Source organism: Narcine bancroftii, chromosome 4 (assembly GCF_036971445.1).
Source record: "Narcine bancroftii isolate sNarBan1 chromosome 4, sNarBan1.hap1, whole genome shotgun sequence".
Taxonomy (NCBI): domain Eukaryota; kingdom Metazoa; phylum Chordata; class Chondrichthyes; order Torpediniformes; family Narcinidae; genus Narcine; species Narcine bancroftii.
Window position 1 is genome coordinate 57,238,857 of NC_091472.1, and position 285,280 is coordinate 57,524,136.

General features: G+C 42.7%; 4 protein-coding genes across 8 annotated transcripts; 3 read left to right on the top strand and 1 right to left on the bottom strand.

Moving 5' to 3' along the window:
• Nucleotides 1–21,376: 21,376 nt before the first annotated feature.
• Nucleotides 21,377–110,835, top strand: rd3 (retinal degeneration 3, GUCY2D regulator). Of its 5 annotated transcripts, none has more exons than XM_069931360.1 (5): nucleotides 21,377–21,594; nucleotides 31,314–31,628; nucleotides 67,038–67,182; nucleotides 85,051–85,138; nucleotides 110,720–110,835. In XM_069931360.1, exons 2-5 carry the CDS (start codon nucleotides 31,333–31,335, stop codon nucleotides 110,770–110,772), a joined length of 582 nt encoding a protein of 193 aa, XP_069787461.1. In that variant the 5' UTR covers nucleotides 21,377–21,594; nucleotides 31,314–31,332; the 3' UTR covers nucleotides 110,773–110,835. The 5 variants fall into 5 exon arrangements, with proteins under 5 accessions (XP_069787461.1, XP_069787457.1, XP_069787462.1 ...); XM_069931356.1 differs by lacking the exon at nucleotides 110,720–110,835 and adding an exon at nucleotides 95,802–95,998; XM_069931358.1 differs by lacking the exons at nucleotides 21,377–21,594; nucleotides 110,720–110,835 and adding exons at nucleotides 25,172–25,259; nucleotides 95,802–95,998.
• A 611-nt stretch (nucleotides 110,836–111,446) lies between these two features.
• Nucleotides 111,447–135,305, bottom strand: LOC138760600 (corepressor interacting with RBPJ 1). The gene is made up of 7 exons (XM_069931362.1): nucleotides 135,250–135,305; nucleotides 134,652–134,736; nucleotides 133,123–133,260; nucleotides 124,853–124,908; nucleotides 124,647–124,721; nucleotides 118,873–118,965; nucleotides 111,447–112,482 (listed from the first exon to the last, which is right to left on the bottom strand). The coding sequence occupies exons 2-7, from the start codon at nucleotides 134,728–134,730 to the stop codon at nucleotides 112,432–112,434; spliced, it is 492 nt and encodes a 163-aa protein (XP_069787463.1). The 5' UTR covers nucleotides 134,731–134,736; nucleotides 135,250–135,305; the 3' UTR covers nucleotides 111,447–112,431.
• A 7,189-nt stretch (nucleotides 135,306–142,494) lies between these two features.
• Nucleotides 142,495–159,220, top strand: LOC138759849 (required for drug-induced death protein 1-like). Its single transcript, XM_069930388.1, has 2 exons — nucleotides 142,495–142,998; nucleotides 158,766–159,220. Exons 1-2 carry the CDS (start codon nucleotides 142,588–142,590, stop codon nucleotides 158,883–158,885), a joined length of 531 nt encoding a protein of 176 aa, XP_069786489.1. The 5' UTR covers nucleotides 142,495–142,587; the 3' UTR covers nucleotides 158,886–159,220.
• Nucleotides 159,221–225,845: 66,625 nt separating this feature from the next.
• On the top strand, nucleotides 225,846–282,157 carry marc1 (mitochondrial amidoxime reducing component 1). Its single transcript, XM_069931369.1, has 7 exons — nucleotides 225,846–226,467; nucleotides 247,002–247,175; nucleotides 248,620–248,785; nucleotides 249,615–249,755; nucleotides 259,308–259,369; nucleotides 261,610–261,681; nucleotides 275,731–282,157. The coding sequence occupies exons 1-7, from the start codon at nucleotides 226,238–226,240 to the stop codon at nucleotides 275,858–275,860; spliced, it is 975 nt and encodes a 324-aa protein (XP_069787470.1). The 5' UTR covers nucleotides 225,846–226,237; the 3' UTR covers nucleotides 275,861–282,157.
• Nucleotides 282,158–285,280: the final 3,123 nt, after the last annotated feature.

Genomic DNA, 285,280 nt, shown 5'->3' on the forward strand with positions numbered 1-285,280 from the left:
TACTCACGGTAACGGGGCTGCTGATCCGCCGAGATGCCGCCCTGCAGCGAGAGCCGATGCCCCCGCACTATCGTTGTCCAACCCGATCGCCCGCAAACCCCGCCCTCCCGCACACAGGCTTGAGTAAGTATTATGAACTTTAATCTCAGGATAAAACGATCTTCCAATAGTTTCATGTCACAGTGATAAATATATTCCTGGTTAAAAATGGTCCTGCACCTGGATACAAGCTCATTAGGCATAAAACTTGAAAAGTGTGTAAATCAAAGAATATCTGTACCAATGGAAAAAGGGCATGGCAAATAACCCTGCTAGAGTTCATGCCCACAATCAGTCACCCATTTGATTGTTTCAGGAATCATGTTATTCTCCCACATTCTCAATAGCCCTCAGATTTTATTATTCGACAGCACACTAGCAACATTTGACAAATCCTCTATAGAGAAATATTATTTATTGAATATTTTATTTCTCATTTGTTAATGCTTCTGGAAAGAGTTTATCCAAAACTATTATTAAACATTTATTTTAATAAGAAAAAGTTTAACATTACATATGTTGAAAGAAGAGAAAACATGCAGATGTTGTTGAAAATTTTCAATGAATATTTAGTTCAGCCCTCGACTTAGTCCAAGTTTTTAATTTTGGCCCTCTGTTAATTTGAGTTTGACACCCCTGCCATAGAGTATAAGCAGGGGTTCGGGTATTTTCCCCTGGGTCCGCTTGGGAGATCGGGGTATCTATCCCTTACATCATCCCCCCTTTCATCTGTTTGGGAAGTCTGCTGTCTTATGGGGCGGGCGTGAACAGCAGGTGGAGAGGGCAGTATGTTAGGCACATACTGAGGAGTACCTGCATTATTACCATGGTCATCTTTCCAGATATTCCAGTCCCATTCATCAATTACATCAGGATCGTCGCCATTCCTTATCATGGTACGAATACGATGTGGATCGGGTTCTACTCCATGCCTTTCTTTATCTGCACAGAGCTGCTGCCAGAGTTTAATATTACGGCAGATCATTTGGACATGCTTATCCTCCCATTCTTTGGCTCGGTCCTGACTGATGCAAACAATCTCACTCATCATGGAACAGCGTTGTCGCAGGGCTTCAAGCTCCTCCTCTAGTTGCTCTCTCTTACACTGAGATTCTACTTCTCGCTGAACTGATTCTACTTCATGCTGAACAGAGTGGCGTAAGGCTATGGCCAGCAGCCAAAAACCGTCCGTCAGCGTCCCCTTTTTAACAGGAAATTTACTTTCTCGAAGGAGACTGGTGACTCGCTCTCCCAGAGGCGCACTTGATAGATCTAACTTCTCATCCCAACTGAGGGGTGGTCCCAACAAAGACGGGGTATTGGCCAACATGCCAAACCCATCGTCTTTGGAAGTCCATCCCGGAATCAAGAACTGCTCAGGGCTCACCTCTTTCTTTCGGCGAAACATCTTGAGACCAACCCTGCTCGCAGCGCCAATTGTCTTGGGTAAACTTATACCTCTCATTTTGTTCATTTTAGATTGGTCACAGTGTTCGAGCTACCGAAAGAAAATAGACACACACCGAGAGCAGTTCAGTTTATACAAGTCTTTATTACTAAATCTAAAGCTGAATTCACACTACAACATGCAAGCCCTTCCCAATTATTCTTATCAATGCCTGGACTGGTCCCAACTGCCAAAGCGAGGCGATGACTGCACACTTGTAGTAGGTTGTCTGGGCGCCGGTAGCAGCTTCTCCACCTCCCTGGACCGGGACGTTGGTTTGGAATCTTGAAGTTCTTCTTCTTGCTGAGAGATGTTGCCACCTCTTGGAGAGTCTCAAACTTCAGCAGTGGGACCATGGCTTATATTACCCAAAAGTTGTTTACTTCAAATCTTATCTCTTTCAACAAATGATTTAATTATCTTCAAGGTCTCCTGACAGTCTGTGACCAACAAAAGACAACTGCATCTCTTGGCCTCATGGTGGTTGGATAATATACTGATTCATATGCATCCTGGGCCTCATGTGGAATTTAGATTATGTCTTCTGATGCAACTGCATCCCTTCTTGCATAAGCTGGTCTAAATCCTCCATTACAGCATCACAGGACTGTAAAGAGAGCTTTTGGCATATTGACCTTCATAAATGAAAGTATTAAGTACAGGAGTAGGGATGTTATGTTAAAGTTGTATAAGATATTGGTGAGGCCAAATTTGGAGTGTTGTGTGCAATTTTACTCACCTAACTACAGGAAAGGTATCAATGAGGTAGAAATAGTGCAGAGAAGATTTACTAGGATGTTGCCCTGACTTCAGAAACTGAGTTACAGGGAAAGGTTAAACAGGTTAGGACTTTATTCCCTCAAGTATAAAAGAATGGGGGATGATTTGATAGAGGTGTTTAAAATTATGAGGGGGATAGACAGAGTAAATGGAGATAGGCTTTTTCCACTGAAGGTAGGTGAGATACAAACCAGAGAACATGAGTTAAGAATGAAAAGGGAAAAGTTTAGGGAGGACATGAGGGGGAACTTCACACAGAGAGCAGTGGGGGTCGGGAGCGAGCTTTCAGCTGGTGGTGAATGCGGAGTCAATTTTAGCATTTACGAGGAATTTGGGCAGGAACATGGATGGGAGAGGTATGGAGAGCTATGAATTGGGCGCATGTCAATGGAACTAAGCCAAAAAAAAAGGTTCGGCTCAATCTGGAAGCGCTGAAGAGGCCTGTTTCCGTGCTGTCATATTCTATGGTTCTAATTGAATGAATGGGTCAAAAGAATGTGATTAAAATTACATGCCATGCATGATCTTTTTTTCTGCCAATAATGTGTACTTAAATCTGTTCTATGTGAAACTTTATTTGAGTTCTTTGTGATTCAAAGGGCCCATAAAAGCATTTTAAAGCATGTTTCATAGCATATAAATGAAAGTGGTATAGGTGTCACTGTTGAGCACTACCAGTTGCCCCAATAATCACAGAGACAAAGACTGAGGGGAACAATAGGCTTTATTACACAAGACACTGCTGGCCCTGGTCAAGGCTAGGGAAAATGAAGGGACTCGACCTTTTATGGCCTGGGTCACATGCGTGGAGTCCAGGGAGGAGTCTAGGAGAGGATGTCATCAGGAGGGAGGGCCAGCCTGTACATACAACCATATCATTATAGCCACAAGATTCATTCCACCTGGTTCAGGAACAGCTGCTACCCCTCCACCATCAGAATTCTCAACAACAAACTCAATCAGGGACTTATTTAAAGTCTCTTACTTTTGCACTTTATTTGTTTTTTCTCTCTGTATTGCACAGTTGGTTTGTTTACATTTTTTTATTTGTTTACATGTGTATGTGGAGTCCACTTTTTTTTTTGCTCTGCCAATAGTGGTAATTCTGCCTCACCCGCAGGAAAAAAAATCTCAGGGTTGTATTTGATGTCATGTCATAAATCTGAATTTGAAGCTGAATTGATAATGTGAATATAAAGTAAAAAAAAATGGAGGCTGCATTATAGATGCCAAACTGTAATACTTAAGATGGTCTTGCATACCAAAGATGAGTAATTTTCTTAGTCTACTTATTCACTTGTTCTACTTGGTAAATAGACCTTAACCAAAACGTAGTACAATAATATTTTGTTCTGTAAGTTTTTGGCAAGAATGACAATGATGCCAGGTTATCTATAAAATAACCAAATTAAGAGTAATGTTTGAGGTGGAGAAAGAAACGGGAGCAAAGAAGGGTGTAGTGTAGTCAAATCAAGTTCTGAAATAAAAATAAAGAAAAAGACAAAAGCACAAATTATATCTCTTCATTAAAAGGAGTACTGATACTATTATGTACTCCTCTTTCTTTTTTTAAATCCCATTAATAACACAATGAAAGCAATGAAATTTGTCAAAACTCACAGGAAGTATTTGCACGTTAAAAATGAAATGGGCCCAAACTGCCCAGCAACTTGCACCAAATTTTAACTTGTGGTATACAACTTCCTCATCAATAATTAAAATATGATTTGTAATAATAGAACATATATTCCTTGCAGAAAAAAATTCTAAACCCTCCCTACCCCATAACCCTCTATTTTTCTATCAATCATGTGTTTGCCTAAGAGTCTCTTTAATGCCCCTATTGTTTCAGCCTCCACCACCATCCCTGGCAAAGGCATTCCAGGCACCCACAACTCTCTGTGTAAAAAAAAAACTTACTCCTGAAGTCTCCCCTAAATTTCCTTCCCTTAACTTTGTACATATGTCCTCTGGTGTTTGCTGTTCCTGCCCTGGGAAACAGGTGCTGGCTCTCCACCCTATCTATGCCTCTCATAATCTTGAAGAGCTCCATCAAGTCTCCTCTCATCCTTCTACTCTCCAAAGTAAAAAGTCCCAGCTCTGCTAACCTTCCCTTGTAAGACTTGTTCCCCATTCCAGGTAATATTCTGGTAAATCTCCTCTGCAACTTCTCAATAGCTTCCACATCCTTCCTATTATGAAATGACCAGAACTGAATACACTATCTGTGTAGTCTTACCAAAGACTTGTAGAGTTGTAACATGATCTCTCCACTCCTGAATTTAGTCCCCCTATTAATGAATCCCAGCATCCCATAAGTCTTCTTAATTATCCTATCATCCTGTGCAGTGACCTTGAGGGATGTATGGATTTGAACAACAAGGTCCCTTTATTCATCCACACTCTTAAGTAACCGACCATTAACCCTGTACTCAGCCTTCTGGTTTCTCCTTCCAAAATGCATCACCTCACACTTATCCAGATTGAACTTCATCTGCCACTTTTCTCCCCAACTCTACATCCTGTCTATCTCCTCATGTAACCTTCAACAACCCTCAGCTCCATCCATAACTCCTCCAACCTTTGTGTCATCCGCAAACTTACTGACCCATCCATCTGCCTCTTCATCCAGGTCATTTATAAAAATCAGAAAGAGCAGGCATCCCAGAACAAATCCTTGTGGCACTCCACCAGTCACTGACCTTCAGGCAGAATATTTACCTTTCACTACTACTCTCTGCTTTCTTCCTACAAGCCAATTATTTATCCACACAGCCAAGGTTCCACTAATCCCATGCCTCCTGACTTTCTGGATGAGTCTCTCATGGGTGACCTTGTCAAATGCTTTGCTAAAATCCATATAGACCACATCCACTGCCCTACCCTCATCAATTTCTTTTGTTACCTCCTTGAAAAACTCAGACTCATGAAGCACAATCATCCCTTCATAAAGCTCTGCTGACTATCTTTGAATAGACTATTCCTCCAAATGCTCATAGATCCAATCCTTAAGAATCCTCTCCAATAGTTTGCACACCACTGACGTAAGACCCATATGTTTTATAATTCACAGAATTCTCCCTATTACCATTTTTACATAAGGGGACTACATTTGCCTTTCTCCAATCCTCCAGCATCTTCTCTGCGGCCAAAGAGGATTAAAAAAATCATAGCTACTGCCCCAGCTATTGCTTTCCTCACTTTCCTCAGCACCCTGGGGTATATTATATACAGCTCCGGGGCTTATCAAATTCCTCTTCCTTAATCTCCACATTGTCCAGCCTTCAGGCCAGTTCAATTTCGATCTCACTGTGATCAAGGTCCTTTTTTTCTTGAGAATACTGATGCAAAGTATTAATTTAAGACCTCACCAACCTTCTCCACTTCTAGGCACTTGTTGCCTCCTTTATCCTTATGAGGCCTCACCTTCATTCTCATTATCCTTCTGTTCTTCACATATGCATAGATCACCGTGTCATTCTCCTTAATTCTACAGGCCAAGGCCTTCTCACACCCCTTTCAAGCTCTCCTAAGTCCTTTCTTAAGCTCCTTCCTGGTTACCATATTCTTCTCATGAGCCCTTTCTGTTTCCTACTTCCTATATCTAATGTATGCTTCCTTCTTCGTCTTGACTATTCACCTGACCTGTTTTGTCAGCCACGGTTCCCTTTTCCTACCAATTTTCCACGTCCCAGTGGGACAAACCTATCTTGAACCCAGCACAAGTGATTCCTAAACCTCCTCCACATTACTTCTGTCCTTTCATCCTTGAACAACTGTTTCCAATTTACTTTGCTAGTTCCTGCCTCATCCTTTCATAATTCGCCCTTCCCCAGCTAAGCACTTTCCCAGTTTGATTGTTTATATCCTTTTCCATAGCTATGTTGAAGCTAAGGGAGTTGTGGTCACTTTCACCAAAATGCTCCCCCACTGAGAGGTGCGCCACCTGACCAGGTTCATCCCCAGCACCAGATCCAGTGTGGATCTCGTCAGCTGGTCCACATACTGTGTCAGGAATCCTTCATGCTCATTAAACAGTTGTGGTAAATTCTGGTCAAGGGTAACCAGCCTGCCAAGTAGTATGTAAAGGATACATTTTCAGATTTTCTATATTTCTCGTAGTCAAACTTATCCAAAGGTTTTTGGAATCTGAATTATGTGAATAAGTATGGGTTTCATCAAAGTTCCGCTGAGATTCTGGCAACAGCATAAGGAACAGGGCCTTGGTGAGACCACACCTGGAGTATTGTGTGCAGTTTTGGTCACCTTATCTAAGGAAGGATGTTCTTGCAATGGAGGGAGTGCAGAGGCGATTCACCAGGCTGATACCTGGAATGGCAGGAATGACTTATGAGGAAAGATTGCGCAAATTGGGATTGTACTCGCTGGAGTTTAGAAGATTGAGAGGGGATCTCATAGAGACATATAAAATTCTGGCAGGACTGGACAGAATGGATGCAGATGGGATGTTTCCAATGATGGGAAAATCCAGAACCCGGGGCCATGGTTTGAGGATAATAGGCAAACCATTTAGGACCGAGATGAGGAGGGTGGTGAATCTGTGGAATTCATTGCCACAGAGGGCAGTAGAGGCAGGTTCATTAAATCTATTTAAGAGGGAATTAGATATATTTCTTCAGTATAAGGGTATTAAAGGTAACGGAGAGAAGGCAGGGACGGGGTACTGAACTTTAAGATCAGCCATGATCTCGTTGAATGGCGAAGCAGGCTCGAAGAGTCGAATGACCTACTCCTGCTCCTATCTTCTATGTTTCTATGTTTCGAGGAAACCCATCCCTTAGATTCCTTTTATTAATACAGTTCAGGCATAAATGCATCAGATCCACAATAGCTCAATGGAAAGTAACAATGTGACTTTAAAAAAAAAGTTTGATTTGTACTCCCTTGATTTGTTTGTTTGCTAGTGATTGAGGATTCCTTTATTGTTATGTACAGATTTCAGATTTATTGTCAAAATACATACATGACATCACATGCAACTCTGAGATTTTTTTTCTGCAGGCAAGGCAGAATTACCACTTATTGGTAGAATAAAATAAAACTGTACACAACGTACACATGTAAACAAATAAAGAACTGTAAACAGATAACAAATGTAAACAAACTGCAATAGAATTTTAAAAATCAATAATATGCACAAGTAAGAGTCCTTAATGAGTCCTTTGAATTTGTTGTTGAGGAGTCTAATGGTGGAGGGGTAGCAGCTGTTCCGGAACCTGGTGGTGTGAGTGTTGAGGTACCTATACCTCTTTCCTGATGGCAGCAGCGAGAACAGAGCATGTGCAGGCGGTGTGGATCCTTGATGACAGCGTTCTCTGAAGATGTTCACAATAGTGGGGAGGGCTTTGCCTGTGATGTCCTGTAATAATACATGAAATTGCCTTCTGCCTGCTGTAAGGCAGGCAAAGAGTCACCATTAGTGTTGCCCGGGAGGTCCCATCAGAGTCACTGACTTACTGAGTGTCCGTGGATTTGCCTCTAGTGCTCCCGCATCCTTTGCAACCGCACAGACTACTGTTCAATCCATCAGCAACCCAAGCTCCATATCCAAATCAGGAAACCTTTGTCATCTGAGGCCTTGTGGAAGCCCTTCTTGCCCTTGGCACACTCTCAAATCCTGGTTCTGCCACCTGATTCCCATGAGCCAGTCTCCAGCAGCCCATAGCCCATGTGGATCCTCTGACTGTGTTACCTCCAGCCTGCGTGGGTTGGTCCCTCTGCTGCTGAGCCCCTAGTCCGTGGCCATGGTCACTGTCCTGTTGGGTCATTTCTTCTGCTTTTCCTTCTCAAGTGGGGGGTGGGGTGTTTTCCTCATTTCTGGTGCCCTGCACCAGTTCACTGTTCCCCTGGAGTCTGCAACCCCTCATGGCTGCTGCCAATCACAGGCACTGCCATCTTGGGCACAGACCTTGGCGGTTGCAGGGATTTAAAATAAAGCACTGGCTTCTTTAACAAGCTGTTTAAAGCCTGTATAGAGCCGTCAGCATTCGGACTGGTTGGTTGAACCTTCCAGAGCAGCGCCGTCTCTCTGCTCTCCCAGATATCCTGTTACATTTTTTAAAAATGTTGCATTGTATATGCCAAACAAGTGGTCAGCTGTTGTTTGGAGGTTTTAATCAGCCGCTTTGTTTTCTGTGCTGGACCAGTTACTTCATGTGCTATTAAGCTGATGATGGAAAATAATAAACTGGAGGAGAGAACTAAAGGACCCTTAATCAATGCTCTAGACTAATTATTCAGAGAAAAGGTCAGGTTTAAAAGACTGTATCTTCCAAATAGAGTCATTTGTGGTTATTTGCATCAGAGCCTTTCTGCATGTTATTTTAAATTGCCCCCATTCTGTCTATTATGTGTGCACCTCAGCTATATTTGGCACAATGAATTAAGTGAGTAACTTATTGGGATGAAAAAAAAACTACAAAAATAGAAATGTTACAACCAAATTTTGAACCAAAACGTGATTAACAAAATTTTTAAAAATAAGTTATGGATGTATGAATTAGCTGGAATTTGGACTTTGTAAAATGGCCAACCCTGCTGCACCATATACATTGGTTCTGATCTAGAAAGCAGAAGTGCTGAAGTAGACAGACACAGTTTCCACCTCGCTTATCTGAATCCTCCATTATGGGAGGGGAATTTGTGTGGAAGAATCAGTGCTCATACACGAAAGGTGAAAGGAAAATTAATTTGGAAGTAGGGTCAATGATCTGTGAATAATATGATCTCCCCAGAAGTAGAAAAATATAAGCTTCATGTACAAAAATTAAAAAGCACGTTTACTGAATAATTAAAGGAAAAGAAAAGCTGAACATGCCATTTAGTTCCATTGCATAACTGTTAGATAATAATTTAGTCAAGTAAATTAAACTACATAGTGCCTAGTTAATTACTGACCATTTTTAATCATTCACTGATAAAGAAACTGTCCTATGATGGATGATTAACATTTAGGCTGCTAGGCATATTGTTTTGAGCTGCAGTGAAATGACTCAATTGTCTTAATGCCATTACCAAAACTGCATTATGCAATATGATGTAATATTGTGTAATGCATGAAATATAGTAATCAAAAAGATTATTTCCTGTTCTGTGCTTTTGATACATATGTTTAGCATCATTTCGGATCTGGATTACTTAGAGGTTCTGAATCCACACATTTTATGTCAATTACTCTTTGGTTTACACAAGTAATGATATTTGAAATTTGACAGCAGGGATGTGATGGTAAGGAAATACAATTCTCAAAGAAATATTAATGGAGTAAAACCCCTGGTATCCTGAATTCAAGCAATTGGCAGCCTCAAGCAACCGGCAAAAAAAAAAATCAAAGAAAATAAATTGGAAAAAAAAATGTAAATTTTAAATTGGCACGCCTCCCTGTTAGTTCACCAATTACTCAACCACACAATCTCAAGCAACCAGAAAATATATTTATCTGGCATCTACCAATCCACATAGGTGCTGGATACCATGGTTTTTTTTACTGTATATTGCAGGCAGAGCAAATGTGTATTTGCAGATGTTAAGTGATGGTTTCAGTGAAGCAATTAAACAATGAAGACAGTGAAGGGGATATGACATAAACTACTCCTTCTCAAAATGACAGAGCCCAGATTGTGTGTGCTCAACTTGAGATAGGGTTGTCTTCATCCAGCTTCAGGTGGAAGGCAAATCTTGTCCACTTTTTGAGGCCTCAAATCGCCTTCTTCTGATTTTATTGACTCTCCTGGTAGCAAGAATTTAGTGACACATCAAAAGCTATAGAATTCTCTCACCATGTTGTTCCAGCGCAATCGATCAAGAATAGAATGAAGAACACATTTCTTAAGTTTTGAAAATACACCCACTCCTATATTGGCTCTGGTTGTTCTGGAGATGCCTGAGCACATTTATGTCTGATTAATAATATATCAAATATTTATCAAATTTCCTTTTGAATCTACTTCCAGTATTCCCCACTGTTATATTTTGGAATCTAACCACTCATTGCCAACTTTGCTTAGTTACAGACTTCTCTGTGATGTGATAAATACCTTCTATGTTGCTCTTCAATGAGGTTCCTGCAGGAAAAGGACTTCTGAAAGAGTTTGCAGTATGATCTCCAAGGTAGTGTCCTCTTGGCGACTTCAGGACCCTCAAGGTATTCATAGTAATACGAAATGAGGGCAAATTTACCAATGTTAATAGTTCTGGTATCATGCTGTACTACTGCAAAATAACTAAATTGCAGGTATTATATTTTAAGCATTTAAAAGTGGAATATGGTAAATGATTATGTGCTAATGCAGCTGAAAACTGTGGACACCACCACTGAATTTCTAGGTCCATGGGTTTGGTATCTTTTCTGAAGCAGATCGTTAAAGCAGCAAACACTTTTTAAGATGCAAAGATCAAAACAAGATTACAAAGATATGTAATTGTTTTCTATACTTTAACACCTGGGATTCAACGGATCCCAATTACATTTTTCCCATCTTTATTAATTACCTCCTATCTTAAAAATATGTTTTCTTATTGGTAAGAGATATCAGGTATAAAATTTAGATCTATAATGTAAGTTGTTTTGGCCATCATTGTCAACTTTCTGGTTTAAAAAAGAGTGTGATGATGTTTGTGCACACTTGTAGAGAAATTTGGCAGTCACTGCATTACTGAGTATATTAGTAGATGGCTAGTAATGATTGTCCGGTGATCAGAGTAGTAGAACCCAGTTTGCCAATCAGCAAACTTAATATTCAACAGGATGCCATCTCTTAATAATGCAGAGCTGAGCATGTGACATGATTATACATTCTGGCAATGTTTTTTAATTTTTTTTACACATGTCTTGTAATGCATTGCTGAGGGTGATGGAGGATGGTACAACAGGGACATTTAAAAGACTTGGATGGCTACATGCATGAAAGAAAAAGAGAGGTAATGGATGTAAGGTAGGGAAAAATTAGATTGTTGTGGAGTGGGTTAACATAGGTTTGCAACATGTTCTGAGGGCCTGTGTTATTCTACATTCTTAAATAATCAAATGACAAATTAACTGTTTGACACCTGTTGGTTTTAGTCACAATTGTACAAATGTTTGTCCAATGGTTTTTAAAAGTTATTTAAAATTGCTGACTTCTTTAAGGAATTGAATGAAGGTGCTTAAGAACTTTGTGCTGGTTTCTGGGCTATTACATTAACTAGTTCACCATGTGGGTTCAATGTTCAAAGGTTTATTTTATTGTCATGTAATAATACCAACATATGCGTTATATACTTCAACTTTTGCCTGCCATAAAGGCAAAGAGTCCCATTAGCCTTAATAATAAAAGAAAGAGAAGCAAAAGAGAATACCTCCTGAGACATTAGGTGTCCATGGATTTGCCTCTAGTGCACCTGCAGCATCTGCAGCCACTCTCAACTTGTGGAACTTATTAATGCGCATAGTCACTCAACTGGCTGCACGCAATGATCAGAACAATTACCAGGTAGCATACAAGGCCATAAAAAATAAAACACTGGATGTTGCCGTGGTAAAGAAACAAACTTTTATAGAATTTTAGTAAGATGAAACTGAGTAATATTGGCCATTCTCATTATATTGTTATTAGGAAAAAGGCATCAAGAGTAAAGGATTCACTAAAATTATGAATTTATGCCAGGGAAGATTGAATAGATGAGAATTTGTTTCTCTTAGGGGAAAAAAAGTGACCAGATGGAAGTTTTTAAGATTATGAAATGGTTTGATTGGGCAAACATAAAGAATAAATGTCCATTTGCAGGGAATTCCAATCTCAGGCCTGTGTATAAGATGGTTAATAAATCCAATGGCTGCTTCGGGAAAACCTATTATCTAGGAACCAAGAAAATGGAACTCACTACATCAGTTGACTAGTTGAGATGACTAGCATAAATGCATTTAATGCAAAATTGGATATGCACATCAGGCTGCGTCAGTGTTGATAAGGTTAGATGAAGAGGCTGGGAGGACGACAAGGTAGAGCCATAGCACAGGCATGTCAGAAGAGCAATATTATGGTAGTCATGGAGGATTTTAACATGCAAGTAGATTGGGAAAACCAAGTTAGACCTGGATCGCAAAAGAAATAATTTGTAGAAAGCTTATGAGATGGTGTCTTCAACCAGCTTTTTGATAAGCCCACTAGGAAATCGGCTATACTAGATTAGATGTTGCCTGAAGGTAAACTTTCATGTTGAGTAGGTGTTGAAGAAGGCAAATGCAATGCTTACGTTCATTTCAGGTGGAATAAAATGTAAGAGCAGAGATGTGATACTGAGGCTTTATAAAGCACTGGTGAGACCTCACGGAGTATTGTGAGGAGTTTTGGGCTCCTTGTTTCAGAAAAGATGTGCTAATGTTGGAGAGGGTGCAGAGGAGGTTCACATGTATGATTCCAGGAATGAAATGGTTATCATATGAGGAGCGTTTGACAGCTCTTGGCCTGTACCTTTTGGAAGTTAGGAGAATGGGGCTGGGGGAAATCACATTGAATCATTTTGAATGTTGAAAGGCATGGACATTGTAGATGTAGGAAGGTTGTTTCTCATGGTGGAGAGTTAGGACAAGAGGGCACAACTTTGGATTGGAGGGTGTCCACTTAGAACAGAGATGCCTACAGAGGAATTTCATTAGCTGAAGAGTTTTAAATCTGACATTTGTTGCCACAGGAGGTTGTGGAGGCCAGGTCACCGGTGTATTTTAGACAGAGATTGATAGGTTCTTTATTAGCCAGAGTATCAAAGGTTCTGGGGAGGCGGCTGGGCAGTCGGGTTGAATGGGAAAATGGATCTGCTCATGATTAAATGGTCAGGCAGACTCAATGAGCTGAATAGCCAATTTCTGCTCCAGTGTCTTATGGAATCAGATGAATATGGTGTGCAGTGTTGCCTGTGTGAATGTCGCTTTAATAGTATGATGAATAGAAGAGATAATGTCTTCCCTGGGCCAGACAAGTTGTTGAATTGTTTGCAGCTCTATTCTGCAGTCTAGGATAAGGGATTAGTCTTTATGCCATTGCTATTTTAAGCATCTGAAAATGACCAGGGAAAGTCTTTCTGGTCCATTATATCTCTGCCAATTAGGCTACAAACAAGCATTATTACTTTAGTTTCTTTAAAAATATAAACAGTAAATGGTAGAAACACTCAGAGACTTGTAGTCTTCCAGCCTCCTTGTAATCTTCAGGAAGAACCAAAATAGCTTAGTCAAAACAGGGCATCTAAGAGAGAAAAGATGGTGAAAGTTTCTTTTATTTACTGAATACTACCAGTTGCAAGTGCTCAAAGCCACCATGATGGCTAATCACGTTTCCTTGGGCCCTACAAGGAATGTTTTGGTTTCCCCTGCCACAGCAAATACTGATGATTCTGCCCCGTGAGATGTGCTGCTCGTGTGTCAGCTTGCTCAGGTACAAACACAAACCAATTTAAAAAGGAGAGGCATGTTGAAGGAGCAATAGAATAGATTTGGTATGTCAACAAAAACTTCTACAGGTATACCATGGAGAGCATTCTGGCTGGTTGCATCATTGCCTGGTACAGGGGTGCCAACTCTCAGGACAAGAATAAACTCTAGAGGGTTGTTAACTAGCCTGTAACATCACAGGGACCTGACTTCATTCCATCAAGGACTTCTACATGAGGTGGTCTTAAAAAAAGCAGCCTCTATCCTCAAAGACCATGTCCTCTTCACTCTGCTACCATTGGGAAAAAGGGGCAGGAGCCTAAAGATGAGCACTCAGTGGCACAAGGACAGCTTCTTCCCCACTGCCATCAGATTCCTGAATGATCAATGATCCAAAGACACTGCCTTACTTTTCATGCAATACTATTTTTTTTTAATTTATAGTAATGTTTTAAGATGGTTATAATATGAATGTTTGCTCTATGATGCTGCCACAAAACACCAAATTTCATGAATTGTTCATGACAATAAATTCTGATTAAACTGTAAAGCTGCCTCCATCATATCATGCATGGTGGCCATTTGTATTATATTATAATTCTTGTAATTAAAATTCTTGTACCTTGGATATAATTAGAAACTGCCTGGCCTCACAATCCTTTACTAATAGCTGTAACAAGAAATAGTCTTTAATCACTAAAATTTAGCTAATTTAACTAAATGTTAATTGTTATTCAAGCATTTTTGGGACTCTGAATTTAATTCTATACTCCTACAATGTAGGAACAACATTTTCGGTTTATGAATTCACACAGCAATCGCTTACCTGATAATTTTTTTTCCCCTCTGTGGATAGCAAACAGGGAACAATAGTTTTAAAAACACAAGTCTCAAGACTCCGACACCCTGGATCACAGATCACTTGACTCCTGATTGTATGGTGTCTATCAGAGTTGTTGGATTTACCTTAAAGGTTGGGTCTGCTGTAGATAAGTATCTTTGCTCACATCCTGCTGAGTTTATACGGAATGAAAGAAATGACTGCAGGAAGAGACCTTGCAACCTTCTGTACTGTGCTGGTGCTGCTCGTGCTTTGAATGATAATCCTACATAGCCTGAGATCTAGCCTTATTGCTCTTTTTTAAATAGTTATTGTAAAACCCTTTAAATTCTACTTTAATCTTCATCAACTGTCATTCATAATGAGCCGCTCTATGATTTAATAGCCCTCTCTTCAAGAACCACCTTCTTCCAGTGTGAATTGAATCCCACTCAGCTACCAGATGAAAGAATATTTTTGCTTTCTCTCCAAGGAGAGATACCCAGAGTTCACTCACCTGTTTGCATCTCTCACACCAGGTTGCTGCAGGTCTTTCCAGGTCTTGCTGCAAGTGCTCTTCCATCTACTCACACCCAGCTCCCTGACTCCAGTCTCCTGAATGCCACATAAGGTTTTAGTGGGCTTCGGAATTTGTACAGGCATTACGGCATTTTATACTTTTATTTCATGCTGACATTTATTAGATCCAAGTTTCTCCAGACAATCACCTTCTATTTGAATTCCATGTGTTATATTGGTTATGATATAAAACTCAGTGCTACATTCTTTATAAGTAAGGAGGCTCTTATTGTTCTATGATCTTCTGGACAGATAAATCATCAGGGGAAAATCATGGATGGTGTTGAAAATGCAATATGCAATTAACCTGTGCCACTTGATCTGGTAGAGGATGTGCATTAAATGAGTACTCCGACTTCAAGATTGTGCTTGCAGCTTCGAGCCAGTGTCCTCTTTCTCAGGTTAGGGCATTTTTACCAGGTGCAATTGAGTGGAACTAGATGAAACTAGCTGGTGCCTCAATTCTTTAAAATTCCCTTCAATCACTGTTGGAAATCATTATTGGGTTTCTGGACTTTGTTGCAGGCCATATTGGAGCAGGGTAAAGGGCAGGCATCCTGATTTACAGACACTGCTTTGGACATATCAACAAAGTTATTTTGGTGCTGGGGCCAGTCAAGCATCATGACAGCTGCACATTAGTGGAAGCAAAGCTGTGCCTCTTGGGAGCACCAATGGCACTCTTTGGCTTGGCTTCGCGGACGAAGATTTACGGAGGGGGTAAAAAGTCCACGTCAGCTGCAGGCTCGTTTGTGGCTGACAAGTCCGATGCGGGACAGGCAGACACGATTGCAGCGGTTGCAAGGGAAAATTGGTTGGTTGGGGTTGGGTGTTGGGTTTTTCCTCCTTTGCCTTTTGTCAGTGAGGTGGGCTCTGCGGTCTTCTTCAAAGGAGGTTGCTGCCTGCCAAACTGTGAGGCGCCAAGATGCACGGTTTGAGGCGTTATCAGCCCACTGGCGGTGGTCAATGTGGCAGGCACCAAGAGATTTCTTTAGGCAGTCCTTGTACCTTTTCTTTGGTGCACCTCTGTCACGGTGGCCAGTGGAGAGCTCGCCATATAACACGATCTTGGGAAGGCGATGGTCCTCCATTCTGGAGACGTGACCCATCCAGCGCAGCTGGATCTTCAGCAGCGTGGACTCGATGCTGTCGACCTCTGCCATCTCGAGTACCTCGACGTTAGGGGTGTGAGCGCTCCAATGGATGTTGAGGATGGAGCGGAGACAACGCTGGTGGAAGCGTTCTAGGAGCCGTAGGTGGTGCCGGTAGAGGACCCATGATTCGGAGCCGAACAGGAGTGTGGGTATGACAACGGATCTGTATACGCTTATCTTTGTGAGGTTTTTCAGTTGGTTGTTTTTCCAGACTCTTTTGTGTAGTCTTCCAAAGGCGCTATTTGCCTTGGCGAGTCTGTTGTCTATCTCATTGTCGATCCTTGCATCTGATGAAATGGTGCAGCCGAGATAGGTAAACTGGTTGACCGTTTTGAGTTTTGTGTGCCCGATGGAGATGTGGGGGGGGCTGGTAGTCATGGTGGGGAGCTGGCTGATGGAGGACCTCAGTTTTCTTCAGGCTGACTTCCAGGCCAAACATTTTGGCAGTTTCCGCAAAGCAGGACGTCAAGCGCTGAAGAGCTGGCTCTGAATGGGCAACTAAAGCGGCATCATCTGCAAAGAGTAGTTCACGGACAAGTTTCTCTTGTGCCTTGGTGTGAGCTTGCAGGCGCCTCAGATTGAAGAGACTGCCATCCGTGCGGTACCGGATGTAAACAGCGTCTTCATTGTTGGGGTCTTTCATGGCTTGGTTCAGCATCATGCTGAAGAAGATTGAAAAGAGGGTTGGTGCGAGAACACAGCCTTGCTTCACGCCATTGTTAATGGAGAAGGGTTCAGAGAGCTCATTGCTGTATCTGACCCGACCTTGTTGGTTTTCGTGCAGTTGGATAATCATGTTGAGGAACTTTGGAGGACATCCGATGCGCTCTAGTATTTGCCAAAGCCCTTTCCTGCTCACGGTGTCGAAGGCTTTGGTGAGGTCAACAAAGGTGATGTAGAGTCCTTTGTTTTGTTCTCTGCACTTTTCTTGGAGCTGTCTGAGGGCAAAGACCATGTCAGTGGTTCCTCTGTTTGCGCGAAAGCCGCACTGTGATTCTGGGAGAATATTCTCGGCGACACTAGGTATTATTCTATTTAGTAGAATCCTAGCGAAGATTTTGCCTGCAATGGAGAGCAACGTGATTCCCCTGTAGTTTGAGCAGTCTGATTTCTCGCCTTTGTTTTTGTACAGGGTGATGATGGTGGCATCACGAAGATCCTGAGGCAGTTTACCTTGGTCCCAACAAAGCTTGAAAAACTCATGCAGTTTGGCATGCAGAGTTTTGCCGCCAGCCTTCCAGACTTCTGGGGGGATTCCATCCATACCTGCTGCTTTGCCACTTTGCCAATGGCACTAACACTAGTAAAAATACAGAAATGTAGGAGGAACTCAGCAGGTTGCAGTATCCATAAGAAGGTCATATAGAAATATCCTTTTTCTGGAAGACTGATGATTTTGGCCGGAGCCCTTCTTCAAGGTACACAAATGTACGACAGAAAAATATAATAAATATCAAAGGAGAGTGCAATGGAGGATTAAAACCATGTACCCAGATGCTTTTTGCTTATGTGGAATTGACGACACTGGGTCCACACGCAGGTCACCTTACTTTCAGAACTAGCAGATGTAATTAAACTCAGCCATGGGGACTTATCTGAAGATACACTTTGAAATGGAATTCCACTGTGAGGCCCAGGGAAAGCAGTTGTCAAATGCAACACTCTGAAATTGACGAATTGGTCACAACCTGTCTTGCTCGAGAAGTTTTAATAAGTCTTTGTATCTACGAGATAAACCAGGAAATCATAACATCCTGGTTCCATAATAATTAATCTTCAAAATTGTAGAATATAATGTTCAGTTTTGATTTTGACTGACAAATATTAGAAGGGGTAGGTGCATGATTAATTGTTTTTGGGGTCCTGCTGCTGAAGTTTAGACTCTCCAAGCGGTGGGAACACCCCTTGTCAAGAAGGAAGAACAGCCAGAGTCCGAGCAACGTCCCGGTCGGGGGAGGTGGAGAAGCTGCTACCAGCGCCCTGACAACCTACTACATGTGTGCAGTCGTTGCCTCGCTTCGGCAGTTGGGACCAGTCCAAGCGTTGATAAGTATAGTTGGGAAGGGCTTGCATATTGTAGTGTGAAATCATCTTTTGAATTAGTAATAAACATTTGTATAAACTGAACTGCTCTCGGTATGTGTGTCTATTTTCTTTCGGTAGCTCAAACACTGTGACCAATCTAAAATGAACAAAATGAGAGGTATAAGTTTACCCAAGACAGAGAGATAAGTACATTTTTACAGCTGCAGTTTATGCAAAAAAAAGTGCTTCAGTTGTTCATACAGATATTTTAGTGCTCTTCTAATAGTTTATGTTTAGGGTTAGAGTTGAATGGGGCAGGTGAGAGATTAAAAACTGTTCTTGAACTTGGAGGTCTTCTGTGCCTTTTGCCTGAAGGAAGCAGAGAGAAGAGATTGTGATCAGGGATGGTGGTCTTTTATGATGTTGGCTGTCTTCATGAAGCAGTGCCTCACATAAATACTTTCTATGAATGAGAGATCAGTGCCTTGAGATGGACCTGGTGAGGTTTGACCCTTTCTGCAGCCTTCTGAGAAAAATTAAAATGGCAGAGATTGTGCAGATGTATTATTATAAAAGGGACAAATTTTAATTTCTAGTGTGATTGGGAGTGGGAAATCTGAAGCTAAAATTCAACCTAAAAGACAATTGAGGAAATAATAGCAACTGGATATTAGCAGGAATCAAACAAAGATTATAATAGGATCTGGAAGAATTGGGAAATGGGGCCAAGGAATAGCAAATGGGATTTAACTTGGACATTGTGAGGTGTTGCATTTTGTCAAGTTAAACAAAGCAGAACTTATCCAGTAAATAGTAGGGCAAAGAGAGTGTTGGAGAACAGAGAGCCCTAAAGGTACAGATACAGTATATAAGTATCATGAAAGTGGTGCTCAAGTAGATAGGGTGGTAAAAAGGCATTTCGAATACTTGCCGTTGTCATTCATGGCCTTGAAAACAGGAGCTGAGACGTGTTCCAGATGAAGGCAAGACCACAGTTCTCTGTGCAGTTCTCGTCACCTGGAACAGATGCAGAAAAGATTAATGAGAATATTACTGGAATTGTATTACAAAGAGAGGTTAGAGTGTAGGAGGTTCTCGTGGACCTTATGAAGGTTTATAAAATTGTGAGGAGCAAATATGTTTCCCAGAACAAGAGACTCAAAAACTAGAGGGCAAAGATTTAAGCAGGGAAAAGATTTAAATGGGATCCGTGAGGCATCTTTTACCACAGACGACAGAGGGTATGTGAAATTAACTACTAGAGGAAATGGTGGAATGGGTAAAATATGACCTTTAAAAGGCATCTCAACAGGTACATGGATAGGAAAGGTTTAGAGCAGGGGCGCCCAAACCTTTTTGGTTGTGGGCCACATACCAAAAAAATATAAAGAATTATGGGCAAAACAATATTAGGCCTGACAGTTTCCACCAGTTACGCTGCAAGAAAAACAGCGTTTTTAGATCAGAAAACCCTTATGCCATCGAAAATTAATTTTCTATCAAAATAACTACAACACTACTGAACAGTTTAACTGTGGACATTATAGTAACTTACTGATGTGCTCATATATAACAGTAGGCATTTCTGAATCTGCTGCTCTTAAATTTAATTTAAATTAATGCATTAGAATACTTTAAAACTCTCATTCAAAAAGCAGTGTAAAATAAAAAGCTGGGTGCAACGCAAGAACAGGAGAAAAGATCAAGAAAGGGACAAGGCAGACTTCAACATTACTCCACAACTCTCAATGGTTCAAATGTCCACCTTCATGATTATGATGTAATGTGTAAATCTAGATAGGCTGTTAAAGTTAACAAGTCGTAAAAACACACTTCCCCTTGACTTCTGTGAAAAAGTATTCATTTTGCTACTGTGTCTGAAATTTTCAGCACTCCCTTGTTATTTTCTGTCTTTTTGGTTCCACCAGGTTTAAGCAACTGAAGTAAAAAATTTAATGGATGAGTAATGTTGCAATGGTCGGACTAGTAGTTGTTCAAAATGACAGCGGCATCTAGTGTTAAAACTAAGAAGTGCAATGTATATACAATAACATTTTTTGTTAGAGACTATGTTCAAATGGACCATATTCCATTTTATTTTTAAAATTCACCTGGGCCACTTAAAAATGGGCAAGGGGTTGTAGAAGCCCGGAGGTGGGGGGGGGGGGGGGGCTGTAGTTTGGCCACGCCTGGTTCAGAGGGATGTGTGGCAAACATGGACAATGGGATGAGCTTGGATAGACAATTTGGTTGACATGAAGAACCGGTTTCTGTGATGTAAAGCTCTAACGATTATCCCTCTTTTTCCATTATTAAGATTCACTCAAGTTTTGATGTTTGGCAAGTGTAAGAGATAGCAATAACTTTTCAATCGATAGAAGAAACTAACATCTTGAATATGATTATTGATCTCAAGCATCTTCATCTCTTCATCAGTAGTCACTGGGGAAGGGACTGAAGGTGGACCCAGACCTGATCTTGTGAGCAGAGGTTTTGGAGTAGCTCTCCAGACTAGTCATAAACTGAAGGAGGAGTTTGCAGAATGAGGAGAAAGTGGGGAAGGTGAAATGATTGCTCTGCCATATTTTCTGGTTTAACTAATGATTCATTAAATTTCATATTTTGTCCCCAATACCTGCCCGCGCCGCACCTGAACACATTCAAAAAAATCTTCCACCCAATACGCAGCAGTTGAAAATGGTTTTGATCTTCACCTTGTTCCACCAGCAGCAAAACCGAGAGGAAATGAGATGGGTCAATAAGAAAAATAGATACAAAAATTCTGCCAACTACCAGACCAAATGGGATGAAACAAATCCACTTGGGATTATGAAAAGATTATTTGGCATTAACCAACTCAACCGTTTTCCAAGCTTCTCTGCACGGAAATCCATCGAGAAGCAGAAGGAAATCGGTCCCAGAGAATTCCAGGCCTGAGCAGGAGTGAACACTTGGCGAATCAAGTCTCCCGCTCGCGCCTCTGAGGGGGACCCGGCGTCGAGGGGCCGCGCCCTCAGCCCACGCTTTTCTGCCCCAGGTCGCGCTCTCCACGTGATCCTTGTGGAAATCGGCTTAGGCGATCTCCATAGCAACAAGAACATCATCAGAGGAGAGGGAAGGCTGCACCGGTGCATCATCTTCGGGAAGGGAACACGGAGGCGACGCAGGTTGTCGAGGAGCAGCTTTGCCCGGGGGAAAGGATTTGACCACCCCCCCCCCCCCCCCAGATATTGTGGGTGGTCTCGAAGTGTCCCCCCCGACTTTCAACACACTTCGCCGACGCGAGGATCCCTGCCCAAGGACATTCGGCTTTTCCATGAGAGTAAGTGATGCAGTTTGGCTCCCGAATTCGTCGGCTCGTGAGAACAGAGTCAGACAAACGCCTCGCAGCCCCCGCTTCCCCCCCTTATCTCTTGCTGGAGAGAAATGGAGCACCTTCCCCACCAATTCTCCCCTCGCCCTCATCAACCCCCCCCCCCCCCCCCACCAGTTGTGCCCGCACGCACCGCCAGTCAAAGCGAAGTGGCCTTTAGCATTTAGCATGGCGAAAAGTTGCGAGGTTTTTTTTATTTGCAAGTGTCTTTTTTTCAAGCCAAGAATTAAAAAAAAAACTTCTCTACAGAATTTTAAAAAATACAATTGAAAAATAAAATGTGCCGATTAACCGACTAATCTTATCATGCGAGCTTCTACTATTTGTCTTTATTTTGAGAGTAACGGAAAATAAATGTTGAATGATCAGTTTGGAAGCGAATTTCACACATTTTGGACAAATCCATTTATTTTTATTTATGCCTAAAACTTCTGCAGAAGAGTCCCACAGCTGCAATCTTTGGCATAAATAAAAATGTGTTGATTATATGTATGATTCATGTGTGTGTGTATATTTATGCCATTCATGTGTGCGGGCGCGTGCATATTTAGACCATTCGTGTGTGTTGATTTATTTATTTATGCCATTCCTGTGTGTGTGTCCCCCACCCCCCGCCTCTGCTGTTCTTCATTATGTCTCTTTACCATATGCCTTTTTGTCCTTTCTCTGATTTCTATACCAGGGCTCTTTGGGATCATACAGCTGGTGCCATTTGGTCCCCTTTGTCTGCTTTTCAATGCGTGGACAAGAGGTTTTGTATTTTTTTCTACTATGCATACAAGGGCTCACTGGAGGTGCTACAGTTGGCGATCCTTCATGTCTTTGTGGCCCATGCCAAATTTGTTACTTCAGAACTTTTGACTGGCACATCCCTCTGAGCTTCCAGGAGGTGCAGAGATACTGCAATGTATTCTGTCCAAATTCATTGTTCTTCTACATCCACCAAAAAATGTGAAAGGATTCTCCCAATGCCTTAACCAGACTAAAGTCATCCCCTCCTTAAAAATTGAAAGCCTCCATAGAAATACACATTCGTACCATATTCGTCTTCAAAATTTCTGTCACCCTGCTCACAAATACACCTTAACGTCATGCACAGCCTTTGTCAGCAACCTTGTCTACTTCTATTCTATTACTCCTACAAAGAGTGAGATGATAGCAAAAGGTGTGTTGGGGAAATTATCCCACAGATGAATCAGTTTCCCACAGCTGATCCATCTTTGCAATGTGGTGCATCTGTCCTTTCATGTTATTTCATTTGCCAGTATTAAAAGAGCTTTATGAAGAAGGTTCAGCACCACTCACTTGAAATGGATTAACACCTGCAGCTGCTTATTTCAGCGTCTGTGCAGTCCAAATAATCCCTATCAAGCTTTGGACAACAAAAACATGCATCTTTATGCTACCTTTAACTTGGAAAAAAAACCCCAAGGCTTTAAACATGAATGGTATAAATAAACTAGATGCTAAGTCAATAGCCCCTTTCTCACTGGCACCTTGTCCCAGGAATTGATGGCCAATTTATTGGTTAAGGGCCCAGAGGGAAAACAAATTAAACTGCATGCTGGCATCAAATCACACTGGGGATTGACGGCCTCGACCCTTACTTACATCCCCAGCGTCAGTGATGCCAGTGTGCTGATTAACCCAGTGTGTAAAATACGAATCACATGGGAAGGTAGACTCTCCTATTCCCAGGGATAACTTGTGGTCAATGTGAAAGCAGGTAATGTCCAGGTTAAAAGTGGCCCAGTGTGAACAATAAGACCCTGAACGGCCAATTAACTGGGATGCCAGTGAAAAAAGGGCTAATGAAGGAGAGATCAGGTCATGATCCAAACTTTGGTAAAGAATATGACTTTAAGATTCTTCTTTGAGGAAAGGGTGGTTTCAAAAGGGAATTGTAGAGTTTTGGGCACTCAAAAGTGTGACATTCAAGCTCATGCATGATTTACTTGTTGCAACAGTAGTACTTGCAACACTGAAAGATTCAGTTCTATCCTCCAGCTGTCACATTGCTGCAAGGTATTGGTTAAGATATGGGACATTTACTGCACGGTTGGAGATATGGGTTGTGGAATCCTACTCATTTGTCCATGTTCACAATAATTTCCTGTGCACCATCTCTGCAAGTCATTAATCTTTAATCTTGAAATGAAGACAAACTACTGTGGATGCTAGGAACGTGGAATGAAAAGTGTTCTTTTGTAGTCTCGATGCCTTGATTCTTCTGCCAGGTTGGCAACTTCTCACCCCTCTGTGGAGAAATGGTGCTCCTCCATATCCTGGTCATTGCTCTCAGTTGTGCTACTGATGAGCCCACTCTTAGTGACTCTGATGGAGCAATTATTTTATTCATATAAATGTTTTGTGCTGTTGTTGGGACAATAAGATGTTGGGATACAATTAGTGAAAAAGTGGCAGCAGAGGGAGTAATTATCCCAGCTTGGGTGTCATGAATGTGGTTTGATTTCTGCAATGTACAACTGCTAGTGGATTTGTATACCTGCTGAGAGGACATTGACTTTCTTAGCCCTATTCTGGTGAGATCCAGTGATCTTGAGGGTATAGATCAATGGTTGTCAATCTTTTTCTTTCTTTTCACATACCACTTTAAGTATTCCCTATGCCATAGCTGCTCTGTGGTTAGTAAGGGATTGCTTAAGATGGTATGTGGATGGAAAGAAAAAGTTTGAAAACCACTGTTTTAATCGTACCTAATTGGACGGTTTCATAACTCCAAAGGAAATGGGCCAATGACAATTTTTCTCAAGCAAAATACTTTGGTAACAATCAGGTCTAGAGCAGTGATTCTCAACCTTACCTTCCCACTCACCTACCATCTTAAGCAATCTCTTACTAATCACAGAGCACCAATTGCTTAAAATGGTAGGTGAGTGGAAAGAAAAAGGGTTGAGGACCACTGGCATAGATTTTCAGGACGACATGGTTAGCATAGTAGTTAGTGCAGTGCTGTTACAGCGTCAGCGATGAGGACCAGGGTTCAAATCCTGTGCTGTGTGTACATTCTCCTTGTGTCTGCATGGGTTTTCCCTACGGGTTCTGGTTTCCTCCTACAATTCAAAATGTACCGGGGGTTTAGGTCTATCAGATATAATTGGGTGGCACAGGCTCATGGGCAGAAAAGGGCCTATTACTGTGCTGTGTGTCTAAATTAAAAAATAAAGATTTACAGAAGAATGAATGGAACAGATATTAATATTATTGGTACCATTAGCTGCAGGAATCAAAAATAAGAGGGTGTAGTGAAATATTCTATACTGAGCTACTGTAGATATTAGTGTACACGTTGTGGAATTGCTGTACATGTTTTCGAGTTGATGTATACGTGGGAAAGTCAAAGTACACACTGTGGGAAAATGGGAACCATGTAACACCGTCAGGGGGCCTACAGTGTCCACATGTATGTAGTGCAAGACTGATATCTCCAGGCTTGCATGCTGGACTTGTATACATCACTGCTTCTGTCACATGGACAGGAAGTGACAGAATCAGTGATGTCATCAGCTCAGATAAAAACTTGTGTTGGATACAGGTCAATTTCCTGCGTTTTCCTTAGCAGGTCTGCCATTTCGGGAGCTGGCTGGTTAGTGGTAAGTGGGTTGCCACATGACTCCCTCCAGAACAGACAATCCTGCTGCAGACCCCCAAAGTCTGTATATTCTTTTGTTTGGGTGGCCTTCCTCTCCATCGAGGTGCCTGAATCATGGCTGGTCCGTCCAGATCCAGATGTCAATTGCAGTCAATTGCAAAAGCTTCCAATGTTCAAAATGTATGTTGAACAATGGTGTGTTAGTACCTCAAAGGGACCCTCATACAAAAGCTGGAATATGCTCCTTCCTGTACTAAAATGTACTTGCAGTCCTGCAAGTTCTGGGGTATATTGGACCTCGCTTGACCATGTGGAGGTGTTGGTATGGGCACTAAAGAACCAAGCTTCTCATGGAGCTTGTTCAGGACCACTGCAGGAGTCTCCTCCAGTCCTTGTGAGTCTGATACAAATTCTCCTAGAAGTATCAGGGGTGTGCTGTAGACCAGCTCTGCCATTGAGACACCTATATCATCCTTAGGTGCTGTTCATATGCCCAAGAGTTCCCATGGCAATTTGTCAACCCAGTTAGGACCCTACATCCGTGCCATAAGGGCTGATTTCAAATGCCTGTGGAACCTTTCTACCAGTCTGTTGGATTGTGGGTGGTACATGATTGTATGGTGCAACTTGGTTCCAAGCAAGGTGGCCATTGCTGACCACAGCCTTGACATGAATTGGGCACCCCTGTCAGATGTGAAGTGTGTTGACAGACTAAAACATGCTATCCAGGTGGAAATTGGGGCTCTGGCGCAGGTGTCGGTGGCCATTTCTGCCAGTGGAACTGCCTCTGGCCACTGCGTAGCCTGATTCACTATCATGAGAAAAAAATGGGAACCATGTAACACCGTCAGGGGGCCTACAGTGTCCACATGTACGTGGTCAAACCTCTGATATGTCAGCTCAAAATATTGTAATGGGGCTTTCGTGTGTTGCTGGACTTTGGGTATCTGGCAACGAGTGCATGTCTTCACCCAATTGCTGACCTGTTTTCGAAGGCCATGCCACACAAATTTGTTGGTTACCATCCAGACAGTCCTTCTGATCAATGGATGTGCCAACCCATATACTACGTCAAATACCTGCCGCCTCCAGGCCGCTGGAACGATTGGGCAAGGGGCGAGATGTAGATAAGTCACACAGGAGTTTGAGTTCCCCGAGGCCTACTGAAATATCTTCCAGCTGCAGGTTCGAGTCTCCTGTTCTGTAATGCAAAACTTCTTCATCTGCCTGTTGCACTTTTGCGAGCGCAATATAGTCCACCTTGGGCTAAGGTTTGCACAAATTGTATGGCCAGATGAGACAGCGCATCTGCCACTACGTTGGCCTTTCCTGAGATGTGTTCAATGGCCAATGTGAACTCAGACATATATGATAAATGTCTCTGTTGATGAGCTGACCATGGATCTGATACCTTAGTTAAGGCAAATGTAAGGGGCCTATGGTCTGTAAAAGCTGTGAAATGCCCACCTTCGCGAAAGTACCTGAAATGTCTGATAGCTAGGTACAGTGCCAACAATTCTCTATCAAAAGCACTGTACTTGAGTTCTGGTGGTCTTAGGTGCTTGCTAAAGAAAGTCAATGGTTTCCAATTCCCATTGATGTACTGTTCAAGCACCCCTCCTACTGCCGTACTGGACACAACCACTGTCAGGGCTGTTGGGACATCTGTTCTTGGGTGGACCAGCAATGCAGCATTAGCCAGTGTTTCTTGTCATTCTCTAATGCTGCCATCTATTCTTCATCTCAAGTGACATCCCTTGCCTTGCCTGAGACCAGGGCAAAGAGGGGGTGCATGATGTGAGCTACTGATGGTAGAAACCAGCGATAAAAGTTCACCATTCCAACGAACTCCTGGAGGCCTTTAACTGTGCTGGGCTTAGCGACTGCCCGGATCACCTCAACCTTTGCTGGTAGTGGCTTTGCTTCATGTTTTTCAATTCTATGGCCCAGAAAGTCAATGGTCGCTAACCCGAATTGACACTTGGACGGGTTGTTGGTCAGTTCAAATGGGTGAAAAGCTTGTGCAGGTGGGACAGATGTTCCTGACGACTGTGGCTAGGTATAAAGTCAAGATCACGTGCCACTCTGTCCATTAAACGTTGGAAAGTCTATGTGGCATTCTTGAGCCCAAAAGGCACCCTTCTGAATTCAAAGGCCAAAGGATGTAATAATAGCCTTGTTTGGTATGTCTCCGGATGGATTGGAATCTGATAATACCCCCAGATCAGGTCCATCTTGGAAAATGAGGGCTCCCTGCAGGGTGGATGTGAAGTCCTGTAAATGTGGTACTGGGTAGCGATCCGGTGTGGTAACTCGTTCAACTTGTGGTAATCACCGCAGGGTCTCCATCCTCCTGAGACCTTGGGTACCATGTGGAGTTGGGAGGCCCAGGAGCTATCAGACTATTGTACAATACCAATGTCCTCCATACTTTCAAACTCCTCTTTGGCCAGATGAAGTTTACCTGGAGGGAGCCTGCGAGCTTGGGCAGGCAGCAGTGGCCATTCAGTTGGTATGTGGTGCTGCACCCCATGCTTCAGCATCAACATGGTGATTTGCGGCATAAATATTGCGGGGGGGGGGAATTTCACCAACAACCTGGTGAATTCATTCTCTGAAAGAATAATGGAGTCTAAATGTGGGACTGGGCGCTTGGTGAAGGCCTGGAAAGTGTTGGTATGGACGAGCCTTTGTCCCTCTAGATAACCAGCAGGCTGAGAAAATCAGGTCCCAGTCATGGTTGTGCGACCATGGCCAATGTGAACGTCTATGTGAACTTAGGCTCACCGAACTAAAGTGGGATTCTATGTGTGCAAATGTCTGGATAGTACTGTAGTTTGCAGCTTTCAGTGATGGCCCAGGTTTTCTGTTACGCCTGTCACACCCCGAAGGGGGAAGCATGCTGATTGCATCAAGAAACGCTGGCCAGAAATGGAAACACCCCTGAAAATACTGCAGTAGCTCACTGAAATGAACAAATGTATTCCATTAGAGAAAATTACTTCCAACTTAAGAAACAATTACGCACAATATGAATAAATTTGGGACCCTTATATCAACTTTATTGGTAACCGCAACCTTGGGCCTCCAGCTCTCAACTCTTAACAAGAAATAGTATACGTAAGGAAAAAGTGAATCACTCAATATTTAAAAGACGTATTCCTTTTTTTTTTTCAATTCTGTTTTTTTCTTCTCTATAGTTATTGGGGGATGGGTGAAAGGGAGGGGGGGGTGGGAGAGAAAATGGAAAAAGTCACTATATATACATACAAAGTTTGTGTAAATATTGTTAGCGATTGGTTATATCGTAAAGTATTAAATAAAAAAAAAAGAAATGTTGACCAGAATGTCTATCCAATCATAAAAAAGGCTGTCTTGATGGCCAGCTACCACGACCATTAGCAATGCCCGGCCCCAATGTTTCCCTGAAGCACACAGGGAGGTCGGCAGCAGCTAGCTTCTGCGCCTCATTGTCTCCTGGCCAACTTATGGTCAGTCGACGGATTTGATTGACCCTGCTGCTGGACTAATGTTGAAGTTGCGCAGTCCTGTTGCTATGAGCGGGTTCTGGTGACCTGCCAATAGATGTCACGCTTTCTTGCTTAGAATGTCAGCATGGGCCATGACGCTCGTGGGTCACTGAAATCCTCCTGGGCCAGACGGAGCATGTGGATATTTTCTGGAAACTGTTCTAAGAAAGCCTGCTTGAATATGAAGCAGGACTATGCCCTTCCACTAGTACCAGTATTTCATTCATGAGCGCAGAAGGGGTCCTGTTTCCCAAGCCATCCAAGTGAAATAAACTGGCCGCTCTCTCGCATTGTGAGAGGCCAAAGGTATGGATGAGCAGACTCCTGAGCCCTCCTCCAGAGGCTGCTGCAGAAATTCGGAAACTCAGCATGCCGTCTCTTGATCCAGGGCAGTTACTACATAGCAGTACCGCGTGGAATCAGATGTTATCTGCCTCAACTGGAATTGGGTTTATGCTTGGTCAAACCGTACACGTGATTGTGAAGTCCAAAACCTTGGCAGTTTCAGAGCCATGGCATGCAATGAAGAAAAATTTTCCATGTTAGGATATTGTAGCGAAGTATTCTATACTGAGCCTCTATAGGAGTCGGTGTACACAATGGCTTCCCCATGTATACATTCAACTTCACAATATACATGCTGTGGAGTCTGGTGCAAGACTGACACCTCCAGGTTTGCGTGCTGGTCTTATATACAGCCCTGCTTCTGTCACATGGACAAAAAGTGATGTAATCAGTCCAGATTAAAAACCTGTGTTGGATGGAGGTCAATTTCCTGCATTTTCCACAGAAGGTCTGCCATTTAGGGAGCTGGTTCACTTACGGGTAAGTGGGTCACCACAAAGGAAAGATTGAAACATGAAAAAATCAATTTGAATATTAATTGTTGTATACCATATATTTCAGCATATAAGTCGACCTTCAGTTAAGTCTGGACCCCATTTTCAGCCTCATTTTCATGGTTTTATCATACAAGAGGCAAATAAGTCAATCCCCCAAAAATTAAGCAAGCAAGTAATGACAATAACAGTTTTTTTCAAAAAAAAACCCTTTACTCCTGGCCGGGAAGATGGCGAATGGTGTTGGGTCCAAGTCTTCAGCATTGGCTGCAGCCAGAGATGGGTCCAGTGCCGTCCACATTGAAGAAGTTGCCTCGCTGCCCGAGTGTACTCGGTGTAGGAACTATAGCTATGTGCCGGCCTCCCAGGCAGGAGCAGGGACATTGGGCTCCCAACAAGAGCAGCGACTTCAGCCTCCCAGGCAGGAGTGGGGACGTTGGGCTTTACATTTGTAAAATGTCTGGGTGGGATATGGTGGCAGTGGAGAGGTGCTCAAGTAGCCAAATCTACGTCGAGCATTTTTTTTAGTTGAATTTAAGGTCTAATTTTTGTATCTGGTGTATAAGTTGACCCTAGATTTTTGAGTCTTTTTTGATGGTTTCAAGACTCGACTTGTATGCCAAAATATGCGGTAAAGTATGATTTTTTTGGGAAAGCAGAGATAAATCCTACATGTTTCTCAATTTGCCTGATTTGGCCTGATCATGGTTCATCATTATTGTATAATTAGATATTCTTTTTATAAAAAAAATTAAGTAACAAAATTGTATTATTAACCAAACTAACCACCTCCTGATAAATAGTAACATTAATACCTTCTGAGCTTTTGAGTTTATTATGTGACATTTTAAAATATTCTGAATGAACTCTCAGGTTCTATTGATATTTATCATTAAAATTTAGTTAAAAATGAAAGATGTGAGAATTAGCATCAGAGAATAAGTTCGTTTTATTAGTTTTTTACTCAATTGGATTTTGCATTTCTAAAATAGACCATTTTTTTTGTACTTTAAACAAGGAAGTGAAGATTTCTGATTGTAGTCTCCACCAATGTAATTGAGATTCCTGTAACTCGAGGGATTGCAAATAATCAGTTATAACCAGGTTACAGAATGGGAGAATTTGAAAAATAATACTATACGACCCATTTCTAGCCAGTCAGTCCCTTCTCTGATATTTTGCTGCAATGTCATTTTTCCCGACGTCAAATATGCTTCCACTGTTCTCTTTTTAAATTTTTGTCCCATTGGGTTTGATTTTAATAATGATGACTTTGTAGAGCTTTATCAAATAACTTTGTAAATTTATAGAACATTACAGGACAGTACAGATCCTTAGCTCATCATGATGTGCTAACCTTTGTAAATCTACTCCCCAACAATCTAATCCTTTCCTTCCTCACACACGTAACCCTCTATTTTTCATCTTTTCAACTACACAAATCAATTTCACCCATCCATTACTTAATCAAATATTTCATCAAGAGGTGCTAAGAAATCTTGTACATTTGTACAAGAGTGCCTCCTTCAGTATTTCAGTTGGTGGTTTAATTTCCCTTAAGAGCAATCACTCAGCATTTGTTTATTATAGTTGTTGTCCCCAGTGGCTGTTAGAAATATTAAAGCTGCTTTGCCTTTAAGAGAAAACATGTTTAGACCGTTAAATCATCCTTAATGTGCTTTTCAGAGTACAACATCAGTGAACTATGTCAATATCGTCATGGTTTAAATGGAATGAGCCCTATCACAGATTAATGAAGAGGAGCCCCACAGATATGGTTGTGGAGACTCTCATGATGGAACTTAGCTGGCAAATAAAACAAGCTGAGAAGATGCAAAGGCAACGAGAAGATGAATCTAGAAGGATAAAAACAGGCGTGGATTACAGCTGGCTGGTCAGCCACCCTCATCACAGCTATGATGTAACTCCTGGAGCCAGACTAGAGCTTGAGGAAGTATGTTCCAAAATCAACCCTTCTTACTGTGGACCAGTGGTACTTAGGTAATATTGCTTTACTCTGATATTAATTTGTGTTGTCATGGTCTGGATCTTCCTTTGGATTAATTAAACAGATTAAGAAACACTCCACAGCAATGCAGTGCCTACAGCTGCTGCTTCACAGCTTCAGTAACCCAGGTTCAATCATAACCTCCAGTGCTCTCTGTGTGAAGTTTGCATGTTCACCCTGTGGCAGTTGCAGATGAATAAATTTTGTTTCTTCCTAGTGTTCAGGGTTTCTTCCACATCCAAAGACTGGCAAGTTAGGAGGTTAATTGACAACCATAAATTATCCCCAATTACTTGGTGAGGGATAAGATCTTGTGTGGGAGTGCAGGGGGTGGAATTAATGTGAAATTCGAGGGGAAAAAATGTTTCAGAGGAAAAAATGGCTTGCTCTGTGAGCAGACATAAACTCGATTCACTGAAGTGACTTGTGCCAAAAAGGGAATCTGGAAATTTGAAAAGGGCTGGCTGTGGAATCGTGCACACTCACTGCAAATCATGTGCTGAATTTTACTAAATTCTTTTGTACATGTGACTCTTATTTATTCAAAGTAAACTAAGTTTCTTTGTAATTTTTATAGGTCAGTGCTCTAATATCTTTCTGTTCAATTAACTTCATATCTTAGCGAATCAATAAAGGTTTTGATAAAAGATCCTAACCTTAAATGTTGATGGACCCTGGATGCTGCGACCTGCTGAGTTCCTCCAGCAGCTTCATTGTTTGTTCAAGGTTCCAGCAGCTGCAGTTTTTGTTTTTCTCTTTTGGAATCTCATCTAAGTCGTAGAGTTTAAAAAAGCCTGGAAACAGGACCTTCAGCCAAACCTAGAACCATAAAACACTACAACACAGAAAACAAGCCATTCAGCCCCTCTAGTCTGTGTGGACCATCATCTCACTCGTCCCACTGACCTGCTCCCATTCCATAACTCTCCAGACCTCTCCCATCCATGTAGCTATCCAATTTATTTTCAAAACACCAGGTCGAGCTCACACTCGCCACATCAAATGGCAGCTCATTCCATTAATGTTCCCCCCCATACCTTTCCCTTTTCAGCTTAAAACTATGACCTCCTGTATTTATCTCCCCCAATTAAGTGGAAAAAGCCTACTTTCATCCACTCTGTCTAGACCTCTCATAATCGTGTAATTCTCTATCAAATCTCCCCTCATTCTTTGCTCCAAGGAATAAAGTCTTAACCTGTTTTATCTTTCCCTGCAACTCCACTCCAGAAGACTCGGCAATGTCCTAGTAACCTGACTTTGCCAGCCAAGTTGTCTACCAAAGCAAATGCCATTTGGCTCTCTCAACCTTTTCTGTCCATTTACCTATCCTCAAGCAGCACATTCCATATGCCTGCCACTCTGGATAATCTGGTCTCTTTTAAAGATTTCACTTTCCTGAAATATATGACCCTTGCATACCCTGGTAAGCCTTTATAATGCCACCCCCACCACCACCCCCATCCCCCACCCCTGCCCTGGCCTCCTGTACTCCAGGGAGAAAAGTCGCATCTTAAATATCCTTTCTTTATTTACCTGAAAAGGAGGTGATTAATTCAAACAAGTACTAATGTGGAGAACATCCATTCTCATTAACTAAGGGTTGTTTCCTCAGTAGATCTCATTTTCTGGCTTGTTTTTTTTGTGTGGAGTTGGAAAAATAGTACTTTATTTCACTGCACTAATTGTTATTTTTCCAATTGTCATTGACATTCTGAAGATCCATTGACCTTCAAGACATAAGTATTGGATTCCTTTCATCAAGCACCACTCTATGCACTCCCTGTCTCCCTGCCCCCTTTCCTTCATAGTGGCTGCTTGTTCTTCGCACTGGGGGTAGGGATGTCTTTGGTAGCATCCTCAACCATAAATCACGGAATTATTATTTCAAAATCTAGTTTAGAGACTTGGGCACAGGGATCTATACTGACACTGATGGAGTCCCACACTGTTGTATGTGCTACTTCTCGGATGAAATGCTAAGGGGGATGCGAAAGACTTTTAATGACGATGTGCTATTGTGGTCAATTTCTGAACCTCCGTTTGCATGACTGAAGAGATGATCTGGCCATAACCACGTTGTTGTTAGTGGGACTGCCATGTGTTCAACATACCAACAGTGGTACCATTTCAAATCTGCTTTGTGGCTGTAAAGCACTATGACGCTTTACAATGCTCTGAAAGTGACATGGAAGGAGCAATATTAAAGCAATTCTGTTTATCTCCATTCTCTGGCAACTCTTTATCTTTTAGTGAAACTTTATCCACTATCAGGCAACATCACATATACCCTAAAATTGATTCCTTAATTATTATCCCTAGAACAGCACAAAATGCCAGAGGAACACTGGGACAGGCAGCATCCATGGGTAATTAATGTTTTGGGCTGGAACTCTAACCTGCTACTGCTAATCACTGGTTCCTAGTTCTTCCTTTTGCACTTTCCTGGCTTTGAGTGATGGTGATCCATAACATTCAAAATGGTGCAGTTTGTAATGCAACAAGGAAAGATATATATGTATTCGGAGCTTGCTATTGGAGAATAATATGATGTCAGGTAGTTGGGGACATGGGAAGTTGAAGAAGAGCTCAGAAGCTGAGGAAGAGTTGGGGGGACATCAAGATAATCTGTTTACCTTCTTTCAAAAGGAGATTAATGAAGCTGGAGGCAATGATGTGGCTGATGATTTGATCCTGCTTCAAACTATTCAGTTTAAGGCTCAACAAACTTGTGTGTGAAATAAGGACGTTTGCAGACACTGTGATTGTAGTTAATACACAAGTACTGGAAAAACTCAGCAGGTCCTGCAACATCCATACTGTATATCCAACAGTTCAGGCCTGAGCGCTTAATCACAATCAGCTGGGATAGCAGAGAGGGAAGGAATGAGTCAAAGTGAATCAATGAAGCAGGATACTGGTAAAACAATTTGTTTATTAAAATATAACATTAGGACCAATTTGGAACACAATCAATTTAAACTGTAAGTTTCAGTTTTCCAAGTAGAATCAAACACGGGCTGGAGCACAACATCATTAAAACCAACATGCAGAGGATTTTCTTGCATTAATCAGTTCAGTTTTGAACTTTGGAACCTTCTAATCTAGAAGACTGTGGAGGCAGTATCACTAAATTTGTTCAAGGCTCAGAGATTTTAGACTTTAGACCAATCAGGGTTATGAAGATAAGGAAGGAAAGAGGAATTGAAATCATAATCAGATAACCTGTGATTTTTTTTTTTAATATTTTTTTTGTTCAACATGTATGTCAAGAATTAACAATATTATACCATAATAAAATGTTAACAAATATATGCTGAAACTAAATTAAAAAAACTAAAAACTAAAATAAAAAGAAAAAAAACCCACTACTACAATAAAAACAAAACCCCTTATTAACCCACCCTCTCTCCTCACCCAACTAATCTAATCCCAAAACTAAAATATATGATATTTCATTATAAAATGATTACAAATAATTAATTCAGATTGCATCAGTTGACACTCGGAGACCTCAAAAACATCAAAGTTGTTAAACCATCATAGGTGGATATTGAATTAAATAAGATAGGAGAAGTTAGACCAGACGAGTTTACTTATAAATGGGATTTTTAAATCTAGTGTAATAGGTAAGGAAGCTCCAATATTAAAACATTTGTTGAATATTTGGAATAAAGTTAAATTAGAAACTGATGGAATTTCTTTTCATTAAAAACACCATTAATTAATCACTTATCGAATTTTTCAAAAGATAATTCTTTTTAAAATATATGGTATTATCTGGGAATATTTAAATTGAGGAATGTTATGATAATAATAAATTGATGTCTTTTGATCAACTCATGATTAAATATGATATATCTCATAATTTGTTATTTTCATTTGAGGGCTTTTTTAAGAGAGAAATTAAAATCAGAAATGATTTTAAAATATCTTTCAAATTTGGAACAAATTATGGTTGATGGAATGATTAAAACATTTATTTCAATTGCATCTATATTATTACAAGAATAGACACCTAGAGTAGGTTTGTTTAATTCAAAAGAAAGATGGGAATGAGATTTGGACATGATGATAGATCAACAAGGCTGGCAAAATTTATATAAAGAAATTATGACAAATACTATTAATGTACAATATAGATAACTTTTTTTACATCAACTGTTTATTACTCCTCAGACGTCACCTGTGATCTTTTTAAATTTTATTGTTTTTTCTTTTTTTAATTAAAAACCCCCTTAACAAATCTACAGATACAAAACAAAATTAAAAATACACAAATAGAAAACTTAAAATACACAGAAAGAAAACCATCCCCCCCCCCTCAAAAACTGCAAAGCAGTCCCCTCCCCCCTCGTTTGACCTGGTGTGGTTAATACCACCAGCAGCAGATGACTTCAAATTCAGCAGGTTCCTCTATCTCTCTCCGACTAGACCTTCAAAAAAAAAATACAGTCAATCATCTTATTGTCCAAACTGAGTTTAAGTATCTTCTGCCTCTTCAACCAGTTGAGCCATTTCCATCTTTTTCGTCCCATTCCCATTCCCATTCTTAGTCTTGACAATGTTCATCAAAGGTTTCATTGACAAATTGTAGCTCAGCTTATTATCTGGCAAGAAATTAGCAAAAGTTAATGCATCCTGAGCTTTCTCAAAAAATTGAAATTGATATTGCCCATAAAACACTTTTAACACTGCTGGATATCTAAATGCAGATTTATAGCCCTTCTTCCACAACACTGCCTTAGCCGGATTGTACTCCTTACACCTCTGTATAACTTCCTGACTTGGATCTGCATTAAAAAAAACTCCTCTATCCTGAACCATTATTGGGTTCTGAGCAACACGGGCTTTCTGTACTGCAAGGCATAAAATCGTCTCCCGATCCTGATATCTTAAACATCTAATTAAAACCACTCTCAGGGTTGCCCAAGAAAAGGTTTCCTTCTTAACGCTCGATGAGCTCTATCCAATTCCAAACCATCTCGAAATGATTCAATCCCCAGTATTTCTGGAATCCATTTATGAAAAAATTTCATGGGATCTGGTCCTTCAATATCTTACTGAAGTCCAACTATTTTTTCATTATTCCATCAACTTTGGTTTTCCAGTGAATCAGTATTTTGCAAAAAGGTGTTCTTCTGAGCATCCCATCCTGTAAATGATTCTTCGGTCTGATCCACTCTATCTTCAATCTTCTTAAATTTCTCTTGTACTTCATCAACTGCTGTTGAACACTTATTAAGATCCACTTTCATTGATGCAATTTCTCCACACACATCAGACATTTTCCCCTTTATTTCAGCAAATTGTTTATCTATATTATGAAAACTAGTAGTCATATAGGCCATAATATTTTCATTTTGCTTTGATAACTCCTCAAACAAAGTAGCCACATCAGGTCCAGGCAAGGGGCTCGTTAAAACAGGTAAAGTAACTGATTTAAAAGGAGAAGCTTCTGCTGCCAAAATAGAAGTTCTTGATCGTCTTCATCTAAATATTCTAGATGTTCTTCTTCCTCCTCCTTAGGTACTAAAACTTCTTCCCTGGCAGCCCTGCTATGGGTTTGGACTCCAGTCCACATTGGGCCAACCTTGTCAGTGCGACATGGAGCGGGTCCCCCCGCAGCTCGAAACCTGTCCAGGACTTCACGGAAGTGTGAGGTTGTGTGCATGTCCAGAGGCCCCATCGTGCAGTAGCGGGCGTCAGACGGCATGTTGCTTTGGACCAGTATGCTGCTGATCACGCTCCCCTGCTCGTGCCCTGCTGCAGCCCCGCACATCTCACCACCCTTGGTCGTGCAGACCATATTGCGCCCGCGGACGTCCTGGCCTACTGCCAGGATAATTGCGTCGGCGTCATCTCGCACCAATCCCTGCTTCGTGGAGGTTGACCTTTCTTTGGATTTTCCTAGAGTTGTCCTCTATGGCTTCGGATCCTTGGTAAATTGACCCTGGTACTTCTTCTTTGTGGTAGGTCCAGTTTCTTCACTTTTTCCAACGACTTTAAAAACCAACCTTTTTGACTTTTGGCCTTTCCCTCTCTTCATGTAACTTCAAAAATTAAAACTCCATCTGGCACACTTTTAAAATTTTTACATTCTTTAGATTTTGGTCATTAATTAGTCCAATCAGGGAGAGGTGACTCCCCATGTCTTTGTTCTACGCCATCTTGCCACGCTCCCCCCCCCCCCCATCCCCTGTGATCTTTGAGTGATCGAGTAGACTTAAGGGCCTACTTCTGTTCTTAATTTTTTATTTCTTGGCTATTGGCATTTGCTCCATAACAAGTATTCAATTGTGCCCAAGTCTTTGAGAAGTTGGCTGGTTTCCCTCTTAGTCAATACGGATCTACAGGCCTGTCCACATCTGATTATTGTCACCAACGGTCTCCAGCTCTTGGCAACAAAAGGGGGAAAGAGCAGAAGATGAACTAGAAGGTAACTCAAAAGAGAAAGACACGTGGACCAGCACAAAGAAATTAAACGAACTAGAACAAAGAGAGAAAACAAACACTATGAAGATGGCTGGGTTAGTTGGTATACATTATCAGTGCAGAGCTATATATTAAAAGAAATTTGATGTCTTTTCTGTTTCTTATTAGAAATTTGGATGTTTTATTTCCTTCCTTTGTCCACCAGTATGAAAAGTTTCAACCACCATTTCTTTTTGATTTTCAACTTTCCAACTTAATATGAGCAATGCTGAGGGTAGCAAGTACATGAATATTAGTGGCCACCCATTATTTACCCTTAATTTTAAGTAGGTTTGAAAGCCAAAGTTCAACTTGCTCCCTGCAAATCTTCAGTGAAGGAGAGTTGAGGTAGATTTTAAAAACTTGTGGAAGGGAATTTGTATTTATAATGTTCCAAAACTCAATTTTTGTAGTAGTAGTTGTAGCAGCAGGCTTTATTTGTCGCTTTAAGAAAAAAAAACCAAGACATTTCCCCAAACCTGCTGTACAACATTTATAAAAAATAAATAAATAAATAAATAAATAACTACAAACAACATAGGAACAGAAGCACCAGGTTCCAAGAGACTGCGCCACCATCTTGGGGCTGTAGCCGCTGCTATCTCCCTGCAGGACAGTGAAATATTACAATATTAAGCTATTTCTCTTACACATCTCCAATTGCACACAACTACTTAAAATGTATATTTAAAAAAAAAGCAGTGCCACATTGCATTGATTTTCCGAGGCTGGGCCCATGGTTACAGAAGAGACAGTTCGAAATATGTCTTTGGATGTTAAAATGTCTGCTTAAGACCATCCCCCCCCAATCTGAAGAGGCCAGTGCAGGCTACTACTGCAACGCCATCAAGGCCAGGTTTACCCACATCTGCTGGATTCTGGATATTAAATTGTCTTTTTAGAGAAAAACCACCTAACTGTTCGCCATCTCTTGAGGTCAAAGCCATGGCATCTTCTCCCATGAGGCCCCAGCGATCCTGGACATGCATCCTTAGGACCTCCAAAATGGGCCCATGACCCTGCCACTCCAGACATTTCGGGACACCTCCTCTGGTTCTGCTGCTCTGAACACCTCAAGATGCCTCTTTCGACTGCACCATGCAGTCTCCACGACCCCTGGCAACATCAACTCCAGCACCGAAGACTGAAGGCTACATTGCCCCACCAGAGGCCCCAATCCCCTCAGCTGTCGAGTCAGCAACGTAAACACTGACCATTGGCACTTCACGGCCACTTTAAGAGGTCTACTCTTGCTTGGAATAACCCAAATTTCAACATCCAACTCCCTATGTTGCAATCTCCATCCTCATCCACTCAAATATTGAGCATGGGACCTACTGGGGGGGGGGGGGGGTTCCTGTTGCACCCGGTCCGGAGAGGCCACTGCAGGCTACAACCGTGCTGCCATCTTGGATTAAATTTTCAGAACTACTATTGTGAGTTCTAGTGCCAATAAATTTTGATATCCATGAGCTGCTGCAAGTGGTCTGTCTTCTGCTCGTTTGCAGAGTACATTCCTGCAGTCTCACTGAGGCAGTCAATAAAGATCCAGTGAATTATATTGTTTGACAAACTTTGTACAGACTATTCCTGCTGTAAATGTGAGTATGGTCACACTGAATGCTGATTATTTCAATGATTTATGACTGTGGAGTGGGTGTAGTGGTGATTGGCTGCTGGGAATTGGTGAGAAGAGATGATAGTTGAATTGGGGCAGCAAGTTCCTTGGACACCAACTGCACTTCCTGAGAAGAATGAAGCAGGAAAGGCTACCGGTCGCCATCATCGATACTGTCCGGTCCTGCTGCATCACACTGTGATAAAGTTGTTTTGAAGAAGTAGATTGGAGGTCAATCCACAGGACCATAAGAGTGGCAGAGCGGATCTCTGGAGTTTCCAACCCCCTTCCCCTCACCCCCACCCCCTTCCCCTCACCCCCACCCCCTTCCCCTCACCCCCACCCCCTTCCCCTCACCCCCACCCCCTTCCCCTCACCCCCACCCCCTTCCCCTCACCCCCACCCCCTTCCCCTCACCCCCACCCCCTTCCCCTCACCCCCACCCCCTTCCCCTCACCCCCACCCCCTTCCCCTCACCCCCACCCCCTTCCCCTCACCCCCACCCCCTTCCCCTCACCCCCACCCCCTTCCCCTCACCCCCACCCCCTTCCCCTCACCCCCACCCCCTTCCCCTCACCCCCACCCCCTTCCCCTCACCCCCACCCCCTTCCCCTCACCCCCACCCCCTTCCCCTCACCCCCACCCCCTTCCCCTCACCCCCACCCCCTTCCCCTCACCCCCACCCCCTTCCCCTCACCCCCACCCCCTTCCCCTCACCCCCACCCCCTTCCCCTCACCCCCACCCCCTTCCCCTCACCCCCACCCCCTTCCCCTCACCCCCACCCCCTTCCCCTCACCCCCACCCCCTTCCCCTCACCCCCACCCCCTTCCCCTCACCCCCACCCCCTTCCCCTCACCCCCACCCCCTTCCCCTCACCCCCACCCCCTTCCCCTCACCCCCACCCCCTTCCCCTCACCCCCACCCCCTTCCCCTCACCCCCACCCCCTTCCCCTCACCCCCACCCCCTTCCCCTCACCCCCACCCCCTTCCCCTCACCCCCACCCCCTTCCCCTCACCCCCACCCCCTTCCCCTCACCCCCACCCCCTTCCCCTCACCCCCACCCCCTTCCCCTCACCCCCACCCCCTTCCCCTCACCCCCACCCCCTTCCCCTCACCCCCACCCCCTTCCCCTCACCCCCACCCCCTTCCCCTCACCCCCACCCCCTTCCCCTCACCCCCACCCCCTTCCCCTCACCCCCACCCCCTTCCCCTCACCCCCACCCCCTTCCCCTCACCCCCACCCCCTTCCCCTCACCCCCACCCCCTTCCCCTCACCCCCACCCCCTTCCCCTCACCCCCACCCCCTTCCCCTCACCCCCACCCCCTTCCCCTCGCCCCCACCCCCTTCCCCTCGCCCCCACCCCCTTCCCCTCGCCCCCACCCCCTTCCCCTCGCCCCCACCCCCTTCCCCTCGCCCCCACCCCCTTCCCCTCGCCCCCACCCCCTTCCCCTCGCCCCCACCCCCTTCCCCTCGCCCCCACCCCCTTCCCCTCGCCCCCACCCCCTTCCCCTCGCCCCCACCCCCTTCCCCTCGCCCCCACCCCCTTCCCCTCGCCCCCACCCCCTTCCCCTCGCCCCCACCCCCTTCCCCTCGCCCCCACCCCCTTCCCCTCGCCCCCACCCCCTTCCCCTCGCCCCCACCCCCTTCCCCTCGCCCCCACCCCCTTCCCCTCGCCCCCACCCCCTTCCCCTCGCCCCCACCCCCTTCCCCTCGCCCCCACCCCCTTCCCCTCGCCCCCACCCCCTTCCCCTCGCCCCCACCCCCTTCCCCTCGCCCCCACCCCCTTCCCCTCGCCCCCACCCCCTTCCCCTCGCCCCCACCCCCTTCCCCTCGCCCCCACCCCCTTCCCCTCGCCCCCACCCCCTTCCCCTCGCCCCCACCCCCTTCCCCTCGCCCCCACCCCCTTCCCCTCGCCCCCACCCCCTTCCCCTCGCCCCCACCCCCTTCCCCTCGCCCCCACCCCCTTCCCCTCGCCCCCACCCCCTTCCCCTCGCCCCCACCCCCTTCCCCTCGCCCCCACCCCCTTCCCCTCGCCCCCACCCCCTTCCCCTCGCCCCCACCCCCTTCCCCTCGCCCCCACCCCCTTCCCCTCGCCCCCACCCCCTTCCCCTCGCCCCCACCCCCTTCCCCTCGCCCCCACCCCCTTCCCCTCGCCCCCACCCCCTTCCCCTCGCCCCCACCCCCTTCCCCTCGCCCCCACCCCCTTCCCCTCGCCCCCACCCCCTTCCCCTCGCCCCCACCCCCTTCCCCTCGCCCCCACCCCCTTCCCCTCGCCCCCACCCCCTTCCCCTCGCCCCCACCCCCTTCCCCTCGCCCCCACCCCCTTCCCCTCGCCCCCACCCCCTTCCCCTCGCCCCCACCCCCTTCCCCTCGCCCCCACCCCCTTCCCCTCGCCCCCACCCCCTTCCCCTCGCCCCCACCCCCTTCCCCTCGCCCCCACCCCCTTCCCCTCGCCCCCACCCCCTTCCCCTCGCCCCCACCCCCTTCCCCTCGCCCCCACCCCCTTCCCCTCGCCCCCACCCCCTTCCCCTCGCCCCCACCCCCTTCCCCTCGCCCCCACCCCCTTCCCCTCGCCCCCACCCCCTTCCCCTCGCCCCCACCCCCTTCCCCTCGCCCCCACCCCCTTCCCCTCGCCCCCACCCCCTTCCCCTCGCCCCCACCCCCTTCCCCTCGCCCCCACCCCCTTCCCCTCGCCCCCACCCCCTTCCCCTCGCCCCCACCCCCTTCCCCTCGCCCCCACCCCCTTCCCCTCGCCCCCACCCCCTTCCCCTCGCCCCCACCCCCTTCCCCTCGCCCCCACCCCCTTCCCCTCGCCCCCACCCCCTTCCCCTCGCCCCCACCCCCTTCCCCTCGCCCCCACCCCCTTCCCCTCGCCCCCACCCCCTTCCCCTCGCCCCCACCCCCTTCCCCTCGCCCCCACCCCCTTCCCCTCGCCCCCACCCCCTTCCCCTCGCCCCCACCCCCTTCCCCTCGCCCCCACCCCCTTCCCCTCGCCCCCACCCCCTTCCCCTCGCCCCCACCCCCTTCCCCTCGCCCCCACCCCCTTCCCCTCGCCCCCACCCCCTTCCCCTCGCCCCCACCCCCTTCCCCTCGCCCCCACCCCCTTCCCCTCGCCCCCACCCCCTTCCCCTCGCCCCCACCCCCTTCCCCTCGCCCCCACCCCCTTCCCCTCGCCCCCACCCCCTTCCCCTCGCCCCCACCCCCTTCCCCTCGCCCCCACCCCCTTCCCCTCGCCCCCACCCCCTTCCCCTCGCCCCCACCCCCTTCCCCTCGCCCCCACCCCCTTCCCCTCGCCCCCACCCCCTTCCCCTCGCCCCCACCCCCTTCCCCTCGCCCCCACCCCCTTCCCCTCGCCCCCACCCCCTTCCCCTCGCCCCCACCCCCTTCCCCTCGCCCCCACCCCCTTCCCCTCGCCCCCACCCCCTTCCCCTCGCCCCCACCCCCTTCCCCTCGCCCCCACCCCCTTCCCCTCGCCCCCACCCCCTTCCCCTCGCCCCCACCCCCTTCCCCTCGCCCCCACCCCCTTCCCCTCGCCCCCACCCCCTTCCCCTCGCCCCCACCCCCTTCCCCTCGCCCCCACCCCCTTCCCCTCGCCCCCACCCCCTTCCCCTCGCCCCCACCCCCTTCCCCTCGCCCCCACCCCCTTCCCCTCGCCCCCACCCCCTTCCCCTCGCCCCCACCCCCTTCCCCTCGCCCCCACCCCCTTCCCCTCGCCCCCACCCCCTTCCCCTCGCCCCCACCCCCTTCCCCTCGCCCCCACCCCCTTCCCCTCGCCCCCACCCCCTTCCCCTCGCCCCCACCCCCTTCCCCTCGCCCCCACCCCCTTCCCCTCGCCCCCACCCCCTTCCCCTCGCCCCCACCCCCTTCCCCTCGCCCCCACCCCCTTCCCCTCGCCCCCACCCCCTTCCCCTCGCCCCCACCCCCTTCCCCTCGCCCCCACCCCCTTCCCCTCGCCCCCACCCCCTTCCCCTCGCCCCCACCCCCTTCCCCTCGCCCCCACCCCCTTCCCCTCGCCCCCACCCCCTTCCCCTCGCCCCCACCCCCTTCCCCTCGCCCCCACCCCCTTACCCTCGCCCCCACCCCCTAACCCTCGCCCCCACCCCCTAACCCTCGCCCCCACCCCCTAACCCTCGCCCCCACCCCCTAACCCTCGCCCCCACCCCCTAACCCTCGCCCCCACCCCCTAACCCTCGCCCCCACCCCCTAACCCTCGCCCCCACCCCCTAACCCTCGCCCCCACCCCCTAACCCTCGCCCCCACCCCCTAACCCTCGCCCCCACCCCCTAACCCTCGCCCCCACCCCCTAACCCTCGCCCCCACCCCCTAACCCTCGCCCCCACCCCCTAACCCTCGCCCCCACCCCCTACCCTCGCCCCCACCCCCTTCCCCTCGCCCCCACCCCCTTCCCCTCGCCCCCACCCCCTTCCCCTCGCCCCCACCCCCTTCCCCTCGCCCCCACCCCCTTCCCCTCGCCCCCACCCCCTTCCCCTCGCCCCCACCCCCTTCCCCTCGCCCCCACCCCCTTCCCCTCGCCCCCACCCCCTTCCCCTCGCCCCCACCCCCTTCCCCTCGCCCCCACCCCCTTCCCCTCGCCCCCACCCCCTTCCCCTCGCCCCCACCCCCTTCCCCTCGCCCCCACCCCCTTCCCCTCGCCCCCACCCCCTTCCCCTCGCCCCCACCCCCTTCCCCTCGCCCCCACCCCCTTCCCCTCGCCCCCACCCCCTTCCCCTCGCCCCCACCCCCTTCCCCTCGCCCCCACCCCCTTCCCCTCGCCCCCACCCCCTTCCCCTCGCCCCCACCCCCTTCCCCTCGCCCCCACCCCCTTCCCCTCGCCCCCACCCCCTTCCCCTCGCCCCCACCCCCTTCCCCTCGCCCCCACCCCCTTCCCCTCGCCCCCACCCCCTTCCCCTCGCCCCCACCCCCTTCCCCTCGCCCCCACCCCCTTCCCCTCGCCCCCACCCCCTTCCCCTCGCCCCCACCCCCTTCCCCTCGCCCCCACCCCCTTCCCCTCGCCCCCACCCCCTTCCCCTCGCCCCCACCCCCTTCCCCTCGCCCCCACCCCCTTCCCCTCGCCCCCACCCCCTTCCCCTCGCCCCCACCCCCTTCCCCTCGCCCCCACCCCCTTCCCCTCGCCCCCACCCCCTTCCCCTCGCCCCCACCCCCTTCCCCTCGCCCCCACCCCCTTCCCCTCGCCCCCACCCCCTTCCCCTCGCCCCCACCCCCTTCCCCTCGCCCCCACCCCCTTCCCCTCGCCCCCACCCCCTTCCCCTCGCCCCCACCCCCTTCCCCTCGCCCCCACCCCCTTCCCCTCGCCCCCACCCCCTTCCCCTCGCCCCCACCCCCTTCCCCTCGCCCCCACCCCCTTCCCCTCGCCCCCACCCCCTTCCCCTCGCCCCCACCCCCTTCCCCTCGCCCCCACCCCCTTCCCCTCGCCCCCACCCCCTTCCCCTCGCCCCCACCCCCTTCCCCTCGCCCCCACCCCCTTCCCCTCGCCCCCACCCCCTTCCCCTCGCCCCCACCCCCTTCCCCTCGCCCCCACCCCCTTCCCCTCGCCCCCACCCCCTTCCCCTCGCCCCCACCCCCTTCCCCTCGCCCCCACCCCCTTCCCCTCGCCCCCACCCCCTTCCCCTCGCCCCCACCCCCTTCCCCTCGCCCCCACCCCCAATTTCGTGATCTAACTGGATCGTTGTTTGAAGAGGGCATGCAAAATCATTGAAGACCCTTTCCACCCACACACAGCAGCTTTCAGCTACTCCCAACAAGAAGGTGATACAGGAGGATCAGAGCCAGCACCATCAGGCTGAGAAACAGCTTCCCTCAGGCAGTGAAAATGCTGAACGACTGAGACTCTCACATTTATGAAACTTTATTTATTTATTTATTTGCATATATGAATGCTTGTCCTGCATATGTATTGTTTGTCTACATGTGGGTTATGTCTGGTTTTATGTCTACATGTTTTGAACCGAGGACTAGAGAACGCTATTTCATCAGATTGTACTTGAGCAATCAGATGATAATAAACTTGACTTCTCTTGATTTGCTTGATGGTTGAGGTGAGATAATTGGTTGGACTTTGGTGTGGGGTTTGATAGTGGATTTGTGATCAGAAGGGGGCAAGGTTCAGTCGTCTGGCTGGTGGCATGAAGGTGGTTGGGTTGATGAGTATGAACAGGTAGTGGTGAGGTGTTGGTGGGCAGGGGTGAGGTTTATTGTGGCACTCAAAGAAGAACAGGTAAACAGCCAACTCCCTGAGACAGACCTCCAGCACTGGTCAGTAACTTGCTCAGGGATTCCTCTTAAGTCAACAAAAGCAAACTTTGCAGGTACTAAAATTCTGTTACTGTCGGAGTCAGCGAATCATCCAGGTGACATTATTTGTGACTGAGTATTTTCTTGTTTATTAAGTGTGCAACGATGTAACTTTTTTTCATATATCACCATGCATAATAAGATGGATAATTTCATTAACATACAGTACATTAAATTCATCTGATACCAATTTATCTATATTAAGCATGCATTAGATATAGGGATCAGGAAACAGGAAGAGCTCATAAGAAGTAAATGGTAGCCAAGAAGGAGCTTTAGAAAGGGCTCATGAGAGCTCGAAGGGGGCACTATAAGGCTTTGGCACATAGTATTAAGGAGAACCCCAAGGTGTTCTATGTGCATGTGAAATATAGAAGGATAAGGAGAATAAAGGTGGGGCCACTAAAGGATAAATGAGGCAACGTGCTTGGAGGTGGAGGAGGTTGGGAAGGTCTTAAATGAATACTATGTTTCATTATTCACAAGAGAAAAGGACCTTGATCAGGGCGAGATTGGAATAGAACAGGCTTGTGTGCTGAACGATGTTGAGATTAATGAAAAGTAAATGTTGGATCTTAAGAACATTAAGATTAATGTCTATATACCTCAGGTTACTGTGGGAAATGAAGGAAGAGATAGCTGGGGCAGTGGCTATGATCTTTGAAACTTCTTTGGCCATAGTTGAGGTCCAGAGTGTTGGAGAATGGCAAGTGTGGCTCCCTTGTTTAATAAAGGTAATAGGGAGTGTGGTAACTTCTACATTGAGAAAGAACTACTCAACAGCTTTAAGCTCAAAAGAACAACTTTAGCTGGAGCAGTAGAACTATATATACACACACACAGAGGCTTGTCTTCTTCAGCTGTTGTTTCTCCACTGCACAGAGCATAGCCTTCAAGCTATACTCAAGGGACATAGAAAGTAAAGACAAACAGGAAGTAAAACTCCTCCCAGCCTTGCTTTAAAAACAGCTCACATTGCAACACATTTTCCCCCTTAGAATCAAATATGCCCCAAATATAAAGAACAATGGTGTCATTAGCTTGTGTACTCCTATAATTTATTATAGCATCTCAGCAGCACTTTTACAAAATAAAAACATCTAAAAAAAAATGTGGCAGATTCCACATTCAGTCTATTTTTTTTTAAAAAAACTAAAGATTTAGTCTGTCCGGAGGTTTGCGAGTGCACAATGATCTGTGCACTACCCTGCTGGTGTTTTGGGCAGATCTGGTGTTGAGGGCATAAAAGGGGTCTGTGTGTCCGTGTGGGACCCCTCTGCCAGCATCTCTCTCTATGCAAAGACTCTGGGGAACACACTTCCTCAGTAGTCTGTCTCACCATTAGAAACTCCATGGAACTGTATCGTGATGCAGTGCACAATGTCCTGATGTTTGCAGAAAACATGTCAGCTTAACAACATAGGAGACAGGCCCACTCTGTTGAATAATAACGCCATTGCTGATTGGTTCTCATATCGACATTGTCATCTGGTTTTAACTGTCTTTCTTGTGCATGTGATCATGTCCCTCCTTCTGCTTTTCCGGCTTTCTCTCCACTCTTGCCTTCATGTCCAGACACAGCAGGTCCAATCTTGACTTGCATGCAGTTGTAGTCTGTGGCCTAAGGTGGTATTTAAACAAAAAAAATGAAGGTCTGATACTAGACCTGTTATCCTCTTCAGGCTTTCCTTCCCGCTCAGCCAAACCATTTGAGGCTGGGTGGAAAGGGGCTGTCCAAATGTGATGAATGCCCTTCTGCTGCATGAACTCACCGAACAGCTCACTGGTTAACATCAGGCCGTTACCAGCAACCAGTGTCAGGCAACTCCTGGGGCATTTGGAGAAATACAGTCTACTCAAGAATAGTAAGTATTGTTTTGTGAAGGGAAGGTAATAGCCTAATTGAGTTTTTGAGAAGGTAACAAATGAAATTGATAAGGGTAGGGCAGTAGATGTGGTCTATATGGATTTTAGCAAAGCATATGACATGGTCACTGTTGGGCGCTACCAGTTTCCCCAATAATTACGGAGACAAAGACTGAGGGGAACGATAGACTTTATTATACAAGAGACTACTGGCCTGGGTCAAGGCTAGAGAAAATGAGGAGAGGGAGAGGGGACTTGACCTTTATGGCCTTGGTCACATGGGAGGAGACCAGGGAGGAATCAAGGAAAGGATGTCACCATGAGGGCGGGCCAGTCTGTACACAACCATATCACCACATTCAGCCCCTCTTTTTAAAATTGAACCCACCGGGAACAAACCGAGAACCAGGGGTAGCAAACAATAACAACAAAAGGTAGACAGAAAGGCAGACACTCCCTCCGACTAGAGGTTTAGTCGCATGGTCAACCTCCTTCTACTGGACCACTGAGGGGCCGGCGTGTCCGCACAGCGCTCCTCTGGAGAGGGGGATGTCATTGGTGTCGGGGTGCTGGTGGGGGACTCCCGGAGTGATGAGGGGTCTACTGTCTCGCGGGGAGTAGATTCCTGGATGTCCGGCGACGAGGTAGGCAACTTGGACTCCAGGGTCGTGGTCTGGTGCAGCACGATCAGATCTGCGGCATGGTCAGTGGCCAGCAAGGCAGTTTCAGGGTCTCCGGCCCTTGCGAGGTCTCGTATCAGCACAGTGTCCTCGTGGCCATCAGGGTACCTCACAAGCGCATATTGGGAGTTGGCATGTATGAGGTGCACCGCTTCAACCAGTGGGTCTGTCTGATGGCCCCTGATGTGCTTCCGTAGCAGGACCAACCCTGGGGTTGCCAACCATTCACCGATCTCCTAGGGAAACCAAAGAGGCGTTCATGCGGGGTGGTGTTAGTAGTGATGCATAGCAATGACTGTATGGCGTGGAGAGCCTTTGGCAAAACGTCCTGCCAGCAGGACACTGGCATGTTTTTTGGACCTGAGGGCCAGGAACACTGCCTTCCAGACAGTGCCATTCTCCCTTTCCACCTGGCCATTACCCCAGGGTTATAGCTGGTGGTCCTGCTGGTGGTTATGCCTCTGGGCAGGAAGTACTGTTGCAGCTCCTCACTCATGAAAGAGGATCCCCGGTCACTATGAATATAGTTGGAGTACCCAAACAGGGTGAAGATGCTGCATAGCGCCTTAATAACTGTCGTGGAGATTATATCTGGGCAGGGAATAGCAAAGGGGAACCTGGAGAATTCATCCATCACTGTCAGGAAGAAGGCGTTCCTATTGGAGTTTGGGAGGGGGCCCTTGAAATCAACACTGATTCGTTCGAAGAGGCGTGTGGCCTTAATGAGGTGTGCCTTTTCTGGCTGATAGAACTGCAGCTTACATTCGGCGCAGATCTGGCATCGTCTGGTCGTGGACCAGACGTCCTTAACGGAGTACGGGAGGTTCCGAGTCCTAACGAAATGGTACAGCCTCGTGACTCCAGGGTGGCACAGATTATTGTGCAGGGTCTGGAGATGGTCGAGATGTGCACTAGCACACGTCCCTTGTGATGGGGCATCTGGTGGGGGGGGGGGGGGGGGGGTGTCATTGAGTTTACCCAGCCGATACAAGATATCATAATTATAGGTGGACAGCTTGACCCTCCACCTCAGAATCTTGTCATTTTTGATCTTACCCTGCTGTTTAGTATTGAACATGAAGGACAGTGCCCTCTGGTCAGTCTGCAGGGTAAACCTCTTACTGGCCAGGTAGTGCTGCCAGTGGTGCACCGCCTCAATGATTGCTTGTACCTCCTTCTCGATGGAGGAGTGCCGAACTTTGGGACCGTGCAGGGAGCGGGAGAAAAATGCTACCGGCCTGCCTGCCTGGCTCAGTATGGTGGCCAGTGCGAAGTTGGAGGCATCGCTCTCTACTTGGAAGGGGACGGATTCATCCACAGCATGCATCGTGGCCTTTGCGATGTCTCCTCAGATCTGGTGAAAAGCAGCCTGGGCTTCTGCCGATAATGGGAAAGTAGTGGATTTAATCAGGGGGTGGGCCTTATCGGTATAGTTGGGCACCCATTGTGTGTAATAGGAAAACAGCCCCAGGGACCTCTTTAGTGCCTTCAGGGTGTTTGGGACCGGGAGCTCCATGAGTGATCACATGCGGTCAGGGTCTGGGGCAATGACACTATGTGCCACGATGCATCCAAGAAGGGCCAGGCGATCTGTATAGAACACGCACTTGTCCTTATTGTACATCAAGTTGAAGTACTTGGCCATACGCAAGAACTTGGCGTGGTCCTGCTGGACGTGGCCGTAGATGGTGACATTGTTAAGATATGGGAATGTTGCTGACAGCTTGTGCTCCTCCACCATCCGGTCCATTACCCTCTGAAAAGCAGAGACACCGTTAGTAACACCAAAAGGCACCCGCAGGAAGTGGAATAGTTTTCTGACTGCCTCAAATCCTGTGTAGATTCGATTGCTCGGATGGAGGGGAAGTAGATCGAAAAAACTCTGTATTGTGCAACCTTATTGACCAAATCAGCTATCTGGGGTCGTGGGTACACGTCCAACTGGGTGAAGCGGTTGATGGTTTGACTATAGTCGATCACTATTGTCATTACAAACACCCTTTTTCAGCAGAGGGACAGCCTTAAGACCACCTGGATGCATCCCCGATCCAAACACTGGCACCTCCTGGACTACATCCTGGTGCGAGAAAGTGACAAACAAGATGTGCTCCACACCAGGGTCATGCCTAGCGCGGAATGCCACACTGACCACCGGCTGGTTCGCTGCAAGCTCAACCTTCACTTCAAGCCAAAGCCCAGGAACAATAAAGCCCCCAGAAAGAGGTTCAATGTTGGAAAACTGTAGTCAGACGAAGCGAGAGGAAACTTCCAGGCAAACCTCAAAGCAAAGCTCGAGGTTGCAACCCGCCTCACGGACCCGTCTCCTGAAACCCTCTGGGATCAGTTGAAGACTACCATACTGCAATCCACTGAAGAGGTACTGGGCTTCTCCTCCAGGAAAAACAAGGACTGGTTTGATGAAAACAGCCAGGAAATCCAGGAGCTGCTGGCAAAGAAGCGAGCTGCCCACCAGGCTCACCTTACAAAGCCGTCCTGTCCAGAGAAAAAACAAGCCTTCCGTCGCGCATGCAGCCATCTTCAGCGCAAACTCCGGGAGATCCAAAATGAGTGGTCGACTAGCCTCGCCAAACGAACACAGCTCAGCGCAGACATTGGCGACTTCAGGGGTTTCTACGAGGCTCTAAAGGCTGTGTACGGCCCCTCACCCCAAGTCCAAAGCCCGCTGCGCAGCTCAGACGGCAAAGTCCTCCTCAGCGACAAGATCTCCATCCTCAACCGATGGTCAGAACACTTCCAATCTCTTTTCAGTGCCAACCGCTCAGTCCAAGATTCCGCCCTGCTCCAGCTCCCTCAACAGCCCCTAAGGCTAGAGCTGGATGAGGTTCCCACCCTGGATGAGACATATAAGGCAATCGAACAACTGAAAAGTGGCAAAGCAGCAGGTATGGATGGAATCCCCCCAGAAGTCTGGAAGGCTGGCGGCAAAACTCTGCATGCCAAACTGCATGAGTTTTTCAAGCTTTGTTGGGACCAAGGTAAACTGCCTCAGGATCTTCATGATGCCACCATCATCACGCTGTACAAAAACAAAGGCGAGAAATCAGACTGCTCAAACTACAGGGGAATCACGTTGCTCTCCATTGCAGGCAAAATCTTCGCTAGGATTCTACTAAATAGAATAATACCTAGTGTCGCCGAGAATATTCTCCCAGAATCACAGTGCGGCTTTCGTGCAAACAGAGGAACCACTGACATGGTCTTTGCCCTCAGACAGCTCCAAGAAAAGTGCAGAGAACAAAACAAAGGACTCTACATCACCTTTGTTGACCTCACCAAGGCCTTCGACACCGTGAGCAGGAAAGGGCTTTGGCAAATACTAGAGCGCATCGGATGTCCCCCAAAGTTCCTCAACATGATTATCCAACTGCACGAAAACCAACAAGGTCGGGTCAGATACAGCAATGAGCTCTCTGAACCCTTCTCCATTAACAATGGCGTGAAGCAAGGCTGTGTTCTCGCACCAACCCTCTTTTCAATCTTCTTCAGCATGATGCTGAACCAAGCCATGAAAGACCCCAACAATGAAGACGCTGTTTACATCCGGTACCGCACGGATGGCAGTCTCTTCAATCTGAGGCGCCTGCAAGCTCACACCAAGACACAAGAGAAACTTGTCCGTGAACTACTCTTTGCAGATGATGCCGCTTTAGTTTCCCATTCAGAGCCAGCTCTTCAGCGCTTGACGTCCTGCTTTGCGGAAACTGCCAAAATGTTTGGCCTGGAAGTCAGCCTGAAGAAAACTGAGGTCCTCCATCAGCCAGCTCCCCACCATGACTACCAGCCCCCCCACATCTCCATCGGGCACACAAAACTCAAAACGGTCAACCAGTTTACCTATCTCGGCTGCACCATTTCATCAGATGCAAGGATCGACAATGAGATAGACAACAGACTCGCCAAGGCAAATAGCGCCTTTGGAAGACTACACAAAAGAGTCTGGAAAAATAACCAACTGAAAAACCTCACAAAGATAAGCGTATACAGAGCCGTTGTCATACCCACACTCCTGTTCGGCTCCGAATCATGGGTCCTCTACCGGCACCACCTACGGCTCCTAGAACGCTTCCACCAGCATTGTCTCCGCTCCATCCTCAACATCCATTGGAGCGCTTACACCCCTAACGTCGAGGTACTCGAGATGGCAGAGGTCGACAGCATCGAGTCCACGCTGCTGAAGATCCAGCTGCGCTGGATGGGTCACGTCTCCAGAATGGAGGACCATCGCCTTCCCAAGATCGTATTATATGGCGAGCTCTCCACTGGCCACCGTGACAGAGGTGCACCAAAGAAAAGGTACAAGGACTGCCTAAAGAAATCTCTTGGTGCCTGCCACATTGACCACCGCCAGTGGGCTGATAACGCCTCAAACCGTGCATCTTGGCGCCTCACAGTTTGGCGGGCAGCAGCCTCCTTTGAAGAAGACCGCAGAGCCCACCTCACTGACAAAAGGCAAAGGAGGAAAAACCCAACACCCAACCCCAACCAACCAATTTTCCCTTGCAACCGCTACAATCGTGTCTGCCTGTCCCGCATCGGACTTGTCAGCCACAAACGAGCCTGCAGCTGACGTGGACTTTTTACCCCCTCCATAAATCTTCGTCCGCGAAGCCAAGCCAAAGAAAAAGAAGTCGATCACCATCCGGGGCTTGCCCACCCCTCTGACCACAAGGACCTGTGGCCTCCAGGGACTGGTGCTAGGGGGTATGATCCCCTCTGCCAGCAGTCGCTGTACCTCAGACCGGATGAACTGCATATCCTCTGTGCTATAGTTCCTACTCTTGCTGGCGATCAGTTTGCAGTCCAAGGTGAGGTTCGTGAATAATGACGGAGGGGCCAGCCGTAAGGTGGTGAGACCACAGGACGATCCCGGAGACTGGGTGCTTGGTTAGGGGTGGGAGTCCAAGAGCTGGGGGTTGTGGACAGTCAATGGCGGTTGGGGGGCTCCAAATGCCATCGTCAAACTCCTGAACTGACTCTGAAAGTCGGGGCCCAGGAGGATCGGCGCGCAGAGCTGGGGCATAATCAACAATACAAAGTCATTGTAACAATTCTCCCCCCCCCCCCCACCACTTAGTGACGCTAGACTATACCCCCGTATACAAGTCTGTTGGTCTTTCGCTGCCATCGATACTGACCCGGTCATTGGCCTGACAGGAAGGGAGACTCCGCAAACCACGTCGGGATGGACAAAACGTTCAGTACTGCCGCTATCAAAAGGGCAGTTCGTCTTATGCCCATTCACATCGAATTGCATAATGGAGTTTGAGATTGGGTGAGGGCTGGCATGGTTCAGCATTACCGATGCCAGAACAGGCATCTCTCCATTGTCGTTGTCGGTGGGGAGGCCCGCCCAAGATCGCGACCTCCATGTTGACCACACAGCTCTCGTTGGAGAAGAAGGAGGAAGTGGAGACATGGTGGGTGGAAGTGACATAATCGGTGTGGTAGGCCACGGTGTAGAGCTGAGAATGGTAGCAGATAAGATGGTGCCCCCTCACTGTGCATGCGGTCAACACTGGAAGCTCCTCTGGCACACACGCTGCGCTGCTCCTGGACAGGGGTCTGGACCTGCAGACTTTTTGGTAATGGCCCTTCTTCCCGAAGCCCGAGCATGTGGCTCCTCTCACGGGGCAGAGACGTCTCGCGTGCCTAGCCTGCTCACAGAAGCTGCATCCTGACGATGCAGACGGCATTATTGCAGCCGCAGTCAGGTCGGTTACCCCCCAACACTGAGTCCCAGGATGGCGACCTTCATGGTGGAACTTACGTGGGAGGCCCACTTCTGCCCGTGATCGACACCGCGTGGTGCTGGACCGAGTCTAGAGTCCTGATCAGACTGATCACCTTTTTTAGTGGGAGTTGATCCTCCTCGAGGAGTCGTCGGATATAATCCAACCTCAATCCCGACACACAGACATCTCAGATCAGATCTTCCACGCACTGGGTCAATGATATCATGGCCGTGGGGTTCCCCAGACAGTCTTTTCCCAGTGTGACGAAGGATCGGACCAACTCTTCAGTGGACTCACCAGGCTGCTGTTTTTGGGACGCCAGCAGGTAACGGGAGTAGACCTCATTCACTTTCAGCTTGTACAGCACCCGCAGCTCACCCAGCGCCTCAGCGTAGGTCACACTGCTTTGGATGGCCAGAAAAGCCCTCTGGTCAACTCGTGCCTGTAGGATCTTCAACTTCTTTTCGTTGAAGTTGACCACCTCAGTAGCAGCGTCGAGGAAATTATTAAAACAGTGCACCCACTGTTCGAAGAGTACTGATGCACCCAGGACTTGGGGGTCTATCTCTAGCCATTCGGGGCGCAGCAACTTCTCCATTACTGGAGACCTTCAAATTCTTGTATAATAAGTTGTTGGGCGCTACCAGTTGTCCCAATAATTACGGAGACAAAGACTGAAGGGAACAATAGGCTTTATTATACAAGAGACTGCTGGCCCAAGTCAAGGATAGGGAAAATGAGGAGATGGAAAGGGGACTCGACCTTTATGGCCTGGGTCACATGGGAGGAGACCAGGGAAGAGTCAAGGAAAGGATGTCATCCGGAGGGTGGGCCAGCCTGTACACACAACCATATCACCACAGTCACCCATAAGAGACTCATCCAGAAAGTCATGAGATATGAGACCCATGGAGGATGTGCCTGGGGGACTTCAGTGCTCCGGCGATTATCCCTCCCGGAAGAGGGTAGGAAAGTGCGCCTCGGAGGTGCCTCCTGCTCTTTCAGGTGGGTACCCTGAGAGCCACATAGGGGTAGAATATGTGGCTTTACATCAGGGTATTCTGGCCACCTGAAAGAACCTTTAGAGTACTTTATTCAGTTCTGGTCAGCCTGCCCCTTAGCAGCTGCTTTCAGGCAGCTGCATTCATGTGCCTGGGGGACTTCAGTGCTCCGGATTTAATAAAAGGGGCTTGCATGTAGAAAGCAGAGAGTAGTAGTGGAAGAAAAGTATTCTGCCTGGAGGTCAGTGACTAGTGGAGTACCGCAGGATCTGTTCTGGGACTGCTTGTCTTTGTGATTTTTTTAAATATAAATGACCTAGATGAAGAGGTGGAAGGATGGGCCAGTAAGCTTGCGGATGATGCTAAGGTTGGAGGAGTTGTGAATGGTGCTGGAAGGTTGCGTAGGTTACAAAAGGATATAGACATGATGCAGGGTTAGATAGAAAAGTGGCAGATGAAGCTAAATCCAGATAAGTGTGAGGTGATGCATTTTGAAAGGACAAACCAGTAATCTGAGTGCAAGGTTAATGGTCGGTTACTTAAAAATATGGATGAATAGAGGGACATTTGAATCCAAATCATAGATCCCTCAAGGTCACAGAATGTTGATAGGATTGTTAAGAAGGCTTATGGGATGCTGGGCTTGATTATTAGGGGGATTTAGTTCAAAAGTCAACAGATCTTTGGTGAGACCACACTAAAACCACTTTCAGGTGCATTCTCTGCCAAGAATGCGCCTGCAGAAGCAGATGCAGAGCTTTGGAATCGTCATTCAGGTAGCAGCCCTAAAAGTGTTGCGCTTTCCACCTGAAGCACGGGAGGTGCATCAGAGCACACTCTGGCTCCTGTCCACCGTAGCTGTACTCCCGCTCACTGACATGTTGTCATTTGAAGCGTGACGAAGGAGAAGCAGAAAGAACACAGGATTATGGCGGACCCAGAGTAGGCAAAAGAAATACTGATGATGGTTTCAGCCTTTCTCAGTGTTCAGAACGAGATACCCTGCCTGCACACTGTGTTTCCAAATCCGTGATGTCATCAGCCCGCCCCTTAGCAGCTGCTTTCAGGCAGCTGCATTCATGTGCCTGGGGGACTTCAGTGCTCCGGCGATTATCCCTCCCGGAAGAGGGTTAGAAAGTGCGCCTCGGAGGTGCCTCATGCTCTTTCAGGTGAGTATCCTGAGAGCCACATAGGGGTAGAATATGTGGCTTTACATCAGGGTATTCTGGCCACCTGAAAGACCCTTTAGAGTATTTTATTCAGTTCTGGTCACCTCTTTATAGGAAGGATGTGGAAGATATAGAGAAAATGCAGAGGAGATTTATCAGGATATTGCCTAGAATGGAAAATAACTCTTATGTGGCAAGGTTAGCAGAGCTGGGACTTTCTCTTTGGAGCATAGAAGGATGAGAAAAAACAATAAAGGTCTACAAGATTATGAGAGGCATAGATAGGGTGAACAGCCAGCACCTGTTTCCCAGGACAGGAATAGCAAACTCCAGCAGACATATGTACAAAGTGAAGAGAGGGAGGTTTAGGGGAGACATCAGGAGTAAGTTATTTACATAGAGAGTTGTGGGTGCCTGGAATGAATGCCTTGCCAGGGATGGTGGTGGAGGCTGAAACATTGGGGGCATTTAAGAGACTCTTGGACAAGCACAAAGATGGAAGGAAAATAGGGAGAGATTAGGACTTTTTTTTAAGGAATATATGGTGGGCACATCATTGAAATCAAAGGGCCTATACTGTGCTGTAGTGTTCTATGTTCTATTCTGTGTCAAGCAATCTGGGAATTTGTTTACACAGATTCAAGCCTCTCAGAGTGCACTTGGTTAGAGGTCCTTAAACTGTGGTCTTCCCTCACAAGAGTCTATGTCAGGGATGGCTAAACCTTTTTGGCTATGGGCCACATACAGAAAAAAATATAAGGAGCCATGAGCCAAATAATATTAAGCCCAGTTTACACTGCAAGAAAAATGTTTTTAGATCGGAAAACCTCTTTGCCATCAAAAATGTATTTTCTGAGGGGAGGAGTCACGTGATGGAGTAGTGGCCGGACGGTGAACTCCAGCCCTCTCCAGAAAAGTCGGGAAAAACAAAGGAAAACACAAAGGCACAGAAATAAAAGTTACAGAAAAGTGAGTATAAAGGTGGAAAGAAGATGGCGACAAAAAAAGAAAAATCGAAGACAACGGTAAGAAGAGAGGAAGAGAAGACAAAGGAGGAAAAAGGTGAAGGCCTTACCTGTCCGAAGAGGCCCGCTGCGGAGAGAGAAACCCGCTCCCTCAGGTCGGTAAATAATGGACTACAAAAATGGCTCGCAGAGCCGAGTAAAAGTGCGCAACCGCGCATGCGCGATACTTCGCGCATGCGCGATGCGAATTTAAAAAAACACACCGACGGGAGGGGGGACCAGCTGGGGAGTCGATCTCCACAGCCGGCAACGACAGCTGCAGAACACCTGCAGCAAGAAGAGACCACAGAAGACAATAGAAACAAGAAAGAAGAGGAGGAAAGGGCACCAAAGAAACAACAGATGGTCAACCCAGAGGAAGAAGAAGAGGAAGAGGAAGAGTACAGGGAAATAGAAGAAGAAAAGAAAGGCAAGGTAAAGGATATACTTGCTCTTATTAAAGGATACATGGAGTCATTTAAAGAATGGCAAACACAGGAATTTAAGGATTTAAGAAAAAGAATAAACAACACAGAAGAGAAAATAAATAAAATGGAGATGACCTTAACAGAAATGGGAAAGAAAATGGACAAGATGGAAGAGCGGGCAGTAGCAGCAGAAATGGAGGTAGAAGACTTAAAAAAGAAATTGGAGAAATCTAATAAAAAAACTAAAGAGACACAAGAACTACTAGCTCAAAAAATAGATACAATGGAAAACCATAACAGAAGAAATAACATAAAGATAGTGGGCCTTAAGGAAGATGAAGAAGGCAAGAATATGAGGGAGTTTATAAAAGAGTGGATCCCTAAGACCCTAGGATGTCCAGAACTACAGCAAGAAATGGAAATAGAAAGGGCACATAGAGTATTGGCCTCTAAACCACAACCACAACAAAAACCAAGATCTATTGTAGTAAAATTCCTAAGATATACTACAAGAGAAAAGGTACTGGAGAAGACAATGGAAAAAGTAAGAGAGGGCAACAAACCACTGGAGTATAAAGGGCAAAAAATCTTCATTTATCCAGATATAAGTTTTGAACTCCTAAAGAAGAGAAAAGAGTTCAATACAGCAAAGGTGATTTTATGGAAGAAAGGGTATAAATTTATACTAAAGCATCCAGCGGTATTGAAAATATTTATGCCAGGACAACAAAACAGACTATTCTCGGATCCAGAAGAAGCACGAAAATTTGCAGAACAATTACAAAAATAGACTGAGGGAGGAAGACGGGTAATGAGAGTTAAAATGATCACGATTGATATGTATGTGGGTAAAGACAAAAATAGACTGAGGGATGAAGACGGGTAATGAGAGTAAAAATGATCACGATTGATATGTGTGCGGGTAAAGAGGTATAAGAGTGAATAGAGACAATGAGCATACATGAATGTATCTGTACTTAGAGGAAAATATAGATAGTATAGACAAGAATTAATAAGGGAAGGTAATGGAATAGAGAGAATAAGGAGGGAATTAAAAGAGTGACCTTTGTGACATATGAAAAGTGAAATCTTTTCTGGGGGAGGCGGGATGGGGGGAAATAGCGGTCACTGCAAAATCAGTTGACGCTTGCGAGTGGATTCGCAAATCCAAATGGAGACGGGAGATGTGGTTGTCCGACAAGGGATAAAGGACAACTCAGGAGGTGAAGGGGAGATTGGGGATAAATAAGATAGAAATAGGAGAATAAGGAAAATGTTGGATGTTGTAGAAATGTTGTCTTATAAAGAGTTGAAAATAAGAAAACAGAAATGGAAAAGGAGGAAAGGTAATGATGGAAAAATGGAAAGAGAAGATAAACAAAATATGAAAGGGCTACGCTGAACTATATGTCTTTAAATATTAATGGAATACATAACCAAATTAAAAAGGAAGAAACTACTAAATTTAAATGAATAAATGTATTCCATTAGAAAAAATAACATATAGGTTAAGAAATAATATTGAAATATTCGAACAAGTATAGGAGCCTTACATTAAATACAATAGCGAAAACCTACCGGGGACAAACATTACCTAAGTTGATGGAAGGAGAAGGAAAGAAAAGAATGGACTCAGTAGAATTTCTGGTGTAATTTTGTTGAATGACAACATTGTCTGACTGGCTTAATGCAACCTAGATTGTATACCTAAAATGGATGAGGGGGGGGTGGGGGGGTGGCTTGGGAGGAGGGGGGGGGGAGAAAAAGTCACTGTATATGTGTGAAAAAGAAATAGTGTATATCATGGCTAATGTGATTTATGGTGTGAAAAATAAAAAAATTTAAAAAAAAAAAAATCAGGGTGAAGGGATGCTGGAATGAGAGGAAGGGTTGTAAAAGTGTAATAAACTAAGGATCTTCAAAACAGGATAACAAGTCGATAGCTTTTTCAAGTCTTAGGGATTGATTAATGAGTGAAGAACAAAGACATGATACTTCTCTGGCTAACAAGTTTGCAGGAAGACACATAAACTGATAAGAAGTTAGAATCCACGTGGGCAGAATTACCTAATGCTAAACCAATCCAGGAGGCAGAAGAATGTTGGGGGGGAAGGTATCTCTGTCCTGAAATGAAATGTATAAAAGTTGGGTGAGCCCCAGTATCTGTGTGTATTCCCAGGGTAAGGGGAAGCACCCAACTTTGCACTGTTGTATAATAAATATTCTTTGTTCTCAATTTTTGTCTGGAGCAAATTCTGTGAAGGTACTTCTGTTTCTAACAAAGGTATGAGCAAAATGTAGGCAGCCACCGAACAAAATGGTTTGGGGGGTGGGTGGCTAACAGAACGTAAACATTCACGAGTGTAAAGGGGATTATATTAAAAAGAATTAAAGCGTTTTAAAATTTAAAAAAAAATGTATTTTCTATCAAATTAACTATACGATACCACTCAACAGTTACAGTATACTGTTGACAAGAGAGTTGTTTATTGATGTGCTCACATTTTACAGTAGACATTGCTGAATACAATAAAACTTGTTAAAACTCTCATACAAAAAGCATTGTAAAATAAAAAGCTGGGTGCACAATAGAAACCAGAGAAAAGATCAAGAAAGAGACAAATCAGCCTCCAACATTCCTCCACAACACTCAGTGGATACAGTTCATGGCCCAAGTGTCCACCTCCATGATTATGATGCAATGTGTAAATCTGTAAATAGGCTATTAAAGTTAACAGAATCCTTGCAAATCAAACAAACACACTTACCCTTGATTTCTGTGAAAAAGTATTCATTTTCCAACTGTGTCTGAAATTTTCGGCACTCCCTTGCTATTTTCCATCTTTTCGGTTCTGCCATGTTAAATTAACTGAGGTAAACATTCTCATCAATGAGTTACATTGCAACGGTTCGCCTCGTAGTTGTTTAAAATGATAGTGACATCTAGTGTTGAAACTAAGAAGTGAAATGCACGTACATTGCATGGCACTACATTGCAATTTAGACTATGTTCTGTGGTGGCTCACCACTGGGCAGCGAACTGGCCCTGCTTGTAAGCCGCGCGGTGGGGCAGCCAACCAAAATGGCACCGTTGGGGGTTTTCCTTTCCTCCCATGTGACGTCAGCGCCCTCCAGCGTGGTTCTCAGCCAGGTCCAGGCTGGTAGTATAAGTGCAGCCCAGCAGCCTGCAATAAACCAATCTGCTCACTGAGCTCAACCCATCTGGTTGTGTGTGTTCTTTCAGGAGCACTGTAGTTCTAGCATTCAAAGTTCAGATTTATTGTCAGGACACATGCATGACATCACATACAACCCTGAGATTTTTTTTCCTCCAGACGAGGCAGAATAATACTTATTGGTAGTGCAAAAATACCCTCAACGTACACATAAACAAATAAAGAAATGTAATTCAGAGTGAAAAATCAGTAATGTGTAAAAGTATGAGTCCTTAAATGAGTCCCTGATTGAGTTTGTTGTTGAGGAGTTTGATGGTGGAGGGGTAGCATCTGATCCTGAACCTGGTCTTATGGCTCTTTCCTGATAGTAGCAGAGGGAACAGATTGTGTGTTGGGTGATGTGGATCCTTGATAATTGCTGTTTCTCTCCGACGGCAGTGCTCCATGTAGATGTTCTTGATGGTAGGTCAGCCTCTGATGTCCTGGACTGTGTCATCTACCTTTTTCAAGGCTTTATGCTCAGGAGTATTGGTATCCTCATACCAACAGTCATTGGTGTATAGCAAGTAGAGCAGGGGTGGCAACACCAAGCTTCAGTGTATCCCTCAGTACATAGTCCTGTATCTTGCAACATTTAGTCATGGACAACTTCTTGTACTGGATGAACTGCCATTTTAGGCAGACCAAAGAACATCTTTCATTGAGTTGCGAATGCTCCCACAGTGAATGTGTTTAACAGTGTGGAGCACAGCCCCCTAAAGCACAGCTGAGTGCAACAGATTTTGACAAAGTTTACTGCTCCTCTTTCCAAACACACAATTTGGAAGGAGATGGGTGGCAAAAAATAACCCTACCATCCCAGGAGGAGAAAGATGATGGTCTCATTGCAGATGGCACAGGGTAGCAAACAGTGGTGCTGAGTCTCAGGCTATGCATGAAGGTCCTGGCATGGAGGTCATTGTAAAGGGTTGCCACTGGAAATTACTGAAGATGCATCAGTCGACATTCTTTGTGCATCATTGGGCATCACAGTTTTTTTTAATCAAAGATCCTCCCTGCATTAGCACATCTTACACTAATGAAAAATGTGGACTTCCATGATCTAGGTGGTGTCCTCAAATTAAAATAAAATACCTGTTAAAGAAACTAGATCCCATGCTGCAGTGTGATCCAATTTCTAGGCAGATTTATTGCAATATCCCTCAACAACTGTTATTTCAGTCCAACGGTCAGAACAGGAGAACTCTCAAAAGTAAAGTTTTACTCAACCATATGGCACAATTTTTGTCTATTAAATACCAAAACCCCTGAGATTCTTTTTCCTGTAGGCCAAATGGATTTTCTACTTATCAGTAACTGTAAACTGCACTCAAGAAAAAAAAAGATACATCTACAAAAGAGAGAAATGCAAACGGAGAAAGTAGTGTAAACAAACTGGAATACAGAAAATAATATTCAGAAATAACGTGCAAAGTAAGTCTTTAAATTAGACTCTGTCTGTTGTTTAGAAGTTTTGATGTTTGAATCTGAACCTGGTTGTATGAATCTTGTGGCACCTATGGCAGCAGGCAAGAGCAGAGCATGTCCTGGGTGGTATGGATCCTTGATAAATGCTGCTACTCTCTGTTGGAAGCATTGCCTGTAGGTGTTCTCGAATGTGGGAGGAGTTTTGCCTGTGATATACTGAGCTATGTCCATTACCTTTTACAGGACTTTCCTGTGCCTCTGTACCAGACTGAGATGCAGCCTGTCAGCACACTTTCCATTACACATCTGAGAAGTTTGCCAAGGTTTCTGATGTCATAATGAACTTCTGCTAACTCCTTATGAAGTAAAGGCACTGATGTGCTTTCTTCAATATGACATTAGTATGTTGGGTCCAGGAAAGGTCCTCTGAGATAATGATGCCCAAGAATTTAAATGTGCTCATCTTATCCACTTCTGATGCCCTAATGGATTGTATGCCTCTGGTTTTCCCTTCCTAAAGACTCCATTCACCTCTTTAGCTCTGGTTATGTTGAGTGAGAGGATGTTGTTAGTACACCATTACATGATTAACATTTTAAAAATTGTTTATTTGGTGCAGGTCTTTATTTAGCCAACTATAAAATTCAAAACATTCTATTCTATTATTATTTCCCATTCACAATGTTTCATTGCAGATTTAGCAGGGAAACCAGGAACATGCGCTACCACAGGATGTGTACCAATGACAGAACACGAATTAATCTCAGTATTGTTACGACCCCAAAGGACCCCAAAACCCAGCAGCAATAGATATTCAACTTTAAACATGAAAATAAAATCAAACTTTAACTTAACTCTATACTTATACTTAACTATACTCTATACTAACCCAAATGTACCCCCTTCTAATTCTAAGCACACGTGTATGTAATGTGTGTGTAAATTTAAGAAAAGTTCTTTGGTTCACATTTCAATCTCACTTCTCCTTCCAAGTTCTCTGGATGCAGGCAATTCTTATACTGTGCACAGAATTTAACATGTATCAAATTCACCAGGCTTTGGTGCTTGAAAGGTAAATGTTTACCACTCAGGAAGGTTCTTGTAGGGTTTGCAGAGAGAGATTTGTTGTTCCAGGATTTCCACAATCGAGGTACCACCATTAGTCACCTCAAGGTCTCGCTGATGAAACTTACCCCATCAGGGTTTTCCAGTTGGTAACCTCCACCACAAGGCTCCACTCTATTCCTCTTATTCGAAGAGAAACATCAGTCAGATAGCACTTCCAGCCATCCTCTGCTTTGGAACTTTTCATCAGTTCTTCCTGTGTTGCACTGTTCAGTGTCCCACACACATGGACTGAGAGAGCTTGTGACCGGTCTCTTTCTTTCTCTCTCTCTCTCTCCAACTGAGACGCCAGTAAAAAGCATGTGTTTTATATGACTTGCAAAACCCCCACCTTCTCCAGCAAACAACATGAGTTCTTCCCTCTGCTCAAGTTGTTATCTTAAGTATAAACAAAACCCAGGAGTGACCTTTCTGTGATCACTTTGTAGAAAGGATACTTGTAGTCAGCCTGACTCCAGCAAGACAATGGTCAAGCATTTTATGAGCCATTTCCATTAGCACCTACTTGTGAAATGTGCATAACATTTTCCAGAGATCCTACAATGTGAATTCTTCAGACTTTCAAATAAGATCTGTTTTAAAATGTGTGTAGGTATGTAACGTACTCTAAATTTTACCAAATTCTCCAAAATATTATAAGTATAGACATCTCTATCTTTGGAACCAGACACAATTGTTTTACTAATTAAGTGAATACATTTTCAAATGACTAGTTAATCTTTCTATTGTGCTACTTTATCAGGGATAGAAAAAAAGGCCAAAGCAATCTGTCATACAAAGCATCATTACTTGGAAACTTAGTGCATCCAAATTATTTTCAGATAGCACAGGCATAGGGTAGGGTAGGGTAGGCAGGAAATACCACAAGCTGTAGTTAAGGCATGAAGCATTTAATTTTGCATTTCTTATTGTCTCTCATAAAACAACCATAACAACCTCTTCATAAAAGTTTCTTCATTCTATATTGAGATATGGCTCCAAGATCCCCTTCTGGTAACATGGTCCAATTGGTTATTATTCTTTTTGCTTGTTTTTTATGTTTATATGATGAAAACAGGTTATTTGGCAGAAAGGAGCATCATATCCAAGCTGTTTAAAATCTATTAAGTTGCCATATTTTGGGTACATATAGCCTCTTTCACACTTGCAAATGATCCCAGGAACCAAACGCCAATCGGCCTTTAAAGTGGCAAGTATGAAAGCAAAATAGCTCAACGCTGGCATCAGATGACATCATCTCATGCCAGGGATTGATGGCCTCAACCCCTAGTACAATCCCTGGTGTCTGGTGCAATGGGTGATGCCAGGGTTGCAATCACACAAGTGTGAAAGGGATTGTGGCATTGAAATAACTCAAGTTTTTGCATGAGTGCAGGAAGAAAAGATTAAAATGAAGGTATAAACTTTGCCATGGGAAAATTGTAGTGGGAAAGAGAGAGAAAATAAACAGCAATAAATAGCAATAGCGGACAATTTTTAAACTGTGTGGGAAAATTGGTAGCACTATAGCACACAATTTATAAAGACCGTGGGAAAAAAGTAATGGCGGACCTGACTTCCCAGAAGGCTGTGCAGCAGAGAAACCCCCTCTGAATGTTCCATGAATGCAGCCAGGCATACAGCCCTTTCTCTGCCACATGGAGTTCTGGGAGGGTAGGTCTCCCATCACTTTTTCCCACGGTATTTATAAATTGTACTTGATATCGCTACCAACTTTCCCACGCTATTTAAATTGTATGCGATAGCGCTACCAACTTTCCCACACTGTTTAAATTGAACACGATAGCGCTACCAACTTTCCCACGCTATATAAATTGAGCGCTATAGCGCTACCAATTTTCCCACCCTGTTTAAAAATTGTCCGCTATTTCTATTTATTGCTCAATGGTTCCTTATAAAGATTTATGTAGGTCGGCACAACAAAAATGGGCTGGTGCTCATACTGTGCTGTACATAAAGCTTAATAATGTTATAATTATGCATGATTAATTTTGTTCAAATATAAGATCATAATACATTAATCAGGATTTAGGGCAGGTCCACCATCATTTGATGCTTCATGATATCACCAGTAAAAGGAAGAACAGTCTTAACCCCGGGGATGGCTCCTTGCATGTGTGAAAGCGTTCAGTGTCCCAGTTAGGAGTGGTCAAGTATGAAAAACCAAAGCCCCATTCCTATCCCAGGACACTGACTGGCCAATTTAGTGAGATGCAAGTGTGAAAGGGGCTTAAGATTGCTTTTAACTAGTAAAGGTATCCATGGGTGCAAATCATTCAGGCCCTAGTGTTTGCTGCGGTTAATTCCTTAGTGTTACTTTGCCACACTAATCTTATACAGAAACCTAATAGCCTGAATACACCTGAGAATGTCTGATCTTGGAAACTAAGCAGGCTTAGGCCTGGTCAGTACCTGGAAGGGAGACTGCCGAGGAACACCAGACACTGTACTGTAGGTTTCTGTGAGGGGTGCTGGACAAAGTGATGGCTCTCTGCCTTACAGTAGACAAAAGTTAAAAAATTTAATCTATGTTACATTCTAAATTTAGTATTATGTTCCAATAATGGAACCTTTATCTTTATGCTGTGATTCTCCTTGTATGTAAAAAAAAATTGCTCTGAATACATTGAAGCTCTTCAATCCTCTTGGGTAGTGAAATGTAAGGATTCTGACACTCTTGGTGAAGAAATCCCTATCCTTAATCACAAATTTTGAGATGACGATGTCTTGGATCTAGCACTTCAGCCAGAGAAAACCTCATCTTTGTATTTATCCTGTCAAAATAAATGTTATATGTTTTAAGCAATGGTTATACCACCTCAGGAGCACAGTTTTAAATCCATACATAAGGAAGGATAGATTGGCTTTGAGGGTGGTGGGTAGGGGGGGGGCAGTGCTGTTGGGGAAGAGTATCATCGACTTTAAATTACAAAAAGAGAGATTTAGAAACCATGGTGGTATTTTTTTGGCATTTAGAAGTTTAAGGGATGATCTGATGAAAAGTTTTAGGGTTAATTTCTACCCATTGGGGAATCTGGTACCAATGAGCTTAGAATCAGTCCTCAAAGGAGTGAACTTGAGAAATATTTTTACTTGCAAAGTGTGGCAGAAATATGGAACTTTCTTCAACTGTGAATTTTAAATCTAAGACTGGTTAACAAAACCAGTGAAGAATATGGGGAAAACATGACTGTTTGCATGGGCCACGTTCTCATTACATGGTGAAACAGATTCAAGGGCTTCTCTCAGTCATTTGTTCCTAAGCAAGTACATCATTTTCACTAAATTTGAAGTTATTTTTAAAATTAAAATATCCATTTCATGTGCAGATTTCGGCAACTGATCGAAGAGTATGAACCAGATGTTCAGGAAGTGGTGCAGTTATTCCGATTTGTTCTTATGGATGCTACAGAGAGAATGAAGGAAGATCAAGAAACAAGGAAACTGATCAGGCAATGGAGCAAGAAACGAACAGTGAGTCAGTCCATGATGACATTTAAATCTCGAATAAGGATCTATCCTTTCAGCAGTAATATCAAGACTATTTCAGAAGATGTAGAACAAAGCTTTGTGTCAGCCAGGCGAGTGTGGAGCATGCCAGAATTCAAGACTATTAAAGACTTCTGAAGGATTGTGCAGTCTAATTTAGGTGATTGTGCAGAGTCTGTCAAAGCAATCAAATTAAGATTGATTTCTTTGAACTATTCATTCAGAAGATGCAAGGTCAGCATTTATTGCTTGTGTCTTATTGTTCTTAGTTTGATGATTCATTTCAGCCAAGAGTTAAAATAAACTCTATTGCTGTAGATTTGGAATCACATAGAAGACAAACTGGGTAGAGGCAGTAAATTTTGTTTCCCAAAGGGACATTAGTGAGTCAGTTGGATTTTATAATTCAGTAGTATCACAGTTGCCATTTCAGTTGCTTTATTATTCATTTCAAGATGTATTTAGACAGCTGAATTTAAATTATCCATGACTGGATTTCAGTTTAAGTCTATTAATTGTATTAAGGCCTTTGATTTGCCAGTCTTGCATACCATGCTAATATATTCTCAATCATTTGCAAACATTGCCTGTTAATACCAATGTGAAATACCAGATGAGAATTTGAATTTCTATTCTTAAAAACAGTACAAGTGAAATTGAGTTCTGGCAAAATTGCAGAATAAATAATGATTTGGAAGTCTGCTTTCAATAAATTTTCTTTTGAATATAATCTCCCATGCCACTGCACTCAAATATAAATGATCAATTTATTACCATGCAGTGCTGGTATACTATGAAATATTTGTTTTAAAAGTCTACGAAAATAATCCATTTCAGTATTTTATGTTTTTTTTCCACAGACAAATCTCCATAGTGCCCTGTCAAAAATGAAATGTTATGTCCATTATTGTTAATATTTTTAAAAATATGTTGTAATGCAGCCTGTTTATTTCAACCTAGATACCTTGGTTTTGGTGACCATATAACCATTTACAGCATGGAAACAGGCCATGTCGGCCCTTCAAGTCCGTACATTGAATGTAAAGTGGTTATCGGTGCACCATTCAGTCAAGTTTTCAATCTCCCTCCTGCATGCTGACTCATTGCCCCTTTTATGCAACCTGTTGTATCGTCAGCAAATTTGTAGATGGAGTAAATTGGAGATGCAAAGCAAGATGCATGTTTGCAATCACTTTGTTCTGTAATGTCATACAGCTGCTTACTAACTACAACTTTGGTGTTTGCAGTAGCAAATAAAACTCTTTTGCCTATTGGCTAAATGGTATTTACAGATCTTTTGTGGTGCTGAATCACATTTAATGAGAGGATATACACTTTAATGGTACCTGGGATCTTATGAAACACATTGGGAGAAAAGGCCATTCATAGACGTGTACTACACCTAAGAATTTTCTTTCAGAGTGACACTAATTGGAATTAAAATGTCGTGGCAGAACCCATCTTTCTCTATCGGTTCAATGAGTCAGTTAAAATGAAAACTGCAATCGTGTAGATTTTGAACACCTATTTTTTTCTCCACATTTTTAAATTTTTATGTATCAAAATTGCTACACCTTTAGCCCTAGAATTAAATGAAGAAGAATATACATCCCCAACCCAGTCCCTCTTTAATTTCGTACTTTCCTTCACGTTCAAATGTGTTTCTTGTAAAAAAGCAATATCAATTTTCATTTTCTTAATATACGCGAAGACTCACTTACGCTTGATCGAACTGTTTAATCCTCGAACATTAAAAGTAGCAAACCTCAACTTTGACATACTTACTATTATTACTAAATACCAATAATATCTTTATATAAAAACTCAATTCAACGTATATAAGCCCTCCAATAGGGAAAAAAAAATCACAAATTAAAAATTAACCAAAATGAAAATAAAAAAAATAAAGAAAACCCCCCCCCAAAAAAAAACTGCCAAAAGGTAGTAATCCCCTAAGCAAAAATTGGGTGTGGGTCACCCACCAGTGGCTGATGACTAGTAAAGAACTTAGAGCAAATCTCTCCCTCCCCAGTCAAAATATCATAATAACAAAAAAAAAGAGTAAGAAAAATAAAATTCTTCTTTTCATCCAAGAGATTCCAATCTCAAAGATCCCATTTCAGAAGAAGTTGGACTCTTTCCATTCCCGTTTTTCCCATTTCTGCCATTTCTTCTGTTTCCAGAACAACCAGATTTTTCTTTAGGAGATAATGGTGGACTATGTCTTTGTCCTCTTATATCTGGCAATAAATCAGCAAAAATCATTGCTTCACGATCATTTTCAAAAAACTGAAATTGATAGTCTCCATAAAACTTTCAACACTGCAGGGTAGCAAAAAGTAGACTTATAACCTTTACGCCACAAAACTTCTTTAACTGGATTAAATCAACGTCGACGTTGAATAACCTCTTGATTCAAATCAGGATAAAAAAAAATCTGCTATTCTGAATCATTAACGGAGTTTGTTGTCTTGCATTTTGCACTGCTAGTCGAAGTATTGCTTCTCTGTCCAAATAATTCAAACATTGAATTATTACCGGTCTCGGTGGTTGACCAGCTGAGGGTGTTCTTCTTAGAGCTCTATGGGCTCTTTCCAGTTCCAATCCCCCAGAAAAAAATTCTTGCCCTAATACTTGCGGGATCCAGTCATTAAAGAAACGAAGAGGATCTTGTCCTTCTATACCTTCTGGCAAACCAACAATTTTCACATTATTCCTTCTGCTTTGATTCTCCAAGTAGTCTATTTTCCTCTCTAGCTCCTTCTCGCGTTCTCCCAATTCTATGACTGATTGTTCAACCTTCAAAACTTTTTCTGTGTTAGAAGCCACTTATTGTTTATAGTCCGAAAAAGCAGTCTGAATTTTTTTTATTTCTTCATAAGATGCATCCACACGTGCTTTAACTGTATTCATTTCTGAACTTATACTAGCATTCAGTTGAACCATCTCATTCATTAGAGGCTGAATAACTGCATTTAGTTGCATACACTGTAGATCAGAAAAGCTCAGCCCTGCTCTCTCTGACGTAGTGGCAGAACAAGGTAACTGCAGCTCCTGCTGCAACTCAACAGAAGGCATTTAAAACGTTTTACTGCGGGTCTGGACTCCCAGAGATGGCACCCCGACTTCCTCAGGGGGTCGCCACTGGTCTCCTCCCTCATCTCGTTGTTTTTTCATGAAATCACGAAGGTAAGCAATTTCTTCAGGTTGAAATGCTTCCTGATGCATTTCCAACAATGGAGTCATCTTCCTGCAAGCTCCCTCCGTTGAAATCGAAAGGCTTTCCAAATCGGGATTCACTTCTTGGGAACACGCACCTTCTTCCAGAGAACGGGTAATTCCAGCATCATCCTTCACTTGGTGAGTAATAGACATTTTTTTTCAGCTCCCACAGGCGATCTTTGAGGTTTAGACACTGAAGAGATTAAGCCTGGGGCTGTAGCAAGTCGTCAAGGCCCCAAATCTTCAGCACTTCGAAAATGTAACTTCTTCTGCACTTGAGGTTTAATCTTTTTACCATTAGTGGCCATAATAGTTCCCTGATACTTTAAACTAAAATTTAAAAAGTTTAAACTTGAAAACAAAGGGTTAAAAAACGGGTACTTAAAAGTCTGGCCAGAGAGGTCAAGATTACACGTCTACACTCTACGCCATCTTGCCACGCCCCCAGAATGAGGGGAGATTTGATAGATACAAAATTATGAGGGTATAGATAGGATAAATGCAAGCAGGCTTTTTCCACTGTTGGGTAAGATAAGAACTAAAGGATATAGGTGAAGCGTGAAAGGTGTAATGTTTAAGGGAAACATTGGGGGTAATGTCTTCACTTAAAGGGTGATGAGAGTGTGGATTGAGCTGTCAATGAAGGTACTGGATGTGCGTTTGATTTCAACATTTAAGAGCAATATGGATAGGTACATGGATTGGAGAAGATTGGAGGGCTATGGTCCAGGTGCAGATCAGTGGGACATCGCAGAATAAATAGCTCAGCATGGACTAGAAGGGCCTATTTCTGTGCTGTGGCATTTTATAGTTCTTTGCTCCAGATTCCATTACCTGCAGTCTCTCCTGTATCTCTGGAGCCGCCATGCAGATTGATAACTGAAGACAGAGAGCACGGTTAGGGCAACACTATAACGGTATCAGCAGCCTGGTTTTGAATCCAGAGCTGTCTGCAAGGAGTGTATACGTTCTTCCCTTGACCCGCATGAGTTTTCTCCAGGTGGTCCGATTTTCTCCCACTCTCCAAAATGTATGGGGTTGTAAGATAATTGGGCAGCATGGGTTTCAATGGCCAGAATCGGCATTCTAGCAGGTTACAAATAAAAATTATTATATTTAAAAATCAATAATAAAGGACAGCAAAAATATATATTTGCATAGCTTCTGAAACATCAGTAATTACTGAAGTATCTTTAAGTCGATGAAGTTTAATTGCTATTAAATTGTAAGAAGTTCTACAGGCATTTTGTGCATATCAAGCTTACTGTAATAGCACAGATACTTTGGTTGATGTAGATCATTGTCCATCCTGGCAGATAGTTTACTACAATTTATCATCTCTTTGCATCTATCACTCTGATGTCCTCTTTCGATCTTCAATGGCCAGCTCTAAATATGAACACTAATTACACCCAGCTGAACCTTACATCACCTCTTAACCCCTCTCCTGACTCTAGTGGATTGGAAATTTCAGTAACATAACGAAAAGATCAAAGTTACTGTCTTTTTTTCTCCCATCACAAGCTGTTCCCTTCTCAGTGTCTCCATCCCTCTTAATAGCATTTGGCTGAAATGGAATCAGACTCGTTTCACCCAAGTTTCATAGCTGAGCAGTTCATAATATACATCCATTCTGTAACCAAGAGCCACTTTGTTCATTTTCCTAACATTAGCTGTGCCACTGCCTCAACTCATATGTTGCTGAAGTCCTTGACTATTTCAGTGCATTTCTTGCCAGGGTTCCTTTGGTCATTAATTGGCAGATTTGAACTTATCCAAAATTCTGTTACTTGTGTTATTATAAGACCATAAGACATAAGAGGCAGAAATAGACTTTCAGCCCATCAGGTCTGTCCTCCCACTTAATATGAGCTGATCCATTTCCCACTCAGCTCCACTGCCTTGACACCCTGGCTAATCAAGAATTTATTAATCTCTCCCTTAAATAGGCCCAATGACCTGGCCTCCACAACCACCTGTGGGAGCAAATTCCACAGATTTACCACCCTCTGGCTGAAGAAATTCCTTTGTTTCTCTGTTCTGTGGACATCCTTCAATCCTGAGGTTGCGCCTTCTTGTTCTCAACCAGGGCTGGCCAAATTTATTTAACTTAAGAGCCACATAAAATAAACTTCAGGCATTTGATAGCTGCAAGTCATGAATAAAAATTACATACATGCTTTTACTTTTACACAAACATTTTGTTACAAAAATTTTATATAAATATTAAGAAATACATATGTTGTTATGAACTACACGTAACAAGCAACAATAGACAATGAACCTGACAGTGTTTACTTTTAAAACTCTAATTTTATTTCTAAATCTAAAACTACTGTCTTAACTTTTAAACTACCCTTAACAATAAATCTGTCTCCAACTATGCACAGATATATGTGTGTGTGTGTGTGTGTGTGTGTATGTGTGATATATCCAAACCATTACAGTCAAGGCCAAAATCTAGGAAACTTTGAAGTTCAGTCCTATTGGGCATGCTGCCCAATTATCTTACAACCCCATACATTTTGGAGAGTGGGAGAAAATCGGACCACCTGGAGAAAACTCATGTGGGTCAAGGGAAGAACGTACACACTCCTTGCAGACAGCTCTGGATTCAAAACCAGGCTGCTGATACCGTTATAGTGTTGCACTAACCGTGCTCTCTGTCCTCAGTTATCAATCTGCATGGCTGCTCCAGAGATACAGGAGAGACTGCAGGTAATGGAATCTGGAGCAAAGAACTACTTCAAAGTTCAGTCTTTTAAATTCAGTGCTGAAGTGTAGGCCTTTAAAATTTGATGCCCAGAATTAACAATGAACTGATGGAAAGACAGAAGTTGCCTTTGAAGAAATGTCCATCCATACGATCTGCAGTCACTATACTCCTGGTCCTTTGTACGCAAGACTCGAACTGGGCGGCCTCCACGAAGCTTCCAAGACCCTGGCACCAAGTGACTTCACTGTTAGTCACAATCGAAATGAAGCACTTTTATTTCCCAAAAGACCCTCCTGGTACAAGCCAATCCACTGAAAAGACCCAGTCATTCACAGAGCATGCTTTGCTCTGAATTCCACAAAAATGGCTGGCCACAAAAAGCTGTTTTCTATTCAGCAATCAGAATAGTTATCCCCCCTTGCAAAATCAGAATGTTTTTGCAAATGTATCGAATCTGGAACAAGCTTTCCCTCACTTCTTCCAATGTATTGAATTGACGCTGGGCTCTGACTTGCGTTTGTGATGGTGCTTGTGTGAAATGTTAAATGTTAACTGTGAACATTCAGTTCCTCTTGTCTATATTATCCCTTAGAGTGATAATCCCATCTTACTAAAATTGGAGCTCATAATAGTACATGATAATATTTATTCATGGATGTAGTTTTTAAACTGCTAATTTGTATTACGACACCCTCAATAATCAAAACGTACACGTGCCATATATATGTCTGTTTAATAGCCAAATTTTGTGGACCAAATGTGTACTATTTTTGACCGGTACTATTAAGTACCTGTGTCGTTCGGAGAGTCAGGAGCTCGGATGGGCGGGTGAGTGGCTGAGACCAGGTGGTAAGTCCACAATCTAGGCATCAGGAGCTCGGATGGGAGGAGGTGGGTCTAGGAGAGAGGCTGCAGTTGGGATGTCAGGAGCTTGAATAGGAGGGTGGTTGGAGCCTAGGTGAGAGTCCGCATCAGGGCATTGGGAGCTCTGCTAATTTTGCTTCCTGCAACACAGCCACACATGCCACAATCATGTGATCGTAAGCCACATCATCTAACTACAATTCTGAGTACCAAATCATATACGATTCCTGCCTCAGCCAACATATTTCTGTGAGCCGCCCATGATATGTAAAAGAGCCGCATGTGGCTTGCAATCTGCAGTTTGGCCAGCCTGTTCTAGACTCTCCCACCATGGGAAACAAACTTTCTACATCCACTCTGTCCATGCCTTTCAACATTCAAAATGTTTAATTTTCCTAAATTCTAATGAGTACAGGCCAACAGCTGTAAAATATTCCTCATATGATAGCTCTTTTATTCCTGGAATCATCCTTGTGAAGCTCCTCTGAACCCTCTCCAATATTAGCACATCCTTTCAAAAATAAGAAACCTAAAATTGCTCACAATACTCCAAGTGAGATCTTACCAGTGCCTTATAAACACTCAACATCACATCCCTGCTCTTAGATTCTATTCCTCTTGAAGTGAATGCCAACATGCATTTGCCTTCTTCACCACTGTCTCAACATACAGGTTTACATACAGGCTGTCATGCAGGGAGACTCTCAGGACCCTTTGCATCTGGATATTTTCAATTTTCTCCCCATTTAAAAAAAATATTTTGCCAGTTTTATTTACCATATTGCATGACCATACACTTTCTGATATTGTGTTTCATTTGCCACTTTTCTGCCCATCCTCCTAATCTATTTTAAGTCCTTCTGCAGCCTCCGTTTCCACAACATTACCTGATCCTCCATCTACCATCGTATCATCTGCAAACTTGGCCACAAAACCATTCATTCCATAATCCAGATTATTAATATACAATATTAAAAGCAGTCCCAACACTGACCCCAGTGGAACACCACTAGCCACTGGCAGCCAACCAGAATATAATCCCTGTACTCTGACTTTCTGCTTCCTGCCAATCAGCCACTGCGTAACCATACTAGTATGTTTCCTGTTATGCCATGGGCTCTTATCTTGTTAAGTAGCCTCATGTACAACACCTTGTTAAAAGCCTTCTGAAAATCCAAATGCACAACATCCAATGCATCTCCTTTATCTAGCCACTTATTTTGTCACTTTTTCAAAGAATCCCAGTTGGTTTGTCAAGGAACATTTTCCCTTAAGGATACCATGCTGGCTTTGCTCCATATACTCCATGTACTCATCCTTGACAATTGACTCCAACATCTTCCCAACCTCTGACATCAGGGCTACCAGTCTTGTTTCCTTTCTCTGCCTCCTTCCCTTCTTGAATATTTGGGTGACATTTGCGATTTTCCAGTCCTCCCGGACATACCAGAATTGATTGATTCGTGGAAAATCATTACCAATTCCTGCACAATCTCTACTGCTACTTCTTTCAGAACCCAAGGGTGCAATCCATCTGGTCTAGGTGACATCCTCTCTTAGACCATTCAGTTTTCAGAGCACCTTCTCCCTTGAAGTATTAACTGCACTCACTTCCTTTCCCTGATGCCCTTTGACATCTGACACACCACTAATGTCTTCTACAGTGAACACTGATGCAAAATACTCATTTAGTTCCTCTGCCATCTCCCTGTCTCCCATTACTATTCATCAAGTGTCATTTTCTAATGGTTCTACATCTACTCTCACCTCTACTATATACTTGAAGAAGCTTTCAGTTTCCTTGTTGATATTATTTTCTTGCCTACTTTCATACTTCACCTTTTCCCTCCTTATGAGTGTTTTAGTTACCTTCTGATAGTTTTTAAAACCTCTCAATCCTCTGTCTACTAATTTTTGCTTCCTTGTAAGCCCTCTCCTTTGCTTTTATGTTGGATTTGACTTCTCTTGTCAGCCACAGTTGTGACATTTTTCCATTCGAATATCTCCTCTTTTTTGGTATGTATTTATCCTGCACCTTCCTCATTTCTCGCAGAATCTCCATCCATTGATGTTCTTCCATCTTCAGAAACTCCATCCATTGATGTTCTTCCATCTTTCCTACTGGTGCTTCCTTCCAAGCTACATTATCCAGCACCACCAGGTTCAGGAACAGTTGCTACACCTTCACCATCAGATTCCTCAACAACAAACTCAATTAGGAACTCATTTAAGGACCCTTGTGCACTCTATTGATTTTTAAAATTCTCTCTGTATTGCACAGTTTGTTTATGTTCATTATCTGTTTAGAGTTCTTTATTTGTTTAACATGTATATGTTGTGTACAGCTTTTTTTTGCACTACCAATAAGTGGTAATTCTGCCTTGTTCACAGAAAAAAAAGAATCTCAGGGTTGTATGTGATGTTATGTCTGTACTCTGACAAGAAATCTGAGATGCAATGCTACTATAATCCCTCTGCTTACCTGCCTATTCCTTTGATACACTGTATATCCTTGGACATTAAGCTCCTAATCCTTTAGCCAGACACAATGTTGACAACTTCATGCTCCTGTATAATTGTACTACAAGGTCATCAATTTCTATTTTTTGCAGTATGCATTTAAATACAAAACCTTAAGCCCTTTATTTATTATTTTTGATGATTTGCATTGTCCCGTTCCTTTGTTACCCCACTCCAGCTCCCACCATGTCTCTTGAGCCACAGTGGCTGTTGGTCAGCTTTTGCATGCTCCTCATTTTCTGTGTGATTTCCTCCACTTCCATGTCACCTTGAGATCTTAGCTCTCTTCCATTTCTGGTTTTTTGACTATCCCAATTTTTCTAAGCACATCATGGAATATAAAACTCTTGTCCTTTTCTCCCATCACAAAGTTAGTTTATAAATTCAAAATGGATTTTTACTGTGTTGACTTAGTGCAAATTATTGGGATAACCTGTGAGGTTGAGGGTTAAACTGTTAAGTTTAATGTAATGGTTAGCACAATGCTGTTACAGCATCAGCGATCAGGACTGGAGTTTGAATCTCATGCTGTCTGTAAGAAGTTTGTACATTCTCCCCGTGTCTGGGTTTTCCCCAGGTGCTTCAGCTTCCTCCCGCCCTTCAAAAACATACAGATGGTTGTAGGTGAATTGGGTGGCACAGTCTCATGGGCTGAAATGTAACCATGCTGTGTCTAAATTTAATTGCTATGCTCTGAAGTATTGTTTGGACATCACAGGGAGGGAAATATTTGATTAATTGAATTGAAACACTAAAGTCTGCAGACGTGGTGTTTGTAGTAAAAACACAGAAATGCTGGAGAAACTCAGACAATCTCACAGAATCCATAGGTGGTAAAGATGCATTACTGAGGTTTCGGGCCTGAGCCCTTCTTCAAGGAATAAGTAAAGAACAGGAAGGCATCAGAATAAAGACAATAATCTGGCAGGGGGAGGAGACCGGACCAACAAAGATTTTAATCGAATATGATAAGAGGAGAGGTGAGAAATGATTTTGGCTCTGTGAAATAAGACCGAAGGAAAAGGGGAGAGGGAGAGAATGGGAGAAAGGCACAGGGGGAAGAAGGTGGTTGGGGGAGGGTTTAACAGAAACCAGACTAGTTGATGTTAATGCCATCCAGTTGCAGGGTGCCAAGACTGAAGATGAGGGTGTTGTTTCTCCAATTTGCAGATGGTCTCAGTCTGGTGGTGCATGAGGACATGGACAGACATATCAGCAAGGGAATGGCACTGAGAGTTGAAAAGGGTGGCCACTGGGAGATCCACACTATTGTGCCAACAGAGCTGAGCTGCTGAACAAAGTGATTTCCCAGTCTACGCTCAGTTTCTCTGAAGTAGAGGAGACCACAATAGGAGCGCTGGATGCAATAGATGACCCTTGCAGATTTACAAGTGAAATGTCGGTTCACTTGGAAGAACGGTTTGGGGTACTGAATGATGGTGAGGGAAGACATGTGGGTGAAAGTGGTGCATCGCCTGCAGTCACAGGGGTAGGTGCCAAGGGGACAATTGATGAGGAGTAAGAGTGGACAAGGGGCTCACGGAGGGAGTGGCCCCTATGGAAAACGGAGAGGGGAAGAGAAGGTAATATGTGCCTTGTCTGATTAATTGTATGGCCGTGTTCCAAACGATGTTCTGTTGACTGACAGAGACAACAACCACATGTATTGCTGACTGCTAAAGACAATGACTTGATGTATTGCTAACTGCTAAAGATGATGCGCAAGACCAGCTACACACTTGTCACTGTATATAAATATTACTGTTTTGTTACCCTTGATGCAGACTTGGGCCTGGAGTCCAGAACTGCTGTTCAGTCTCCTACGCTCAGCTGATGGAAAGTGTTCTGAGGGATGGTATTTACAAATATTTGGAGGTACAGGGATTGATAGGGAGTAATCAGCATGGTTTTGTCAGGGGTAGATCATGCTTGACAAACCTGATTGAGTTTTTCGAGGGGGTTACAAAAAAGGTTGATGAAGGGAAAGCTGTGGATGTTGTCTATTTAGACTTTAGTAAAGCTTTTGACAAAGTTCCCCACAGGAGGTTAGGAAAAAAGGTGGAGGCATTAGGTATAAATGAGGAGGTAGTGAAATGGATTCAGCAATGGTTGGATGGGAGGTGTCAGAGAGTAGAGGTAGAAAATTGTTTGTCCAATTGGAGGCCGGTGACTAATGGAGTTCCTCAGGGATCGGTCCTCTGTCCACTATTGTTTGTTATATATATATTAACGATCTGGAAGTAGGGGTGGAGAATTGGATAAGCAAGTTTGCGGATGATACAGATTGGTGGTGTTGTGGACAGTGAGGAAGATTACCGTAGATTAAAATCTGATTTAGGAAGGCTGGAGGTGTGGGCTGAGAAATGGATGATGGAATTTAATTCAGATAAGTGTGAGGTGTTACATTTTGGAAAGGCAAATCTAAATAGGTCATATGCATTAAATGGTAGGCTATTGAGATGTGCAGAGCAACAAAGGGATTTAGGAGTTATGGTAAATAGTACCCTCAAGGTTGATACTCAGGTAGATGATGTGGTGAAGAAGGCATTTGGAATGTTGGCCTTCATAAATCGGAGTATTGAATTCAAGAGTAGGGAGGTTATGATGAAATTATACAAGGCATTGGTGAGGCCAAATTTGGAGTACTGTGTACAGTTTTGGTCACCAAATTATAGGAAAGATATAAACAAAATAGAGAGAGTGCAGAGAAGGTTCACGAGAATGTTGACAGGATTTCAAGGTTTGAGTTACAGGGAAAGGTTGTGCAGACTAGGGCTTTTTTCTCTGGAGCATAGAAGATTGAGGGGGGACGATAGAGGTGTTTAAGATTTTAAAAGGGACAGACAGAGTAAATGTGGATAGGCTTTTTCAATTAAGAGTTGGGGAGATTCAAACTAGAGGGCATGGTTTAAGATTGAAGGGGAAAATTATAAGGGGAACATGAGGGGAAATTTCTTTATGCAAAGGGTGATAGGGATGTGGAATGAGCTTCCGGCAGACGTGGTTGAGGCGGGATCTTTAAGGAAAGACTGGATAGTTACATGGAGAGGAGAAGACTGGATGGGTATGGACCGGGTACTGGTCAGTGGGACTAGGAGGGTGGGGATTTGTTACGGCATGGACTAGTAGGGCCGAACTGGCCTGTTCTGTGCTGTAAGTGGTTATATCGTTATATGGTGACATCTGCATGCAGAAGACCAAATTTTAAAAAAAGGGACTTTGATGGGTATTGCAGCAACATGAAAAGGGAATGATCTGGGATCTAATTTAACATTTGACACAGTGGACAGGGTCCCAACAGACACTGTCAGATTGTCAGGAGACTGAAAAAAAGTTGTTTGTACTCCATATGGTACAGAGGATAGTGATGGCGCCATAAGGTAGGATTTAACCTTGGTCTCTGTCCTTGTCCCCACTCAAGTGCTATCCCTCATCTCTTAGCAAAACGACTGGATATTGATGGGACCTCTATCAAATTAAAGTCGCTATCATTTTGCTAAGGAATATAGATTCAGTTTCGAACCACGCACATGTTAAGGGAAGGTTAGAGGCCCGCATTGTTTTTTGAGGGTTTATTCCCCACGAATATACAATGGGACAAAAGTTAGATAGAACTATGGGGGGTAGGGGGGTTTGCCTTTACAGTGTGTGTGTCAGGGCGACCTGACTAATGAGAAAACTTTCAGAGAATTGTCATACCAACTAAACAAGAAATTTGGAGATTATGTTCCCCCTGTTGGGGGTAGCATGGAACATAGAGATCTGCTGCCCAGTGGAACAAGCTCTCTGGTGAGGAAGCCTGGGAGCTAAATGGAAATTGGCAATTTCAAAATGAAAAAAAAGAGGTCATGGAACAGAATACAAAATCTAACCCAGCTAGCTAGTGGGATAATGCATGTCGATGCAGGATTGGTGATGGGAGCAATAAAGACTGGGAGATGCTAAAATGGGAATGTCAGTGGACGGACCAAAAGAAAGAACGAAAAATAGAAGCTAAGGTAGATTCTGATAAAGTTAAGGGTTTTGCTGAGCAATCAAAGGATCAAATTGATCCATATAAGGAGGATCCTCCAAATAGTAATGATTTGGATGAGAGAGAGGAGAAATAGTCACAGGGATGAATTCACCCCTGATGTCTTGAGGCCACAACCACTCGCCTATGCCCCCCTCCAGTGACAACTGGACCAATTACACCCTCAACTATGCCAAAACCCCCATCCTCATGGGCCACTAACCAATGTTTACCTTTGGGCCCTTCCTCCCACATAATATGTGGTCACAGACGGGTAAGTTTAGAACTGAGTTGGGAACATGAAGATTCAAACCTGTCCCAGTTATGCCTCATGAATCCCCCACAGACTCTTTCTAAGCCCCCACATGACTACTTGATCCACAACCAATTCTTGACCTCATCTTGTTCTGACCTTATAGTTACCCCCTTCTCGATTCCAACATGACTGTGTTGATGGCAACATTTCTGTGTCCCCCTCCCAAACTCCACAGTCCGGGTGTGCAATAGTCTCTTTTGAGGGAACAATAGAAGCAGCAGGATTTCACCCTTCTGTTTCAGCCCAAAAGGCTAAACTCTTTGCATTTATATGTGCATGCATTCTCGCTACAAATACTACAGTCAGAATCTACAAGATTCCCATTATGCCTTTGGGGTTGTTTATGATTTTGGTCAACAAAGGTTTTCCAACATCTGCAGGTTACCCCCCATTCAGAAGCAGAAGTTTGCAGATGACACAACAGTAGTCGGCCTCATCAGCAACAATGATGAGTTGCACTCCAGAGAAGAGGTGGAAAATCCAGTGAAATTGGTGTGAGAGCAACAACCTGAGTCTCAATGTGGACAAGACGAGGGAGGTGATCGTGGACTTCAGGAGGACCAGGAATGACCACCCTCCACTACACATCAACCACTCTGTAATAGAGTGGAGAGCACCAGGTTCCTTGGATTTCACTTGACTAGTGACCTATCACTCAACATCTTCTCACTTGTCAGGAAGGCACAACAGTGACTGCACTTCCTGAGAAGACTGAAGTGGACAAGACTACTGGCCACCATTATGTCAACCTTCGATAGGAGCTCTATCAAGAGTGTCTTGGCCGGTTGCATCACAGTGTGGTACGGTTACTGCAGAGAAATGGATGGGAGATCAATCCACAGGACCATAAGAATGACAGAGAGGATCACTGGAGTTCCCCCCCCCCCTCCCCTCCATTGACGTGATCTATTGCGATCGTTGTTTGAAGACAGTGTGCAAAATCATGGAGGACCCTTTCCACACTGCACACAGCATCAGCTGCCCCTGTCAGGGAAGAGATACAGGAGTATCAGAGCCAGCACCACCAGGCTGAGGAGCAGTTTCTCCCCATAGGCAGTAAAAATGCTAAATGATGAAAAGAATTGCTAACACTAAACATCTGAGACTCTAATTTGTAGAAAACAAAATCCATTTCTTTATTTATTTTTATAGCTATAATATTTGTTCTGCATAATGTATTATTTGTATGTGTGTTATGTCTGGTTGTATGTCTACATGTTTTTGCACTGAGGACCAGAGAATGCTGCTTTGTTGGGTTCTACTTCCACAATTAGATTACAATAAATTTGACTTGATTTGACTTGAGAATGCAGGAGATGCCCGAAAGCTCTATAACTTCCTAAGTAACTGGCTGTCATTTAATATGCCGCCCATGTTTCAGATTACAATAATGTTCACTTATGGTAATTCCCCTGCTAATAATGCAGCTAAATGGGCTGCCATTTGCAGATCACCATTTGTTCCCACTGTGAAGGTTCAGGATACAAGTAGAGTGCCTGAATTGGACAAGACGGACATACCCAACACTGCTACAGTCAGACAAATGCAGAGGGATGCCTCTGCGTACAATAGGAACTTTCGAAAGCAATGAGATGGACATTTTTCAAGTCACTTGACTTGTGGCCCACACTGATGGTCTGCTACCCTTGTTAATTAATTATTTACATTCATGTACCCACCTTGGAAAGGAGGTCAAGGCCTTGGTCCATTCTTTGTGGGACTCAGATTTGAACATAATTGCCCAAGAAAAATATTGAAAGATATAAGATCTGCCAAAAGCATAGCATTGGGAAGAGAACCAGATGCCCAAGGGAACAACCCCCTTGCCAAGTAGAGCCTTTGCTTGTATCCAACTTAATTTTATTGAAATGCCTTATGTACACTGTTATAAGTATTATCTGATTATTTAGATGTTTTTAGCAATTAGATCGAAACCTTTTCTACTATCAATACTGCAACACCTGTGGTAAAACTATTAATGACTGAGGTAATTCCTAGATTTGGGATACCACAAACAATCAGCTCAGATAATGGTCCCCATTTTCTCTTCTTTTTCTTTGGCTTGGCTTCGTGGACGAAGATTTATGGAGGGGGTAAGAAGTCCACGTCAGCTGCAGGCTCGTTTGTGGCTGACAAGTCCGATGCGGGACAGGCAGACACGATTGCAGCGGTTGCAAGGGAAAATTGGTTTGTTGGGGTTGGGTGTTGGGTTTTTCCTCCTTTGCCTTTTGTCAGTGAGGTGGGCTCTGCGGTCTTCTTCAAAGGAGGTTGCTGCCCGACAAACTGTGAGGCGCCAAGATGCACGGTTTGAGGCGTTATCAGCCCACTGGCGGTGGTCAATGTGGCAGGCACCAAGAGATTTCTTTAGGCAGTCCTTGTACCTTTTCTTTGGTGCACCTCTGTCACGGTGGCCAGTGGAGAGCTCGCCATATAACACGATCTTGGGAAGGCGATGGTCCTCCATTCTGGAGATGTGACCCATCCAGTGCAGCTGGATCTTCAGCAGCGTGGACTCGATGCTGTCGACCTCTGCCATCTCGAGTACTTCGACGTTAGGGGTGTAAGCGCTCCAATGGATTTTGAGGATGGAGCGGAGACAATGCTGGTGGAAGCGTTCTAGGAGCCGTAGGTGGTGCCGGTAGAGGACCCATGATTCGGAGCCGAACAGGAGTGTGGGTATGACAACGGCTCTGTATACGCTTATCTTTGTGAGGTTTTTCAGTTGGTTGTTTTTCCAGACTCTTTTGTGTAGTCTTCCAAAGGCGCTATTTGCCTTGGCGAGTCTGTTGTCCCCATTTTACATTGAAACTAAACGGTTGACCTCCTGGATAATCAGGATTGGAGCTGCAATCCCTAGAAAGAGGGAGATGCTGTTCTGTGTTTTATCATCCTTATCACAGGAGATACCATAGGCATATCTAGGGTATGGTAACTAGGGCACATATCCTGGGCGCCACTGTCCTTGTCCGCCCAATATCGGAGTCCTTAGCTGGGCTAACCCAAAACAGATTCCATCCCACTCTGGGTCAGCATCTCATCAGCATGTAAGTGGCACCTGGTGGCAGCTCAATGCGGGATCAGTGGGCAAAATGGCTGTCTTCCCTACCCATAATTCCCCACACAGCTGGAACTGCTCTGCCAATGCCAGCACCAGCCAGGGAAATGCAGCTGCATGAGAGGATTATGGGTAGGGAAGATGGCTATTTTTCCCATTGATACCGCATTGAGCCACTGGTACAGAGGAGTGGTCCCAAAGGCCGGTGGCCAGGTGAGGTGCCAGAGGCTGGATGGACAGTGGATCAGGCTGTCAGCAGGTGGCCGGTGGGTCTGTCAGAGCCCCAGCCGTGCTTTGCTGGCTGCCCCCAACAGCTCTGTTGGCTGTCTCCTGACGGCCCCACTGTCTGCCTGCTGCAGACAGCACCACTAGCCACCCACTGACAGCCCCACTGGCTGCCCTGGGCGGTATGGTTGGTGTGTTGCGACTTTTTAACAGGAAGGGCATAATGTCAGTATTTTCCATAAGGCACCGCTTTACCTAGATACTCCACTGGGAGATACATAACATAAGTGGCTTTTAAATAAGACAACTTCTGACTGCTCTTTCAAAGAAAGAGAGGGAACCTCATTTGTGCCCAGAAGATGGTCACTCCTGTTTGAAAGACAGCTCATCAAGAGACTTGTGAGTTTAAAGGAATCTGAAAATATAATGTATAAAAGTGCTTCATAATTACTTCTGAACTGCGATTTAAAAGTATCCTCAAAGTTCAACAAGATGTTTAAAACTGGACTTTAAAATTGTTTTTTTCTGAATCGTTTAAACTGTAATGGTTTTGGACTTTACCACACACACACACACACACACACACACACACACACACACACACACACACACACACACACACACACACACACACACACACACACATGCTTTTAAGAAACCACACATAGTCCTTGAGTTTCAATTAAGAACATTTTAGCTCCATTCTGGCTCTGCTTTCCAGATGCATCAACAGCGAGAATGGACTCTTTCTCTCTCTCAGTACAATGGTTCTCTGTGAATGTGCTTGTGTACCAGTACACAAAAAACTTACTAAGAATACATATATAATATTTTAACTCTAGAACTTACTTTACTTAGACATTTTATATGAAATAAAGCTTGACATTAACCTAAATATTAATATTAACACAAATCCATTACAGGTGGAACATCCATCCATTCCTAAAGAAGGCTATTCAACAGGGGGGACAGACCTCCTGGCCCTCCATCAGTGTTCTGATCACTGGAATGGTAAATACTACATGTCATTGCAATTTTGAAGCAAGAGGAACTCATTTCTTGTGTAACAGTACTTGCCACATCTAATCCACAGCTGACTCCCCTCCCCACCCCCGGCCATTAAACGGGACCCATTGGGTGTGTGGAAACGAAGCCTTCTTATGGCTCCTGGGGGAAACAGCTAATCAGTGGGGGGGTCAGCCAGAAGGTAAGAATTGGACCAGGTGCTGCTTCCTGGCCCATATGGCGCCACCATATGACTATCACCTGCTTTGCACCAGCATCCACTCCATCTGCAGCAGAAATGGAGAATCTCAGTATCAGACCAATTTTGGATTATAGCCTTTCTCCATTATGTGACAGTCTGCATCTGAAGGGAGATTATTAACTTAGCTGCTGCCCTGGAAGAAATGGGCAATAAGACTGTTACTGCTATGGACGGTGTCCAAATCCTAGTAGTGGGCATCTCCACAGAGATGGAGGTCATTTGGCAGTATTTTTGCTGGTTGGGGGGTGGCGTGGTATTACATGGTAGTCCTTTTTATTCCCATTTTGCAATGTTTGTGGCCCCTAATTAGACAGTGCCTTTTGCTCCCCACGACTGACCCTTAATTAAGAATAAAAGGGCTATTGTAAGAGAACTTTGTAGCCACTCTACTGACAATCCTAGTTATCATGAAATGATAAAAGGGGTGAAATGTGAGATTAAGTGTTAAACTGTTAAAATATATCACCTTTAATTGCTGTGCTCAGAAGTATTGTTTGGACACCCCAGGAAGGAAAATATCTGATTAATTGCCTTGTAGGGATGGACATGGTTCCAAGGACAAAACTTGAGGTACTTGCTGAAGACACTTACGCTTTTTTTAAAACATAGAAATCCTGCAATATTGCCATAAGGAAGACCCAGCATTAAGCCGGCTTTGTTCATTTACACTGAACCAAAAAAAAGCCAGCATAATGCTGGATCAGTATGTCATTTTACACAGCAAGCTGGAACTCCAGAAGCAAAAGACGTGGGACGCGCAACACAACGTCAGCATCTAATGTCATGTATAACATACTGAATTTGATTGCATGTTAGATCCACTTTTTTTTCTTTAAAAATAGCTCAAAACTATTCCTTGGTCTTATATGCGATATTAAAATTAGGGCTCACTGGGAACGGGGCAGTGGGATCAGTGTAGGGGCTGGTGGTGGGCTGTCGGGAGACCAGCGTTGGTGCCAAAATGAATGTTAGAATAGGCCATTAGCGTGTTAGAGGCGGGTAGAGTACAAAGCTCATAAACTCACTCAGCGGGGGTGGGGGGGTGGCTGTTACCATCATCTACCCCTCTCCAAAGTAGGTGCCAAGAGCACTCCTTTTATGGAGTCAAGCATTATTAACCACTAGTGATGCTTGAAGCATGCTAGTGATGCAGCCGGACAGGTGGAGAGTCACTAGCATGCGTCATGCTAGACGCTAATGGTGCTTGATGCACGCTAGTGATGCAGGCAGAGGCGGGTCTGACGGTGAGCGATATCTGTGATTGTATGTGGGCACAGCACCTCGCTTGGGAGGGCAATATCCATGGATGCTCCCCTTGGCGCCGACCCTACAAGAGACTTTCCCGACGGCCCGCTGTCAGTCTCCACACTGGTCATTCTGTTGAAAAAGTGTCAGGTTTGAGGGAGACGAGTCTAGACACAAAGGTTTGCTATCAAACGTTACTTTTATTAACACACTGTAGTACTGTGTGCGCGCAGGTAAAGCGAGAAGAACTGAGACAGCAGGCTGTGAGCTCTTTAAGCACAATTAGTTTACTTCGATTTTCACACTGCAGCTTTTTAAGGTCCTGAACTCACGTCATGCTGACGCAAATGCGTACATGTACTTCCGGTCTGCACTGAAAGATAAGGACCCGTGATGCCATCTTTGTTGTGGCTGCTCCACTGATCGCACGTAACAAGCGGAGCCGGTTCGCTGCTACACATATGTGGACCGCCACACACACCCCCACTTCCCCAAGAATCAGTGCTGATCCTTGCGTGTTGGCGGTTGGAGTACCACCGGCTGTGACAAGTCCAAGTATGCTGGTTTGAGGTGCTCCAGGTCTGGAGGACTTGGAGAAACTAAATGCCCCAATGCCAAGCATGAAAGTGGAGATATTCCTGTGGAGTACATTGGAGGGGTGGCTTGTGTCAGGTGTCTAGGCCAGTGGGGTAAGCCGAGGTGGGGGGGGGGGAAGGTTGTAGTGTTGCCATGGCAATGGTAATGCAAGTGATCTCAGTTTGTTTCTCAGTCAGTCCAGTACGATAGCAGTGCCGCTGTCTTGCCCTGGTGGTGAAGGCAGGAATTGGCCTGGTACTGCTAGGAGTTCACAGTAGACCAACTGATCTGAGGAAGCTCACAGCATCCTTTGATGCTGTGCGGATTCATAGCAGTTCGTCAACCCAGTTTGACCTCTCTAGCCTTGCCATCAGTGGTGATGTCCGGGATTGGGATGGCATCTGGCCACCTGTTAAATCTGTCCACCATCATGAGCAGGTAGCGCGACCCTTGGGAGACTAGCAAGGGGCCCACTATGTTGACATGGACATGCTGCAACCTGCGAGTCAGTGCTTCAAACTGTTGGAGGTAGGGCTTGGTGTGCCTCTGGACCTTCACAGTTTGGCAGTGCATGCAGGTTTTCACCCACTCACTGACCTGCTTGCACAGCCCATGCCAGATGAACTGGGAGGATATCATCTGCACCGTTGTTCAGATGGAAGGATGGGAAAAGTCGTGCAGTGTGTCAAAAACCATTTGTCTTCATTGGACAGGGACAATTGGTTGGGGTTGGCTGCTGGAGATGTCGCAGAGCAAGGTCATGCCATTAGTGTCCAGTGGGACATCCAGGAGCTGCAGACTTGTGATCACCGTCCTGAAGCTATGGGTCTTGACATCATCATGGTAGCTGATGCCGTGTGACAGGGTGTGAACAGCTGGCCTGGAGAGTGTGTCAGCGACTACGTTCTCTTCGCCAGAGAGGTGGCGGATGGAGATAGTGAACTCTGAGACGTAGGATAAGTGCCACTGCTGATTGGTGGATAATGGATTGGAGGACTTGGAGAAACCAAATGTCAGCGGCTTGTAGTCCGTGTAGACCGTGAAAGGCCACCCATCCAAGAAATAGCAGAAATGGCAGACGGCGAGGTAGAGGGCCAACAGCTCTCTGTCAAACGCGCTGTACTTCAGTTCAGGTGCTTGTAGGTGTCAGCTGAAAAAGGCAAGGGTTTCCAAGTGTTGTCCACGAACTGTTCCAGGACACCGCCCACTGCTGTGTTGGATGCGTCAACAATGAGGGCTGTGGGTATGTCCATGCGTGGGTTGACAAGCATTGTTGTGGCAGCTAGGCCCTCTTTGGTTTTCTGAAATGGAGCCTGCACCTCGTCAGTATACTTAAGGTGACGATGTGGAAGTATTTTGTCGAATCTGAGGTAATCTGTTGGATCTGGAACTGGGCCTCCGCTTGGCCGCACCAAGTGCAGGGCCTGTTCATCCAGAATGTGGGTAGCAGCTTTAACGCAATGGCACCTATATCTGTAGCTGCAGGGTCCATTGTGCTGAATCTTCAGAATGTGGAGACTCATTGGGGTCACCAGTGTAGTAGTGTGTGCGCGAGCGTAGCAAGAAGAACTGAGACAGCAGGCTGTGAGCTTGTTAAGCACAACTAGTTTACTTTGAGCTTCACTCTGCAGTCTTTTAAGGTCCTCTGGAGCGCAGAGTTTATGTTCCAGAACTTATATCATGCTGATGTAAACGCATATGTGTACTTCCACGCTGTACCAGAAGAGAATAACCTGCGACGACATCTTTGCCACAGCTGCTCCGCTGACCATGCATAACAAGCAGAGCCGGTTCGCCACTACAAATATGCGCGCCGCCACAACACAACAATTAATTGAAGAGCATGGGAAAATCATAGTGAGAATAAAACACACGTGCACAATTTATAAAAAAGCATGGGAAAATACATGCACAATTTATTAAAACATATGCACACAATTTATAAAAGAGTGTGGGAAAATCTACTGCAAGTATTGATCCATAGCAGTGGATTTCAAACTTTTCCTTTCCACTCACATACCACCTAAGTAATCCCTTACTAATCACTGCTATATCATTGGGGGCTGGAGGTGTGCTGTCAGGGTGGGAGTGGGGCGATGGGATCACTGTGGGATCTGGTCGTTTATCACAATGCCACTCCCTAACACTAATCTCCTCTCCCTTAATATCTGAATGCCTGTCAGTAACTGAGCATTCACACACTCCTTCTTTAGTATTCTAGATTCAGAATCCTTTGATACATACTTTTATCTTATTCATGAATGGTCAAGCCCTATTTTGAAAGACCAATAGCCAGCTCGCCTATGTCCTGTCAAAACCATGTATTATGTACTTCTGAATTAAATCATTTCTCATTCTCCTCCCAGTAACACATCAGTGCTTCACCCACCTAACAAAATGGTGAGTCTAGTAGAGGATGAATCACTATTTCACCACCAGCTCATTTCATCCCCATCTCCAGCTATTTCATCTACAGCTTATTTCAGACTTCTGCATTTATGGGAGCATGCATAGACATCCGAGATGAGCTAAACCCCAAGTGCCTGCCGGTCAGATATTCCCTAATGAACTACTTGCTGTCAGCCAGATCAACTCTGCCTTTTACCTTTGCTGTATAATTGCAGCAAATTGCAGTGTTTTGCGGAAACTGCCAAAATGTTTGGCCTGGATGTCAGCCTGAAGAAAACTGAGATCCTCCATCAGCCAGCTCCCCACCATGACTACCAGCAGCCCCCCACATCTCCATCGGGCACACAGAACTCAAAACGGTCAACTAGTTTACCTACGTCGGCTGCACCATTTCATCTGATGCAAGGATCGACAACGAGATAGACAACAGACTCGCCAAGGCAAACAGCGCCTTTGGAAGACTGCACAAAAGAGTCTAGAAAAACAGCCACCTGAAGAAACACACAAAGATCAGCGTGTACAGAGCCATTGTCATACCCACGCTCCTGTTCGGCTCCGAATCATGGGTCCTCTACCGGCATCACCTACGGCTCCTAGAACGCTTCCATCAGCGCTGTCTCCGCTCCATCCTCAACATTCATTGGAATGACTTCATCACCAACATCGAAGTACTCGAGCTGGCAGAGTCCGCAAGGATCGAATCTATGCTGCTGAAGACCCAACTGTGCTGGGTGGGTCACGTCTCCAGAATGGAGGACCATCGCCTTCCCAAGATCATGTTATATGGTGAGCTCTCCACTGGCCATCGAGACAGAGGTGCACCAAAGAAGAGGTACAAGGACTGCTTAAAGAAATCTCTTGGTGCCTGCCACATTGACCACCGCCCGTGGGCTGATATTGCCTCCAACCATGCATCTTGGCGCCTCACAGTTCGGCGGGCAGCAACCTCCTTTGAAGAAGACCTGCAGAGCCCACCTCACTGAAAAAAGACAAAGGAGGAAAAACCCAACACCCAACCCCAACCAACCAATTTTCCCTTGCAACCGCTGCAACCGTGCCTGCCTGTCCCGCATCGGACTTGTCAGTCACCAACAAGCCTGCAGCAGACGTGGACATACCCCTCCATAAATCTTTGTCCGCGAAGCCAAGCCAAAGAAAGATAGCCCTGTAAATTGACATCAATAGTGGGGAAAATACTAGTTGATTATTAAAGCTGTAAATGAGAACATCTGGAAAAGAAAAATAGAAATAATTGCAGCTCAATCTGGCAGACCTTGAGTCAAATCAGTGATGTACTGGGAATGATACCTTGCTGGGTTGGTGCTGGACCCAGCCACACTTTGTGATGGCCCTCACCCCACTCCCAGCGGGCTGCTGGGAGAGAGCAGGACAGCAGTATTATTAACAAGATTTTTTCCTGTTATCCTACTTGCATATTTTGTCCAAGTTTTAAATGCTTACCAGTAAATACACTAATACACTGCACTACACAACCACATCCTTTCCCATCATGGCCCCAGAATGCCGGATCACCCCTTTTACGCAGATGGCATTTTGGTGCTGTTACTATCTCTGCTGCCAGAAAAAAATCTGGAATTGGAATGACACTCCCCACCTCCATTCTGTGTCAGTGCCTTTTACACAGCAGGCATAACATTAAAAGGTCGTATTGCTAACTGCTAAAGATAATGTTCAAGACTAACACTTGTCACTGTGTACAAAGATCTCTGTCTTGTTACACCCCCCCCCCACAATGCATGCTTGGGTCTGGAAACCTGAACTGTTGTTCGGTCTCTTACTCTCAACTGCGTCATCTAAATGCAGAATAAAAACAAAAGTGAAGATTTGGACTTTGTTGAGTGCAATGGGTATTACAGCCACATAAAAATGGAACAAGTAAAGGTCTAATTTAACAAACCAACCATTTATATGGTTCAGTTTAATGTCTCACCTCTGACACCGCAGCATTTTCAATCAATTTTAGTCATTAAGTCTCTGAAATGGGAATTTTCACTCACTGATCCAGAGCTCTGTCGTCACAGCTGAGATAGCTGTATGAATCAGGTTTAGGTTCACATGGACATGGATGTTCACATGCAACAATGGGTGAGAAATTACAAGTGTTTGGGATGTTTTTATCGATTAATGTATTTGATGGCGACTGTGGTAAAACACTGTTATGCTACGATTGGGTGCTGCCGGCTGGACACACCTCTCGAGACCTTTCTTTGGTCCCCATTTCACTAAGTCTCGATTAGTCAATGAGGTTAATGGCTGTTCAAATAGATAATTAATAAAAGCCTATCATTTTCACAACTTCAGACTTTTGTGATTGATGATGCATCAATTTTATTAACTATAAATTTTCAAGAAAGATGGAGCAGTACCAGAAACCCGAGAAGCTCAACGTAGGCCTTCGAACATTTGATGCCCTGAACATGTGTAAACTCTGGCTACGCTGTTTTGAAGACTTCCTGGTGGCGGCCGCGGATGTTATCACTACAGATGCAAACCAACTGAGGTTATCTTTTCGCAAGTCAAACCTTTTGTATTTCCAGTAATCAGTGACGCCAGCTCGTACACAGAAATCATGGAGATACTGAAGATGTAGTATCACAGGAAGGTAAATGAGGTCAATGCTAGGCACCTCCTGGCCATCGGAAAGCATCGACTCAGTGAGTCAAGTGCCGAGTACCTGCGGGCCTCTGAAACCTATGCAGAGCATGCGACTGCAAGGCCATGACAGCTGCCCAGAACACTGAGGGCCTCATCTGGGACGCTTACGTGGCCAGCGTCTGCTCCGGGAACATAAGGCAGAGAGTCCTGGAATAAAAGGTCCTTGATCTACAGAGAGCAGTTCAACTGACAGAGATGCTGGAGGTGGCCCTACAAAACTCGGATGATTACTCGACTGCCTCTTGGTTGCTGCTCTCTTGGGACAGGTGATTGTCCTGAGCCGTGAGCGACCGGTCATTGACATCATCTCACTCCTCTAGTGAACTGACCTTGGCCGCTATTATGGGTGATCACCCCAATTGCTACTTCTACAGGCAGGGTAAGCACCCAAGGAAACACTGCTCTGCCAAGGATGTGGTATGTGCTAGGTGCAGAAAAAAAGGACATCATGCCAAAGTCTGCCAGTCCAAACCTAGCAATGCTGTATGTGGACAGTCGCCACTCCGGACAGTGCAACTGATACCATCTCCTCTGTTAACCAGTGACGCCATGGGAGCCGCCATTTTGAACCATGCAGTGTACGCCATATTCTCAGGCCTACGACACCATGGGGGAACAACGAGGGTGGCCATCTTGGGGTCGTGAGCACCCATCGGACTCAGACAACGAGTCATACAAGCCATCATCACCCTAAACAAGAGGCACCTCAGGAATTTGCCAGATCCATGATGAACATCCAGGTACATGGGCGCATTACAAATTATTTATTTGATAACAGGAATACAGAAAGTTTTATTCACACTGATTCCGCTAAGCGCCTATCCCTTAAAGTATGGCCTGCCAAACATAAGATATCACTCGTGTCCAAATCCCATATGGCATCCATCCATGGGTACTAAGTAATGACCCTGACCGTTGAAGGCATAGTTTACAAAGTTTTCAAGCTACTCATCATGCCACAACTCTGTGCCCCCTTGCTACTGGGGCTGGACTTCCAATGCCAACCAGAAAGTAACATTGAAATTTAATGGGCCCCATCCCCACCTCACCATTCACAACAAATGGTTCACAGATGGGTCTCTGCTTCTGACATGTGGCCTCTTGATTCTCTAGGTCAACCCCCCCCCCATACTGTTTGCCAACCTCACCCCTGACTGCAAGCCAGTGGCCAACAGGAGCAGACGGTAATGAGGCACAGACAAAGCGTTCATTAAGTCAGACGTTCAGCTTTTTTTGGACGAGGACATCATTGAGGCAAGCAATAGCCCCTGGAGGGCCCAGGTGGTTATAGTAAAGAATGGGAAAAAGATTAAGATGGTCATAGATTACAGCCAGACCATCAACCGCTCGGTGCGTACTCCTTTTCCTGTATGTCCAATATGGTCAACCAGATTGCACAATATTGGGTATTCTCTATGATTGACCTGAAGTTGGCATATCACCAGCTCCCACTCCGCCTGGAGGACCACCAGTATACCACATTCCAGGTGGATGGCCACCTCTATCACTTCCTCCAGGTCCCTTTCGGTGACACCAAAGTGGTCTCCATTTTCCAGTGGGAGATGAACTGCACGGCGGACCACTATAAACTGCAGGCCACTTTCCCATACCTTGATAATGTGACCATCTGCGATCACTATGCAAATCTCCATAAACTCCTCCAGGCAGCAAAATACCTGAACCTTATTTATAACAAGAACAAATGTGTGTTCTGGACAGCACAATTAGCCATCCTCAGCTGCAAGGTCGAGAATGGCATAATTGGCCCTGACCCTGACTGCATGTGTCCATTGCTGGAGCTACCTGTCCCAAATACTCCGAAAGCATTGAAGAGATTGCCTCAGGTTCTTCTATACTACACTCATTGAATCCCCAACTATGCAAACAAGGTTGGCCCATTGGTCAAAGCCACAATGTTTCCCTTGCTAGCAGAGGCCCAAGTTACATGTGACCATATCAAGGGTGACATCACCAAGGCAACCATGCATGTTATAGATGTTCCAAGTGGAGAGTGATGTACCGACGATGCCCTGGCTGTCACACTCAACTCAACCCTTCGCCTTCCTCTCACACACCCTTCAAGGCCCTGAAATTCATTACTTCTCAGTTAAAAAAGAGGCCCAGGCCATCATGGAGGCAGTATGCCACTGGAAGCACTACCTCACAGGAAAAAGATTCACCCTCCTCACAGATCAGCGAGTGGTCGCATTCATGTTTAATAATAAGCAAAGGGGCAAAATCAATTTTCCTCAGAATCGAACAGTCCATTACAACTACAACATCCTCTACTGGTCTGGCAAACAATGAGCCCTCAGACGTTCTATCCCATGTGACTTCTTCCAGTGTCCAAATGGACAGACTGCAGACCCTCTATATTAACCTCTGTTACCCTGGAGTGACTAGGCATTTCCATCTTATTAAAGCTTGGAACCTACCATACTCCATTGAGGAAGTCTAGACAATGACTAAAAACTGCCAGGTCTACATCAAATGCAAAACACATTTCTACTGACCGAACAAGGCACACCAGATCAAAGCTACATGCCCCTTTGAGCACCTAAGCATTGATTTCAAGGAGCCCCTCCCCTCCTCCAACCGGAATGTATAGTTCCTTACAATCATCAATGAATACTCATGTTTCCTTTCGCCATCCCACACCCAGACATGACCACAGCCGTTGTCAACAAGGCCCTCTGCAATATCTTCATGCTCTTTGGGTACCTTGGCTTTATCCATGTCGACCGGGGTACCTCATTCATGAGCGATGATCTGCGGCAGTACCTGCTGGCCATAGGCATTGTCACAAGCAGGATCACTAGCTTCAATCCCAGAGGGAATGAGCAGGTGGAAAGGGAGAATGCCACTGTCTGGAAAACCATCCTCCTGGCACTCAGGTCACGGGGTGTCCCCGTCTCCTAATGGCAAGAAGTCCTCCCAGACACGCATCACTCCACCAAGTCAGTTTTACTTACGGCCACTAACAACACGCCTCATGAACGGATGTTTGCTTTCCCTAGGAAATGTGTGTCAGGGACTGGGCTTACCTCCCAAGGACCGGTCCTTCTTCAACTGATCCATTGGTCCGAGAGAGTCCGCCTTCTCCACGCTAACCCCCAGTGTGCCCACATTACCTTTCCTGACGGGCATGAGAACACGGTCTCGATCTGGGATCTGGCACCATCAGCCCAGATGTCACCATTGACCACCAACAGACACTTCCCCTCACTGCTACCTTAGGGGTCCCTGAGCCTGTGGCTGACTACTCTCTACCCCAGACTATTGTTGTCATCCATGATGCACCAGCACCACACTCCCTTATCCCTTCACCTGTTGCCCCCCCCCCAACAAACCGTAACCAGACCAACCCTACAAGCTGTAAATATGGTATGGCAGTGCCCTCACCATTACCACATCGTTCGCTGCGGCAAAGGAGACCCCTGACAGGCTTAATCTCTAAAATGATTATCTGTATATTTGTTTCATTTTCTTCTCACCCTACAGGACTCTTCTTAAAAAGGAAGGATGAATGTGGTAAACCACTGTTAAGCTGTGATTGGCTGCTGCCGGCTGGACACGCCTCCCGAGACCGATCCTACTCATAGCCCTTTGCATGATCCCCCATTCACTCTGCCTTGATCAGTCGATGAGGTTGACAGCTGTTTCAGTTTATAGTTAATAAAAGCCGATCATTTTCACAACTTCAGTCTTTTGTGATTATTGATGGGCACGAATATATATTTCTCAACTGTTAAAATTAGTATGGAGATTTCCAGATTGTTTAAAGCAAAAGGCAAATGTTGACAAGACTTAAGCAGGCCACATTATTCAATTATTCAATATTGCATCTCTTTTTCACTGTGGAAGAACTTTTGGTATACAATAACACATTCATTCATGCGCACAACTTGCACGTAATTTGGATGTTGGCTGTTAAACACGAAGATCAAAGATTCAGAACCACATTTGTGCCAACAGGACATAACAGAAGAAACGTTAGATTCTATGAAATTACTGGTACTTAAATTCAGTTTATCAGATTTTGCAATATTCATTTATTAGATTTAATAAATTGTTTCACTCATCCAATAGAAATTCCTTTTGTTCTTGAGAAATTGCTATTTCATAAAGTGTATTTGACTTTGAAAAATGAACTTTCAGTTCAGGAAAATCCATGTAAACCTCAGCATTGAACAAAATGTATCAAACCAGAAGATTCAGAGTCGGCGTATCAGTGTCCAAAAAAAATCAATGAAATATTATGATCATTCTCTACTTTTATCCGCATTTTATTTGAAAATGGATAGTCTGATATTAGACTCTTTTATAGTTTGCAGATGAGTCGTTCACTTTCCAGCCACTTTTTCCACAGCAAGGCTGATATTAAAGGCTGGCTGGGAGGGAGGTGGTGTGGAAAAGGAAGGGTGGAAAAAAACAGGGCTGTACACCAATACAATTGGATTGTACAAACAATCCAATATTCAATAGAATGAAGCCAAATACAAAAGACTTGCTAAATAAATTGAAAGTTTCAAAGCAGCTGCATTCCATGGGTTAAACAGTTTCATGAACTGAATTTGTCCCAGGATCCCAACACTTTGTGCCAGAATTTATATTGAGAATTTAGGCAAAAAAAGCAGTTATAGAGTATCATGTCTGTTCTGAAGCCAAAGCATAGCCAAGAAATCCAGTTTTGAGATATAATAAAGGTTGTAATGCTGTCAGGACGTTGCAAGATTTCATTAAGCAGTAACAAATTGAATACTTTTGTAATGATAGATGAAGGCAGATATTTGCCAGCACCTACCCCCCACACGAGGAGAACTCTCTGGCATTTCGAGGAATAATGCACACGAGGCTTCAGTTTAATACCTCATTTGCAAGTCAATATCTTCTACAGTGCTGCGGTTAAATTGCAGACTTGATTACATAATGGATTCTCTGGAAGAAGGCCTACACACATGACCTTCTAACTGAGCTGAGAATGTCACCATTGAACAAAGACGGACAACCATGATGTATGGAATACGATACAAACTTGCTTCAATCAACACTACAAGGACGTTTTGTTTTTAAACGGTGCATTCAGGTTCATTGGGCATTGAGCCAAGTTGATTGAATTCCTTCAATGCAGATTTCCAGCCTGATTTCTTTGTGAAAATAAACTTGGATAAAACACCTCATCCAGAGATGATATGCTAAACACTCACTCATCCTGATGCTTATTGCCATCCAAATTTCCTTGTTTGAATTGCACCAGTGCTCTATTCCCAGATCAGCGAATCGCACATTCAATGTGCTGGCAGTTTGGAGTTTGCACCTTCGGTTTGTGAAAGTGTGGGTTTCCACTGGGTGTTCTGGTTTTCTCCCTCATGTTGAAGATGTGCAGCTTCCTGGAAATCAAGAACATTTATGTCAATCTACTAATCCTCAACTACAGTTCTGCTTTCAATGCAATAGTACCAAACTAATCCCCAAGCTAGGAGTAAAATATGAAAGACTGCAGACACTGTGGTTGAAGTAAAAACACGATGCTGAAGAAACTCAGCAGGTCAGACAGCGAAGTTTATAAAGCAAAGATGTAACCAAAGTTTTGGGCTTGAGCCCTTCATCAAGCCCTACCTTGATGAAGCACGTAAAGTTGGTTCTCTATCTTTATTTTTGCTCTATAAAGTATGCTGTTTGACTTACTGAGTTTCTCTAGCATTGTGTTTTAACTAATCCCCAAGATACGTGATCTTGATCTCTGCATCCATCTCGACAATTAGAGATTTTGATCTATGACTGTGACAGGCTACAATCAGTGAGGATTGGTGACAGCATCTCCTTGATTAAATGCAGACCCTCCTATCTACCCAGAGAGTTTTCATCAGTGATTCTCATGAGTTTATATCCCTCCCAATATTGATTACAAACTGGCACTTGTGGAACTTCATGATGTGGTCAGTAAACAAGATTTGGGCCAGGCCAATGCACTACAAATTTTAGTTGATGACTTTAACCAGGCCTGTGTCAAGAAAACCCTGTCCAACATCCACCAGCATGTAACCTGCTGTGCCAGAGGCCCCAGCACACTCGATCACTGCTACAAACTAGGCATAAGGAAAGCCTACCGTTCTTTCCTGAGACTGCATTTTGTCAAGTCGGATTATCTGGGTGTGCTCCTTCATACAGACGGAGCCTAAAAAAAGAAGCTCTGGAGATCAGGACGGCTAGAAGGTGGTTGCAGGATGCTTAAGAACAGTTGCAGGACTTCCTTGATTCAACAGATTGGGCATTGTTCAAGGACTCACCTGGAGATCTGAATGATTACAATAGGGCTGTCACAGACTTTATCAAAGCAGCTGTGGACATGTATCCCCAACAAATCATTCAGGATTTTCCCCAAGCAAAAGTCAAAGAAACATAGAACATTACAGGACAGAAACAGAGCTCTTTGGCCCTTCTAATTCTGTGCTGAACCATTTGTTTTTGCCCAGCCCCACTGACCTCCACCCATATCTTTCCCATCCATTTTTCTGACCAAATTTTCCTTAAATGTTAAAATTGAGCCCACATTCACTTCAGCTGGCAGCTCGCTCGGCACTCCCACCACTTTCTGTGTGAAGAGGTTCCCTCGCATGTTTCCCCTAAACTTTTGTCCTTTCACCCTTAACCCATATCCTCTCATTTATATCTCACCTACACTCAGTGGGGAAAAAAGCCTACCTACATTTACTCTATCTATCCCCCTCTTAATTTTAAACATCTTTATCAAACTTCCCCTCATTCTTCTATGCTTCAGAGAAATAAAGTCCAAACCTGTTTAGCCTTTCCCTGTAACTCAGTTCCTGAAGTCCAGTCAACATCTCTGCACTCTTTCTATCTTATTGATATCTTTCCTGTAGTTAGGTGACCAAAATTGCTCAGTACTCCAAATTTGGCCTCACTAATGTCTTTATACAACTTTAACATAACATCTCAACTCCTATACTCAATTATTTGAGTTATGAAGGCCAATATGCCAAACCCTATTTCTTTACAACCCTATCCACCTGGAACACCACTTTCATGGAATTGTGTACCTGTATTCCCAGATCCCTCTGTTCTACTGCATTCCTCTGTGTATGTCCTTTCTTGGTTTGTCCTTCCAAAATGCAATACCTCACACTTGTCTACATTAAATTCCATCTTTAATTTTTCACCCCATTTTTCTAGCTGGGTCAAATCCCTCTGCAAGACTTGAAACATTCTTCACTGACCACAAAACCTCCAATCTTAGTGTCTTCTGCATACTTGCTGATTCAATTTACTGCATTATCATCCAGATCACTGATATACTGTAGATGACAAGCAAAAATGGTCCCAGCACAGATCCCTAGGCATACCAGTAGTTACAGGCCACCATTTTGAGAAGCAATCATCCACCACTACTCTCTGGCTTCTCCCGTCCAGTCATTGTCGAATCCAGTTCACTACTTCACCATGAATACCTAGCGTCTGAACCTTCCTGACAAACCTCCCATGTGGGACCTTGACAAAGACCTGACTAAAACCCATGTAGACAACATCCACAGTCTTTCCTTCATCAACTTTCCTGTAACCTCACAAAATTCTATATGATTGGTTAAACATGGCCTACCATGCACAACACCATGTTGATTGTTCCTAATTAGTCCCTGACTATCAAAATAATTGTATATCCAATCTCTAAGAACACCTAATAATTCATCTACTACTTTGTGAAGGGAAGGTCATGCCTAATTGATTTTTTTTGTAGAGGTAACAAAAGAAATTGATGAGGATAGGGTGGTAGATGTGGTCTACATGGATTTTAGCAAGGCATTTGACAAGGTCCCCCATGAAAGACTCATCTAAAAAGTCATGAAGCATGGGATCAGCAGAACCTTGGCTGAGTGGACAAACAATTGGCTTGCAGGAAGAAAGCAGAGGAAGGAAAGTATTCTGACTGGAAGTTGTTGACTAGTGGAGTCCCAGAGGGATCTGTTCTGGGACCCTGCTCCTTGTGATGAAGAGGTGGCAGAATGGGTTAGTAAGTTTGCAGATGACATGAAGGTTGGAGGAGTTGTAGATGGAGCTGAAGGTTGTTGAAGGTTACAAGAGGACATAGACAGGATGCAGAGTTGGGTAGAAAAGTGATAGATGGAGTTCAATCTGGATAAGAGTGAGGTGATGCATTTTGGAAGGACAAACCAGATGGCTGAGTACAAGGTTAATGGCGAGTTACCCAAGAGTGTGGATGAACAGAGGGACCTTGGGGTTCAAATCCATACATCCCTCTAGGTCACTGCACAGGTTGATAAGATAGTTAAGAAGGACTATGGGATACTGGGTTTCATTAATAGGGGCATTGAATTCAGGAGAAATCATGTTGCAACTCTACAAATTTCTGGTGAGAACACACTTGAAATATTGTGTTCAGTTATGGTCACCTCCTTATAGAAAGGATGTGGAAGCCATGGAGAGGGACTGAAAGATTTACCAGGACGTTGCCTGAATTGGAAAACAAGTTTTTATGAAGCAAGGTTTGCAGAGCTGGGACTTTTCTCTTTGGAGCGTAGAAGGATGAAAAGAGACTTAATAGCAGTCGAGAAAACTATGAGAGGCATGGATAGTGTGGACAGCCAGAGCTTGTTTCCCAGGACAGGAATAGCAAACACCAGAGGACATATGTACAGAGTTTGGGGATGTAAGCTTAGTGGAGATATCAGGGGTAGGTTTTTTGCACAGAAAGTTGTGGTGCCTGGAATGCCTTGCCTGGGATGGTGGTGGAGGCTGAAACATTAGGGGCATTTAAGAGACTCTTGGATAGGCACATATATTAAAGAAAAATAGATTTAGAAAGGTGGGTTTAGTACTTTTTTTAAGGGATATATGGGTTGCCACAACATCGAGGGCCGAAAGACCTGTACTGTGCTGTAGTTCTACTGACATCAGGCTCACTGGCCTGTGATTTCCAGGGTTACTCTTTGAGCCTTTTTTAAACAATGGAACAACATAGCTACATACCAATCCTCCAGTATCACACCCATGGCAAATGACATTTTAAATATTTCTACGAGAGCCTCTGCAACTTCTACACTAGCCTCCCACAAAGTCCAAGAGAATATCATCAGGCCTGGGGGCCTGATTATTCACCCTATTTTCTTTTAGACAGCAAGCACCTCCTCCTCTTTAATCTGTAGTTTCCATGATCTCACACTGCTTGTTTTCCTTACTTCCCATGACTCTGTGCCTGTTTCCTGAGTGGATACTGATGAAAAAAACATGTAAATTATCTCCCATCTCTTGGCTCCATACAAAGGTGTCCATTCTGATCTTCAAGGGGTCCAATTTTGACTTTTACTATCCTTTTGCTCTTAATATAATTATAGAAACCCTTAGGATTTTCTTTCACATTGTCTGCCAAAGCACCCTCATGTCTTCTTTTAGCCTTTCTAATTTCTTTCTTGAGGTTTATCTTGCATTTTTATATTCTCATCAAGTACCTCAGTTGCTCCTTGTTGTCTATTCCTGCTATACACCTTGCTCTTCTTCTGAATCTGATCCCCAATATCAAGATTCCCTATGTCTACTAACTTTGCTTTTAATCCTGACAGGAACGTACAAACTCACCTTTGGAGGTCTTCTAACCTTGCCTGAAAATAACTTATCCCAATGCACGCATTCCAGATCCTTTCTCACTCCTCAAAATTGGCCATTCTCCAATTTAGAATCTCAACCCGAGGCCCAGACCTATCCTTCTCCGTAATTAACTTGAAACTAATGGCGTTATGATCACTGGACCAAAAATGTACCTCAAAGCATACTTCTGTCACCTGCCCTATCTTTTTCCCTAATCGGAGATCTAGTACAGCATTCTTTCTAGTTGGTGCCTCTATATATTGATTTAGAAAACTTTCCTGAGCACATTTAACAAATCTCATGCCATCCTGCCCTTTACAGTTTGGGAGCCCCCAGTCAATATGGGGAAAGTTAAAATCTCCTACTATCACAAGCTTATGTTTTCTGCAGCTGTCTGCTCTCTCTCTCTCTACGGATTTGCTCCTCCAATTCTCGTTGACTATTGGATAGTCTATAATACAACCCATGAGTGTGGTCATACCTTTCTTGTTCCTCAGCTCCACCCATATAGCCTCGGTAGACAAGCCCTCTGTTCTGTCGTGTCTGACCACAGCTGTAATATTTTCCCTGACGAGCAATGTCAGTCCTCCCCCTTTCATCTCCCCAGTTCTATCGCATCTGAAGCAACGGAAGCCCGGAACATTGAGCTGCCCTTCCTGCAACCAAGTTTCACGAATGGCCACAATGTCATAATTCAATGTGCCAATCCATGTTCTAAGCTCGTCTGCCTTTCCTACAATACTCCTTGCATTGAAATAGATGCACCTAAGAACACTGCCACCAAGTACAAGCCCTGGATAAACAAAAGAAATCCGGAACCTGGTGAGATCCAGATCAAAGGCATTTAAGTCTAGAGATTCAGATCACTACAAGAGAAGGTATGACCTGCGTAAAGCCATTTCCCAGATGGAGTTTCTGGATGAAAATGGAAAGTATGAGGAATATCCGACAGCTGTGGCAGGGTCTTAAGGCATCACCTGCAAAATAACAAAATCTGGTGCAGTAGGAGATAGCAAAGCTTCACTCCCTGACAAACTCAATGCTTTCTACACCCAATTCAACCACAAGATCAAAAAAGTACCACCACTGCGCATTCCCATGTTCCCAGATGATCCTCTCCTGTCTGTATCCAAGAATGACCTGCATGCTCTCTTCAAGAGAGTGAATCCGAAGAAAGCATAATGTCTGGATGGAGTACCCAGCTGAGAATTAAAAATTGGTGCTGAACAACTTACCAACATATTCACGAATATCTTCAACATCTCACTCCGGCAGGGCATGGTACCCACCTGTTTCAAACAAGTGTTGGTCATACTGATGCCCAAGAAGGGTTTGGTAACCTGCTTACATGATCATTGGCCAGTAGCACTCACATTAACAACGATGAAGTGTTTTGAAAAGCTAGTGTTGAAGCATATCAACTCTTGTCTGAGTGGTTACAATTCTCCTATTGTAGCAACACGTGTTCAGACATCTCACTGGTTCTACACAAATCCTTAGAACACCTGGGCAGCAAAGATGCATTTATCAGGATGCTGATTATCAACTGCAGTTTGGCATTTAACAGCATCATCCCTCAAAACAGATCAGCAAACCTGAGACCTGGGACTCAACACCCCATTGTGTAATTGGATCCTGGATTTTCTCATTTACAGACCACAATCAGTGAGGATTGGTAAGAACATCTTCTCCACAATCTCCACCAGTATTGGAGTACCACAGGGTTGCATACTTAGCACCCTGCTCTACTCAATTTGCACCCATGACTGTTTGGCTCAGTATGACAACACTATTTACAAATTCGCTGATGATACCACAGTAGTGGTTTGTATAAAGAGAGGTGATGAGTCAATATACAGGAAAGGAGATTGAAAACTTGGCCAAATGGTGGACCAACAATATCCTCTCAATGTCACCAAACCAAGGAACTGATTATTGATTTTAAGAAGGGAATTAACTTACCAAAACATCTCTTTGGAAACTGGAATGCTGAGAGGAAATCCATTGGGTTCCAGAGAGAATGTGCAATTTCCTCACAGAGAGCATCGGCGGTCAGGACCGAACCCAGCTGCACCTCTTTTACGCTCTCTGTTTCAGTTCCTTTATTCCCTCATCCTATCTTGTGTTTTGCACATGATGAGCAGCGTAGCAGTGGTTAAGGAGTTCATGAACCGGTGCGAACTCGAAAGGCCAACATGGCCTGTTTCCGCTCCATACATGGTTATATGGTTATAAAACCAGATGTGTAAGATCCAGTGATAATTGGGTAATCAGAGATGGAGAGAGTGAGCAAATTTATGATCTTGGGAATCATTATCTCAAAGGATCTTTCCTGGAACCAACACACGAATGCCATCGCGAAGAAAGTACTTCAGCACCCCTATTTCCCCAGGAGTTGGCGGAGATTTGGTATGATATCGGAAACCCTGGCAAGTTTCTACAGATGTGAGGTGGAAAGTGTGCTGACTGGCTGCATTATAGTCTGCTATGAGGATGCCAATACCCTTGCGTATAAAGCCCTGCAAAAGGTAGTGGACACAGGCAAACCCCTTCCACCATTAAGAATATTTAGGGGCAACGCTGCTGTCAGAGAGCTGCAGTAATTATTGAGGATGCACACCTCCCAGTACTTTCTGTTCTTGCTGCTACCGTCAGGAAAGAGGTATAGGTGCCATAAAACTCATATCAACAGGTCCAGGAACAGCTGCTACCCCTCTATCCTCAGACTTCTCAACAACAAACTCAATCAGGAACTCATTTAAGGACTCTTACTTTTGCACATTATATTGTTTGCTTATTTTTCTCTCTCTGTATTGCACAGGTGTTTATCTTTGTTTATTTGTTTACCTGTGTACATTTGTGTACAGTTTTTTGCACTACCAATAAATGGTAATTCTGCCTGGCCCTCAGGAAAATGAATCTCAGGGTTGTATGTGATATGTATGTACTCTGACAATAAATATAAAGTCTAATCTAATCAAAATTATCCTCATCACCGGGGGACCACAAGAATGCATACTTACTCCCAGTACACCCACTACTGTGAGGACAAACATGGTTTCAACTCCATCTATGAGTAGGCAGGATCACGAACAAAGAAATAGATTAAAGAGATAGAGAGGCTTGTGGCATGTTGCCACAACAACAGCAACTCCTTTGAAATCAGCCAGACCAATAAACTGCTTATAGATTTTTGGAAGGGCAGAGCTCACTCATTGGTCCACATCAACGGTGCTGAGTTGGAGATAGCAGACAGGTTTAAGTTCCTTTGGGTAAACATCTCCAGTGTGTTGTCCTGGTCCATCCATGTCAAAGTAATGGCCAAGGAAGTGCCCCAGCATCTCCACCTTCTTAGAAGCTTGAGGAAATTAGGCACGTCACCAGCATCCATTGACAACTTAACAACTGAGCAGAATGTCAAGCACCATCACACTGAGCACTAGCACAACTCAGGGCTGTGTGGTCAACTCACTCCTGCTCCTAACCTACAACTGCAATGCCAGATCCAGCTCTAACCGAGCCATCATGGTTGCAGATGACATGACAGTAGTTGGTCTCATTAGCAACAATGATGAGTTGCACTATATGGAAAATCTCACAAAATGGTGTGAGAATAACAACCTGAGTTTCAACTGAACAAGACAAAGGATATGAATGTGGACGTCAGGAGGACCAGGGACAACCACCCTCTTCTATACATTAATAGATTGGTAGTGGAGAGAGGGAAGAGATAGCAGATATATAGGAACTCTAACGAGAGCATCTTGGCTGGCTGCATCCCAGTGTGGTACGGTTGCTACAGAGAAATTAATCCACAGGACCATAAGATTGGCAGAAAAGATCATGAGAATCTCTCTTCCCTGCATGGACATGATCTACCGGGATTGTTGTCAGAAGAGGGCTCGCAAAATCATTAAGGACCGCTATCACCCCACACTCAGAACTTTCGGTTACTCCAGTCAGGATAGAGAGCCTGAAACAGGAGACTGAGAAACAGGTTCTTCCCATGGGCAGTGATAATGCTGAATAACTGAGAACTGCTCATACAAACCATTTAAGACTCTACCATAAATACATAGTATGTATATTCATATATAGTCCATATATATATTATGGATAGAGGCTCTTTATGAATATATGTGTATGTATGTATTTGTGTGTACACACACACACACACGCACATATACGCATAAAGAGCCTCTATCCATTATATAGAGCCTCTATCCATCAAAAACCCTCTTCCTTCCATCAACTCTCTCCAAGAACAACTGTCATGAAAAAGCAGCCAATGCATTAAGACTCATTCCATCGCAGCCACATTATCTTCATCCCGCTCCCGTCAGGAAGAAGACTCACTAGTTTGAGATCACATACCACTAGATTCAAGCACCATTTCTTTCCTGCCATTATCATACTTATTTGGCCTTTACTCCATACCAATTGATCTTTCTTTTAACTCTGCATTTTGTACTGTCTTACTTGTATTCTGAGGGGTCTATTACACTCTGCTCATAATTCACTACCTTTCTCACTGCATTTTTGAATTGTGACAACGAACTTGAAGCGTAAAATCTGCGGGGAAATTGACAAGAATGTTGGGGGGTTCAATTGAATTTAATGTAAGATTGGAGCAAATGAATAGTTGATATTTAACATGGGCTTGATGGGCTGATAGGCCTGTTTCCACATCAAGGCCATGACATTTTCAAAGATATATAGGGTATATCCCTAGTTGATTTTGAATCTGGGATCCTTCTATTATGACCTGAAATGAAGTCAAATGGAAAAATATGGTGGGGGGAGGGGGGGGGTGGGAGGGAGAGGAATTTTTGTTTTGGTCGTATGGTTTTGAATCAAACTATTGACAATTCTTTTTCCCTCCACTGCTGCTGGTCTCCCTGCTGGAGTCCCTCCAGGAGTTTAGTACTTGGAAGTTGAATTTTTGTGGCAGAGGAGGAGATGCAGGAAGGGCAAAACTGTAGTTTGGACAGAATACAAAATTAGCACTTGGCTGGAGAGACAAACATGCAGGCTGACTTGCCAAGGGAAAGTTATACCAGTTTGAAGAGTGACAAGCAGAAATCATCACGTTAAACAGGTGGGAAATGGAGGAGAAAGCTTGAAAGGTAAAACAGGCTTTATTAGGAAGACTGGACATGAAAGAGTGACATTTAAAATTTATTTCATATTCCCCAACCATTGCTTGTTGACATTTTATGGTCTTTTGAAGTGGAATAGGTCTTTCGTTCTTGGAGACCACAGAAAAGCACCTGCTTTTCTTTCGTATTAAAACATGGAACTTTACAGCACAGTATCAGCATTTCAGCTGACCCATGTACACCTACTCCATAACAATCTAATCCTTCCCTATCACACACCCATAACCATCTCTTTTTCTTATATCTATGCACCAGTCTGATTCTTTTCAAAGTCCCTACTGTGCCAGCCTCCATCACCATCCTGGCAATGCATTCCAGGCACTGTATTAAAAAAAACCCTACCTCTGAAGTCTTCCCTAAACTTTCCTCCACTCACCTTAAACTGTGTCCTCTATTTGTTATTGTTGCACCAGGAACAAAGTCCACCGTGCTGACCACCCTATCTATGCCTCTCAAAATCTTATATACCTCGATTCATCCTTTGTCGCCTCAAACAAAAAAACCCTAGCTCAGTCAACCTTACTTTATACAGCATGGTCTGCAATGCAGGCAACATCCTGGTAGAAATCCATTGCACCTTCTCTGAAGCTTCTACATCCTTCCTGTAATGAAGTGACAGAAATGAACACAATACTCCGAGTATGATCCAACCAGAGTTTTATAGAACTACAATTTTACCTTACGACTCTTAAACTCAATACCCTGAATAATGAAGGCCAGCATACCATATGTTTTCTTAACCATCCAATCGACTTGTGCAATATCCTTGAGGGTCTACAACAGAAATGGAGTGAAATAATAAAATATTTGTTTTATGTAATTGGTAGGAGAAAAGCATGGAAAAAAACAACTATATGCCATTTAAATGAGCAGAATCCCAAGGGGGCCATAGCCAAAAAAAAGGTTAAGAATGGCCACTCTACATTATTAAAAATCTGCACTCTGCCATCGAGTCTAATCTTTTAAAGTGCATCTCATCACACTTATCCAGATTGAACTCCATCTGTCACTTCTCCACCCAACTCTGCATCCTGTATCTTCCATATTATCCACAATACCTTCCTCCATCATGTCATTTGAAAACTTACTGACCTGCCCATCCACCTCTTTGTCCAAATCATTTACAGGTAGTCCTCAACTTATGACAGGGTTACATTCCAGTACTCCCATCAGACGTTGAAAAAAATCATAAGTCGAAAAACGGCAATGGGATTGGTGTGGGGACCAACACAGGGCTGTCAGGAGAGAATGGGTCAGTGGAATCAGTGTGGGTACTGATACAGCACTGTTGCGAGACACCGAAATTTGAAGTACAGATTGTAACTTCTAAAAATCCTAAGTCAGAGACTATCTGTATAAAAATCACAGAGTGGGGGGGTGTCCCAGAATAGATCCCTGTGGAACACCACCAAGCAATGACCTCTAGGCGAAATATGTTTCATCTACTGCCACCCTCTGCCTTCTACAGACAAGCAAATTCCAAATCCATCAAGTCAAGGTTCTGTGGATCCCATGCCTCATGAGTTTCTGAATGACTCTATCATGGAGACATTGTCAAATACCATACTAAAATCTGCATACATCACATTCACCTCCTTACCATAAAGTTCTTTTGTCACATCCTTGAAAATCTCATTAGGCTCGTGAGGCATGACTCATCCCTCACAAAGCCATGCTGATTATCCTTGAGAAGACTGCTTTTGTAAATGCTCATTAATCATGTCTCAAAAAATCTTCTCCATTAGTTGCAAACCACTGATCTAAGACTTGCTGGTCTATAACACTCAGGATTCTCCCTGTTACCTTTCCATTCTCAATTTTCCATTCTCCTATCCTCTGGTACCTCTCCTGTGCCCAGGGAGGATGCAGATATCATTGCCAATGTCCTAGCAATCTCTCTCTCACTTCCTGGATATATCACATTTGGTTCCCGTGACTTATCTATCTGAATGTTTGGAAGAAGATCCAACACTTCCTCTTTCTTAACCTTGACATGCTCCAGCACATTAGTCCATTTTACATTGATGCACATTTGCCAAGCTCCTTCTCCCTGGTGAACACTGAAGCAATTCATGGTCCTCCCTAAATCCACAATCATCTCCTTCATCTTGTCTACGTTAATGAGATTTTCCACCTCTTTGTAGTTCAACTCTTCGTTATTGCTGATGAAGCCAACTACTTGTGTCATTTGCAAAGCTGATGACTCTGTTGGAGCTGGATCTGGCATTACACTCGTGAGTCAGTAGCAATGGACAGGAATGGGCTGAGCACACAGCCCTGAAGTGTGGCAGTGCTTAGTGTGAAGGTGCTTGATGACCCAGATAGAATGTGGTCTCTCCATCAGGAAATCTAGAATTCAGTTACAGAGAGGGGTGATGAGTCCCAGTCTCTAGTGAATAAAAGATCATATTAAATACTGAGCTGAAGTTGATGAACAGCAGCCTGGTGTATGAGGCGCCGTTCTCTTCATGGGCGAGGACAGTGGAGAGATAAGGCTGTAGCAACATCTGTGGAACCATTCAGTCTCTAGGTGAATTGAAATATGTCCAGTGTCTTTGGGAGGTCCACTTTGATGCATTCCATCACCAGATGCTCGAAGCATTTCATAATGGTGGTCAGTACCACAGGATTTTAGACATTGAGGACTGTTACTGTCACCCTCTTTGGTACTGGAGGACTGTTACTGTCACCCTCTTTGGTACTGGGATGATGATGGTCGTCTTTAAACTCATGGATCGATGGTCTGCTGCAATGATATGTTGATGTGCATTAGTTATTCCATCAGGTATGTTGTCTGGTTCCATTCCCTGTGTGAGTTCACTTTGGATAGGGTTATATTTACCTCAGCTACACTGGTGGCCCGTTCATCAGGACAGTAGTTTTCTTTGGCATCAGCCTGTTCTTCTAATTGAATTGTTCAGACGTTCAATCTGTCCTGAAGGGAAGCATCGTTGTCTTTAACTTGCTAGATTTTTTTGTGGCCTGTTAGGGTCTTGATCCCTTGCCCTATGTGCTTTGTGTTGCTGAGTTTTGCACAGCTGTCTATGGATCTTCTGTGCATACCATGCTTTGCCTTCTGGGTTGCACAAGAGAGTTCAGCCCTGGCTGATCTCAGTGTCATCTTAGCTCCTGTCCTGAAGGCAGCATAACCAAGCTCTGAAAAGTGCATCCAACCATGGTTTCTGGTTATCCTTGGTTGAGAAGTATTTGATCTCAGTGATAACCTCAATGCACTTGCTGATGAACCAGTCACTGAGCTCACGTTTACACGACCATTGTAGACAGCAACCTCCCTGAAACAGCTCCAGTCCATGGTCTCAAATCAGTCCTGTAGCATAGCTGTGCACCCCCCACCCCACTCCTGCTGACATACGTTGATCTCCCTGTGAACTGGCTTAATTTGTCTTTCCAGCAGTCTGTAAGGAGTTTGTATGTTCTCCCTATGTCTGCATGGGTTTTATTCAAGTGCTCTGGTTTCCTCTCACCTTTCAAGTTTCAGGGGTTGTAAGTTAATTGGGGTATTTTGACAGCACAGGCTTGTAGGCTGGAAGGGCCTGTAACCATACTGCATGTAAATCAAAAAAATTAGGGAAGTTGAAGACTACTGAACAAACCTATCAACCTCTTCCTTGTAACCAGACTCCTCATTGTTTCTGATGAGACCAACTACCATGTGTCATCCACACACTTGAAGATTCTTGTTGAGGGCTACCAGCACCCATCCTAACGTTCTCAAGGAGCACAGTGTCTTGGCTGACTGCATCAAGGTGAGGTATGACAGCTGCAAAGCATCAGATTAGAGGTCAGTATGGAGGGTGATTAAAACTGCTGAGGGGTCTCCCTTCCCTCTAACCACAACATCTATAGGGAGTGGTGCTTAAGGGGAGCCTCAGAGAATCATCGAGGACCCTTATCATGTGGCCTGCAATATCTTTCAGACACCACCTCCAGGGAAGAGGTAGAGGAGGTTAAAAACCAAGACTTCCAGGCTTTTTCCTGAGGCAGTGAGAATGGTGAACAATTCTAGAAACCCACAAATTATTTCTATATTTATTTAGTTTGGATTGCTATGAACATATTGTATGTTCTTTGTGCGTAGTTATACGGTGTACGAGATTATGGTCCAGAGATAAGCTGTTTTGTCGTATTGTATACGTGCAATCAGATAACAATAAAGTTGAACTTGATGTGGTGCGAAAAAGCACAAGGGAGAGGGATGAAAAGCATTTGATGGAAATTACATGAATTTTGAATAATATCCAACATAGAGGAAAGAACACAAGAGATCTGCCAGGAGTAGCTAGACTAGTGCACTGGCTTTTAGGCCAAAGCATTACTTTTACAATTGAAAATACATCTGAATAACTGTCTTTAACTTTTGTTTTTATCTAGGCATGTATGGATTTCCATCAGTACATTTGTCATCAACTTCTCATAATATAACTGATAATTGTCAGATACCAGAATTAAAAAAGACTGAATCATAATTAAGAACACTGGATTAAGTACATATATGAAACAATGAATCATGAAAGATGCATGACTAAAGGATGAATTTTGTACATCCTACCCAAAGATTTATTTACTATTATTTCCTACAAGGGTTCAGCTGCATTATACAGTCAATTTAATTTTGCTTTTTATAAAAAACCACATGGTTTTCAAATGATCAAAATGCACTCAGCGCAGGAATCTAAGCTATTTCTTCGGTAGAAATTAAATGCAGTATGTTTCTGTTCAAATGGAAATCACTTATTTCTGAGATTAGGGTAACACTGATGTATTCACTGACATAATTTTTGTTTTTAATGCTGACAATTTCCAATTTGAGGGCACTTATTCAATTGTGAAGGGTTTGCCAAGGCAGTTCAATCCAACATTTTAAACCTCACAGACATAACATTTAAGAAAAGTTATCCAATGTCTCTATCACTGTCTTATTATTAAAATTAATGTGCACTGCATTTTCTCAAAATCTTGGAATGTATAAAATTTTGTAGAACATTGCCTGAAAATGAAATTCTGTCCAACCAGGCAATTTTCTTAGCAATGAAACAATTCAAGCTCTCTTAACAACTCTTTTTCCAAATGGTTACTTTGGTAATAGTTTGAGAAATATCCTGAAGGATACAGTCTTGTTTAGGTGTTTAATGCTAAGTTTTTCAACATCATACAGTCAGATTTCAACCTTTCAGAGTTTCGGATTGGAATAGAAAAACCTTCTCCATTCACTTCAGAAGGGGCTTTCCCTGAGCTATGCAACCAGACACATTGGCTTTTAGTGATAAAGTCCGTGCTGTTTACAAAGCCTTCTTTTCATGGTTAAGAAATCCCACTGATGCACTTCTTCTCTACATAGCAGAGTTCAAGAACTGAAGGAGTTCAGCTCGATTTCGATCTCGCTGTGAATGAGAAACACATATTAGTTTTAATAGATGAAATAGATCTGCTAAAAGTGGAAAAAGAATAATTTCAGTTCACTTTAGTTGAAGAACCTTCAGGGAAACCATTGAAAAACTGTAAATAACAACATAGTTGAACAGAAGGAATAGCAATTTCTAAGAAAAATAAGTTTAAAACTTCATAATAACCCTGTGGTCAAATTTTTCAGAATTTTATAAACAGGACCAAATGTGTTGTTTCCACAGACATGTCTGATGATAGAGGAACAGAATTCAGCACCAAAGAGCATCCCATTTTTAAAAAAAACTATTTAAAAGATAACTAAAAGGTATAACATACAATCTAAATATTCAAACAAAGTAATTTTACAAAGATTTATATATAAAAAAACTAAAACACAACAAACATAAAAAGAATTTAAAAAAAAAACAAAAAAAAATAAAAGAGAAAAAACTCTTTCATCCCACCTCCCACCCCTTCAGTTAGCTCCCTTAAGAGGAGCCAAAAATATAAATCATATATATAAATTTTTTTTAAATAAATGTTAATAACAATTCAAAATACATCCAATTGAATATATTTTAAATACGGAGACCACTTATCAACAAAAAAACTGTCATGTATATTATAGGTAATTTTTTCCATAACGATACAAGCTTTCAATTCATTATGCCAGCGTATATTAATTTCTACATCATCTTTCCCAGTACTAGCAACGGATTTAAGCGCTACCAACAACACCAAAAGTAAAAAAGCAATTTGAAATTTATCCAAACCCATTCCCCTTAATGAATACAAATCTCCCAACAAAAAAAAATTGGATCCAAAGGTAGTTTAAAATTATATAATTTTTCCAAAACTATTTTAATTTCTTGCCAAAATGGTTGGACTTTCACAAAAGTCCAAACAGCATGTAAAAAAGTACCAATACATAAACCACATCTAAAGCAAGAATCTGTATTACTAAACCCATATTTTTTTTAAACTTTTCCGGGGTCAAATACAATTGATGTAAAAAAATTATAATTAACCATACCATATCTTACATTAATCAATTTAATTACATTATCCTGACACATGTTCACCCAATCATCTTCAGGAAAAGTAAACACTAAATCAGTCTCCCATTTAAGTTTAGATTTTTCCCAATTTGGTTTATCCATATTATCCTGTAATAAATTATACATAACTGAAACATAACCCTTCTTTGGTATAGTAGAAGTCAAAGATTCAAATTTCGACAAAGTAGCTAAATACATCTCTCTACCATAATCATCTTTTACCAAAGCTCTAAGCTGATAATAAACAAATAAAGAATTTAAAGGTATTTTAAAATGATCTCTCAAATGGATAAAAGAAATTGTCCCTCTACAAAACAGTCCTGTATTGTCTTTATACCTTTAATAAATAACTATTAAACACTGAAAAAGGAATAAGCCTATTATTGTATAATGGAGTTAAAATTGGTAATTTATCTTTCGACCCTAAATTTTTTTAAAATCCAAATCTTTAATAAATGTTTCAGTATTGGCATATCATATTCCTGTAATAAAATAAAATTTCAACAGAATATAAATTCATGTATCTCCGTTCTAGGAAGACATGATATCTCCACCTTAGCCCAACTAGGAGGTTGATCCAAATCCATCAGTCAATAATCTTCAACTGAGCTGCCTCATAATAATTTTGAAAATGTGACAGTTGTAAGCCACCCAATGCATATTCCCAAGTAAGTTTGTGCAACGCTACTCAAGCGAATTTACCTTTCCACAAAAACTCTCGTACTGTTTTATTCAAATCCTGAAAAAAGTCTTTGAAAGTAAACAAAGTATTGATTGAAATAAATATTGAATTCGAGGAAAGATATTCATCTTAATACAATTAACACGTCCAATTAGAGTTAATGGGAGATCTTTCCATTTAATTAAATCTGCTTGAATTCGCCTCAGAATAGATACATTATTTAATTGATATAACGATCGATAGTCATTGTCCACAAACACACCTAAGTATTTGATTTTATTCGTCTGTCTTAATTTTGTAATATTTTTAAATTCAGAATAATCTTCTAGTCCAATTGGCAAAATTTTACTTTTATCCCAGTTAACTTTCTATCCTGACAATTCTCCAAATTTCGATAAACACTCCTGAAACTGTTTCAGCGATCTCTCAGGCACTGTCAAATATATCAACACATCATCTGCAAATAGATTAATTTTATATTCTTCATTCTTAATCCTCATCCCTCTAATATCCTCATTTTGTCTAATAGCCTGTGCTAATGGTTCTACAGCCAATGCATATAGGGCTGACGACAATGGGCAGCCCTGATGAGTTGATCGAGTCAATTTAAAAGGTAAAGATGTCTGTCCATTTGTCACCATCCTAGCAATCAGATTCATATATAATGCCTTAACCCAACCAATAAAGAAAGGGCCAAATTTAAATTTCTCTAATACCTTAAATAAAAAGTCCCATTCAACACTGTCAAAAGCTTTTTCGGCATTTAGTGCAACTACCATAGGGTGATTAGGTTGCCGCTGATAAGCATTGATCAAAATAAGCAATCCAAGTATATTATCTGAGGCATTTCTATTCTTAAAACCTGTTTGATCAATATGTACTAATTTAGGTAAATATTTAGCAAGTCTGTTAGCTAATACTTTTGCCATCATTTTATAGTCAACATTCAATAAAGAAATAGGTCTATATGAAGATATCTGTAAAGGATCTCTGTCTTTCTTTGGCATAACAGTTATTAAAGCACTCCAATACGTTTCTGGTAACTTCTGATCTTCAGTAACTTGATTTAACACTTTCCCAAATATATTAGAAAATTTGACATAAAAGTTTATAGAATTCCACAGGAAACCCATAATCTCCTGGGGACTTACCATTAGGCATTTCCTGAATAGCTTCCTTGATTTCAAAATCTGCAAATGGAGATTCCAACTCATCTAGTACCAGTAACGTTAATTTAAATAAGTAAGAATCAATAGAACCTTTCTGTTTCCCCTCGGAAGTATATAATTTTTGATAAAATGAATAAAACTGGTCATTAATTTCCTGAGGTTTATAGGTAATTATTGAATTCTTCTTAACAGCATTAATAGTCCGAGTCGCCTGTTCAGCTTTCAATTGCCAGGCAAGTACCTTGTGAGCCCTTTCCCCCAACTCATAATAATGTTGTTTAGATCTATTAATTAAGTGCTCAAACTGGTAAGTTTGTAAAGTATTATAGCGTAACTTTAACTTCATTAATAGGACTTTTTAAAAAAATCTTGTTATATCTTTCTGAAAGTCCTTCTCTAGTTCAGCAATCTGATTTTCCAACTGTAAACTTTCTGCCATATATTGTTTCTTAGCTTTTAAAGCATCCCATACTACAAAATGACTCTTTACAGAATTAAACTTTTTGGTCAAAAATTAAGAAATATGCTTTTTTACAAAGGTAACAAACTCTAGTTTTTTCAATAGCGTTGCATTAAACCTCCATCTATACGTCAAATGTACTATCTCTGAACTTTCACAAGAAAAAATTAATAATGAATGATCTGATATAACTCTACTTTTATATTCAGTTTGCAGTACCCTACCCTGAAGATGTGCTGATATCAAAATAAATCAATTCTAGAAAACGAGTCATGCATTGAAGAATAAAAAGAAAAATCTTTCTCTGAAAGATTAACTTTTCTCCAAATATCTACCAAATTTAAATCTTTCATTAACACATTAAGTTGTATTGCCATCTTTGACTTCCTTATACTCTTTGGATTTCTAACTAATAAAGGATCCAAAACACAATTGAAATCACCACCCACTAAAATATTCTCATTAGCCTGATTTAACAAGAAAAAAGCTTCTGAAATTAACCACTTATCATCTGTATTGGGTGCATATAAATTAAGCAGTGTCTAAAATTCCGCAAAAATTTTACAATGAACTCTTAAAACTCTACCAGCAATCCCTTCAGTAGATTACAATTCAATAAAAATTGCTACTCCTTTTGCTTTAGAATTAAAAGAATAAAAAACTTGACCAACCCAGTCTCTTTTCAATTTCATATGTTCTTTCTCAGTCAAATGTGTTTCTTGTAAAAAAGCAATATCAATTTTCATCTTTTTTATATACACCAATAGTCTCTCTCTTTATTGGATTATTTAACCCCTAAACATTAAAAGTTGCGAAGTTCAATCTAGACATAATTTTAACTATTCATAAATACACACACACTAAAAAATTAAACTCTATAAAATAGCATTATTTTATTATTATTATTTATATTATTCCTCTATAAAGGAGCATTCCCCTTTGTAACCCTTCAAAAATAAACAAAATTTAAAAAGGAAAAAAAATCAAAACAAAAATAAAAAAACAACACAAACAAAAGAAAAACCACCCAAAGGTAGTATTATCCTAAAAAACTGGTGTGGGAAACCCACTGGTGGCAGATGGCCAGCAAAGTTTTCAGTGTCACCCACTCCCTCCAAACCTATATTTATTATATAGATAAACACGTTCAACAAACCCAACGATTGCTCCGGATCTTTGACATCAAGAGGATTCTGCATTTCTTCTTTCTTTCCATTTTTTCCATTTCCACTGCCATTTCCATTTCTATTTAATCTCCTTTTAGTAGACAAAGGTGAAGAATGACCATTTCTTCTCAATTCCGGCAGGGAGTTCACAAAAACTAAGACATCATGATCATTTTCAAAAAATTGAGATTGAAAGTTTCCATAAAAAATCTTCAAAATTGCAGGGTAACGAAAAGCAAACTTATAACCTTTTTGCCACAGAACATCTTTAGCAGTATTGAATTCTCGCCGTCAACGAATAATTTCCTGACTCGAATCAGCATAAAAAAGCCCTCTGTTATTTTGAACCATTAATGGAGATTGATTTTGTCATGCTTTTTGTACTGCCATACGTAAAATCATTTCTCTATCCTGTTATTTTAAACAACGAATTAAAACTGCTCTCGGCGGTTGTCCTGGAAACGGTTTTCTTCTCAGAGCTCTATGAGCCCATTCTAACTCCATACCTTCAGGAAAGAACTCTTTACCCAAAACTTCTGGGATCCAGCGTTTAAAGGATTTTATAGGATCAGAGCCTTCAATATCTTCTGGAAGACCAACTATCTTCACATTATTTCTCCAACTCTGATTTTCCAAAGAATCAATATTCTTCAACAAGTCTCTTTTTTGAATTCCCCAATCTAAGAAAGATCCTTCCACTTTTTCTATTTTGTTCTCTATTACGCTCCACTTGACTTTGACACTCAGAAAAAGCTGTCTCAATTTTCTTAAAATTTTCTTGTACAGTATCAACAGATTTTATACATCTATTAATGTCACTTTTGACTACATTCATATCTTGCTTCATATTTATGACATTTCACATAAAGTATCCATCTTCATTTCCACCTTCATAAATCCTTGATTCATCTGATCTGATATTTGTTTTGACATATTACCCATATGATAGGCAATCCCTTCCAGAATTGCAAATACTGAATCCATTCCAAATTCCGGTTCCAAGTTTTGAGGTTTACCTTCAAAGGTTGCTGGCTCCCCCTCCTGGACATATTCTGCAAGGGTAAGTAATTCCTCTTCTGTCGTTGTGCATGCCTTTGTCATTCTGGACACCCGATGCTGGCACCCCGACCTCTTCAGGGCGCCGGCGCTCGAGCTCCCCTGCAGCCCACACCTTATCAAGGAGCTCCCGGACCCGTGACACTCCACGCAGGCCGGCCAAAGCCATGGGGCGCATCAGAGCATCTTCTGACTCTACTCCGCGCATCCCCAGGCCGCCCGGCAAGATCACGGGGCTGCGGGTCTCTCTGTCGGTGTACGCGGATCAGCAGCGGCCGAACTCACCAAGGTGCTGGCACCATCCTGCGGGAACAAGGTCGGTGCCGGTGTCAAAATCGGCCAGGCTGGGGTCCTCTGGGCCTTAGGAATTGCCAAAATCAACTCCAAGGATTCCACTGTAAAGGTAGGCCTCAATTCTTCTGTACTTTTAAATGGCAATTTTTTTGGAAGTTGAGCCTTAGATTTTTTTTACATAAGTTGCCATACTATTTACTATTGTTTAAAAAATTAAAAATATTATTTTTAACTAATATTAAACAACTTAAAGTTGGGCATTTAATGTTCCAGCTGGGAGAAGGTGGAATACACGTCTTGCCTTTATGCCATCTTGCCACGAACCCCCCCCCCCCCCCCCTCAAAAGAGCATTCCTGGCAGTGAGCTTTAAATCATTTTGCAAAATGTTAGTGCAATTTGTTTTTCTCTTTTCTTACACTTTTCATTTATCAGGTAATAGGCAGTGCAGATTCTTAGGTATTGTTTTCCTTCAATATTAAGGGTAAAACAGGATGACTTACCTCTTTATCACCTCTGGTCTTTTTAACTTTCATTTTTATTTTCTTTCCTGTAATCGTGCTATATTTATCACTTTTGTCTCGGTCTTTCAGAAACTGCAATGAGAATCTTTTTTTTATAAACAGTAGTCTTTAGACCAAAAGTAACAATGCATCGCCCCCGTGTGCTCATAGGTAGAGCTGCAAATTGTTGGAATTTTTCCTTTTGGAATGCAAATTGGCTACAAATTTTTGTGAATTGAATTTCAACAATTAAAACTGGATTTAAGAAGTAAAAGGAGATAAAAAGGTCTTAATCAATAACAATCCAAAACATATAACAATATTACACAACTCGTATTCCATGAGTTCTGGCCTTTCCCCATGCTCCTGTTTTCATATTAAGCAAGAGATGTGTTCTTGCCAATTAGGGATGAATTCCATCTTCAGTCAAAGAAATCCTGCAGCCAATCTGTTGATTTTCATAGACCTGTACTGACTGTCCTGTAGTTTGCTGAGAACTTTAGTTATATTATGCATATTCCACAATTTAGGAAGGATTAATTTTTATTAATTATAGATTAACCAAGATATATATTTATTTATGTTCTTTAAATCAATGAATAGTTTAAACTGCACCAAGATTTTAGAAGCACAAGCTAAACAAGGTCAAAATAATTAACTAACAAAGTGAAAATGAGTAAAACTATAAAATAATAAAAAGCTGGAAATTTAATCAGCAAAATTCAATAAATAAATGGAATGAAAGTAAAACTTTTGACAAGATCTCAAATGGTCAAAAAGGTAATAATCCTGGGATGTAAGAGAGAGTGGCAAACTGGTTCCAAAACTGGCTAAGTGGCAAGAAGCAATAATGGGTTTATGTGACCAGTGGAAAGCTGCTACCAACTGATTTCCATAGAGCTCAAACTCAGTCCTTTGATTTTGTGATATATGGTAATAATTTAGACCTAAATGCAGAACAGACAATAAAGTATCCTGACGATGACAGAAAAAATTGACAATGAAATAATTTAGACTGCAAGAATTTAGACTACAATATAGTTACCAGCTTGAGCAAGAAATTTAATTTGAAGTAGTAGAAGGAAGAAACATAGAACACTACAGCACAGAAAACAGGCCTTTCAGCCCTTCTAGTCTGTGCCAAAAACATCATACTGCTAGTCGCACTGACCTGCACCCATTCCATACCCCTCAAGACCTCTCCTATCCATTTATCTATCCAGTTTATTTTTAAAACTTGAGTGAGCCTGCATTTACCAAGTCAGATGGCAACTTGTTCTACACTCTCACCACTCTGAGTAAAAAGGTCCCCCCTAATGTTCCCTTAAACCTTTTCCCTTTCACCCCGTCTATGTTCTCTTGTATTTATCTCTCCCAATCTGTGGAAAGAGTCACATTTACTCCGTCTATACCTCTCATAATTTTGTAAACCTCTATCAAATAAATCTCCCCTCACTTTTCTATGCTCCAAAGAATAGAGTCCTAACCTTTTTAATCTTTCCCTGGAACTCAATTCCTGAAGACCTGTCAACATCTTAGTAAATCTACAATATGTATGGGAATACTGAATGCTTTGGAGGAACCTTGGATTGTACATCTTCTAACCCTTAATGGAGAAATTGGGGCAATAAATAGTTAAAAAGATACATGGGATATTTTCCTTTATTAGAGAGGTGGAGAAATTAAGCTTTACCACTAGTCAAGCCATAGCTTAAGTCTGGTCACCACTTCACAGGCAAGATGCAATTATACTGGAGAGTACAAATGCAAAGATGTTGAGAGGACCACAAAACTGTAGCTATGAGAAAAGATTCAATAAACTAGGTCGTTTTCTTTCAAGGAAAGGAGCTGGGAGGAAACTTAACTTTTTCAATTGGATGTTTGTGTTCCCAAACTAGATACACTTTAACTTGGATGTGACAACTAATGTGATGCCAATTGAAGTTAGGCTTGGTCTGCTGTTGTTAAGAGTAATGGATTCTGCAGAATGTTAGTAATTCTGAAACTACAAGCAGAGAAACTGAATTTCATCAACTCAACATAGAATAAAATGCTTGTCAGCAATGGTACCCATTGGAGTCATGAGATTCCCATAAAAAATGGCATGCAAATCTCCTTGAGTGACCTTACCCAATCTGCTTGACCTAGATCATGTCGATTCAGCAGGCCACAACATGCTGTAATGAATGTTGGTGTTTCCACCAATGCTCTCAGCTTTTCAAAGCAGTATGTCACATGCTGGTGTCTCTCACTGCAGCCTTAAGATAGATTCATTTTGACAGGGGTGCGGTTAATTTCATTAAACATATTCAATATTCACATACTGAATACTGAAAGGATGCGGAGATGATGTTTCCAGTAGTGGGAGAGTCTAGGACTGGAGGGCAAAGACTTAGAATAAAATAATGTCCTGTTAGAATAGTGATGAGGAGAAACTTGTTAATCTGGAATTCACTGCCACAGGCAGCTGTGGAACCCAAGTCATTGAGTGCATTTAAAACAGGTTGATAGGTTTGGTGTCAAAGGTTATTGAGAGAAGGCAAAGGAAAAATGTATCAGCCATGATCATAGGGAAAAGGAAGATGGAGATGAGCCTATCATCAGATCAGCCATTATCTCATTGAATGGCAGAGCAAGCTCGACAGGTCGAATGACGTACTCCTGCTCATATTTCTCATGCTCTTATATTCTTAATTGGGGGGGGGGTCTCTAAACAAAATAAATAAGAAGGAGCCATTTCCCTTACTAAGGATCATAGGTTTAAAGGAACTAAGATTCAGGAGAAATTAGGAAAAATGTTTTTGCCCAGAGATGGTAGGGACTTAAAGGGTAAATACCTTACACATATCTGAACAGTACATGGATATATATATATATATATATATATATATATATATACACACACACATATATAATAGGACAGAAAGAGTACAGCCCCTTCAGCCCAACACATGTGCTGACTATAATAGCAATCTAATTCCCTATTCTCTGCCTGTTCACATCTGTGAGCATGGTTCTTAAACATGATCATATAACCCCAACCAACCAATTTTCCACTGCAACCGTGTCTGCCTGTCCCGCATCGGACTTGTCAGCCACAAACGAGCCTGCAACTGACGTGGACATTTATCCCTCCATAAATCTTCGTCCGCGAAGCCAAGCCAAAGAAGAAGAATATAACATGCCCTGATAATACGTTCCAGGCATCTACCACACTGAACTCATCTTACCTTAAACCTATGCCTCCTAGTATTGACATTTCCACCCGAGGAAAAAGATTCCAACTACCTGCCTTTCAAAACACCTTTGGAAAAAACATGACCTACAGGTGCACGGACTAAGTGCTGGAGGTTAGGATTAGGCTGATGAGCTCTTTCATATGGTACATTAACCCCTTTCGTCTTTCTGCATTAACCAGAACTACAAGATATTTTTATACATCTTTTAATTTAGAGATACAACATAGTCACAGGCCCTTCTGTCACTCAAATACACCAATGAGCCCAAATAACCGACTAAGCCCATATATCCTTTTTTTTAAAAAGATTACTACAGCTACCTGCACCATCGTGAGATTCAGTGGATTTAAGAATTTGAAAAATTATTTGCAGAAATGACAGTCGAACAAATATTGGAACCTGGATAACTTGGACATTGCATACACAGCCCAATTCCAGGACAACCTGCCCCCACAACGCTCTCTCTTTAAGAGATGAAACTGAGGTTATTTAACTGTAAGCAGTTCTTTTTCTGTGCTGTAAAACATCATTCTTGAAGCAAAGACCTGGGTGTACTGAAGAGCCTGGACAGAGTAAATAGATGCTGGAAATCTAAAAAGCAACAGGCTGGAAATACAGTAGTTCAGGAACAAAGGGCATTGACTCTCCCTCCACAGAAGGTGGAAAATTTCACATTCACCACATCAGATCCCAGTTGGACTTTCCTGCCTATCTTGTAGCATTCACATATGTATCAATTTAAGCCTCCTACAACTCATTTAGACAAATTGCACTGATCTCTCTTCTATGGGGATATATCTGATTTCTATTAACTGTTGTAGCTATGAACTTGGTTAAAACAAAACTATTTGTAAGAATAGCATGAGCATTCTCCAAGTTGACCAACAGCTGAAAAAAAGGTAATATTTTTAAATTTTTAATTTTCCTTGAACTCTAACCCTTTGGATATTTTTATTTTTCTCTGTTTTGTATTTATCGGTGTTGGAATTTGCAAGAAATTGATGACTCTCTCTACCCTGTACAATATTTCTAGGTGTCCCTCTTTACTTTATATGCTTAACAATATTTTGTGCCCAAAGGATCAGTTCACACTAAACAATCGAGACTTTCATCTGTACAAAGCAACATTTATTTATTTTTATGAATATAAAAATTGTCCTGCTTATGTATTGTTTGTCTGTATGTGTGTTATGTCTGATTGTGTGTGTGCACGCTTTTGCACCAAGGTCTGAGGAACACTGCTTCATCAGGTTGTACTTGTACAATAAGATGACAATAAATTTGACAATTCTCCACAGTATTCTTCAAATGATTTCACTCTCTGAAATTTAATATTAATTGTGCTAGACTAGAGATGGAGAAAATATCTGTTACACAAGGACTTTGGACCATTAAACAGCAATTTAAAAATGTATAAATTTGAAATGACAGCTGTAGGTCCCATTTCAACCCTAAGCCTCGTTAAAAATGCAACTTCTTGATTTTTAATGTGTAATGATCTCAGGGTGCATTATGAATTTAGGGACAAGAACAGGTTATTTAGTTCATTAAACCTGCTCCATCACTCAATGAGATCATTTAAATCCCTTTTCTAAGAGACTATGCTTACCATTATGAAGATTTAAAATACTGTAATTATGTTTGGAAATACTGAATATGTTTACATCTGTGGCATCTGACATATCATTCGTAAATAAAAAGAGATAGTATGTTTTTTTTTTAAAAATGTGCCCATATGTTTATGATCTGTTTTAATATATGTTGTAGTGACCCTCGAGAGACTACGGTGAAAGCTGGGGCCCTTAGTCCCAAGGCAACCCCACCGCGTGGCCAACCCAAGCATAGCATCCTGAAGGATCTAAAGACTTGCCAGTATGTGTTCATGAGGGATGCACATGGACCACCCTTACAATGACTCTACGAGGGGCCCTAGAAGGTCGTTAGGGACAATGTTTCTACCTTTGTCCTCGACATCAGTGGTGATGAAGAGACTTTTACTGTCGACCACCTAAAACCAGCATATCTGGACTGCAATGAGCCGGTTTCCACTCCGGCCCCATGATGCAGGGGCAGGCCACCGAAGGCTATGGACAATGGCCCGGTCACTGGTTTGTGGGGGGGGTAGGGGTGGTCATGTAGTGGCCTGCGCATTGAGATACAGACCGGCCCACAAAATGGGCGACAAACACAGCGACCTCGTGGACTTGGGGGTGATGCTAGCGATGTCCCAGGTGACCTCCGCATGGCAGGAAGATGGGGAATTCTGGTGGGAACGCTGGCCAACCTGAGGTTGGCGCTCCAATGACGCGGGGCCCTGACGTCAGTGTCAAGGGTCCATACAAGCAGAGATACAAGTGCAATAAATCAGACTTCGCTTTCGACAACTCGTGTAGTACATGCACTACATGTGATTTTTCAATGGAGATTGTGCAAAAGTGGCAAATTCTTACTAGAACTCTCATTTAAAGAAATGCGAATAGACTGTTTTGGCTTCATTCAAAATATTTTCAAATTATCAACTGAATGCTGGATTACCTTTGAAATCTGTACAGGCCCTGAACATATATTCTTCTTCTTCCTTTGCTTTTTCTTTTTCTCCTTTTTGCCTCTCTAAAAAGAAGCAAATTATAAATGATACTAATTTTTAATGGCTTAAATAACAGACTAAAAGCTGTGTGTCTCAAAAATTTGCTTCTATCATTTTCTTAAAATCGTTAAGAATGAAAAATAAAGATCTTCACCTTTTTGTGCTGTTTTTCTTTCTTCCTTTTTTTATTTTTTGATTTTTTCTGGGATTCTGTCAAAGCAGTTACAGGGTCAGACACAAGTAATGTGTGGTAATATTTTATTCAATATTTAAACATGCCTCCCTCCAAAAAGAAAATTGTATAAAATAATACCTGTTTTATGGTAATGATTAGGACTGTTGAATAAATTGCTCTGTGGCCAAGTTTGCAGATGATATAAAGATAGGGGTAGGGGCAGGTAGTGAGGAGGAAACGGAGAGGCTGCTGATAGATTAGGAGAATGGGCAAAGTGGCAAATAAAATACAATGTTGGAAGTGTACGGCCATACATTTTTGTAGAATTAATATTATTTTTGAGGAGAAAATTCAACATTGGGGTACAAAGTTTCTTGGAAGTTCTTGTGCAGGATACCTTAAAGGTTAACTTCCAGGTTGAATCGGTGGTGAAGAAGGTGAATGCAATGTTGCATTCATTTCTAGTGCAATAGGATACAAGGGATGTGGTGTTGAGTCTTTATAAGGCATGGAGAGGCCTCACTTGGAGAATGGGGTAGCTTTGGGCTCCTTATTTTAGAAAGGATTGTGCCTGCACCGGAGAGGGTTTAGTAAAGATCACAAGAATGATTCTTTGAAATGAAGGGATTAGCAGATGAGAAATGTTTGATGTCTATTGGATTATATGCCTTGGAGTTCTGAAGAATGAGGGGGAAGAGTAGATGTGAGAAAGTTCTTTTCCGTGGTTGGGGAGTCCAGGACATGGAGCACAACTTCAGATTTGAAGGGTGTCATTTAAAACAGAGATAGCTAGCTATCTGAATAGTTAGGGAATCAAAGGTTATGGGGAGAAACTTGGGAATGAGGCTGAATGGGGATCAGCTCACGATGGAATGGCAGAGTGGACTTGATGGGTCAAACAGCCGACCTCTGCTCCTACAATACCCTCCATAATATTTGGGACAAAGACACTTTTTCCTTCCCTGAGCTCCACAGTTTTAAATTTCAAATCAAAGAATTCACATGATTAAAGTGCTTATTTCAAATTTTATTAAAAGGTTTGACCTTGTAGAAATTACAACACTTTTTATATATAGTTCTCCCATTTCAGGGCACCATGTTTAGGACATTTGGCTTCACAGTTGTTTGTGTTTACTCAGGTATGTTTAATTGCTTCATTTTTAGAGGTATAAGAGACTTATTAAGTTTCCTTCTAAACTTTTATCATCTTTGGAGTCTGTAGTTGCTATTTTTCAACATGAAGACCACAGCTGTGCCGATGAAAGTCAAGGAAGCCATTATGAAAACAAGAATAAAACAGTAAGAGACATCACCCAAACATTACGATTACCAAGATCAACTGTTTGTACCATCATTAAGAAGAAAGAGCATACTGTACAAAGGGACTGGTAGGCCAAGGAAGACCTCTACTGCCTGATGACAGAAGAATTCTCATCATAATGAACCAAAATCCCCAAACATCTGTCTGACAGATCAGAAACATTCTTCAGAAAGCAGGTGACTATTTCATTGAGTCAATGACTAGTCCACAGAAGACTTCATGAATAGAAATAGAGACTACACTGTAAGATGAACCACAAGTTAGCCACAGAAACAAGATGGCCAGACTAGTTTGCCAAGAAGTATTTAAAAGAACTTGCAGAATTCTGGAAAAAGATCTTGAAGACACAGGAGGCCAAGAATAATCTGGATCAGAGTGATGGCAAGAACAAAGCGTGGAGGTGTAAAGAAACTGCCCAAGATCCAAAGAAAACTACCTCATCTGTGAAACATGGTTGTGGGGGGGTGTTAATAGCCTGGGCATTTTTGGCTGCCACAGGTACTGGCACACTTATCTTCATCGAATATGTAAATGCTGATGGCAGCAAACAAAATTAATTCTGAAGTGCTCAAATTTGAGAAAATGCCTCCAAAATCATTGGGCGGCACTTCATCCTACAGCAAGACAATGATCCCAAACATACCGCGAAAGCAACAAAAGTTTTTCAAAGCTAAAAACTGGAAAGTTCTTGAATGGCCGTGTCAGTCACCCGATCTAAATCCAAATAAGCAGACCTTCCATGTGCCGTAGAGAAAAGTTAACGGGACAAGCCCTCGAAGCAAGCAGGAGCTGAAAATGGCTGCAGTAGAGGCTTGGCAGAGCATCACCAGAGAAGATACTCAGCACCTGGTGATGTTTATGAATCACAGATTTCGAGGAGCCTTTGCATGCAAGGGATATGCAACAAAGTACTTAACATGACTACTTTAATATACATACAACTGCTAGGTCCCAAATATTATGGTGCCCTGAAATGAGGGAACTATGCATAAAAATTGCTGTAATTTCTAAATGTTCAAACCAAAATGTATAAAAATAAACTTTAATAAAATGTGGAATGTGCACTTTAATCACATGTGAATTTAAAACTATGGAGCAAAGGGGCAAATAAAGGGAAAAAGTGTCTTTGTCCCAAACATTATGGAGGATATTGTATTTCTTATGATCTTTTTCTTGTTTCTAAAGAGGATTTGTCAACTTGCAATTATTTTCCAATTTCTTTCAAATTATTGAAAATATTTGCATCATACCAAACAAGGCTTCTGGAGAGAATACAGATCAAAGCATTTACAAAAATAAAAAAACTGCATCTTCAAATATTTTTTATTTCTTATCGAATGTTTTATAGCAGTTTTTGTCAATTTTCTTTGGCTATGGCCTCCTTCAGACTTTGTTCAAAGTTTATGGACTGTTCCTGTGAAGCAGTCAAGTTTAGTTGCTTCTTCCATACATCTCTCCCACTGACAACATAAATAACAAAAAAAAAAACTGTGATTTCAATCAGTGGCACCCCTTAAATAGCTTATGGCCCCTGTTAAGAATGTCTGTTTTAACGTACACTTTTGGAAATATGTAGACGTATGGACAAATGTGTAGCTTTGCTAAATCATATAACCATTTAACAACTACAACATAGAAACAGGCCAGTTTGGTCTTTCGAGTCCATGCCGAACACCTACTCCCACCTAGTCCCATTGACACAGACATGGCCCATACCCCTCCACGCCACTCTCTACTATATACCTATCCAACTTTTCCTTAAATATTAAAATCAAACCCACATCTACCACTTCGGCTAGAAGCTCATTCCACACTCCCAGCACCCTCTGAGTGAAGAAATTCCCCCTCATGTTTCCCCTAAACCTTTAACCCTTCAATCTCAATCCATGTCCTCTTGTTTGAATCTTCCCCCACTCTCAATGGAAAAAACCTTGTCCACTTTGACTCTATCTGTCCCCCTCATAAGTTTAAATACCTCGATCAAATTACCCTTCAATCTTTGTTCAATTCCCTACGTTCCAGGGAATAAAGTCCCAGCCTGCTCAACCTTTCACTGTAACTCAAACCATGAAACCCAGGCAATATTCATGTAAATCTCCTCTGCACTCTCTCTATTCTGTTTATATCCTTCCTATAATTCGGAGACCAAAACTCCACACAGTATTCCAAATTTGGCCTCACTAATGCCTTATACAATTTCAACCTGACATCCCAACTCCTGTATTCAATACTCTGATTTATGAAGGCCAACATACCAAATGTTTTCTTCACCACCCTATCTACATGCAATTCCACTTTCAGGGAATTATTTACCAGAATTCCTAAATTGCTTTGTTCTACTGCACTCCTTAATTATCTACCATTTAACATGTATTACCTAATGCTGATTAATCTGACCAAACTGTAGCACCTCAGTTATTAGTATTAAACTCCATCTGCCATCTTTCATACCACTCTTCTATCTGTCCTGTATCCCACTGTAAACTACAATAACTTTCTTCACTGTCCACAACATCATCAAGCTTTGTATCATCTGCATACTTACTAATCCAATTTACCACCCTAACATCGAGATCATTAATATATATGACAAATGACAATGGACCCATCCCTGAGCCACTCCACTCGTCACCAGCCTCCAATTTCACAAACAATTTTCCACCACTACTTTCTGGCATCTCCCATCCAACCACTATTTCATCACTAATACCTAATCTTGAATCTTCCTAACTAACCTCTATTGTGTAACCTTGTCAAAGGCCTTACTAAAGTCCAAATAGATAACATCCACAACCTTTCCCATCAACCATTTTAGTAATCTCAAAAAACTCTAAGATTTGTTAAACATAATCTACCACATACAAAACCATGTTGACGACTCCTAATCAATTCCTGTCTTTCCAAATAATTGTATATACACTTTCCATTAATTTACCCAGTACTGACATCAGACTCACAGGCCTATAATGACCAGGTTTGCTTTTGTATCCTTTTTTAAACAGCGTAACAACATGAGCTATCCTCCAATTCTCCAGCACCTCCCCTGTGACATTCTAAATATTTCTGTCAGAGGCCCCAATATTTGTTCACTAACATCCCTCAGGATCCTAGGGAATATCTTGTCAAGACCCAGAGATTTATCCTCCTTGATTGATTTTGAAATAGCCAATACTACTTCTTTATTAATCTGTATATTATCCATGACCTCACTACCAGACCTGCCTTAATATTCCTTTCCTTAGTGAATACTGAAGAATTTTTTTTTAAATTTCCCCCATCTCTTCTGACTTCTCACATAGCCGACCACTCTGATCCTCAAGGGGCCCAATTTTATCCCTCACTATTCTTTTACTTTTAATGTACCTGTAGAAACCCTTGGATTTATTTTTACTTTGCCTGACAAAGCAGCTTCATATCTCCTTTTAGCCTTTCTAATTTCTTTCTTTTTTTTTACACTTATAATCCTCAAGCACCTCATCTATTCCTGCTGTCTATACCTGTTGTACGCGTCCCTCTTCCTCCAATCCAAATTCCCAATATCCTTTGAAAACCAAGGCTCCCTATACATCCTAACCTTTCCTTTAATCCTCAAAGGAACATACCGATTCTGTACTGTCAAAAATTCCCCTTTGAATATCCTCCATTTGTCTGTTACATCTTTCCCTGAAAATATACAATTCCAATACACAGCCTCAAAATCCTTTTGGATCTCCTCAAAATTTGCCTTATTCCAATCAAGAATCTCAATCTTAGGCCCAGCCCTCTCCTTCTCCATTATTAACCTAAAACTAATAGTATCATTTATCATCATTCATCCAAAATTTCTTCAGAGCTGAACTGACCGGGGATGTCGGACTGAAGGTGGCAGTGCGGACCTCAGGCTCCTGGCAGGAGTGGGGCCTCAGTGGGGGGAGGTATTAGTGATCGGCAGGGCCAGCATTTTTTTGGTGAGAATTAAACATTATTTTAATGCTTAAAAAGCCTTCCCTTGTTGTTTAAACACTGTTACAAGTGATTAACTGTTGCTACTGGGCTGTTTTAAAAAATGACCTGTTCTCTGAAATAAGTATCCGACATAAGCCTGGTCCCAACCATTTTGGATAATTGAAGTTGTACTGTATGTTGGCAGTTTTAGGGTCTTTTTTTTAATCCTCTTCTTTATATAAACTAACTGACAATTAGACATAGTTTGAGAATATGGGCACAATTTAGAAGGGTCTTTTGGATTTCAACGGTTTTCTCTTGCCAGCCCTATTATATCTAATCATGATTTTTAACATTCTTTGCAAGATACTGTCTTTAATGACTGGCACTGATTGGGTAGTTAAATGTTTTAAAGATCTTTTTATTCAAAGTAATTTCACTTCCTTTGAACAATTGGTGGTAACATTTAGCTTACCAAACACTAATTTTTTTTTAGATATTTATAAGTTCAATCCCAGATCCATGGACTTCCAGATCCATGACTTTCCGCGAATCCCTGAGGCAAACATTCTTGATACACTTTCTGATTATAACTTTCTCATAAAGGTTTAATATCTCTTATTTATAATAATTTTCTTGACTTAAGAATATCTTGGTTAGTTAAACATCAAGAACAGTTGGGAATAGGATTTGAATTTTTCATCCAAGATGAAAGATTCATTAATTTACCCACCAGCCATGTCAGACTCATAGGTCTATAATTATCAGGTTTACTTTTGGAGCCTTTTGTAAATAGTGGAATTACATGAGCCACCCTCCAATCCTCTGTGGCCAGTGACATTTAAAATATTTCTGTCAGAGCCTCCACTATTTGTACACTAACCTCCCTCAGGGTCCTAAGGAATATCTTGTCAGGACCTGGAGATTTATCTACCTTTATTCTCTTTAAAATAGCCTCCTCATTAATCTGTATATTATCCATGACCTCACTACCAGATTTCCTTACTTCAACTGACTCAATATTCCTTTCCTTAGTGACTAATGAAAAAAAAATCATTTAAAATTCCCTCCATCTCTTCTGAGCCTACCCCTCTGATCCTCAAGGGGCTCAATTTTATCCCTTTTAATATACCTGTAGAAACCCTTTGGATTTATTTTATTACAGAATCCCTGATGTAACATAGAATGCATATTCTGAGTAGGAACTTACTTGAAGTGCAATATATTTTAATCTTTAAGCCAAGTGCAATATATTTATAATTTGCATTCTTCAATTGAATTATACTTCTACAAGTCCATAAAGGTGTATTCTCCTCTATCTTGGTAGGCCAAGGGGAGGATTCGGAGTCGGGACTCAGGCCTTGGGAGCTTCAGTGACCAAGGAGATAGGAGCCTGCCGACACATCAGTGAGTGTTCCATCGGCCTAGAAGTCTCCTCGGGGATCAGTGGCAGTGGTGGGGACATATTGAGAATCTGCAGCAGCGGTTGTGATGTCTCGGTGATCGGCAGCGGCCAGCATTTTTTTTGGTGAGAATTAAACATTATTTTAATGCTTAAAAAGCCTTTCCTTGATGCTTGTTGTTTAAACATTGATACAAGTGATTTGCTGTTGCAACTGGGCTGTTTTTAAAAAATGACCAGTTCTCCGAAAAAAAAGCGTTTATCCAACATTGACCATTTTGGATAATTGGAGTTTACTGTACTTCTAAATCTGGTTAAAACAATGTTTGGATTACTTGGTTACATAACCAACATTTCAGCTTGAGTCCTTCATCAAGGACAACAATCCTGAAACATTGGTAATGTATCTTCATCTTTGCTATATAAAGTACGCTGTTTGACTTGCTGAGTTTCTCCAGCATTGGGTTTTTACTTCAATTATTGCATCTTCAGATTTTCATGTTTTACTTTTTGAATTATTTGGGTTTATATTCTATTTTATGTTTATGGTCCCCCTTCCCTATGAAGCAGTCAAGTTTAGTTGGTTTCTTCCATACTTCTCTCCTACTGACCATATAGGTAACAAAATATTTGCCCATAGCAAAGAATCATTATCAACTGGACACCAGTGAGTAAAATTGTAAAAGCTATCAGAAAAGGGCAAGTTTACCGAATACTACCAGGGGTCAGGGTCTGGGATTTTGAGGAGTGTGTGTGAAATCTGGCCCAGAAACAAAAAAGGTTAATATTACAAGATAACCAGAGGTTTGAATGTACTAGATTGAGAAAAAGTATTTCCTCTGGCAAATGGCCAATAAATTAGTCAGAGAATGATCATTTGCCGAAAATCTTTATGTAGTAGTGAAGATTTCCCCACCACTGCATAAATGGTGTTGAGGATCTGAAACTGATAGTGGCAGCTGATTTGTAAATAATGTTAAAGAATACAAATAATCAAGAAACCATCGGGTTCGGGTAAGCGATATATATTTCTTGGTGAATTTAACAAAGTCAATGCTAAGAACTTTTTCCCTTTGCGGAAGAGATCAGCTATTTTAAACTAACATCAAGGGAAATGTCCTTTTTTCAAGAATTACGTGAGACCGTTATATATGGACTCGCATTCTGTGTTGCATTATATAATTAATATCTAAACGATATATACATATAACATTTCTCTTTCAGATTAATAAAAATATTTTAAAAAGAAAAAGGTTGTAAAACACAGGAATTCTTGAGACAAGGAAGTTATGGATCAAAAACCAAAATCAAAATAATTTTTGGGGACAGAAAGAAATAGGGGATATGGGATTGATAACAGTAGAATTGGTATAAAAATTCAATCTTGATCTTAAAAAATGGGGGGGGGGGGGGGCCACTTCATATTTGGACAAAAAACCAAAAGCTGCAAAGATTTAGCAGGACGGGCAGGATCTTCAAGAAAAGCAGTTAAATTTAAAAAAAGGTTAATGGGGGAGATGGATAAGACAAAGGGTCATCCATGATAGGGTGAGGTCATGGTTGCTGAGGATACTGTCTGAGTAAACTGTTTTGTATACTCACCCCTACTGCTTGATCTGTTTCGACTTCTTGAAGAAGATGATGACGACAAACTTGAAGAGGACGAATTTGAGGACGATGAAGTTGAAGTCACAGAAGAAGATCTACTTCTACTCCGTTTCCTTTTTCTTTTATCTTTGACTTCATAAAATATGATTAGCATATTCAGAACAGAATTTTATTAAAATTAATAACCAGCTTAGTATTGTCATGTCAGTAATTAAAATTATTGGCAAATTCAGTTACTCAGTCTTAAAATTCTTACATTTTATTTTAACTTCATGACTGGTAATGATGCCTAATCATGAAAACATCTGTTCCCGTTGACCCCAAAAAATTGGGAAGATCCTGGGGATAAAAAAGAATAAATCATGCAAACTATTAAAGAATCCACAGAAAATGTTCAAGCAACAAAAAAAAATTCCTTCCCAAAAAAACTACCATGATGTTAACACCTCTTGCATCATGGTAGTTTTTTTGGGAAGGAATTTTTTTTTGTTGCTTGAACATTTTCTGTGGATTCTTTCTTTAAAATGATCGTCAGTTATGTTCATACATTGTACATTACGTACTTCAAGCAGAGACAATCAAAAATTTAAATTACATAATGTCTGTGTTTCAGTATTTATTTCATTTATGGCAGCATCTGTGTGGCTCGCTGTTCAACCACTGGCACACCATTCAGCCCACACATGGTAAAAGGTTACCCGCCCCTGATTTATATTAATGATTTTGAAAACAATGTAGTTAGCATGGTTCGTAAATTTGAGAATGACAGTGAAAATGGTGATAATGATTATTGAGATTAAAACGGGATCTAGATCAAATGGGGAAGTGGACCAAAAAATTTAACTCGACAAGCATGACATCTTGGTAGATTAAATCGGGTCTTGGCAAAGTCAATGGTAAAGCCTTGAAGATTGTTGTGGTGACGCAGGCAGACAGGGTTAGGGAGACACATCTGACATGCTTGGCTTCATGAGTCAGGGCATCCAGTACAGGAACTGAGAAGTCATGTGACAAATGTACAGTCACTGGTGAGTATTGTGTGCAGTTCTGTTCGGCCAGCTACAGGAAAGATGTGATGAGCTGGAGAGGGTGCAGAAAGGATTTACAAGAATATTAGCAGGACTGGATGGTTTAAATTTCAAGGTTAGAATGGGCTGGATCTCCCTGGATGCTGAGAACGTACCATATCGAGGTACATAAAGTCATGAAGGTCAGAAATAATCTTTATTTTTTCCCCCAGGGTAGGGGAGTCTAAAATTAGAGAGCTGAGATTTAAGGTGAAAGATTTAAAAAGGATCTTGGATGCACCTTTTTCCATACAGAGGCGCCAGATCAAGCAGCAGAGACGGGTAGAATTGCAATGTTGAAAATATACTCTGAAAGGTAGGGAACATTTTAGGAGGTAAATGCAGGAAATCAGGACAAGCTTAGACCCACAACTTGGTCAGCATGGCCAAGTTGGGCTGAAGAACCCGAAACTGACTCTAGAATTATAGACTAGAGTAACCACGGAATCACTGTACCTGTGTCTCTTTTCTCTTCTACTGAAGACGTGCTTGGATTCTGCCTCATCTTTCTGTTACTCTCCATCCGATCTTCCATGATAAACTACAGAATTTACATTTCATTAAAAGAAACCTTGAAATAAAGTACAACTTCACAATTTGAGTGCATAGCAGCAGGCAGCACTGCCATGTGAAACAGTATTTTGTAGTGATTTTCGTTTAGCACGCAATGAAGCAGACTGAACAGATCACCAGCAGAGCCAGGGTGACTTGAACCGTCCTCACGGTTGCAATGCACTTTACCTACAATGGACACCTTGAACACTGCAAGATCCCCGTATCCCTGATCGGTCAACTGGAGTTGGGGGCCGTTGGAGTGGGCAGGGAAGATGAATGAGGTGGTTGGGGAGAGGATTCTCTCCACCGGGGCTTCCACCTTGACCTGCGGCCCAGTCACGACGGGAGCAGCGGTGGCGCCCCAGGCCTACAGTCGTTCTGCCCGGCCCAAGGGCGACAGCAAGAGTCAGGTCGCTTAGACGGGGATGGGATGCGAGGGACCAGCACCCCTCTCCCCACCCCGATGGTGCCCCCTCGCCTCGGGAGTAAGCTCTTTTACCCATCCCTTCCTACCGGTCGCTGCGAACCTCCAGCCACCCCGCCCCCGAGCCTCGGCGCACCCCACCATGCACCGCGCGCGCTGGGCAGCTCCGCCTGTCAATCACCCGAGAGCGCCCGGAATTCAGGGGAGCAGCAGGCGCCTCTTGGAAAAAGACTTGCCCCCAAGTGGCAATGAGTTACTCTGTTCGTCCTTCGAGCAAGTGGTGCTTCCTATTCCATTGAAAATAAAAAATCTTTAACTATTTTCATAATTTATAAGATCACTCTCATATTGTTTTGTGATTTTAGCTTTCTCTATATGGTAGTATATCTGACAAAAGGCAAAGGAGGAAAAACCCAACCCCAACCCACCAATTTTCCCCTGCAACCGCTGCAACTGTGTCTGCCTGTCCCGCATCGGACTTGTCAGCCACAAACGAGCCTGCAGCTGACGTGGACATTTACCCCCTCTATAAATCTTCGTCCGCGAAGCCAAGCCAAATGGTAGTAAGGGACTATTGTTGTTTATTATTTATATCAATGATCTGCATAATGTGTTCAATTGGATCAGCACTTTTGCAGGTGGCACAAATTTTTGAGGCATTGGGGACAGCGAGGAAGGCTTTCAGAGCTTGCAGAGGGGTCTGGACCAGCTGGAAAATAGCAAATGGAATTTAATGCAGACAAGGGACAGGTGTTGCATTTTGGAAGGACGAACTATTAAGAAAGGCTATACCCTTTAACTGGTAGGGCACAGAAGAGTGCGGTTGAACAGAGAGATCTGGGAGTACAGATACATAATTCCCTGAAAGTAGCACCACAGCTAGATAGGGTGGTAAAGAAAGCTTTTGGAATATTGGCGTTCATCAATCGAAATATTGAGTTGGGATGTTCTGGTAAAGTTGTATAAGACATTGGTGAGGCCAAATTTGGGGTATTGTGTGCAGTTTTTGTCACCTAACTACATGAACGATATCAACAAAATTCAATGTATGCAGAGAAAATTTACTAGGATATTGCCTAAACTTCAGGAACTGAATTACAGGGAAAGGAAACTAGATTAGGACTTTATTCCCTGGACCGAAGAAGAATGAGGGGAGATTTGAGAGAGGTATTCAAAATTATGAGGTGTCTGGACAGAGGCTTTATCCACTGAAGGTAGATGAGATACAAACCAGAGGACATGGTTTAAGAGTGAAAGGGGAAAGGTTTAGGGGTAAGATTTGGGAGGAACTTCTTCACATAGAGAGTGGTGGTGAATGCAGGCTCAATTTTAACATTTCAGAAGTATTTGGACAGGTACATGGAGGGTATAGAGGGCTATAGACTGGGTACAGCTCAGTGGGACTAGGCAGAAAAATAGTTTGGCATAGACTAGAAGGGCTGAAGGACCCGCTTGTACCAAAATAACCATATACGGAGCGGAAACAGGCCATATTGGCCTTTTGAGTCCACTCCGGTTCACAGATTTTGTGCGCCCTCTTCAGGCATTGGTCCCGGTAGATCTTCATTCAATAACGATGGGCGAATTCAATGCAGGTGGAATCGGATAATAGCAAAACTATGAGCAAACAGATTATCTGTCTGTGTACCAAAAATAGTAAAACTTGACGAAACTGGCCCTTTTTGTTCCTTTTATTACTTTATCTGGGCCCCTATGTGGTCCAGGTATAATATGGCAGATTGGTATTCTGGTGATTGGGATGGAACTATCAGCATTTTTTGACAAGGGCAGCACGGATAGCATAGTGGTTGAAAATGATTGATAAAATAAAGCAATTGAGTTTCTGCATAAGTGATTCATCAGCTTCTGAAGTTTAACAAGATGATAAATTTAAAAAATGGATTTCTGAGAGCCTAGATTCTCTTTTTCAGACATTCATTTGTTCTTTCCATCCCTTCTTTTGTACCAGTGGAATTGTTTGATTCCCATCTTTTCTCAATTTTTATGAAAGGTAATCAATTTGAAACATTACCTCTGTCCTCTCCACGTCTGTGACCTTATCAATTTGGAAATTCAAAGAAACCTAACTTGGTCTCATTTTGAGAATACTAGAGGAAAGGTTCCCAAAGTAAGTCTGGAATTTAAATCTACAAGAATAAAGAGCAAGAGGATCTCATATTAATAGATTATTAGCAGTTCCAGCTGCAGTGTACCTCTGACAGTTAGAGCTGGAAGTAAAAAAATACAAATACAGATATACTACCAATCAACCACAATCAGAGAATTGTGATTAATAGGCTTTAATAACCTTAAAGTGTCAGCACAGCTTGTATGTTGCTGGCCCAGATCCAAAGCAGGTACTGAGCAAGGGGTGAAAGTGGACTGCTGAGAGAGTGGGAGACAGACAGGGCATGTGCAGAAGATGATCTAGAAATTTCTGGACTTGGAAGACAAACCACCACCGGGTGTGCTGTGGAGTGGAAGGAGGCCCAAAACATGAGTCATTGTCTGGGAGGCAGTTTAGAATGTTGGGATTTCAAAAAAGATGAACATTCTGAAAGAAGCCAGAAGGACCTGGACCAAGCCACACAAGACAACTTTGAATTTTGTGCTTTTTCTCTCTCTCTCTCTCTCTCTCAAAGATCTTTAGGCTTCAGTTTACCAAACAAACTGAATTTTGTTTACGATCTTTACTTTGATTGAAATCGAAGTTTTGTGAGTCTTATGTGTTTTGTGTTTGTTTTGTGTCTGTTTTTTTCTGTGGGCTAGTTGGAAATATAACTTAGACTTTGATTACATGTTGCATTTAGGCTGGGGAATTTATTAGTTTTACACTGTTATAGAAATTTGTATATTAACCAGTGGGCATTGTTATAAAAGCAGGGGGGGGGGGATTTTGAATTAAAGTTTGAAGGTGAATTTTTGTTAATAAAGTAATTTTTCTTTACCCCTGTGTGATATGCCTTCTTTGTGGTTGCTGGTTTGATCTTGTAACAGCATTCAAAAATCTATTGCAATGTTTTCCTTTTTTGGAGGTGGGTGAAACAAGCAAATGTATTTTTATAATAAAAGGACAGAAATGGTGGAAGAACTCAGCAGATCTCACAGTATCCACAGGAGGTAAAGGTATGTTACTGACATTTCGGGCCTGATCCCTTCTTCAAGGAATGAGTAAAAAGCAAGCAGATGGATTAATTAAAAGGCTGAAGAGAAGGGAAGAATAAGCAGGGGAAGGAGCACAGACAAAAGGATAATTGGATATGGATTGGACACAGGAGAGAGGAAAGATGGGAATTTACGGAGGGGTTGTTTTTGGCTCTGTGGAAGCAGAGCTGGAAAAGGAGACAGAGGAGAGGGAGAGAGAAAGAGAGGGGGGGAGATGACATGGGGAAAGATGGGGCAGGGGGTGGCTAACGGACACACACACACACACACACACACACACACACACACACACACACACACACACACACACAGATTGACTTGCTTGGATATCAGACAGAACAAAGCCTTGGTGAATGTGATAATAAACAATTAAATCAATCAATTCATTGTGGCTCTCACCTCAGTAATGTGCAGCTGTATAACTTTTGGCATCTTAGCTGACATCAGAGGGAGCCTCTCCAAACTGTAGTGAACTGCTCTAATCTTATTTATCTCGCTCTGCCCCATTCTGTGGCTGTATGAGTATCTCTCCATTTTGATTCTGCATAAAGGCTCCAGCATCATAACCCATCCCCAGAAAGCCTGGGTCACAGCACAGGATGACCTTCAAATTTATTGTAAATAAAACCCTTTTGTTCTGTAACTCCAGTCTTTTGAGTTTTTGATAGCGCATCACAAACTGAGCCAAGGGCTGTTCATAACTATGCAAGCACCAGTGGCAGAAGGAAGTTTGAACCAAGTTCCCACCACAGCACCATACATCAATGGAAAGGGCAAAGGTTGGTGCCAGATTTATGGTGCAGGATTTCAAGCTATGCAGCATATAATATTGGGATGGGGATGGGGGTGGGGGAAGTATTTAATTTCTGGTTTCTGGCACACCAATGCTGTGAATTATGCTTCTCTTTATATAATGTTTGAATAATCCTGATTAGTGCCATTGTATTAGTGCTGTCATTCATTGAAGCATAACAGAGAGCACTGAGCAAGGTACCAGTCAGTCATGGGAATCAATGGAAATCTCCTCCCAAACCTTGAATCATGGAATATGGAGGCTAGTCATCTAAACATCAGCTGGAGGAATTGTAGGTTCATACCATCTACAGTTACTTTCCATTTTCTTCTTCACAATATTAGAAAAATGAATATTTAATGATGATTGCAAAGTCAGTTCCTCAGAATTTAAAAAAAATGGAATTTAATCAATGGCTTGGTATATTGCATTCTCCTTGAATTTCCAAAACTTGTCCACCAAATGGAAATGAGCTTCAACACTCAAGGAGTTGGAAGACATCCAGGACAATGTCACATGCAGTAAAAATCCTAAAATCAAGACTGCTCAGGGAATCAGTTGGTCAGGATTTTCAGATTTTCCAGATTCCTGGCAGATCACTTGTGGTGTTCATGCAATGCTTCTTTTTTCTTTGGCTTGGCTTCGCGGACGAAGATTTATGGAGGGGTATTCATGCAATGCACACGCATATGTTATGCACACACGCAGACACTCACACAAGCACACAAAAGCTGAGAGTTTTCGAGAAGTCCATATTCTTGGGTGATTCTGCTTTTTGGCATCTGGATTTTTGGAGTTTTACTTTATTTGATGCAGCACTGTAAAGATTCACCCTCTGCACTGCTGGTAGACAGTGTCTGCAGCAAGAACATTCTACAAACTGCTGCAATTTCCCAAACATACAAACTCTAGCACCTTAAAAATTTAAACTCACAGTGGGGCTTATGCAAGTTCTTTGGATCATGCACTAAAATGACTTGAACTAGATTGCCTTTCCTTTGCTGTGGCCGAGCCAGAATCCTGAAATTCCTTATCCAGTGGCACTGCAAAATATTCCCAAGGATAATTAAGGAGGGGTGTTATATTCTGATTGTGCTGGAAAGATTAACACTCCATGAGAGAATTTCTAAATGGTAGGTTTGGTCAATCATTTACTTATAAAGGGAGTTAATTATTTGTGATCTGTTATAACTTGCCATCATTTCAGCTTTTATGATTCATCGTTCACTATTTTTAAAGTTGACATGCAACTTGAGGAAAAGTAGACTAATTCCTAAAAGCACAACTCTTCCAAAATAAATCTCCACCCCACATGCTATATTGTTATCCCAAAATTCCCAGTTCTTGCCCACTTCCCCAACTTTCCTGATTTTCACCCATTTATCCTCCCTTAATTGGCATGCTTGGGTCTCCGAGCCTGACAGGAGAGCAGTGTGACAGAGACACTGAGGAGTCGAAAGAGATTTCTGAGAACTCCAAGCTGGGTGCAGATGTGGCTGGCATAGCACCCCAGCCAGTGGAGTTGCTGTCAGCGACCTAGGTTTGAACCTGACCTTTGATGCTGTCAGTTTGGAATTTGCACTTTCTCACTAATTTCTTCAGATTGCTCTAGTCTCCCCCCCCCCCCCCCCCCACCACCACCACCCCACCACCCCATCCCAAATTGCACAGGTTTATTGGCCAATTTAAATTGCTCCAAAAAAATGTAGGTGAGTGGGAGAATTGGTGGAGAGTTGATGGGAACGTGAGGAGGATAAAATGCAGTTTAAAGGGATTAACATAGACTGAAGGGTCTGTTTTTGTGCTGTATGACACCAAGGCCTCTCTTAACCTCATCACTGTCACACTGCTTGTCTATATCCAGGCATGGATAAACTATTCTCCAACTGAAAGTGAACATTGCAAACATTGAAGCAATTATTTTGTCCCATTACTTTCTTCCTGAATTCTCCAATTCTCTAATTCCAGTCACTTCTAGCCCACCACTGGCAGCCATTTCTACAGCTTCTTTTCTCCTATCATTTAGAATATCTTCCCCACAATTCCTTTGCCATTCTGGATTCTTTACAAAACCTACCTTTTGATTAACTTCTGTCATCTGGCCATTACGACCTGAACCTCTTTAATTCTTCCAATGAAATTCTTCAGTGTATTTCACAAAAACAGAGGGGGGAAAAAAACGATGGCCCTTTGTAACAGAAGAGATCAGAGCAGGGGTAGGTCATCTGGTCTTTTAACCTGTTCTTTCATCTAATAAAAAAAATCATGATTGATCTGGCCATGGACTCAGCTCTACTTTTTCCCCATAGACCTTAATTTCCCTACAATTCAAACACCTATCAAACTGTGTCTTAAATGTAATTAATGAGCCTGCATCTACTGCTCCCTCTGGCATAGATTCACCCCTCTTAGGGAAAGCAATTGTTCCTCATCTCCGTTCTAAATCTACTCCCCTGAATCTTGAGGCAATATTCCCTAGTTATAGTCTCACCTACAGTGGAAAGAACTTTCCTGCCTTTATCTCATACAATTATGAAAGGGGAAGATATGTTTATAGAAGATATCCTCTCATTCTTCCAAATTTCAGCGTTTAGTCCCCATAGCTCATTAGCTAATGCCACCCATCCCCTTTCTCTGCAATGCCTCCAAAGCCAGTATATATTTTCTGAAGACCAGAACTGTAGACCAGTGGTTTTCAAACTGCTCCCTACACTCACATTTCACCTTAAGCAATTCCTATGCCACAAGTGCTCTGTGATTACTAAGGGATTGCTAAAGGTGGAATATGAATGGAAAGAAAAAAGTTTGATAACATTGTTTTAACTGTACTTCATTGACTCGTTATGTGCACAGTTTCATAACTCCAAAGGAATTGGGCCGATGACGCTTTTTCTCAAGCAAAATATTTCAGTAATAATTAGGGCTTGAGCAGTGCTTCTCATCCTTCCCTTCCCACTCATATACCACCCTTACTAATCACAGAGCACCAATGGCATAGAGATTACTTAAGGTGGAATGTGATTTAAAAACCACTGCTGCAGACAATGCTCCAAGAATGGCCTCACAAGCACAGTTACAACAGAACTTCCCCGCTCCTAAAACCAGCCCCTTTAACACGAAGGCCAACATTTCCATCTGCAAACCAACCTTTTGAATCTTACTAAGAACATCACCCAGCAGATGAAGTACTTTTCAGGAACAAGTTTCTGTTAATGCAGGGAAAGTGCAGATTGTTCCTTCCATGGCTATGAGTTGCTCAACAGTAAATGTTTTGAATTTGAGATCCAGACCGGGGTCAGTCACGTTTTCTAGGCAGCAATTCCGTGTCCCGTCGATTGCTTCAGTCTGATACAATGTAAATCAGATAAACTGTCCAAGGGTTGGAATTCCAGTCGCTTCGCAGTCACATTGTTTATCGCAAGGGCAAGAGTTCGGCTCTTATGGATTTGTAAGCAATGCCTTCAGAAAATCTGAAACATACGATCAAAAACCAGTTGCCGTTCACTGGCTTTTCCAACTTTAACATGAGAAGGGACAAACATCCTCTCTCCGAGCCGGACCGAGAAAAGTTAATCCCAATTGAACGAGCAACCGTGTGGGGAAACCTAAAACGTCCCAACACTAAATCGAAACAAGTCACCATTCTGCCGACTGTTGTCGAGGTTCAAGAAACAGAGGGGCATCCACTGGAAAACATTCAAGGACCAGAAGCTGTCACCGCAGCGCAATGCAGTAAAAAGGTTCACCTCACTTTCCTTCCTGACAAATACGAGCCTTTGATTGAGTCTCTGGCCGATTGTGCGAACGAGGAGAGCAAAGCAGACCAAAAATATAAAAGGAAGCAAAAACTTAAAAAATGCAAGAAGGTAAGCAAATAAATTGGGCAGAAATGGTCACCCTTTTATAAAGGAGTGGTTCTCCTTAGTGGTCCCCCACTAACCAGAGAGCACCTGGTTCATAGAAATAAATCTTGTTTGAAATCCTTTTTCCTGAATTCCATCTGAATTTGACACGCATGGGATGAAACCTTTTATTCCAAAAAAAAAGTTTTAGAAAAGACTGGGGGTCGGTTTCATGCACCTTGGCGAGATTGTCTTGAACGAACATGTTTCATAGCGTATCAAACTGAACCTTTTGCATTGAGCTTATCCCACGCCTTTCTGAACTCAGGAACTCATCACAGCAACTTTATATAATACATTTAACGACTTCGGAACTTGCAAAGGCGTGAATTAATTAAAGAAGCCTCTGATTTCTCGACTCTCTCCACAACAGTTCTAATCTCAACTCACCTTCATGACAAAACAGTTTAAACTTTAATTGGTGTCAATGCATTTTCCCGTTGAAGTATTTTAAAATACTCTGTAACGGACTTGAGTTTTGTACTATTTTAATACCATATATTTTCTAATTTAAGAACCACTGTATAAGGGTTTTCACATTTACCAAACCTGCTGGTGTTATGGAGATACACCACTGTGTATATGTTTGGCTCATACATATGGCTGGCCCGGGTGACTCCACCCCCTGGAATCCCCTCATAAAGGCAGTTAAGACAAGTCCCTCCCTCAGTGCTAGCCCAGTGGCCAGAACAGGAGCATAGTCCAAGTTTTATGTCGTCCAGCAACTCCAGGCTTTTGGTATTATTGATAGTGTATCAATTTTAATATGCTAAAATATGTAAGTCCAGATTCCCTGTCCCAAGCAGTGCCACATGAAGACAGTGGGGGCAGCTATCTTGGCCAATGTCACTTCTGTCCCAAAACAACAGCACCATGTGCATGCTGTGGAAGCCACCATCTTCCCAGGCCACGGGCGCCATCTCACCAGTCCAATACCGACAGCAACTCCGAATATGACAGGGTACTGGCTTCCAATATGCTCGATCGTCACAGCCCTCACCAACTCGCTATGTGATGAAAGTCAAAATAAATGGACACCCTATTACTTGACAGTCAAACAGCAGCAGCACTGAAAGTTTTGTGCACCCTGACGAGGTGCGGGACTGTTCACTCGTGGTGAATCTTTCCAGTTACAAGATATCCCTTGTATCCAGGTCGTAAATGGTTGAGACTCTGGGCTACTGCATGGTATCACTAACTGTATGGGGCGCTACTTATGACAATTTAAAACTGTTGGTCATACCCCAGCTCTGCACACTGGTAATCCTGCGGTTGGACAACCAGTGCCAACTCAAGAGCATCACTTTGGAACTCTTCTCACTGTCCACAACCACCAATTTTTAAACCACCTGCCCTCCCCTTCACACGTGACCAATCAGCGTGCCACGACCCACCCACAATGTACAACCTGCAGGCTATCCATCCTCCTGGTAACAGCCCCGCCCCAGGTTCTCTAACCTCACCCCTGACTGCAAGCCGATTGCCACCAAAAGTAGGAGATACAGCATAGGGGTCAGGACAGTTATCAAGTCAGAGTTGCAACAGCTGGTGGCTGAGGGGAATCATAGAACTGAGCATGAGCCCCTGGAGGGCCCAGGTTGCAGTTCTCAAGAACGGGGAAACACTCTGCATGGTGTTGACTACAGTCAAACCATAAACCAGTTCATGGAGATGGATGCATACTCCCTTCCCTGCTTCACTGATATGGTAAATCAGATTGCCCAATACTGGGTGTTCTCTACCATTGATTTAAAATCGGCTTATCACCAACTCCCCATTTGCCTGGAGGACTGTCAGTATACAGCATTCAAGGTGGACAGTTGCTTCTACCACTGCCTAAGGGTCTCTTTTGGGTCACTAATAGGGTCTCTGATTTCCAACGTGAAATGGACCAAATGGTGGACTAGCACGGCTCAAGGCCATGTTCCCATACTTGGATAATGTGGACCATTTGTGGCCATGTCATGTGGGACCATGACACAAACCTGGATAAATCCTCCAGACGGCCAAGGCACTCATTCTCACTTACAACAAAGCAAAATGTGTGTTCCGCACATCATGCCCAGCCATTCTCAGTTGCGTTGTGGAACATGGTGTCATTGGACCAGACCCTAACTGTATGTGCCGCTTGATGGAACTCCCTCTGCCTTGCAGCCTTAAGGCTCTGAAGAGGTGCCATGGGTTTTTCTCTTATTATGCACAGTGGGTTCCAAATTACACTGACAAGGTCTGACCCCTTGTGAAAGCCACATCCTTCCCACTCCTGGTGGAAGCTCAGGAGGCCTTCACCTGCATCAAAGGGGACATCGCTAAGGCCACAATGCATGCCATGGATGAATCTTCTCCTTTCCAGGTGGAGAGCGATGCCTTTGATTTCACCAAAGTGGCCACTCTCAACCAAGTGGGTAGATCAGTAGCATTCTTCCCCCACACCCTCCATGGGCCTGAGGTCCAACACTCCTCCATTGAGAAGGAGGCCCTGGCAATCGTAGAGGTGGTGCGCTACTGGAGGCACTACGTGGCTGGTAAGTGATTTACCCTGCTGACTGACCAATGTTCAGTTGCATTCTTGTTCCACAACAAGCAGCGGGATAAAATCAAAAATGATAAAATCCTGAAGTGGAGGATAGAACTCTCTACCTATAATTGTGACATCCTATACTGGCCTGGGAAGCTCAATGAACCCCTGGATACTCTGTCCTGGGGGACATGTGCAAGCTCACAGTCTGACCGGCTCCAATCCCTTCACAATGACTTCTGGCACCCCGGGGTCACTAGGCTTTTTCATTTGTCAAAGCTAAAAACTTCCCCTACTCTGTTGATGATGTCCAGACCATGACTAGAAACTGCCAGGTTTGCGCCGAACGCAAAACACATTTCAACAAGCCTGACAAGTCACCTCTGATCCTATTCGGGTACCTGAGCTACATCCACAGGGATCGGAGGCCTTTTTTTTATGAGCGACGAGCTGTGACAGTACCTTTTGGTTTGAGGGATAGCCACCAGCAAAATTGCCTTGGGGGAATGGCTACGTGGAGTGGAAGAATGCTACGGTATTGAAGGCAATCCTTCTAGCATTAAAGTCCAGGTCTACCCATCTTCCAGTGGCAGGGAGTCCTCTCTAATGCCCTTCACAAACCCTGTATACTGTCACCAATCCCATGCCTCATGAAAGATTGTTTTCCTTCCCTAGGATATCAGCAGTGTGGACAATGCTACTACCCTGGCTGACATCCCTGGGCCCAGACCTGCTCAGGAGGCATATACAGGGCTACAAGTCTGACCCACTGGTTGAGAATGTCCACTTCCTCCATGCCAACTCCCAGTACGCCTATGTGGCGTACCTGGATGGGCATGAGGACACAGTTTCTGTTCAGGACCTGGCATCTGCAGGAGAACCTGAGACTACCAGTGACCCAACTCCACCTCCCACACCATTGACCCCTCCCACCCACCTGCACCCAGGCACCCTACCCCAACCCAAGCCCCACCACCCCACTCTGATTCCTGCACTGTCCAATCTGCCCTCTCCCCCTGGTACACCAACTGCCGACATACTTCCACTCGAGCAGGAACCAGCAGCTGCACTTCAGCCGGCCCCACAAAGACCACCGGTCTGGCTGAACTTGTGATGGACACTGGACTTTTCTGCCCCAGGACTTTTCTTTTAAAAGAGGGGGTGAATGTGATGATGCACCACTGTAGACTGTTACTTGGTTACTAACATTGTGTATATGTTTGGTTCAAATGTATGGTTGGCCCACCTTCCCTTGGTGACTCCACCCCCTTGGATCCCCTAGTAAAGGCAGTTAAGCCAAGTCCTTCCCTCAGTACGAGTCTAGGGATTGGGCCAGAACAGGAGCATGGTCCACGCCTATGGTATTAAAAGCCTGTTGTCCAGCAACTCCAGCCTTTTGGTGTTATTGATAGTGTATCAGATGTGTTGCCTTGAATAACTGGCACACCAACCAGTACTCTTTGCCCTGGTAATCCTGGAGAGAGAAGAGATGTAGTATGGGGAAAAATGTTTCTGTGTACTTAGATTCCAGGTAAAATTTATAAGCTATGAGAAACTTGTTTGGTAATAACAGAGTGATGTGGTGAATGGTATACAATTTGTGGCAATAATGAGAATAGCATTGTCAGTACTTTAATGTGCATTCCTAATTATTTTGAAATGGCATGGTTAGACACCTTCCCGAATTCTTGCAAAACTCCCACAATGCTGTTGGTTATGTATGGAGTAAGTGAGTTTCGACCCAGCAGCAAAGAACGACAGACCTATGTGAATCACACCACAGACAGCTTGCAGTGTGACTTGCAGTTGGCTATGTTCCTATTTGTCTAGTCATTGGTGGTGGAGGTTGTTGGTTTGGTTGGTGCTGTAAGGGATTGCTTAAGGTGTGTTGCCAGTGCAAAGAGAAAAGGTTTGAAAATCACTGTTTTAATTGTACCTTGTTGACTCATTATGTGCACGGTTTCATAACTCCAAAGGAAATGGGCCAATGACAATTTTTCTCAAGCAAAATATTTCAGTAACAATTGGGTCTAGAGCAGAGTTTTTTTTAAAATACTTTACTTAAAATTAAAAAAACCATGATATATAAAGTTAAAAAAACACAATACAAAATATATATAAGTAAGTATACATGGCATATAACAGAAAAACCCCTCAATCCCCCTTACTCAGTAAACCCTCCCCCTTTATATACCCCTGTGATAGTACAGATTCTATCACCAATGTGTATATGTACAGATTGTAGTGTAAGATGACTGTGATTGGCTGAGAGCATAGCCATGCCTACTTAAAGGATTGCTCCTAGCCAGACCACGTCATTCTGGACTGGTCGACCTACATGTGATACGCTCCAGTCTTTTACTTAATAAAAGCCTTGGTTTGGATCAACCAGTCTTTGGTTCTTTTGATGTGCTCTACAACCCGTTACCTAAAACCATCCCTAAACTCCCTCAAACTACCCCCTCCAAAAAAAAAGAAGAAAGGAGATGTAAACTATAATAACATAAATAAATATTGTGGATTGAGGCACTTCCACCACAGGCAGAAGTATTCAAAATCTGAAATCCATATAATCCAAATAACGGCTCCAAACTTTACAATAAAAAAGATAATTATCTCGTAAATTATATGTTATTTTTTCCATTAGTATACAAGACCTCACAGTTCGGCGGGCAGCAACCTCCTTTGAAGAAGACCGCAGAGCCCACCTCACTGACAAAAGGCAAAGGAGGAAAAACCCAACACCCAACCCCAACCAACCAATTTTCCCCTGCAACCGCTGCAATCGTGTCTGCCTGTCCCGCATCGGACTTGTCAGCCACAAACGAGCCTGCAGCTGACGTGGACTTTTTACCCCCTCCATAAATCTTCGTCCGCGAAGCCAAGCCAAAGAAGAAGATACAAGATCTCAATTCTGTATGCCATCTAAATAAATTCAACTCTATTTCATTTATTTAATCTTAATTTCAAACAAACATTTTTAACATTACTTAACAAATATATTGATGGATCCATTGGGAATTTAACTTTAAAAATATTTTGTAAAAGTTCCTTATTTCTTTTTTTCTTTGGCTTGGCTTCGCGGACAAAGATTTATGGAGGGGGTAAATGTCCACGTCAGCTGCAGGCTCGTTTGTGGCTGACAAGTCCGATGCGGGACAGGCAGACACAGTTGCAGCGGTTGCAGGGGAAAATTGGTTGGTTGGGGTTGGGTGTTGGGTTTTTCGTCCTTTGCCTTTTGTCAGTGAGGTGGGCTCTGCGGTCTTCTTCAAAGGAGGTTGCTGCCCGCTGAACTGTGAGGCGCCAAGATGCACGGTTTGAGGTGATATCAGCCCACTGGCGGTGGTCAATGTGTGGTCAATGTGGCAGACACCAAGAGATTTCTTTAGGCAGTCCTTGTACCTCTTCTTTGGTGCACCTCTGTCACAGTGGCCAGTGGAGAGCTCGCCATATAACACGATCTTGGGAAGGCGATGGTCCTCCATTCTGGAGACGTGACCCACCCAGCGCAGTTGGATCTTCAGCAGCGTGGATTCAATGCTGTTGGCCTCTGCCATCTCGAGTACTTCGATGTTAGAGATGAAAGCACTCCAGTGAATGTTGAGGATGGAGTGGAGACCACGCTGGTGGAAGTGTTCCAGGAGCCGTAGGTGATGCCGGTAGAGGACCCATGATTCGGAGCCGAACAAGAGTGTGGGTATGACAACGGCTCTGTACACACTGATCTTTGTGAGGTTTTTCAGTTGGTTGTTTTTCCAGACTCTTTTGTGTAGTCTTCCAAAGGCGCTATTTGCCTTGGCAAGTCTGTTGTCTATCTAGTTGTCGATCCTTGCATCTGATGAAATGGTGCAGCCGAGATAGGTAAACTGATTGACCGTTTTGAGTTTTGTGTGCCTGATGGAGATGTGGGGGGGGCTGGTAGTCATGGTGGGGAGCTGGCTGATGGAGGACCTCAGTTTTCTTCAGGCTGACTTTCAGGCCAAACATTTTGGCAGTTTCCGCAAAACAGGACGTCAAGCGCTGAAGAGCTGGCTCTGAATGGGCAACTAAAGCGGCATCGTCTGCAAAGAGTAGTTCACGGACAAGTTGCTCTTGTGTCTTGGTGTGAGCTTGCAGGCGCCTCAGATTGAAGAGACTGCCATCTGTGCGGTACCAGATGTAAATAGCGTCTTCATTGTAGAGGTCTTTCATGGCTTGGTTCAGCATCATGCTGAAGAAGATTGAAAAGAGGGTTGGTGCGAGAACGCAGCCTTGCTTCACGCCATTGTTAATGGAGAAGGGTTCAGAGAGCTCATTGCTGTATCTGACCCGACCTTGTTGGTTTTCGTGCAGTTGGATAACCATGTTGAGGAACTCTGGGGGGCATCCGATGCGCTCTCGTATTTGTCAAAGCCCTTTCCTGCTCACGGTGTCGAAGGCTTTGGTGAGGTCAACAAAGGTGATGTAGAGTCCTTTGTTTTGTTCTCTGCACTTTTCTTGGAGCTGTCTGAGGGCAAAGTTCCTTATACCGCATTAAAAAACCCACCTTTTCACAGAACCATGTTAAATGTAAAAATGTTCCTCTTTCTTTCTTGCATCTAAAACAAAAATCTGTAGAAAGTAAATTATATCTCATTAATTTCTCAGGAGTTAAATATAATTGATGTAGGCCACTCCGATATAAAACCTATGACCCAAGGACCTCGCTGCCACGTCCCAGCTCGCTTGGCCACGGCACACGAACCATGGGTGTAAAGGGTGGGGCCAGTACTGCGCGCACTGCACTCCACCTAAAAGCTCCTTTGCGCAGGCCTGAGGACAGGTCCACGTCCTCCCCCTCCACGTCCTTCCCCTCCACGTCCTCCCCCTCAAAAGATGCTCACAAACTCAAGCTGGCATGCTGGAACATCAGAACCATGCTAGACAAGGCTGACAGCCACCGACCTGAACGTCGGTCTGCCCTCATTGCACATGAACTCCTCAGACTTGACATCGACATAGCCGCTCTCAGTGAAGTCCGCCTGGCAGATGTAGGCAGCCTCCAAGAACGCGGCGCGGGCTACACACTCTACTGGTCTGGCAAGCCTTCGGATGAACGACGCCTATCTGGTGTAGGCTTCATGGTCAAGAGCTTCATTGCCTCCAAACTCGAAAACCTTCCGACAGGCCTCTCGGACCGAATCATGTCCATGCGACTCCTTCTTCAAAACAAGCGTCGCATCACCCTCATCAGTGTCTATGCTCCAACCCTCCAGGCGGAACCAGCAGAAAAGGACAAGTTCTACACCGACCTGCGCAACCTCATCCAACGCACCCCTACAGCCGACAAGCGTCATCCTGGGGGACTTCAACGCTCGTGTCGGCAAAGACTCAGAAACCTGGCCAGGAATCCTGGGCAAGCATGGCGTCGGCAAGTGCAACGAAAATGGGCGCCTCCTGTTGGAGCTCTGCGCAGAACAGCGGCTTGTCATTACAAACACCCTTTTTCAGCAGAGGGACAGCCTTAAGACCACCTGGATGCATCCCCGATCCAAACACTGGCATCTCCTGGACTACATCCTGGTGCGAGAAAGTGACAAACGAGATGTGCTCCACACCAGGGTCATGCCTAGCGCGGAATGCCACACTGACCACCGGCTGGTTCGCTGCAAGCTCAACCTTCACTTCAAGCCAAAGCCCAGGAACAGTAAAGCCCCCAGAAAGAGGTTCAATGTTGGAAACCTGCAGTCAGACGAAGCGAGAGGAAACTTCCAGGCAAACCTCAAAGCAAAGCTCGACGATGCAACCCGCCTCACGGACCCATCCCCTGAAACCCTCTGGGATCAGTTGAAGACTACCATACTGCAATCCACTGAAGAGGTACTGGGCTTCTCCTCCAGGAAAAACAAGGACTGGTTTGACGAAAATAGCCAGGAAATCCAGGAGCTGCTGGCAAAGAAACGAGCTGCCCACCAGGCTCACCTTACAAAGCCGTCCTGTCCAGAGAAGAAACAAGCCTTCCGTCGCGCATGCAGCCAACTTCAGCGCAAACTCCGGGAGATCCAAAATGAGTGGTGGACTAGCCTCGCCAAACGAACCCAGCTCAGCGCGGACATTGGCGACTTCAGGGGTTTCTACGAGGCTCTAAATGCTGTGTACGGCCCCTCACCCCAAGTCCAAAGCCCGCTGCGCAGCTCAGACGGCAAAGTCCTCCTCAGCGACAAGATCTCCATCCTCAACCGATGGTCAGAACACTTCCAATCTCTTTTCAGTGCCAACCGCTCAGTCCAAGATTCCGCCCTGCTCCAGCTCCCTCAACAGCCCCTAAGGCTAGAGCTGGATGAGGTCCTCACCCTGGATGAGACATATAAGGCAATCGAACAACTGAAAAGTGGCAAAGCAGCAGGTATGGATGGAATCCCCCCAGAGGTCTGGAAGGCTGGCGGCAAAACTCTGCATGCCAAACTGCATGAGTTTTTCAAGCTTTGTTGGGACCAAGGAAAACTGCCTCAGGATCTTCGTGATGCCACCATCATCACCCTGTACAAAAACAAAGGCGAGAAATCAGACTGCTCAAACTACAGGGCATCACGCTGCTCTCCATTGCAGGCAAAATCTTCGCTAGGATTCTACTAAATAGAATAATACCTAGTGTCGCCGAGAATATTCTCCCAGAATCACAGTGCGGCTTTCGCGCAAACAGAGGAACTACTGACATGGTCTTTGCCCTCAGACAGCTCCAAGAAAAGTGCAGAGAACAAAACAAAGGACTCTACATCACCTTTGTTGACCTCACCAAAGCCTTCGACACCGTGAGCAGGAAAGGGCTTTGGCAAATACTAGAGCGCATCGGATGTCCCCCAAAGTTCCTCAACATGATTATCCAACTGCACGAAAACCAACAAGGTCAGGTCAGATACAGCAATGAGCTCTCTGAACCCTTCTCCATTAACAATGGCGTGAAGCAAGGCTGTGTTCTCGCACCAACCCTCTTTTCAATCTTCTTCAGCATGATGCTGAACCAAGCCATGAAAGACCCCAACAATGAAGACGCTGTTTACATCCGGTACCGCACGGATGGCAGTCTCTTCAATCTGAGGAGCCTGCAAGCTCACACCAAGACACAAAGGAAACTTGTCCGTGAACTACTCTTTGCAGACGATGCCGCTTTAGTTGCCCATTCAGAGCCAGCTCTCCAGCGCTTGACTTCCTGCTTTGCGGAAACTGCCAAAATGTTTGGCCTGGAAGTCAGCCTGAAGAAAACTGAGGTCCTCCATCAGCCAGCTCCCCACCATGACTACCAGCCCCCCCACATCTCCATCGGGCACACAAAACTCAAAACGGTCAAGCAGTTTACCTATCTCGGCTGCACCATTTCATCAGATGCAAGGATCGACAATGAGATAGATAACAGACTCGCCAAGGCAAATAGCACCTTTGGAAGACTACACAAAAGAGTCTGGAAAAACACCCAACTGAAAAACCTCACAAAGAAAAGCATATACAGAGCCGTTGTCATACCCACACTCCTGTTCGGCTCCGAATCATGGGTCCTCTACCGGCATCACCTACGGCTCCTAGAACGCTTCCACCAGCGTTGTCTCCGCTCCATCCTCAACATCCATTGGAGCGCTTTCATCCCTAACGTCAAAGTACTCGAGATGGCAGAGGTCGACAGCATCGAGTCCACGCTGCTGAAGATCCAGCTGCGCTGGGTGGGTCACGTCTCCAGAATGGAGGACCATCGCCTTCCCAAGATCCTGTTATATGGAGAGCTCTCCACTGGCCACCGTGACAGAGGTGCACCAAAGAAAAGGTACAAGGACTGCCTAAAGAAATCTCTTGGTGCCTGCCACATTGACCACCGCCAGTGGGCTGATATCGCCTCAAACCGTGCATCTTGGCGCCTCACAATTTGGCGGGCAGCAACCTCCTTTGAAGAAGACCGCAGAGCCCACCTCACTGACAAAAGGCAAAGGAGGAAAAACCCAACACCCAACCCCAACCAACCAATTTTCCCCTGCAGCCGCTGCAACCGTGTCTGCCTGTCCCGCATCGGACTGGTCAGCCACAAACGACCCTGCAGCTGACATGGACTTTTACCCCCTCCATAAATCTTCGTCCGCGAAGCCAAGCCAAAGAAAAGAAAGATAAAATTATAATGAACTAATCTATATCTTGCATTCACTATTTTTGTCATTCTACCTTTACACACATTTCTCCAGTCCTCCTGAGTAATTTCTATTCCTAAATCTTTTTTTCCCATTTTAACCTAGATTTTTGTAAATCTGTCTTAAAATGTATCATGTAACAATGCAGACATTTCTGATATAAATCTTTTTACCTACCTTCTGTAATTATTTCATATTTTTCTTTCATTCTTTGAAAAGTAATAAAATAACTTGCTTCATAACAATCTTGTACAAATTTAAATCCTTTCTGTTCCCACTTTTTCAAATATTGATTATTAATTGTAAAAGGAAAAAAGTTTATTCTGATACAAAGGTGTCTTCACAGAAACTTTACTACATGTACCTATCTCTTCATGCATCTTATTTGATATTTCCATCAAATGTATCAAAATTGGTGAATTATATTTACATAACAACAAATTCCATTTATATACAAATTGATCCCTCTTATTCTCATTAATTCGATTTAATTCAATATTTGCCCATACTAATCAACTTTCCAAATCAAACATTCTATTAATAGATTTTAATTGTGCCGCCTCGTAATAGTTTTGAAAATTTGGAAGCTGTAAACCTCCTAAATCATACTTCCACATTAATTTTTGTAAAGACATTCTTGGCACTTTATCTAACTATAAAATTCAAATCCTTAAAAAAATTTCTAGGAAAAATATTCATTAATACAATTAACTTTACATATTAATGTTATCAGTAAACCTTTCCATCAATTTAAATCATTCTTAATTTTATAAAATAAAGATAAATAATTTAAATAATATAAATGATTAAAAATTTTTGTCAACTTTAATACCTAAATATTTAATTTGATCTGACTATTTAAATTTAATAATATTCTTACAGGAGTATAATCATCTTCAATCAATGGCATAATTTCACTTTTTTCCACAATTAATTTTATAACCAGAAATTACTCCATAGAGCAGAGGTTTTCAACCTTCCTTTCCCACTCACATACCACTTTAAGCAATCCCTTACCAATCACAGAGCACCTATGGCATAGGGATTGCTTAAGGTGGGATGTGAGTTTAGGGGGGCAGTTTGAAAACCACTGATCTAAATGATGTTGATCCTCTTGAATGTTGTTGCAGCCATGTTCATCTAAGCAAGTGGATAGTATTCTACCTCTCTCCTGGCTTGTACCTTGTATATAGAGCAAAGTCTCTGGGGTGTCGGATGATGAATAATGTTACAATATTCCTAACCTTCGATCTGCCTCGATAGCCATGATATTTATTTTGCTGGCACATTTGAGGTTTTGGTCGATATTGACTCCCAATATGTGGATGATGGGGAACCTGGCAATGGTAATGCCAATAAATATTCTAGGTAGATGATTAGGTGGGCACTTATTGGAGGTTGCCATTATCTCAAAAGTTTCTTCCCACTTCATCAACTAATTCCTCCATGTCAACTACATTTTTGCTGGAAATAGAAATGAACTGTTTTATTTGATGTGGAGCTGTAAATGAAATTGATCACTGGGCTGTCATCTGTGAACATTCTCGATAGAGACATATGGATGGAAGGCAGTTAATAAAGCAGCTGAAGTTGACTGAGCCTAAGTTTCATCAGATTTCAGATTTATTGTCCAAGTACTGACATGACATCACATTCAAACCTGAAATTCTTTTATCTGTGGGTGAGGTAGAATTATTACTTAATGGTCATGCAATTAAAAAAACTGTACATAGCATATACATGTAAACAGATAACAAATATATATTATGCGACTGAAGGCTGCCCGCACCTCCCTTGTCAGGGGGAAGGATGTGGATTTAATAAGGGGGCGGGCTTTGTCCACATAATTAGGCACCCACCGGGTGTAATAGGAAAAGAACCCTGGGCATCTTTTCAGGACCTGGAGGCTGATGGGGAGGAGAAATTCTAGCAGTGGGTGCATCCCAATTCCAGTTGGGATCAGGGCCAATGACTCCATTCTCCATAACACAGCCAAGGATCACCAGGTGGGTAGTGCGGAAAATGCATTTATCCCAAATCGTGCATCTTCGCGCCTCACAGTTCGGCGGGCAGCAACCTCCTTTGAAGAAGACCGCAGAGCCCACCTCACTGACAAAAGACAAAGGAGGAAAAACCCAACACCCAACCCCAACCAACCAATTTTCCCCTGCAACCGCTGCAACCGTGTCTGCCTGTCCCGCATTGGACTTGTCAGCCACAAACGAGCCTGCAGCTGACGTGGACATTTTACCCCCTCCATAAATCTTCGTCCGCGAAGCCATGCCAAAGAAAGAGAAGAGGTGAGTTTTAGGTGTTTGGCCGTTGTGAGGAATTTCTGGAGGTTGGCGTCATGATCTTGCAGGTTGTGGCCGGAGATTGTGATGTTATCCAAGTAGGGGAAGGTGGCACACAGGGCATTTTGGTCCAGCATCCAGCCCACCTGTCTTGGGTAAACTTATACCTCTCATTTTGTTTGTTTTAGATTGGTCACAGTGTTTGAGCTACTGAAAGAAAATAGACACATACACCGAGAGCACTTCAAATTATACAAATATTTATTACAAATTCAAAAGCTGATTTCACACTACAATATGCAAGCCCTTCCCAACTATACTTATCATCACTTGGACTGGTCCCAACTGCCGAAGCGAGGCAACGACTGCACACTTGTAGTTGGTTGTCAGGGCGCCGGTAGCAGCTTCTCCACCTCCCCTGACCGGGACATTGGCTGAACTCCAGAAGTTCTTCTTCTTCTTGCTGAGAGATATTGCCACTTCTCGGAGAGTCTCAAACTTCAGCAGCGGGACCATGGCTTATATTACCCAAAAAGTGCTTACCCAAGCACCTATTCCCAGCACAGCAAGAAAGATAAGCAAGCAAGCTAGCATGCTAGTTAATTAATCATCTTATCACTTTGAATACAATGGTTTATTCTACATCAAGGCTAGGCCTCTGACAGTCTGTGACCAAAACAAGCAGGAAGATTAAATGTTCTTGGTGCACAGATGTCCTTTCTTCAGATAACAGCATCTCTGGCACCTTGGTGGAATTTAGCTTATGTCTGCTGATTCTAAAACACAAGCAGGTTCTCAGCCTTGCAGAACCCAGAGCTGCAAGTTTTAAAAAAAGGTTCTCAGCTCTGCAGAACCAAGAGCTGGAAATTAATTAAAAACAGGTTAAAAAACAGGTTAGAATCTTTCATTACACCATCTCTCGCTGGAAAACAGAGACCCAGTTGGTAACACCGAGGAAATGGTAAAGGCAGCCATCTGCCTCGAAGGCGGTGTACTGGCGGTTGTCCGGATTGATGAGGAGCTGGTGGAAGTAGATTTCAGGTCATTTATGAAGAACACATGATATTGGGCAATTTGATTGACCATGTCCACAAGTTCCCCCTCATGTTACTTCTAAACTTTTATCCCCTTAACTCTTAACTCTTAACTCATGACTTCTTGTTTCAATCTTTCCTAATCTCAATGGAAAAAGCCTATCCACATCAATTCTCTCTATCCTTCTCATAATTGTAAATAGCTCCATCAAATCCCCTCTCAACCTTCTATGCTCCAAAGAATAAAGACCTAATTTGCTCAATCTTTCTTTGTAATCTAGATGCTTAAACCTAGGTAACATTTTTGTAAATCTTTTCTGCACTTTCTCTACCTTGCTGATTTCCTTCCTATAATTTGGTGACCAGAACTGCACACAGCACTCTAAATTTGGCCTCACCAATGGCTTGTACAGTCTCAACATCACTTCCCAACTCATGTATTCTATGCATTGGTTTATAAAGGCCAGTGTACTAAAAGCCTTCTTCACCAACCTATCCACATGAGATTTTACCTTCAGGGAACGATGCACCATTATTCCTAGATCTTGTTACTTTTGCTCTGTTCTAATTGATCTCACTCTGTACTGCACTTTTTACTATGTGTTTACTACTGTTCTCTGGTGGACTGTTTGAAAAACTTAATTTCTCACTGTACCATGGTACATATGACAATAAACCTAAAACTTGAAACCATATTCTTATTATTCTCCTTCCACACATAACACATGCCCACTTCTGTTTCTTCTCCCTTTTTTCTCCTATCCCATCCTGTTCCTTTCCCCTCACCTGGTCCCAACACCCCAGGATCTCACCCCTACCTCCTCACTGGGTTCCATTTATCTCCGATCAGCCTCTATCCCACGAGCCTTGTACTGCTATATAATGGCCATCTTTTCCCTCAGGGTCTCAACCTGAAATGTCAACAAACACCTGTTGTCTCCAAAGATGCTGTTTGACCTGCTGGTTTCTTCCAACTTCCTGTTTATTGTAGCAAACTATGTTAACATGGCACTTCCTTGAGATGAGTGAGGATGGTAGCTGAAAATCAAAATCTTTTTGCCTATATTTGAGAGTTACCATGAGACTATGTGTGATATCATTGCACCACTACATCTGGTAGCTTTCTTCTGCCAGTGGGACAGGACAAACCCAGGATTTTGGAGGAAGTGTCCAGCATTGCTTTCTGACCACTTATGTGATGATGTCTTTTTCAATTGCCCTGGAAGCAATGCTATAATATTTTGGCAACTGGAAATTTCGGTGCTGATTGGTGTTAGGAGTTTTTACAGAACCCATACACCAGTCTGTTCCAAGCTTCCACTATTCTGCAAAATAACTGTAAATTGCATTGGAGACATTGGATATTGTTCTTAAAAAACAAAACAATGAGAATTATTACCTCCACTCTTTGGATATCGAGAGAGTTAGAGTTCTATGAAATTTGCTCTGGTATTGTTCTTGCTACTGTAGTAGTCAAAGAAAAAGTGAAAAGATCAATCTATTTGCAATATGACTATTTTAACATTTTATTTTCCATTGTGGTCAAATACATGGTGGCAACTTGGCATTTATCTGTTAAGGCTTGATTAGTATTGGTAACTCACTGTAAGGTAACATTACTTTGTGTTACATTTTGCAGAAGCATGATTGAAATGACCTTCATATAGGACTCATTTAATTGAAGAATAGAGCAAGTTTTTGTTTAGTAATTTTCAAATTCAGTCATTTAAATACTTAATTTTCTTATTCTCTTCAGAACATATTTAAAGTCCTTCGTGCTGGATGGCATTACCTTATACTTGGCATGCAAGAATTTGCAAATAATTATACATCGCCATATCCAACGACTTTTTCTATAATGGCTGACATGCATTGAAGGATTGTGAACATGTAAAATTAAATATTGTATTTTAGTTTTAATTCAATGGAAAATATGGAAAAGAATAATTGCACTTATTCATATTTTTTAAAATTTGTATTAATTTAATCTCAATAAAACTAAATATGAAGAAGCTTAATGCTTATTTTCGCCCATTACTAAGCCAAAGACTGAAGTAAAATTCAATGTCTATTTCTTGTATAATTGATAAATGCATGAATTTGACCATGATTGTAACCACCAGCATGATGTCAAGTTTATGAATTGTAATCTTGAATAATTTGTGAACTGTAATCTTATTTTTAATGCTAATAAATAAATTATATATTTTAATTAATTGTTTCTAAATGTTATTTGTAATCTTCAATTTATTTCCCTTTATATCCCATGTACTCTGAAACAATAAACAATATGTTCTAAACACATCTATTGCAGTTTTATTATTCCAGAACAATCTGGCATCCACAAGGATGGCCCCTGAATACTATCTCAATGCAAAGCACAGATTTTGTATGCAGAAAGTACAAAACCTGACCCTATATCTCCCCTCCAGCCAGGGCCACAAACAGATTTCCAGGTGAGGCATTGTCCAACCTAATCTGCTCTTGGTGTACTCGGTGTAGCCTCCTCAGCATTGATGAGACCATTAGTGGGACTCGGTTGCAGGAGTGGCAGGACTGGCAGCTCAATGTTTGGGGCTTCCATTACTTCAGATGCAATAGAACAGGGGGATGAAAAAGGGAGGAGTGACATTGCTGGTCAGGGAACATAGTACAGCTGTGCTCAGGCAAGACTTGTCTACTGAGGTATTATGGGAGGAGCAGAGGAATGGGAAAGGTATGATCACAGTCATGAGGTTGTATTATAGACCACCCAATAGTCAATGAGAATTGGAGGAGCAGTTCTTTAGAGAGATAGCAGGCAGCTGTAGGAAACATAAGTTTGTGATACAGGTACACGATCCTTTATCCGGACATCTAAAATCCGGCAAGTGGGGCAAGAGACTGGCAGCGCGAGTTGGGCGGGAGAGGGTGAGAGACCGGCAGTGCGAGTCGGATGGGCGAGAGACCAGCAGTGCAAGTTGCGTGGGCGAGGACGAGAAACTGGCAGCGCGAGTCAGCAAGCGAGGGCGAGAGACCAGCAGCGTGAGTTGGGCAGGTGAGAGACCGGCAGCTCAAGTCAGGCGGGCGAGGGGGGGAGACTGGCAGTGCGACTGGAAGGGGGTGAGGGTGAATATGGCAGGAAAATTTGGGTGGGCTTAAATCTAGCTTTCTGAAATCCGGAAAAATCCGAAATTTGGAACACACTGTTCCCCAAGTGTTCTGGTTAAAGGATTGTGTACCAGTAGTAGGAAATTTTAATTTTCCACATATTGACTGGGACTTCCATACTGTAAAAGGGCTGGATGGCTTGGAGTTTGTCAAATATGTTCAGGGAAATTTTCTAAATCAACATAATAGGTACCAACCAGAGAGAGAGAAAGAGAGAGAGTGAGCGTGCAATACTGCATCTCCTTTTAGGGAACGAGACAAGATAGGTGATAGAAGTACATGTAGGGGAACATTTTGGGTCATAGAACCTATACAGATTAAAGAGGAGGAGGTGCTTGCTGTCTTAAAGCAAATAAGGATGGATAAATCCACATGGCCTGACAAGATAGTAATATCCTTTGGCAGCGGCCAGGAAGTGCATAGCGGTTACCTGGAAATCCGAATCCTGCCTGAGTATTACTCATTGGAACACAGAAATGCAAAGTTGCATTTCCCTGGAGAACATTACTTACAACTTAAGAAAAAAGTATAACACTTTTTTTTGAAAATTTAGCAACCATATTTAAATTCCATAGGAGCACCATTATGGTGTAGACCAATGCCCCTCCCCATCCTACCTTTGCCGTCTATCCCTCAATCGGTGGGGGGGGGGGGGGTTTCCATCCCATCTCAAGCAGGAAAAATCAAGAAAAGAAAACAGCCTGAGCACTGGCTGCCATGTGGTGACAAACCCATAAAACCCTGATATATGTCTTATACCTTTGTTGTGAGTGTCTAGAATGTTGTGTGTAACTGTGGTTAGTTAAGTGTTATATGTGGGGAATGGGGAGGGAGGGGAATGAAAAGAGCTTGAACTCTGCAGAAAACTGTAGCTGCTTTCAGATGGCCAGAATACCCGACTGTAAAGCCACCTATTCTATCCCAATGTGGCTATCGGGTGGCCACCTGAAAGTGGAGAACCCGACCAGGAAGAGCACTTACTTAATCCGCCTCCTGTAGGTATATTGTCCAGCTTGGAGAATCCCCCATTGCACCTGAAAGCAGCAGTGGGACTACAGCCACAGTCCACAGGAGCTGGTGTTTGCTCAGACGTGGCTCTCCTTCAGCCGGCACGTTCAGGTGACAGAAAGTCATCTTCTCCCCAGCCACCTGAACATCCCAGCTGCACTCCCCCAGCCGTGTCTGCCGGTGCATTATCTGTGTCCGAGCACCTGAAAGCGGCTTGTATAAAATGGATAATTGTAATTGACACCTGATGATGCTGATAACTGAGTTTAAGTTTGGATAATCATAAATAAAATATTCAAAAAAGATTTTATTCTCCTATAAGTCAGCATCCATGCTGATATATTTTGTATCTTATGACTATGCAATTAGGCTAAGTGATTGACCTCATTATTTTATGTCAATGATCTGATGCATAATTAATACCCAAGGAATGTTCCACTATAACCATATATGGTAAAGTGTAAGCTCTATACAACTATCACTGAACCACCTTGGAATTTGACTTGACCCCCACTTGGTCCATATGCTAGGTGAATAAACCACCTGAGTTTTGATTTCACTCTATGAAGTCATGTGTGCCTTGTCTTTGTTCTTTTGACTGTGTACAATAACTACTGGAACTTCAAACTATACTCATAGTTTCTCCAGTACGCAAAAAAGATATTACCTCAGACCTTGAGGGAGGCTAGTGTAGAAATTACAGGGGCTCTGGCAGAAATATTTAAATGTCCTTAGCCATGGGTGTGATGCCAGAGGATTGAAGGGTAGCCCACATTGTTCCATTCCTTAAAAAAGGTTCCAAAGTAACCCTGGAAATTATAAGCTGGTGAGCCCGACATCAAGTAAATTATTGGAAGGTGTTCTAAGAGATTGGATATACAGTCATTTGGATAGCCAGAAGCTGATTAGGGATCGTCAACATGGCTTTGTCTGTGGTAGGTCATGTTTAACCAATCTGATAGAGTTTTTCAAGGAGGTTACCAGGAATATTGATGAAGGAAAGGCTGTGGATGTTGTCTATATGGACTTCAGTAAGACCTTTGACAAGGTCTCACTTGGGAGTTAGTCAGGAAGTTCCAGATGCTAGGTATTCAAGGTAAAGAAGTGAATTAGATTTGACAATGGCTGGACTGGAGAAGCCAGAAAGTAATGGTGGATGATTGCTTATTAGACTGGAGGCCTGTGGTGAGTGCTGTGCCTCAGGGATCAGTGCTGGGACCATTTTTGTTTGTTACCTATATTAATGATCTGGGTGATAATGTGGTGAATTGGATCAACAAGTTGACACTAAGATTGGAGGCATAGTGGACAGTGAAAAATGTTTTCAAACCTTGCAGAGGGATCTGACCCAGCTGGAAAAATGGGCTGAAAAATGGCAGATGGAAATTAATGCAGACAAGTGTGAGGTGTTGCATTATGGAAGGACAAACCAAGAAAGGACATACATGGTAAAGGTAGGGCACTGAGGTGTGTGGTAGAACAGAGGGACCTGGGAATACAGATACATAATTCCCTGAAAATGGCATCACAGATGGATAAGACTGTTGTTATGAGCCCAGAGGACTAAAAAATACAGCAGCAATAGATATTCACCAAGACAAATGGTTACTTAAACAAAAGTTGCTTTTAATTATCTTTAAACATGAAAGCAGGATCAAACTTTCTTATTACTATTAACTAACCTAACTTAACCCCCTTCTAATTCTAAGTGCATGTGTATGTAGTGTGTGTGTAAGTTTAGAAAAGTTCTTTAATTCATAGTCCAATCTCACTTCTCATTCCTCCAAGTTCACTGTTTGCAGGCAATTCTTATACGGTACACAGAATTTAACATTTATAAAGTTCACCAGGCTTTGGTGCTTGAAAGATAAATGATTACCACTCAGGAAGGTTCTTGTCAGTTTTCAGAGAGATATTTGTTGTTCCTGGACACAAACTGATCCCTTTTAATCTGCCACATCAGTGTCTTACTGAAGGAACTTGCCCCATCAAGGTTTTCCAGATGATAACCTCTTCATTTCAGGTCATCACAGAGTTCCATTATGTTTCACTTATTTCAAGAGAAACATTAGGCAGCCAGTCCTCTCCTCTTGTATGGACCACAGGGTCTTTGACCAGGCTGAACTAAGCAGTCACATCCCATCTTCCAAATGGGGTTTTCCCACAAGCTTTCCAGCTTGTCCTGTTCCAGTCCCAGCTCCTGTTGCTGACTATAACACTGCAGAACTGAACTCTCTCTCTCAATCAGAGAAAAAGCCTATTTTTCTCTCTCTGCTTGCAAAATCACATGACCCTATTAGAACAGCAAGTTCCACTCAAGACAGCCTGCAGCTCCGACAAGTTCTTTCATCTGTTGCCTTTTTGTAAATGACAATCCATTAGTGAAGTCTCTTGGGACTCTAAAGCTTTTGCATAGGCTCTTGGAGCTGGCATGTCTAGCATGAGCGGAGCTCCAATATTTTAAATTAGATCTGTTTTGAAGTGTTTGTATGTGACCTACACTAAAAAACCTGCCCAAATTTATCTCCCTAAAACATATCTATAATCATTCACACTGTAAAGAGAACTTTTGGCATATTGGCCTTCATAAATCAAAATATTGAGTGTAATAATTGGGATGTTATAGTAAAGTTGTACGTATAAGGGAATGGTGAGGCCAAATTTGAAGTACTGTGTGCTGTCTTTGTCAGGAAAGATATCAATAAGATAGAAAGAGTGCACATAAGATTTACGAGGATGTTGCCTAGACTTCAGGTACTGAGTTACAGGGAAAGGTCAAACAGGTTAGAACATTTTTCCTTGGAGTGTAGAAGAATGAGGGGAGATTTGATATAGATATTTAAAATTATGAGGGGCATAGACAAAGTAAATGTAGATAGGCTTTTTCCACTGAGGGTAAGTGAGATATAAATCAGAGGGCATAGGTTAAGAGTGGAAGGGAAAAAGTTTAGGGGGAACATTAGAGGAATTTCTTCACACAAACAGTAGTGGGAGTGGTGAATGTGGGCTCAATTTTAACATTTAAGTAGCATTTGGATGAGAGAGGTATGGAGGACTATGGACTGGGTGCCTAGACTAGATGGGCTGAAGGGGCCTGTTTCTGTGCTGTAATGTAATGGTTTATGGTATAGTTTAAATGTAGTTTGTGATTGCTTCCTCGAACAATTGCACTCTAGGAGTCTCAGCTTGCACTCTCAGTAGCCGACCATTTTAATTCTCTTCACCAGTCCCGTATAGACATTGCCAGGATGAAGCCAAATGTAAATTTGAGGAACAACACATCATAATTCTTCCTGGAGTGCCTTAAACCAATGGCACAAACGTTGACTTTTTTTGATTTTAGGTAACCCCCACCTCTATCTGATTCTCCTGTTTTAATTTCTTTACCTACACTTGTTCTTGCTTTTCTCTCTAATTTCATTCCCCACCCTTGTGGTCTCTCCCTCTACTTGCCTCTCCACCTCTCCCACCTTCTGTCCTCTACCCTGTCATTTGTTAGCGTGTCTCCAGCTTCTTTCCTCTTTAATATACTTGTTAACACATCTTCCTATTTTAGTCTCAATGAGGGGATTTTTCCCCATGGTCACTCCAGTTTTATCCTATCAGAGACATCCCCTTGCAGTTTCACAAGCTTCATTTGTCATTTTTTCAGATCTAACAAAGGGTCTCCAGACTCAAACGTTGATTTGATTTCTCATCTCACAGATGCAGCCCGACCTACTGAGTATCTCCAGCATTTTATCTTTTTGTTTTAAGTCTTTTGCACCTGTATCTTCATGTTTCTTTGTCAGAGCAGTGTGCTGTAAATGGTGAGGCCATGGCACATGTGAAGCAGGCCAGAATGGAGTAATTAGAATAAGACAAAACTGAGCCAACGCGATGACCAGCAGAAATGGCCAGTTCTGATACAGACAGAAAGGAATTTGAGCTTCCTAAAGTTGGAGCATTTGCCATTGAACCTAAACAGAAGATGAGGTGTTTATTCTCAAGTTTGTGTTGGGCCTCAACGTAACAGTGGGGACACCACATACAGGAAGGCCATAGTGGGAATAGGATGGTGAATTAAAATGGTTTAACAGTGCCTCTGTCAAATCTTCACAAACTTCTTTGATTTAATTCATATTTTCTTTTCCTCCTCGTAACTAAAGTATCTGATCCCTGGTATCATAACAAATGTATTGTGAGTTTCCCATGGCCTTGACATTTTTCCAAAAGCAGAATATCCAAGAATGGATACATTATTTCATTTGTATCCTGGGTAATGATTTATATAAGTCTGCCTTATTATTTCTCACTAATTTTTTTTACCCAGGGAGTGCTGGGTGCCTGGAATACATTACCTGGTGTGGTAGTGGTGACTGGTACAATAGGGACATTCAAAAGACTCTTAGACAAGCACATGGATGTAAGAAAAATAAAGGGAGGAAGGAAAGGATTAGATTGTTCTGGAATAGATTTACATTGGTTGGCACAATAGGCTGAAGGTCCTGTACTGTGCTGTATTGTTCCATGCTCTTTTTCTTTATATTTTCATTTCTATGGTATGTAATGGATCTGTGTTAATATTTAGGATAAGGTTAAGCTATATTTCTTATAAAAAATGTCTTAGTAAATTATAGAGTTAAAATATTGAATATGTATTCTTAGTAAATCCCCTTCACACTTGCAATTGATACCAGGAATTAACAGCTAATCGGCCTTTAAAGTGTCTAGCGTGAAAGCAAAATCAGCTTGACCCCAGTACAATCCTCGGCATCTTCAGACGCCAGTGTTGCAATCAGGCAAGTGTAGAATGGGTAACTGCATTCTGGGATACAAATTACCCAAGTTTTTGTGTGAGTGCAGGAATGTGAAGGAAGAAAAGATTAAAACGAGAGTATAAACTTTGCCATGGGAAAATCGCAGCAGGAGGGAGAGAGAGAGAGAGAGAGAGAGAGAGAGGAAATAAATAGCAATAGCGGACAATTTTTAAACAGTGTAGGAATGTTAATACGCTACAGCGCACAATTTATAAAGATTGTGGTGAAAAGCAATGGCGGACCTGACTTCCCAGATTTCCAGGCAGCACTGAAACCCCTCCATGAATGCCTCATGCATGCAGCCATGTATACAGCCCTTTCTCTGCCACATGGCATTCCGGGTGGGCAGGTCCACCATCGCTTTTTCCCACAGTATTTCTAAATTGTATGCGATAGTGCTACCAACTTCCCACACTCTATATATTGTGCGCTATAGCGCTACAAACCTTCCCATACTGTATAAATTGTGTGCTATAGCACTACAAACTTTTCCCCATGTTGTATAAATTGTGTGCTAAAGTGTTACCAATTTTCCCTCCCTGTTTAAAAATGGTCCGCTATTTACTGCTAGCACTTTCCCATGGTCCCTTATAAAGGTTTATATAGGGCGGCACATCAACAACAGGGGCTAAAGGGCTCATACTGTGCTGTACATAAAGCTTAATTAAGTTATAATTAGGTATGATTAATTTTGTTCAAATATAAGATCATAATACATTGATCAGGATTTAGGGCAGGTCCATCGTTTGATGTGTCATGTCATCACTGGTAGAAGGTAGAACAGTCCTAACTCTGGGGATGGTTCCTTGCAAGTGTGAAAGCATTCAGTGTCCTCGTTAGGAGTGGTCAACTGTAAAAAGCCAAACCCCCATTCCTATCCCAGGATACTGATGGCCAATTTAGTGGGACACAAATGTGAAAGGGGCTTAAGTTAGTTGTGGGCTGGTACAGGGTCACACACAGGTCAGCACATTTACATATACATAATTGAAATAAGAAAGAGTGTTCATTTTCGGAGTCAACGTGTCTTGGAAAGACAGAGTTAATGGATCTGATGGGTCTTAGTTATTAAAAGCTGAAGTATCTAAGTACTCAGTAAGAACTGTGAATGAAGCCTCCTGTTTTTAAGCCAAACCATTTAAGGGCCTCTTGAACAAGCGAAATGAAACTCAGAGCCATGTGAGTGATATACTTAAACCTTTGAAACAGAAGTGAGGTTATCTTTCGGAGCCGTGCTGTCTACAAACCAGAGTTAGAAGATCACATGGTTTACAAGAAACTGGGTTTGGCAACAGTTTAAAATTCCAATAACTGATCACATTTTCCAGGAATTAAGACTGACTTCATTGGTGATGTAATTTCATATGAGTCTAATGGTATATATATCCAAAGGCAAAAGCGTCTTGAGCGCAGGAGCCCAGAAGTAACCAGAAGGAAAAGAAGATTGACAGTATTCTCTGGTGAAGGAGGAGGTGTTGTTCTAAGTGGCTTTAAAGTAAGCCAGACCACTTCTTACTGTCTCTTTTTGTTATTGGAAGGCAGCCTCAAGTTGGAAAGAAACTTCATAACTCTTAAGACACTAAGAGGGAGTTGAAGATCACCAGTTTGAGAGTTAAAGAACAAATCACTTGCTGGGAAATTAACTTGTGAGAGATGAGTAAAACTAATATGAAAATGTGAAAGATGAAGAAAGCTAGTATAGATATATGTGTAATGAATAAAGCCAGTATGAATAGGATAAGGATAGATAATAGAATGTAGGAAGGTAAAGTTAGTCTGAATAAGATAAGGGTCTTCTAGCCTTTTAGACAGAATCAGGAATGTAGGAAGGTAAAGTTACTCTGAATAAGATAAGGGTCTTCTAGCCTTTTAGACCAGAATCAGCAAGTTCCGTATATGTAATTAGTAAGCCTTAGACAGAATTAGCAAGTTCTGCATGTAAGAAGTTAGTAAGTCCTGAGAGTCGGGAAGCTGTGAATAAGGACAATGACATGATGGGACACCGACAGGATACCTCCTGGTCCTCCAAGTTCACAGAAACAGCACGTAGGCAGACAGGATTGCCTAATGCCAAACTCATCCAGGAGGCAGAAGAATGTAAGGGGGAGGGTACTTCTATACTGAAATAAACTGTATAAAAGTTGGGTGAGCCCCAGTGTATGTGTGTATTCCCAGGGTAAGGGGAAAGCACCCAACTTTGCATTGTTATACAATAAATGTTTTTTGTTCTCAATTTTTGTCTCGAGCAATTTCTGTGAAGGTACTTCTGTTTCTCACAAATGGGGGCTCGTCCGGGATCCCACTCCCTCCACTGACAGAGTGCCCGACGACGAGGGTAGGTGCACCCCGGCTGATTCAGCTGGACTCATGGATGGCGGGTGACTTGTCAGTGGATGAAGCGAGTGATATCCAAGAAGAGGCATGTCGGACTCTGGCTTTACCCTACCCTTAATTTAGTCTATGTGTCGTCTGAGTCCAGCGTGTTCTTTAGAATGAAGTGATAGGAGAAGGTATTCGGTTCAACAATCAGTTTATTACACAGCACAAGAATAAAGCTTCACAGAACTCTGGGTCAGTCGTTAGTTCATAGGTCACCTGCACAGTGAGCTATTCCCCAAGACTGACCCCTATTGTCCAGTCTGCTCAATTTATATAGATCCAAATTAGCATACAGAACAAAAGTTGGCTTTCTTTGCTAGATTCCTTACATAAAGTATATCACCAACAATTTCCTATTCGACAGTTTATCTCGGGTGAAGATCTCTTATCTTAAATCCTCAAGATCAGACCATCCTATTGTTTTGAACAGAAATCAATTCCTACCCCAGATATTTCCAATCCTCGTTCTGTTCCTGTCTGGCCAATTTCTTCTGTTCTCCTTAACACCTCCTCATGCCTTAATCTTCTTCCTAGACTGGCTTTCCATTCCCTTTGTTTCTTTACAGGATACTCTTTGTTCTGGTCTGGCCTGTGTCTCCTGCGCTACTCAACACCTCCTTCAGTTTGAGCATTCTACTAAATCGTTTCATCCATTTCCTCTCCCTTGTATTTTGGGAGCAAACAATTCTCCCCCTACTGGACTCAGCCAACTTTGCTCCATGCTGTGATTGCCACTTAATTACATTACTCCTTTCCCTTAACCATGAAGTAAATATAAAATTGTTACATAGTCATATATTCCGTGATATTTTAACCCCTAGATTCCAACAGGCATTGAGAATAAACGACGGGAGGACGTTAAGGAAGTGTGCTAGGAATAGCTACTGGATCCCGGTAAGAGGAATTTTACTTACCTGTTAGTATGGGAGGTGTCAGTAGCAAGGGAAATAGTCCTAAGGAAGGATGGGACAATCAGATAACTAAGCAAAGTCCGTTAGGATTAATGCTATCTGATTGGGATGCAGGGAAAACTCGTGGGAAAGACAAACAGACCATAGTCAGGTATTGTGTCTGGAATGGGTTAAAAAAACCCGATAAAAGGGCCAAAGTTCGGACTGGATGTGTCAGGCTCTATCAAAATCAAAGAGATAATATTGAGAGCAGAGAATATGCAGTCTAGCTTGCTGGCTCAGTGGATCGGTTGATCAACTGGTTTTGAATGAAAAGGAATGTAAGGACAAGAAGAATGAGGAACCTTTTATCCCTGAAACACAAGGATGGGATGTGTTACATTCCCTTCCTCCACCTTATGCTCCTCCTATGCGATAAGCCAGAAATTAACTGGATGAGACCTTTACGGGAAGTTCCCATGGGAGGGGGTCTCGGTTTCGTAAATGTGCCCCTGACTAGTACGGAGGTGCGTAATTTTAAGAGAGAATGCCCAATAAACAGAAAGGAAAGGCTAAGATTTTAATGCAGGCAGTCAAGGAAGTCGTGGAGGGACAGCAAAGAAAGGGTAGGGGCTGTGTGCCAGCTCCTGGACATTGGGAGGAGCTCCGGGAGTGGGAGAGTAGAGACCAGAGCAGGGGCAAGGGTAGAGGGGAATTCCGGGGATGACGACCATTCCCGGGACCTCATGGTAATCCTGGTAGGAATTGGGAAACAAGAGCATTAGTTTGCTACCATTGTAAAAAGGAGGGACATTTTAAGAGAGAATGCCCAATGCGAGCCAGGGAGACGGGATCTTACGCACTGATGTGTTGGAATATAGGGGTTAATTAATCATAGAAAATATGTAGAATATATGCTTATGTACTATTCAGTTTGTATACATGAATCCAGTACTATGTAACAATTTAATATTTATCTCATGGTGAAGGGAAAGAGTAATGTAAGTAAGGGGCAGCCACAGTATGTAGCAAAGTTGGCTGATTACAGTAGGTTTAGAATTGCCTGCTCCCCAAATACAAAAGAGAGGATATGAAACAATTTAGTAGGAATGTTAAGGCAAAGGAGGTATTGATTAGCACAAACAAAAAGAATCCTGACAGAGACTGTCAGAAACAAAGAGAATGGGAATCAGTAAGAAGGCTAAGACAGAAGGAGGTGTTGAGTAGAACAGAAGAATATGGCCAGATGAGAACAAATAAATAATTAGAAATATCTGGGGTATGAATTGATTTCTGATCAAAACAACAGGATATTCTGACCTTGAGGATTAAGATGGGAGCTCTACACCCCAGATAATTGCAGAGCAGGAAATTACTTGTGATAAATCTTATGCAATAAATCTAGCAAAGGAAGCCAACTTTTGTTCTGTATAAGGTTGAGCTATATAAACTGTAGAGACTGGACAGTAGAGGTCACTCTTGGGGAATAGCTCACTGTGCAGGTGACCTATGAACTAATGACTGAACCAGAGCTCTGTTAAGCTTTATTCTTGTGCTTGTAATAAACTGATTGTTGAACTGAATACCTTCTCCTATCATTTCATTTAACGAACATGCTGGACTCAGACGACACATAGACTAAATTAAGGGTAGGGTAAAGCCAGAGTCTGACAGATGGAAGCAGATTATGAATGGGGTGGGGGGGGGTCACGGTTCTCAGTCAATACACACCGTGAGGCTGCACGGAGAACCATTGGTAAATTTAAGCATAGGACCCCAAAGTGACAAGATGACCTTTTTAGTAGATTCTGGGGCTAGTATTTTACAACCTCCCAAGGGTGTTAAAATAGAGGGGACAGTGATGAGTTTGGGAGTAGGAGGAAGAGATTTTATGGTCCCTGTATTAAGGGATGTAAGAATACAAACGGGAGAGAAGATAGTAACGGAGGACATTCTACTAGTTCCCCAAGCTGGAGTTTGTTTGTTAGGACGAGAGTTACAGGACCAATTGGCTATCGGCACCAGACCACAGGAATCAGATATCGGGGTTCAATTGTATGTATTAACCGAGGAGGATCGGGAACTAATAAATCCTGGAATATGGGCAAAAAGAGGCAATAGAGGAGTGTTAGATATTCCTCCCTTGCAAGTTACTTTAAAAGATCCTGAGCAAGTAATTAGACGAAAGCAGTATCCAATTCCGATGGCTGGCCGAAAGGGGCTGCAGCCAGTAATTGACCAGTTGGTGAAAGATGGTATACTCGAACCTTGTATGTCACCTTTTAATACCCCTATCCCTGAGGCAAACGATCAGTTCATATCCAAATATTTAAAGGAACTTTCTGCCTCTCTATACGAATTAAAATGGAAGGGTTTATTAGCTCAAGACCCACCGCTGGAGCATCCTATTCATTTTATATGTAAAAGCATGGCAAGATCACCAACTTAAACCTGTCTGGGACGGCCCCTATTGTGTACTTTTGATTACAGACACTGCAGTGCGAACGAAAGAAAAGGGATGGAGCCACATCCAACGAATTAAACGAGCTGCTTGTTAGAAATTAAAGTACCTTTAAAGAAATTGCTCGAGACAAAAATTGAGAACAAAGAACATTTATTACTACAACAATGCAAAGTTGGGTGCTTCCCCTTACCCTGGGAATACACACAGACACTGGGGCTCACCCAACTTTTATACAGTTGATTTCAGTGTAGGAATACCCTCCCCCTTACATTCTTCTGCCTCCTGCTGGAGAGGTTTGGCATTAGGCAATCCTGCCTGCCTACGTGCAATTTCAGTATACTTGGAGAACCAGGGGGGGTATCATGTCGGTGTCCCTTCATGTCATTGTCCTTATTCACACCTTCCTGATTCTCGGGGCTACAGTCTCTTGGTATGCGGAGTTGACTCATTCTATCTAGGGTTGGCTAATTTCATATGTATAAATCTGTGTATGGTTAGCTAATTAGAAATGTATGACTTGGTACTTCTGTCCAGGGCTAGGAGACCCTTATCTGATCCAGACTACCTCAACTTCCTACATTCTATTGTACCTTACCATTCCTTATCTTAGTCTTATGGTCTTGTCACAAAGACTAGAAGATTCTTATGTTAATCGTGCTGACTCTGCTTTCCTGCATCCTAAGCCCCAAGCTTATCCTGTTTGAACTGGTTACAGCCATTTACTGATGAACTTTAGTTTCTTCCATGTTCATAATTTTAGATCAATTTTCCCATCTCTCACAATCCTCACTTTTCTTTTAGATCAGTAATACTGATCTTTCACCATGATCAGTGTTACTGATCTTTGGTTACTAGTGTCAGTGTGACTGATCCCCCCCCCCACCCCCCCTTCCTCACTTTTCTTTTAGATCAGTAATACTGATCTTTCAAGTGTAAGGTGTAGTTTTACCCAGCTGGTCAATAACCGAAATGTAACACCTGTGTAAAGTCTTTAGGTAGGGGAGCACCATGAAGGTCAGAGTAGCGAGTCCAGCTGCTTATTAGGGTTGTGAGTATCAGGCTCCAGTTCTCAGTAAAGAGTCTAGTCCATCCCACATCAGTCCGAAGTTGCCACGTCTGAACATGGGCATGGGCAGATTCACATTGAAACATTGAAGCAGTGCCACCCGACTTTTGTAAGCATTGTCCTGACGAAGTCTGTGAGAAACGCTGCCTTCAGCAGCGAACGAGAAGCAGTCTGTGAGAAACGCTGCCTTCAGCAGCGAACGAGTAGCAGTAGTCAGGCAGTTCCGTTGAATTGTGGCTAGTATCTGATGTCCTCTTCAGCCCCGAACCCTAGGGCCACCGATCTCCGAAGGCTGTTTGGAGCCTGATATTAAAGTGTCAAGCAGCTCACGTTGTTGGAAACTGGTGCTCCCCTTCACGGGGTGATGAAAAGTGACCAAGCTGGGGGGGGGATTGTTTCTTGTGATTTAACTGTGTGTTGCAGCTTGTCTGCTAACCTTAGCATATATATCATTGAACTTGTGAGTTGCAGCCTGTCTGTGTACATTAGCATATGTATTAACTCTCTCTCTCTCTGTTACATGTACAATCCTGACTACCATTCTGTCTGTCTTTGTCCCACCATGTCCTTTGTGCTATAGCTTCAAAACTCCTGTCTTTAATACCTGTGTAGGCTAAGATACAAATTAGATGTACTCCACTAAAGATGTTCAGTTCCCCTGGTCCGTATTGGAATCCCTTGTTAACCCATATTCCACTATGACTATACATTAAATCTATGCCCTGTCTACATTCTAAAGGAGCACAATTGTAACCTCTGCTGCCCCTATTCCAGGGGGACTTAAAACATTAACGAACAATATTCCAAAAAATGAGTAAAACAACAATGAAAGTAAAACCCATTGAAAGCAGCAATAAAATATAACAATAACTGAATAAACAACAATAAATGTAAAGCTCATTGGAAACAGCAATAAAATACAACAATAACTGAATAAACCACAAAAAATGTAAAGCTCATTGAAAACAGCAATAAAATACAACAATAACTGAATAAACCACAATAAATGTAAAGCTCATTGAAAACAGCAATAAAATACAACAATAACTGAATAAACCACAAAAATGTAAAGCTCATTGAAAACAGCAATAAAATACAACAATAACTGAATAAACCATTAAAGAAACGAAAAAAATGTAACATTACGGCACTTTGTCACGGCGCAGTGTAAGTTTCAGGTCTGCAGGATGAGGAACTGCACGCCAGGTTGAGGGTTGAATCTGTGTGTCGTGATGTTGTGGTTCAGAAGCTGGTTTAATTCTTTGAATGTGGGTCCAGCCTTTCTCTCTTGTTCTTACTGCGGTGTCTGTAATTAAAAGTACACAGCAGGGACCACCCCAGGCAGGTTTTAGTTGATCCTCTTGCCATGCTTTTACATATAACCAATCACTAGATTTTAATAAAATGAATAACAATCTGACTTTCCTTTGTGTTAGTGTAAAAATTGTAAAATGAAACACAAACCATATTTGCATGGGTTTTGAATATGTTAGACCTTATTAAAATGCAGTTGGAGCTGCTTGTCTGTATGGGGCACAACCCTCCAATTTGTTAGAGTGAGTACATAACAGACATTGCAGCACAAGAGCCCCTGCAAGAGAACTTGAAACATATTCAACCTTTAGTTCTGCCTTAAGTAAAATGCCTTGTGCCACAGCTCACAGGAGCTGGCCTTATTTAAAACAGTCTGTAAAACAGGCACCAAAAAAAGTTAAAAGATGTTCTTATGAAGATTGCACACACAATAATTTAAGTACAGGCTAGTTTCTATTATATTCCACTTAAAAGTTCTGCTGCATGAATCCTGGAGCTTGTGGAGTCATTATTGAATCAAGAAATATTGGTACCATGCCAATCTCATTCTAACATGCCAATTTCTCCAGTCCTTAAGTCAAGATGTACTGAATAGCATCTGGTACAAGATCTGTGAGTTCTTAATTATATTATTATTCTTATGCACCCAATTGTTCTGAACTATGCCACCAATTTAAATCATATTCCACCTATTGCAGTACTCACACAGCACCATAGACCAGTTCGCAGGTTTATTTCTCCATTAAGCTGAATCCAGTTGCGCAGGGTTTACCTCCGTGATTATTTACAATGTAACTTCTGCACTACCGGATTTAAATATAAACCTGATGAATGGGGGCAATACAGAGAAATTGTGCCAAGGCATTAATTTCACTCCGGAGGAAAATGCACCAGAGAAATGAATGATTAAACTTATAGGAATCCCCATAGGAATCCCCAGAGGTATCTTTATTCTTCAGAGGTGGGTGATCTTTAAACTCACGGACCTTGACTGCTGAATGTGTAGAAGAAATACCTCTAACTGCAAGACAAGAGCCTGAAGCCTCAATTTCAAGTGCCACAGTGCACTTAAAGGGACATGCACACTCCCCCTTCAACTAGCTGATCCAGCCACTTTACACATCAGATCCTTTCTTTATCTCACATACACTTAAAGTTAAGATGTATAGAACTCACCCTATTTGCGCAAACATTTCTCCCTGCAAATATTATAACATCACTCAACTCTCAGGTACTCCCTGTGCAAAATCACATTTGAATACAATTTATTTCATAAATTGGAATTAACTGGTAGTTAAATTCGCTAATTCTACAGTATTGAAAAACGATCACTTATGACATTTAATTTTTAGCATGAATTTTAATCAATATTGGTCAGTGATTGAAGTGGGAAGTCGTGATTTATGAAATTATCTCTGGTCTCTACTCTCCCACTCCCGACGCTTCTCCCAACATTCAGGAGCTGGCACACAGTCCCTGCCTTTTCCATGTTACTCATCTACTATTACTTTAACTGCTTGCATCAAAATGTTAGCCTTTGCTTTCTGCTTATCCTCAGATGTCTGGACAAATGCTTTTTGTGTGATCTGTAGAAGCTGGGTTATTCCCTGCTCATGCCAATTTTCTGTCTTTTGTAATTTTCTCCTAATGTCTGGGGCTGAGTTGGTAACAAAACCTGTTAGTATCAATTGTTCCCCTGCTGGGGATTCTATGTCGAGACCCCCATATTGTATATATATTTTGTGAGAGATGGGAAAATTGACCTAAAATTATGAACATGGAAGAAACTAAAGTTCATCAGTAAAATGGCTGAAACCAGTTCAAACAGGATAAGTTTGGGGCTTAGGATGCAGGAAAGCAGAGTCAGCACGATTAACATAAGAATCTTCTATCCTTTGTGACAAGACCATAGGACTAAGATAAGGAATGGTAAGGTACAATAGAATGTAGGAAGTTGAGGTAGTCTGGATCAGATAAGGGTCTCCTAGCCCTGGACAGAAGTACCAAGTCATACATTTCTAATTAGCTAACCATACACAGATTTATACATATGAAATTAGCCAACCCTAGATAGAATGAGTCAACTCTGCATATTAAGAGACTGTAGCCCAGAGAATCAGGAAGGTGTGAATAAGGACAATGACATGATGGGGCACCCACAGGATACCCCCTGGTCCTCCAAGTGTACTGAAACTGCATGTAGGCAGGAAGAATTACCTATGCCAAACCCATCCAGGGGGCAGAAGAATGTAAGGGGGAGGGCATTCTGATACTGAAATTGACTGTATAAAAGTTGGGTGAGCCCCAGTATGTGTGTGTATTCCCAGGGTAAGGGGAAGCACCCAACTTTGCATTGTTGTAGTAATAAATGTTCTTTGTTCTCAATTTTTGTCTCGAGCAATTTCTTTAAAGGTACTTTAATTCCTAACAAATGGGGGCTCGTCCGGGATCACACTCCCTCCACTGACAGAGTGCCCCGACGACGAGAGTAGGTGCACCCCGGCTGATTCAGCTGGACTCACGGGCGACGGGTGGCTGGTCAGTGGAAGAAGCGAGTGATATCCGAGAAGAGGCATTGAGAACAAACGGCGGAAGGACGCGCGCTAGAGCAGTACTGCCAGAACTCGGTAAGAGTATTTTACTTGTTCCTAAGTATGGGAATAGCGGGCAGTAGAGATGAGAGTCCTGACACAGGACGTGACCACCAGATAGCTACGTACAGCCCGCTTGGGATGATGTTATCTGAGTGGGGCACAGGAAAGACCCGCGGTAAAGACAAACTGACGACGGTCGGGTATTGTTGTAATGAATGGGTGAGATACCCGGTTAAAGGGAGCTCCGTGTACTAGCCAAAATTCGGATCCGAGGATGAATGGATGTGTGAAGCTTTGAACTTATGGCTCTATCAAAACCAGCCAGACAATGTTGAGAGCAGGGAATATGCAGCCTGCTGGCTCAAGGGATCCATTGAACAGCTGGTTTTGAATGAGAAAGAATTCAGGAATAAGAGAGAGGAGGAACCTCTTGTCCCTGAACCACAGGGTTGGGATGTGTTACATTCCCTCTCTCCACCTTATGTTCCTCCTATGCCGGCTCCTATCTTTCCTTCCCCTCCTATTGCCTACCCTTCTGCACCTCCCCCTCCTCCTCCCATACCACTAGAGAAGAGAGAGGAGAACCGGAGTGGTATGGTGACTCGCTCACAAAGCGCTCGATTACCACCCCCGTTAACAGTAGAGGTAGAGCATTGTTACTCCGAACAGCGTGAGACCCCTCAGGAAGAAGTGGCAGAACCTTGCGATGTATTCCTCAGGGAACAGGAAAACAAATCAAAGAAACCAGAAATTAGCTGGATGCGACCCCTACGGGAGGTTCCCGTAGGAGAAGGTCTTGGGTTCGTAAATGTGCCCCTGACCAGTACTGAAGTGTGTAACTTTAAGAAAGAACTGACCTCCCTGATAGAAGATCCCCAGGGATGTGCTGAACAGTTAGACCAATTTTTGGGACCATATATATATACAATATGGGGGTCTCGACATAGTATCCCCAGCAGGGGAACAATTGGTACTAACAGGTTTTGTTACCAACTCAGCCCCAGACATTAAGAGAAAATTACAAAAGACAGAAAATTGGCATGAGCAGGGAATAACCCAGCTTCTACAGATCACACAAAAAGCATTTGTCCAGACATCTGAGGATAAGCAGAAAGCAAAGGCTAACATTTTGATGCAAGCAGTTAAAGGAATAGTAGATGAGTAACATGGAAAAAAAGGCAGGGACTGTGTGCCAGCTCCTGAATGTTGGGAGAAGTGCAGGGAGTGGGAGAGTAGAGACCAGAGATAATTTCATAAATCATGACTTCCCACTTCAGTCACTGACCAATATTGATTAAAATTCATGCTAAAAATTAAATGTCATAAATGATCGTTTTTCAATACTGTAGAATTAGCGAATTTAACTACCAGTTAATTCCAATTTATGAAATAAATTGTATTTAAAAGTGATTTTGCACAGGGAGTACCTGAGAGTTGAGTGATGTTATAACATTTGCAGGGAGAAATGTTTGCGCAAATAGGGTGAGTTCTATACATCTTAACTTTAAGTGTATGTGAGATAAAGAAAGGATCTGATGTGTAAAGTGGCTGGATCAGCCAGTTGAAGGGGGAGTGTGCATGTCCCTTTAAGTGCACTGTGGCACTTGAAATTGAGGCTTCAGGCTCTTGTCTTGCAGTTAGAGGTATGGAGCCCTATCAAATACATTTCTTCTACACATTCAGCAGTCAAGGTCCGTGAGTTTAAAGATCACCCACCTCTGGAGAATAAAGATACCTCTGGGGATTCCTATGGGGATTCCTATAAGTTTAATCATTCATTTCTCTGGTGCATTTTCCTCTGGAGTGAAATTAATGCCTCAGCACAATTTCTCTGTATTGCCGCTGTTATTTAATTCATGATAACTTTCCCCCATTCATCAGGTTTATATTTAAATCCGGTAGTGCGGAAGTTACATTGTAAATAATCATGGAGGTAAACCCTGCGCAACTGGATTCAACTTAATGGAGAAATAAACCTGCGAACTGGTCTATGGTGCTGTGTGAGTACTGCAATAGGTGGAATATGATTTAAATTGGTGGCATAGTTCAGAACAATTGGGTGCATAAGAATAATATCATTAAGAACTCACAGATCTTGTACCAGATGCTATTCAGTACATCTTGACTTAAGGACTGGAGAAATTGGCATGTTAGAATGAGATTGGCATGGCACCAATATTTCTTGATTCAATAATGACTCCACAAGCTCCAGGACTCATGCAGCAGAACTTTTAAGTGGAATATAATAGAAACTAGCCTGTACTTAAATTATTGTGTGTGCAATCTTCATAAGAACATCTTTTAACTTTTTTTGGTGCCTGTTTTACAGACTGTTTTAAATAAGGCCAGCTCCTGTGAGCTGTGGCACAAGGCATTTTACTTAAGGCAGAACTAAAGGTTGAATATGTTTCAAGTTCTCTTGCAGGGGCTCTTGTGCTGCAATGTCTGTTATGTACTCACTCTAACAAATTGGAGGGTTGTGCCCCATACAGACAAGCAGCTCCAACTGCATTTTAATAAGGTCTAACATATTCAAAACCCATGCAAATATGGTTTGTGTTTCATTTTACAATTTTTACACTAACACAAAGGAAAGTCAGATTGTTATTCATTTTATTAAAACCTGGCGATTGGGTTTATGTAAAAGCATGGCAAGAGGATCAACTAAAACCTGCCTGGGATGGTCCCTTCTGTGTACTTTTAATTACAGACACCGCAGTAAGAACAAGAGAGAAAGGCTGGACCCACATTCAAAGGGTTAAACCAGCTTCTGAACCACAACACCACGACACACAGATTCAAACCCCAACCTGGCGTGCAGTTCCTCATCCATCAGACCTGAAACTTACACTGCGCCGTGACAAAGTGCCGTAATGTTACTTGTTTTTTTTTATGATTATTCAGTTATTGTTGTATTTTACTTGTCTTTTGATTATTCAGTTATTGTTGTATTTTATTGCAGTTTTCAATGAGCTTTACATTTATTGTGTTTTATTCAGTTCTTATTGTATTTTATTGCAGTTTTCAATGAGCTTTACATTTATTGTGTTTTATTCAGTTCTTATTGTATTTTATTGCAGTTTTCAATGAGCTTTACATTTATTGTGCTTTATTCAGTTCTTATTGTATTTTAATGCTGTTTTTAATGAGCTTTACATGTATTGTTCATTGTTGTTTACTAATTTCTTTGGAATATTGTTCGTTAATGTTTTAAGCCCCCCTGGAATAGGGGCAGCAGAGGTTACAATTCAGCTCCTTTAGAATGTAGACAGGGCATAGATTTAATGTATAGTCATAATGGGATATAAGGGATCCCAATACGGACCAGGGGAATTAAACAGCTTTATTGGAGTACATCTAATTTGTATCATAGCCTACACAGGTATTAAAGACAGGAGTTTTGAAGCGATAGCACAAAGGACATGGTGGGACAAAGACAGACAGAATGGTAGTCAGGATTGTACATGTAACAGAGAGAGAGAGAGTTAATACATATGCTAATGTACACAGACAGGCTGCAACTCACAAGTTCAATGATATATATGCTAATGTTAGCAGACAAGCTGCAACACACAGTTAAATCACAAGAAACAATCCCCCCCCTGCTTGGTCACTTTTCATCACCCCATGAAAGGGAGCACCAGTTTCCAACAACGTGAGCTGCTTGACACTTTAATATCAGGCTCCAAACAGCCTTCGGAGATCGGTGGCCCTAGGTTTCGGGGCTGAAGAGGACATCAGATACGAGCCACAATCAAACGGAACCGCCTGACTACTGCTACTCGTTCGCTGCTGAAGGCAGCGCTTCTCATAGACTGCTACTCGTTCGCTGCTGAAGGCAGCGCTTCTCAGAGACTGCTACTTGTTCGCTGCTGAAGGCAGCGCCTCTCACAGACTTCGTCGGGACAACACTTACAAAGGTCGTGTGCTTCAAAGACACTGCTTCAATATTTCAACGTATGGGATGGACTAGACTCTTTACTGAGAACTGGAGCCTGATACTCCAAACCCTAATAAGCAGCTGGACTCACTCCGCTGACCTTCATGGTGCTCCCCTACCTAAAGACTTTACACAGACATTACAATTCGGTTATTGACCAGCTGGGTAAAACTACACCTTACACTTGAAAGATCAGTGTTACTGATCTAAAAGAAAAGTGAGGAAAGGGGGGGGGGGGATCAGTCACACTGACACTAGTAACCAAAGATCAGTAACACTGATCATGGTGAAAGATCAGTATTACTGATCTAAAAGAAAAGTGAGGATTGTGAGAGATGGGAAAATTGACCTAAAATTATGAACATGGAAGAAACTAAAGTTCATCAGTAAAATGGCTGAAACCAGTTCAAACAGGATAAGTTTGGGGCTTAGGATGCAGGAAAGCAGAGTCAGCACGATTAACATAAGAATCTTCTATCCTTTGTGACAAGACCATAGGACTAAGATAAGGAATGGTAAGGTACAATAGAATGTAGGAAGTTGAGGTAGTCTGGATCAGATAAGGGTCTCCTAGCCCTGGACAGAAGTACCAAGTCATACATTTCTAATTAGCTAACCATACACAGATTTATACATATGAAATTAGCCAACCCTAGATAGAATGAGTCAACTCTGCATATTAAGAGACTGTAGCCCAGAGAATCAGGAAGGTGTGAATAAGGACAATGACATGATGGGGCACCCACAGGATACCCCCTGGTCCTCCAAGTGTACTGAAACTGCACGTAGGCAGGAAGAATTACCTATGCCAAACCCATCCAGGGGGCAGAAGAATGTAAGGGGGAGGGCATTCTGATACTGAAATTGACTGTATAAAAGTTGGGTAAGCCCCAGTATGTGTGTGTATTCCCAGGGTAAGGGGAAGCACCCAACTTTGCATTGTTGTAGTAATAAATGTTCTTTGTTCTCAATTTTTGTCTCGAGCAATTTCTTTAAAGGTACTTTAATTCCTAACAATTTGGTCCCAAAAATTGGTCTAACTGTTCGGCACATCCCTGGGGATCTTCTATCAGGGAGGTCAGTTCTTTCTTAAAGTTACGCACTTCAGTACTGGTCAGGGGCACATTTACGAAACCGAGACCCTCTCCCATGGGAACTTCCCGCAGTGGTCTCATCCAAATGGTTTCTGGCTTATTAGGTCTGGGTTCCTGCTCCCTGGGAAATGAATCAAAGGGTTCTGCCCTTTCTTCCTGAAGAGTCTCACGCTGTTCTGAATTAAAGTTACCTCTCTCTCCTGCCAACAGAGGTGGTAATCGAGTGCTTTGTGAGCAAGTTATCATACCACTCCTGCTCTCTTCTCTCTTCTCTAGTGGTGGGGGAGGTGGGGAAGGTGCAGAAGGGTAGGTCATAGGAGGGGAAGGAAAGATAGGAGCCGGCATAGGAGGAACATAAGGTGGAGGGAGGGAATGTAACACATCCCAACCCTGTGATTCAGGGACAAAAGGTTCCTCCTCTCTCTTATCCCTGAATTCTTTCTCATTCAAAACCAGCTGTTCAATGGATCCCTTGAGCCAGCAGGCTGCATATTCCCTGCTCTCAACATTGTCTTTCTGGTTTTGATAGAGCCATAGGTTCAAAGCTTTACACATCCATTCATCCTCGGATCCGAATTTTGGCCAGTACACGGAGCTCCCTTTAACCGGGTATTTAACCCATTCAATACAACAATACCTGACCATTGTCAGTTTCTCTTTACCACGGGTCTTTCCTGTGCCCCACTCAGATAACATCAACCCAAGCGGGCTGTACGTAGCTATCTGGTGGTCACGTCCTGTGTCAGGACTCTCTTCTTTACTGCCCGTTATTCCCATGCTTAGAAACAAGTAAAATACCTGACCATCGTCAGTTTCTCTTTACCACGGGTCTTTCCTGTGCCCCACTCAGATAACATCAACCCAAGCGGGCTGTACGTAGCTATCTGGTGGTCACGTCCTGTGTCAGGACTCTCCTCTTTACTGCCCGTTATTCCCATGCTTAGAAACAAGTAAAATACTCTTACCGAGTTCTAGTAGTACTGCTCTAGTGCGCTTCCTTCCGTCGTTTGTTCTCAATGCCTCTTCTCGGATATCACTCGCTTCTTCCACTGACCAGCCACCCATCGCCCGTGAGTCCAGCTGAATCAGCCGGGGTGCACCTACTCTCGTCGTCGGGGTACTCTGTCAGTGGAGGGAGTGTGATCCCGAACGAGTCCCCATTTGTTAGAAATTAAAGTACCTTTAAAGAAATTGCTCGAGACAAAAATTGAGAACAAAGAACATTTATTACTACAACAATGCAAAGTTGGGTGCTTCCCCTTACCCTGGGAATACACACAGACACTGGGGCTCACCCAACTTTTATACAGTTGATTTCAGTGTAGGAATACCCTCCCCCTTACATTCTTCTGCCTCCTGCTGGAGAGGTTTGGCATTAGGCAATCCTGCCTGCCTACGTGCAATTTCAGTATACTTGGAGAACCAGGGGGGGTATCCTGTCGGTGTCCCTTCATGTCATTGTCCTTATTCACACCTTCCTGATTCTCGGGGCTACAGTCTCTTGGTATGCGGAGTTGACTCATTCTATCTAGGGTTGGCTAATTTCATATGTATAAATCTGTGTATGGTTAGCTAATTAGAAATGTATGACTTGGTACTTCTGTCCAGGGCTAGGAGACCCTTATCTGATCCAGACTACCTCAACTTCCTACATTCTATTGTACCTTACCATTCCTTATCTTAGTCTTATGGTCTTGTCACAAAGACTAGAAGATTCTTATGTTAATCGTGCTGACTCTGCTTTCCTGCATCCTAAGCCCCAAGCTTATCCTGTTTGAACTGGTTACAGCCATTTACTGATGAACTTTAGTTTCTTCCATGTTCATAATTTTAGATCAATTTTCCCATCTCTCACATGCTGAACCACAGACTAATGACATTGATAATCTACCCTCCACCTGGCGTGCAGTCCTTCATCCTTCTGATCTGAAAGTTACACTACGCCGGGAAAAAGTGCTGTAATGTTGTTTTTACCATTTACTGTATTGTTTATTTGTTGGTTCCCAATTTTTTGGACATCACTAAATTACTCACAATGTATTAAGTCCTCCTGGAATAGGGGCAGCAGAGGTGACAATTATTTACCTTTAGAATGCAGACAGGCTGCAGGTATAGAGTATAGTCATAGTGGGGTACCTTATTTAGTATGGGTTAATATAGGATCCCAACATGGTCCAGGGGAACAGAACAGCCCTAGGGGAGTAGACTTGGTTTGTATTCCGGCCTCTACAGATATTAAAAAGAGGAGTTTTAAAGAGATAGCACAAAGAAGATGGTGGGACAATGACAGACAGAATGTTAGTCAGGATTGTACATGTAGCAGAGATAGAGTGAATACATATGCTAATGTTCACAGACAGGCTCCAACTCACAGGTTCAGTGGTACTTATGCTAATGTTCGCAGACAAGCTGCAACTCACAGGTTAAGTGACAAGAAACACCCCTCCCCAACTTGGTCTCCTGTAAATCATCCTTTGGGTCACACAGACATTCGGAATGTTAAGAACCTCCACTGTAAGGGGAGTTCCAGCTGTAAACGACGTAAGCTGCTCCAGAACACCACAGCTGCTTGGCATTTAAATCATTTAATCAGACTCCAGCCTTGGAGATCATCACCAAACAGACAGTGATGGCCCTGAATTTATGGGCTGAAGAAAGACGACAGATACGAGCCACAGTTCAACAAAACCGCCTGGCTCTCGATTACTCGTTGGCTGCTGAAGGCAGCGTTTGTGAAAGACTGGTTAATGACAATGCTCACAATGATCAGGCGGTTAAAGACACTTCTTCAGGAGTTCGAAAATCTTCCCATGCCCATGTTCAGACTTGGCAACCTTGGTCCGGTGTGGGATGGACTAAACTTTTTATTGGTAACTGGAGTCTGATACCCACAGCCCTTATAGCAGCTGGACTCGCTATTCTGGCCATTATGGTGCTCCCCTGCCTAAAGACTTGTGTGCAGTATTTAATTCAACGGACCCCTCGTCAGATCACTATAACCCAAAGGATGTATGTTTCCCAAATTCTGTCTGATGATGCTGAGACTGCAGTTCGTTTACTGACTCGCTGGGAAAAAGACCAAGTTTACAAGTAATACATTCCAGTTGAGAATTCACGAAGCGTAGCTAAAAGAAAAGTGAGGATTGTGAGAGATGAGTAAAACTAATATGAAAATATGAAAGAGGAAGAAAACTAGTATGGATATATGTGTAATGAATAAAGCCAGTATGAATAGGATAAGGATAGATAATAGAATGTAGGAAGGTAAAGTTAGTCTGAATAAGATAAGGGTCTTCTAGCCTTTTAGACAGAATCAGGAATGTAGGAAGGTAAAATTAGTCTGAATAAGATAAGGGTCTTCTAGCCTTTTAGACGGAATTAGCAAGTTCTGCGTATAAGAAGGTTGTAGCCCTGAGAGTCGGGAAAGTGTGAATAAGGACAATGACATGATGGGACACCGACAGGATACCCCCTGGTCCTCCAAGATCACAGAAACAGCACGTAGGCAGACAGGATTGCCTAATGCCAAACTCATCCAGGAGGCAGAAGAATGTAAGGGGGAGGGTACTTCTATACTGAAATAAACTGTATAAAAGTTGGGTGAGCCCCAGTGTATGTGTGTATTCCCAGGGTAAGGGGAAAGCACCCAACTTTGCATTGTTGTACAATAAATGTTTTTTGTTCTCAATTGTTGTCTCGAGCGAAATCTGTGAAGGTACTTCTGTTTCTCACAAACTCAACACGATTTGTGAGTTTGAACAGTCTAAGGACTAAGTCAGTAGGCCCTTTAAAACTGCCATGTAAAATGGAATTAACTGGGCAATTTGCCCAGTTAGTGCCCCAGTTATGCGGCAGTTAGAAAGGGTCTGATGCAGTCAACGTGGTCGTAATCCAACAGGGTGTCAGGGAACCCAGTTAAACTTACCTCGGTTGTGGCCACTGGTAACTTGAACAGGAAAATGGCCGACCCATTTAATCCGGTGATGTCAGCGCTTGCGGGCATGCGTCACCAGGCAGCATGTTGGCGCCAAATTCGAATGTAGAGGAGGAACTCTGCAGTGCAGGATAGTCAAAGGGGATGTTAAAACATTGTAAAAACATATTTCTCAGGAATTGTTTGGTGCTGATTTTTTACTTCATTACATCTACGGTGATGGTTTCTGATGCGGTGGGCACTGTGTGTGTGTGCTCATTTAGAGAGAAGGACGTTATTCCATCCTTTAAACCTCCAGAATATTCCACTTCAGTAGTGACTGCAGATTATCTAGCTTACCTTGTTGGAATTGTGCAGGAAACAGTGAATTCTAGCAGATTCCCAGCAGTATCTTTTGTGATATTTAATCAGAACACCTCAGTCAGTAATTCTGCTAAGTTGAATAATCTCAATAAGGGGAGATCTCAATTTAAGTCAACTTTTATCTCGTACCATGAAAAATGGTCGCATGTACGACCTCTCTGTGCTGAGGCTGAGGGAGGCAGGTTACGAGAAGACAAAAACACAGGTAATAACAAACTAAAAAACCTGCTCAAGAGATATCTGCAGGTCACCGACCACAATAGTTGGAGTGGCAAAAGGCGCTTGGACTAGCCCTATAGTCAGCAGGCATTTCAGAACTGGGGTGTCAGCCTGTCTGCAACCCTTATTTCCCTGATAGCCAACTTGTATAGCCCACATGCCAGCGAGATATGCATCCCTAATAGCCCACATGCCAGCGAGATATGCATCCCAATGGATGATCCCATTGAGGCATCCACTCCAAGCGTGACTGTGGACCCCTTCGAGCCAAGTCCTCAAGCTGGTGGGGGTGAGATGGAGGCCAACGACCAGGCACACAATGGCGTGATGAACCCGGAGCTACTACCATCGCGGGTAGAAATGCCCATGGACACCCCATGCTGTCCCAGCATGCCAACAATGGAGGTGGGACATGTGAACAGTAAGCCTGAACAGTGCGTGCAGGAGCAGCAATCAATGCTAGTGTCCTTCAAGTATTTTATTTGGTAGTGTCTGTCCACTTGTAATTTGGACCTGATGTGTATGCTCTGTAAATTCTATGCTTTGGCCTGCAGGATTCGAGAGGAGGGGAAAGAGCAGGAGACCCACCTGGGAACAATACATTACCGAGGCAATGCAGAGCTTCGTGTGGGACATGGTGGCAGAGGAAGAGGAGTGTGACTGCATGTGGCAGGAGAGAAGACTAGAACAGTATAGGTGTCTGCAGGGTGATCAACAGAGTGTGGTGAGGCGCAGCCTTGGCAACGTTTTGGGGATCCTGACCACCCTTCAGGAATGCCATACAGGAGCAGACCTCAATGATGAGGGAAATGGTGCGCCTTATGAAATGTTCCATTGCATTTCAGTCCAGATCACAGCAGGGTCCCCTTCACATCCATCATCCCACCATCCTTCTGCCCATATCACCCCTCCAGCAGCCTGCTACCTCCTCCATTGTCCCGATGCAGGCCCAACTGCAATTCACCCATTACCTGCAGGCCACCCCACAGCAGTAGTTCATTCCAACTCCTGTGAATAGCAACTAGTCTCAAGGGGAAATTATCCACGTCCTTTCCCCCTCCCCTCATCCTTTCAACAGTGCCCTAGCGGTCAGTAAATGAAAGTTTTGTACTTCAGTTTCCTGTTCATCATACCTCTTGACACGCAGTGTTGCACATTATTAGCAAGCAATATGTTTATGCGGGGACACAGACACGCAGCAGTGTTGGCTAAACAAATGCTGTCTTTTGCTATCTCACATAGCTGCAACTACATGAATGTATTGATGTTAATAAACTATTGCACTGGGGAGATTGAAATAATGCATGGGTTAATTAAATGAAGGAAAGCTGTGCATTGTATTCTGTTTAACTTTTATTGTGCATTACTTTTTAACCGATGTTCTGCACGAAGCATTAATGCTAGGAAAAGGTTTACATTTCTGTTTCGTTAAATGACTGATACGCGCTGGTGTAAGATGCGATGTTTTTATTAGATATCAAACATTATTGAGGCACACGTAAAGAATGGAAGGCATTAAATCATCACATGTTTACATTAGATGTTAATTGCACGTGGCAGTAATGCATGGTGAATGGAGACAGCCAGGGCACTTTACAATTGTACATTGCACAACTCTTTATTGAGCTATGTTGAATTCTGCTGCATGGTAACTTGGTACCACACGCCTTGCTATTTAATCCAATATAGTTGAACTTTGGTATTATCTCGCAGTCTCCAATATCCAACATTTACAGAATACAATACACACCTTTCTGTCATTTAATTGATACAATGGCATCACGGGTGGCATGGGCAGTACTCGCTGGAGAACCATGGAAAGGATTTCTCTCAGGCTGAGGGAGCTCCTGCTCCGGAGTGATGTTCCACTCAGGCAGGTATTTATCCTTGTTGATCTTAAAAATGTTATGCAGGACACAGCAGGCAATAACAAAATCAGAAACGAATGACATACTGACATCCACCCCTTAAGCTACCAAAGGCAGTCTCAACCATTATCCATGCCGAATTCAGATGATGGTTGTACTTCCATTTCTGGGGGTTGAGAGCACAATGCTGTGTGAAACCCTTCATAAGCCAATTCCTGAGGGGTTAAGCAGGGTCCCCGACCAGATGTGCTGGAATCTCCATGTTGTCAAACTGGATGGATACGTATGAACAGTCCAAAACAAATGTGTAAGTATTGTATTTAGCTCATCCATGGTGTAGATACATACTTCCTGTAGGAACCTGCATCCTCTCCCTTCCTGTAAAGGGGTGAGTTAGCTAACACCCGAGCATCATGAGTGCAGCTGGGCCATCCCACAAACATGTCTGTGAACCTGAAAGCAAACAGTGCAATGCAATGAGTGACAACCTGTGGACTCCTGCATCTGCAGGCAGACAATATTAAAGCGTGCATAACTCCCTTACCATCCTTCGTGGATCATGACGGCTTGAAGAATTATAGAGTGCCATCCTTTTTGGTTGTAGTAGGATGATGTGTAGACTTTTGGGGCCATGATGGGAATATGTGTTCCGTCAATAGCCCCAGCACACATTGGATATTCTTTCTCAGCAAACCCATTTATAGTCTCCTGCAGGCATGTCCCACTTGGTAGATGAATGTAATGTTTCATGAGGGTCCACCTAAAGACACAAGCTGCCTGTATCACAACCATCCACACAGTGGATAAACCAACACCAAAAAGAACACTAATGGTGCGATATTCACCATCATACCACCACAAGGCAATGAAAGTCAGACATGAGGTTCCAGAGGTTTTCTGAAGTTTGTAACCCGTCACCTCAAATCTGGCTCCAGGAGGTCACATATGATGTTGAAGGTGCTCTTTGACATTTGGAAATGAGTCCACCACTCCACATTGTCGAATTTGTATTTGATGTTCCCCCACAATAAGTACTGGCCCATGTACTCTATCTATCTTCCTCCTCACTCTGGCTTCCAACAGGAGGCAAAAGAAACTTACATAAGCCAGCAGCCTACATCTCCATATACCAATGGCAGTCGGCCTATCCTCTGTGTCCTCCTCCAACCATCTATTGAATAGCGCAGTGTTTACATCCTGCTGCTCCTCAAGTGACTGCAGCATTCACATGACAGCAATGGTCTGAACAGTTGCCTGCTGGACTACAGCACTGCAGTTGCATAGCCAGCATTTGAAGATCATTCCTGTTCGCCATTTGGACTTCGGTTCTTCATTTCCAGCAGTACTTCCGGTGATTGCGTGACGTGTCATTTGATGCGTAATCACATGGGCGGGATCCCCCTTAAATTGCTGGGTTGGGAATTTAATGGTTCAATCCCCCTGCAATTTAAAAGGTGCTTCCAGCACCTTTGCCCCAGTAATCACACCCGGGTCCTAGGAGAGTGACCTAGGTGCTGCAATTTGAAAGGGACTAGTGTAAACAAACACTTCATTACTGGTTTAAGCAACAATTTAAAAGAACAATGTTTTGTAATCACTTCTGAGCTGCAATAGTCCTTCAAGTTCAACAAGACTTTAAAATACTGGACCTTAAAATAACTTTTCAGACTTAAGTTTAAACTGAAATAGTTTGGACTTTAATACATACACTTATTTATACAATTACATTCGCATATAGTGGAATTTAAGTTTAGAGTCAAGTAAGTTTAGAGTTAAGTGAAGACTTTTATATGATTAATAGTTTAATAAAAATGATTATTTTGAATTTACCACTGTTTGGCAAATCTTTCATTTCTGTTCCTGTGTTAGTACTAACAGGGATCAGTTAGTTTATAACAGGTAATAAAATTATTCTACGTGGATTAGAATTTGTAAAATGTGTGCAGGATAGTTTTTTGCAGCAATACATTGAGGTACCCACTAGAGAAGGGGCAGTGTTGGAATCTAGAGGTTAAAACATTATGAAAGAAATGATTAATTAATAAGTTTATATTTACTGCATGGTTCAGGGGAAAAGAGGAATGTGATTAAGTGGCAATCACAGCATGGAGCAAAGTTGGCTGAGCAAAAATGTCTGCTCCCAAATACAGGGAGAGGAAATGCATAAAACAATTTAGGAGGAATGCTCAAACTGAAGGGGGTGGGGGGTAGCACAGGAGACACAGGCCAGACCAGAACAAAGAATGGCCTGCAAGAAACAAAGGGAATGGAAAACCAGTCTAGGAGGAAGATTAAGGCAGGAGGAGGTGTTAAAGAGAACAGCAGAAATTGGCCAGACAGGGACAGAATGGTGATTAGAAATATCTGGGGATGAATTAATTTCTGATCCAATCAACAGGATAGTCTGGCTTGGAGGATTAAGATGGGAGTGCTACACCCCAGATATCTGCAAAACAGGAGATGACTTGTGATAACCCTTATGCAAAAAGATCTAGCAAAGGAAGACAACTTTTGTTCTGTATGATAATGAAATCTAGCAAAGGAAGCCAACTTTTGTTCTGTATAAGGTTGATCTATATAAACTGAGCCAACTGGACAATAGGGGTCAGTCTTGGGGAAAAGCTCACTGTGCAGGTGACCTATGAACTAACGACTGACCCAGAGCTCTGTTAAGTTTTATTCTTGTGCTGTGTAATAAATTGACTGTTGAACCGAATACCTTCTCCTATCACTTCATTCAAAGAACACGCTGGACTCAGACCACACATAGACTAAATTAAGAGTAAGGTAAAGCCAGAGTCCGACAATTTGGTGACCCCGACGTGATGAAGATGGAGAAGTGACGGAAGAAAAGATACGAAACACCAGTCGATTGTGGTGTGGTGATAACAACAAGTGACCATCCTACAAAGGGAGGTAAGCAGACGCCTGTTTTAACGAAGTTCTGCTATTGGCAAAGATAAATTGTGTGTTGTCACTACTCTGCAAAAGCCCTCGTTAAAGCTAAAGAATAAAACAAAAGGGGGTTGGAGTCCCCCTAGTAGAACGGGGTTGGAGTCCCCTGTAGTAGAAGGGGGTTGGAGTCCTCCTAGTAGAACGGGGTTGGAGTCCCCTGTAGTAAAAAGGGGGTTGGAGTCCTCCTAGTAGAATGGGGTTGGAGTCCCCTGTAGTAGAAGGCGGTTGGAGTCCTCCTAGTAGAACGGGGTTGGAGTCCCCTGTAGTAAAAAGGGGGTTGGAGTCCTCCTAGTAGAAAGGGGGTTGGAGTCCTCCTAGTAGAACGGGGTTGGAGTCCCCTCGTAGCGATCTCGAGAGATAGGTTTAGACTCTTGGCCAATTAGAATAAGGTGTATGGTGATGGTTATTTGCTTCTATAGTGTGTAATAAGTATTTGATTAAGGATCGTGTACCATAGTAGTGTATAAGTATCTGTATAAGGTGCATTGTGATAGTTATTTGTTTCTATAGTGTGTAATAAGTATTTGATTAAGGATCGTATACCATAGTAGTGTATAATCAGTATCTGTATAAGGTGTATTGTTTTATAGTTATTTGCTTCTATAGTGTATAAGTATCTGTTTAGGAATCATATAGTGTATCATAATAGTTTATAATAAGTATTTGTTTAAGGATTGTGTATAGTGTGCCGCTGGTGTTTATAATAACGTGGGAAGGGTCGAAGTAGATTGCAGGGTGACAAAATCCTACCGGGGGGAGACCCAGTGAAGTACGAAGTCTAAAGGGTTAAAAATCGGAACAGAGATGGAAGGAGTAAATAGGGATGTAGGGCAAGAGCTCGGGGAAGACAGAGGAGTTCCCCCATCTGTAAACCGACAGTGGGAAAAAACAAGGAATCAATTACTGGGAGGAGTACCGAAGGGAGAGGAGGTACAGGCTATGGCACGGTATGAACAGATATGGAGAAAGCTGTAGAGTCAGGGGAAGGTACCACGAGGGTTTGAAAAAATCCGGCTGGTACTGTACTTAGGAGAAGCAGAGAGGGAAGCAGCCAAGGAGGTACAGGAACATGAGGCAAAAGGACAAGGATCTATATGGAATAGAAGAAGGTTTAAACAACAGAGAGAAGTGAAGGAACAGAGAAGGGCAGATTTACACAATATGACATTGGCTTGCATGGCTGTGGAAGCGAACCTTCAACATGATATTAAAAAGGGATCCCCTATCATAAAGGAGAAAACGGGGGAGGTTAAGCCATCAGCCCCGCTATATCCAAAGTTACCAGAGACGTTGCGACCACCTTATCCGATTCCCCAGATGCCAGTGATGCAGATAAATGAGGGAATAGTGAATGTCACTGAATTAGCAGGTCACGAACTCCAGGAGGCGAAGGAGAGACTTAAGAGAGTTATGCAGGAAAGGGTGGAGGAAATGAAGGAGTTAACAAAGGAAATACAGAATGATGTATGTAAAGTGAGGGAAACTAGTATGCGACTGGAAAAAACAAATGAGAGAGAGCAAGAACAGACACTTGAGAATGCCTTCTCGGTAGGAATGTCAGAGGATCACACCACCCCCACTCCTCACAATAGACAAAAGGAGTCAGAGGATGAGGAGATCTTGACCTTTTTGAGTCAGTGTAAGGAGAGTTGGACGGATAAAGCAGGAGTACACCCAGCCACAGATCCCTTGCAGACTACACTCTTTAGGGCTGCAGTAACGAGCGGACTGCCAGCTGTAGTTAGGGAAGCGTTAGAGAATAACCCTGATATTCCTGGCTGCTCGAGTGAGCAATGGGAAAAACATTTGACCCATCACATGAAACGTTACAGGGCTAAGCAAAAGGAGGACAAACAAATTATGGAGTCTGCACAAGTGCAACTCCTTAAGCTTCAATTGGAAGAGGCTAGGAAAAAGGCAAATGAGGCAAAAAAGATTTCCTCAAAGGGTGCGAACCAGATGATTCAGCAGCCACCGCAGCCACCACAAGGGAATAATATGAGTTGGCACCCGGCCCCATATTGGGCACCGGGTCCCACCTATGTGGGCAGTACGGGAGGTCCAATGGGGGGATTCCGAGTAAGAGGGAGAGGTCGGGGTGCTCCACGAATGCAACCAGCCGTATGTTTTGTATGCGGTCAGCCAGGACACTGGAAGAGAGACTGCCCCCTAGTTTGGGGTCCTCAGGACACTAGGGGAAGGGGATATGGACCACCACAAAATGAGCATTGGGTCCAGCCCCAGAGATCGTCAGTGCCACCCCCGGTACATCAGGCACCCCATGCGGCTCTAGCTCCGAAGAGACAATTCCCTTTGCTGACAGAGGAGGAGCAATATTGCCCACAGTGACGGAGCCCGAGCACCCACGAGCAGGCTAGGTTGGCAGACCCTTTCCTGCAGATTAAAGTAATGGACATGGAAGTATCCTTTTTAGTGGATACGGGAGCCAAATTTTCAACACTCACTGGCGCTGAGTTTCAAGATAAAACATCATCCTCTAGCGTCCAGCTGATAGGGTTCTCGGGTACACCAGAAAATCTGCCGTTTTCTACACCACTAGTCACTTCTGTGGCGGGACAGACTTTTACACATCAATACATTTTGTCAGCCAGGTGCCCTACCAATCTTTTGGGCAGAGACCTGTTGGTCAGGTGTGGAGCATCGATCCTTTGTGGACCCAGCGGAATAGAGGTCACCTTTCCAAATGGATATTCTATGAACTGTTCAGTAACTACACTTCATTCCGGTTCTCAGATGTTGTTGGCGGCAGCTGGAGGATCCGCGTCTGAGGGACAATGGGCTGACATTTACTGGGGGCTGTTGGAACCAGAGGACCCACAGAAGGGGGGGCTGCTAAAGCTTTATAATCAATGGAAGCTGTGGATCCAGACGTTACACCCGTATACCCCTCCCTCGGACCCTCCCCATATGACCCTCTTTTTCGATAGGGATGGGGATGAAATGTATCAGCATGCCTTTTATGAAGAGGTAGAGGGCATGCTTTGGGAAATTAATTTGGACTACATAGTGGTAGGAAAGGAGGGAGTGGCCGCTACGGTGGCACTGACATCTGAACAGCTGGAATGGTATGAGATGGCAGGTGAGGCCATTCCTCATGTCACCCTTGCAATTGGCACTACTCACCAGGCAAAAGATTTGGGACCGATGTGTCGGAACTTGATGTCCCTTAGTGACTGGTCTGACACCCAAATACCGACAGTGCAGTTCTCCTCATCTGGTCAGGCATACAGAATTTTGTCTCCGACATATGATTGAGTCCTCCTTGAGCATAGACAGATTGAATGCTTTCATGGTAGAGAGAGAAGATGGATCACCCCGACTCGGCCCCTATGCTAGACTCTCTCCCTGAGAACCTGTGGTCAGTGGGATCAGCAGATGTGGGTTTTTGTCAGCAGGTTGATCCCATAACCTTCGAACTGTCAGATTACACCCCTATTTGGCAGATGCAGTATCCCCACAAACCTGAAGCTGAGGAAGGTTTGGCAGATACCATGGATGGCCTTATGTATTCAGGGGTGTTGGAACATTCGTGTTCTAGTTGGAATACACCCATCTTACCTGTTCCTAAACAAGACACGGGCAAATATCGGATGGCCCATGACTTAAGGCGCATCAATGGTATTGTGAGAACACCCACAGTTCCAGTACCAAACCCATATACTGCCATGACTGCTTTAACCCCTAACCACAAGTGGTTCTCTTGCATAGATTTAGTGAATGCTTTCTTTTGCTTGCCGCTGGCAGAACCATTAAGAGATGTGTTTTCGTTCACGTATAGAGGTAGAAAGTTGCGGTATACTAGGCTTCCGCAGGGATTTATCTTATCTCCAGGGATTTTCAATCAGGTGTTGAAAGAACAGCTGGGGGGGCTAGCACTGCCAGGTGGGGTAGTTCTGATCCAGTATGTAGATGACAACCTATTAGCAGCACCTGATCATACTTCCTGTTTGGAGGCCACCTGTCTCCTGCTAGTGCAGCTGTTCAAGGCAGGCTTTAAAGTCTCTCGCTCAAAGCTGCAATGCTGCAGACAGGTGGTCACCTTTTTAGGTAGAATGGTCTCAGCGAAAGGCACAGGGATTTCCCCTGCACATCAAACAGCGATACTACATCATCCAAAACCAAAGACAGTAAAGGAGATGCTTTCGTTTTTGGGTTTGTCAGGTTATAGTAGGCAGTTTATCCCATCGTATGGTGAGTTGACACATCCACTGTGAACTTTGGTGAATGAGCAGGGGATGAGGAATCTGGGAGCTACACTTAATTGGAATGCACAGGCTGAGATGAGTTTTATTCTATTGAAGCAAGATCTTACAACAGCTATAGATTTGGCGATTCCAAATTATAAACTACCTTTCTTTTTGGATGTTTCTGAAAAAGCACACACAATTGATGGTGTTCTTTTTCAGAAAAAAGGGGGTGGAAGATGTGTGCTCATGTATGTGAGTATCACACTAGACCCGACGGAAGACAGACACCCACCATGCACGAGACATGCAGCGGGGGTAGCAAAGATTTTACAAAAGGTGGCACACATAGTGATGGGACATGCCCTGACGGTATTAACAACACACAGTATTGTAGCATTTGTGAGCTCGACAGCATTTACAATGACTTCGCTAAGGCAGACGAGACTAGAAAAGATCCTGAATGCTCCATATGTTACGTTTAACCATGAAGGCATTAACATGGCAGACAATATGGGAGAGGGAGAACCACACTGTTGTGAGAAGAGGGTAGTAAAGGATATTAAAATAAGACCTGACATACAGGCTACACCCTTAAGAGAACCAGATGAAACCTCGTTTACAGATGGGTGTTGTTACAGACACCCCACAGATGGATTGAAAGCTGCCTATGCGGTGGTACGAAAAACTACAGGAGGATTTGAAGAAATCATTACAGGGACAGTGAGAGGAAAGGAGTCAGCACAACTCGCAGAACTACAGGGAATGATAGCAGCATTAGAATGGGCAGAAGGGAAGGAGGTCAATATATATATACAGACTTGGCATATGTGGTAGGGACAATACAGGTTGAACTTAGTCAATGGATTAGAAGTGGGTTTTTAACAGCAGCAAGGACCCCAATTAAACATGAGAAGGATGTTAGGAAACTGGCTGAGGCCCTCCTGAAACCAAGGGCATTAGCAGTTCTTAAATGTAAGGACATGATAGAACAGATACGATGGTGGCTCGGGGAAATCAGGAAGCGAACATGGCCACTAAAAGGGCAGCAGGATACGGCCCTCAGTTTATTATGATACAGGCAGACAGAACAGCACATGACTTATTACCACCATGTAGGGTAGAAGTAATAATACAGGAACAAGCAAAGGCATCACCTCAGGAAAGGATGATATGGGAGGAAAGGGGGGGCAACCGAGGATCAAGGACTATGGAGATTGATAGACGGGAGGCCAGTTTTACCATCTGGACTCATGAAACCCCTCCTCGAGGAGGCGCATGGGCTAACACACTGTGGAAAGAAGCAGATAATAAGGTATTTGATACATTGGTGGCACCCCTTCCTGCCGGCGATGGTGGAGAACCATATTAGAGAGTGTGAGGTATGTTTAACTTTCAATGTAAAGGCGACTGTAAAGCCACATGAAGGTCAGTTCCCGCTACCTAAGTTACCAGGGCAGGAAATCGTACTTGATTATACGGACATGATTGAGAGGGTAAGTGGCTATCGATACCTCTTAGTAGCAGTAGATGTGTTCACAGGGTGGCCGGAGACAATCCCTGCCAAAAGAGAAGATGCAAGGATGGTATGTAAATTCCTGATCAACCAGTATATTCCGAGACACGGATTTCCTAGAAAAATTAGGTCCGATAATGGAAGTCATTTTAAGAATAACGATCTACGGGAGGTAGAAGCAATGTTGGGATTGAAACATGCCTTTGGAACGGTGTACCATCCACAAGCCCAAGGGAAAGTGGAGAGGATGAACCAAACAATAAAAGGTAAGATCGGGAAAGTACAGGCACGGACCAAACTAAATTGGGTGGATGCGTTGCCCCTGGCATTAATGTCAATAAGGAGTTCGATAAGTTCTGTGACAGGATTCACTCCATATGAACTACAAACAGGGCACCAGTTTCCAGGACCAGGAGCCGGAATTCAGACTACGAAGAATGAGGTAAGTTCAATGGGATGCAAGCTTTATTATGATAAACTAACAGCTCTGGTGTCAGATTTTTCACAACAGGTCACAAGTCCCAACAGAGAAGGGGAAACACCGATACCTTCATTCGCGGAGTGGGTTCTGCTAAAGGTCATCAAGAGAAAGTGGTCGGAGCCCAGGTGGACAGGACCCTACAGAGTGGTGGAGAGGACGTCCCACGCGGTTCGACTACAAGGAAAAGGCGAGACGTGGTATCATTGGAGTCAGTGTGCAGCAACGGACCCACCGACACGGACACTGGAACAGATTTGAACGGAGGTGACTGAGAACCTGTGAAGCAACCACGGACTAAGAACACTTAACGTCCCTTTTTAAAGAGACTATTGGACTACGGTGACTGTGTATCAGTGGTTGACGGCATAATCAATTTATTGGCATCAAAACAATGAAAGGAGCTGGGATGAATACTATGTGGGGACTATGGGTACTGGTATTCCGAGCCCTTGAAGGGGCTGGGGAAGAAAACCACTGTACAACGTGTGTGCACTCGGCCTGGGGGTCGCACAACGAAAAAGAACAGTACTTTGCTGATTGGACTAACTTTGATGGACACTATGTGGGGACTCTGGGTGATGTTGTTCCTAGCCCTTGAAGCATCTGGAGAAGGAAACAACTGTACAAAGTGTTTGTGGTCAGCCTGGGAGGCCCATAACGAACCGAAACAGTACTTTGCGGATTGGACTGACGTTCCTGAACACTGTGTTGGGGCCCCCACTGAACTGAAGTGTATTCATAATGGCCAAGTTTGTGAGGTTAAGTTTAACAAGGGGTCGGAGATGCCGGTCCTTGCAAAAGCTCCTGAGGTCTTGGTCCCATAAGTTAACTGGTGGTTGGTCTCATTTTCATGAGACCAAAAGGGGAACTGTTGGAATCTAGAGGTTAAAACATTATGAAAGAAATGATTAATTAATAAGTTTATATTTACTGCATGGTTCAGGGGAAAAGAGGAATGTGATTAAGTGGCAATCACAGCATGGAGCAAAGTTGGCTGAGCAAAAATGTCTGCTCCCAAATACAGGGAGAGGAAATGCATAAAACGATTTAGGAGGAATGCTCAAACTGAAGGAGGTGGGGAGTAGCACAGGAGACACAGGCCAGACCAGAACAAAGAATGGCCTGCAAGAAACAAAGGGAATGGAAAACCAGTCTAGGAGGAAGATTAAGGCAGGAGGAGGTGTTAAAGAGAACAGCAGAAATTGGCCAGACAGGGACAGAATGGTGATTAGAAATATCTGGGGATGAATTAATTTCTGATCCAATCAACAGGATAGTCTGGCTTGGAGGATTAAGATGGGAGTGCTACACCCCAGATATCTGCAAAACAGGAGATGACTTGTGATAACCCTTATGCAAAAAGATCTAGCAAAGGAAGACAACTTTTGTTCTGTATGATAATGAAATCTAGCAAAGGAAGCCAACTTTTGTTCTGTATAAGGTTGATCTATATAAACTGAGCCAACTGGACAATAGGGGTCAGTCTTGGGGAAAAGCTCACTGTGCAGGTGACCTATGAACTAACGACTGACCCAGAGCTCTGTTAAGTTTTATTCTTGTGCTGTGTAATAAATTGACTGTTGAACCGAATACCTTCTCCTATCACTTCATTCAAAGAACACGCTGGACGCAGACCACACATAGACTAAATTAAGAGTAAGGTAAAGCCAGAGTCCGACAGCAGCATTGGATCTAATGTTGGGGAATGAGATAGGGCAAGTGACTGAGGTGTGTGTTGGGGAACACTTCAGATCCAGTGATCATGGTATCATTAGTTTCAATATAATTATGGAAAAGGATAGGTCTGGTCTGAAGACTAAGGTTTTTGAGTGGGGGAAAGCCAGATTTAATGAAATGAGAAGGGATTTGCAAGGAGTGGTTTGGGCTGATTTGTTTTATGGGACGGAGGTGGAAGAGAATTGGAGGGCATTTAAAGGCTGGATTTTGAGGGTGCAGAATCTTTATGTTCCTGTTAGGATAAAAGTCTGGGCCAAAAGTTCAAGAGAGCTGTGGTTTTCAAGGGAGATTAGAAAGTTGGTTTGAAATAAAAGGGAGGCCTACATTAAATACAAGAAGCAAGGTATGAATGAGATGCTTGAAAAATACATGGATTGTATAATGAGGCTGAAGAAAGAAATGAGGATAGCGAAAAGAAGGTACAAGGTGGCTTTAGTGAACAGGGTGAAAGTAAATCCGTAGGGTTTTTATAAATATGTCAATAGCAAAAGGAGAGTGAAGGATAAAATTGGTCCCTTAGAGAATCAGAGTGGACAACTGCGTGTGGAGCCAAATGAGATATTGAACGAGTTCTTCTCTTCGGTATTCACTAGGAAAAAGGATATGGAATCTTGTAGGATAAGAGAAGCAAAAGGGGTGATTATGGAAAATGTAGGGATTAGGAAAGAGGGGGAATTGGAACTTTGGAGGTAAATAAATTGGTTCCCAATGGGATTTTCCCCAGGACCTTGAGGGAAGTCAAGTAGGAAATAACGGAGGCTCTGACAGTGATTTTTCAAAAATCACTAGAGTGGGGCATGGTGCTTGCAGGACTGGCATATCGCAAACATGGTTCCTCTGTTTAAAACTGGCTCCAGGTGTAGGCCTAGCAATTATAGGCCAGTAAGATTGACATCAGTGGTTGGAAAACTAATAGAAAATATTCTTAGAGATAATATTTATAAGTATATAGAGGGGCAGGGACTGATCATGGACACCCAACATGGGTTTGTGCGAGGAAAGACCTGCTTGATAAATCTTGTTGAAATTTTTGAGGAGGTGACTAGGAAGGTTGAATAGGGTAGACCAGTAGATATAGTCTATATGGATTTCAATAAGGCCTTCAATAAAGTTCCACATGGAAGGTTGGTAAGGAAGGTTCAGGCGCTAGGTATTAATGTTGAGATAGTCAGATGAGTTCAATGGTGGCTAGAAGGTAGATGGCAGAGAGTCATGGTGGACAACTGTCTGTCAGGATGGAGGCTGATAACGAGCGGTGTGGCTCAGGCACTCAAAGTTGTGTCCTTTGTTGTTCGTCATTTACATTAATGATTTGGATGATGGGATGGTAAATTGGGTGAGTAAATATGTGGACGATACAAAAATAGGGGGAGTTGTGGATAGTGAAGATGGTTTTTAGGGACTGCAGAAGGATTTGGACTGCTTAGAAGAATGGGCTGAAAGGTGGCAGATGGAGTTTAATGTAGATAAGTGTGAAGTGCTTCATTTAGGGAGGAATAATCAAAACAGGACACAAGCAGTAAAGGGGAGGACATTGAGGAATGCAGAGGAACAGAAAGATCTTGGAATAACGGTTCATCATTCTTTGAAAGTGGATTCTCATGTAGATAGAGTGGTAAAGAAGGCTTTTTGTATGCTTGCCTTTATAAATCAAAGCATAGAACATAGGAGCTGGGAGATGATGTTGAGTCGGTTCAAGGCATTGGTGAGGCCAAATTTGGAATACTGCGTGCAGTTCTGGTCCCAAAATTATAGGAAGGATATCAATAATGTAGAGAGGGTGCAGAGAAGATTTACTAAAATGTTGCCTGGATTGCAGTATCTAGAATACAAAGAAAGATTGAGTAGACTGGGTCTTTATTCGTTAGAGCATAGAAGGTTGAGGGGGGTTTGATAGAGGTATTTAAAATTATGAGGGGGATAGACAGAGTAGATGTGAATAGGCTCTTCTCTTTGAGGGTAGGTAAGATTGGAACGAGGGGTCATAAGTGAAAGGTTAAGGGGCAAAAGTTTAGAAGTAACATGAGAGGAAGCTTCTTCACTCAGAGTGGTGGCTGAGTGAAATGACCTTCTGGAAGAGGTGGTGGCAGCAAGGTCAATGTTCTCATTTAAGAGAAGGTTGGATAGGTGCATGGATGTGAGGTGATTGGAGGGTTATGGACAGGGAGCAGGTAGGTGGGACTAAAGGAGATCACTTAAATCAGTGTGGACTAGAGGGGCCGAGATGACCTATTTCCGTACTGTAATTGTTATACGGTTATATGTTTAACCCCTCACTGGGACTTTTTTCCTTGTCACCCCCTGTTATTTAGTCTCTCTTGATTTATACTCTATCAAAGACCTTTCATCCAATTTACTCCTTAAACGTGCCACCACTTATTTCTCTTCAGCTTAAAATCTGCCTTTGTGAACCTATTCCTTTTTCTGATGAAAGGTTATTTGGACCTGGTATGTAAACTTGTTTTTCCTCTACACATTTTGCTAACTGACTTTTCCAACATTTGATGTTTTGGGTCGAGACACTGTATCAGGACTATATCATTACTTCCCTTGTCACACAGATGCTGCTCGACAGGTTGGGCTTCTTCTGTAGTTTATTTATTGTTCCACATTTGCAATCTCCTGTGTGCAGAGTTATTCTATGTGAGGTTGCTTATGTAAAAATGATTTTAGAACTCATTATTTATACCTTCATTCACTATAAGAACATAAGCCTTCTTGCCATTAATGATATCAGAAATATCCATCTAGGAGCATGCATTCGACTTCCAGTTCATGGCCAACAATACTCTGAGACTGAGTGTTGCTGAATTGTGCAGGGACAACTTTTACAGCCCAGGATTGCAATAATGAATAGGTGCCTTTGACCGACAGAAGCCTACATGTGATACAACAGTGGTAACTTATACACCAACATGTGGGGGTTGGGGGTGGGGGTGGGGGGAGGGAGGGAAACGACTGGAAGATCTTTGTGAAACATGCATGAACATTTCAGTTATCGAAATGACATGACTGACCTTTGAACCTCATAATTATTTAACAGTGATTAACTTAAATCCAAAACTAACTGAAAGGTGGAACTTTGACTTTGTGCATCAGCATAAAAAATCATTAACTCTAGCCAAAGTTCAGGAAGAACTGATTTAAAATATTCATGTTGTTTACATAGTCAATTGAATTGCATCAATATTCAAGCTCCCTTAATTAAATGCAGTAATGTTAAGATATCCTTGCTTCATTGTTGATTTATTTCATAATAGAATTAAAGTTAATTGAGTATTTTAGTGTTAGATGAAAACACCATTTACAAAAATATAAATATGCAAAAAAAAAACTGTTGAAGGAACTCAGTGGGTCAAGCTGCATAGATAGCTGATATTTTGTGTTGAGACTTCGCATTATGGGACAATGCCATGAGTCACGACACTGGGGAAAAGGCTTTTCAGTTACTGAAAAGCTTGTAACTATCTGATGAGACTAACTAATGGCCTTCATTGGTTGGAGGATTGAATTCAGAGCCATGAGATAATGTTGCAGCTCCATAAAACTTGTTGAATCACAAGTGGAATTTTGCATAATTACAGGAAGGATGTAGATTCTTTGGAGAGGTTGAAGAGGAGATTTACCAGGATGCTGCCTTGAATGGAGAAAATGTCTTATTGAGCAAGGATGACAGAACTAGGGATTTACTCTTTGTAGCAACAAAGGATGAGAGGTGTCTTAATAGAGGTATGTAAGATTATGAGGGGTATAGACAGGGTGGACAGCTTGTGTGGATGGCATGTGTTTGAAGTGAGTGGAGAAAACTTTAGGGGAGAAGTCAGAGGTATGTTTATTTTCACACAGAGTGGTGGGGGCCTGGCATTTGAAAGACTCTTAGATAGGCACTTGGATACTAGAAAAACAGAGGGTTATGGGTGTGAGATTGGGAAGGATTAAGCTGGTGTGGATTAAGTAGCTTTATATAGGTCAGCACAACATTGTGGCCAAAAGGACTGTCTTGTGCTGTGAGGAATTATCAAATTTTATTATACTTCATCGACAAATATTGAAAGAAAAAAGTTTCTGGCTAGGTTACAGTGGTTTAAAGTGGCAAGCACTGTAGGGTGAGCAGAAAAGATAGATATTCTCTGCACAGGAGGGGAGCCTGGGAAAAATGATAATAAAAACACAGAAATGCTGAAGAACTCAGCAGGTCTTGTAGTGTCTATAGGAGGTAAAGGCATTTTGGGCCCGAGCCCTTCTTCAAGGTATGAGTAAAAAGCAGGCAGGTGCCTAAATTAAAAGACTGGGGAGAAGGAAAGATAGGATGGGAGAGGAGCACAGGCCAACAGACAAAAGGTGTGAACTGGATATGGAGAGGAAGCCTGGAAAGGTGAGAATTGATCGAGGGAAGGGTGTGGCTCTGTGAATGCAGAGTGAAGGGAAAGGCGACAGAGGGAAAAGGAAAGAGAGAGAGAGACATGGAGCCAGAGGGTAGATGGGAGGAGGTTGCGAATGGAAACTGGAGGTTGATGTTAATGCTATCTGATTGGAGGGTGTCCAGAAGGAATATGAGCTGTTGTTCCTTCAATTTGCAGGTGGTCTCAGTCTGGAAGTGCATGATGACACCATGAGCAGACATGTTGCCAAGGGTTTGGGGCAGGAAATTGAAATGGGTGGCTACTGGGAGATCCCTGCCATTAAAGTGGGCAAAGCCATGCTGCTCAATGAAGTGATCTCACGGTCTGTGTCCAGTCTCTCTGGTGTAGAGGAGACCACAACGGGAGCACCAGATGCAGTAGGTGACCATTGCAGATTTACAAATGTTGCTTCACTTAGAAGGACTGTTTGGGTCTACAAATGATGGTGAGGGTGAGGTATGGGGGCATGCAGCTCCTCCTACTGTCACAGGGGTAGGTGCCATGGGGACGGTTAGTAGGAAGGGAGGAGTGGATGACAGAATCACGGATGGAGCAGTCCCTGTGAAATGTGGAAAGGGGGGGGGAAGAAGGGATAATGTGTCTAGAAGGACTATGCAGTAGGTGGCAGAAATGGCAGAGGATGATATGCTGGATGTGGAAGCTGGTGGGGTGGCAGGTGAGAAAAGGGGAATCTGCTCATTTGGCCCCCTCTACATGTAGGGGTGAAGAGAGCCAGATGAGCAGGAAATGAAGGCATCGACTGAGTTGATGATGGTAGAGGGGAAATCACATTTTTGGAAGACATTTCAGATGATCTGAACTGAAAGAACTGGGAGGAGATATGACAGAGATGGCAGAATTGAGAGAAAGGAATAGAATCCTTTCTGAAGACTGAGTGTGAAGTCTAGTTGAGGGAGTTGATAGGTTTGTAAAAAATGACTATTAAAAGCTTGTCTCTTGAGACAGAAGAAGAAGAAAGGGAGAGTGTTGCAAGAGATGATCAAATGAATTTGAGGTTGAGGTGAAAGTTGGCAGCAAAGGGGGTAAAGACGATGAGCTTATCTTGGGTGCATGAGTCAGCACAAGGTAGTTGTTGATGTAGTGGAGGTAGACTTGCTGATCCTTGCAATGATGGCTAGTACAGCATATAGATAATTGCAATGATCAAGAAGCTTAAGTGTCTCGAGATCAGAAAGCAATATGGAGATTCTTTCAATAATTCATTGCCCAAAAATTCCAACTTGCAATGATCTCTCCCCTTGTTAACATGTTTCTGTTGTTATCCTTGACAATTGGCCTTTTCACCCTCAATTATATGTGCATTTTCTCTTGAAAAACTTGTATGGAATGCCATTGGTTTGTGCACATAGCAGTTATCCTTCCATGAAAGGGAGCTTGGAAGCAATTGGGTTTAGGGATAATGCTCCTTGCTACATCTGTTCTGTTTTAAGGCAGTATATCAGCAAAACATCTGGTAGCAATCCTAGAAACTTTCAAATTTCATTCCAAATTTGTTTAATCAGATGAAAAAGGAGGTGGGGCCATAGCAAATTTTGCAGAATATCAGTAGTGGGAAGTGGGCATACCTATTGTGGTGAAACCACTATTATGTATGTAAATGATCTGACCTCTTAGGTTTGACCCTGCCCTCACTGGCCGACTTGTGACTCCTCCACTTTATCCCCTATAAAGGCTGTCACGATACAACCCTGCCCCCAGTTCGAGTCCGGGTCAGGGGGAGCCAGCAACACAAGGGATGCTGTCCATCTCTTGCAAATAAAAGCCTCCAGTTCCAATAACTTCAGTCTTTGCATAATTGATCGTGCATCAACTATGTATTCTAAATTCAGAATTTCAGCACTTTGTTCTTAATTGATTGCGTCTCACAGTATCTACCAACAAATTTTGTCATGAAACCTTGATAATCTTTGCTACTTTATGTTACTAATGAATACCATTATCAGGTGACTATTGTAAACTCCTGTGAATATAGTTGAGGAAAACTACTATTGAGACAGAGTAAACAGGAATTGCCCCTAATGGCACATGAAGAGGACAATGTCACTTGCCACAATGTCAAGTTGCTTAACCTTTGACTAAATAAATAATGTGGACTTCACACATCTTGTCAGCTCAGAGAAATTAAAGATATAGGGATGAAAAGTACATCTTTCATACATTTGTATGATGGAGCAATGCTTGTTCCTTTGGCTGGGTTCCACATTGAGAATTTTGTTTGAAGGAAAAGTGATGGGAAGCATATACTAAGAATTCATCATGTCTTGAGAGTAGTGGAACTGGTTGAAAATTAAGGTCAAGAGGCATACTTCTTGGTGAGGCACAGAATGTCGGGTTACAACAGTAGAAGACATTGGTGAGACAATGCTTGAGGTATGATGCACAGTTCTGGTCACCCAGCTTACAAGAAAATATCATGAAGCTGAAAAGGTTCATGAGGATATTTCCAGGTCTGGACAGCTTGAAGAATAAGGAGAGGCTGGAGAAGATGGGATTTTTTTTTACATATGCTGGAGTGGAGGGGACTGATGAGTGATGTTATAGAGGTGTATACATTAATGAGAGGAATAGATATGTAAACAGTCACAGTCTCTTTTCCGGTAACAGAGTCTGAAACTAGGGGGAATAAGTTTTAGGTGAGAGGGGAACGATTTAAAGGGGATCTGTGGGGCACTTTTTTTTCTCAAAGAGTGTGGTGGGTATGTAGAATGAGCTGCCAGAGGAAGTAGTAGAGGTGGGGACAATCGTAATGTTTAAAAGAGGGATGTGGGCCAAATGCATGAACAATGAGAATAGCTCAGGTAGACAACTTGGTCAGCAGGGACAAATTGGGCAGAAAGTCCCAGTTCCATGTTGTAAAACTCTGTGACTCTGGTCCGTAGACTGAGTGAGGGGAAGTGGAATTATTTTGATTGGCTCTTGGTTTTCTCTGATTATGGAAACAATTGGCCCAATTACCTTCACCTCTAAATAAACTTCTAAGATCCTATAATTTTAACACTTCCTTTGAACGACGGTAAACCCCCTGGGTATCCAGTACTTATGGGGATTGGTAGTTACCAGTTATGTGAATTTTCCTGTTGCTTGAAATTGTGTGTTGTGTGATTGGCAAACTGTCATGTTTTTTACCTATTAATTTTTGTGGTTATTTTGCAGGTTGTTTGAGGCTGCTGGTAGCTTGAATTCCAGATAACAGGGATTTTACTGTATATTGAAAGGTGATACAGAAGCCTAAAGCATTTACCAGAATTGCGGCTAGTTAATTTTCTGGTACACGTTAGCACTTTATCATTCTAATGATCAAAGCATATTCTGGGGAATCACACCTGCATCAAAGAGATAACAAATTTGTGACACATTTCTGGTTCAAATAATGTGTGAATAAGGGCTGCTTTAAAATTAAATTATTCTATAGTTTCCCATTGAAATGATTATGGACAAATATAATAAGGGGATATAATGCAATTTCTTATCAATGATATTGTGCTAATGAGTATGTAGGTTATTTATTTAAATCCATGATACATCAAATCTTTGAGAATGTTGTTGGTAATGACTTAATTGTCAAGTACATTGTTTTAATGTACATATGCACTGAAAATGACGCAGTTGATAGCTACTTTGTAGCAAGGTCTGTAACATTGTGGTGTACAAGGATACTTCCTTTAGTTGTTCAAAGCGTCTTCATTAAACTGTATATAGCCAACAGATTAATCTTGAAAGAAGTAAAACACAAAGTCTGCAGACACCATGGTTGAAGAAAAAACAGTGCTGGAGAAACTTAATTGGTCAAACAGTGTATTATATGTCACAAAGATGAAGATATATAACCAAAGTTTTGTGCTTCAGTCTTTCATCAAAGTATTGATGAAAGATACCCCTTGATGAAGGGATCAAGTCTGAAACATTGGTTGTGTATCTTTATCTTTGCTACATAAAGTACACTGTTTCTCCAGCAGTGTATTTTTACTTAGATTAATCTTAAAAATGTCCTCAGTCTGGACTAGTTTCAGTACTGTGAAAGAATAGCTACTATTTGATCAGCTTAAATATTGTGTTTGGGAAGTATTAGGTTCAGTGGGTTCACAGAGAGATGAGTCTGGATACAAGTGTTACAATCACAGATAACTTTATTGAACACACTGGAGACAAATGGGGAAGATGTCAAATGATACTTAATTACTCTCCTACTAAACAACTATATAGATATTCACATTGGAGCAAGTTGGACTCCGATATCAGTGGCCACCTATCTTCTACACGGTATGAGACAAAAACTATAATGGTGCAAGCAGGCACATCAGGCACAAGGGACTTGGTCCAACCTTGATTAGCAGATGATGTGACTTCCAAATAGGTTTCAGACAGGGAGGTCATGTGATTCTCCACAATTGACAATGTTCCAGACAATGTTCCTCCACAATCCACATAAAACATCAAGTTGGTAGTTGTTGTGTTTTAGAATACTAATAATGTAGGCGTAATACATGATATGATGTAATGATGGCTTTTGTGTACATTGAAGCCTTTCCAATGGAGGTAGGTGTAACTGAATCTGTCTGCTTCATACTGTGGTATTGCCAGACAAGTTTCATCTGTCTGACTAATCACTCTTCATCTTTTCCCCAAAAAAGGACCCTCAACGGGATAGCTAACTGCAAGCCATTCTAAGATAGGCAAAAGCCAAGGAGGTTATCAATGAATAATAAATGTCAAAATTGAGAAAAGAATAAGCTTTAAAATGATTTGCAAATGTTAAAACGTAGAACAATATAGTGTAGGAACAGGCCCTTCAACCCACAACGTCTGTGTAGAATATGTGCCAAATTAAAATATATCTATTCTGCTTGTAAATCTAAAAAGCTCTTAAACAGTGCTGTGTTTAAAAAAAAACACTTCCTCTTCACTTCTCCTTTAAACTTTCTCCCTCTCACCTTAAATGCATTACATATAGGATTCGATATTTTTACTCTAGGAAAAAGATTTTGACTGTCTATTCTTTCAATGTCTCTTACAATTGATGGAAAGTGTTCTGAGGGATGCTATTTACAAATTTTTGGAGGTACAGGGATTGATTGGGAGTAATCAGCATGGTTTTGTCAGGGGTAGATCATGCTTGACAAACCTGATTGAGTTCTTTGAGGGGGTTACAAAAAAGGTTGATGAAGGGAAAGCTGTGGATGTTGTCTCTTTGGACTTCAGTAAAGCTTTTGACAAAGTTCCCCACAGGAGGTTAGGAAAAAAGGTGGAGGCATTAGGTATAAATAAAGAGGTAGTGAAATGGATTCAGCAGTGGTAGGTGTCAGAGAGTAGAGGTAGAAAATTGTTTGTCCAATTGGAGGCCGGTGACTAGTGGAGTTCTTCAGGGTTCGGTCCTTGGTCCACTATTATTTGTTATATATATTAACGATCTGGATGTAGGGGTGGAGAATTGGATAAGCAAGTTTGCGGATGACACAAAGATTGGTGGTGTTGTGGACAGTGAGGTAGATTACCGTAGATTAAAAGGTGATTTAGGAAGGCTGGAGGTGTGGGCTGAGAAATGGCTGATGGAATTTAATACAGATAAATGTGAGGTGCTACATTTTGGAAAGGCAAATTTAAATAGGTCATATACATTGAATGGTAGACAATTGAGGAGTGCAGAGCAACAAAGGGATTTAGGAGTTATGGTAAATAGTACACTCAAGGCTGATACTCAGATAGATGGTGTGGTGAAGAAGACATTTGGAATGTTGGCCTTCATAAATCGGAGTATTGAATTCAAGAGTAGGGATGTTATGATGCAATTGTACAAGGCATTGGTGAGGCCAAATTTGGAGTACTGTGTACAGTTTTGGTCACCAAATTATAGGAAAGATATAAACAAAATAGAGAGAGTGCAGAGAGGTTCACGAGAATGTTGACAGGATTTCAGGGTCTGAGGTTACAGGGAAAGGTTGTGCAGACTGGGGCTTTTTTCTCTGGAGCGTAGAAGATTGAGAGGGGACTTAATAGAGGTGTTTAAGATTTTAAAAGGGACAGACAGAGTAAATGTGGATAGGCTTTTTCAATTAAGAAAGGGGGAGATTCAAACTAGAGGACATGGTTTAAAATTGAAGGGGGAAAATTATAAGGGGAACATGAGGGGAAATTTCTTTACACAGATGGTGGTGGGGATGTGGAATGAGATTCTGGCAGATGTAGTCGAGGTGGGATCATTGGTTACATTTAAGGAAAGACTGGATCGTTACATGGATAGGAGGGGACTAGAGGGGTATGGACCGGGTGCTGGTCAGTGGGACTAGGAGGGTGGGGATTTGCTACGGCATGGACTAGTAGGGCCGAACTGGCCTGTTCTGTGCTGTAAGTAGTTATATGGTTATATGGTTATAATTTTATGACTTTTATCAGGTCCCCCTCATTCTCTGACTCTCCAGCGAAAACAGCCCAATTTTGTTCAATATCCCATCACCTCTATTTTGGGTAGTATTCTTATGTACCTTTTCCAAATCCTCCACATTTTGCCTGTATTGGGGCAAGTAGAATTGCACACAATACTCCAAGAGCAGCCTAACTAAAATGTGATTTTCTTACTCCCATACTCATGATAGACTCCATTTTAAATTAAATTTAAATTATATTAAAAAAAAATTAAATTTAGATATACAGCATGGTTACAGCCTGTTCCACCCCAAAAGCCCATGCCACCCAATCGACCTACAATCCTGGTACATTTTGAAGGGCGGGAGGAAATTGGAGCATCTGGAGGAAACCCACGCAGACACAAGGAGAACAAACTCCTTACAGACAGTGCTGGATTCAAATCCGGGTCACTGGTGCTGTAATCAGAATCAGAATTTCTTGTCATGAAATTCGTTGCTTTGCAGCAGCATCATGTGCAAACATTCATATTATAACCATCTTACAACATTATTATAAAAAAGTAAAAATAATAGTCCATGAAAAGTCAGGCAGTGTCTATGGTTCATTGGTTATTCAGGAATCTGATGGCAGTCGGGAAGAAGCTGCCCTTGTACCATTGAATGGTCATCTTTAGACTGTTACAAGATCAAACCAGCAACCACAAAGAAAGCATATCACACAGGGGTAAAGATGAACAATTACTTTATTAACAAAAATTCACCTTCAAACTTTAATTCAAAATCCCCCATTTATAACAATGCCCACTGGTTACTACACAAATTTCTATAGTGGTGTAAAACTAATAAATTCCCCAGCCTCAATATAACATATATAATTAAAGTCCAAGTTATATTTCCAACCAACCCACAGAAAAACTTAGACACAGAACAAACACAAAACACACAAGACTCACAAAACTTCAATCTCAACCAAAGCAAAGATCATAAACAAAATTCAGTTTGTTTGGTAAACTGAAGCCAAAAGATCTTTGTGAGAGAGAGAGCACAAAATTCGAAGTTGTCTTGTGTTGCTTGCAAAGAGAGGAACAATGGGTTGGCCCGATCCTTCTCGCTGAATTTTTATCCCTTTTGAAATCCCAACATTCTAAACTGACCTCCAGACCCTGACATGTTTTGGGCCTTCTTCCACTCCACAGCACCCTCAATGGTGGCTTATCGTCCAAATCCAGAAATTTTTAGATAATTTTCTGCACATCCTCAGTCCGTCTCCCACTCTCTCAGCAGTCCACCTTCACCTTGGCTCTCTAACCAAACTGTCAATTTTTAACATAAAACCACCCAACACTTAGGCCAATACACAACACAGAACTCTGTAACAAGGCTCCTGTACCTTTTTGAATACGTGTTTACAGTTGGAAAAGAAGCAACATAACGAGAAGGAAAATTGAATATGTTTTAGCTGTTTGTGTGAAGGGCACATCAGAGAAAACTGCAAGAGGTGACATATGCAATTTTAAGCATCCTAAAATACTGCATATCCATCAAAGGAACAAGAAATTGGAAAAGGAGCAAACAGAAACAAAGGAAACATCAGAGAAGAGTGTTATAGCCTTGGTTCAGAGAAGTTGTCTGACTGGGGCCAGTGCTGATAAATGCAAACTCTCAATAGAGTCTGAACAAATCAAGAGTAAGAATGGGAATGTAATAATATGTACTTAGGCATTTCTTGACCCAGGCAGTGCTGCATCTTTTTGCAAGGTAGGACTGATGAACAAACTTAATCTTCAAGGAAGAAAGTCAAAGATTATGTTGAAAAACAATGGGACAAGAAAAGGTTGTTGAAACCAGCACTGTTTCAGTCTTAAAGGTCGCTGGATTGCATGATGAAAAATGTTGGGATCTTCCAAATTTATACACTCAGAAGACTATGTCTGTGCACAAAGGAAATATTCCACATCAAAATGATATCATCAGTTGTCTTATCTGTGGAAGATTTATCTACCTGAAATTATAATTCTGAGGTAGAGATGCTGATTAGTTCAGATACACCAAAGACTTTGGAACCATTAGAAGTATGAAATAGAGAAAATGAACTTTATGCTGTTAGATCTAGGCTTGGGTGGACAGTTAATGGTCCTTTAAAAGGAAATAATTCTATTGCTCAGGAGCAGTTAAAGACAAGTGTCAACAGGATTTCAGTTGTGAAATTTGATGAGTTATGGGAAAAGCAAAAGACTGTAAATAAGAAATGCACTTCTGAAGAAAACAGATAAATGTGAAAATAAATAAAAGGCATCTAAAACAACATTGAAGGAATTATTTTCAGAAATGGATGAAAAGGAAGTATTAGAAGATGTTATGAATCCTGCTGGTGATTATTCCTGTATAATTGAATCAGATGCAGGACTAAAACTAAAGACTGAAAACATATTGGAAAGTAGTTTTTGTAGCTCAGAGATTACAGCAGACAAAGTTAATGAAGAAATCTCACAACTTGCTGCAAAACTGGTGAATGCAAAAAATTGCACTGATGGAATAAAGAAACATATCACTGACAATTTGATGAAATTGCATTCAGAGAGCAAAATATTGAAAAAGGGCTTGGAAATATTAGATGATCATGAAAAAACTAAAAGGAAAGATTTTAACTCTATTTGAAACCAAAACTTGATTTCAAAAGGATGAGAATGAATCCAATGATTCTTCAGTTTCGAAAGTAACTGAGGGAAAGGTCCAGAGAGAGGTTGACAAGAATAAAGATTTAATTGTTAATAAAATTTGCAAGGTCAGAAAGCGAAAGAAAAGAATAACTGCTGAAGAAATTGATATGATTATTTTGGAAAGAGATTCAGCATGATCAAAATGCAAAAGTTTGGAGGAAGAGATTCAGATTTTGAAAGAGAACAAGTCATTGTTTCATAGCACAAAACAGCTAACTACAGGAAACAAACAAGAATGTAACTTGAAGGATCAATTACTAACAATGTACAAAGAAAAATTGCATGTCATCAATGTGACAAACAAGCTGAAGAAATAATGTTTGAATCTTGTCTTGTTTACAATCATCTGCGGAAAAGAAAGAAAAGGATGAGCACATCTGTTGTAGGGAAGGTTAAAGAGACCGTTTAATGAAATCGAGAGAAGCAAATACATTTTAAACATTTTGTGTTAAGAGTTCAAATTCTTCCTAATGGAGCAGAATGTTGAAGAAAGGAAGAAAGCCGAAAGACATGCTGAAGAGGTTCTTCATGTTAAACTCAAAGGGAAAGCTGTGTCTATTTTGTCTGAAGAAGATTTGAAGACTACAGATTGACGTTTTAACTCAAAGATTCTGGAGACAAAGGAACTTTTATAAGTACAAACTAACTTTATTTTGTTGTTTGCATACTATACAGGTTACAGACTATTGATCCAGGGTGGTGGTAAACATTACTCTTTTTTCAAGGCTATGTGCTGGTAAGCTGTGGCCTTATGAAAAAAGAAAGAAGATCTGTATAAAGTTTGAATGTTATATATTTTATATGTTATTTGCATTATTGCATAATTATTATTTAATACATTGTGTCTAATTATAATAATTAGGAGCCAGTACTGTAAGGGCCAAAAGGGCAAAAATGTGCAAAGAATTTACTTACCTTGTTAGGTCGGCATCCCGTTGGTTGTTGGAGGCATTCCGAGTTGGTTTTTACTTTTAACTGACATCTTTGATGTTATGCATATATGCGGTTTCAAGAGCATGGGGGCAGTGCATTCGGATGTGCTAGTGCCGGTTGGAGCATGCTTGGTGAGGAAGGGTACTAATTGGGAGTTTTAAATAGTACATATTAAACATGGTCTCTCTTCTTTGGCTTGGCTTCGCGGACGAAGATTTATGGAGGGGGTAAAAAGTCCACGTCAGCTGCAGGCTCGTTTGTGGCTGACAAGTCCGATGCGGGACAGGCAGACACGGTTGCAGGGGAAAATTGGTTGGTTGGAGTAAGTTTGCCATAACTTTAGTTGACCATTAGCACTGACGTTACCCTGAATTCATGGAACATCAGTGCAGATGTTATTTATGAAGTACTTCATGTCAACATTAAAGAAGATAATTTCAAGTTTATGAGTTAAATAAAGAAATTAAATTCATCTGGACTTGTACTGAAACTATTTGAAAACGCATCACTGATAAGTGTCTCATTTAGCCTTCAAGTGACTATCTATTGGTGTAGTACGTGTTGAAAGAACCAAAGACTTGTTGATCCAAACCAAGGCTTTTATTAACTAAAAGACAGGAGCATATCACAAGTAGGTCGACCAGTCCAGAATGACCTGGTCTGGCTAGGAGCAATCCTTTAAGACCTGCCAGTAGGTGTGGCTACACTCTCAGCCAATCACAGTCATCCCACACTACAATCTATACATATACACATTGGTGATAGAATCTGTACTATCACAATTGGATCGAAGTTGCTCCAGCTATGCTGACTGTGCTGCCCTCATTTCCTGCAGTGTTCCAAAAAGCACTGGAGATTTTATGCAGGTGTAGAGAAGAAATATCTCAAATTAGATAAAACATGGTGCATGATGCTGTGGTAAAAAGATTTGCATTCAGAAGAATAACTATACAATGCATGGTTTAACCAAATACAAGCAGGACAAAACCAGTAATATGCCAGGACTTCTAAAAATTCAGATTACTCTAACTTATCTCCACAGTTTAGCCAATAACCCAGGCTGCAAAATCTCTAATGGTGCCAAGAAACATCTCTCTTCTCATTTCAGGATAACTAACTGCTAGTCAAAGCCCTAGTCTGTATATTTGCCAAATATGAAGCAATTTCCAACTGTGGAAATGCAGCAAGATGTTTGTGGTAAATACAGGGCTCATTTAGGGAGGTAGCCCTAATGGCTGAATGCAAAGGAAATTCTTCGGAAACCTTCTGAATCTTCAAGGTAATTACATTTTTGAACTATTGGCTATGCAATCTTTCAGGTAAACATTCAGATTTCAAATTTGAAAACATGCACAACATCTTTATGGAAATTATGGCAAATTTCTAAAATAACCTTTAAGTGACATCCCAAAGCCGGCCCCAGTTAATTTGTTGGAATTCTACATTTGAAAACAATGTATCTTGATATCTGTTTTGCCTTTTAAAACTTATCTATAACAGGCCTTAACATGAACTCTTGCAGAAGAAAAACTGAGGGTTATTTGTCACACTTTAATAATCCCTTTGCCTTGCCAATAGAAGTATTAAGTAAAGTATTTCAAACAGTCCACTGCTGTTCTCAATTTTACAGAAAAACAAAAAAGTCATTTAGTGATACATCAAAGTTATTTGGAATTTTATTTTTGGCTTTCAGACAATATGGGCTGCCTGCAAGAAAGTGAATCCAAGGAAAGCATCCGGTTCAGAATCAGAATCAGATTCAGAATTTATTGTCATGGCCTAGTCATGAAATTCAGTGTTTTGTGGCAAACCTTCATATGAGAACCATCTTAAAACATTACTATAAATTTAAAAAATATATAAATAGTAGGATTCGAAAAGTAAGGCAGTATCTTTGGTTCATTGATTATTGAGGAATCTAATGGCTGAAAAGGAAAACCTGGCTGAGTGTTGAAAACCTGAGCTTCCCAACTGGCTAATCTACTCATGGATGTCTTCAACATCTCACTCTGTCAGGGCGTGGTACCCACAGGCTTCCATTGTACTGTATGCCTGTCAGATTCAGGTGCTCTATTTGTAGCCTGAACTTCACAGTAGGAACAAACGGTGATTCCCATGTGGCAGCCAATTTAGCTGCATTATCAGCTGTGGAATTACCACTGGTGAACATTAGTGTCATCTGAAACATGGGTGGCACATTTCACAACAGCCAATTGCTTAGGAGATTTTGGGCATTTCCTGCATTCTCCAGCCAAGGCACATTTATTGTCATCTCATTTTACAAGCAAAACCTGACAAATCAGCGTTCTCCGGTCCATGGTGCCAAACATGCAGACATACAACCAAACATCTTCTTTTTGCTTGGCTTCGCGGACGAAGATTTATGGAGGGGGTAAAAAGTCCACGTCAGCTGCAGGCTCGTTTGTGGCTGACAAGTCCGATGCGGGACAGGCAGACACGATTGCAGCGGTTGCAGGGGAAAATTGGTGGGTTGGGGTTGGGTGTTGGGTTTTTCCTCCTTTGCCTTTTGTCAGTGAGGTAGGCTCTGCGGTCTTCTTCAAAGGAGGTTGCTGCCCGCCAAACTGTGAGGCGCCAAGATGCACGGTTTGAGGCGATATCAGCCCACTGGCGGTGGTCAATGTGGCAGGCACCAAGAGATTTCTTTAGGCAGTCCTTGTACCTTTTCTTTGGTGCACCTCTGTCACGGTGGCCAGTGGAGAGCTCGCCATATAACACGATCTTGGGAAGGCGATGGTCCTCCATTCTGGAGACGTGACCCATCCAGCGCAGCTGGATCTTCAGCAGCGTGGACTCGATGCTGTCGACCTCTGCCATCTCGAGTACTTCGACGTTAGGGATGTAAGCGCTCCAATGGATGTTGAGGATGGAGCGGAGACAACGCTGGTGGAAGCGTTCTAGGAGCCGTCTTACAACCAAACATACCCCATAACAATATACACAATGATACCGCAGTGAAACCACTATTTGACATATGTAAATGTCATGACCTTTCCTGGTTGATCTTGCTCTCTCTGGCCGGCTCATGATTCCTCCCCCTTTCTTTCCCATGAAGGCTGTCATGCCACAAGCCTGATCCCAGTTCGAGTCCGGGTCAGTGTGAGCGACTAACACAGGGATGCTTTCCATCTCTTGCAAATAAAAGCCTTCAGTCTCGGCAACTTCACTCTTGTGCTTCAGATACCCAGATTTTGTTTTACTGCTTTGATTATTAGTTTAAAATTTTGTTAAGAGAAATAATTCCATGCTATGGTCTGCCTGAGGCAGAGTTCAGGTAATGGTCTGTGAGAGATAATGGAATGGGAAGTCAAGCAAGTGCTAAATAGGAATGAATTATGATGGGTTGAATAAGGGTGGAGTAAGAATGGAATGTGAGGAAGGGTTAAGCAAGTATAATAGAATAGGGGGTCTTATAGCAAGTAGATAGATTTAGCCAAGTTCTGGGGGTTGAGATTTATGAATAAGAACAAAGACATGACACTTCCTGGTAAACAAGTTTACAGAAAGGCACATGCACGTAGGCAGAATTACCTAATGCTAAACCAATCCAGGAGGCGAAGAATGTTAAGGGGGGGGTGGTACCTCTGTACTGAAATAGAATGTATAAAAAGTTGGGTAAGCCCCAGTATATGTGTGTATTCCCAGGGAAAGGGGAAGCACCTAACTTTGCACTGTTGTAAAATAAATGTTCTTTGTTCTCAATTTTTGTCTCGAGTGAAATCTGTGAAGGCACCTCTGTTTCTCACAGGTCTGAACAGGTACACAATCCTTTATCCTTGGAGGACAGTGTGTTCTGAATGTCAGATTTTTCTGGATTTCGGAAAGCCAGATTTAAGCCCACCCAAATTGTGCTGCCGTATCCACCCCAACACCCTTCCAGTCACCCTGCCGTCTCTCCCAACCCCCCCCCCCCCCTCGCCCACCCGACTCATCCTGCCGGTCTCTTGGCCTGCCTAACTCACGCTTCCGGTCTCCCCCCTTGCCCGCCCGACTCACGCTGCCAGTCTCTTGCCTGTCCAACTCACGCTGCCGGTCTCCCACTCGTCCAACTCATGTTGCCGCCTCTCTCCCCACTTGCTGGATTTTGGAGCTTTCCAGATTTTAGATGTCCGGATAAAGGATCGTGTACCTGTACTACCAATCAACCACAATCAGACAAAGAATCATGATTAATAGGCTTTAATCAACTTAAAGTGTCAGCACAGCTTGCATGTTGCTGGCCCAGTTCCAATGCAGGTACTGAGGGAGGGCTTTGGGTGTAACAGCCTTTATGGGGATATCTGGGAGGTTCAGGGGGCGGAAAGCCCATACAGCACATATATACATAGATACACATATTAGTAGCACCACATTCACCCGCTCCTTTATAAACAAAGTCTGGAGGGGTGGTGTGGTTTTAGTGTTCATTGCTTTTCCAAAGTCTCTTATAGGTTCAACCTGTCTGGTGGTCTTGTCTTTCGCTGGAACCATCGCAGGGTCTGCTATGGCACAGCTGTCATTTCCCGGGTGGTGACTTCTGCAACAGATTGTGCCTCCAGTGGCTGAGGGGTTGTTGGTACCGTGGTGCTGCTCAGGTTGGTTGGTGAAATTAGGTGGGGCTGGTTGGTTGGGGTTATCAGGAAAGGGGATTGGCCAGTCGATAGAGGGGACTCCTGCATGCGCCAGGTCCCGGATGGAGATAGTGTCCTGTTGATCATCCTGATGCTCCACGTAGGCATATTGGGGGCTGGTGTGGAGGATTTGGGCCTTCTCAACCAGCGGGGTCAATTTTCTGATGTGCCTTCACAGCAGCACAGGCCTAAGGTTCATCAGCCAGAACAGACAGTGGTTCTGGATGCTGATTTCCTGGGGAAGGAAAATAGTCTTTCATGTGATGTTGCGTTTGTGGCTGTACAGAGAAGGGACCTGGTGGCATGGTGTGCGTTGGGGAGGGCATCTTGCCACTGGGAGGTGGGTAGTCCTTTTGATTTAAGAGCTCAGAGAACTGCCCTCCAAATGGTGGCATTTTTCCTCTCAACCTGTCCGTTCCCCTGGGGGTTATAACCCCATAGTCCAGTTCGTGGCTTTGCCCTTGGCCAACAGGTACTGGCGCAGCTCCTTGCTCAAAAAGGAGGACCCCCGGTCACTATGGATATAGCAGAGGTATCTGAACAGAGCAAAGATGCCACGTAGTGCCTTTATGTTGGTGGTCGTGGTCATATCCAGACAAGCGGTGGCAAAGGGAAAGTGGGAGTATTCATCCACGATGTTCAGGAAGTACACATTCCTGTTGGTCGTGATATCTTCGACCGAGTAGGGGAGGTTGCGGGCTCTAACAAAGTGTAGATCCTGGTGACTCCAAGGTTGTTGTGGAGGACTTGGAGGTAATCCCACTGCGTGTTGGCGCATGTCCTCCAGGACAGGGCATCAGGAAGCTCGTTGAGCTTCCCGGGCTGGTACAAGATCTTGTAGTTTTAGGTAGATAGTTCAATTCTCCACCTCAGGATCTTGTCATTCTTAATGTTTCCCTGCTGTTTGTTATTAAACACAAAAGTGACTGCATGTTGGTCAATCAGCAGGGTGAACAGTTTTCCGGCTAGGTAGTGCCTCTAATAGCGCATAGCTTCCACTATGGCTTGGGCCTCTTTCTTGACTGCTGAGTGCTGGAGCTCAGGGTCCTGGAGGGTTCTGGAAAAGAGTGCCACGGGACTGCCTTCTTGGTTGAGCATGGCAACCAGGGAAAAGTTGGATGCATCACTCTCTGCCTGGAAGGGGATGGATGAATCCATCCCCACCTTGATGATGTTGCCCTTGATGTGTGTGAACTCCTTTTGGGCTTCTGCTGACAGGGGGAAGGTGGATGATTTTAATCGGGGGTGGGCTTTGTCTGCGTAATTGGGGACCCACTGGGCATAGTAAGAGAAGAGGCCCAAGCATCTTTTCAGGGCCTTGAGGGTGTGGGGTAATGGGAGTTCTAGCAGGTCTGGCCCACTGACGTCATTCTCTACCACACAGCCCAAGATGCCAGCCTTAAAGTGCTAAAGGCCCACTTCTTTTGGTTATATGTCAGATTGTGGCTTTTGGCGGCCAAGAGAAACTCGTGGAGGTTGGCATCATGGTCCTGTGAGCCGCAGATGGTCACATTATTCAGGTAGGGGAATGTGAGTCCATAATCATCGACTATGTGTTCCATCTCCCTCTGGAAGTCTGTGACAGCATTGGTGACTCCGAAAGGGATGTGGAGGAAGTGGTAGAGGTGGCAGTCTGCCTCGAAGGTGGTGCAAGGGCTGTCCTCTGGCTAGATTGGTAGTTGGTGATAAGCCGACTTGAGGTCTATGGTCAAGAAAACCTGGATCTGGGCAATCTCATTGACCATGTCAGCGGTGCAGGGAAGTGGGGAGGCATCTTGTAGGATGAAACGGTTTATGGTCTGACTGTAGTGTTGTTTCTCTCTCCTCTTCACCACCACTACTTGGGCTCTCCATGGGTTGGTGCTGGGTTCTATGACTTCTTCCGCTAAGAGTCATTTGACCTCCATTCTAATGAAGGCTCTATCCGTGGGGTTGTACTGTCTGCTCCTAGTGGCTACTGGCTTGCAGTCGGGGATGAGGTTCTTGATCACTGGCGGAGAGTAGAGGCCACAGATCGTGTTCAGAGGGGTCAGCCGGTTGGTGTTGCAGACGATGAGCAGCAGGTGGGGCCATGAACTGAATGCAGATGGTCTGTAGCTGGCACTGGAAGTCCAGTCCCAGTATGACCAGCGCGCAGAGGTATGGCATGATCAGGAGTTTAAAGTTCCTGTACTTGGTGCCCTGCACCATCAGCGTCACAGTGCAGCAACCATTGATCTCGGCCAATTTGGATTTGGAGGCCAGGGAGACTTTACATTGCATCGGGGTCACTATAAGGGAATATTGCTATACTGTACTTGGGTAGAGGAAGCTCTTGGTGCATCCGGTGTCAAAAAAAGTTTGTTGGGTGGCTGTTTACCTTGATGTTCATCATGGCTTTGGCCAGTTGGAGCAGGCTGTCTTGATCGAGGATGATTGAGGCGAGCATGTGGTCGCTGCTTGAGTCACTGCTTTGTTGGTTTAGGGATGCTCGCCAAGATGGCCACCCCTATGTTGTGCACACAGTGCTGTCCCGTGTCGCCGGAAGTGGTGCCCAGGCCCCCATCAATTAGTTCCCAGCCACCGGAAGTGATGTTTGTGGTGGAGCCGGAAATGGGGTGGTCCAAGATGGTGACAGCTGTCGGCCGCACGTGGTGCTGCTGGGGGAAGGTTAGGACCCACACACTTTGGCATAGTGCCCTTTCTTCCCGCAAGCAGAGCATGTGGCAGTTCGGGCTGGGCAGCTCTTATGGGGATGCTTCTGGTGCCTTCAGAAATAGCACTTCTGTCACTCGATAGTGGTGATAGTGATATGGGACCCTGCGTCCCAAGATGACGACACTTGTGTCCCCACGCAGTGGTCACATTACCTGAGGAGAATGCTTCTGCATTTTGCTGTGCAGTCTCTAGCGATTTAGCCAGGTCCACTATTTCCTGCAGGCTCCGATCGCCCTTTTCTAGTCGCGTCTGTCTGATGCACGTGCTCCATATTAGGCCTTTGAGGTGGGTAGCCACAGAGACTTCTCGGCAGTCGCAGGCTCGCACCAGCTGCCACAATGCTCGAATGTGTTCATCAATTGACTCACTCGGCACTTGTTTTTGGCTGCCCAGGAGGAATCGTGCTTATGTGACGCTCGTTGGGGCCTGGTACTGCTTCTGCAGGAACTCCATCACTTCAGAGTAAGTAGCAAAGTCTCTTATCTCTTGGAAAACCCGGTGGCCAACTTGAGCAAAGAGTACTTCCCTCTTGTCCTCTTCATTCCACACGTTGTTGCACCTCATGAAAGCGTTGAGGCATTGCACCCTCTGGTCGAATTTAGTCGAGGTGTCTGGATCCTTGGGGTCAGTGTCTAATCTATCTACCCGAACTACCTTGTCCATGGTCTAAAATTAAGATGATTAAATTGTACTACCAATCATCCACAATCAGACAGAGAATCATGATTAATAGGCTTTAATCACTTTAAAGTGTCAGCACAGCTTGCATGTTGGTGCCTGGTCTCAAGGCAGGTACTGAGGGAGGGGTTTGGGCATAACAGCCTTTATGGAGAAATCTAGGAGGGAGGAATCACAAGTTCAGGGGACAGCCCATACAGCACATATGTACATCTATACACAATAGTGGTAGCATCACAGGTCCTCACTTTGTAGCCCTTGATAAACGAAGAATTTTATAAGGAACTGGGGATTACAGTGGTTCCACTATTACCCCAGGCAGCATAAATAGTGGAATGCGCAAAAAAAAAAACATTTAAAAAATTAAACTGGCCAAATTGACTGAGGAAATGGTTAAAATTGGCTAAAAAGTGCTAACCCTAGCATTGTTTTAAATGCAGGTGACACCGCAGGCTAAGTTGGGACTATCTGCTGCAGACGTGGTCCAAAGCTAGCCAATACGGACACTTCCAATAGGGATAGACTTATTATCATTAGATGATGACATAAGCAAATATTTGAGTAATCTAACTAAAACTTTTTTGAGAGATGCGTTCACAGATACAACAAGCCGACCTAAAGGAGGGTGATCCCACTGATCAAAGTGGTGAATATCCTAATGTCAAACATGAGAATTACGTTCTGGTAAAGAATTGATTTGTAAGAAATTGGGAACTTGCTGGAAAGGACAAGTCCAAGTCCCAGTAATAACAATGACTGCAGTAAACTTGAAGGACAGCCTCACTAGATACACCAAACAGACTTAAGGAAAAAGACCTACATACAACACGAGAACTTTATTGTTGTGCCTTTTGTTGCCTGGACATTTGAACGAAATACCGGACAGCATAATACCTTTTTAAATGTGTCTTACCTATATGTTGATATGATGAATGTTTATAGCTGTTGAATCTATTCCCATATTCTAACCAACTTAACTTTCCCAGCTCCTACCCCATACAGAGAATGATAGAATGGATTTTGAGACAGAACAGACTACATTCAAGGATAATAAACATGTGAAAGACAGCAGGGTATAACATGATATCTTTTACTATTAGCACCTACAGTCATATAGCAATACTAAAGCTGGAGAAAGTTGATTTAAGTGTATACAATGAGACATTTATTTTGACATAATGCATATTCGTGGCTGACTACTAATTGGATGGGGTCCTGTTAATTGGGATATATGGTTCCCTCTGCACATCATGTACAGAAGCTACACCAATACCCTGGTTGGCCATATGTAACCAGGGTCAGGACAAAGAGAGCTATCTCTAAGATGGACCAGGTCTTATGATTCTGTTGCCCTTTGATGGTATGAGAAAGGCATCCAAAAAGCTGGGCCATTGACTCAGAAGCTGGAGCTATTGGCTAATGAAACAGCTAAGGGGTTCCAAGCAGCTAAAGGAAGGTGTAAAGAAAGCCAGCCACACCTATTTTACCAGCTAGATAGTATGACTAGAGAAGGTTGCCAAGGTACTCACTTTTACAACTCAATCACTTCTGAATTAGCACAGTCAGCATATTGCGTAAATAATAGTTACCCCATGTGTTTTGATGGTATGGGATGGGGATATAGGATGGTAAAATTGAAAGATGATTTGCCTTGAACAGAAGAACACTGCTGGGAACATGATTATTTAAGGAAGGAATGCTTGAGTCTAACACGAGGAACTCAGATGGTTGTGGGGATGTTGCTAGGAAAAACAATGGGGACAAATAAAGTAAGGGTAGGAAAAGCCACCCTGATTTTGCTAATATGCATAGAGATCCCAGACATTGGTACCAACAATGTACCGAGACCTCACTGCATGTTATTGGTTAAAGAAAAGCTATCTATTCCTCTTTAATGGAACTTTTACGACCGCTATTACAGGAAACAGCCTCCCTGCCTTGTTTGCCTTTGGGACATTAGGACCTCTTGTCGTCCCATGCCCAAAAAATGCTAGAGGAATGACAAAGGAACTTGTGTAGACTATAACAATCCTGTTACCCTAGGGTCTGACATCAGATAGGGAGTCCTCAGCTCTATATCCCCTGGAAGATCAGCTAGGGTGGTGGCTGCCAAAAATCACAAAATGATCTCATCTGTGGCTTAATGGCGTTGGGCAATGAGACAGTGGGCAGGTTTGGAGCTGTTAATCGGAAATGGTACAATTGAGGGTCTTCTCACAACAAACCAGATATGCAGTTGATTATCAGTTTGCTAGGTGTATGCTCAATTGTAGGGAATAAGTGCATTTTACTAAGGTTACAGATGAATCCTTCAATATCTCTAAGGCAATACAAGATATTCATTATCAGTTAGACAGGGACTGAGGGGACAGAATGGATAGATTGCTTGGCTAACTTGGATATTTGGAGTGTCATGTGGGGTCATAGATCTTACATGCAATTGTGATATTAGCTGCAGGGTTAGTTGCTCTCAGTGCTGCAATTACTTGTGTAAATGTTAGCTGTAAAACCTCACTATCACGATTACCTGCCTCTATCCCATTGTAATTATCACATAGACCTCCATACCTTTATTACTTGTCTATAACCATTTCAACATTATAATTTAGTAGTTATCAATCCATGATTAAAAAGGAAGAAATGCAGTATTAAAGTGAATATTAATATATTTTAAAGTATTAAAGTGAATTAAAACACAAAATGGAAGCCTGAGTGAGATGCTTCATGAATATAATACAAACTTGTATGACCTTCATAAAGCACTGGCAGATGGCTTTGGAATGCAGGCAGTGCAGATCAGAAATACGTGACAAGTTCTCAGTTCAGATTTTCTGTTCCCTGGGATACTTGGGGGTTGAGGGTGGGATAATCACCACTGGCAGATACTGACGTACTGTTATGATCTGCATGAGGTACAAGATATTCAGGAAGAGCGTGTTAATGTTGAGAACAGCCTGTGAGGGCTTCTGGGTCTTTTTTCCTGTCTCAGACACTGAGGGATGGGTTTTTGAATCAGCAGCCCAGAGAGGTAGAGAGAGAGAATACTTCGAAATCTGTACATGAAAATTGTGTATAGCCCAATTTTGGGGACAACTATTATTGTTTACTTTGAACTTTTATGTGATTGGCTTTTTATCCCCTCTCTCTATGTGAGTCCATTTACGTCTCAAAGGGGGGATGGGTAAGATATGGAAAATAAACCACATAAACTATTCATTATGTATTCATTGATCCATTACTATTTAACAATTTACTCACACTATACAAAAGTAACAATTCATTATGTATTTACTACACTATGATAAGGTAGCAAGTGGCACAATATGAAACACATGGTTCAAAACATGATTAGATTCATGGGTGGAAAATAATGAAAATAATTGTGGCGAGCCAAGGGATGGCATTCTACTAAGATATGTGGTTATGAACGATTGGGTGCAGAAATGTGATTAAGTCAGGACTATAATATAAAAAAGGCCATGTGCTGTGTTGTGTGGGCAGTCAGTGACTAGTTCTTTGATTGTCACAGCTTTTGTTTGCAAATAAAAGTTTAAACCTTCTTGAAGAATCTTCTGCGTCTCCTGGTCATTCTTGGCGTTCGACAGACCATGACACTTGTCACTTCAAATAATTCCAATAGGTTTGTCAAGCAAGATTCTCCCTTAAGGAAACTGAGCTGGTTTTACTGCATCTTGTCAACAGATTTGTAACCTCATCCTTGACAATTGACTCCAACAATTCGCAACCACCGATGTTAGGCTAACCGGCTTAACATTTTCTTTCTGCTGCTTCCCTCCCTCCTTTTTTTTGAATAATGGGGTGACATTTGTGATTTTCCAGTCCTCTGGGACCATTCCAGAATAAATGATTCCCGAGAGATCATTATCAAAGTCTCGACACCCTCTACCCTCCGAGGGTGTATTCCATCTGGACCTATCGACTTATCCACCCTTTGAACCTTCAGCTTTCTGAGCACCTTCTCCCTAGTCAAGGCACTCACTTCCCTTCCCTGGCAGCCTTTCACATCTGGCACACGGCTAGTGTCTTCTAGAGGGTGCTGTAGTGGCGCCAAAGCTGCTAAACAGAACATGAATGTAACAATATACCGTGATGGAAATGTAAGAAGGTTCGAGGAGATTTTGAACGGGTTTCTTTTTGTAAATAATTTATTGTGAATAAAGCCTGTTTTTTTGGGTTAAATAACCTAACACCTGAAAATCGTACATTCGGGACTGGGAGCAGAGTAGTAGCCAGATTAAAGACACGAGAGACGACTAGAAATGTTGGGATCTGGAGGCAAAAAAAGTCTACTCGAGGGGTCGAGCAGCGCCAGTCTCCCACCGATGGGGCTCCACCCGCCGAGTTCTCCTGCAGACTGCTTATATTTGCAACCGTCGGATCAAATCCTGGTCAGGCAGTCGACATAATGTAGATGAGAAATACTGGAGAACATTTTTCAGCTGTTGACAAGAATTGCGACAATGACAAACATTGTGTTGCACTCCCCAGGCTGGCAGCAGCTGGATCCAGTTGAAGCTCACAGAACGACTTGAAACGGGGGATCTTTGCCCAGGAGGATGCGGTGCAGAACCGGCAGGATGTTTTCTGGTGCGGTTTGGGAAGGGGCTGGAGTCGAGCGGGAAACAGACAGTCAGTGGGGTTGAACTGTTGCGAAAGGCCACCTCTTTGCTGGTGGCCCGCCAGCCGACCGCTCGATGCGTCTGGCGCTGTGCGCGATCCTCCGACAGAGCGAGGCTGGGAGCTGGTGACCCGCGCCGTCTCTCGGGCCAGGCAGAACCGGGAGCGGACCATGCTGACCCTGGCGACCGGGCTGGGAGTCGCCGCCGCCCTGGGGCTGGGAGCCCTTGGGGTCAGGCATCTGTGGCGAAGCTTCCGAGCAAGTCGAGTGGAGCCCAAACTGGTGAAAGTGGCCGAAGTGTCCCGACTCTTCATTTATCCGGTCAAGTCCTGCAAGGGAATTGCTCTGAACGAGGTGGAGATTGACGAGTTCGGGTTTAAGAAAGGCCCGTTGAAGGACAGGTACGAGCCCCCCTGAAGTGGCGGCGCTTTGATTCTGTCTCTTTCCAGACCCGAAGTCTGGCCTCCCCACGTTTATGTAAAGCTCAAGCCCGAATCGTTGGTCATGCAACTTTATCTTTGCTACGTTCACTGACTTGCTGAGTTATTTTTTCCTGCATTGTTGTGACTTAAAAAAAATTGGCTGTTTTCTTACTCACCACTGCCGTCATTTAGGACAGTCCCATTGTAACGGGACTTTTGAGTTTTATTCTTCTTTGACATTGACATGGCCTCCACTAACATCCTTGGCAGACCGGTGCATACTTTCTAAAGATGTTCAACTTGTCGAAAAGCAACTATTTGCGTCCTGTTTTTATTCATTGTGCCGCAGTTTAGTAATTGGAGATCTTCTCAGCGTTTCGTGTTCCACGGTTGTTTTGTTGTACGTCTCAATGAAGGGGCTGTTTATCATCACTCTTGTGTTGTTTTCTTTCAATCTGATTACGGATGCAAGAAACTGAATATGCTCTATTTAAAAAAAAAAAGAAATGGAGAGGTATAACAAGTCGATTAGGTGAAGAAGGTTGTAATACCTTGTGAATGTGGAAAGTTTGGCCAGGTAGAAGACTTGAGCTGGGATATAACCATATAACCGTTTACAGCACGGAAACAGGCCATGTCGGCCCTTCAAGTCCGTACCGGTTCACTTGAACAACTCCACTAGCTCCTCCGCAAACTCCTGAGGAAGTAGAGGCTTTCTTCATGATGCCATTGGTGTGTTGGTTCCAGGAAAGATCTGCCGAGATAGTGACTCCCAAGAACCCACATTTGCTCATCCTCTATTGATGACAATAAAACAATCAAGTCATTAAGGAAAAGTTCTGATCGGTTCATCTCCACCGACCTACCTTTTCCCCATATCCCTTAATTCCCTACTTTGTAAATAGCAGAAGACCTCGTTGATTCTGCCGTGAGCCTTGAGGTCCTCTGCGTGTTTCTCTGATGAAACAGAATGTTTGCTTTAACAAAACTGCACTCCAAGCACTCAGATTAACTTTCCATACTCCCACCCAGGGTTTTGCATCCTTTCTGATCCTGACATTAAATCTCCTAGGAGCATCAATTTGCCTTCCATTAGATTGTGGCTTTCAGAATCAGAATAAATTTATCCCTTGGCCTTATCTACAGCTTCCTAAGGTTAGGCAAATGTGACAATAGCCATTGTTTGCTGGTTTCACATTCCAGTGTGTGAGAGAAAGGTTAATGAGACATTACTTACTTCACAGGATGCCTGAGGAGCTTATTCTAGGTTCACTGTTGCATACCAGCCATCACACAGAGGGATACAGAGCTGCATTGGAGGAATGATTGAATTGAATGATTACTTTCAAGTCAGGAGAGAGGTTCGGCAAGAATAAGGATGAAGGGGGTGGTTCCATTTCATGGGAGATGAGTAAACAAAACTGACCAGTGCATGAATTCAAAGTCCTAGAATCATAAGCCCCTTTCACACTTGCGAGTGATCCCATGAATTAATGGCCGATCCGCCTTTAAAGTGTCCAAGGGTGAAAGCCAAAGCAGCTCAGCGCCCACATCCAAGGATGTCATCTCACGCCGGGGACCCCTAGGACAATCCCTGGCATCTGTAGATGCCCGCATTGCAATCAGGCAAGTGTAGGACGGGTAATTGGATCCTGGGATAGAAATGACACAAGTTTTTGTGGGAGTGCAGGAACATGAAGGAAGAAAAGATTAAAATGAAGGTTTAAACTTTGCCGTGGGAAAGTCGCAGTGGGAGAGAGAGGCGGGAAAATAAATAGCAACAACGGACAATTTTTAAACAGGGTGGGAGAGTTGGTAACTTTCTCCCACTCTCTTTATAAATTGTGCACTATAGCACTACCAACTTTTCCACCCTGTTTAAAAATGGTCCACTATTGCTAGCAGTTTCCCATGGTCCCTTATAAAGGTTTATAAAGATCAGCACATCAACAACAGGGCTGAAGGGCTCATACTGTGCTGTACATGATTAATTTTGTTCAAATATAAGATCATAATACATTGATCAGGATTTAGGGCAGGTCCAACATCACTCAATGGGTCATGATGTCACCAGTAGAAGGTAGAACAATCCTAACTCTCTGGGGATGGCTCCTTGAAAGTGTGAAAGCATTCACTGTCCCAGTTAAGAGTGGTCAACTGTGAGAAGCCATACCTTTATTCCTATCCCAGGACAATGAACAGCCAATTTAGTGGTATGCAAGTGTAAAAGGGGCTTACCTGCCTCACTCCTCTAACGGTTGCCTCCGACTCTCTCCCCTCCCAACTCGATCAACAGGTCCCCAGGTAAGTGCCTTAAAAAAAAAACTCCTTACCTTCCCTCCTTTCCTCTCCCGACTTTACTCTAGGCCCCAGTAAAAGCCCTTCGAGTAATACTGTTCACCTGCTCACCTCTTCTTTCCTCTGCTCCCTCGAGTGATATTGTTCAAGAGAAGAAAGCATGGAAGCAGACTGGTCAACTTATCGACCTACCTCTCTAAATATGTCTTAATCCTAATTGTACCTGCCCCTACCGCAGATTGTTCCATATACTCAACACCATCTGTGTGAAAGACTTGCTCAGCAGTTCCCCTTTAAAATTTACCCCTCTCACCTTAAACCTTATGCCCTTTCATTTTAGACACCCCTACCCTGGGATAAAAGAGCATGATTTTATAAGGTGATTCCTCAGCCTCCTACCCTCCAGGGTAAAGAGCCTATTTAGCCTACTCTTACAATTCAAGCCCTCCAGTTCTGGTAAAATTCTGGTGAATTTTTGGAGAATTGTCAATACTTGTAAAATGATGTACCTTTTCCCACTGGTGATTCAATCACAGAGCATATATTTACTCAGAACTTCATTAATAGTTACGGTGGCAGTGAAACAGAGTTGACTAATGAGAACTGATCCAATCCTTGTGATCCATTTCTTCTGTGTTAGCAAAGAGATAGTATACAGGTTGAAGCCTTGAGGTGCACTAATTTACCATGTATATATGGGAGCAATGCAGCTTTAAAGCTGCTTCAAAACAGGAAGGAATGGAGGTAGCAAAGAGAAAACAAGCAATGCAGATGAAAGGCATAGATAATGATAATAAAGGCAATGATGGTATTGTGGGAAGTACACCAGGTTTGCAGTCATTTTAGTCTTCTATTTATGTTAAGTGCAGGGAAATTTTTGGAAGATCATATGCTCAGGTCACTAATCAGTAATTAAAAAATAATTTTCTCCTTTTATTGATATATTTTAGTATGTGCTACAGTCTTGACTCCTTTTCTCTGCTACACACACGTCATTTGCAGCTGGATGTCCTGGTACACGTGGGTACCAATGACCTAGACCAATTGAGGGAGGAGATCCTGAAGAGGGAGTACTGTGAACTAGGTTGGAGATTAAAAAACAAGACCTCCAGGGTCATAATCTCAGGGTTGCTACTTGTGCTGCGTGTGGGATGGGGCAACAATGAAAAAAATTAGTAAGTTAAATGCATGACTTGAGGAATGGTGCAGGGTGCAAGGTTTTTTGTTCATGGACCATTGGGATCTCTTCTGGGGGAGACATGACCTCTACAGGAAGGATGGGTTGCACCTGAATCCAAAGGGGGCCAATATACTTGCAGTAAGGTTTAATAATGTTGTTGGATATGTTTTAAACTGAATTGGCAGGGAGAGGGAAACTAGACTGATAGGGAAATGGATAGGGAACTGATAGGGAAATGGATAGGAAGGAGAACATAAGACATGGCTACAGGAGAGCCAGGACTGGGAGATGAATGTTCCAGGGTATATGTCCTATTGAAAAGATAGAAAGTTAGGTAGAGGAGGTGGTATGGCTCTGTTGGTGAAGAATGAAATTCGGGTGCTGGAAAGGAAAGACATTGAATCGGGTGGAATAGAGTCTGTTTGGATACAGCTGAGAAATTGCAAAGGCAAAAGAGCCATCATGGGTGTCATATACAGACCTCCGAACAGTGGATCAGATGTGGGAATCAGTTTAAATAAAGAATTAAGAATGGCATGTCAGAGTGGAAGTGATACAGTAGTTATGAGTGACTTCAACTTGCAAGTGGACTGGGAAAATCAAGGTGTGGGAAAGCTAGAGAGTGAGTTTATAGAATGTCTCCGAGATGCGTTCTTGGAGCAGCTTGTGATGGAACCTACCGGGGGAAGTCGATTCTGGACTTGATACTGTGCAATGACATGGAGTTAATAAAAGGGCCTTGAGGTAGGGGTGCCATTAGGTAATAGTGACCATAGTATGATTACTTTTAATCTGCAAATGGAAAGGGAGAAGAAAAGGAAGTCAGAAACATTAGTGCTACAGCTGAATAAGGGTGATTATACAGCTATGAGGGAGGAGCTAGCCAAAGTAAAATGGAAGGACATTCTAGCTGGAAGGACAATTGGGCAAAAATGGCAGGTATTTCTAGACATTTTTCACAGGTTTCAGAATATATTCATTCCAAAGAGGAGGAAAGGCTCTAAGAACAGCAAATGGCGGTTGACAAAGGAAATAAAGTGCAGTATCAGGTCCAAAAGAAATAAGTATAACATGGCAAAGCAGAGTGGGAGGTTAGAGGATTGGGAAGTCTTTGTATATTAAAAAAAAACCCAGAGAAACTAAGAAAGTCATTCGGGAGGGGAAAATGAAGTATGAGAGTAAATTGGCAAGTAATATAAAATGGGATAGCAAAAGCTTCTTCAGTTATTTAAAAAGGAAGAAATTGGTTGGGGCCAAAATTTGGCCCTTAAAAATGGTGAAATTATCAATGGGAACATGGAGATAGATGAGGAATTTAACAAATACTTTGCATTTATTTTTACCAAGGTGGATATAGGTTATGATCAGATAAGGGGTAGGGGGTCAAGCAGTATCTAGGGACTTGGTGAAATTACCTAAGGAAACAGAATCTGATGGATATCCAGATCCAGAAGCAGGTGGTTGTGGGTAAATTGTTAGAACTGAGGCCTGATGGGCTGCATCCCAGGGAGCTCAGAGAGGTTGCTCTGGAAATTGTGGAAGCACTGGTCGACATTTTCCACAGTTCTTTAGATTCGGGGGAAATGCCTGCAGATTGGAGAGTGGCTGATGTAGTACCACTTTTAAAGAAGGGAGGGAGAGCGAATACGGGAAATTATAGACCTGTCAGCCTCACGTCGGTGGAGGGGAAGATATTTGATCCATCATTAAAGGAGAAATAGCAGAACACTGAGGAAGGAATAATATCGGTGCTCGTCAGCATGGGTTCCTTAAAGGAAAATATTGCTTGACTAATCTCCTGGAATTTTTCGAGGATGTAACAAGGAGGGTGGACTTGGGAGAGCCAGTGGATGTGGTGTACTTGGACTTCCAGATAAGGTCCCACACAGGAGGCTAGTTAGCAAAATAATGAGCATGGTATTGGTGGTAGGGTGCTGTCATGGATAGATGGTTGGTTGAGAAATAGGAAACAAAGGGTTGGGAAAAACTGGTCATTTTCTGGATGGCAGATTGTGATGAGTGGGGTCCCGCAGGGATCGGTGTTGGGTTCTCGGTTGTTTATCATTTATGTAAATGATTTGGATGCGGGGATTAATAACTACATATGCAAATTCGCAGGTGACACTAAACTGGATGGTAGTGTGAAGTGCGAGGAGGACGTCTGAAAATTGCAGGGGGACTTGAACAGGTTAGGGGAGTGGACGGAGAAATGGCAGATGAAGTTTAATGTGAGTAAATGTGACGTTGTCCATTTTGGAGGCAGAAACAAGAGTATTATTTAAATGGAGTTAAGCTAGGGAGTGGGGTAATGCAAAGGGATCTGGGTGTACTTGTTCACCAGTCATTGAAAACTAGCGTGCAGGTTCAGCGGTGAAGAAGGCGAACGGGATGTTGGCTTGCATAAAGAGGGGATTGGAGTATAGGAGTAGAGAAGCCCTCCTGCAGTTGTACAGGGCCCTGGTGAGACCTCACCTGGAGTACTGCATCCAGTTCTGGTCCCCATATTTAAGAAAGCGCATATTTGCTATAGAGCAAGTGCAGTGCAGATTTACAAGGTTAATTCTCAGGATGGCAGGATTATCATACGTGGATAGGTTAGAAAGACTTGGATTATATGCGATGGAGTTTAGAAGGATGAGGGGAAACATGATTGAGGTATTTAGGATTATCAAAGGGGTTGACAGGGTGAAATCAGAGTACATGTTCCCAATAATGGGAGAGACTAGGATTAGAGGGCATAGTTTAAGAATGGAAGGCCATTTGTCAGAAATTAGGAGAAATTTTTTTTACCCAGAGTTGTTGGTCTGTGGAATGCATTGCCACAGAGGGTAGTGGGGGTGGATTTGCTGGATAGATTTCAGAGAGTGTTAGATAAGGCTCTTGTGGGCAGGGAATTGAGGGTTATGGGGATAAAGCTGGGAGTGGTTATTGAAAGAGAGAGGTCAGCCATGATCTGATAAATGTGGTGCTGGCTCGACAGGCCAATTGGCCTACTCCAGCACCTATTGTCTATAACAGTAGAATACAAAATACATTTGTATGCTTTGATGCTGCTATTTTCCCTTTAATTCCTTTATGTACTTTATATTTTAAATTATTTTCTGTAATGCCAGTCTATTTTTTTTAAAATTCAGTTCCAAGTACTACTCACCTCTCCACTTAATTTTTCAATTGCACACACCCTTTCAGTTTGAATAAAGGAATAAATTATGTAAACATGGGTTTTGTTAGTTTTCACTAAGCTAATATCAGACAAGGTGAAAGAAAATGTGCCTGATGTGACTGTTTTTTGAGAAAAGTTGTCTGGGGACCTGCTTCTGCTTGATTTCCAGTAGCCCGTGGTGGAAGATGTGTTGGTGTAGATATGGGGAGGGTCCAGCTGGACTATGTGATAACACAGTGAAAGTTCTGTCATGTTATGTTTGCAAAATTATAATTTGGTCAGGCATTTAACTACACTGGGAAATGGAGGAATTCAAAATGATTGAGCAATTTTGATAGAAGAAATGAAAAAAAAAGATTTTAACAACACAAAGAGCTGTAAATTGAACTGTATACTTGCATTTGATTAATTGAGCTGGAATATGCATAAACTTGTTCATTGGTATGTTAGAGTAATAAAAATAATTGATTTAACTAAAAGTTTCTGAAAGGGTTTTTACTTTAATAAATGGTATGATCTAAATAATATATACATCAGGCTTTTACATTAATTTAGCAATATGTTGCAATCAATTCATTAACTACTGCTTTCTGGGAAATTGAGAACTGGCAGCTCCTTTTGTCACTGATCTGTTACAACTCCTCTCTAAAGGACTTGAAACATTCCCTTAATTAAGAATTAGTACTCTAGCATTCACACATCCAGGTTGGTTGCCAATAATGTTCAGTAATAACTTGACTAGATTGTCTTCTTTGGCTTGGCTTCGCGGACGAAGATTTATGGAGGGGGTAAAAAGTCCACGTCAGCTGCAGGCTCGTTTGTGGCTGACAAGTCCGATGCGGGACAGGCAGACATGATTGCAGCGGTTGCAGGGGAAAATTGGTTGGTTGGGGTTGGGTGTTGGGTTTTTCCTCCTTTGCCTTTTGTCAGTGAGGTGGGCTCTAGATTGTAATCTGTATGTAAATATGCTGGAATGGTTTTTGCAACATTATTATTTCAACGTTGCAATAGTGATTGCATTTCAATATGCACCATTATTTTTGCATTACATTTGGCCATCTTCGTTTAATAACATTACTGTATAAATGTATTTTTCCCTTCAGGGTATAGGGAGCTTTGAGAAGAGGGAGTACCTTTGGTGCTGATAGCTGTACCTAACTTGTGTACAGAAGTTATGTACCAGCATGCCCCAGGAAAGCCATTCCAGGAGCTGCGCATCACAGTGAAGGGCCAGAACCTCCAGGCAGTCAACAACTTTACTTACCTGGGCAGCATACTCTCTCGTGCAGTGAACATAGCCGCTGAGGTCAACAACAGGATTGACAAAGCCAGGGCTGCCTTTGGGAGACTCCATGAGAACATCTGGGAACGGAGAAGACTCGGCCTTACCACCAAGCTGAAGGTCTACTGTGCTGTGGTCCTTACCACCCTTCTTTACCCCAGCGAGACCTGGACTATCTACAGCAGACACGTCAAACAGCTCAACTAATTTCACTGAGCTGCCTCTGCAGACTCCTCCACATCAGATGGTAGGACAAAGTCCCCGACACTGAAATCACCCTCCAACTGAAAGCCTAAGCCAGGTGGGCTGGACATGTGGTCAGAATGCCAGACAGCCGATTACCTAAGCAGCTGCTGTACGGAGAACTGTCAGGGCAAGCGCTCTGTCAGGGGACAGAAGAAACGTTACGAAGACTGCCTCAAAGTGTCCCTCAAAGGCCTGGATGTCGACATCAACACGTGGGAGACCCTTGCCCTTGACTGTCCAGCTTGGCACAGCAAGATCACCACAGGAGCCCTGTGCAGCTGAAGTCAGGCGCATCATCGAGGTTCAATGAAAGCATGCTGTGTACAAGGCCCAAGCAGCATCCATTGCCACGAAAGCACCCATCCACTTGTGTCCCACATGTGGGCGAGCCTTCAGGGCCTGGATTGGCCTCACCATTCACCTCCGGACCCATAGCCACCAATCTCCAATTTGACTTTGAAGTCATGGTCATCTTCGACTGCCAAGGACAAACAACAACATTTTTCCCCCTCATTAAGTAATGAGCCCAGTTGTATATACTGCATACTTCTTAAATCACCTAGAGCAGTGATCTCAACCTTTTTCTTTCCACTCACATGCCACTTAAATATTCCCCATGCTGTAGGTGCTCTGTGATTAGTAATGATTGCTTAAGGTAGTATGTGGATGGAACGACAAAGTTTGAAAACCAGTGTTTTAATCATACCTAATTAACTCGTTATGTGCACAGTGTCATAATGTTAAAGGAAATGGGCCAATGACAATTTTTCTCAAGCAAAATATTTTAGTAACAATTGGGTCTAGAACAGTGATTCTCAACCTTCCCTTCCCACTCACATAACATTTTAAGTAATCCCTTGCTAATCTGAGCACCGATGGCATAGGAATTGCTCAAAGTGGTATGCAAGTGGAAAGAAAAAGGTTGAGAAGCACTGACGTAGAGAAATGTGGAATATAAAGACTATGGATGGAATGACGTTGTTTATGCACTCACACAATTAAGACTCTGAGACGTGATGCTTTCTCATCCTTCTGTTAGACTAACATGGCTACTAACACACAGGGTTATATATGGAAGGGTGACATGATGTCCAGCAGAGGGTGGACTTGTATCCAACACTCTAACCACCACCCCCCCCCCCCCCACCACACTGTGCAGTAAATGCTGACTGGGCCCCTTTGAACTAATAAGATTGCATCAGACCCAGGACTACAAGTGAGAATTAAAATTCATCTCATGAGTAATTATAATTATAAAAGGGAAAGTATTTAATAATAATCAGGGCACATAGTCCTTAAGGTGTTCAGGTGGTCTTCTTTCTCTTTTGGACCACCTCAGCGTGATTTACTGTTCCGTTCTTTGCTTGGGACCTGTAGATAGTCAGGTTGGTGGTTGAGTCGGTGACGACTGCCTGCCTTTTGCCCTCCTGGCTATGTGTCTCAGTTACTGGACTCCTCACTGGATTGGTCAGCTTTGTGACTGTCTCTGTCACCCTCTCACTTCGCCTGAGGTGTGGGATGGTTGAGGCAGGCCATGACAGGTCTGGTTCCACCTCCTCCAGTTCATGGATCTTAGTGTCAGTCAATGCTCGTAATTGGTCAATCTGTTGCTTCTACAATCTATCCCCCACTAGAACAGAGAATGAGCAGGTTCAATTTTTGTAAGATTACTCCTACCATGGGTCTTTATACTGTCTATAATCTTGTACCAGAACTCCCTCGCCCACTTCCAGTGTTTGAGGTGAGGTTTGTGGTGATGCTGTTTTTTGCAATTGGAGACCCAGATCTGGATGAACTGTGGACAGTTTGGTCCCAGGTTACGGCCAAACATTAGTTCTGCTGGGGTGTGTTTTGTGGTAGAATGTGGAGTGTTTCTGTATTCCAATAGGAAATCTGCGATTTTGTGTTCAGGAGGCATTTAGAAGTTTCATGGTTTTCTTTTTTTGAACATTTGTACAAAAAGTTTGCCTCCCCATTAGTACTGGGGTGATAGGGTGTGGACAAAATATGTCTGATATTGTTGTCACACACAAAAAAAAACTCTGATGTAAATGAGGTCCATTGTCCATAACTAATTCATGAGTCAATCCATAAATGGCAAAGATAGCTCGTAGACAGTCAATTTTTCAGCTGTGAAACTACTGGCCATTTGGAGTGTGTGTCCACAGCTATTAGGAAAGTCTCACCCATGAATGGTCCAGCGAAGTCTACATGAATCCAATGCCAGGGTTTGGATGGCCATTTGCATGAGTTAGCTTCAGCTTGTGGGACTTTTGGCTGCATTTACTGACAAACTTTGTATTCCCTTACTGTTGTTTCAATGTCTCTGTCTATGGAAGGCTACTAGACATGCATCTGGGCCAGTGCCTTCATTTGTACGATTCCTGGATGGTTGTGGAGTAGTTCTGATAACATAATAGTTTGCCATTTGTCTGGAATAATTGTATAGGTACCCCATAGTAAACATCCTTCTTTGACTGATAGTTCATGGTGGTATGTGTGGTAAGGTTTTAGATCTTCTGGAATGACTTCAGATTCAGGCCACCTATTTAGAGTGAAGTATATGATCTTGCTTAATGTTGCCTCTTTTTGAGTTTCCTTTGCGATCATCTGGGCTGTAATGGGCAGTTGAAGTTGTTCTTGGTTAATGGCTACTGTCTCTGCTATCCATTTAATAATTTGATGTTCTTTTGATTAAGGCATCGGCATGGCTGTTGGATGTTCCTGGTTTATGTTTTATTTCATAGTTATACACCGCTCGTAGCGTGGCCCATCTTTGAAGTCTGGCTGCAACTAATACTGGTATACCTTTGTGTGCCCCAGGATTAAACTAAGAGCCTTATTGTCTTCCATAAAGATAATGGTGGAATTGTTTTACTCCAAAAATTATTGCCAATCCTTTTTTTCGTTGAGTGTAATTGCATTCACTTGTGGTTAATGTTTGTGAAGTGTACACTACTGGTTGCTCACCTTTTTCTGTGATTTATATTAAAAAAAATTATTTTTGGATAGTACCGCTCCTAGTCCCACTGGTGAAGCATCCACGGCTCATGTAACTTCTTTACTTGGGTCGTAGTGGATCAGCACCTTATTTGTTGACGTTAGTATTTCCTTTAGTTGATTGACTGTGTTTTTAGTTTCTGTGTTCCAATACCATGCTTGATCTTTCTTGAGTAATTGGTTCATTGGGCTGCATAGTGTAGACATATTAGGGATATGTTTTCGGTAGCGATTAACGAGTCCTCGGAAGGACTGTAATTCTGATTTGTTGGTTGGGTATGGGGCCTTGCAAATGGCTTCTGTTCCAGCTGGATTCATTTGCACCCCTTCGTTGTCGATTGTAAACCCAAGGTTTGTTACTGAGGGTGCATGAAGTCACATTTGTCCTATCGTAATCGTATATTGTGGTCTGGTTAAAACTTTTTCAAGGTTTTGTAAGTGTTCACTGTTGTTTCAGCCTGTGATGGTGATATCATCTAGGTAACACCCAACTGAGAGTCCATGTAGTAATTTGTCTATTGTTGCTTGAAAAACCACAGATGTTGCTGAAACTCCGTAAGGCCCGTGTGTAGGTAAATAGGCCCAGATGGGGATTGATTGTCACATATTCCTTGATTTTTGTCCAATTCTATCTGTTGATATGCTTGTGACAAATCTAGTTTTGTGAATTTTTACTCTTCGTTTAGTGCTTGGAACAATTCTTCTGCCTTGGGCATGGGGTGTTGTGATGGATTGATAGTGATCTTGTAATTGCCGCAAATGCAAATTTCACTGTTTGCTTTTCATATTGGTATGGTGGGTGCTGTCCATTCACTGTATTGTATTGGTTCTAATATGCCTTTGTTTTGGTCTGTTTAATTCCGCCTTGATTTTTCCCTTTCATAGCAAATGGGAATGTTGTGGCTTTGAAGAATTTAAGTTCTGTATCTTTTAATTACAGTTTGATTTCTCTCTCTCTGCAATTGTTTTGACTTTAGCTGCCTGCTTATTTGTAGGCCACTTGTGCTTTAGAAGCAGACATTTAGCTTTGATATGTCCTTCTGTTTTGCAATGGTTTCATTTAGAATTTTTGAATAAACAATTTTCTGGTCAGTGGTTGTATTTTCCAAACGGAAGCATTGTTGGCAGGAAGACCTCCCCAACCATTAGGTCTGGTTGACCCACATCCAAGTTTTTAATCTGACATTTCAGAGCTGAAGGCAGCCCTCTATACAATCTGTAATGACATCTTGATCCAGTCCCAATTTTTTTTTTTTTTTGCCTTGCTTGATGATTTGCCAGCCCCATCACTAATCTGTCGCACTGTGCCTGGTTTAGAAACCACTCAATGACAGTGCTCCACCAGTTTGCGTAACAATGCCAGGTATTCACTTACTGTTTCTTCTGGTCCTTGTTTGCTTTTGTAGAATTATTGCCTTTCTGCCATAATTAATGGTTTGCGGTTTAAATGGTTCCTTAAGAGCTGTGCATAATTTGTTGAATGTCTTCATCCCTGGATCCTCTGGGGACAGCAAGGCCTTAAGGAGATTGAATGTTTTGCTGCCCATTATATTGAGGAAGAGGGCACGTTTGCAGTTTACAGGACCTTCTACAATATTGTGGGCTACGCAGTAGTGGTTAAACCATTCTACAAAGTTATTCCAACTTCTATTTCATTGAATTCCCTGAATTTTCCCTCCGCCATCTTGGTGCGCTTTTGCCTTGATCTTTTGGTGGAAATTTGGGGTTGTTAGATAGACTTTTTCTTCCTTCTATTGTTTTCTTTCTCACGGTTGGTTCATGGAGGGTTTGTTTCATTCTTTGACACCACTGTTGTGTATGCACTCACACAATTTGTGTGTGTGTGTGTGTGTGTGTGTGTGTGTGTGTGTGTGTGTGTGTGTGTGTGTGTGTGTGTGTAAAGTTACATCATGATGTGGGCATCATGATGTCCAGCAGAGGACAGGCTTATACTCAACAGACAAGACTGATTGGCTGAGTCCCAAAACTATATAGACATCCATGATATCTGCAGCAAATACTGACCATGAAAAGGCTGCTTGGAGGCTAAGTAGGCTCTTAACTGTGATTGAGTTAGAACAAATTCATAGCAAAGTCCAAATGCATTTTTAAACTGTTCATTAATGAACATAAAAAGACGTACTGTGGTAATGTGATTATGTCCATGAAAATGTGGTAATGGTCAACAGAAAATATCTGAGTCCTACTCACCCTTCTCCTCCTCTATCTTGCTATACAGGTCCAATTGGGCCATTGATTCTTAAACCTTGTGAAACCCACCGTGCATGCACCAACAGCCAAAATGAATAGTGCGTGAGCACTAGAAGAAACAGAACATGTGCAGCACCCGGGGTGTCTCCAATGCCTGGAGCCAAACTAACAAGAATAAACAACATACCTTTGGGTCCTACGATACTGTCCACTAATTATTGTGGTCCTTGGCACCACTCTGGACCAGTAAAGTCTGTAGTCTGTGTCAACTGACGATGCCACTTCGATATGAATTGCAGCTAAACATGTGAAAATAACAACATTGCACTTTACAACACTCCTTCCACGCTTCACTTCAAAGGGTCCAAAATATTGACTCCAACATGTGTGAAGGGAGTTTCATCAGGAGAGACTCTGTCCAGGGGAAAATCTGCCATTGGCTGTTGTCCAGGAGTAACATTTACACGCCAACAAACAACACATTTTGACACAATTTTTCCGATTGACTTGATCAGTGGCACCAGGAATCCAATATTTTTGGTGTAGTCTGGATAAAATATGGTTGTGATCACCATGACCCACCTCTTCATGAACATGTCGAAGAATTAGATCAAAAATGTGAAAATCTTTGTCTAGTATGACAGGGTCTTTAATCTCTTCTGGCATTTGCTGCTCTGCTAATTCACCCACCAACTCTTAATACATAATTTTCCAGAATGGGGTTGAGTTATGAATGTGGCAAGTCCTCATTCCTTTTCTTAGATGAGATTTCATCTGAAAATCTCTTCTGGCAAAAGCAGATAATCTCCATCTTGGCATTAGCCAGTTCTTCAACTGTGAGATCATTGTTTTCTGGAGTCTCAAAATTTTCTGTCTCCTTTTGTGGCAGATCTCTGGATGTTATCTGCCTGAAGCTGAGCAAAAACACTGCCTGCTTGTTTCCCCTTTCTGCTATGATACAGAAGCAGCTCTTTAAGTCTGAGCCTCCATGCTACTACCTAATTCAAACGAGTCCAAGATGAGAAGTCGTGGATTAAGCAGGTTACTGTATCCATTTCTTCCCAACTAATCCTATTCCTACACAAATCTTGCAGGATATTCTTGACAGTGAGAACTACTCGTGCCACTATTATTAGGGGATCATAATATTGAACTGACTGTTGAACTTATAGACATCAGACTATAACAGGAAGGTTGTCATGGTCCAAGTCCAGATTCTTCATTTTGTTTGCTTTCTCTGTTTCAGGTAACATGACTGTGATAGTATAGTTTCTATCACCAATGTGTATATGTACAGATTGTAGTGTGGGATGACTGTGATTGGCTGAGAGCATAGCCACACCTATTGGCAGGTTTTAAAGGGTTGCTCCTAGCCAGACCAGGTCATTCTGGACTGGTCGACCTACATGTGATACGCTCCAGTCTTCTAGTTAATAAAAGCCTTGGTTTGGATCAACAAGCCTTTGATTCTTTCGACGCGCTCTACAATGACTAATGTTACTTATTCACTTGGTAAGTAGAAAACCTCCCTTGAAACCAAACGCTCGTAGCTCATGATAAAGAGCTTCTTCGGAAGCTGCTGAAGTGAGGCAGTTATTCACATAGAAGTTGTTCATAATGGCACTTCCATTTTGAGGGCTAAACTGTTTCATTGTTATGCTCAGCACACTTCCTAAGGACAAAGTTTGCACAATTTGGAGATGAAGTTGCTCCAAATAAATGAAGATCTAGCCCTTGTAAGAGCTGATAATTTGGTGAAACCCCCGAAATGTCATTCCACAGTCAAACACCACTTTTTTTTGTGGATGCAAAACCCCATGGTATGGTAGATACCATTTACTGCCATCTCTATATTCTAAAACACTATCTGGTGCTTTCCCTGTATAACCTCATACATGAAGTTGGTGGAGTCTGAATGAAAAAAAGAATCCCTCTAGAATCTTCTCTTTAGGTTCAGTGTACGTTGCTCAGCAACACTTCTATTGTCATGCATGCATAGTTCTCTTTCCTTTCAAGGTAATCCAATGAAATAATGGCAATCGACTTGCTTTGCAGACGTTGAGACTAAATCCAAGAACTGCTCATCTTCTTTTGAAGTTTCTTGGTCATCACTGAGGCCCTCAGGAAAGTCAGTCCTGAACTGCTGTTCCCACAGCTCAAGTTTCACAGTTGATATCCTGTTGACACCTGTTGCTGACTGTTCCTGAGCATTTTTTTCCTCCTAATGGTCCATTAATCACCCAACCAAGCATAGTTTAGACAGCATAATGTCCATCTCCCACACTCAGTATTACATCTAGTGGTTGCAGAGCCTTTGGTACAGCTGAGCCAATCAGCATCTCTATTTCAGCCAATTTCAGGAAGATGAACATTCCTCAGATGAGACCATCGATCAATATTGTTTTGATGTGGGATGTTTCCTTTGTCTACAGGCATAGTCTTCTGCGTGTATATGTCTGGGAGATCACAAAAATCGTTGCTGTCCAGCCAAGCGACTTCTAAGCCTGAAACAATGCGGACTTCAGTGACTTTATCTTGACCCATAGTTCTCAATAGAATCCTTGACCTTCTTCCCTGGAGATTAAGCTTATTCAATAGCCCCACTGCAAAATAACGCAGTGATCCCTGGGACAAGAAAATGCATAATTAGGCACTGTTGCATTCCCCTTCCTGGCCATGTACAGGGATTATTGAGAGTTTGCAGTTATCCTCACCAGCTCCAGTAAGACCATTGGTTTGAACTGAAACTACAGCACCATTTTCAGTTGCTTCCTTTCTTTCTGTTTGCTCCTTTTCCATTTCCTTCTTTGGTGAATATGCAGGATCCCGGGATGCTTTAAACTGCATGCATTGCAGTTGAGTTGCTTCCTGCAGTTTTTGCTGAGGTGTACTTTGCACAAATGGCCAAAACATACACCATTTTCTTTTAGGAAACTGATTTTTCTCCCTATGTGCCATCTTTCCCAACTCTGGACACATCTTCAAAGCATGTCCACCCCCACAGAACAAACAGCTCTTCACAGCAGGAAAACTCCTTTTCCTTAGTTCTTTTATTATTTTCCTTATCTGCAACTGTCACAGGGGTGGCAAAGGTATTTCCTTTTGTTCTTGGATGAGGCTGTGACTTGGGCCTCCTTATATCTTTGCTCACTGTTGGAGTGTCTTTGATATCTCCAAATCCTGGATTTGCTGCAATTTTCACTTTCCTTTCAAGGAAATCCACCATCTCCTTAAAGATTTTTTTTTCTGGAAATCACAGGTCACAATTCTCCATGTATCCCTCAACCAGTAGGGCAACTTCCTTCTGATGACTAGTATATTAGTGGGCATGTCAAACTCGTGCATGTAATTGATATCTTCCAAGGTATTACAACATCCTCTTAGAAAGAGGGTGTATGCTTATAGAGCTTTAGTGTCATCCCATTTTATTGACTACCATGAAGGAGTCTTCTCTATAAAAACTGTAGCAATTTTATGCTAGTTGCTAAAATGCTGCTGTAGTAAAGACAGCCTTCCTGAATCCTCTGTCCAGGTCCATATGTTGGCAACTCTTTACAAGTTCCCTTGGCTGCCCTCTTCTGTATTGTTTCAGATTATAGAGACAATCTTTGGGGTTTTTGTTCTTTCTTTCAACACTGTTCAAAGGATTTAATGAACACTTGGTATTGAAGTGGGCCATCATCAAAAACTTGAATCTCCTTTTTGGGCATGGGAGAGAGACACTGTAGCTGCATTAATAATCAGTGATCTCATTTTGCCTTTCCATGGCTGAGGATATGTTGCTCTGTTCCCCGTTGCTGGAGATGACACCTGGATTTCTGATGCTTGACTGGAGTGTCAAGAGAGCTGTGGTGAGAGATTGGATTTGAGCTACACCTTTGTCTACAGCTGTTATTATTGGTGTTTGTGGATTGGTAACACCGTGCTTTAGATTTGTCCATGTGCATGCACGTCTTGTAACTGTGATACAAAGGATCTGCCTTAACATTGTGTTTTCTTTTTCTCCCAATATAACTCACACCATCAGATACTCAGGTAAGTTACTTTGAACACCCAGATCCCTTTGAGGCACCTAGTACTTTCACTTTGGCCATAATAGCAGCAATGTTTGCTTCTGGCTCCGGCTGCTCCTTTTTCTTCCTTAGCTGTTCCTCCTGCTCTTCCAAGGCATATTTATCCTTGAGCAATTTTTGTCATACAATGAGCAGCTATTTCTGCCTCTGCTATAGTACATGCATATGAAGTACTGGAAACTGGAGCTTGATCCAGAAGAACTTAATTTGCTTCTCCAGTTTCCAACATTTGACACACTGATTGTATTTCATCCTGCATTTCAGACGTTGCCTGAATATTTGACTCTCTCTCCAGTTTGAATTGCACATCCTTTGCATTTTCATCCTCTTCACCACCATTTTATGACCTCTTCAGCCATTTCCAACCTGCTGACTTTGAATTCAGTCGATGTTGTCTGCTGTGATTTTTACAGGGTCTTCATTCCCATCAACCAAAGCCTGTTTCAGCCTCACAATGAGAACACTTTTGACATTGCTCCAGTTCTGATTTGAGATCTATGCCCTGCAAATATGTGATACATCGTTCCTCAGTGATGTCACTAGCAGCAGTGGCAGCGGCCATTTTACGCACCTCCCTCCAACTGTCTGCCGAGCTTGAGCACCAAGCACGCACTACACAATCCCAAAATCAACAGTCCCCAGTGGACAAGCGGCAGTGCATCCAAACTGTGTTCAAACTTGCCACAAGTACAGAGAAAGTATCCACAAATGTAACCCTACTGTTCTGATGTCTGTGATGCGCTGCAGTCAATGAGTGGGTTTGCAATTACAGGCACCAGTCAATAATATTGTGCGATTCTCAGCAACTGACTCTACCAACGGGTATATAGGAGATTCTGCTCTAGGGTTAAAAGCTCTGGACCCCTCAGGGTCAGCATCATGGGGGGGGGGGGGCATTCGTGGTCCATGCCTGCCCAATCAGTTATTGTTTCTCCCCCCACTCACCCACAGCACTAGCATTACTGGGGGTGGGGAGGAGGGGGGAGAGGAGTGGCATTGCAGACCACACCAGGTTGATGCCATCAGAGGGGTGTCACCACAATGAGTCGAGGTTTTGTCTATCACGCTGTAAGCATGCGTGTTTGTCTGAACTGCTGGAGGGAAGGGGAAGTACGACAGCATGTCGGGTGGAGGAGGTCCATGGCAGGTATGTCATCTGCTCTCCCTTTGCTGAGTGAATTCTCAAAAAGCATTTGTGCCCCTCCTGCTCTCCCCCCCCCCCGCCTGCCTCGGTTACCCTAATATCCCTCCGATTGGATATCTTCTGACACTGACTCTGATCCCTCTGGCTGATGGAGGCAGATTGCAGTCTGAGGCCTGCGCTCGGGATTTCCAACATGGCCACCATATTGTTTTTGGTATCGCTCCAAACCGTAGAGGGGAAACCGTCCAAATGTTCCAACAATGTCCCATTCAGTACAAAACTCTGAGATTCAAGGCATCCATGCAGTTCTGTCGTAGATGCATCTATTTTATGTCAAGTAAAATAGAGCGACTGCTATCCATGAAAAGGCTGCTTGGAGGCTAAGCAGGCTCTTAACTGTGATGCATTAGAACAAATTCACATTGAAGTCCAGATGCGTTTTTAAACTGTTCATTAATGAACACCAAAAGGACTTGTAATATAAAGTGGTAACGTGATAACATCCAAGATAATGTGGTAATGGTGAATGGAAAATATCGAAGCGCTACTCGCCCTCCTCGTCTATCCCGTCATACAAGTTCATGCGGGCTAACCACTTTTCAACCCCACGAAACTCCCGTGCATATCAACTGAAGTGAATAGGACTTGCGTGCTGGTATAAACAGAATGTGTGCAGCCTCTGGATGCCGCTGATGCCCACAACCAAACCAACAAGAATAAACAACACACCTTTTGCCTCCTACAATATCTGTTCCAAAAGCTTTTTCCTAAAGCACTTGTACTTGTACTTTACTGAGCATACACCCAAAGTGACTGCTGGTAAATTAATAAAGGACTTCAAAAATTACCATCCTTTTAATTTCTGCCAACTGCAAAGGTGAGCTTAAGATAAAAATTTATAAAATTGGTGGATTAATTTCACTGGTGCCCCTCTATCCTCAGAAAAATTGTGGATTTTTGTGGAAGGATCAATGAAGCACAAAATAATAGGTTTTTTTTAAAATAGGAAAATGGATATAATCCAGGCATGGTTGAATACCAGAGTCTTGTTCTTTGGTTAGCAGAGTGTTTCAAGTACCTTGGAGATGAGTTCTAACAGGCACCTTGTAAAGGTACGGAAAATATAAAGGCTTCAATGTTGTGAAATAAGAACATTGGTTGATATTTTATGATTTCAATGTGTTTTGACAGTGTATTTTAAATGTTTTTTCCAGACAGATCAAGTGTAAACAAAAATAGATATTTGTTTATGATAAGGATTTCTTGAATGATTTTGCATATAAAAAAAATAGTCTTCTGTGGTTTTAAAATTATAAATGAGAAATTGTAGATAGGATTTTTTATCTGTGCAATGTGGCAGGAAACAAAATATTGTAAAGCAAATATTTTAGCATGGTGGATACTGAGGTGAAAAAAAAAGTCGTGTTCTCCAAGATAGCTGCTTAAGTGCCAATATCTTGCAGTTTTCTGTTTAAATAGAGTAAAAAGGGACAGGAAAAAGCATGTATGAGAAGAGTTGTGTTCAAGAGGGTGATGATGATTATGTCTGTTCAAACATGTTCTTTCTGTGGTTGCATGGGATTAAGTTTCTGACACTGTTGTCTGAGAGCCCATAGGGGTTTTGTGTAATGGAATTGCTAACTATATGGTTTTATGTAATAGAATTCCTAGCTACATCAAAGGATAATCAATTTGAAATGATACACAAATCTGTAACTAAATCACCTATGTGAGGCAAAGCATTAAGTAACTACAAAATTATGTTCATGGAAAAATTAGAGTGGTGTAAAACTGATTTTACTCAGTTTTTGTAATCAATGGATAAAGAGAAGCAGAAAAAAAAAATGAAGGTGTTTGACAGCTCTTCTTTTAGATGCTCCTACGTCTCTTAATAAACTTGCTTTTTAAAATTCTAGGCAATTCCTGATAGTCGATGAGAAATGGCACATGATCACTGGTAGAGTGGAGCCTTCTTTAGTGCTGGTCACAGTATCAAGTGCGAATGGCTATCTGTGCCTTAACGCACCAGATATGGAGGAACTTAGAGTGCCTTTGAAACTGCAAAAGTCAAATCCTGTGAAGATGTGCAGGTAACCAATTCACATTACTTTGCCTAATTTATTTACTTTTGTCCATATATGGTGAAGATTAAATGAAAGAAATGCTTTGATTCGGAGGTAATTGTGCAGACTTGCAAGCTGTGAACTTTTCACTTTATTTTTTAAATTTTATTTTTTTTAACCATAGAGCTCAGTAGAAGGCCTGCCTGGCCTAGAAAATCAGTGCTGCACAACTACACCTAATTAACTTACAAACCTTGAATGTTTTTTTGGGGGATGGGAGGAAACCCACACAGATCATAGAGATGTACAAACTCCTTAAAGAAAGCACCGGATTTGATCCTGGGTGGCTGCCACTGTAATAGCTTTGGACTGATGGCAACGGTCGTAACAGTGCGGTTTATGGGGGAAAGACACAGGTGGACTCTGGTGTAATGAATTGCAGTAGATCACCACATTGAAAACAGAATTCATTATTCATCTCTGGAATCTATGCTTGAATTTTAACTAAAATTTATTGTGGACAGTTGATTAGTATGATTTGTATATTTAAAAGAAAGTGGGATCATTCTAAATCAATAATTAAAAAAAATTTGACATTGCTTAGTGCAATGTTCTTGCAGTGCCAGTGACCTGGGTTTGAACCCAATGTGTACGTTTTCACCCTGTCTGTGTGGGTTTTCTCCTGGTGCTCTCTTCTTCTTACCCTTCCAAAACGTATGGGGGTTGCAGGTTAATTGGGTGTAATTGTGTGGCATGGGCATATGGGCTGGAAGGGCCTTTTACTATGCTACATGTCTAGAAAAAATTGAAACCGTGACTGTGAATTCTTTTTCCAAGGTTGAAAAGCATTAAATGTGTTTTTATTTAGGGGAAAAGAATATCTCTTGAGTTGAAGGAGGTATGCAGTGCTCTTTGCTAAGGGTCAGTACTAGTGCCTTCATTTTTTTCTTGATGTGTTAATGGCTTGGACGTCAGTGTTATGGATGCCATTTCATAACTTGAAGGAACGCACAAATTGAAGGACAACAATGGATTTCAAAAGGGAGTTGAAGTCACAATTCAGCACAAATCAGTGCACGGTATTTCATTTTTGTGGGAAGAACAAAGATAGGCAAAATAGTATGAAGGACCCTATTCTAAAGGGGTAGTCAGGAACTGAGACTCTCCTAAATCTGAGAAGGAGGTAGGATAGGTTGAGAAACTGATCTTAGACAAAAATTTATAGGATATAAAAGCAAGACATTACACTGAACTTCCATGAAACACTGTTTTCTTGGAGCAGATAAGACTGACAAAAGTTTAATCAAGATGTTAAATGTCTCAAACTCATCAAGAGAAACTACCCTCATTAGCAGTGCAGTTGTGAACTAGAGGCAAAATGTATTGTTTGCACAAAGCAACATATGAATCATGCATTGGAATCTGATAAAATAAACCTGGATTACTTTTGAAACCTTTATCTTTTGTAAAGAGTGTGGGGATGTGACATACAAGGTAGAGATTGTGGTGATGAAGCTGCCAATTGGATCAGTACCTACTTAAAACACAGCAAGGCTTTCCGAATGGTGTGCTATGAAACTTCAATGAAGCCAAGGTTTCCAAAGGAGACGGAACCACTTTTCCGTGAGACTGATAAGGTAATTTGATGTCATGTGTCGAACATGTATGACTTGTGTGAAATTGCAATGTATTAAATCTTCTCTAATTTCTAGAGCTTTCTCTGGTCTTGGACTTGCATTGTTGACATTTTAGCAGGCCAGGCATTAAACTGTCAATGCTGATCTGTGGCCCGCAGAAAACAATCGTCACAATTCATCACTAATCTTAACTGCCTATCTGATATCATCTGTGTGCCACCTTTGATTTGCTCTTCAAATTGTTTCAGCCTGGTTTCCAGCCCTGCTGCTGAATGACCAGAGTATTTCCAGTAATAGTTTCTCCTGCATGCAATATAGAATAATCTTTGAAATTCCTATGGACTCCTGTGTTGAATATCCATAGGCATTAAAAATAACTATGATGGCGAGAAAATAAGTTGAAAAGAAATTAGGAGGAAATATGGGGTGATTGCCTTGCTGGGAACTGGCATGGACTGAGTGATATATATCTGTATTGTAATAGAGCTTTTATTTCTCTTCACTGAAGACCAAGACAAATTTTCTTCAAGTTCCAAACTAATGGTCATGGAGAAACACTCAGTTATTTTTGGCTTGGGACCACTAATGTGAAGCCCCTGGATAGATTGTTTTAATATACAAATCAGTATCTGAATGAATTGTGGTATTTACTGAATTAATTCTTCTATGACATTGTATGAGTTTCTAATTTTTCTTTGTCAATTTTTTTATCATTCGCCCAATGAAATTTTTTGATATCTTGCTCCTCAAAATCTCCAGTACATCTAATTTAGTGCATGTTTAAAACTGGTATTGAAATCAGATCAATACTTCTGTTTTCCTGTTGTAGGTTGCCTACAACGACCTGAGTTCCTGTATGATGATGTCTGAGGCAACTGTTGAAGATTTTAACACCAAATTGGAGAGAAAGGTTAAGATGGAGAACTTCAGGCCTGTGCTGGTAGTGAAGGATTGCAAACCATATGCAGAGGTACAGTTTATGCCCATTTCAAGGAAATAAGAATGTAAATTAACCTGTACTCTACATTTCATATTTTAGAGCCAATCAACAGTAACCACAGATAATATAGTGATGTGTAAAATGGATGTTTTGGGGCAAAATACTGACTATCGTATGAAAACCAGTGATGTCCATAGAGAATTTGTTTGTTTTGGCTGTGACTGCATAGGTTTTCTCTGGGTGCTCTGGTTTTCTCCTAGCTTCTTAAAAACTTGTGGGATTTGTAGGTTAATTGGTGTATATGGGTGGCAAGGGATCCTGGGCCAGAAGGGCCTGTTGCTGTATCTCAAAATGTTAAAAGAAAAAAAAAATAGAGCCCTGACTAGTATTTTGTCCTTTGAAAACCCTCCTTATTTAATTTTCAATGTATATTCGTAGAGACCTGAATATTCTGTATTTTGTGTCTGCATTGATGGAGTTCTGCACTAAGGAAATGACTTTAGGACAAAATACTGAATGTTCTGCATTCTATTTACATGCAAAGATTTTCATGGCACCATTTTGAGGAAGAGCAGGAGTGTATTTAGTGTCCTTGCTGTTTCTTTTACTGTCTAAGCACAAACACAGATTATTTAGTAGTTAATTTGCAGATGTATTTATTCAAAATGTTTAAATTTAGACATATAGCACAATATCAGACCCTTCTGGCCCATGAGACTGGGCTACTGAAATATCCTAATTAACCTACAACCTGTGTACATTTTTGAGGGTTGGAGGACACTGGAGCACCCAGAGGAAACCCACGTGGATACGGGGCGAAGGTACAAACTCCTTATAGGCAGTGCTGGATTCAAACTGGTTTGTTGGCAGTGTAATAGCGTTGAGCTAAGAGCTATGCCAACCCTCCCACCCGTGTACATAAAGACAATGAGTGTATGCAATGAAATTCTTGCTGCAGTTGCACATGTAAAATGTATTAACAAGAATAAATGTAAATTAACACAATTTACCATGAGACAAATAAAAGATCATAAATATCAGCAACATGTATTTGGCATTGGATACTGCTGGGGGGGTGGGGGGGTAACAGCCTAACAGGGATGAGTCATGGGGGTCAGGTCTCTGGCGCAGGGGCTGCCCCTGAGGTTCAGAAGGGAAGGAGGGATAAGAACAGGATTCTTGTAGTTGGGGACTCATTAGTCAGAGGGACAGATAGGAGGTTTGTGGGATGAAATCGGGGATCCAGGTTGGTCTGTTGCCTCCCTGGTGCCAGGGTCAGGGATATCTCTGATCGAGTACATAGCATTCTGCGAGGGGAAGGAGAACAGCCAGAAGTTGTGGTCCATGTGGGGACCAATGACTTGGTTAGAAGTGGGGATGAGGTCCTAAAACAGGATTATGTGGAATTAGGTAGGAAGTTAAAAAACAGGACCTCCAAGGTAGTAATCTCTGGATTGCTGCCCGTGCCATGCGCTAGTGAGGGTAGAAATAGGAGGATGTGGAGGATGAATGCATGGCTAAAGAGATGGTGCAGGGGCCAAGGGATAGGATTTCTGGATCATTGGGATCTCTTCTGGGGAAGGTCGGACCTGTACAAAAGGGATGGACTCCACTTGAACTGGAGGGGAACCGATGTGCTGGCAAGTAGATTTGCTAGAGCTGTGGGGGAAGGTTTAAATTAGTTTGGCAGGGGGGGTGGGGAACAGAGTGTGAGAGTAGTGTCAAGGGAGCATGGCCACCTAGATAGGAATAATAACGATAACAAAGGTAGGATGAGATTAGGGTAAAAGGTAGAAAAGAGAATATAGGTGAGGATCATTCTCTGAAATGCATATATTTTAATGCAAGAAGCATAGTGAACAAGGTAGATGAGCTTAGAGCATGGACAGATACTTGGAGTCATGATATTGTGGCAATTAGTGAGACCTGGCTACAGGAGGGGCTGGACTGGCAACTTAATATTCCAGGATACATTTGTTTTAGATGTGATAGATCAGGGGGTAAAAAAGGGGGAGGAGTTGCTCTGCTTGTTAAGGAGGACATTACTGCCGTGAGGTGGCAGGATGGTCTGGAGGGATCATCCAGTGAGGCTGTTTGGGTGGAATTGAGGGGTGAAGGAGGCATGAGGGTGCTAATAGGGGTGTATTACAGACCACTAAATGGACCAATAAAATTGGAGGAACAAATTTGTAGGGAGATGACATATATGTGTGAGAATCATAAGGTAGTGATTATGGGAGATTTTAACTTCCCTCACATTGATTGGGATTCCCATACAGTTAGAGGGCTGGATGGGCTAGAGTTCGTTAAATGTGTTCAAGATTGTTTTCTAAATCAATTAGTAGAAAAACTGACGGGACGGTGTAATACTAGATCTCCTGTGAGGGAACGAGCTAGGTCAGGTATCGGACATTATTGTTGGAGAACAAATTAGGTCTAGTGATCATAACTCTGTTAGTTTTAGGGAAGAGCAAGGAGGGGCCTAAAGTTGAGGTTCTGGATTGGAGAAGAGCAAATTTTGAAGGAATAAGAAGGGATTTGGGGAGTATTGAGTGGGACAGGATATTTTCAGGTAAGGATGTAAATGAAAAATGGAGGATATTCAAAAAAGAAATTTTGAGGGTACAGAGTAGAAATGTCCCAGGATCAAAGGAAAGGCTGGAAGTCATAGGGAGGCTTGGTTTTCGAGGAATATTGGAAATTTGGTTAGGAGAAGAAGGGAGGTGTACATGAGGTATAAAGAACAGGGAGCTGAGAATTTGAAGGAGGTCTACAAGGAGTGTAGAAGGAATCTTAAGAAAGAAATTAGAAAGGCCAATAAAAGGCTCCAAGAGGCTTTGGCAGACAGAGTAAAAATACATCCAAAGGGTTTCTATAGGTACATTAAAAGTAAAAGATTAGTGAGGGATAAAATTGGACCCCTTGTAGATAGTGAGGGTACGCTGAGTGAGAAGTCAGAGGAAATGGGCGAAATTTTGAATGATTTCTTTGCCTCAGTATTCACTAGGGAAAAAAATATTGAACCAGTTGAAGTAAAGAAAAATAGTGGGGAGTTCATGAAGCATACAAGGATAACCGAGGAGGTAGTGATGGCTATGTTGAAAAAGATAAAGGTGGATAAATCTCCGGGACAAGACAAAATATTCCCAAAGACACTCGGAGGCTTGTGGACAGATAGTGGAGCCGTTAACAGAGATATTTAGAATATCACTGGCCACGGGGGTAGTGCGAAAGGATTGGAGGGTGGCGCATGTGGTTCCACTGTTTAAGAAAGGGTCCAAATGTAAACCTGGGAATTATAGACCCGTGAGTCTGACGTCTGTGGTGGGCAAGTTGATGGAAAGTGTTCTGAGGGATAGTATTTACAAATATTTGGAGGTACAGGGATTGCTAGGGAGTAATCAGCATGGTTTTGTCAGGGGTAGATCATGCTTGACAAACCTGACTGAGTTTTTTGAGGGGGTTACAAAAAAAGGTTGATGAAGGGAAAGCTGTGGATGTTGTCTATTTAGACTTTAGTAAAGCTTTTGACAAAGTTCCCCACAGGAGGTTAGGAAAAAAGGTGGAGGCATTAGGTATAAATAAGGAGGTAGTGAAATGGATTCAGCAATGGTTGGATGGGAGGTGTCAGAGAGTAGTGGTAGAAAATTGTTTGTCCAATTGGAGGCCGGTGACTAGTGGAGTTCCTCAGGGTTCGGTCCTGGGTCCACTATTGTTTGTTATATACATTAACGATCTGGAAGTAGGGGTGGAGAATTGGATAAGCAAGTTTGCGGATGATACAAAGATTGGTGGTGTGGACAGTGAGGAAGATTACCATAGATTAAAAGGTGATTTAGGAAGGCTGGAGGTGTGGGCTGAGAAATGGCTGATGGAATTTAATACAGATAATTGTGAGGTGTTACATTCTGGAAAGGCAAATCTAAATAGTGTAAGGTAAAACATCATGAGATGGGAATGTGTAAGGAGTTACCCTGGGCAGGGCTGTAACAAGATGTGAATGCATCCTTGTACTTACAAGATAAGAGAGACATTGATGGATTGAGAGGCAGGAAGCTAGCAGGGAAAGGATAGCAACAGTTTTAGTCATTGGACAAGTAAGCACGTATCCAAGTAAGCACGTATCCAAGGGTATAAAAAATCACCATTTTGCTGATAACGGCAGAATGCATTCTCCGACTAACATTGTTAGTCGCAAGTGTTACAATCCGGTAATAAAGAACAAAGAACCCTGATTTCGACTCAGTCTGGTGTTTGTCTCACTCATTCATGAACAAAGCAGACCTAACAATAGTCATATGCATTAAATGGTAGGCTCTTGAGATGTGCAGAGCAACAAAGGGATTTAGGAGTGATGGTAAATAGTACCCTCAAGGCTGATACTCAGGTAGATGGTGTGGTGAAGAAGGCATTTGGAATGTTGGCCTTCATAAATCGGAGTATTGAATTCAAAAGTAGGGAGGTTATGATGAAATTGTACAAGGCATTGGTGAGGTCAAATTTGGAGTACTGTGTACAGTTTTGGTCACCAAATTATAGGATAGGCTTTTTCAATTAAGAGTGGGGGAGATTCAAACTAGAGGGCATGGTTTAAGATTGAAGGGGGAAAATTATAAGGGGAACATGAGGGGAAATTTCTTTACGCAAAGGTTGGCAGGGATGTGGAATGAGCTTCCGGAAGACGTGGTTGAGGCGCGATCATTGGTTACATTTAAGGATAGACTGCATAGTTACATGGAGAGGAGAGGACTGGAGGGGTATGGACCGGGTGCTGGTCGGTGGGACTAGGAGGGTGGGGATTTGTTACGGCATGGACTAGTAGGGCCGAACTGGCCTGTTCTGTGCTGTAAGTGGTTATATGGTTATAAAAGGATAGGTAAATTCACAGTTGCAGTTTTTGCAAAAAAAAAGGTGCCTTTTGATGGTCCTGGAGAGGGGTTATGGTTAGGTAGTATGTGGAGGTTCAAGACCCTGAAAGCAGATAGAAAAATATTATGCCAGAATCCGGCTTTTGTACCTTCTGTCTGAAGGCAGCAGTTATGAGAGATTGCGATCAGGTTGATGTAAAAACACAATGCTGGAGAAACTCAGCAGGTCAAACTGTGTCCTTTACCTAGCAAAGGCAGTGATACATAAACTGACATTTCAGGCTTGAAAGCGAGAGGGCAGGGGGGATGAGAGGGCAGGAGATGATGGGTGGAGAAGGGAAAGAGTGGACAGCAGCACAGAGGGGGAGGGGGGTGTAAAGGCAGGGCTCTTGTTGAGGCTGTGAGTGTGGGAGTGTGACCCAGAATTGAAGTGGTTGGTCACTTGTGTCTCCACCTGTCATCTCCTGCCCTGCCTCCCCTTCCCTCTCCTACTCTTTTGATGCTCACTGGCATTTTCTCATACTTTGATGGGCTCAACCCGAAACGTCAGTTATGTATCTCTGCCTTTGTTTCATAAAAGATTCTGTTTGACCTGCTGAGTCTCTCCAGCATTGTGTGTTTTTACTTCAAATATGGTGTCCATTGAACTCTGTGGTTTACTTGTGACCAGGGTGATGGTAATTCTTTGATGTTGGCTGCTTTCTTGAAGCAGCATCTCATGTAAAGATCTTCAATTGAGAGGAGATTGGTGCCTGTGATGGACTTGTCTGGTTTTGCCCCTTTCTGCAGCATTCTGTGTTCCTGGGCACTTAAGTTTCTAAACCAGGCCATGAGGCAACCAGTAAGTGTAGTTTCCACAGAAGGCCTCTAGAAGTTTGATTGAGAGTTTGAGAATGTCAAATCTCCTCAGATTTCTTAGAAAGTTGAGCTGTTGGTGTGCCTTCTTCTTGGTTGCCTTGATATACTGGCCGTAATGAGGAGAGGTCTTCAGATATGTGGACCCCTAGGAACTTGTAGCTGCTAATAAAAACACAGAAATATTGGAGGAACTCAGATTGTTTCTACTATTCTACATGCCCATCCTTCAATTTAAGACCGGTGCATAATTAGAGCCAAACTTGGTTTTTCAATCCTGGAAATAGAAGGAATAGAGCAGGGTTCAGTCATGTAGCCTGACGTGTCCTTATGTTGATAGTCAGCCAGAATGAGGTGTCCCAATCTGCACGAACTCTTCTTCCAATGAAGATGAGGAACTAGTTGCAATGGAGGAACAGATGATCTGGTTGTTAACCCATTGCCTTTTTAGTGCACAATTTGACTCATATTTCCTGCAATTAATTTTATTGTATGTCAAAAGCACATCGGGAGGACTTGTATTGTGAAGGGCTTACATAAACAAAAGATCATGTTCTGGAGTAAATTATCCAGATATTCCTCCTCCATTATGAATCCGAGTAACACCAACGTGCACGTTACTAAAAAAACTAAGCTGGACTGATACAAAGCAGCCACTTCCCAAAGGACCTTTGCCACATTTTGTATTTTTCCAACACAGTCTTGTTTTCTATTGACTACTTATTTATTGTACAACAGATCTTATTCCATCTATTTTTTTGAATTAAATAAATATTTTAATGCAAATTTTGTTATACTGAGTGTTGTAACCTGACTGTCGAACAGTAGCACTTGCTTCAACAGTGAAGTGTTTTGAAAGGTTAATGTTGATGCATATTAACTCCTGTCTGAGCAGTGATATGGATCCATTCCAGTTCACCTATTGTAGCCATCTCACTGGCTCTACATAAAAGCCCTGGAACACCTGAATAGTAAAGGTTCATTCATCAGGATGCTCTTTATTGACTAAGCTCAGCATTGAACACCATCATCCCCTCAAAACTGATTAACAAACTCCATGACCTGGGACTCAACACCCCACTGTGTAATTGGATCATGGGTTTCCTCACCTCCAGATCACAATGAGTGAATGTTCGGAATATCTCCTCCTCAATCTCCATCAGTACTGGAGCACCACAGGACTGTGTTCTTAGCCCCCTGCTCTATTCAATTTACACCTATGTCTGTGTGGCTCATATGACAATAATACAATCTACAAATTTGCCAATAATACCACAGTAGTGGTTTGTAGAAAGAAAAATGATGAGTCGGCATACAGGAGGGAGAATAAACTTGGCTAAAGGTGCGGCAACAACAACCTTGCACTCCATGTCACCAAAACCAAGGAGATGATTGTTGACTTCAGGAAGGGAAAGCCAGAAGTATACAATCCAGTGACCATGGGGGAATCAGAGGTGGAGAGGGTGACCAAATTTAAGTTCTTGGGAGTCACTCTGTCTGAGGATCTTTCTGGACCCAGCACACTAATGGCATCATGAAGAAAGCAAGTCAGTGCCTCTACTTCCTCAGGAGTTTGCAGAAATTTGGTATGACACAAAATCCTGGCAAATTTCTACAGATATTGATGGAAAGTGCTGACCGCTGCATCACAGTCTGGTATGGGGACACCAATACTCCAAAAGGTAGTGGACACTGCCCAAGACATCACAGGCAAAACCCTCACCACTTTTGAGAACATCTACAGGGAATGCTGCCATTGACGAATAGCAGCAATCATCAAAGAGCCTCACCATCCAGCACATGCCCTGTTCTCGCTGCTGTCATCAGGATAGAGGTACAGTGCCACAAGACTCACACCACCAGGTTCAGGACCAGCTGCTACCCCTCCTCCATCAGACTCGTCAATAACAAACTCAGTCAGGGACTCATTTAAGGGCTCTTACTTGTGTACTTTATTGATTTTTTTCTTAAAAATTCTCTCCGTATTAAACAGTCAGTTTGTTTACATTTCTTATCTTTTTACAATTCTTGATTTGTTTACAAAGTGGTAATGCTGCCTCGCCCGCAGTCAAAAGAATCTGTTGTTTGTAATGTCATGCATGTACTCTGACAATAAATCTGAAATTGGACATTTTAATTTCCTTCATTTTTTTTATTGAGGCAGCTATGGTCCTGCCTTCAGGATAGGGGACATGATGGCACTAAGATCAGTCAGGATTGAACTCGCCTGTGCAATCTGGAAGGCACAAAATCTATAGACAGCTGTGTGACATTGGCAACATGAGGCACATGTGGCAAGTTATTAAGACCATAACAGATCAGAAAGAGGGCAACAGTAATAGGCCTCGATGACTACTGCCCTGTGACACTGAGCTCCACCATTAAGAAATGGTTCAAGCTTTTGGTGATGGAATGCATCAAAGCACACCTGCCAAAGCTATTGGACCCATTTCAATTTGCCTATAGATGAAACAGTTTCACTGATGATGCGGTAGCCTTGTCCTTCCACTCCATCCTGACCTACCTGGAGAATGATGCCTCATATGCCAGGTTGTAGTTCATCAACTTCAGCACAGTGTTTAATATGATCTTTCCCCAAAAGCTGGTGGAGAATCTGTCCTTGCAGGGAATCAACACCACTCTAACTGGATTCAAGACTTCCTAACAAAGAGACCACAGTTTGTCTGGGCCGGTAGCAGTTCTATCAAGCACTATCCCACTGAGCACTGGAGAACTTCAGGGCTGTGTGTTCGGCCTACTCCTGTTCACACTACTGACCCATGACTGCAATGCCAGATCCAGCTCCATCAGAGTCATCAAGTTTGCTGATGACACAACAGTCGTCGGCCACATCAGTGACAAGGATGGGCCACGTTACAGAAAAAGTGGAAAATCTCATGACATGTGTGAGATTAGCAACCCGAGTCTGAACATGGACAAGACAAAGATGATCGTGGACTTCAGGGAGACTAGGAATGACCACCCTTCACTACACATTAATAGCTTGGTAGTGGAGAGAGTTCCTCAAGTTCTCTTTATCAAATAACCTATCCTGGACATACAACTGCATCCCCTGAGAAGACTGAGGCAGACTTAACTATTGGGCACCATCCTGTCAACTTTCTACAGGAGCTCTATCGAGAGCATCTTGGTTGGCTGCAACACAATGTAGTGTGTTTGCTAAAGAACATTGGATTGGATGTCAATCCACAGGACTATAAGAGCTGTAGAGAGAATGACCAGGGTCAATGATGCCATCTACCAGGATCTTTGTTTGAAGAGGATGTGCAAAATTGTCAAGGATCCCTAACACTCTGCAATCTCTCTCTCTCTCTCTCTCATTCTTGTGCTTGATTATGGTAATAAATTTGAACTTCAACTTGAAAGACGGAAGATTGTATTTACTAGTAATATTTGAAAAGGATTTATTAAACATTGAGGTGAAAATTAGCTAAATCCCTAGAGGAAAGAATGGCCATTTGGAGAGCTTTCTAAAGAGCAGGTACAGGCTTCCTTCTGTGCTGCTTCTTTCTGCAATTCTTCATGGAAGTGAGGGTCTCAAAGTTGTGGAATAGAATGTATTTCCACTTTAGGTGTGTAACCTATACACCACTGTGCTATCATCTCTTGGTATTATGTTTGGTAAAAGGCAACTACATTTAGTCACAGTCTTATATTACAGATCGTTTACGAATGTGATGAAACCATTGATGTCCTTGTTTCCAAAATGAAAGAAAAAAAATACATTAATTTTTTGTGTAAGACCATGAATTGCTGAATGAAAAGGAGCCTTGAACTGTTTATGCAAATGAATGCACTATAACATTTTCTTTACATTTTCTATGTTCTTAATTCTTAGGATACTTGGAAAGGCATACAAATTGGGACTGTAAAGTTGTATCGTACAATGTCTTGCACTAGGTAGGTTCTCAATGATCTTAACTCAAAGCTTGCAATGGTTTGTGGAACTTTTGGGAGGATAAAGGTGGATACAGACTGAACTACTCAGAACTTTTTTCTTTGGCTTGGCTTCGTGGACGAAGATTTATGGAGGGGTAATGTCCACGTCAGCTGCAGGCTCGTTTGTGGCTGACAAGTCCGATGCGGGACAGGCAGACGCGGTTGCAAGGGAAAATTGGTTGGTTGGGGTTGGGTGTTGGGTTTTTCCTCCTTTGTCTTTTGTCAGTGAGGTGCGCTCTGCGGGCTTTTTCAAAGGAGGTTGTTGCCTGCCGAACTGTGAGGCGCCAAGATGCACGGTTTGAGGCGATATCAGCCCACTGGTGGTGGTCAATGTGGCAGGCACCAAGAGATTTCTTTAAGTAGTCCTTGTACCTCTTCTTTGGTGCACCTCTGTTTCGGTGGCCAGTGGAGAGCTCGCCATATAACACGATCTTGGGAAGGCGATGGTCCTCCTTTCTGGAGACGTGACCTACCCAGCGCAGTTGGATCTTCAGCAGTGTGGATTCGATGCTGAACTAAAAATACAGTAAAACCCCTGTTATCTGGCACCTAAGGGGATAGGTAGATGCTGGATAAGTGTACTTTTGGGTTGCTTGAAATTGCATGGTTGCGTGATTGGTGAGCTAACAGCAAAGCTCACCAATTTTAAACGAGTGTTTTTAACCTATTTATTTTCCACAATTTTTTTGCCAATTCCTTTAGGCCAGTGGTTCTCAACCTTTTTCTTTCCACTCGTATACCACTTTAAGTACTCCCTATGCCATCAGTGCTGTGTGATTAGTAAGGGATTGCTTAAGATGGTATGTGGGTGGAAAGAAAATGTTAGAAAACTTCTGTTTTAATCGTACCTAATTGACTCGTTATGTGCAAGGTTTCAGAACTCCAAAGGAAATGGGCTAATGACAATTTTTCTCAAGCAAAATATGTTATTGGGTCTAGAGCAGTGATTCTCAACCTTCCCTTCGGACTCACGTACCACCTTAAACAATCCCTTACTAATCACAGAGGACCGATGATATAGGGTTGACTTAAAGTGGTATGTGAGTGGAAAGAAAAGCTTGAGAACCACTGCTTTAGGCTGTCAGTTGCTTGAAAAGTGGATACCAGGAGTTTTACTGTATGAGGAGCTGTGCAAAAAGAACCAAGTAAGTATTAACTTCCAGCGTTCATATCTATCCTCTTGAAAGCATGCATCCTCTAAATGACCCTGTGTCTCACCAATCCTTAATACTGAATGCTGATATTACTTTTAACTCAGAACATGGGCACTGCTGGCAAGGCCAGCATTTAATGTCTTTCCCCTAATGGTTTTGATTTGCTGCCATTATTATGATGAGTGTTCTAGCATCGTACCTTCAGGTAACGAATTCCAAAATTTTGTGCCAGTGGTGACACAGAGCACGTGAAATCATTCCAGATAAAATGTGCATGATTTGGAGGGAAACCTGCCATATCGATGCCTTTTTTGCCTTTATTTCTAAGTGGTGGGGACCATAGGTCAGGAAGAAGTGTTGGTGACTCTTTGCAGTGGAGTTTGTTACAGTGGTGTGATGGACAGTGGGTTTTCAAATAGGCTCTGCCTTCTCCTGGATCTGTAAAGTTTCTTGATACTTTAAGTTGACACTGTTTCAGGCAAGTGGAGAGATGCCTGGATGTTTGAAAGAGTTGATTCCTTTGCCACAGGATAGCCTCCCACTACTGTGGTGCGTTAAATGAGCCAAATTCACAATTGGCCACAATTATGTGTGACAGTTTAACTCCTTCAGCTTGTCATTCAACAGCACTCGTGGCCAAAAAGCACCAACATCTTGGAGGCCACTGCACATTGTACAGTTTGATGGAGCATGTGTAGTAGCACTGATTTACCACAGCTTACAAAACAAATAAAGAATACACTCACTCATTTCTTTCAGCACACCTTGAAGTCGACTTTCTTTTATTATTCACTAGACACAACATTTCATTCTTCATCTCCCAAAATATCACCCAGCCAAACTCCTCTGACCTTCTCATTGGTTCACTGCCACACAGGTGATCCTGATGGTCTCACTCCTCCTCCTGCGTCCAAGATCCATCACCTGTAGGTGCTATTCGTGTGAAGATGGTCTTGTTACCCAAAGACTGTATAGTGCACTACCTCTAGTTATTATTGGAAATACTTTAAGTATTTCATGTCTTAATGTTTTATATTTTCTTTTCAGATGCATTTTCACAACAGTTGATCCAGATACAGGAATCATTGACAGGAAAGAACCACTCAACACACTCAGGAGGTACATGTAAAGATAACTTTATGGAATCACTTAGGAAATAAGATGCACAATGTTCTCTGATGTCCCATTGGGTAATTGACATTTGTGGGCAGTTTTGTGGTTTTTACAGAGTTAATTAGACTTAAAGGTCGTAAATAAGAAGTCTGCAGATGCTGGGACACTGGAGCAATACATAGTGCTAAAGGAACTCTGCAGGACTGGCAGCATCCATGGAAATCAATGGACAGTTGAAGTTTCAGGCCAAAAGCTTCATCAGGAATAGCAAGAACTGGGCAGGTACCTGAATAAACTGGTTGGTGGGAGGAGGAGTAGGAGCACAGGCTAGGATGATGGATGAATATTGAGTGGGGGGGAGAAAAGAAAGGAGCTATATGGTGATGGGGGAAGGGGCAGAGAACTGAGAAAGATGCACTCTGATAGGAGGAAGAAGGGAAGGCCGTGGAAAGCTGGAGGAAGAAAGGTAGACATTAATGTACAGTGCATGCAGCACGGTAACAGGCCCTTCCAGCCCAATTAACCTACAAGCCCCATACCTTTTTGAAGGTGGGAGGAAACCAGAGCACCGGGAGGAAACCCATGCAGACACTGGGAGAATGTACAAACTTCTTACAGACAGCGTCAGATTCAAACCTGGGTTGCTGGCGCCTTGACATTGTTGCATTAACTGCTATGATAACTGTGCTAATCTTGTGTAGGGAGGGTGGACTTAATTGATCAAAATCAGGCATTTTCCCCATTGATCTGCTCTGTCATTCAAATCATGGCTGATTTATTTTTCCTCTTTTGCTTTCTCCCCATAACATTTGGCAGCTTTACTAATCAAGCTTTAAATATACCCAAATGACCTAGCCCGCACAGCCATCTATGGCAATGAATTCCACAGACTGGACTTATTCAGCTTTATAGTTTGCATCAGTAATCTTTATGTTAGGGAAGAACATTTGTCAAGATTTTGGTTTCTATTTGAATACCAGAAATCTCAGCAAGAGGGTAATCATCTATTGAATCATCTTCACAGATTAAACTGTTCAAATTTTATCTTGGCATGTACTGTTTGTCAAGAATCTCTTCACAGTGGAGAAGAATGGCAGTCTCTCCGTGCCAAGGGCAGAATTGGGAAAATACCTGGAAAAGCTCTACACAGACAACTGATGACACAGAGATCACCATCCCACCTGACATGCCTCCAATCCATCCACCCAGAACACCAAATTGGTATCAGCCCACCTAGAAAAAGTGAGCAAAGAGCAAAGGCTGAATCAGCCCCAGGTCCCAGTGGAGTGCCATACAGGCTCTACAAAAATGCACCAGGTGTTCTGTGGTTTCTCTGGAGGCTCATGAATGTGGCATGCATAACCAGGAGATGCCAACAACCTAGCGGAGAGCCAGGGGAATCCTGATCCCAAAGGAAGAGGGTTTATCAGAAATTAGCCAATTTTGCCAGATCAGTCTCCTGAACGTTGAAAGCAAAATCTTCTTTAGTGTGGTGGCTTGTAGGCTGTCAAGATATTGGCAAAGAAACCATCTGATTGATACATCAATGCAGAAAGCAGGGATCTCCGGCTTCTCTGGCTAACTAGAATATGCTTGTACTATCTAGCATCAGATCCAGGTCTCCAAGAAGGAGATCCTCATGCAGTGCTCCTGGACCTTGCCAATGCCTTTGGCTCAGTCTCTTATAATCTTTTCTAGACTGCTTTCAACTTCTTCAGGATCCCAGTGGCCCTCACAAGCCTCTTTAAGGCCCGCTTCCAGGACATGCAGCTATGCTTGACAACAGCAGACTACATTATAATATGGAAACATCTGAAGGTGGGAATCAAGGCTGGTTGCACCATCTTACTGCTAGCCTTCACTATGGCCATGGAAGTGATCATTAGAGCATCTAGATGGGTAGTTGGAGGGCAGCATAAGAAGCTGCCGCCTACAATAACATATATGGATGGTCTCACAACACTGACCACAATGAGGGCTTGTACTGTACACCTGTTGAGGAAGCTTCAAGAGAATATCGAGCAGGTTCGGATGAAGACTAAGCTGAGCAAATCCAGGAGCATCTGAATCATCAAGGAGAATATGGCAGACCAATGCTTCTACATGGGTGATGAGATAAATCTAACAGTCTTTGAGAAACCAGTGAAAATCTTGGGTTGGTGGTATAATGCATCCCTCAAAGATACAAAGCAGGTATATCAACTCAGGAAGGATGCCATCAGGGGCCTTAAGAGCATCAATGGAACCATACTACCTGGCAAGTTGAAGCTCTGGTGAATGCAATTTGGGGCCATTTCACACCTCAAGTGGCAAGCACCCAGGTACTTCAGCAACATAGAGCTCTACAGCAAAGGAATCTTAGAGCTACCCATTTTGTCTTTCAGAGGATCATAAGTGCTCCAAAGTAAGACTGGAGATGATGTTGACATTTTTAGCTCAAGCTGCCTTCATCCTGGATAGTGGGAGGAAATCGATTCCATCAGAAGCAACTAAGCAAGCAAAGGTGGTACTCAAGCATAGGGACATCATGGGCTGAGTGCAGCAAGGGAAGAATGGTCTTGCGGCCAGTACACGAGCTAGAGATGCTCTGTCTCCGAGACGCAGGCTTGTGATGCTGGAGATGCGTTGGCAGGTGGGAAGGTATGCAAAAGCCGTCGTTCAGGCAAAGCCAGGGCAATGGACAAGATGGGAGGGAGTAGAGAAAACGAAGATCTGGAAAGAGCTGTGGGAGATGGGGACATTCAGAGCAAGCTTCACCATCAGGGCTGCCATGAATCTCAGCCACTGGTATGGAGAGGACCCCACATGCTTCCTCTGCCAGACTTCATCAACACTAAAGCATATTTTGGTGTTCTGCAAGACCAGCCTCATTCAAGGCCAATATACCTGGTGTCACAACCAGGTGCTATGGTGTCTTGCGTCACTGCTGGAAAATTGGCAGACGAATGTCAATGTTCTACCTCCACCTTTATCCCTCTGGCAGTTAACAGCATTTGTCTGGGAAGGTGAGGGTCAAGCAAGAATTGCCACATTATAATCAGACTCCATTCAGTTAGGTGGAGCACATGATTGGAAGATGGCGGCAGACTTAGACCAGAGGCTCTACTTCCCAAATGAAATTGCGGAAACCAACCTCAGACCAGACCTTGTGCTTTGGTTGGCCTCACTCCATCTCATTTACATCATTCAGCTTACAGTGTGTTATATAAATAACTATTTTGTAGCCTTGTAAGAATACACCCTTCTCACTGTAGTAACTGTAGTGCACCACTGTAGGGCATATGTATATGTATGAGGGTGAAGTTTCTTGAGATGGGGCAAGGCATCAGTAAGTAAAGTCTCTTTTGTTAATTGAATCTTGCATCTCTAAGTAATTTAAGAAGCCCCCCCCACGTAACGCAGAATCATAACACAGTGCCCTGAGAGGATGCAGTGGAGGAGGCCTATGAGAGCAAGAGACTGAGGTACGCTGAGCTTGCAGTTCATGTACAGCAATGTGGTTGGAAGGAAAGGGTCTGACTGGTTGAAGTAGGCTGCAGAGGATTTGTAGCCACATCAACATCAAGGCAACTCCAGGAGTTGGGAGTGTGAGGAAAGATGCACTGACAAGCAGTCAAAGATCTCTTCAGAGCTGCTGAAAAGAGCATAAATAACATAAGAACATAACAAATAGGAGCCTGCTCTGCCATTCAATAAGGTCATGGCTGAAGTGATCATTGACTCAACTTCATCTACCTGCCTTTTCCCAATAGCCCTAATTCATTTTTTTAAGTAAAAATCTATAAACTGAACCTTAAATATGTTTAATGAAGTAGCCTCAACTGCTTCCCCGGGCAGAGAATCCCACAGATTCACTACTCTCTGGGGGAAAAACAGCTTTTCCTTATCTCAGTCTTAAATCTACTCCAACCAGAGAAAGCAATTTTACTACCTCTATCTTCCCCTTTGTTTCTATAAGATCTCCTCTCATTCTTCTGAATTTGTGTGAGTATAATCCCTTGTAGTCAGTTGCTCTGGATGAAGAGAAAGGATAACATCTGGGCCCACAAGTGAGTGAATGGCACCTAGGAGGGTGAGCTCAGGATGCCGGGATTCATTGTTGATCACTCTGGAGGTGTCATGGGTCTATCAGCAAATTACTGAGGAAGGATGGCGTCCACTTGATAACCCAGAAGATGCCACCACTCACTTGGCTACCCTGCAGAGTCTCGAAGCAAATCTCAGGAGGGCAAAAAAGAATATTAACATCTAGACCTGTATAACATACATGCCACTTCCATGGTTGTCAAATCACTAAGTCATCGTTATGATGTGTTGAATCTATCTCAAGTGGATTTAGAGAAAATGAATAGTATTCACGCTTCTTGATTGATTAATCTCTGCGAAGCATCAAGCGTTGGTGATGGGTCAGTTTCCTACTGTCAGTCTGGATATAGTGTTAAACTTTAATTGTACACAGTGTCAGCGGGTCAGAACATTGCTACCAAAGTACCACATATGTACAAGGATATTTGAAATGTAATTGGTAACTGGGGATGTTAATGGAATTTATATGGTAAATGTTGAAGTATAATTGAATTCCCATATTTGTTGACACCATTGGGGTTAATGTAAATATAAGAGAAAATTTGCATTGCATTAGGTTTATTGACACTGCCAGCTAGAAATTGGATTGCATCTATTAATATAGTTCTTTATCATGCCGACACTTGTGCCATATCTGATCCTGTGCAATTGGATAAAACACTGCATGCAAAACACAAGGTTAGAGTGGGTTACACCCAATAAGGAGAGTTAAAAGGGTCTTGTGCAGTTCCTGATGTGACCTCACTGACGGCAATTCCCCACACTTCACTGCGCAGCAGTCAGAGAAGGGTGTAATCTTTTAAAGGCATGCCTCCTGAAGGCAGACAGATGAGAGAAAGAGAGAGTGTAAGCATACACTTAAAGGAATACGGAACAAAATAAATGCCAGGAGACTGGGAAAACAGCTAAACCCAATGTTCAAGAAGCCTGGTAGGAAGTGGCAACATGGGTCTTCAGCAGATGTTGGAATGTTTTCATGTCCTTCTATAATGTGTCCAAGCCATCTCCACTGTTTAAACCTGCAGAAAGAAGAGAGGATTGCATTGGGGATGGTGATTTAAAAAAAATCTCCAACAAAACCAGAATCTTTCTATTCCTTCTCTACTCAGGTGGGAAATGAAATTGTGGATGGTGACTGGGGATCTCCTCATGGCCCTCTGGCACTGGCTACTGTCCTTGCTTTGGAAGAAGCAGTAAGGGCTCAGGACATCATTTGGTGGGGATTTCAGAGCCTATCACTAAGAGTACATTGGTGGCCCCTTAATTGCCTTATCTGAGCCATCATCCAGCAGTTAGCATTAGGCCTGTTACTGTGAGGACTCACTGGGCTGGGGAGAGCAGGTTCTCCAAAGAGGAGAGTGATGAACTGGGACTTTCCAACATGGAAAATGTTAGGGCATAGCGGTTAGCCGAATTCTATTAGTGTCAGCCTCCCGAGTTCTATTTCAGCACCGTCTGTAAGGAGTTCGTATGTTCTCCTCACGTCTGTGGGTTTTCGCTGGGTAGTTTTCCACCACTCTTCAATTAATTGGGTGTAATTAGGCAAAATGGCCTTGTGGGTTGGAAGATCTGGTACCTGTACTGTAAGTCTAATAAAACACACACACACACACACACACACACACACACACACACACACACACACACACACACACACACACACACACACACACACACACACACACAAGAGGTGAAGAGGGGATCCAGGTGGTTTGTTACAGATGAAGTATCTGCTGTCAGCTCCCAGCAATGCCCTGCATTTCCTATTAAGGCCAGAGCACAGCCCTGAGTCCTGCCACTGGTTTCACTGCTCCCCCAAGCTTGCCCAACACAAGCCCTCACTGGTAGCTTCTCTCATTACCTCAGCTGAGCCAAGTACCAATGAGATTGCTGTTTCATGTACATGGGGATTCCATGCCAAGCACAATGCAGCTAAAATGGTGGCCTTTTGTTATAAAATATGTCCAGTAAGTTCCTGTAAGCATTTGGAGTTGGACTGATGGACCAAGGGTGTTGTAACAAATATGCAAGCCAATGCATGATGAAGCTGCTGTGCAAATGCACCCTTTTCCATCTCACTGCCATGAACTGTCCACGAAAAGTAGAGTTAGTCATCCACCACTAGGTGTCATGATTGGAGTAGTCATGTAGAAATAAAATAAATGAGGATTATAGCTTCTCATTTTAGCTTCTCCGTAACATTGCCCTCTAATTTTAGGTACACCTCCACCTCTGATTCAATTAATCCCATCTCTTTACCTACTCCAGTACTGATATTTTTTCTCTCCTTAACTTTTCTTATCCTGCCCACCCCTTCTAATGGTCTTTCTCTCTACTTGTCTCTCTATCTGTTACACCTTCTGTCCAATATCACCTTTAGGCCCTCCCCAGCTTCTTTCCCCATTTGTATACGTATTAGTCTTGATAAAAGGTTCACACCCGAAATGTTGACTATCCTCTTTCTTTGTTTGATCAAGAATATGTCTGTTTTGCATGTGAAATCACCCAAATCAAATCCAAGTAGCTGTTCAATTTTTAGCAATGCAGTTCCACCTTGCATCTTACTTTGATAAAGATAACTCCAGAATAATTTCTAAATTTGTTTTTTACTCATGATGGTGGTATGTTTTTGTTTGAGTAGTTTGATTTAATGTTAAGTAATATTCTAGCTTTATGGAATAATTCCTCCCTTCTATTGATTTTTTTTTTCTCTGATTTGCATTGGGCTGAGTGTGTTTGATTGATGTAAAAATAGAAAAAAAAGTTCCTTGATGCTAGGGGATTTCTTTGGACTCTCCTGCATGGAAAAGATGACTTCGGTCTCCATAAAGAAAATAAAGATCATTACTGGGTGTAGACAGAAGGTCCAGCGTTCCTTGTTCAGGAGAAGGTGGCTGATGGTGGGGTGTTTCCTTGAACTTCTCCAGTTTTCATAGTTCTATACTGCATATCGGTCTAAACATTTAAATATAAAAGCACAAGTGTGACTTCCAGCAGGAGATCAAGATAACTTCAGCCTATGAGAAGCTGGAAGAACCCAGCCGGTTCATAACACTGGTATCAAGAAAGCTTTCTTGATATTCACACTAAGCTATCAAAGGATTAGCAATAAATGCCAACTATATGACTTGAGGTGGAGCTTGCACAACACCACCATCACTTACCTGCAAGTGCTGTCCATTTCTAGCTGGGCTGGAGAATTGCAGACATTTGGCAAATGAAATTTAATTTGAAGAAATGTCAAGGGATGCACTTTGGAGTGGGGAGGGGGGGGGGGGGGGAGAAAGAAGGCAAATAAGCAGCAGAGCATGTACCTGCAAATAAATCCTTGAAATTGAGAGAGAAGGTTGAACCATAGAACGTTTCAGAACAGAAACAGACCCTTTCAGCCATTCTAGTCTGTGCCGAACCATTTTTTTGCATAGCCTCACTGACCTGCAACCAGACAATAGCCCTCCATATCTCTCCCATCCAAGTACCTGTCTAAATTCTGCTTAAATGTTAAAATTGAGCCCACAACCACCACTTCAGCTGGCAGCTCATTCCACACTCCCACCACTCTCTGTGTGAAGAGAGTGGAGCTTTTTAAAACAACAACATGAGCTACCCTCCAATCCTCTGGCACAACACCTGTGGCTAAGGACATTTTAAATATTTTTACACTAGCCTCTCTCATGGACTGAGGGAATAGCTTGTCAGGCCCTGGAGGTTTATCCACCCTTATTTGCTTTCAGGCAGCAAGCACTTCCATGACACCATTGCTTGTTTCCTTACTTCCACAACTCTGTGCCTGTTTCTTGAGTGAAATCTAATTGGGAAAAAAACATACAAGATCTCCCCCATTTCTTTTCGCTCCATGCATAGCTGACCACTCTGATCTTCAAGGGGTCCAATTTTGTTTCTTAGGATTTTCCTTCACATTATCTGCCAAAATGACCTCGTGTCTTCTTTTAGTCTTCCTGATTTCTTTCTTTTCTTGCATTTTTTAATACTCAAGTACCTCATTTGCTCCATGTTGCCTATACCTATTTTATACCTTCTGAACCAGATCCCCAATATCCCTTGAAAACCAAGGTTCCCTATGCCTGCTAACCTTGCCTTTAATCCTGACAGGAACAAACAAATTTTGTACTCTTAAAATGTCACCTTCGAAGTTCCTCCACTTACCCCACACGTCTTTGCCCGAAAACAACTTAATCCAATCCAGGTATTCTAGATTCTTTCTCATTTCCTCAAAATTGTCCTTTCTCCAATTTAGAATCTCAACCTGAGGCCCAGACTTCTCCTTCTCCATAATTAACTTGATACCAATGGCATGGTGATCACTGGACCCAAAATGTTCCCCTACACATACTTCTTGTCACTTGTCCTGTCTCGTTTCCTAATAGAAGATCCAGTATTGCATTCTCTCTAGTTGCCACCTTAAATATATTGATTTAGACAATTTTCCTGAACACATTTGACAAAATCTAAGCCATCCAGCCCTTTTTCAGTATGGGAGTCCCAGTCAATATATGGAAAGTTAAAATCTCCTACTCTCAGAACCTTGTTTTCTGCAGCTGTCTGCTATCTCTACAGATTTGCTTCTCTGATTCTTATTGACTATTGGGCCGTCTATAATATAACCCCATGAGTGTGGTGATTCCTTTCCCATCCTCAGCTCCACCCATATAGCCTCAGTAGACGAACCCTCTTGTCTGTCCTGCCTGAGCACAGCTGTGTTATTTACCCTGATGAACAATGCCACTCCTTCCCCTTTCATCTCCCTCGTTCTATCACGTCTAAAGCAACAGAAGCCTGGAACATTGAGCTGCCAGTCCTGCCCCTCCTGCAACCAAGTTTCACTAATAGCCACAATATCATAATTCCAAAATCCATGCTCTAAACTCGTCTGCCTTTCATTAAAATAGATGCACCTGAGAAAATTTCCACCATGTTGACTTCTAATGATGCATGTAGTTTTCATACCCACCTTCCCCTCCTCCACTCTGGTTCCCATCCCCCTGCGTCTAGTTTAGCCCCCCGGAGCAGCATTAGCAAACCTTCCCACAAGGATATTAGTCCCCCACCTCCAGTTCAGATGCAAACTGTCCTGTCAGAATAGGTCCCACTTTCCCTGGAAGAAACCCCAATGATTCAAAAATCTGAAGCCCTCCCTCCTACACCATGTCTTTAGCCCTGTGTTAAGATGCATTATCTTACTATTTCTAACCTCATTGGCACGTGGCATGGGTAGCAATCCTGAGATCTCAACCATGGATATCCTGTCCTTCAACCTAGCGCCTAACTCCCTGAACTCTCCTTGCAGGACCTCCTCACCCTCCTATCCACGTCATTGGTCCCTACATAGACCATAACATCTGGCTGCTTACCCTCCCTCCTTAGAATACTGTGAATTCGATCTGAGATATCTCAGACCATGGCACCAGGGAGGCAACATACCATTTGGGATACTTGATCTCTTCCACAGAACCTCTTGTATGTCCCCGTAATATGGAATCCCCTATCACTGCAGCTTGCCTCTTCTCCTCCCTTCCTTGCTTAGCCACAGGACCAGACTCCATGCCAGAGATCTGATCACCATGGCTTGTTTCTGGTAGGTCATCTTCCCTCCCCCACCCCACCCTCCCAACAGTATCCGAGGGGAATGGCCATGGGGGGCCCGCCACTTCCTGCCTGTTCCCTTTTTCTCTGCTGCTTTTCAACCACCTACCCTTGTCCTGTCTCTGTGATAATGCCCCTGTAACTCCTGTCTATCATCCCCTCTACCTCCTGAGTTCATCCAACTTCAGCTCCAATTCCTTAACTCGGTTTGTCAGGAGCTGCAGCAGGATGCACTTCTCACAGATGAAGTCATCAGGGATACTACTGGCTTTCTTGATTACCCACATTTTCCAAGAGGAGCATTCCACTGCCTTGGCTGCCATACCCACTGTTTATGACTGGAGGAAAAAAATATGATAAAAAACTTGAACTTACCTGTGCCTACCTGCTGAATCCTTTTTGTTCCTCAAATAGGATGGCCCTTTCTTACTTCAACTCCTACTATCCTTTGCTTCTTGCCTGTTGTTGAGCCAAAGCCTTGCCACTCTGATTAAGCCCACTCTAACAATGACTGCTTTTTTGATGACTGCTATTACTACACAGTCCCTCAATTTTATAGTGCTGCTCAGCTTCTTCCTCCAAATAAAGATAGGACAGTATGCAAAATCCTGGGCAGCATAAATAGAGAATGGAAGTTATGAAGTGATGGTAAGGGACCAAGAATTGGCACAATGCCCAAAAATAAGACAATGCTGTCAATTCTGTCGAGGGTGCAAAGACGGTGTTGAACAATGGTTCTAGGAATTCAAGATCTTCAGTGTTAGATTGGAGAACACAAAATTCTTCTCCTTGGAGCATTGGAGATTGAGATAAGACTTGAAGGCACTGCAGAGGATTATGATGGATTTAAATCATGTTAAAAGAAGGAAACTCTTCTCATTAGTGAATAGTTCAGGCTCCAGGAGCAGAGATTTAAGTTGATAGGGGATGTGATGAAAAATATTTGTGCAGAGAGTGATTATATTCTGTATTTTACTGACTTTAAGGGTTTTGGAAGGTTAGTTAAGGCTTACAAAAGGGAACTGGATAGGCATTAGAGGGAAAGTAAGTATAATTGGTTATCATTCCTATGGTACTATTTGAATGTGTGCTGTCTTTGTGTACCAAATGAATAGATTTCCATGTTGTGAAATGCAGAATGGTATTAGTGGATACCTGGAGTGAAACATTAGGCTGCAAATACTATGATTTTATTTAAAAACACAAAAATGCTGGATGAATTCAGCAGGTCTCGCAACATTCATGGGGGTAAAAATAACAAACACTTCAAGCCTGAGCCCTTCCTCAAGGTATGAATGACCTTGTACCTTGAAGGAGGGCTCAGGCCCGAAACGTTGATTACACGGACACCAATGAGACCTGCTGAATTCCTCCATCATTTTTGTGTTTTTAGTCTGCCATCTACAGCACAAGTGAAGTATTGCCAAAAGAATGGAGATGTCATGAACACATTGTGGTGGTGGAGTGAAAACAGAAACATATGGTTTAAAATTAAATAAGGCCCTCTCGAAACTAAAAATGTGGATTTTGGGAATCCCACATTAGACCTCCATTGCAATGGGCCAGTTGTCTGATTCACTCCTTCTTCTAAAGTTTTTGCCATTCCTCTCAGCCACTCTGTGGCATACACAAGAACATTCCAGCCCTCTGAGGAAGTTCTGACATTAGAGTCATAGAGGGAAGTAGTATAGAAATATGCCCTTCAGCCCACCAAGACTATCCTGACCAGCAACCATATATTGGAATTAAGTCCACAATGTTCCAGTTCATTTTACACCCCCCTCCACACAAATTTAGAGGGGCAAATAAACTTTCCAATGCACATATTTTGGCAAAAGGGGAAGAAAGCTGGAGCACCTGAGGTAAGCAGCCTCAGGGAGAATGTACACACACCCAAGTCTATTTGATCTCTCTACCTGCCATCCTGGAACCAGTATAGTCTTTGCTCCACTCTCTGTTGCAAATATATCTTTAGGGGGCGAGACCAAAATTGTACACAATACTCCAGGTACAGTCTCACCAATACAATTGCAATATGACTTTGTTATTCCTCTATTCAAATTTTCTGAAAACAAAGGCTAACTTGCCTTCCTATTCATTTGTTGTACCTGGGTATTAGCTTTTAAAATGACATGTATAGGCATATCGAGACTCTTTTGAGTATGTATGATACTAACACTATCAATGTTTAAAATTACAATGAAATCTTCATTATTTGGCATTCTATCAACTGGAAACTCAAACAACTGCCAAAAAAAACCCAGCAAGGAAATAAATAAATAATTGTTGTGAAAAGCCAATAAAAATAAATAAAATTTTAAATAAAAGTTTACAATTGTAAAAGTAAATGTTCTCTGAAGCAACACACAACCCCTTGGGAGCAAACATTCAGCCAGCGGAGTGCCCGCCCCGGTTGCGCCCCACCTGCAACAGCTGTTTGAATAAACTTTCAATAAGGTTGTGTTTGAATAAAATGGCAGTGCCCAGGATGAAGAGCTGGCTGGTGTCGCTGGGTCAACTCTCCAAAAGTGTCTCCCTATCCCTGCCTAATAAGTGTCTTTATATTTATTAGTATATTAGTAAGGATTTATCTGTAAACTTGGGGGAGGGTGGTTAATCATAATGTAAGCATAGTTAAAGCATAGCAGCTAGTGCAACACTGTTACAGCACCAGTGACTGGTGTTCGAATTTAAAGGAAGGGGCACTGAGGGGCTGACCGGGACACTGGAATGGAGATAAATGGGTTTGCGCCGAGGGCCTGACTGGGACACTGGAGTAGAGATGGAGTTGGGTTATGCCGAGGGCCTGACCAGGATACTAGAATGAAGGTGAGTTGGGTTGCTCAAAGGTCTCACTGGGACACCAGGATGAAGAGGTGTCACTTGCTTCTGGGGAGACTCTCCCAAAGTGTCTCCTTATCCCTGCTTAGTAGGGGTATATTTTTATGAATATTAGATATATTAGTAAGGCTTTATCTGTAAAATTGGGGGAGTGAGTTAGTTATGACAGTGCGTGGTTAGTGTAGTGGCAGCGACCGAGGTTCGAATTTAAATTTTGTAAGTTACGGGAATTATTTGATTAAAGTGGACTTTACATAATTAAAGACAACAATACTGATTTTTTTTCAAATTACACTTTGCACTGTGTTTTAAATGGTGTATTAGTTAGGCATTGGAAGAGTGAGTCTCAGTCAACCAGAAAATTCACATTTCTGTCACCCACAATCTTCATAGGTGCTGGATAATGGGGATTTCCCTGTACATTGCTTTTGTGCTCCAACGTGAATGACATAATTTTTTCCGGATAATATTTTATCATATTAATTCTGCTCTATCTTATTATTCTTTTCATGGTGTCTTGTTATTAAATTCTTCTTTATAGATTCCAACATTTTCCCTTCACTGACATCAGGCCATCTGCTGTCTCGATTTTCTTTTTTCCTCTTTCTTAAAAGGGGCTTGTATTGCTACCTACTAATCTAAGAAACCATTCCAGATCGGTAGAACTTTGGGAAATAATAACCAAAGAATCCATTATCCTTACTGCCATCTCTTTCAAAACTTCGGGTTCTGGTTATATAGATTTATCCAATTTGCGCTTTCATCAACCTCTCTGGTTCTATTCTTTGAGAAACATCTATTTCTCACAGTTCTTCACTCTTGCTAGACCCTTGGTTCTCTAGGATTTTTGGCAATTTTCACGAGCCTTCCCTGAAGGTAGGCACAATGTCTTTGTTCCTCTTTGCTATTTCATGATACCCCATTATAAATTCTTCCATTTCTGTCTATAAGGGACTAGCTGGTCTTTTAGTTCTTATATGAAGGTATAGATTAGCTGACTGTTCATGCACTCAGTCCCAGAGCCCTGCCTCACCTGCATATGTGGCAGGCCCCTCAAAACAAACCAGTCACATCCCGACACTGGAGCAATGAACTACAGTGTACTAAAAGATGTGAATTGGAAAGAATAATTACCAAGGTAAAACACTCCATAGGCATGATTAAGTAGTGTGATTTAAATGGTTTAAAAGTACAAGAAGCATTTATATAGTTTAAGTAATCTCTTCTTCCAGAAACAAAATATGATCTTGATTATAAGTAATAAATAGTAGTTTTTCAGAATTTTGTTGACTTGGAAGCAGCAGTTTGTTTGAAATTCATCACACAATTCAGGAAGTGCTTTATACCTTAATTATTGGTGCTCTTGGATTAAAAACAGAATTGATTTCTAAATCAGATTTTGTACCAAATTCTCGTGGGGCCTTGGTAATTTGTCCTTATTAAGCCTGATTGAATTTTGGCTCTGTCTAAATATGGATTTTGCATCACTTTTTAAAAAGCAACTTTGTTTTGCTTTCTTTGCAGATATCGCCAGTGTGATCCAGCTGAGAAGCACATTTATAAATCTTCCCCCTTGTTTGGTTCACATTATGGAATTGACAAACCTGGAGTGATTCGAGTAGGCGACCCAGTGTACATGATTGTTGAACAATAGGAGAGCAAATTGAAGGATTGCTTATTCTCCTGTAAATGATTGTTTAATGTAACTCTTTTAGGTGACACTCATTTGTAAGATCTGATTTAAAATCAGATGTCTAAAATAGGTAATGCTCCTTTCTGAAAAATATAAGACTAGATTTTACAAAACAAATTTTATAAAGTTATCTTGATGTCAATCATTTAAATTACCCTTGTAGAGGATCGACTTATTGTTAGGATATTTTCTAGAAAATATGACAGATCTTGGCCATTACAACCTTTTAGTGTGCTGTGCAAAGGAATTTAATCAAAAACTAATCTCAAAAAATGATGAAGTATTAATTAAATTTGTACTGATCCTCCATTTATATGAACAGTGGAGACATTTGAACACATGTCCTGGCATCACATGATGACCCAGTCATGTTTTGACATTGAATTAAATTGTCTTGTGCATGTGGAACCTGCGAATATCACAGGCCACTCGCAAAGAAACATAGCTCACAGGATTGGTGAGGAATCTTTCTGTCTGACTAGCCTCACTGGATTCATCTCCAACCCATAGGTTCATTCCCTTTACCTATCCTTGAACCCCCTCATATCATACCCATTTGGATGACCACTACTTGTCCCCAGCTGGATTGGATCTCCAACCACTCCACAATCTGATGACCTGAAGTGCCCTTTAACTTACTGATCACAACCACCCCTGACCCTTGAGGTGCCGTTTTGCTTTTACTCCACCCCCATGCTTTCCTCAGTCATAAGCTCTACCAATATATTGCACACACACATTTCTCCTGACTCTTCCCACCACTATTATTGATTATAAGTTCAATGTACATTTTATGTTTCTGAACAATTTTTAGACTCTCTTTAATCTTTGCTTTCATTGAGTTTTAAAATACCTATGTTTAAAATTTCAACTCCAGTAAAGGTATATGTAGTAGCTTCAGAGCACAATTTTCAGTATATGGTGTATTTATTGGAGTATGTTATTCTAGGTTGCAGTGTTAAGGATCTCAGTGGGGGACTGGCTTTAAGAATATACCTGGACCAGCCATTCTCAATCTTTCTTCAGTTATGGCCCTCCCCAAGGACAGTGCTTAGAGTTTATGGGCCCTCTTCTTTGTGAAGCAGGAAGATTTTGGTTTCTTCTATACTTCTGGCCTACCAGCTTCCGGTACCCCCCAAAAAATGTTAGATAAGGTGAAAAGAAAACAAGGCTTTTACTTCAATTTGCTGTGGCCCCTGGGGGATGGGTGTGGCACAGGACACCGATGAGAATGGCTGACCTAGACCATTAACTGAAAGGCCTGAAGTAACCAGTCCAATTTACTTAAATTATCATTAGGTCAATGACTTATCTCAGGCAACATTGAGTCCACTCCCTATCATTATAACAACTTGAGATGCCCTCCAACTCTCCACAGTGTAGATTCTGCTATATGCTTGTGCGTCTGAATCCAAAGCAGCTGAGAATGAGTTTGGTAGCAGGAAGGAGTACTGTTTCCATGACTTTGTGAAAATAGCTGATGCAGTGATATTGGATTATGGCAGGGGAAAATGAGCATAAAAGTAGGAAGTTCAACATATAAAGAGATTCTTCTTGCATTATAATTGGAAAATGCTCTGGGACATTTATGGCCAGCTGAGAAACAGTATTTCTGTGAACAATTTAAGCAGTTGTTAAAACACTGAGCAAACTCTCAGTTCCAGTTGCCTCACAGGCTGTTAGAAATCTATCGCATGTAAGCCACTCATTCTAATTCTCCCATTTCTCCCTCTCTGGTTCTTTTAATCAGTGACTTTGCTGCAACAGCTTTTTTTTTGTCCCCTTTGAAATATTTTACTGAATTTGTTCCTTAAAGAAGCCCCTCTAATTCATGAAGGAACACAAACTGCGAATGATTTTTGCAGAAGGTGCATGTCTACTGCTGCAGTGGTTTACATAGATTGTTTGCCTTGAGGTAATTCTCCCTTATGGATATTGTATTTTTAAATGGCCATTCAGTGTGTGCAGCACTCAGTTAATTTTAGTAGTGTGGCAGCACACCATTAGGCAGGCGAACCGGCCCTGCTTGTCACGCACGCGGCGGGGCAGCCAGCCAAAATAGCGCCGTCGGGGGTTTCCTCCCGACCTCTGCACCGGGCTCAGAAACCCGTCCTTCGGGACCCACGTGACGCCCCAGTGACCATCAAGCAGGTGCTCACCGGCTTCCTCAGCCTCTCCAGGTGCCAGCGTGCCACTCGGATGCTGCGCCTCGACGCCTTAGGGGACAGAACTCCAATCGAGTTGATGGATGAGATGCTTGCACTCATGGGTGATCACACCAACTACCCACTCTTCGAGCACATCTTCCTTGGCCATCGGCCTGAAGACATCTGGCTATTACTGTCCCAGGAGAGCTTTGTCAACCTGAGGAAGGTCGCTCAAAAGGCTCAGGAGCTATGGCTCGAATGACTCCCAGAGGGCTCAGAGGTCCAGCAGGTTATGAGTCATGGGCATGACCATGCCAAGCCTTCCTCTAGCCCTGCGTTGAAACACCCAGCCCCTGCAGGGGCCTCAAAGAGCATAGCCAGAAGCAAGTCATCCACTTCAGGCCTCTGCTTCTTCCACCAGCGCTGGGGAGCCAAGGCTTAGAAGTGTCATCAGCCCTGCTCGTTCCAGGGAAACGAGCAGGCTGGCTGCTGTTAATGGCTGCGGCGGCTGGCCAAGAACACAGCCTTCTCTACCTGTGGGATTCAGTCAGCAGCTGACGCTTCCTCGTCAACACCGGGGTCCAGATCAGCATCATCTGGGCCACAGCCATCAAGTCCCAGAACTGGCCTCGAGGACCTCCCCTCCGTGCAGCCAATTCGACGGAGATCCAAACATATGGAGATAAGACCGTCCACTTCCAGATTGGCCAGCAGAAGTTCTCGTGGAGGTCCACCCAAGGCAGCTCATCCACAGTTTTCCTAATGTGGTCCTTTACAGTGCCAGCAATCGGGACTGGGGTTTGAATCCCACGCTGTCTGTAAGGAGTTTGTACGTTCTCCCTGTGTCTGCATGGATGTTTCCCAGGGGATCTGGTTTCCTTCCACAGTTCGAAACGTACCAGGGGTGTAGGATAATTGGGTGTTCATTGGACGACATGGACTCATGGGCCAAAATGGCCTGTTACTGTGCTGTATGTCTAAATTTAAATTAGTTTCAAGCTCAAGAATACTGAATGGAAACGTGGTATTCACTGCTGTTTTCCTAATGTGATCCTTCTGTGCTTTTTGATATTTTCATGATCTCATCTGTCTTTATAGTTCTTTCTGTCTTGTTCTTGGAACATTGCATTCCTTCAGACTGTGACCATCTGAAATCTTAATTGTTTTTATTAACTGTTCTGTTCTCAGTTCAAAATACAAATTGGTTTTTGATAGCTACAGAAAAAAACAGTTAAAGTAAAATCGTGTGCTGATTAGTTCTTTTCTGCTTAGCATTGTTGCCAAAGTTTATTTCAGTTCCAACAATTTCATGAAAACAAACCCCAAATGTTTCCTAATTTAACTTTTCATTTTATTCCCACTTCATCACTTCAGAGTCAATTCAATATTGTCTTTCATTTGCTGGATTTGCCATGAGGCATTTCAAAAAAAGTACACATTAAATAATTTTAATAAACATTTTGACCCACTATGGGTCAGGAAGAATAACATTCTCCATGATAATAATTGAGTCAATAAAATTGATTTGTCTTATGACTTAGATCACAGTCTTGAGATGAAGGGATGGTAGATGTACTTACTATCTTAGCTGATCCTTCTATTTTTAAAGAAAATACTATGCCCATCTGAAGACTGTTTCAGTAAAGAGTCCGAAGGAGCACCAAAACGCAAGTTATTCTGGTCTGTTTTTGTGCAGTTTGCTGGTGTTCCAAGTAGAAATGTGAGAACATGTCTTCTCTTGGGCTCTGCCACAAAGAAGCCAAAAGCCATGATATTGGTGATCTCTGGCCAACGTGCACCATTGAGGATTTGCTAATTAGGTATCAAATTGCATCTTTGAATAATCACCAGTCATTATAACATTCATTATTTTAGCTGACACTTTGGACAAATCTGCATATTTAATCTTCATAACAAAGTCACCCAATTATTATTTGAAACTGCACCAAGCCCATGAGTTTCTGTCCATTAAAGCTGATAACCTTAAAATCGAGGCAAGATGAGCATGGAACCAGATAAACCAGTTCTAGATGGTTCTTTATGACCACAGGCAGGAATTTAGGGTATTTTTGTTGTAAATACAAATGCAATGGGAAAAAAGAATCAATACATAAGAGACGTGGTTTCTCAGAAGAATGCTATGCATATCATATATGGACAGAATTGCAAATAAAGAAGTTCTACAAAGAACAAAAATAAAACGTACATTACTTAAAAGAATCAGAAAACAGCAATCAAAATTCTTTGGATTCATCAGGCAAAGAGGTACATTAGAACATTTAGTTACAACTGGAAAACTGAAAGGAAAAAGAAGTAGAGGCAGACAGAGAATGAGAATGATGGATGGATTAACATCATGATTAGAAGCGGGAGGCAACAACTACAATTCAGTGGGTCAGAGACCATGATGGACGGAGAAACATGATTGCCCGTGTTGAACAGCAAGGCACCTGAGCATGAACACAATAGTGCTGGAGAAACTCAGCAGGTCTCGCGGCATCCATAGGAGGCAAAGATATAGAACCAACATTTTGCATCTGAGCCCCTCGTGGAGGCATGAACGCAAAGCAGACAGGTGCCAGAATAAAAATGAATTTTTATTATGATGTTTTCTTCCTGTATTTGTTGAACTGTAGTTCTTTCTATAATACAAAATATAACTAACTTTAGTCCTTTGATACAGTTTGAAATGCAGATACAATGATCTAGTCAGTTTCTGAATTGATCCACTTTTTAATTATTATTTTCTCTGCTCATTAATTTAAATGCAATATAAATAGGACGCAATTCAGTTTCCAAATTTATGGGTGTTTTGAACCCCTATCATAATTTTTAAATAATTAAAATATTTTTGAATTTTTAAATTGGTCGAAAAGTTAAGCCATGTAGATGGAAGGCAGTAGGATATCATGAGTATTCAGAGATACATTACAAAGCTTATAATTTCATTATATATTGCAAAAAGATCACACATGGATCTCAGCTTCAGAATACTGCAATATAAAGCAACAAATATAAGTAATCTCATAATCTAATTTTATTTTGCTTATAGATGTATATCCAGACCAAATTGAATTATATGCCATAAGGTTACTCAGACGCCTCTAACTTAGTATGTTCCAATATTAAACATTATTAATCTTCATTATAATTGTGCTGCATGGAAGAACAGTAGAGTTGCAATATTGTGGAGCACAGATGAATGTAACTCATAATTGAAATATATATTACATTAAACCACACTGTAACTTCAAATCATTATTATTTTGATGTGTAATTGTGTGTGATGAAAACCTGTTCTAATAGTTCGTAAGACGTAGCCATTAGCTTTACATATTGTAGCCGAGTACTTTAATCAGGGACCAGCTGTGGCTCATTTAGTAGCACTCTCACCACTGAGGCTGAAGGTTATGGTTTCAACTCTCGTTCGAGAGAACTGAACACCGAAATATATGTTGGCAGGTTGGTGGAGCACACAGGAAGTGCTGTTCTGCAGGAGATGCTGCCTATCTGATGAGGCTCTGTCTGCTTTAAAAAAAATCCCTTTATTTTATTTTATTTTGAAATAGAGATGAGAAATTATACCAGGTGCTCAATATTACTAAAATGGATTTTCTGGTCTAAAACTGCTGTTTTTAAGAGCATGTTGTCTGCAAATTGGCTGTTATGATATGTTTAATATATTACAACAATGACCTTCATTGGTGAAAAATGCTTGGGATGTTGTGGAATGAATGCAATTGTAAATCTGTTTTGGAATGGTATTTGCAGGGAATGAGTAAAGCTTATCAGCTCTTAATATTGATATAGTATTAATGATCAAACATCAGTGTATGCTGAGAAGAAAATTATAGCATTATCTTCAAAATCTACAGAATACCATACCTAGCAGTGAAAACAGGCATTTAAAAAAAAATAATTTGTTTTAAACGACTGTACAAGGAGCCAAATGATAATAACAATATTGAAACCCTCAGTGGTCAGTGTAATTTCTCCAAAAATGAACTTGTACATCTAATTTCTTGTGACACACTGAGCCCTAGTGTTCTTAAAGTTAGACATGCCTCTGTTAAAGTTTTGCTTTCAAATAAAAATGACTCTATATTGAAAACCCATTTTGTGGATGTTTATCTTGCGTGTGTGTCTGCTTTCTGTGTTTTAATATTTCAAACATTGTAAATAAAGAGGTGGTGTTTTTATAGTGCATAGGAAATGAGAAAATCAAAAGTAGGTCATATATTCTGTGGCTCACTGAAATCTAGCGATTTTGCAGATTTATTGATTTTGAATAAAAATAATGAAAACAAAATTAAAAAAAAAAGATATTGAGGGACAAAGTTATTGTAAAAACCCCGTTGTTACTTATTCAATCTTACTTCATTGTAATACAATGTACAAATTCTTTGGTGTAAAAACTAACTCCACCATTTAATCCTAATTTCACTTTAAATCCCCAATATTTATCAAAGTGTACAGTCCAACATCTTAAGACTTTATGGTTTCTAAGTTGGTTTTCTCAAAGTCTGCAGTTTGGACTTCATTGTCTTCCTCGCAGCACATGACATTTGCTGTACATGACATTGGGCAGTGTTGTAGAGAAAGCTTGGCTGTGATGCAAATTCATAAACTCTGGCAATCATTTCAGTAAGTTGTTTTCCTGGATGAAAGTCAAATGGGTGGTCAGAAAAGGAGAGCAATAGGTACTCAATGTCAACATTTCTGCAAGAAGGTCTGGAATGATATTTTGTAAAATTACCCATGCAAGTAAAACAAGTAAACATCTGCTAAATGGTAATGACCTCTGGTCATTTTTGGTTTATGTAATGTCCTGATGCCAAGTAAGCACAATGTGAAAGAATTTTCCCAGATTGTGCTTTAAAATAAAATTGTTTACCTCCAAGAGTTCACTGTGCTGACCTATGTCACAAATAACTTTTAAGAATACCCTTGAGTATTATGGTAGATCATTTTAAAATAAACAGAATAATTAAGTGATGATATAAGCTCTTCATGAATTAGACAATTAAGTAATTTATGATCACTGGTCCTCCAACAATATGCTGAACCCTATATTGTTAGAACATGAGTATATGCCATTCAACACCACATTGTTCAAGTGTTCATTGTAAAGCGATGAGTGATGGAGATCTACTCAATTTTCTGATGAAACAGCTGGAAGAAGTATGCATGATCATTGGTGGATATGGAACAGTCTTGGCTGTAATGCCCTATGGTTGAAATCCATTTAGCAGCTTACAACTTAGGCTGATGGTGAGATGGAAGTTTATTGGTATTATTGCAGTATGTCTTCAGAGAAAATTGGAGAATGACAGGAAAAATATATCTTTATAAAGGTATGAACGGATGTCTTTTAGTCATAATATTGGATCTGTGCTCATCTTACAGCTGTACACCTGCTAGGCTTCAGTCACAGTGTGTTAATTGGACGACATTGTTTATGTCAAGGTAACATCAGATTACTTAGACACCTATTAAAACACAGGTTCAGAGACTCGTGGGACAGTGTGACAGCTGCAAACCTCCTTTCTGCTCATTTCCAAAGTTCTGGATAATATCAATGAAGATGGTTTTCAGTAAACAAACCACCAATCGATCACCCTGCAGTCACATGGCTACTGCATTTCTCATCCACAAGGACTCATTTGTGAATAATTCCTGTCAGCTGAATGCCATAACAGAGGAAAAATGATTATTGGTCTAGCAGATTTTACTGTGGAAATAGCATTGCTTTAGCTGCCAAAACTAATGCAGTTATGATTTGTTAACGTCAGGCTATCCTCTGCTTAATACGAAGCTGAATTTTCCACAGAAGTGTGACCATTTCCTTAGGTTGCATTGTAAATTTATTCAAAGAATTTAGTGAACTCTCGCGTCACAGTCACAGGTGATGGCAAAGATAAAAAACTTCAGGAGAAAGTGTGAAATGTTATCGACTAAACATTCAAGAATTTTGAATCTATTACTTCTAAACTGAGTAGCAAAAAAACCCTTAACTAAAGTAATGAAAGGCAAGGATACAATCAACATGATTTGCAAAAGCTTTATTTAACTTATTTAATAGAAAAAAAATTGCATGAGCTAAATATTCTTCACTCCTCACCTTTGAAAGGACATAAGCTCCTTGATGAGACATTACAATATTATGGTATAGCCATGCTAGGGGACCAATATTGTGTGCATTATTGACACATGGTAACTTCAAACTGGTTTATTTTGACATTCTTCCATGATCGTCATGTAAATATCCACCCAAGACAATTTCTTGAAACACATTAATTACTTACTTCCATGACAAAAATGACAGTAAATTATTTGCCATCTTCATTCATAAACTCTAAGATTTGTCAAAACATTGTGACAGTTTATTTGGCGTGTTGCCAGCTGTTTATCCCACCCACTTATAAGCATTCAATTCTTGCTGAAAACAGCAATGGTGAGGTAGGTCTATCCAGGTTTTAGGTGACACAGTGCTCTTTAGAAATTTGTTCACAGGTGCGTCTGTGTGCATGAGAAATCAGCCCTGATTTCACTCTAAAGTGACCCATTGATAGTGTGTTAATTAAATTATTCAAATTTATCTTCATTACACTGTCTTCTATTTTATAAAAGGAATTTTATAGATGGAGGTATTTTATTACAACAGTGACCTCATGAAGTGATACCAATTGGTTTTTGTACCTATGTTTGAAGTTCAGCGTCTGAATTTGGAGGTTCATCATGACTATGAATTCTACCTAGAGCAAACAATATAAGAATCTTCAACACGACAGAATATTAAATTCACCTTCTTGCACCCTAGTTACACTTAGATCAGTAATCATCCCATGAGAGTTATTTCTTTGTGACTGGTAACAGTTTCATTGAATTGAGTTGTATTGTTTACTGTCATGTGTTGAGATACAGTTGTTATGAGCCCAGAGGACCCCAAAACCCAGCAGCAATAGATATTCACCAAGACTAATGGTTACTTAAACAAAAGTTGCTTTTAATTATCTTTAAACACGAAAACAGAATTACACTTTAACTTATTACTATTGACTTAACTAACCTAACTTAACCCCTTTCTAATTCTAAGTGCACGTGTATGTAATGTGTGTGTAAGTTCAGAAAATTTATTTGATTCACAGTCCAATCTCACTTCTCATTCCTCCAAGTTCACTGGTTGCAGGCAATTCTTACACTGTGCACAGAATTTAACATTTATAAAGTTCTT

Bases quoted from the DNA above. Each gene is read 5' to 3' on its own strand.
- rd3 (XM_069931356.1), top strand. From the start codon at position 31,333: ATGTCAATATCGTCATGGTTTAAATGGAATGAGCCCTATCACAGATTA. The intron at 31,629-67,037 runs GTAATATTGCTT...TTTCATGTGCAG, and splicing joins TGTGGACCAGTGGTACTTAG to ATTTCGGCAACTGATCGAAG. The intron at 67,183-85,050 runs GTGAGTCAGTCC...AATCCATTACAG, and splicing joins AATGGAGCAAGAAACGAACA to GTGGAACATCCATCCATTCC.
- LOC138760600 (XM_069931362.1), bottom strand. From the start codon at position 134,730: ATGGAAGATCGGATGGAGAGTAACAGAAAGATGAGGCAGAATCCAAGC. The intron at 133,261-134,651 runs GTACAGTGATTC...TATTTTATGAAG, and splicing joins AGAAGAGAAAAGAGACACAG to TCAAAGATAAAAGAAAAAGG. The intron at 124,909-133,122 runs GTGAGTATACAA...CTGCTTTGACAG, and splicing joins AAACAGATCAAGCAGTAGGG to AATCCCAGAAAAAATCAAAA.
- LOC138759849 (XM_069930388.1), top strand. From the start codon at position 142,588: ATGCCTTCAGAAAATCTGAAACATACGATCAAAAACCAGTTGCCGTTC. The intron at 142,999-158,765 runs GTAAGCAAATAA...TATTCTCTTCAG, and splicing joins AACTTAAAAAATGCAAGAAG to AACATATTTAAAGTCCTTCG.
- marc1 (XM_069931369.1), top strand. From the start codon at position 226,238: ATGCTGACCCTGGCGACCGGGCTGGGAGTCGCCGCCGCCCTGGGGCTG. The intron at 226,468-247,001 runs GTACGAGCCCCC...TTAAAATTCTAG, and splicing joins AAAGGCCCGTTGAAGGACAG to GCAATTCCTGATAGTCGATG. The intron at 248,786-249,614 runs GTAATTTGATGT...TTCCTGTTGTAG, and splicing joins TTTTCCGTGAGACTGATAAG to GTTGCCTACAACGACCTGAG.